The 248238-nt window shown below is 39.3% G+C and overlaps 3 protein-coding genes across 6 annotated transcripts; 2 read left to right on the top strand and 1 right to left on the bottom strand.

Annotated features, from left to right (window-relative positions):
- The first annotated feature begins 5994 nt into the window (after positions 1-5994).
- Positions 5995-172696, top strand: STAU2 (staufen double-stranded RNA binding protein 2). 2 transcript variants are annotated; one of them, XM_061995419.1, is made up of 15 exons: positions 5995-6082; positions 24309-24516; positions 25592-25722; positions 30012-30171; positions 33383-33518; positions 55801-55960; positions 64232-64339; positions 71159-71371; positions 74347-74484; positions 78157-78288; positions 81859-81919; positions 95010-95317; positions 113594-113707; positions 170645-170733; positions 171580-172696. In XM_061995419.1, the coding sequence occupies exons 2-15, from the start codon at positions 24318-24320 to the stop codon at positions 171671-171673; spliced, it is 2043 nt and encodes a 680-aa protein (XP_061851403.1). In that variant the 5' UTR covers positions 5995-6082; positions 24309-24317; the 3' UTR covers positions 171674-172696. The 2 variants fall into 2 exon arrangements, with proteins under 2 accessions (XP_061851403.1, XP_061851404.1); XM_061995420.1 differs by lacking the exon at positions 113594-113707.
- A 38772-nt stretch (positions 172697-211468) lies between these two features.
- Positions 211469-237969, bottom strand: RDH10 (retinol dehydrogenase 10). Of its 2 annotated transcripts, none has more exons than XM_061995422.1 (6): positions 237288-237969; positions 236488-236723; positions 216705-216803; positions 215195-215340; positions 214734-214865; positions 211469-212875 (listed from the first exon to the last, which is right to left on the bottom strand). In XM_061995422.1, exons 1-6 carry the CDS (start codon positions 237577-237579, stop codon positions 212752-212754), a joined length of 1029 nt encoding a protein of 342 aa, XP_061851406.1. In that variant the 5' UTR covers positions 237580-237969; the 3' UTR covers positions 211469-212751. The 2 variants fall into 2 exon arrangements, with proteins under 2 accessions (XP_061851406.1, XP_061851405.1); XM_061995421.1 differs by having other exon boundaries at positions 236488-236726; positions 237288-237964.
- A 376-nt stretch (positions 237970-238345) lies between these two features.
- RPL7 (ribosomal protein L7) lies at positions 238346-246984 on the top strand. 2 transcript variants are annotated; one of them, XM_061995424.1, is made up of 7 exons: positions 239853-239951; positions 240846-240948; positions 241396-241562; positions 242216-242353; positions 242718-242827; positions 243804-244014; positions 246922-246984. In XM_061995424.1, exons 1-6 carry the CDS (start codon positions 239938-239940, stop codon positions 244010-244012), a joined length of 741 nt encoding a protein of 246 aa, XP_061851408.1. In that variant the 5' UTR covers positions 239853-239937; the 3' UTR covers positions 244013-244014; positions 246922-246984. The 2 variants fall into 2 exon arrangements, with proteins under 2 accessions (XP_061851407.1, XP_061851408.1); XM_061995423.1 differs by lacking the exons at positions 242216-242353; positions 242718-242827; positions 243804-244014; positions 246922-246984 and having other exon boundaries at positions 238346-239951.
- Positions 246985-248238: the final 1254 nt, after the last annotated feature.

Here is a 248238-nt window from a genome sequence, read left to right as displayed (position 1 = left end):
CTACTGTTTGGTCAGTAACACGTCACATGTTTGGAAGCAGTATGTTGCTGCTGTCTCTAGAAGTAGCACACATCTAGTTGCTCTGAGAGCTGTCACTCAAAAAATCGGGTGAAATGAGGCTGAAGCTAGTGTACACTGGCAGGAGTACTAATGGCAAATTGGACTCATAGTTAATCCTCTAAAAACAAACATCATTTGAGTCACAATGCTGCCTGTTGTCCTTGCTTTTAGTGTTTCCATTCATGAAATTCTATGCTTCCAAGCACGTGTAGGCAATGCTTTAGTGTTGTTCCTATTGACTATGATAAGCTCTTTATGTCATTTACCGATTCATGTTTACAACACTAGTAACTTCTGAAGCTTTTTTGGGGGGGAATAGAAGCCTTTTTCTCTATGAAGAGTCTGTGTAATGCCGTGTACAGAGAATTTCTCTTTTCTGCTTGTGTTTTGACATCACAGAATACACTTCGTGTACGTCAAGTTCTTGTTCCAAGAGAATAATTTTAAAATATGCCAATTTAATAGAGGTTCAACTTACTGTATGACTTTATAATCTTGCCCAGTGGGCTTAAGTATTACCTCTACAAAATGGTAGAAATACATGTCTTTTTTAACTTGTTGCAGAGGTGTTTTTTTTTTTTTTCATTGTCCTGCAAAACCCAAACAAAGGAAAAAACCAAAAAAACAAACCCAGACTTGTAAACAGGAATTTAATCTTACAGAATCTATTGCTGCTTTGGCCTGTAATTACACTTTGGCTTTCCCATGCTTCTCTCCTGAGCAAAGCCGATGTATTCTCATGAGGCAGTAAAGCCTAGTAATGCAGAAGTGGGCCATTCCTAAATGTCTGACTGTGCACTTTGTAATGGAAAACTGATACATCATGATCTTCAGGTTGGAAGTTCTGGTATTGTTCTCGATAATGTATCAAACTGTAGTTAGATTTATCTGAAGACAAATGCCTGTAGTCATGAGATTTAAGGCTGTGATTGACCTGAATTATCTGGGTTTTCTTCTAAAATTCTGTCCTCTGTGTTTTGCATGAGTAATCCAAACATTTTTAAAAATTGTGGAAAACATAGTAAATATGAGAAGTTTCCTGCATAGATGATGAACTTGTGTGTTAACTCTGCATGTAGTCACACGTGGAAGTTTATACATTTACTATGCATGCTAACTAGATAGGCATAAATATACATAACTACATTTTCTATAGTTATAAGGTGGCACGATGACGGTACAGAAAGTTCTTGTAGCTCCACTCCTTGTGTTGAAAATCAGTGGAAAATGATGGAAATAGCTGGCACAAAACCAGTCATCTTGTTATAACCCAAACCAAATAAAATGTGCAAGTTAAAACTAGAGACTTATGGCTAGCTTCTGTGCAGTTTTGGATACATGAACTAGTATAATGAATAATATGACATTTTCTGAATGTCTAATACAACACCTAATATGTACTAGAAAACAACAGTGTAATTCTTATTTTTCACTACTATTATTAAAATGGTAAAGCTTTTATTTAGACAAGTCTTTACTATTTCAATCACTGATGTGTGAGAGCAACGGAAGCAAATATTTACAGAGAAATACAATTCTGCCTGCAAATTGACTGGAATTTGGGTCAGTGGGACAACAAATTAAGACCTTTCTTTGATACCTTGATGAGAAGAGACCGAGATGTTGGCTGGTAGTTGCAGAAGCAGCACATTTTTTTAGTTGGATTCACTTTGGTGTGTTCTAAAAAAAATGATACTTGCTAAAGGCGAGAAGTACCTAGAGGTTGCACAATGTCCTTATACTAACAGTAATTTGAAGTGACAGAAAATGTTGAATATATGTTGTCAAGCTTGAGTTCCTGTTCATTTAATTCAGGTTCTTGAAGCAATTGTGTGATTCATCTGCATTTCAGATGTGAATCATGAAAGCTAAATGCTATGTGAGTTGATAAAGTTTGGTGCTTGTGAGTCTTCAGTGGAGCCTAAAGTATAAATGGTTTCCACTACCTGAGAGAACTCTAATACTTACACCTAAGTTTGTTCTATCTTGGCTTGTTCATGTCGCTCATTCTATGTAGTACATAAGGTGATAAAATGTTTTAGTCACTTATATGAAATGCATTGTACTTGGCAATCTACTTTTATAGTCACAGCTCTGTACATGTAATTGATGAGAGCAGTGGGCTGATTAGACTTAAGTTTATTAATAATACTGGGTTTTAATTAAATATATTCCCAGGTTCTTGGCTTCTGTTTTTCTAAGAGCTTTTAGTTATTGGGAATATAATATTTAAAGAATTAAGTGACTGATTCTTCTGATGCTAAGCTATTAGAGGTTTTCCTTCAGTTGAATGACTATGACTAACGTAAATAGTGCATTACCGACTTCCTATTGGTATGAGCACTCCGTATTAGTTTAATTACACTTTCAAGTTTAGTATCAAACTATCATCTAAGTTTTTTACGAAATATTTTAAAAATTGAGCTTAAAAGAAATTTTATCAAGCCCAGGAAGAGATTGCTGGAATAGGTTGTAAAATCTGCATCCTTGGAGATTTTCAAAAGTAAACTGAGCAACCTGTGTGGCAGTGTTGGCTTAGTGGTTTGATTTAAGGGTCTTTTCCAACCTAAACAATTCTGTAATTCTGTGATCCAGCTTTAAAATTGGTCCTACGTTGGGGGGCAGGAAGAATGGTGGAGTAGATGACCTGCAGGGGTCCCTTCCAACCAGTTTTTCTGTTTCTAACGTATTGATTTAAAAGCAGCTCCTGCTTCAGTGGTTCTGTCAATCTGCTTCTTGTTCAATACATCACTGTGTATTTTCTTTGGGGATTTTGTTTTTTGTTTCACCAGTGTGTTATTGAGGGGTGGAAACTCATTTCTTGATTTTTTTAATTACAACTCTAATTTTTACTGATAAATGTTATTATTAAAACAATCTGGTTTTTGCAAGTCAGCTTGAAAGTGACAATTTTTTTCTGAACCCAAGTTGAACAAATGACAAGGCCATGTATCTTCAAGTGTCTGCATTTGTGTATACAGACCCAATGGAATTAATCGCTATCTTTTCCCCCAGTTAGGCATTTGTTGGGCATTCAGGAATTAGTATGGGGTTTTTTCCCTTCTTCTTGTCTTCAAACTTCATGCTGCATTAATTACTCCTATTAACAACTTACCCACTGAAACCAGATTGTTGCGCAAGTTGTGACACTCCCAGTGCATAGTAATGGAGTAGAGTGGATGAGTATATACAAACTATGCATCTCATTTTCAAAAATCAGGAAGTTTTTAGGTTCTATTAAGCTGCTCTTGCTGGAGGTATCTGAACAGTAGGAGAAAAAACCCATAAAGGTACGCTAAATCTAAAGAATGGCTAGTAAAGTAATTTTGTTGTTCATGTATGGAAAGCTCCAGTTATATAGGAAACTTATTAAAAAGCAAAACACTATCACAGACTTAAAGTGATTAAAAAATTACAAAAGATTATACAATATTTGATCCTTTCTTTTCTACTTGGACAAAACTAGGTCTAGAAGTCATCAGTGTATTTAAAATATATATCTCTAAGTTTTTTGATAAAATTTGCTCTTGTCTATTCAGTTTTCTTTCGGCTGTATGCCACTTGCAGCACAGAATGTATGTTGAGATATGAGACTTTTGAGTTAATACATATATTTCATAGTTTTGTGATACATCTATTTCACAGTTTTTAAACTAAGCTTTTAGCTGAGTAGTAATAGCAATATTACAAAAATGTTAGGTATTGAAATCAATAGCATGCTGGGGATTTTAGAGGCTTGTTGGAATTATATGTATCTATTGCAGAAAGTTCAGAAAACCTCCCTTGTAACGTGATGCTGAAACTTATTGAATACATCTTTCTGCTGAGTACATCAATACTATGTATATGCTGTACTATAGGGCTGGTTTTCAAACTACTCACAGTAAATAAAGAGTAAAATTTGTTGTAAATAAATTTTACAAACAAAAACACCCAAAAACCAACACACTAAAACCCCACAAACTTTTATGGATGACATCATCATGATTCAACGTCTGAATGAACTTTACTTACACAAAAAAACTTGTCATAGCCTTATGAAAAGTACTTGATTATCCATTGCTAAATTATATCAGAAGAATACATAAGAAACTATTATACTGTGTACTTCTATGTGTAGTTCTTAAATGAAATGAAAGAAGGGGTACGGAATCTCAGACAGAAAACCGAACAACGGAGGAATGAGAAGGAGAGGACGACAGGCTTTATCACTGCTGAATGCAAGGTATGTATAAAACTGTCTTAGCAAATGCTGAATTCCCAAAGTGTGTTTAAATAAGATGTAAATGTCATGTTAGTGTTCTCTTAGTAAGAATAAAACCTTTATATTACATGAATACTCATAATACAGCCCTGCTGGTAAGTGTCATTACATATATTTGGTGTGTAAATTATTGTCTTCAGTATATAAGCTTACTACCAAAATTCACCCTGGCTGTGTGCTGTTAGTGTCCACACTATGAGCACTTGGGAACCCTGTCAGGCTACAACTTTTTCCTTTTTAGTTTTCATACTCATCTACCACCTGACTTCAAGTCATGATTTAAAAATATAATCTCTTGAAATAACAGATACTGGAGGAAGTATGAACTCTGGATTCGTTCTGATCCTGACTTAAAAATCTGTTGTTTTTTAAATTACATTTGCTATGTGTAATGTTCTGACTCTCATAGCTATCATTAAAAATCCATTTGCCTAGTAAAAAGAGACAGGAATATTTCTGTCCCCTCAAAATAATTTGGTGTTGTTTCCAAGACTGAAGAGTTTTTGTTACTTCAGTCTTGGAAATCGGGCAGGATATTCATGGCTTCAAGTTTTGATGTTTCTGCCTGGCTTTGTTGTGATTGTTGTTGATTTAAAAAGTCCTGGTTTGTCTTATCTGGCAAATAGGTACTTGAGCCAATCAAGAAAGAAGATTTTTACAAGCTAAATTAGATGGATTGTGGATTAAATTTGGAAGCCACCCTTTTTTTTATGAACAATACACTTATAACATTTCAATTCTTTATCTAAAAGTTATCTTTTCGATGCTGAAGATAGTTGGAAATTAATTTATTTCCTTCCCTTTTTATTATTCTATTGATTTGTAATTTAAAGGAAGACTTCAAGAAACTAGTTAACCTTTAAACTCAGTTTCGCATATCCCCAAATCTGAGTGCTAAGTGCTGTGCTTTTTCAGTTTCTTCATGTTTGCCTTCTGTCGGAGACATGCAAAAACCTGAAAACTGTCAACAAGGTGATTGTTTAGTGATGGCTGAAGCCTAGGGCTGCTGTGGGTTGGAAACAGGGCTCTCTGACGAAAACGCACCCAGGGAGCCATGGATTAATCTGTGGGCCCCGGCGCTGGCTGAAGAAGGAGGGTGCGGTGCTCCTGCCGCCGTGCACGCCCTGCACGCCCAGGGCCGCAAGAGGTGGGAGCGCTGGGCACGCTCAGCCTCCGCGCCTGCACCACACGCCCTTCTGCCTACAGTCTGCCTGTCTGAGGGAAGCGGCTGGGCCGTGCCCGGCCGCTCGACCAGGGGTCCTTCCTTTCGCCATCCTGGTTGGAGGCGGCCTCGGCCCCGAGCCTGACGGTGTGGGGAGCCCGGCCACGGGCCTCGGGGGACACAGCCGGGGCAGCCACGGGCCCCGCCGGGCTGAAGGGCTGGCCGGCGCCGCCGAGCGGAGGGGAGCGAGAGACCGCGCTGCCGCTAGGGGCGCTGCGCGCCGCCTCACTGGGCCGGGCAGCGAGGCGGACGGGGCCATTCGTGTGGCAGAGCGGGGGGGGAGCGAGGCCCGGGCGCGGTGCCCGCAGCCCTTCGCGGGCGGCGGGACGCGGCGGGGGCGGTGGCGGGCAGGCAGGGGAGGCCGGCGGAGGTGGGCGGGCGGCGCTAAGGCTGCGAGGCGGGGCCGGCGGCAAGGGAGTGGGGGGGGGGGGGGGGCGGAGTGGTTGGGGCCAGCGGCGGCCGCCGCGCCGGCGGGGTCAGTTCTCTTTAGTGTTTGCCGATGTTGGAGGCGTCTCCAAACTGTCCCCAGGAAGCAGGTAACCGAGCCCGTGGGGGTTGCCTCGCGCCCCGCCGCCGCGGAGGGAAGCCAGGGGAAGGGGGGAGCCGGTCCGGGCCCCAGGGGAGGGGGCTGCTTCAGCCATGATGTCCGAGTCGCCGCCGTCCCGTCTCTCCCCTCCTCCCGCTGGGCTGAGGGCTCTGCTGCTCCCTCGGCGCCCACCACGTCCCCGGGGCCGAGTGGTTGCTTCTGCGACACCGCGCTGCCGGCCCGGTCCGCTCTGGTGGGGGGCGGCGGTGGAGGAGGCAGAAGCCCCGCCATCGGCCCCGGCGTCCCCGCCCGCCCCCAGCCCCCCTCTGAGGGACAGAGGAGGCGGGCAGGGGGCACAGGTGGGCCACCGCCGCCCTCCGGGGGCCGCGGGATAGTCCCCGCTGCAGCTCTCCCCACCCCGAGTCCGGCTGCCGGCGGCGGCCGTTGGGCCGAGGCCGGGCGGCGGCCGGGCCGGGCCATGCGGAGGGGCTGGGCTCGGCGGGCGACCGCGCCGGGCCTGCCGTGGCTCAGACCTCGGGAAGTAGTTGGGTGCGACCTGAACTTGCCCCTCATCTTTTGGCCTGGCGTGCCCTCTGCGCACGGTGGCGCCGGCTTGAGGTGCGCGGCCTCGGGGGCGGTCGGTGGCCGCTCCGGCCGGCGGGGTGAGGGGCGTCGGGCACGGCGCAGATCTCGCCGCCTGGCCGACGGGTTTTTCTGCGCTGCGTTAGTCACCCTCGCCTTGCACATTTTCTGCTGCCCCCAAACTTCGGACGCGGCCCGAAACTTTCCCAGCAGACCTGGGCTCTCCCACTCCCAAAATGGATGTCGGCGTCTCCTCCACGAAGCGATGGGCAGCGAAGCGGTTTGCCGGCCTTCACCCAGCGCCAAGGCTGCGGTTGAGGTCGGGGGTGGCACCCGGGGAGACACTGCTGTGGAACGGCCTAATCCGGGGCCGCTCAGGCGACGTTTTCCTGGTGTTCGGATCTCTCTGGTGGTAGCAAGTCTACCTCTGTTGCAGCTAGGCCTGGAAGTCACAGCCGTGTCCTCCTGGGAAAGTGTGGGCTGTTCAGGGTGTGCTGGAAGGGCAGATCCCACAGAAGAGCTGTTTGCCTTGTGCTGCTCAGGGTTCCACCTGCCAAGCCAGTGATACCCAAGCGAAAAATTTCCCCACAGTGCATCTGCCTGGTGTTGCCTTACAGCCACCAAGCTGTTTCTGTGGATACTGAGACATAAGCTTCTCAGGCCGTGCTTGGAATGCTCCAGATGCAACTACTATGGTACTAAAAAAAAAGTTTATGTTATATGAAAGAGTAGATAAAATGTTGCTGTTGTAGCCCCTCTCTTTGTTTGAAATACTGTCTTGAACAGTAGCAAGGAATGCTCATGAATAACCACATCATTGCAAGATGTATATAAGACTATTTGTTCTGGTGTACCGAGTTGCGTTGCACTGCTGAAAGCAAGCACACACTGCTATATCTTGCTTGCATTGCAAGTGGCATCACTGCACAGGAGTGTGGCTTCTGAGCTGTGTGGTAATTCCATGTTAACAGTCTGCACCAGTGTAGTAATTTTAATGTATTTAAGCTATTGACTTAAGTACAGGGAGGTTCTGTACAGTCCTTGTTGTGATATTGCTGCCTATATAAAGAATGCCAGGCTGACTGATTTTTGAATGAAATCTTTTTTTTTTTTTTTCTAGAAGGCCAACAGCAGTGTAAGATTTCCAGTACTGATTTCCAGCCGCTGAACCTTAGCTTTGCCCTAGAAAAGCTCCTGGAGAGAGAGACATTTCTGTTCTCACCTGTCTTTGCAAAATTTCCTATTGCTGACAACTGGGAACAGGATTGAGACTGCCTGCTTATTTACAGTTTTTTAGGGGAAGGGACAATTCACATTTTCTTTGCTTTACTGAGAACTTTTCATCAACATTGCTCAACTTCAGCAGAAGTCATCCAACTTGAGTTCAGTTCAGGCCATGATCTGGAGGCCAGAGTCTTTATAGATCTTGTTGCCAACTTAAGCTACCTCATTCCTCCAAGATTTATGTCAAAACAGTAATAAATTTGAATAATCTTACACCCTGAAAGTAAATTGTAAAGGAACCTCCTAGTTTTACTTGCAGAAAAATTTGACCAGAGGTGTTTTAATGACTTGACCAAATTTGAGTAAGTACTTAGTAAGTCCCTTCCTTGGGGGAAAATGTTAGGCTTGATTTTCCTACACAGGTTTATAAATGTAACTCCAGTGTAATCTTTGATTATATTGTTGTAAATATGGGAAGTGAATCAAATACTATGTGTTTTTTATGTAAAGTGTCATTAAAAAATGACCTTGAGAAGGTTAGGCAACAGGCTGGAGTGAAGCAGATCCTCTGATTCCAAGACTGCTTTTCCAACTGTTAGGAAAGCTGCACCTGTCATGCTCTATCTAGACAGTTTGTTTTGATCTGCCTGAAATACGTGGCTATTGATTTGTTGTTCTTTAAAAAGACATCAATTATGTCCAGTCCTTCAGCCCAAAATACGTCTTCTTATAATATCATACCATTGGAGAAGGGGCCTTACAATGTGTGCAGGTTTTAGTGCCTTTTTTCTTTGAGGGTGTATATTTCACATATACATATGCACAGATTTTTCTCTTCTTGGAGAATCAAGTATCTGTTTCCTCACATGAGTCACACTAATATGGTGGGAAAGGACCTAACTGCATCTTTTCAGTATAATTGTAACAACATGGCTTCTGTTAATAAGCCACCAAATCTTTACTTTTCCTTTCCTTGCTTACACTGATTTCCTATCAGCAACAGCAAGATCTGGAAGATAAGTTAGGCCTGTCTTTTGGCAGAACCAGTTATTTTGCGTTTCTAATCTTTGGGTCACACATAGCCTGTATTTTTAACAGTAATCTTCAAGTGTTCTCTCTCTTCCAAAAAGAGGAGGAGAAACAAAGACAGGGAATGGCTTTCTTAAGGCTGCTGTGGATACTAATGTCAGAATCCACATAGGAAACCAGGAATCCTTGCTACCCCTTTCTGCTTTCATGCTTCTTGGCCATTCCTGGTGCTGATTTCACTGCAGTAACATTGCATTACACTCATGCAAGGATTAGAGCTGCTGAGGTCCCTCCTTGCTCTCTCACCCCACCAGCCCTCTTTTGTCTGCTTCCTCTGTGCTGATGAGTACCATATATGCAATCTCTGAGACCAGGAGGATAAGAAAGGATATCAGAAGGATAAGGCAGGGCTTTCTGGTTGGTTGAGAGGCATATGATACACAAGACTGGGGTCCTCTAAAGGCAGATCCAGGTATGGGGATGGCAGGTTTGCTCAGGAAGAAGAGGTTGTATAGTGCAAGGAGGGGAACAGAGTTGGTGGTAGCACATGACAAAATCCAGGAAGAGAGGAAATTGAACTTGTGTATAATATAGTTCATATATGTATTAAAAGTCAAGGGCACTCGTTTTAGGTGGTCTGCAGATTGTCAGTGGCCAGTCATTATCAGGATTATCCAAAGTATGTTTACATTAAAAGACCATGAGTTCAGTAAAAATCTGAGAGCTATCTTGTCAGGTGGTGTTCTGGAAACTATTTAGAATTTAAAAAATTGCTTGTCACAACTCCTAGTCTAAAAATGAATTTTGAAAAACCATCTGTGGTAGTGTAATACTAAAGTCACATGCACGACTATAGCTTTGAAAGCTTGTTCATACTTCATCTCAACAGCAACTGTTTTGTGGGTTGGTTAGGTTTATTTTTTTTAAACTGGTAGTATTTGGAAAGTTTCCAAGTAGTGAAATCTGTACTGCAGGGTCACAGTATGCTCACCTGTGTCACATCACATCTTTTCTTTTGCTTTACTCAAGCACACTTACGTACAGTACGTCACTAGTATGTTACAAATTTGTTGTTATTTCACCAAATAAAATTGAACTGTGGAATTTAACTATTTTTTTTACTGGTAAGTAACACTTTTTTTTTCCATGTTAAATCTTTTTTTTTTAATTGTGAATACAGTGTAGCTTCTGTTTCCCCGTAATCTTCTAATTTAATAATCACTGAAATGGTAGGGGGGCTCTATTCAAAAAAAACTAAAAATCAAGATTTAGGTACAGATTCCCATTGGTGTCTGGAGAGGCCCTTAGTGATAGCCAGTGGCTAAGTATTATGGTTAACATGAGTTAACCTGCTGTCCTTAGTTTCTGGGAAAAAACAGCTTGCTACAATGTTTACTACAGTATCACTCACTCAAAGGGCATGTTTACAGTCTCATCTTCTGCTGAAAACTTCCAAAGGGTAGGATTGTACTAGCAGTGGTCATGCTTCCAGTTTTGCTGCTTGTCAGCTTGGAGGAGGCCGTCTGCCTCCAGGCTGAAGGAAACTTTTTTGAGCATAGGAGACCAGGTTTTCTGGGGAAATTTCTTGCAGTGAAAATGGTCACCTGTTGGAACAGGAGGAGTTCTTTTAAGAGACAAGGAACCTAATTTTTATTGTTGTTGCTATTTTTAGTTTCTTATTTTTGGCAGCTGTTATATATTTTTGGTTTCCAGTTTCTCATTGTTGTGGTTTAACCCCAGTCATCAACTAAGCACCATGCAGCACATTGGGACGGGACGGGATGGGACGGGATGGAATGAGATGGAATGGGATAGGATGGGATGGGGAATGAGAGTCGGGGGACAAAAAAGTAAAGCGAGTGGATTGAGATAAGAATAGTGTACTAAATAAAATGAAATAGAGCATAACAATAATGATAAAAATTAATTTTAATGAAAAGGAATATAACAAAAAAGTAAAAAAACCTGCAAATTATGCCCATTGTAACTGCTTTGCTCTCTGACCAATGCCTGAGCAGTTATTTGCCCCTCCCTGCCAACTCCCCTCAGTTTATATACTGGGCACGATGATCTATAGTGCAGAATAGCCTTTTGGCTAGTTTGGGTCAGCTGTTCTGACCATGCTTCCTCCTAGGTTGTTGTGCTTCCCAGCCTTCTCACTGTCAGGGAAAGGTAAGAAGCAGAAAAGACCCTGACTCTGTGCAAGCATTGCTCAGCAGTAACTAAAACATTCCTGTGCTATCAAGACTGTTCCAGCACAAATCCAAAACATAGCTCTGTAGCAGCTACTAGGAAGAAGGTTATCCCAGCCAAAACCAGGACACTTGTACAGTAGCTCCAGTTAAAAATGAAATAAATATAAGGACAATATACTAATACTTTAATATACTAAATGTGCAGACTGATGTCAGTAACTGAGGTTTTTCTGGAGAAGTAACTGGCTGTAAGTGATACAGAGCTGCTTCTGTGTCACAAAGACACATCCAGACAACTGATACATTTTGAAGGGGAGGAATCAAGATACACTCTTCCCAAAGTGGAAGTACGGAGCTGATACACAGCAATGTTGCATCAGTTTGTAGCATATTCAGTTGTATTGATACAAATAAATAAAAGAAACAACAAAGTCTACAGGACCTTTGGCTTTGTTAGACAAGAACAAGAAATATTCTAAAATGTCACATTAAAAAGTAGTATATTCTTTTTTGTTTGTTTGCCTCAATTTTTTTTCCCCTTCTAACCCTTCTTCAGTCATGGACACTGGGTTGCAGGGCTTTTTCCTTTCCAGACAGTGGAAAACATTTCCTCTGTTGTTTGTCCTGTGAGCAGACATTACCAGTGAGTATTTTGCTTGAGTGTACTCCCAAGAGACATTCCTTTTGTACCTGAATTACTACAGAAGGATTTTCTTGAAAACTCTTCTTTACTCTTTTATAATTCGGTGTAACATTTGTCTTGTATGAAATAGGTGCCCTCTCAGCTTCTGCATGGCAACTAAGGCTGTCTGTTTTGTGAGAGGGGTTGAGAAACTTGTCCTGGATTGGGAGGTAGATAAAGCTCAGCCTGGTTTCTGAGAGGCATCTCATTCTCTCTTGGCTGAATCTATAGGGTTAGATGTGGGCTTTAACCTCTTCAGGAGAGAGAATGATACTTATCATCTTTTCTTCACCTCCCTTCACCTGTCCTGTCTTTACTATTTACAGTCTTAAACACACGAAAAGTCGTTTAAGATACCAGAATTCTATGAACTTGAGTTGTCATTCACAACATTCTGGATGAAAACTTGCATGCAGCCATAGGTATTTGCCTGGTGCCAGGAGAAGAATTAATATAGCACTTCAACTGTTATATTGCAAGGCTATTCTGAAACTGGACATTCCACAAATTACCATCATTGACTACTCAGCAGAGGAGATGGCTTTGGAGGCCCTTTTGTGTGTATCCGTTAAACTACATGTAAAACTTCTGATTCTCTTTTTCTGGTTCTCTTCAAATCCACTGCAGTCAGAGCCCTTGTTGTGTAACTTTCACCTTCCTGACAAGTAAGCATGAGAGCAGACTGCTGCTGTAGCTGGTGAAATGCATCTTTGATACTGTAATGCCATTCTTGAAGTATTTAGAAGAGATGCAAGGAGCATCTTAGCCATTGTGGACTTTTTGGTTTTGGTCACAGTAGTATTTTGAACCTTGTCAAGGCTTTTATGCCAGCTCTGCTCACTAGGAGTTTTGACATCTAGCATCAAAAAATAAGCAGTTTTGTTTGCTATTGTTGCAAATACTGCCTGGTACTGTTTACCTTTGCTCAGGCAGCTCATAGTTGACAGTTGTGTTCACACAGTTACTATCAAACTAATATACCTAATATATCTCCAAGGTAGAGCAGGACAGAGCTCTGCAGGTGAAGTGGGTTAACCTGTGCACTAGCCTCTTCACCTGTTAACTAGTTCTAGTGTCTACTCAGCTTTTCAAATGTGGGTGTCTGCTTTTGTGCTGAATTGCAGACCTCTGCTCCACAGCTCTGGGGGCTGGATTTCTGCCTTATCTTTCTGCTTGTCATTGTGATGGAGAAGTTGGATGCCTTTTGGGTTAAGAGTGCTCCTTCCCTTCATTGACACAGAACTTTTTTTGCAGGAGGCAAGACTGTGTTAGGCATATATATATATATATAGCCAAATAGCACATGTTCTCTTGGAGATCTAGCAAAATGGAGTCCTCTTTCCCTTTTGAAGTGCTTTTTTTTAATTTGATTTTGATTTTGAAGGTAAGGAACAGGCATTTTAGAGTAGTAGCAAACAGAAATGTTACCTCCCTGCAAGTTAAAAAGCAGGTTTATTCTTTCATTCTAGTTTAGGTGGTTCTAGAGTCACAGAAACTAACTTTACCTTATGGAAGCTAATGGCTCTGGTGTCATGAAAATACAGTAAGTAATGAGAAGAACATTCCTTTAAAGAGCAGCTTGAGGCATCATCTGTCCATTCTGTCTCCAGGTAGTCACAAGCCTATGCTGTTGCAAGCAGTGTTGTAATTCCTCATATATTCAAACTTTTTCACTCATTTCTAGGTGCTGTTTCCTTTTATTTAAAAAAAATTCATGTCACCACTGAACCAGATTGCACTTTCAGTTACAGTTGTCCTGTTTTATTTCTGACTCTTTCTCTATGTAAAAATACTTGAAAGAATTCCAAATTTTAATTCACAATTTGTTTACTTTTTTTTTCTGTAATAGTTATAACTTCTTTGGCCTGAGGAAACATGTTATTCTGAATCATCAGCTGGATGGATCAAGATCTCTTATTTGCCTCCTTATGATGTATCCTACTTGGGACTTCTAAACACTGCCACATAAGGAGTTGGAGGAAACCAATTGCACCTTTGATGCAGACGAGTCTGGTAGTGGCAGTGTGTTGAGTTTGAGTCATGGTTTTTTCATTTGCTTACTTAATCCCCTCCTGTACTTTTAAGCTGATAATTGATTGTTAAACTTGTAGCTTGGTTTCCCTTCTTTTCAGCTGTTTTCCTTCATTAAAAAACTTAGTAATTTGTTTTGTTCAACCTGAGGCAAACATGATTCATTCACCTGCCCATCGTCTGCACTAAGACAGTATGGTGACCGCTGTGTACAGTGGCAACAGATAACCATTGAATGACTTATCCCAGGAAGTTAAAAAAAAAAAAAAAATCAAATAATTGACTCCACATCTATTCTCAACTTCTGTGTTCACAATTTCTGGAGTTTCTAAATTAATTGAACCTTTCTGATATGTTTTGTAAGCGTAAATTTTGAGGTAGTCCTGGAAATTCAGATCAGTTTGTGTCAGTGTTGACTGGGATCTCTCTTGGTTGCCCTATGCTCCTTTCTCCAAGGGCTGTGGGACAAGGTGAGGTAATTACAGATATGACTGTATATCACAGTGTCTAGGGAGATAAAAGTTGTCAGTTTTCAAGAAGTTGTAGATAGTTTCCAGTCATGTCAAGGAAGAGATCTCAAGAGTTACAATTCTGGACAGCCAGCTTTTGTCCTGGCTGTGTGGTTGCTCCCCATTGTGGTATAGTGCTGAGGAGTATATGTGATGTCCTGCCTCTGATGTGTAAGACTACATAGGCATCTGTAAGATAGTTTCTCAGATATATCTCAAACTGTGATGGGATTTGGATGCGGAAGGTCTTCTGCAAAGAAGGTTGTGATGATCACCTAACTGTTTCATGATGGAGTTTCACACTTTCTTCTCTGTAATAATTCAGGGTATTCTAGCTGGCTCAAACTGATGGCTGTTTCTGAACCAATTTCTGTTCTGACTGGATGGTTCAGAGTCTTTTTCTGGGTATAAAATTTGTGGCAGCATGAGAACTGGGTTAGCTTATATCAGCTGTTGGAAATTTCCATAGCTTTTTTACCATCCTCTGTTTTCTGGGGAGCAACGATAAATTGAGACAAAGTTTTTGATGAGTTTATGTTTGGAAGGTATCAAACATTTATATAAAAATTTCACCGCTTTGGGTTATAAACAGGTTTGAAAGCACTGAGGTGTCAAACTGCCTGGGTTTCTGTTACAACGGGTTGGCTTTCCTCATCTTTTATTTTTCTTCTGGCATTGAAGTCTTTTAGTTGATTATCTGATTGATCTCCCTTGTAATTTCAAATAGGAGTTTTGCAATTAGACTTCCTGAATTATCGTGTCCCATGAAGTGTTTGCTGTAGTTGCAGACTCTACTCTCTAAGGGATTTCTGGGTGTTTGTGGTTTTTTTTTGTTTTCTTTCAGTCATTGTTTCAGTAATCTTTGGTATTGGTGAGTTTATTCTATGTAAATAGCAACCTTTTCTTCCGTCATGGCTCAAGATGGATATTAAGAAAGTTTCTCTACTTAGGAGATCTGTTTCATGTCTGCGTGTGATGTGTCCACTTGAGATTTCAAGTGGCTGTCCAGTATATACAGGACCTGACTATGATTTCTCTGTTAGAAGAGAAAAATAGCAATGTTTATAGGCTGAGGTCATTCAGTTTTGCTGTATGCAGTAAGATACGCTGTGGCCTGAGTTGCTTCTTTCTCAGCTTTTTCGTGTCAGCCTTGCTGTTGCCAGGGAAGCAAGGGAATAGTTGCATTCTGGCATGTCAATATGCTCTACTTTCTGTTAAGTTTCTCTTTTACATATTTTGAGGCTTTTACACGTGCAAATGTTCACAGTTACAGTCAATGCCCTAACCCCTGCATCATTCCTTACAAAAAGACACATCTTAGACAAATATATTAGGTGGGGAACTTATCTTTGAGGGAATTTATTTGCTTCTGTATTTGTGTCTGTTAGTTTTGATAAGGTCCATGATTGCTTATTTGTCAAAGATAAGGTTTGGTAGTTGACTTTGGGTAGGTTTCTGTTGCTTGTACTTTGGCATCTAGTGCAATGTGAAACACTTGAATTATCCTGTCTACAGCTGCCACTCAGTTGGTTTAGTCAGTCTCAAATTAGAAGCCTACTTGGTGTGATCACCTCGAATAACTCACTGAGTCCACTGGCTGTATTGACTAGTGGTGTAACAATTGTTTAAACACATACATTATTGCTTTTCATTGCTTGTCACGTCAGAGTTTATCTGAGCCATCTGCCACATGCAATGTCAGATGTGGCATGGGTCTTCTGAGGGAAGACTTCTGCTTGGTGAAGCAGCAGCTGATGGAATATGCAGGTATCCAGATATAATATTTTAAGATATCTCAAATGGCACTGGTAAACCATGGATAGACTACTGAACTCTGGTGGGAGTTTAGGCACCATGCTTATATTTGGAGTCATGAATTATAGATGTCTTTAATCCTTAACTGAATCCTCACATCTCAGTGTACTGCAGTTCTGTGTGATATGAGTAACTGTTCTGGTGTGAGACATGCTGTGTGAGTGCATGTTGATGGTCTTGTGGGTCACATGTTTTTCATATTAGTTATTTGTCTTTTGCTATGGTGGGCTTAAGCGATTTATTACATCTAAAACACTTCTTTATTGTATTTGTTCTGTGACATATACTATGTATTTCAAATTGTATGAATCTTACCTCAATTGCAGGGTTCTGTTCTAGCCCTCTTGCTAACACATCATAATTAAATTGCAACAAAAATGCTTACCTTTGGCCATTTTGTTGATTGAGAATATGTTAGTTTTTAAAAAGTGTTTGATTCTGTAAATAGTAGCCTTATTTGTCTATTTTGCCACTGTTTGGAAATTTTCCTTTATTTTCAGAATTCCACAAAGCTATTTTAAAGAGAGTTGTTAGAAAAGAATTGAATCAGTGACAGATGCAAATAATATATATCCCCAAGTAACGATAATCTAGTCATTAATCTAGAGACTTGTGCTTCATGTAGCATCTTGGATCAACATAATATTGGAAATTAGGGAACTGATAAAGTTTCATGATGAAATAAGTAATTGAGACAAAGCAGTTTCTAGCTCAGTCTTCCGAGACTGAAGTCTTTTTTATTTGCTTGTTTTAATGTGCTTGTCCTGGATAGTAATTCAAAAGGGAAGTTGATCTGGCTAATATTTGAAGAAGTGGCTGAAAAGTATTATGAGTGCAGGTTTTAATCTGTTCAATTTCCTATTAGATTTTTTTCAAAAATACCTTCCTGCCTCTCCTCAGAAAGCTTCTTCCTGATCATATGTTGGAGTTTGCAAAGGATATTCCTCCATGGATGACAGTATCCTTGCAAAAACAACTTACGTGTTTTCTGAAAGTGTGATGGAATTTAATGTTCTGACCTGGCATTCACTGCAGCTGCCTGGCCTTGTGTTGGCTTAGAATCATAGAATCACAGAATGGTAGGGGTTGGAAAGGACCTTTAGAGATCATCTAGTCCAACCCCCCTGCAGAAGCAGGTTCACCTAGATCAGGTTGCATAGGAACATGTCCAGGAGGGTCTTGAAGACCTCCAAGGAAGGAGACTCCACAAGCCCTCTGGGCAGCCTGTTGCACTGCTCCCTCATCCTCACAATGAAACAGTTTTTTCTTATATTTAAGTGGAACTTTTTTGTGTTCCAGCTTCATCCCATTACCCCTTGTCCTGTTGCTAGCTACTATAGAAAAAAGGGACGTCCCAACCTCCTGACACCCACCCTTTAGATATTTATAAATATTAAGATCTCCTCTCAATCTCCTCTTCTCCGGACTAAACAGCCCCAGTTCCTATAGCCTTTCCTCATATGAAAGACGTTCCAGTCCCCTGATCATCTTGGTGGCCCTGCGCTAGACCCTCTTCAGGAGTTCTCTGTCCCTTTTGAGCTGAGGAGCCCAGAACTGGACACAGGACTCCAGATGAGGCCTCATCGGGGCAGAGTAAAGGGGGAGAAGAACCTCCCTTGACCTACTGGCCACACTCTTCTTGATGCATCCCAGGATGCCATTGGCCTTCTTGGCCACGAGGGCACATTGCTGGCTCATATTTAGCTTATTAGCAATCAGGACTCCCAGATCTCCCTCTGCAGAGCTGCTCTTCAGCAGTTTGACCTCCAGCCTGTACTGGTGTGTGAGGTTTTTCCTTCCCAGATGCTTCTGAGGGGTTTGTCTGCCAATGCTCTTATGCTCTGGTCTAAGAGCAGAGGAAGCTTCTTATAGGGTACTGTAGTAGTCACTACTCAGGGGCTGGGTTTAGTGCTGAGCAAGTAGGGGAACTTTTTTGTAAGCCTTGCAACTCCTTGGATTTTCAGTATTAGTCCATAATGTTCCCTGTCAATTCACCTTCCTTTTTGTGTGCGTTTTTGTCTTTGGTTGTAAATTATTTTATCGAAATAACCAAAGTACAAGAGTTAGTAATTCTATGGCTTCCCCTTCAGGAAAGTAAAGTGTTTTTAAGGCCTAACACCACTTGCTGTTATGTATTAGTCATTAATTAGCTGGTAACTGTTTCCAGATTTCCAATGAAATCAAGATTGTAAAAACATAAAATAAAATACAAGCCACAGGTTTCTGAAGATGGAATCATTGGAGAGGATATCATGGGTTTTGTGTGGAATGGTGTGAAGGAGCTGAACTTTGGTGTATGATTTGACAGGGAAGCTAAGCTGATTAGCAGTTGAAAGGGCTAATTCCTTGCACCCACTCCAGGTCAGGAGTTTATGGCCCTCCCTGCACAGTCATGGACACTCCTTTGATCTTCCACATGTGAGGTGGTTCAGTGAGGTAAATGGACAGAAAAGTGTTAGCTTTTAGCTGTAGAGGAGAGAACACAGGATTGTCCCTTGCTATGGCAGCAAGTTGTTAGATCATTTTGGCTGTTGGCATACCACTCCTACTAACGCAAAAGCAACAAATTGGAAGGACAAATAGTGGGGACCAGCAGTAATGTAGAATATCTGTATATAGACCCTGTGCAATTTCATGTGTAGTTTGTCAATCTTACCTATTTAAAAAGTATAAATAAGATAAATTTTGTTCATAATTCTAGGTAACAAACTGCTGACTGTTGCTTTAAGTCATGCATTTGCGAATTGCTGCTGTGTGCCTATCTTGTTATTTGATTTTATAAAACAAAAAAGATTGAATTAACAGCTGCTCTGAAGATAATGCAGAGCTGTGTGTTTTCTGTCATCTCCAAATAAGCTGCTAGGTGCAACACAGGAAATAGAAATTGCATAAAACTCAGGACTTCTGTGGCACTTTTTGTATTAGTGCCGCCCCATCCTCTTAACATATGCCTTTAAAATATGTGTATGTATTAATGAGGCTCCCCCCCTCAGTATTCTCTTCTTCAGGCTGAACAGTCCAAGGTCCTGCAGCCTTTCCTCTTAAGAAAGATGTTACAGTCCCTTGATCATATTAGGGGCCCTGCGCTGGACTCTTTCTGGAAGTTCCCTTTCCCTCAGTACACTTATTAAATTTGTAGATGGTATAAAGTAGGCTTGGAGGAAACTCCAAACATTGTAGAGCAAGAAGGTGATCTTGAAAAATTGAAAAGATTGTCATTTTACTTGCTTTTTTTTTTTTTTTTTTTTTTTTTTTTTAATAAGGGAAGAATTCCAGACGAGAACAAGGTCTCCTTAGCTGCAAAACAGTCAGATTCACATCCAGACCACAGGCTAGAACTTACTGGGTAGCATTTCTCCAGAAAAGGACCTGGGATCATTAATGTGAGACTGTTGTGAAAAATAGACATCGATTAGAATGTCTAAGCAGAAGTGCTGGGTATATGAAATACAAGATATGTCAAGTAGTTTTCCGTACTCAGCAGTGTCTGGCCCTCATTTACTCCCTTTGTAAAGCACTTCACAGATAGGTAGTATGTGCTGCATGTTACATACTTGTACACAGATTAGATTTGGTACGTTGGGTTGTAAGACATCAGCGTGAAGGTATGATAGCACCCTACTGCATATATGTGTTTTTGCTTTCTGCACTGATGAAATGCGCTCTTCTGTTTGGCCTGTTCAGGTCATGTATTTGTCTGACGCTTTTTCATACAGGTTATATTTCAAGTCAGGTATTGCTTTTTTATTTTTTTCACATTGAGAAAGTGGATTTAACTTGAAAACCCATTGCTTGTGTTTTCCGCCTTCTTTGCTGTCTTACCTACTTTATCTGTCTTCATTCAGTTAGTGTGATGTATTCTGAGAATTATTTCACTTAAGCATTTAGTTCATCTCATGTCATAAGATCTAAGGACACATGGTGGTTAATGTTTTGGAAAAGTGCAAGAAAGTATTATAATCAGAAAAAAGATAAGTAATTCATAATGTTGTGTGGTGCTTTTTGGCAAAAATGTATTCACAGTTGTTAAAAATATTCTGCATCTATGAATATTACTAAATTAATGTTGTGTTTCCTAACCTAGAAGAAGAATGGAATATTTGACAGCAGTGTTTTCGCGTTAAAATGCTATGCAGTTTGGTTTTGTTGTTTCAGTGTGAATTTGTTTTCCTTTGGTTATTTTTGTTGTGAAAGGAAAATTCACAGCTTATACATAGCTTAACAAGAAAGTTAATACCAGCTGTTCAATGAAACCTGTGTAACTGTCTGTACAGTGCTTTCAAAAGCAGGAATGAAGTAAAATGCAATTATAGTATATTTACATCCCTTTAAATGCCTGCTATAGTGTTTCTAATACAGCTGCACAGGTTAAAGAGGAAAAAACATTGCAGCATTTCAGAAGATACCATAAGCTCTGCAATATAACTACAAAAATGGCGGTACTGCAGCTTCAGAACTTTGACTGGTTAGGCATGTAATAGGATGGACTCTGCAACAAATAGCCTTGCTGCAGTGTGTGGCAGCTGGCGACTCAATTCTGACACAAAGCTGCCAGTCTGAGCTGCACAGTGTAGCTTCCTCAGAGAGATCCCAGCGTCTCTAACCTCTGCCTAATATCAGGGCAAAGTCCTCTGGAGACACTTGAGTGTGTAGCAGTTTCCTAGATGTGAGCAGGGTTAGCCACCTGAAATGAGGTGTGGGGTCTTTATGGATCATTCATAATATCCTGTATAAATTAGCCCTTTCGTATATGCCACATTTTTTAAAATTACCCACGTAGAAGATTTAAAAATATTTTTTATATAAATGCATTTCATTACTGACCAGCTTAGTGGAATCTCTCTCAAGTCTTCTATTTTCTTATGTAGTAACAAACAGATCTGTGCTTCTCGTGACTGGAAGGCCTCAAGATGTTTTTGCCTCACTGTTTAATAAATAAATAAATAAATAAATAAATAAGTGCTAGAAAAGCTAGAGTATATGCCCCATCCAAGGGATTTCGCCCCCTTTTTCTCATTACATCAAGGTTTTTTTACTTGATAGTGTGAAAATGACATGACAACACTGATCAACTCTATTTGCTCTGTTGTTTCTCTCTACTAGTGGATTTTTAGAACTGATTACAAATTTATTATCTCTGTATCTCATGTACTTAAGAGTCCTTACTAAATCTCAGTATTTACCTCCTGGGCATCTTTGTTTATACAGATTTCCAAAATAGTTAATAGTTTCTTGTAAGAGTTCTGCAGCTTCAGATAGATGAGAAAATGTGAGCACCGAATATGTTATGATTTTATTCTGATTTTACAATTTAATTGCCTCCATACTTTACCATAGGACAAAGAGTGCCTTTTTTTCTCCTAGACTTGTTTGGTTTTGAAGTTCCTTGATGCTATTATCACACACTTTTAAAAAATCCTTAATAGAAAAGGGTCAATCTACAATTTCTCACTTTAGAACAGCAATATTATATAATATGTTATTTTATTTGATTATTAGTAAGTTCTGTTTTCTTGGAAAGAAGAATAAACTTTCAAAATTGCCAGCAGATCAAGGGAGGTTCTTCTCTCCCTCTACTCAGCCCTGATGAGGCCTCATCTGGAGTCCTGTGTCCAGTTCTGGGTTCCTCAGCTCAAGAGGGACAGAGAACTCCTGAAGAGGATCTAGCGCAGGGCCACCAAGATGATCAGGGGACTGGAACATCTTTCATATGAGGAAAGGCTGTGGGAACTGGGGCTGTTTAGTCTAGAAAAGAGGAGACTGAGGAGGGATCTTATTAATGTTTACAAATATCTAAAGGGTGAGTGTCAGGAGGTTGGGACATCCCTTTTTTCTATAGTAGCTAGCAACAGGACAAGGGGCAATGGGATGAAGTTGGAACACAAAAAGTTCCACTTAAATATAAGAAAAAACTATTTCATTGTGAGGATGAGGAAGCAGTGGAACAGGCTGCCCAGAGGGGTTGTGGAGTCTCCTTCCTTGGAGGTCTTCAAGACTCTCCTGGACATGTTCCTATGCAACCTGATCTAGATTGACCTGCTTCTGCAGGGGGATTGGACTAGATGATCTCTAAAGGTCCCTTCCAACCCCACCATTCTGTGATTCTGTGAAAACACTGGAAGCTCAGAGAATAATTTACAACTGTCAAGGCTCAAGAACAATGTTCAGTAGTATCCTGTAAAGTACTATATGAGTGAAAACTTTCTTGTACTCATCTTTATATGCTAAAATGCTGCAAGTACTCGAGGGAGTTTCTTAAACTTTAATTATTGTGATGATAGTTCATATTAGGTTGGCTTAATTTTAAAGATGTTTAAAAATTTCAATTTTAAAAAGAAATTTAAAAAATATGACCCAATTCTGCTAACATTGGTTTTGTTTTTTAGAATTAAGAATCTTTTGGGATTCATTATTTGTTATACTAACATATTTTAAATCAGGATTAAACATGTAGTATAGCAAGGAATTCTGGAGTTACACACATTCTCAGTCTTTGATTTAAGCCCTCCTAACAATATTGCTGTATTGTATGACATTTGCTATTAAGTGGCAGTAGGCTTTTTACAGTCTGAATTTAGTCCATAGTTTTGAACACATGAAGTATTTGAATATATCTCAACTGACAGTCCATGTATTTTTAAAATGTCACTAATAGTATTTTACCAAGGGCAAGTGATTGCATCTCAACTTAATTTTTAGCTTTTTTACCTCTGCCTTTCCAGAGATTTAAATCGGTTGTCTGACATTATAGTCTGAACTTCTTCTCCAAAGCCACAATCACAGTAATAGGATTTATTGTTTTCATTATACTAGTGCAACTGTGCTAAGTAGTTGCACTCTGTGTTGTGTTGAGTGATTTGGGATGTTAATTCAACAATACTGTCCCTCTGAGTAGAGATACTTGGATATTTTTTACAGATTTGAGGGGAAGCAAAAATACTGATGTAATTAAAAAAACCATATAGTTGTACTCTTTTCAGTAAGGCTTTAGGTAGAAAGTTTTTTGGATGGTGGATGGGATTTTTGCATAGGAAAAGATAATTACCCTAGCAGAAGCAGTAAACAGCTTAGTGGTAAGGGTGCTGCCCATGAAGGAGATCTGGGCTCCTGTCCTCCTCTGTCTTAGTAGGAGAGACAGAGCTTCTGCTAATGGACATCCTGTGTCCCTGTCTGGTGTTTGTTACAAATTCTGTCTCTCCATTCTTTACAGAAGCCTAAAAAATACAGTCTGTGGTGATGCTACTAGGTAAAGTATAAAATCCTGTCTGCTCCTGATGCCAAAAGGAGAAGACCAAGACTTTGCCCTGGAAGACTCAGAATGTCTGCCTCCTCCCTTATTTGAGTGGATTGCCTGGGGTGCCTGCTGGCCTTTGAACTTCTCTGGTGTGGTTTTTGCAAGAGTTTTTCTTTGTCAGTAGCCAAAATACTGCCAAGGAGCTTACTTTCAGTGAATAATATGAAGGGGATATGCCCCGACTCTGGTTTGTTTACCTCTGTAGACTTTGCTAGAGAACAGGTATTGTAATAAAGAAACTCATTTAGACAAATGGAGATAAATAATGAGTACTTGGTATATTTTGGGTAAGTGCTTCAGGCAGTGGATTAAAGTCTAGTTTAGGAAATACTGGTACATAGATTGAAGTGCTCCACCTGTAAACTAGATAAGCAGTGATTTTTCAGAACTTACTGCTTTGGGGTTTTTTTGGTTGGTTGTTTTCTCATCTTGTTTTCCCCCTTTTAAAAAATAGGGATTTTCTTCTGTGGTCTTATTTGTATTTTGTGTGCACCTTACTGAAGAAACTATCGCAGAAGATTGTTATAGCAGTTTGTTACAGTTCTCTTGAAGAAGTTGTCAGATGCTAATCACACCCACAGAATAATTATATGGAATTTTATTCTAGAGTAAACATTCTTCCTGCTGTATTTCAGGCAGGGTCACCCCACAGTTGAGTAATAGAATCTGGAGTCAGGACACGTGGATTCTGCTCTAGTGATGTTCTTTTGTCTCTGTGCATCAGTATGGAAGTAATATGTGCCAAGGCATGACTTTTGTGGATAGTTTTGTGACCCAAATCCAGTGGCAAAAAAAGAATTGTTGTTAATATTGCTACCAACATTCAACATTCACAGTTGCAAAGTGCCCTACTTGTAATAATTTGTTTATTGCAGTGATAGGTGATGGCACAAGTTAAGATGCAGACTACAGCAAACCTGTCTGGACCTACCATGTCTCCTATGGTGCTACCCCTACCAGTTACAACTACAAATACCCTGGGTCTGCAGTCCTCAATGAATGGATCCATTTCAGAATCGGCTGCTAGCTGTAGCAGCCCTACTGCCGGCCTTGCGGATCCTGCACCTTCTAGCAACTCACCAGGTAAGATGGCCCAGGTATATTTCTTTTGGTGTTCAAATGACTATTATTGAGGACTTGTTAATTTAAAAACACAAAAATAGATTAGGTCTTAAAGAGGATTAAAACAAAAAGAAAAAAATCCATAGAAAAATACTTTGTCTAAACAGACTGTTAAGTTTATTTAACTGAGCTCAAACTTAACAGCAAAGTATTGATCAGTAATATAAAAGCTCAGAAAGAACACATCTTCTTTGTCAAATTCTGAGCATATCTTTTATAGAGAAGTTTCAGTGATGCAGGAAGATCTCCAAGTGTATTTCTCTTCCCTAGAACAGAATGTCTTCAGACTGCTTGGCAGTATTTGTTGTTTCCTTTGTAGCCTATTAAATGCTGTAGTTCCTATGCTGAGCTGGGTATAAAATAAAGAAGTATTATCTTAAAAAATGAAGCAAAAAGTGACAGAATGTGTTAGGGATAAATGCAAACAAGTTGAAACAGAAATATCAGAAAGTTTTAAGGTAGTAAAGGCAGTATACATGAAGTAACTAGTCTAAGGAAAGCCGAACAAAATCCTTAAAGGGAGAGAAAGGTGTTCTTTGGAAGTTCTCTGAAAGTGACTTCATTATTGTCAGAAAAGTCTAAAACACTGGTAGGGATCAGGGAGAAGCAAGTGGGAACCACAGGGTTTCATCTACTGTATTTATCTTACTATCCACTTTGCATCCAAGTGTCGAGAAACCATTCTGAAAGAGTAGTAAGTTCCAGGGACCAACATACTCCTGACAGAAAGCTTTAGTGGCATAGAAAATGTAGCATATGCCTATGTCCTCCCACACTGTCATCTTTTCTAGAGACATTTTGGAAAGCAATAGTTGTATTTTATTTTAATTGCATGTGATAAAAATGGTTATTGTAAAGTGCATATTCTCATGTGATTAATATGTAAATTCTATTTAAACATGTTTAGCATATGTACAAAAATTATTTTTTAGCCAAAGTATTTTCTTCTCAAAGCATGTTGCTGCTTTTGCAAAGCTTTGCAAAGTTGTGAAGAACACATTTCTCCACAAAAACTTTACAGACTCTTTATTTACAGCTCCTCTCCAAGATAACATGGCAAACCCCAAAGAGAAAACTCCAATGTGTCTGGTAAATGAGTTAGCCCGTTTCAATAGAATACAACCCCAGTATAAGCTTCTGAATGAAAGAGGGCCTGCTCATGCCAAGGTAAGGTCGCAGTTCCAGGTGATGAGCCGTACCTTAAATGCTGAACAGTTCATGTCATGGTCTGGATGAGTGCAGTTGTCAAATACAGCTGTATTTCTAGTGAAAGGAGTTTCTTACTTTTCTTTATTTTGCTTGCTTTATTTTTTTTTATACTTCCAAAAAGTATGTCTATATTTCTGTTGAAGACTTGTGATCATTTTGGACCTTACTTTGAATTCCACTTAGAGTTTATATTTGCTAGTGTTCAAAAAGACTTTGTGAAAGTCTTCCCAGAGTATCACCACCCTTTATTATTATGGACATTATGGAATGTTTGCTTTTTAAGCTGCATTAATCTTTCCCTCCAATTGGCATGCCTTTGATAACTGCTGCTGCATTTGATTCATGGTGGTGCAGATGACAGCAAAGCCAGATTGTGTTATTTCTAAAGTTGATTGTATTGATACTGTATCTTTGTATCTTGCATTATAGGGTAAAAATGTTATTATTATTATTGTCTTTAAGTTTCCTGTAACTTTTAGATTTACAGTGATATTAAGACTCATGATTATAGCACTAAAGTTTCTAATGAGCTGGTCAGTTATCCATTTGTATATCTAACTTCTTAAGTACAAATTAGGATGTTTTTGGATGATAGGGAACACAGAGGGATATTTTCATGTTAGTAAGTTTCAGATCTAATTTTGAGTTTCCTCTCTTGTTGTGGGTGATCTGGAGGAGGAGAAAAAAGCCTGAAAACCTCTGAGAGAGAGAATGTACTTAATAGCTGCTTTGTAGTCAGTGTTTCTAGAGTGACTAAATTGCATAAGACACTGAAGATTGGTAACAGTTTCAGCTAGTCCTGGACTGTCTCTCTGTTGCCTCTTGTCCCACAGTTGCACGTTACATTTTCAGCTATCACAGAGTTGATGCAAATCACTGACCTTCTGGTTTGGCTGGTGTTCATGCATCCATTTTGCTAGTGGAAATGACATCAGCATTTGCAGGCCTACTGAGAATTAGCAAACTTTTAGGATCTCTCGTTGCATGTGGAAATTGAAGTGCTCTTCCCCTTTGTGGAGGCATTTTCACCACAGAATATACTGGTTGGTTGGTTTTAGGTTCTGGCATGTTAAATTTGTTGTGCTTTCTTAACTTTTCACTGTTGTGTTATATATTTAGTTTGTTACCTTTTTTTCCATAATTGTGAAATGAGTACTTTGGTTGTGCCAAAAAGAGTGGTTTGGGATGTTTGTATTCCTCAACAGTAAAGGGATTTGTGTTACATTACAATCATACTATAAATTTTAGCAGGATAAGAAATAGTTCACATATATTTGTTATTACTTTTAAAGGAACTAATATCATTGAAGTGATTTGAGCCTGTGTTAGCTGTACTTTTCAAAGCTAGATTTTCAATGGATTTCTTAGTTTTTCAGGGTTTCAATTTACCTCTTATTTTTAACTATACTCATAGTGCTCAAAAAATAGATATGTGCTCTGTAGACTCGGAAGTATTATTAAGTCATATTTTTACTTGTGCAGCAAATGAGAAAAACAAAGGAGGGAAAGGGATGAAGAACAGGATTGATTAATGAGATTATGCAGACTTGGGTACCTTTGACCTATGGAGAACAGAGACATAAAAATTAATATGACTACATTAGCAGCTTAGTATAATATCTTGCTAGTGATACAATAATATATCTGGTAGAATATGTGAAATAGAGCTGAGTTAGTTCTCTAAAGCATGACCTGAAGGGTCTAATGCTGCTGCCACAGTTTGCGGCTTAAGGAGCATCTTGTGCTTTCTTCCTATGCATGTTCTGTTCCTGTCCACTAGTGCTTTTGATGATTTTCAGAGACATGCTTTACAAGACAGCTATCTGTGTCATGGCCACAAATGCTAGTAAATTTTTGAAATATTTTTTCTTGTTGCCTTTGGAAAGTAAGTTTAGACAATTTGGGTGCAATGGAAAGCTAGAAACAGTGAATTTGTGAGAGAAGTGGTACTTCCTGACAGTGCAGTTAGAGTTTCTAGGAGTCTGCCCTCCAGGTGGATTCTTCCATCATATGAAAATCAGAAAGTATTTTTTAGTATAAATTACCTTTTTGAGTAGATTAGTCAGATTCATCATTTCTTCTGTGCTTCTATGTCAGTGGCATCTCAGGAGAAATTAAAAAGAGTGGCAACAGAAAGTGGATGGTGGTGCAGAGAAGAGGGAAAGGGGTAAGGATTGTAGCTCTTCAAAAGGCCAGGAAGGAGGAGATAAAGTTTTACATGCAGAAAAAGTGAAGAGGAAAGAATTACCAGAGGTAAGAGAGTCTGACTTTATGAACATAGTAGAGCAAAAACAAACACAAAACATGGTGGCATTGCTGCTCCCTAGCCATCAGGTAAACTGTGTTGGACTTAAGGAATAGAAACTTCTTCAGAAAAAGTGGAGAGAATTGCTTCTAAATCCGCAGCAGAACTGTCAGCTGCAGTCTTGCAGAACTTGAGTACTTCATTGGCTGCTCCAGGTACTGGTTTTAGGCAGTTTTATTCTTCTAATGAAATTTTTGCCTGCTGTGAGTGGGGTTTTTCCGGTTTTGTATTGAATGGTCTAAGTAAGAAGGTCAGAGCTCTGGCTATAGAAATTTACTGAGCAAGCCCTTTATTATCTTGAATTCTTGGTTTTTGCTCTAAATGCCAAGAGGAGAGTTATAGGTAGATAAATAGCCATTATTCATCATGTTTTTATTGAAATTGAAGATTAATCTCTTCCTATAAAAAATACTATGCTGATACTTTCTTGCAAAATAAAAAATAGACACACACCCCAGAAATCAAATTTCAGTTCTTTTATTAATAAGTATGTATGTTTATAGGTAATTTATATAATTATGGATATTTAGCTCCAATACCAGCTTAGGTTTCAGATGAGGTTAGAGTTTGACAGAGTGTAAGATTAAGAGACTATATTTTAATTCCACCTTTTCTCTGAGGAAATTGTCATGACTGCTGTGGGAAAAATGATATGGTGATAGGATCTGTGATCCGTGGACTTGCTGCACTGTGTTTATAAAAACTACAGTAGTCCAAAACTGAAGCCTTTAATTAAGACAAAAGTATGTATTTACAGCATTCACTTCATGTCCACTATGTGTATGTGTTTAGAGCTGAATTGAGAGGTATGTATATACTTGTGTTCAAGTGCTCGTTTGCAAGTATATACTAAATTATATGCAAAAGCAAATGAAAAATTTGCTCATCATGCCCATCTCTAGATACCTGGTCATGGATCTAGCAAGTTTAAATAATTTAAAAAAATATATAACAAGTAGCTATCTAAAGGAAAATTTTACTTTATATGCTGCCCACATGAATCTGTAGATTTCTTTATGTTGTCCTGAGTAAGTTAGTCTGTTTTCTGAGGTAAGTATATCCTAATTTACTATGTATTTCTGACTATGAAATCCTGCCTTATATGTATAGAATTGAAATGGAAAAGACATCAAGTTTTTACCCTTTCTTCTCTCATTCTTAGATATTCAAATTTAAACAGAACAGGTATATGTCATACAGAAGATTAACTCTATCTAGTAACCTAAAAATGTGTTGAGTTTTGTCTTCATGACTTGCACAGCATAGACACTGCTTGAAGTAATCCTTTATTGCAGATTTTGAAATAAATGGTTTTTGTCAGTAGTCTATTTCTCAACTCTGATTTTTTCACTTCCTGTTTTCATTATGAGTCCACATTAAAAAACTATTCGATTCGGAAAGATAATACTTATTTTCTTTCTTACTTTATATTTCTGGATATATTTAAGTTGTAAACTGTGCCCTAACGACTTTCACTGGGTAAAACTATTTGGACTTAATTTCTACTGCCTTGAAGATTGTGCAGTCATTTATCTCCTTCAGAGTTATTACAGAATAAGTTTTTGGAGCATTCTTTATAGTTTTCTACAGGTTAAGTGACTTAATGCATTCAAATGTGTGAAGAAATGTGGTCTTAACTGACCTGTATATGGTCTTTGAAGAGCAAAGGATTAATTTTCAGTTGTTGTTACTTGGTTTAAATATTATTCTGTTCTTTGATAGTTGCCATTAACATTATGATATTTCAGTTTGTCATATCAAAGGCCAAATGTTTCCCACTGCTGAAGACTCAGTGATCTCTGTAAGAGTCAGATATGTTATCTGGGAGTTCAATGTAATGAAAAGAGCATGGTTTCTCTTCAGCTCTGGAAGTTGATCTTACAGATTGATCTAATCTATGGTGATAATCTTGCCAGTATTTACCTGTTATTTGTCTTTGAAGATTTTCACAGTGCAACTGACTCTTGGAGAACAGACATGGGAAGCTGAAGGAAGCAGTATTAAAAAGGCCCAACATGCTGCTGCTAGCAAAGCACTGAATGAAACTAACCTTCCCAAACCAACGCCTAGACCACCCAAAAATAATGTTAACAATAATCCAGGTATGATATTTTCTACTGTGTGTTAAGTCTTACTAAAGTGTTGGACTATTATACCACTAGTAAATAAATTTAAGAAGATACAAGTTAAGTTGGAGAGTGAGAGTCAACATAACGGTCTTATGGGTATAACAGTATAATGAAGAACCTCTAATGGGTTTGCGCAGGAGAAATTTTAATGCAGGTACCTAAAATGGTTGAATATGTACAAACTGAACGATTGTGATCAACAGTAGACAGGACAAAACCAGACTGAGTTGAGCAGTATTACTATAGTAAAACATTTTTCCCAAATAGTTATTTTAACTTGTTTTCCACTGAAATTGGAGATTTCATCCAGTCCAATCCTGTGAATTTGCATCTGTAGTGTTAAATAAAAGGTTGTTGTTTGACATGAGAAATTTGATAGATAATTTCCTTCATTGTGAGTTTTCCTTCATAGCAACTTGTGCTTTCAAAAAAACTTTAAGATGGCTTTAGGAACTGTTGTTTGAATAATAGAAAGAGTGTATTTTGGTGTCTTGCAACCTTCATTTTGAGGTGTTACCTGTCAGTTGCCATCTATACACACAACACCTTTTGAAGTATACAGCCACGTGCTCAGTGACCTCTTCTGTCTTTTTCAATAAAATAAATAAAAAATCCAAAATTTTGTTTTAGCTAATGCAAAAGAAAGCAAGAGAAATGGTGAGCAATGGTGGTTCTTTTTTAGTTTCATTTTTTTCCCCTTTTTCCTATCTTCTGTCTTCATTTCCCTCTTCCCCTTCCTCTCATTTAAAAAAGTCTTTTCCAGACACTTTCTTAAAATGGAATAATTTTGCAGTTAATCTTCTCTGTTTGAAAAGAGGCAGGAGTTAAGTGTCTTTCAGTGCTTGTGATTATTGTTCTGAGCATTAGCCATTAAGGATTGTTTGATGGGGCAGGTTCTAGTTGGAGGCCTGTATCTAGTGGAACCCCTCAGCTGTCAGTTCTGGGAGTGGTACTGTTCAATGTATTCATTAATGACCTTTATGAGGGAACACAGGACTCTCAGCACGTTTGCTGATGATACTAAACTGGGGGGAGTGGCAGACACAACAGAAGGCTGTGTTGCCATTCAGTGAGACCTGGACAGGCAGAGAGAAATCTAATGAAATTCAACAAGGGCAAGTATAGAGTGTTGCATATGGGAACGAATAACCCCAAATACCAGTACAGGTTGGAGAATGAACTCTTAGAGAGCAGTGTAGGGGAAAGGGACCTGGGGGTCTTGTTGGACAGCAGGATGAGCATGAGCCAGCAATGTGCCCTTGTGGCAAAGAAGACCAATGGCATCCTGGGATGTATTAGAAGGGGTGTGGGCAGTAGGTTGAGAGAGGTTTTCCTACCCCTCTACTTTGACCTCGTGAGACTGCATCTAGAATATTGTGTCCAGTTCTGAGTCCCTCAATTCAAGGACAGAGAGCTGCTGGAGAGAGTTCAGTGCAGGGCCACTAAGATGATGGAGTGGAGCGTCTCCCTTATGATGAAAGGCTGAGGGAGCTGGGGCCCTTTAGCTTGGAGGAGACTGAGGGGTGATCTCATTAATGTTTACAAATGTGTAAAGGGTGGATGTCAGGAGGATGGAGACAGACTGTTCTCAGTGATGGCCAATGACAGGACATGGGGCAATGGGTACAAGCTGGAACATAAAAGGTTCCAAAGAAATACAAGGAAAAATTTATTCACTGTGAAGGTGACAGAGCACTGGAAGAGTTCAGATGGGTTGTCATGTCTCCTTCTTTGAGGACATTCAAAACCCACTTGAACAAGTTCCTGTGTGACCTAGGTGGTCCTGCTCTGGTAGGGTAGTTGGATCAGATGATCTATCTCTTCCAGCCCTTGAGATTTTGTGATTCTGTGACAGTGGTGAGATAGTATTCTCTTACTCCTTCGGAGATCAACACATTGCTTCTTCAGACCTAGGGCACTGGTTTTGCCTTATGTCCTTAACAGTCACTGTGACTTTGGCAGGAGGCTCATACCTCTATAAAAAGGAAACCTCAATTTTATTCTTGACATTACTGAGTATTACCTGACTTCTAGGATTTTTTTGCTTTGAAAAATATTAATAAATGGAAAAACTACTAACAAAAAAAAAATATACTTTAAGAGAATTAATTAAAAAAATTGTATCACTGTAATTTTGCTCTAAGAAAGATGTATTGTATATGCACAGGCATTTTACTACCAAACTGTCATTTTGCATGTTAATTATGTGGGTGAATTAGTCATTCCTTACTCCGGAAAATAGAAAAATTTTTGTTGATAGACATTTTCGAGTAAGTGCATAAAAAGTTTCATCATTTGTCATATAAAGCCTTTGGCAGACTGTCAAATTCATCATAGCTGTTTCAAGGCTAGATTTATTTGAACCTTTTCTGAAAATATTTTCAGAAAATACAAACTCCTTTTAATTGGAATATATATTTAGCTCATTTAGGGTTTTCTTACAGCAGCACAACTGGGGAATACTTAAGCTGAACATTTTATTTAAAAAAACAAAAGTGAAGTCACAATGTAGCTTTTTCTTTGGCATTATGGAGACCATGCAAGTAGGCAAGTGCTGTCTGCTTTCTATTTTTGTATTCTGTCACCAGTAGATGGCTGTAGTGACTTTGATTTCCAGTAATATTTTCAATTTGTTAGATCATTCCTGTAATATTTACTTTTTAATCCAGTCTTAAGTTTTCAAGTCTTGCAAATAAAGCTTTTTTTTTCCTTATCTTGTATTAAGATTACCAAATGACTGCAGTAATGCCTATTATTGCATGCTTGTTTCAATGCCTCTTTGCTCTATTTTTTATTTTATTTAATGGTATTCAACAGGAAGAGACATTGTTCTGTTATCTTTTTAATTTCAAAAAGTGTCATAATGTATTATAAGTACTTGGTTAGAGCACTGAGTTTCTCATTCATATGTGAAAATATACTGAAACTGCGTAGAAAATGCAGTTTCAGTAAATGTTAAAATGCAGTAACTGTTTAAATGTTCTTTTTCATTGCGTGTGATTAAGTCGGCATTTATACTCCTATTAGAGAACCTGAAATGTCATTGTAGTTGCTGCTTTTTTAAAATTTAAACATAATAATTAAAAGATCAAGCAGCTCTCCCTTTGCTGCTCATCTTGATCCTGCTTGCATGTTTGGCAGTATTTATGATTTAAGTGCCTGATGTGTTCTCTGCTCTTTGCAGGCAGTATAACTCCAACAGTGGAGCTGAACGGCCTGGCTATGAAGAGAGGTGAGCCTGCCATCTACAGGCCCTTAGATCCAAAGCCAATTCCTAATTACAGAGCAAATTACAATTTCCGGGGCATGTACAATCAGAGGTTTGTACTTTTTCTATTGTTTGATGGTTTTTATCCATTGCTTCTCAAGGTGTAAGATTTTTGCTAAGGACAGTCACTGCAGCCTTATTTAGAAACACACATAATCTTCTGAAAGAAGACAGATACTCTAAGGATGTCACAAGGAATAAAGACTTTTACATGTTACCCGTTTCTATGTTTTTAGTGCACATACTGGAGTTACAGTCTACAGCCATGACAGTGAGGAGGCAGAGCTTTAACTTCAGAGAGAGATTTTGCTTTTCTTTGCTCTTATGTCATGTACTTAGAATCTCTATCATTAGAAATGAAGCACTCTTTTCTTAGAAAATTGATGTAAAATTAGGAGAGTTGCATTTTGAAAATTGTTTTGAAACCATTCAGAGTTTCCATTTTGTAACCATTCTGCCTGGTCATCTATCTCAGTACCTTATTCCTCAGTGTTTGTTTAGGAAAAATTCTTTATTTCACAATTTAGCACCCTGTTTTCAGAGCCCTTCATCAATGCTGTCATTTCTGTTGGAAGTTGGAGTAATCATTGAGCAGATGGTATAAAAAAAATTTATTTTTGAATTATCAGTTCTTAAAAATTTAAGTGAGTGGAACAGTTTTCTTAATTTAATTCATGACTATGTTTTAAAGTTCCCAAACATCTTCATCTTTGATATTTATGGAATTTCAGTACAGATAGAAAAACTGTTCTAGCTCATCCTGAATAAAATGTGATTTGTATCTAATGCAACAGTCTGAGAGAAACTTAAGATAATATATGTATTATATTAGTTACAATTGTAATTGCAAAAGTTAGAGGTTACTACCTTTTAAGATTTTATTTCTTTTCACAGAAAATTGTTAGCATGTCTGGTGCAATCTTTAAGTTTGCTTCCTTGGGAACTTTCGTAGGAACTCTGTTTCCATGTAAGGGTAAAATACTACATGAAATTAGTTTCTCTGAATGCATTAGGTAACCAAGGGCATTTGATTTTTCTCATTGCAGAACAAACAGGCAAGGTGGGACAGAGAGCCACAATCTGTTTGCATGCTTCATTGTGCTTCCTTGAGTGCAGTTACTCATGCGAGATGGCTATTAATACTGTGACTAGTGAACTGATAAATAATTAAAACTAAGTAGTAAATAACTAGATATGCCCATCTGAGTGCATCTGTTTACCTGAGTAAAGAGGAAACAGAAGCATGATGCCATATAGTACTGTTTTGGGACTACTCCTGTGTTTGAAATAATTGCTCATCACTTTGGAAGGTGCTAGTCTATTATGATTCTAGTAAGGAAGGCACTTAGCCCCTGTAAGGTATCATTTAAAATGCTGTTTATTAGAGCTGATGATATAAGAACAGTGCAGATGATCTTCCATCTCCTCAGATTCTGGTTGCCCCAAGCGGTGCAGCATCGAACAGGACCATGACCCCCACATGCAGCGTGCCATGCAGACCTCATCCACAGCGCAGATTCTCTCCAGCTCAGTCATCCACATGCTTACAGGATTTTCTTTCAAGGAAACAACTCTGTCATTGCTATAGGCAAAACAGTGTGGGTCCTTGATGTGCTGGATTCTGCTTCTCTGCTAGTCAGGATTGCCGTGCACTTCCTACCCACTGTCTCAGAGGGGAGGGAGTCTGGAGACAGATTCTGGACCTCCTATAAGACTGAGGAAAATTCCAAATATGAAGCATGTGCTGTAGTATTGTGCTCTGTTCATGTGGTATGAGAAGCTACATTTACTATCTTCTACAGCCATGCTGTATTTAGCATTTGTTTTCTGATTTTTTAGTAGTCAGGTGGTAGAATAAAGTGTTGTTGGGGTCTGTGAGTAAATGCAGACCATGTAGACTGTTTAAAAACAAGATTTGAAAAGTAATGTGAGTAATATTTTTAATTTTAATCACTTTCTGACTGTAGATTATTATCTGTTGTTAAAATAGATACAAAATACATTATGTAAGTTGGAAACGGTTTTTGTATTTTATACTGTGACTAGATTCCCTTTACTGATGTCTGTGTAAAAAAAAGTATATGTTTTAAAAGAGATGAAGATAGAGATTAAGATTTGGAGACTGTTTTAGGGAACTTTATTTCTGGGAAGCATAAAGTATTAAGTTCATCCCAGAGTAAATCTTTAGACCAGTTAAGACTAGTCTTTCAAGTGGCACAAAAGATCCTTTTCAGTAACTCATGGAAATGGGATCTAAGAGCTGCTATTTTTATGCAAAGTTGAGGACTAGCTTCCATATCAGACTAAGGTGATTTATGTTGAAGTGACAGTGATTACTCCTCCGTCCTTTGTCCCCAGCCTTTGTGTCCCTGCAAGTTTCCTGGCTTCAGCAATAGATGTTCAGCTGCTCAGAAATGAGTCAATTTTGGGACGTTCAAGGAAGGAAGAAGTTACTCCTCGATGTACAGCTGTACTTAAACTCCTTCTCACCCAGTCAGACAAGAGCAAGTGTCCTCACTGGAGAGAGGACCGGAATGTGTATTTGGAAGTTAAGAGCTGCTTAGATTGATTTAAATGTGAAGAACTACACTCTCACATGCAGTGGAGCATATTTATATGGGCAGTATGTTGCACAGAGGAAGCTGAAAGAGGTTTACATGCCAGGTACAAGTCTGCAGCTGATAGTGTAAATTGATACTGAAGGTGAAAGTTACTTTCATGAAGGAAGGAAAGCAAACAAGTGAAAGAAGAAAAAAAAGAGAATGTTTTGCCAGTGACCAGCTTGGAAGGGAAGTGGTGGGATCTCTGAGATGAGCATCCTCTGCTGAGTGACTTTTCCCATGCAGCAGGTGTTCCCCATAACACTTTTCCATAGTAATTTTGTCATTTTCATCAGGACCTTCTCGAGCTCCCTGTTGTTTGTTCCTGCTTATGGTGCTGGTAGTGCTGCATCAAGGCACATATTGAGTGCTGGCTGCATAATGAGCTTTGTGCATGCATCTCATTGAGCTCTGTAATGTCTACCAAAAGCTACTGGCAAGGGATAGGAAAAAGGCTGAGGAGAGAGGGGCTACAGTACAGTATAGTTACAACACTGTCAGTGTTTTGGTTATTTGCAGGTGAAGGGCCTTGAGAATGAAGAGAACAGCAAGGGAAAAATACAGGTGGAGGAACTCTGGAAAACATTGGCCAGGCAGCTTAGGTGAAGGATCAGAGAGCTGCAAGTGGAAGTCAGCCTACAGAACTGCAAGTGCAAAATTTAGCATAGCAAAGGGTAAGGCATTTGAGGCAGTGTGCTACAACAGCCTTGTAAGTCTCTTCCTGTGCTAAATTAGGAAATGCAGGGCAAATCTGCTCCCCTCTTAGAGCTAAAGGAGGTAAAATACTGTCCCCTTGGGAGTGGATGGGATAGGAATGTATTAGGCTGGCTCTTCACTCAAGCTAGTGAATGTAATACTCATTGTTAAACAGCATTGAGTCATTGCCATTACACTGCATCTTGACTTGAGATGGTAAAGTCTGTGTGATGCTGAGATGAAACATGTGAAATTATCAGCTCTGGTAGGTTGGATATCTGTATACTATGGATCATTTCATAATACAGATAAGAACTTCAAACTTTTTTCATCTCACTCTGGTAAGATAACTTAAGAGACCTCTCTGAATTTTCTTTATTGAAGTGAAATCCATGCAAGTTAGGTAGTAGGAAGTTTGACTGCATCTGATAAAACAAGAGTTTTTTTAAAAGCTGTCAACACTGAATCCAGCCATGTTAGACAACTTTTTGTTTAACAGAGGTTTCTCTGTAACAGGGATTCTAATAAAGGAAAAACCTGTTTTGGCCCTCAAAAATTACTGATTATGTACTACCTATTTGAAGCCAAGTTGGAGTTTTGAGCAATTTTACAACATTGGCACGTGAGAACCTTTCAGTTCAAACACTACACATTACAGAAAAGCTAAAAATAGCGTACATTGCATTTTGTATGGCTTCTTTTATCTAAGAGCCTTACAAACTGACTCTGGGGAAGGAGGTGCTGATGCTTTCAGGGACTGTTTGCTAACTGATTTAGGTTGCATATTTGTCAGCACAACATTTGGCACGATTCAGTTGAATTGGCAAGGTACTCAGAAGAGGCCAAGCCTTGAAATGGCAGGTCGGGTTTGAGAAACATTGGCAGAGCTGAAACATGTGCGTACTACTCATATCTGTAGCCAATGCTAGAAGCCACACTCCTTCACATCCCCGAGGATGCAGTTGGCTTAAACCATGTAAAAAAATTAAAAACATGGCTGTTCACATTAGAGCAAGTAAAAAATAAAGTGAGATGTCAGTTCTGAGTAAAGGGTCATCCAGCTCACCTTGTTGCCATTGAATGCTGTTGTGTTTTATTCTAAGTTATTTTTTTCTTCAGTTAGAATTGGAGACATTTTTGAAGTTTAATTGTCACGTGGGCTTTTCAATTATAAAATGTCTGTAAGTGGCAAAACAGAAACAGCGTCTTACAGACTTACCTAAACTAAGTTTTCATCCACTAGAAACTGAACAGCAACTTTTGATGTTTTAGTAGGGAAAATAGTTTTAAAGACACCACAAAACTCAACTCTTTTTTTTTTGGGAGAATTGAGAAGTTATTTGCTTATTATATAAAATCCTTTAAAATGTGTTTTGTCACCATCTAGAGTGCTTGGAAAACCTTTGTTAAAAACCCTGAACTTTCAAAATTAAAAACACTCGTGAAGTGCAGGAATGAAGAAAATACCAAACAACAACAAGATACAGAATAGAAATAAAGTAATTAAAACAATTTCTTGCTTGGTTTTGAGGAATTTGGATGATGTAATAATTCTATAAGCATGTCATGCAAAGTGGTAGTGTCCGTGGGGTACATTACAGCCTTCATACACTTTGACAGTTTCTGCTGCACTGAACCTTCATGTTAGTTTTGTATATGGATTGTATATGATGACTTCTTCCTGCGTATGTATGGTATACTTCAGCCTTAGTGTATGCAGGAGACTGCACAGACCATTCCTCCTTTTCTTTTTCTTCATGGTCCTGGTGAGCACATACTTCTGTACAGTGCCATTTGCAAGACTAAACTCAGAAACAGGGAGGAATCACATTCTTGCCTCTTCAGGAGCCAGCCAAGCTGCCTGGCCACTAAGCACGGGGCATCACCCTACGTGGTGTATGTAGTTCCTACCTATTGGGTTGGTAGCTTCCCTCCTGGGTACTCAGCTGCTGCATGGGACTCAGTTTGCTTAGGCTTGTTTGCTCCTGAAATTGTGTGTGCCAGCCCTTCGGAACAGCACCTGAAATTCTGACTTCGCACTTTGAAGAGAAGGTGCAGTAAAAGCAAGTTTGCAAACTGATCTTTGACCAACTACATCTGCAACTACTAACTTCATAGTGAACTAGCGTGTTCTCCAGTCTAATGATCAAGAGAATAGGCTGAGTGTTTATTGGATGAATTTCTTAAATTGGCAGATCAAATGAATAAAAGATTGTGTGGTGAAAGAATGGAATAGAATGAAAAGTTTGTTTCTTCTGTGAATGCTGACTTAAAGATTAACTAATGTGCATCAAAGGGAACAAATTTTGAGACTGGTATTACTTGACCTGAGTGCTTAGCAATGCAATCTAAATCCTCACCCAACTGATCTGTTTCACAAAAGTTACATAGTCCTAAGGGGCAAAATAAAGGAAAACCTAGACAGAGGAACAGCTGTAGAAGACAAAATTTTGGAGTGGGCTGTATTGCAGGAGACAATGTAAAATCTATTGAGGCTGTTTCCAGAAGTACACCTACAATTATGCAACCCCAGTTGTCTAATTTACAGAAAGAGAATGAAGTCTGAAATTCTCCCAACCTTTAGAAATCCTGTTTACCTTCTAGCAGGAGACTTGTCTCTGTGTGAAGAGCCACATCTGTTTGAGGCACAAATAGTCCAGTGCGTAATATAAAGGATTATTGGATCTGAAAAACTTAGGTATTGATTAGAAGAGCCAGTAGTCTGGAAAAGGTAAAGTTCAGATTACTCTGTGGAGTCTGTTCATGGCTCTAGACATGTGATTAGCCTATTATCTGTGTTGCTGAATTCAGTGATTGAGGCTTTGTGCAACAGAGAAGGATTTTATCCACAGCTGTGTAGAAAGCAGATTTTTCCCAAGCATATGTACTGTGGCAGATGTGAGGACACTATGTTGCTTAAACATAGACCTCTGGTGCTGCTTGAGATATTGTGGGGTGTTTGAGACATCCACACGGGACCACAGGATTTGTCAGAAGACCTAGAGGAGACTTTTACTAGAGTGGCAGCTGAAGGCCAGACAAGATACCCTAGAGCACTGCAAACAGCCCTGCATAGCTAAGTTTAGACAATTAAAGGAATCCCTAATAGCAGGGTTCATTCATCATACCATTTCATATAATCCACCAGGACTCCAGCAATTCATGGGAAACTTCTGCTTTTCCTGGATCAGTTCTCTGTCACATCATGTAGCCATTGGTGGTGTTCTAATGCAAGCTCAGATGCCTCTCACAGAGTCTCTGCCTGTGCACTAGAAACCGAGTCTCTCATTTTAACCGGTGAGAGTCTAGTCAGAGCAGTCATGAGTCCAGAGTGCTGTTTTTCGTGCCATAACCTAGCATAGCTACATTTCATATGAGTGTCTCCAGAGCTTTGCTCTAATAGCAGCTTAGTTTCTATGCATTAACTAAATACCTAAATTTATACATCTGAATCCTACTCTGAGAAATAATCCAAAGCATATTGATTTGTAATAATTTTATGAGTGCTGTAATGGGAATCATCTGACTATCGCAGTGGAAGGCCTGGAAAAAGATAAAAATCTCTCCCCAGAGAGAAGAAGGAGAGAAAAGTATCAGAAGTGCAAACTCTTTAAAAACATATTATGGAGGGAGGGGAATAAAAGTTCTAAGGAGAGGCAGACGTGCAAGTTCTGAAATGCTTTTGATGGAACGAAGTGGTACTTTGCTGCAAAAAGCCCATAGGCTGTGGACAAGAGTGCCCTCACTGCCCAGATGAAGTGGTCCCTTGGTTCCAAAGCCTTTTATGTTAAGCTGAGATAGTCACAAGAGAATAAACCCCTTGGTCAGGACCAATATAGGGTGGCACTAGGATTTTTACCTTGTTACAGTTGTTGGGTGTACAACATCTCTCCCCTAAAGGCCACAAAGAGTTGTAGATGCTTTGCCTCCATTTCCAGCTAGTGTTGCAAAGTTCTGTCTTTGAAATCTGTGTGTTACGGGTTAAGAAGTGTGATGATAAAGATGTTTAGTGTCTGCTTTTGCAAAAACTCCTTTCTGCATTCCTTGCACTCCTCCTAGCCTTTTGAACAAATGGCCAACAACTCCTTTGGAAGAAATACTAAAAATTACTTGGGAATAGATATTAAGAGCTTGTTTAGAATAGGTTGTATCCTTAAATACACTGTAATTTCATTCTGAACAGCAAATAGGGATTTCAGAGAGATAAAGTGTAAGGAAAGAAAGAACAGTTTTAGGAGTAACACAAGTGATTGTTCAGATTGGCAGTTTAATTGTTCAGCTGGAAAAGGCTGATCTTAGACCATTAGATGGCAGCATGAATTTGTGTTTTGGTACAAGACTTTCACAGCAGAAGCACTCTTTCAAAAGTTGCCTTTTTCTATTCTGAAGCTTTTCATGAGTTTAAAATGTTGCAATTCTACTGTAATCAATTAAAACCAGATTTACTGCAGTGTTTTGTCTCTCCGTTTTCTTCTCTTATAATGATTGAGGCTGCAATAACTGCAGTGGATTTTTCTCTTTTTTATGCAAATCTGGTGTGAGCAAAAGATACCTGTTTGTCAGCAGTGAAAATGGAAGTATTTGGTGTAGCCACACAAAGACAACAAGAATTCTGTGTTACATCTAATTATTTACTTTGTCTGGTTTGACCTAAAGATGTTTCCTGAAAGATAAGGCTGCAGCTCACCCAACAAACCTGCAGTCTGTTCATGCTAGTGAAGCTTTCAGATGATCTGAGCATTTATTCATTTGGAAGAGGCTGAGATTTCCAGCTGATAATTGATTCAGTTCTGTACATTGCCAGTTGAGATAGTATTCAAATCATATCTTAAAGCAGACTTGTATATCTCATTGTTATTACCCTGCTAGTGTATCAACATTATGGTGTAATAATCTAATCACAGATTTTAAAATGAATTCATTGTGTTAATCTTCTGCATGCTACATTTCCCTTATCCTGGCCTGTTTATTGCCACTCATTGCCTGCCTCCCACACAGACATATTGTTATAAGGAAAGTGTTGACTACAGCTGTGCTAGGATTTTTCTTTGCTAGTATTTGTTTCTAGAAAAGGAAAAGGGAGAAAGTCTATTTCCTGTTGATTTAAAACAGCAGAAACATCTGCTTGTCTTAAGATAGTTTTCCCAAAAGAACAGTGGCAAGGGAGCTTGCAGGTGATGAGCTTTGCCATTGCCAGTAGCTATCAGTTTAGAAAATAGTGATTAGTATGGTTGGCTTTAAAAAAACGTAAAAAATCCTTAAACAAGAGATAGTATTTACTCCCGCAATAAATTTTTTGACAGCTAATGTTTAATTCCTGCAGTGTTTTAAATCATAAAAATACGTAAGTATCTGGGATCAGAAAATCCAGATTCTGCTGTGGAATCTGTAGACTCCATTACATGGTGCTCACAAAATGGTGTTAGGTGATGTCTCCTGACACGGCATGTGTGTAATCCTTCTGACAAATGCATCCTGTCATTTCCATCCACTGTGTTAATGGATGCATTTAACCTATCAGGGATCAATAAAATATATACTCTTAAATGTATTTACTATATTACATTGACAGCTTTTAAAATATTATGTTACATAGACTAAAAATCAAGCTGACAGAATTGAGAGCAAGCTTTGTGGGCAGTATTCCCTATACAACGTCCCTGCGTTTTCTAAGTCAATGCATTTACCTGGTATCATTAAAATCTTTTCAGTCTTAGCTGTAGAGCATCTCGATGCTTCATCGCTCTTCATGCCTAAAATATGATATGTAAGACTTGACATTTTACACAGTTGCAGCGTTCTAAACTGTCTTCACTCAGAATTAAGTAGTTTTGGCAATGACCTCTTGGCCCTATCTATGGAGCAGCTCCTAAGCCCTATTATTCTTAATTAATAGTTGTTTTTTGTTAGGATATAGTGACCTCCCTAAACTGCTTGCTCTGTCTCCTAAGAGGACTACCCTTTTCTTTGCAGAGACTTCTAGAGAGAGTCCAGGGCTACCAAAATGATCAGGGGACTGGAACATCTGTATTTTTCTTTTTTTTTGAGGAAATACTGTGGGACCTGGGTCTGTTTAGCCTGGAAAAGAGAAGACTAAGGGAGGACTTCATTAACACTTCCAAGTACTTAGAGGGTATATGTCAAGTTGTTGGGGTGACACTTTTTTCTGTTGTGTCTAGTGACAGGACATGGGGTAATGGACATAAGCTGGAACACAGGAAGTTCCACTTAAACATAAGGAAAAACTTTCCTGTGATGGTGAGGGAACCCCGGCATAGGCTGCCCAGGGAAGTTGAGGAGTCTCCTTCTCTGGAGGTTTTCAAAACCGGTTTGGGTACATTCCTCTGTGACCTGATCAAAGTGAATCTGCTTCAGGAGAGTGGTTGGACTAGATGATCTCTAAAGGTCCCTTCCAACTTCTTCCGTTCTATCATTTTATGATTCTTTTGTGGTCCTTGACTCATGTTTTGGCTATTTCTTCTGAAGCTTCTTTCAGTATACAGAGTTTTTTTCTTCAGGTTTTCAACTTCCTCACGTCTTTCTCTTCTGTGGGGAAAGTAAATCTAGTTCCAGATCTGTCTCTCCAAGCTTTAGCCGTGACTTTTCTTGTTCTCACTTGGGCTGACAGCATGAAGAGCTGAAATACAGATCCTCCTCATCTTTGGTTTCTTAATGTCTGTATTTCAACACTGCTCTTCCACTTGAGAGGGCTTCTGTAAACTTTCTGACTGAAAGATCTTGAGAGCCAACAGCCTCCCCCAGCACCATGTCAGTCTCTTCAGTATGTTGGTTTTGCAACTCACTGGGTGTCCTTTCTCTAGATCTGATTATTTAAGGTAGCTTTACTTTCAGGCTATGGACAGAAGACTAGTGGTGTTGGTATGTGTAAAAATGAGCATTTGTTCAGATTGCTCATCCAGGAGCAGGACCATTTTGGGTATCTTTATTTCTTTCTACTGTTAGGTTTTTTTTCTCCCTTACCTTTTTGGTGTACTTCTGATCTGTGGATATTTCAATCAAGATAGATATGCAATAGTGGGTTCAATGGAAGCCTAGATGGCCTCCTTTCTTCTTTTGGCCTTTCTGCTGTGTCAAGAACCTGAACGTTGGTTACCAGTAGATATGTTCCCTTTCCTTACCCTGCTTTTTTGGTGATGACACAGGTGAACTGCTGTTAGGGCTGAGACATTAGTTTGAGAGGCTGTCATAATTTTCCTGAGGGAAGCAAGCAGAAAGAAGGTTAGTAGCTAATTTTTAACAGATTCCAGTAAGATCTGACTGGAATTGTACTCTCTCCTAGTCCAGAGTCTCTGCCCATTTTGAGGTGAAATTTCTGCCATAGATTGAGGAATTATTATATTTTCCCTAGAAAAGTTTTTAAGATTCTTTTACAACAGAATATATGGAGTCTGAATGCAGAAGAACTCACTGGCAACCACTGTGTTATACTGTCTGTTCAGCTCTTGTCTACAGTAGTGATTTTGGTGGCTGCTTGTGTTCTGTGAAAGAAAGTACAGTTAACATCTCTTCTAAAAAGCTAATTTCAAGGATCTTATGAAGATCTGCTAGTCTTCTTAGGGTATTTTAAAGAGAAATGCCAGTTTAAGTTGGTTATTGTCACAAAACATATAGCTGAACTCCCAGGATAAGGAACTTTGGCACCACAATTTGTTCAGATGATTTGTTTCACTGAAATGGGGCTGAATCTCCTAGCGTTGCAATCAAAGAGAAAGTAATCTCTGAAAAAAAACCCACCAAACCCAAAACTATTTTAACTTTGAGACTTTTCCATGACAAAAAGGAAGAAAATGGAATCTAATGACAATGGTTTAGATCCATGTCTGACATTAACATCAGTGAAACAGAAATGGGGATTTTTAAGGAGGTAGGCATTAGTGGCTGAGCCTTAGTTCCATTCAGTTAAGGTAATCTCTATACTGACTTTGTTTATGAAGTCAAAGGTTATAATAACCATTTCAGATACACAAATCATAGAATGATAGAGTTGGAAGGGACTATTAGAGTTCATCTAGTCCAACCCCTCTGCAGAAGCAGGTTCACCTAGATCAGGTCACATAGGAACATGTCTAGACGGGTCTTGAAGACCTCCAAGGAAGGAGATTCCACAACCCCTCTGGGCAGCCTGTGCCACTGCTCCCTCACTCTCACAGTAAAATAGTTTTTTCTTATGTTTAAATTGAAATTTTTGTGTTCCAGTTTCATCCCATTACCCCTTGTCCTGTTGCTAGCTACTATAGAAAAAAGGGATGCCCCAACCTCCTGACACCCACCATTTAGATATTTGTAAATATTAATGAGATCCCCCCTCACTCTGCTCTCCACTAAACAGCCCCAGATCCCGTAGCCTTTCCTTGTATGAAAGATGCTCCAGTCCCCTGATCATCTTGGTGGCCCTGCAGTGGACTCTCTCCAGAAGTTCTCTGTCCCTCTTGAGCTGGGGAGCCCAGAACTGGACGCAGGACTCCAGATGAGGCCTCACCAGGGCAGAGTAGAGGGGTAGGAGAATCTCCCTTGACCTGCTGGCTCATGTTTAGTTTATTATCAATCCGGACTCCCAGGTCTCTGCAGAGCTGCTCTCCAGCAGGTCGAACCCCAGCCTGTACTGGTGCATGGGATTGTTCCTCCCTAGGTGCAGGATTCTGTACTTGTCCTTGTTGAACCTCGTGAGATTCCTCTGTGCCCAACTCTCAAGCCGGTCAAGATCCCGCTGAATGGCAGCACAGCCTTCTGGGGAATCAGCCAATCCTCCCAGTTTGGTGTCATCCGGGAACTTGCTGAGGATGCACTCTGTCCCCTCATCCAGGTCATTGATGAAGATGTTGAACAAGACTGGCTCCAGAACTGGTTCCCTGTGGAACTCCACTGGCCACAGGCCTCCAACTCGATTCTGTGCCATTGATCAGCACCCTCTGGGCTCTGTCATTCAGCCAGCTCTCAATCCACCTCACTGAAATGATCAAAAGGAGACTGAACACTTCATAAGGGATAGACAAGGAAGGAGAGGTCATTCCCTATACATTAGGAAGGGTTTTGACCGTCTAGAGCTTAATGATGGTGTTGATATGGTTGAGTGTTTATGGGTAAGAATGAGGGTCAAGGACAACAGGGGAGATATCATGGTGGGAGTCTGTTATAGACCACAGCACCAGGACGAAGAGATAGACAAAATACTGTATAAGAAGCTGGGAGAGCTCTCACAATTGCTAGCCCTTGTTCTCATGGGGGACTTCAGCTTACCAGATGTCTGCTGGAATACAAGAAAGCTGAGAGGAAACAGTCCAGGAGGTTCCTGGAGTGTGTGGTAGATAACTTCCTCACGTAGCTGATGAGGGAGCCGACAAAGGAAGGCACCATCACTCTCTACAGCTACCTGAAAGGAGGTTGTAACAAAGTGGCGGTTGGTCTCAGTAACAAGTGATCGGACAGCAAGAAACTGCCTCAAGTTGCACCAGGGGAGGTTTAGATTAGATATTAGGAAAAATGTCTTCACCAAAAGGGTTCTCAAGCATTGGAACAGGGTGCCCATAGAAGTGATTGAGTCACATCCTTGGAGTTATTTAAAAGACATACAGATGTGACACTTAAGGATGTGGTTTAGTGGTGGACACAGCAGTGTTAGGTTTACAAGTGAACTCGATAGTCTTTACGGTCTTTTCCAACCAAAATACTCTGTGATTGTATTCTAACAGTCCTTGGTATCTCTATCCTCAAAGTCTTTTTTGGAGTCCTTGATTTATAGAATACAATTCCAGACTGTCTTATAAACATTTCCTACCTTTTAGCAATACTGCAACCTCATATTTGTGTATTGATCTAACATGATCTGACATTTTCTTCTGTATTCAGAAAGTACAACTGGACCAAGTCACTGTGCATTGGTGACTGCTACTACTGCACCCTCGTGATGTCACTTATACCTTTTTATTAGCGATAAATTCATATTTATTTGTCAGTCATTGGTGGAAATCTGTTGTGCTTATTAAAGTTTGACAATTGAAAGAGTATTATGCCTGCTGTTCATGAATAATGTTCCCTAAGAAATCTGCTGTTTTTATGGTTGTGAGTAGAAAGGAATCAAAGCACTGAAAGACTTTAATGATCATCTCTTTGATTTCTAACTTTTTCTCCTTACAAACCTCACTATGATTGATTAACAGTCCTTCCCTTCCCTTCCCTTCCCTTCCCTTCCCTTCCCTTCCCTTCCCTTCCCTTCCCTTCCCTTCCCTTCCCTTCCCTTCCCTTCCCTTCCCTTCCCTTCCCTTCCCTTCCCTTCCCTTCCCTTCCCTTCCCTTCCCTTCCCTTCCCTTCCCTTCCCTTCCCTTCCCTTCCCTTCCCTTCCCTTCCCTTCCCTTCCCTTCCCCAGATGGGAGGATTTCTAGACACATGCTCTAGCTGGCCTCAATAGTACATTTTCAGAGCATACAGAGATGATAACTAGTGAGGTAGGAGAGTATGCATCCTCAGTTCACAGCACACAGCTGCTGAGGATGTGTGTTTTTTAATTTGTTCTTACTTTCAGGCCTGTAATTGAGAAGTTTAAAATGACAGGTTATTTTTTTTTTTACTCAGGGTAATGCAATTAGTATCTGTATGTTTATATTCACACAGAATCACAGAATCTTATGGGTTGGAAGGGACCTCAAAAGATCATCTAGTCCAACGTCCTTGCCAGGGCAGGTCCACTAAGTGGGAGCAGAATGTGGCCCAATGTACACTAGTTATTTTAATTTAAGTTAATATGGATGGTGATATTTACTCTGTGAGTTTCTTGGGCCTTCTTCTTCTGTGGACTTTTAGGTTAATTAATTCTTATGAAGTCCTGAGATGATTTTGTTAGTAACATTTTTATTAGCATTATGTTACTAGTATAAATATATGATAGAATGAAATGAGTGAGGTACTTAATTCTGTCATTTGCTTAGTTCCTAGGCTGGCACGTGATGTGATTTTTTTTTTTTTTTTTTGTTAAACATGAATTTCTATGTAGAAAGAAAATGATACTGTAGTCAGATATGAAACATTGTTTATATTCTTTTACTGTAATGGATATTTGGACAGCATTCTCAGTAACTACTCTGCATGCTTGTAAAGATTAGTGAGTAATACAGTTCATGGGAAATTTTATGAGCTAAAGTAGATAAGAGGTTGAGATGTTTGTCTTCTGGATGTCTGCTTTAACCTCTAAGTATACAGTGTACAGCACAGCTTCATTATGTTTTCCCTTTTATTCTTGTACTTGTTTTTATGTCACAGAAAATATAATTTTCTTTTTCCTTGTATTTATCTTTTCCTCCCCCCCAGGCCCCTATCTCCATTTCAGCATTGTCTAGTGTTCTTGTTATGTCCTTACATTATTTATACTATATTTTCAGTCAAGAATAAGTTGAAGTTGTGTTGACCATTTTTATTAGTTATTCAGTTGACAGATAAAAATAGCTTTTCAGAGACACATAACAATTTTTGTGCTCTCTTCTTAGTTTTCATTGTTGTTTTTCACTTGTTTTTTCTACCTTAGTCTCCACTGTACAATACTGTAGAACGTTCATCTCATGATCCTTTTTCCCAAAGATTTTCTCATTTTACTTGTAAACCTTTTATTTCTTTTTTTCCCCCTTATACCTCTTGCACTAGTTTTTTTGGTTTAAAGAGAAGAATATCCAGACTAGTTGGAGACCCATCTGGCACTTTAAAAAGTGCTTCTAAACTTTTAAGGCTGTAGACTGAAGAAGAGAGAACAGTGAAAGTGGAAGGAGAGATCTGAATTTACTTAGCCTGGAAGCATCTTTCTCTAACTAGTGCTACATATCTGGCTTGATATGTTCATTGTATTACTTTTTGCTTAATACAGTTAAAGTATTTACCTTATCATGTTTGTAACTTTCTGCTGGTTTCTGCTAATTACTTTTGATGAATAACTGTTTTTCAGTTGTACATACTAACTTCAAATGGTGAACAAAGTAGTGGTATGTGCAGAGAGTAAATATTGAAATATTTATTTTGGTGAAATGTCTGTATTGAGCAACTTGGAATTCAGAGGTACAGTGATGTGGCAATATTATAGTCTTGTCATCACAAATTCTTCTGGGAAGATTCCACATTAGATAACGTTATGTTAAATTGAATCCCCCTCCCTTTTGTTTTTTACTCAAGAATGTTTCAATATTGTGATCATGAAAACATGAGTCAATTTTTTAATGAAGTTAGTCATACTGCATAGTTTTTAGCCCAGGAAAAGAAATAAAAAAAAGTGTGGGGGGAATCTTCATTAACTTCATGAACTATCTGCAGGCTCAGCACAAAGTTTAAAACAAAGTACAAATAAAGATGTGGAAGTAAAAAAGAAAAAAACTCAGCACAATGTTACTGTATAATAAAAGTAGATTGTGTCTGAGTAATGTTAACCCTGCATGTTTTGTGTTAACTCAGTTTTTAGATAAAGAATAAAGTAAATCTTATGTATGTGGGATTCAGTGAACCATTTTTTAGTATTAAATAAGGATACTGTTTTCATTAAACTGAAGGAGATGGGGCTTTGTGTAAGATATGCAAGGTTGGAAAGGAGAAGAAAAATAATCAGCAGTATTAAAAGTGTAAGTCGGAGGAAGATTAAGTACAGTTCGTCCAGTTTTAGAATCAACCTTTCTAATTATTTTTGTTAAAGGTGTTTGCACAAAAAGTAGGAAAATGTTCATGGGATATAGAAGACATCATCTCTACATAAGAAGATCAAGATATGCGGGAGGAGTTGGATGGACATGAGGACTGACACATTAGAAATGGGATGAGACTAGACTTTCCAGTATAAAATGTAAGATTAAGACCATAGGTACTGGTAGTACTAACTTTGTTTTCATGTGAGGGTTATTCAGCTGGAAATCACAGAACACAAGTGTTATCTAATATTATTAATTATTTGTTAGATAAACTAAGAACAACTGTTGTGACTGAACCAGAGGAGAGGCAAATGTGATTCTTAAGATGTCTTGAGGAAGATGTTTCTGGTAAAGGTACATAAATATTGTTGTTACACAGAACACTGTTAGCCTTTCATATGGTATATTATCTACCATTCTTGACTGTTATATTTAAGAACAGGAGTAAGTATAGAGAAGGGCTGTGAAGGATTGTCAGGATTTAGGTAGCCTTTTATGGGGAAGACTTCTGAAATACCTTGACTTGTTGCCGTGTAAAACAAGGGCTAAGAGGGAATGGGAAAGCTTGCTTTGGAGGATAAACATAAATGTAAAAGAACTGTATAAGTATATTATTGGCATAAAACCAAATGTAAAAGTATAGCCAAGCTGATCATGAAGAAATTCCTAAGTATCATCTCAGCTTCTAGATCATCCTTGTGGCAGAAGTGCTGAATGCAAGTAATCAAATTTACTTTCTATCAGACTTTTAACGAATAAAAAAGACTACATTATGCAGTTGCCTGCAACTCATGGATCTTGAGTGTTTAATGCAGGATTTGCTTATGTTCTTACATCTGAAATAGTGAAGGTTTGGAGTTTCTATGTCTTAAAATGGGAAGCATCTTTGTTATGTTTTCTCATTATTTAAAATAACCCCAAAACAGATGCTTTTGAATCTCTTTCTATTAATGTTTCCATCACATGGTAATTCTTTGTGATTCTTATGTAGTCAATTTTATTGCTTAGAGGTTTTCTACAAGTAGGTCAAAATTAGTTTATATTGGTTTCTGTTAATAGAAAATATTATATAGAGAAAAATATTGAGTATTGAATCATTCTGAATTAAGTAAATTAATTGCAAAATTTTAAAGATTCAGATTATAGTGTGATAATCTGGGGCAAGTATACATGGTTTTTGTTTTTTTAAGTCTCGTCTATGTAGCTATGGGAAGGTCAGTATTAAGTGAAAACAGCGATAGGCTATATAAATAAGCCAGTTGAATAGAAGTTTTAGAAAGTTATCTTTCCATCTAATCAGGGATATTTGTGGCTAAAAGCATCTCCATAGTGCCTTGTCTTGATTGTCTTAAATTAAGAATGCTTTTGGAGGATGTGAAGATATTCTAGAAGAGGACAGCCATACTGATTCAGGGATAATGGACTGTAGTTCTCAAAAGAAGTACTTGGAAAAGGGAGCCTCTTTGTTCCCAGATGTTGTTTCAGACCTGCTGAAAGAATCAGAAGGTGGACTGTATGAAGACAAAAGTTGCTATACTGGAAGTTTTCTTCAAAGCACAGAACTCACATCTGTAAGAAATGCATGTGGTTAATGGACTGCTTAGAAAAATAGGGCATGGCCAGGAAACAGCTGCGCTAAGTAACTTGCTCCCCTAGAGAAATTTCAAATGTTACAGAGAAAAAGTTGTTCACAGCAAATGCTGTTTCCTACTCCCTTTCGTGGTCTGTGTCTCTATCCCTCCACATGCAAAGCTCACAGCATTTTGCTGGTTAAGTAGTGTCAGGAAGGCTGCCAGCTTCATTGAGCTAGTATGGAAAAGGAGACAGAGGGAAGGAGTGCAGAGTATGACCCTGTCAGCATGGAGCTGGCATCTGAAGAATGACTTTCTCGTGCCATGTCGTATCTCATATTTTAGTGACCCTCAACTTGGACAAAATGATCCTCATTTCTCTTCACTTTGCATTGTGAAATGGGAATAGGGTAATACTTCCTATAACAGTTGTGTAGTGTACATAGGTGAAGAATATGTTGGCCATTAGAATTTAGAAAAAACCTCACTGGAGTTTTTAACAGTGAAAAGGAGGCTAGATCTAAATAAACTTCCCGGTTTCCGTGAGCTGCAGCTTGCACTTCCCCCCTCCCCCTGCCCCCTTATAGTAGTAAAGTAACAATATCTATCAGAAACATTTATGCCATTGAAGAGGAATCCAGAGAAATGCAGGAAATGCAGTGTGAACTTATAACGTATGTATTAGTATTTTACTTGTCTTTGTATGTGGATTTGATGGCCAAAAAGGAAGAGGCCCCAAGGGCTCCTTAGTATGCAATTAATATTTTGGCTAGAAAAGCAGCAGATTGTTTCAGTATGCTTACATGTTATGACATCATATTCCAGTAAAGTTATAATGAACAGAATTTTTGTTTGTCTCTGTGGCAAACCAAAATGAGTTTTCTAATTGTCAACAGACCTTGGTGATTTATTTAATTATAGTGGCGCCCGCTCGCACCAACTTAGTTAAAGTCTGTCAGCATTTCTGTTATGAACCCCTATTTTTAGGGGTTTATAACTAGTTGTAAATATTTGCTCATTGCTGAAACTTGGCATTCAAGGTCAGAGTCATAGAGCAAATACCCTTTTTCAGGTTAACCAATGGCATTAACTAGAAAGTAGATTTCTGACCCTATGAAACTAGGGAAACTAGGGAAACAGGAGAACCTGCTTTCCAGACATCCTATTTGAAAGGTCTTCTTAAGAATCTCAAATGTCCAGAAGAGACAGATGAAAATTAACTTGTTTTAATAGATATATGTGACTGGTTGTTAAAGTATTATTCTTTATCACATTTTGTTTCCTTCCAATTAGATGTATCATTTCACATAGCCTCTTATTTTATTCCAGTGTTGTAATCTTCTGCCATTGTCAGCCTATGTTCTGCAAAGTGTGCTAGTATCATCTGAAAATCTTTTTACATACAAATTTTCCCCAAAGAAAAATCCTACCCTTTATAGCTGCTATGTAAAATGCAGGAAGAGGCATGTTCTTTAAATGTAGGTTGGTTTAAAACTTTCAGAATCCTAATGAGTTCATGCATGAGACATTGCTGTTGGAGATCCTGGCTGTTTCAGTTGCGTGGTTGAGCAGTGCAACACAGGGCTGAGTATAGGACTGGTGTGTAGGTGTTCTTGTGATGGAAAATATTGTATTGATTATATTGTTTAATAATCAGCAAATTTCGTATAAATGTTCCCAAAATTGTTAATGTTTTCAATCCTTTTTGTTAACTCAAATGTAATATATTGAGTAAATCTATTAATGCCCAGTGGTAGGTATGTCATCTTAACTTTGCATAGGATTGTTCCTTACGTGAGTGTGCGTCTCCAGTGGCAAGTATGTCATCTGAACTTTGCATAGGGTTGTTGCTTACGTGAGTGTGCATCTTCAGGGTGCAGAATCATTCTGTATTAAAACTCAGTTTAATCATTGCACTGTACTTTCAGACTGCAATATTATGATTACTTTTAATGTTTTTATTAATACAGCCTCTCTCCTCACCACTGAAAGGAGGAAGATGTTTTGTTTCTATTTCACATGCTCCATGTTGTTGAGACGCCAATATCCTCACAGATTTAGTCCGTTTTCTGAGGATTTCAGATGCTCCTTTGCACTTTTCTGGCAATGTTTACATTATCAGTACTCTGTTAAATCTGTTTGAGGCCAAGCAGAGCAAGAAAAGTTTAATCAAAACCATGTAAAAGCCTAATCATTCTGCCAATGCCAAAGAGCTGCATGAGGCTCTAGAGCCACAGGCTGAATATCATTTTTCCATATTATCACATAAATAGCTCCCTGAACACTCTTTAAAAGAAAAGGTGGGGAGAGGGGAGGGGAAAAAGAGAGGGCTGTTTTGGGATATGAGTTTATAAAGTGAGTTAAGGTTCATGTGCTTTCCTCCTTTGCATGTAATGGAGAGAGAAAGGTAAGTCTGGTAACTCAGCAAGAAACAAGACATTCTGATGGATGTTGTGTTTCCCTAGATCTAGGTAGTTGTTAACTAGTAGTAGTTGTTAACTACTACTTTTTTTTTTTTTTGGTTTCAAGAGGATTGTGAACTAATGAGGTAGGATGTGCTATCAAGGTGCCTCCTGCTTTTGTGTGACAGAGCTTATCCTGTGCTAAGCAGCAGCTTTCAGAGGCAGCCAACAAATGCAGTGGTTTCCAGGCTCTGGTTCTAGATCTTCAAAGAACTTCTGGGATGGCAGGAGGATGTTGGGGAGCTCTTTGGGGAACTTGAGGGTGCCTGTTGCTGTAAGGAAAGGAGAGCTACAGGAGACTTTTGTAAGACTTTTCCAGATAGTGATCAAACACTGGAATGGTTTGTCCAGAGATGATGTGGAATATTCATCCATGGAGATATCCACAATACCCTGGACAGTGCCTGGACGAGATAGTGTAACTTCAGAGCTTGACCCTGCTTTGAGTGCCATGTTGAGTCAGATACCCTCCAGGAGTCTTTCAAACCTGAGTTATTCTGTAATTTTATGAAAATGTTATGTAAGCAAATGCATTTCCAGGCCTTAATAATTCCCTAAAACCGTGTTAAACTGTAAACAGGAAAGCAAATACCCACTTTTTGTATGTCGTAAAGGCAGCTTAGCTCACCCCTCCAAGGCCATACAGCCAGAGGCTCGTTGGAGCCAGTGTTAGGTTTTGATCTTTCCATATAAACATATTTTTAGAACTAGGCACAAGGTTCTGGGACAGTGAGACTGGAGGGCTTATTCACACTTGTTTGGGTTTGATATATGCTGCTATCTGAAAAACTTGTTGTTTTCTAGTTGAAACAATTATTGCAATTATTAATGAGGAGCCAGAAAGTCTTCATACAAAAAAAATCACCATCCAATTCAAGAGATAAAAATGGAAAGAGCATGCTTTCATAAGGATCCTTTAAGAGGAAGAAGGAAAATGTACTTCATTGTGGTTTTCAGTGATTCTAGTTTTGTTGTGATGGACTTAGCTTTTAGCCATGCTTTTGGATTCCTGGGCTTTTTATACACTGCCATAAAATATGTATAAGTTATTTGTCATGAATGAGAAACCATTTATGATAGGTATATATTTTTCCAAGGACTGAATCTCCAGTGTGTTAGAAAAGCTTTTGTTTGAGGAAGGAGTGCAGGCAGACTAGACTGCAAAGTGAAGAGTATGAACCAAATTCCCTCACCTGTGTATCATATAATTAAAAGACTTTTTGCAAATGTTCTCTTAAAATACTATAATTTTAATAGTGATTAGAAACACTTATCTGTGCTGAATTGCTTTTTCTGAGTTGAGAGGAGCGTGAGGCAAGGGTATGTGGAATACCTCATTTTCTGTAGAAATTGTTTGTGTGGACAAGCCCCTTTTATTTTATTGCCATGGTGCTGTGACAGGACATCCAAAACCCACAAATGGCATTATGGCTTTTTCTTCATTTGCTGCTAGCAAGAGACAGATTTCAGGGGATGGAGTATGGGTTGCATTAGCTGTTTTTATTACTGAAAATAGAAATGTGGAATTGATGATATGAATAAAGATAATGCTGTCTTGGGGGAGTAATAACTGTGCTAGTTGATAGGAAAAGATTCAAATTTTTGCTTTATGTTTCTTTCAGTGCCTTTCAGACATACTTAGGAAAACAAACCCTGATGTTATATTTGGAAATTTTTCTGTAGGAAGGAAAAAAGAGGAGGGCAATGTGTTTCTGATTGCTGCTTTTCTTTCAAGGCCTGAAAAAATGTTTAGATATTGCAGTGCTGGAGGAGAGCTTTTCTCTACCCTCTGTTACACTTTTGTTAAGATAATTTCTTATCCTCTACAGCAATTTCAATCCTTGAGCTTTTAGAAGAGGCTAGACGTACCTTGTCAAGGCCTTTCACTCTCTGCTGTCTCTCTTTCTGTTGCCCCCAATAGCTGACCTATGCCAGCAGTTCCAGATGAGAGACTTCACAATCCTTCTTCCTCTGTGCCACTTCCCTGTTGCACTGGAGTTGTCTCCCAGGCATGGTTTCCATTGGAGCTTTCAGTTCTCCTTAGGTTTAATCTTCACAAGACTCAAACGAAGAAGAGAGCAAAGATGGGCTTTTGGGCTGAAGTATAGTAGAGCTCGTTGCAGAGCCCTGCAAATGTGGGTAAAGAGCTTGCTTGCATGTGGGAGCTGCTATCAGTTACTGACAGCCTTGCTGAGGAATAGTCCATGTATTTGAGTGTTAGGTCTTACTCTGGGAGAAGGTGTTTTATCCCTAACTACTGCTCTGTATTACATAAAATTGATGGTTAAAATTTATAACTTGTATTGTTTTCTTTTCATGACTTCTTTACAGGTATCACTGCCCAGTGCCTAAAATTTTCTATGTCCAGTTAACTGTTGGCAACAGTGAGTTTTTTGGTGAAGGAAAGACACGTCAAGCTGCTAGACATAATGCTGCAATGAAGGCACTTCAAGCTCTCCAGAATGAGCCTATTCCAGAAAAATTACCTCAGGTGTGTGTTTCAGAAAACTGTTCTTAGTCTTCACATTAAGATATCAAATCTGAGAGGGGACCTTATCAATGTTTATAAATACCTAAAGGGCAGGTGTTGAGAGGATGGAGTTAGTCTTCTTTCCATAGTGCCCAGTGACAGGACAGGGGTAGGGAGCTCAAGCTGGAACACGGGAAGTTCCTCTTGAACAAAAGGAAAAACTTATTGCATGTGAGGGTGAGGGAGCCCTGGCACAGGCTGCCCAGGGAGGATGTGGAGTCTCTTTCTCTGGAAGTTTTCAAAACCTGCCTGGATGTGTTTCTGTGTGACCTGGTCAAGGTGAACCTGCTTTCTAACTCCTACCATTCAGGGATTCTTTGATTCTGTGAAATCAAACAATCTGCTTGCCTGAATCTAACAGAGCTCACTGACAGCTGCTGATCCAGACTTTCAGCTAGTTAGTACCTTTTTAAATAGCTAGCTTTCACAGTGATATGTTTCTTAAATGGTATATGTTACTGCTCGAAAATGTTGTCAAATATTAAAAATATTTTTAATAGAACAATTATTTTCAAAATAATTTCTGCAAATTGAAGGACAAATATAATAAAATTGTTGAGTCAAAAGAAGCTAAAATAAATGCATGAGAACACCATCTTTTTATTATATATACTCTTTCCAATGATGTTTGTTGCACTCCTGTGTGGAGTACAAAACATTACTTATAGTACCTTCAGTGTCTTGTGTGGTAGCTTTGAGATGCTTTTTAAGATTGGAAGTAATTTTGTGTATTAAAACAAAAATATATTTTGCAATATTCTTTTGCTGGATCTGGAAATTCTTAGAAATCACTTGCTAGGATTAATATTGATTTAAAAAAAAAAAAAACAGGAAAACTCTTAAAAGAATACATAAAGTCGAGAGGAATCCTTATTTCCTTTCTCATTCTTAATTCCCTTCATTTCTCTTTTGGTTTCAGTCAAGTGTATTGGTTGATAATGAATCTTTAGCACAAACCTGAGTGGAATCTTCTATTATTGAAACATATCTTTAGCTCAGCGTATTCTTGGTTTTTGAAAATGGCATTTTTAATATTAAGTTTTATCTAAAGAGTCTTTGAATTCAAAATATCCATTAGTCAGAATGGAAACTAAGCCACTAGTGCATGGGTTTTCATAGTCTATGTACATTTGTAGATTACCTAGCAAAATTAATAATATATTTAGCATTGGGTCTATTTAGTGTTTATCTATATAAGTGCTGTTGGGACGTGCAGGGTTTTGGAAGATGTAGTCATGGTAAATAGGGTTTCCTAAGTTCTTGTAGCATGCTATGGTGTTGTGTCTCTCATGAGCTAACCATAAGTTATATATGTAAACTGAATCAAATGCACAGTTAGCTATGAGAAAAGCAGTAAGACTACTTGCCAAGAGACAATACTATAGGTTAGCTGAGACATTCACATAGTACTTGCAAGAGCTGTAAGGGCACTGTGAGTTTCTGGTGAAGCAGTTGAAGACCAGTTCGGATTCTGTAGGATCCCAATAGCAGGTGTCTGTGGGTAGGAGACTAAATTGAACCTCTAGTCAGGAAAACCTCTGTGGCTTGGTTATTCTGAGGGTAAAGGGAGCTAGTTGCAATCTAGTAATGAGGAAACATCTCTGTCACTTCATGGGTTAGAGCTATAGTTGACTGGAGAAAGCTGGGGGTAACACTATGTCTAGGTCATGACAGAGTACACGTGGAACTGAGCCTATAGTTCCCCAGAGAACAGGAGATTGGTTGAAGTAGAGTTTAAGGGCTTCATGGTGACAAGGTTCAGACTGCTTCCTGCTGCTGGTCATGTGAAGTGCATGCAGGGCTACTATTCAGTGGTGAGATGCACCTTCACCATCGGACATGGTCCAGCTCAGTAAAACGCTGCTTCCTTCAGCAGAACTGACTTGCTTGGGTCTGCCATGGAAGACGATTGACTCACTATTTGTCAGGCATCATGTGTGGATCAGAGCCAGTACACAGTAGAACCTGTCTGGCCTCAGTTCCATGACTAGATTGAGCTGCTTTCTTTCTCAATCACTGCCACTGTGTTTCCAAGGAGAGCTGAAAGGGGGGCAAGGATAGACGTACTGGTGTCAGTCTAGCCTTGCATCCCATTAGTAACTCAGTGCATTTTGCTGGAATGAGATCCATGGAATATAGCATGGTAAATACATGGGTTTACCTTTTGGCCATCATATCTGTGTTTGTGTAATGCAGCCTTATATATATCCTTTCATTTCAAAATACCCTTCTTTTCCTCTTTTTAAAAAAACTTGGTGTAAGGATAAAGTCTTTTATCCATATTAAACTACTTGCCATCTTAATACTTCATTGGGCAAACGTGCAGAAGAGCATAAGGTGAGCAGATACAAGAAGCAATCAGCAAACAAGGCAGAGTTACAGGTGAATGTTGACTTGCTTTCATAAACAAGCTATTTTGTGTCTGCCAAAGCACCTCTGCTGTCTCACAGATGCGAGGCTAAGGAAGACCTTACAATTAAAATGTCAGTTGTTGAATGAGGATCAGATTTAAATACAGAGTACTTGAGACACTCCTGAACATATTTTATCTTCTTTAGGGAAATCATATGGCTGAGGCTTGGAACTTTATGGCTCAGTAATAAGGTCTAAGCCTTCAAGTCTGATCCTCCTTATTCTCCACTCATGGATAGGCTCTCTACTGTCTTTGGTGAAAAAGTATGCAAGGAGTTAAACAGTAGGGACAGAAGGAATAATCAGGGATTTTCTGGACTGATTTGCTTGTATTAATGATGAAATTTTAAACAGTAATTTCTGCATTAGACTCTACATATCTGGGTAAGCTAGAGTATAGCTAGAAAACCTAAATATTTATAACTTACAGGCATGTTGAAGGTCCAGTGGGCTTTATATTGTTTTATGTCTGCTACCTCCCTGGGGCATGGGTCAAGGATGTCAAGAGGAAACTCTAGCATGGTACAGCCCATGAACTACTATCAATTGTTGGTTTTCCAGGTGGGTAGTGATGAAGTGTCAAGCAGGAGTCTAAAGGCCATTAAGGGAGACTTCAGAGCATTGGGTCAGCTGGTTAAGGGATCAAGAGCACAAATAGTGTTCTCCTCTATCCCTTTGGCTGTGGGCAGGAATGAGGAAAGCATATCGAAGACAAAACAGATTAATACCTGGCTCTAAGCCTGATTTCACTGACAAAATTTTGGGGTTTTGAGCACAGGGTACTTTATAGGTATTGTGTTCAAAGGGATGGGATACATTTGATACAAAATAGGAAAAAGCAACTGGGTCTAGAGCTAACAGAGCTCACTGAGAGGTCTTTAAACTAGATTTGAAGGGGGAAAGGGGTGATACCAGGTCTGACGGAAGTAAGCCTGGGAGATGGTCTGTTCTCGACATCCTTGGGTCTGCTGTCTCGGTATAGGCTGGAGATGGAGCTCTTTGTGGTGGCAGGAAAACAAGAGTTATTGTGCTAGAGGACACGGATGCATCTGAAAATGGTTATGGGGAAGTTAGGATTTCTTCCCCTGGAAAGGTAGGCTGGATTGGTAACCCACCTGAAGTGCATCTACACCAATGGCAGCACAGGCCGCAAACAGTAGGAGCTGGAAGCCATTGTGCACCAGGGAAGAAAGACATTGTTGCTTATACAGAAATGTGATGGGATGAGTCATACCGCTGCAGTGCTGCACTGGATGACTACAGACTCTTTACAAGAGACTGACAAGGCAGGAGAGGTAGAGGGGCAACCTCTATTTTAGGGAGTATCTCAAAGTGTTTAGAGGTCACTGATGGTAAGGATAGCATGGAGTGTCTATGGGTAGGAATCATGCAGAAGGACAACAAGGGGGATATCATAGTAGGAGTCTGTTATAGACCACCCAGCCAGGATGAGGAGGCAAATGGGAGGTTCTTTAGGCAGCTGGGAAAATTCTCAAGATCACTGTCTCTCAGTCTCATGGGGGACTTAAATCTACCAGACGTCTGCTGGGAATACAACACAGCAGAGAGAAGACAGTCCAGGAGGTTCCTGGAGCGTGTGGAGGATAACTTCCTCACGCAGCTTGTGAAGGACCAATGAGGGAAGGTGCCTTGCTGGACCTGGTGTTCTCAAACAAAGCAGGTCTGGAGGGGGACATAATGGTTGGAGGTCACCTAGAGCATGGTGATCATGAAATGATTGAGTTCTCAATCCTCAGGGAAGCAAGGAGGGGGATCAGCAGACGTATCACCTTAGATTTCCAGAGGGCAGACTTTGAATTGTTTAGGAAGTTGGTAGCCAGAGTCCCTTGGGAGGCAGTCCTGAAGGGCAAAAGAGTCCATGAAGGCTGGACATTCTTCAAGAAGGAAATCTTAAAGGCACAGGATCAAGCTGTTTCCATGTGCAAGAAGATGAGTTGGTGGGGCAGAAGACCACCCTGGCTGAACCAGGGGGCTTCTGCTGGAGCTCAGGAGAAAAAAGAGAATCTATAACATCTGGAAGAAAGGTCAGGCAGCCCAAGGCTGTGATGAGGTCATGTAGGGAGAAAATTAGAAGGGCCAAGGCTCAACCAGAAGTTAAGCTGGCCACCACTGTAAAAGACAGTAAGAAAAGTTTCTACAATATATTAGCATCAAAAGGAGACCTAAGAGGAATCTTCCCTCTTTAGTGGATGAAGGGGAAACCTAGTGAACAAGGATGAGGAAAAGGCTGAGATACTTAATGCCTTCTTTGCCTCAGTCTTCAATACTAAAACCAGGTCTTCTCTGGGCACTCATCCACCAGAGCTGGAAGAAAGGGACAGGGGACAGACTGAAGCTGCCTTAGTCCAAGGGGAGATGGTGTGTAACCTGCTGCTCCACCTCAACGCAGACAAGTCAATGGGGCCAGACGGAATCCACCTGAGGGTGCTGACAGAAGTGCTTGCTAAGCCAGTCTCCATTGTCTACCAACAGTCCTGGCTCACTGGGGAGTTCCTAGTGGACTAGAGAACAGCTAATGTGACGCCCATCTACAGGAAGGGTCAGAAGGAGGATTTAGATAATGACAGGCCTGTCAGCCTGACTTCGGTGCTGGGGAAGGTTATGGAGCAGATGATCTTGAGCACCATGCTGAGGCACACACATTACAATCAAGGATTCAGGCCCAGCCAGCATGGCTTTATGAAAGGCAGATCCGGTTTGACCAACCTGATCTCCTTCTATGACAAGATGACCCACTTAGTGGATGAGGGAAAGGCTGTGGATGTGGTCTTTCTGAACTTCAGTAAGTCCTTCAACGAAGTCTCCCACAGCACCCTCTTGGAGAAACTGGCTGCCCATGGCTTGGATGGACCTACTCTGAGATGAGTGGAAAACTAGCTGGATGGCCAGGCCCAGTTGTAGTGAATGGAGTTAAATCCAGTTCACAGCCAGTTACCAGTGGTGTTCCCCAGGGCTCGGTGCTGACGCCTGTTTTTTTAACATCTTTTTCAATGATCTGGATGAGAGGATTCAGTGCACCCTAAGTAAATTTGCAGATGACACCAAGCTAAGCGAGTGTGCTGACATGCTTGAGGGCCCAAAGGCTCTTCAGAAGGACCTGGACAGGCTGGAGCGATGGGATGAGGCCTACTGCATGAGGTTCAACAAGGCCAAGTGCTGAATCCTGCACTTGGACCACAATAACCCCAGGCAATGGGGTTAGGACAGAGTGGCTGGAGAGTTGTCTTGCAGAAAAGGACCTGAGGGTGTTAGTTGACAGGCAGCTGAACATGAGCCAGCAGTGTGGCCAAAAAGGACAATGGCATCCTGGCTTGGATCAAAAGTAGTGTGGCCAGCAGGGCTAAGGAGGTGATTGTTTCCCTTTACTTGATGCTAGTGAGGCAACACCTCAAATACTGTGTCCAGTTCTGAGCCCCTCACTATAAGAAGGACATTGAGGTGCTAGAGCATGTCCAGAGAAAGGCAATGAAGCTGGTGAAGCATCTAGAGAACAAGTCTTATGAGGGGCATCTGAGGGAGCTGGGGATGTGTAGCCTGGAGAAGTGAACGGTGAGGGCAAACATGATCACCCTCTACAGCTACCTGAAAGGGAGTCGTAGTGAGATGGGAGTCAATCTCTCTAGTAATGAATGATAGGGCAAGAGAAGATGAGCTTAAGTTGTGCCACAGGAGGTTTAGATTGGACATTAGGAAGAACTTTTTTCACTGTGAGGGTTATTAAGCATTGGAACGGGCTGCCCAGGGAGATGGTGGAGTCACGATCCCTAGAGATATTCGAAGACGCATATATGAAGTACTGAGGATATGATGTTCCTGGCAGCATGAAGTTAGTGGTTGGACTTGATGATCTTAAAAGTCTTTTCCAACTGTAGTGATTCTATGATTCAACAAAAGTTATACCAGTGGTTGATTTTTCCCTATTGCAAATATAATTTGCAAAGTATTTCTTCTAAATTCACTTAGCTTCATTTTCTGTGTAATTGATGTTTTCTAATCTTTGCTGAATGTAACAAACAGGTGTCAAAAATCTCTCCTCCATATATATTAAACAGATTCTGCTTAAGTAACTTCTAATCTTTTTACAGAACTATTTTTTTTCCATAGTGTCTCAGTGTAAAGTTGTTTTTTTCTAATAAGTAGTTCATCCTTGGGATCAGTTTTTCAAATTATCCTTGTCCTTTATAAAACACAAACCTAATTGAATACAATACCAGATAAGATTCTCACTAAGATTTTTTTAAAGAATAACTGTACTCCATTCTTTATGTTTTATACTCTTTCTAGCCCCCAAAAATATTTTTACTTTTAAATATTATCTCATTAACTCTGTTCAATTGACCTTTCTCAGTGATCCTAATCATTGCTTTGTCTGTCCTATGGATAATGACCTAATTCTTGATTTCAGTGGTACTTTACATTTCACTACATGAAATGAGCTAGAGATCCTACGTAATTTTGTTCAAACTACCCTTCTTACTGCTTTGCACTGCACCCTTTTATTTCCAGCAAGTTCTGTAAACTATAGGTCTTTGATTTGTATTTAGCTCCGGATCAGTGTCAGGGGTGTAAATTCCATTTTCAGACTCAAAATTTTGCAAGCGTTTAATGAGACAAAAGGTACTTCAAGTCTGCGTGCTACAACTGACTGCTGGATTTTTGATCCTGTGTTATCTCTAAAGGTTAATGTGTTTAGGGTTAACAAATAGTAGATAAAGGATTGATAAATTCCATTGTTAATGTGAGGAAGCTAATGCCTTTTTAATGTTATTTAATAACTTTGTATCTGCATTTTGTAGCTATGCTGGTGGCTGAAGATTTAGATCAGTCTTTTGTTAAGTAAGATGGGAGCTCTACAGGAAGCCACCTAATTCAGCCCAAGTTTCTTTGATGTTTAGTTCCACTAATAAAAAAATTAGGAGCCTGGCCAAGGTTACATGACTGTTGAGAGATCCCAGTTTGAAACATTCAGAGCTTTTCAATTTGAAAGTCGTTGAGAGTGAAACCTCTGAGAACTAGGGAAGATGTGGCCTGGAGGATGAACACCAAAAGGCAGCAGTTGCAGAAGATTATATCTCTTTGACTGATCTCCATGCTGATGATTGTCTGAGGAAAATAAGACTTAACCTAAAGTGTAAAGCAAAGTTGATTTTTAGGCAGGATAATGTTTGCATGTGCCTTTTGTTGTTTTGTGTCTTAGCCTCTCTGTTTGTTATGTTCCTATGGATAAATAAATAATGTTCTGTGTTGAGCAAGCTGTTCGCTGTCACTACCTTTTCATACTGTCATAACTCCCAGAGGGAAGTTGATGGAGGGGCCATTTACCAGCTGGACCTGCTGAGGACACCTGTAACCTGGTGACCCAGTCCAAGCGCGGGGGTGATTCACCGAATTTCTTCTGAGAGAAACATAGTCTTACATACTTTCCAAGAAGTACAGAAGGCTTCTTCCTTGCTTGGAAGGGATGCCCTCACAGACACTGATAAGATCAATCCTCATGTTTGATACATAAAGTGTGTATCCGTATGATTGTTATCCATGTCATTAATAAGACTAAAATCCATAGAAGCTATTTTGCCATTTATCATTAATTTGTCAATTAATGTTTATGTATTCCTTTATTATGAAACATTGTGTACGGCTTCATGGTTAGTGGATGTCAGATAATAGGGTCCTGAGATGGATGTACAAACGCTGATTTACATCGTGACAGGAGAACTCAGAAGTCAATCCAGGGGAGAAGTTTGGGGGTTTTAAAATTTTCTAACAATTGTGATATGATTATATTTTCTTCATTTTCAGAATGGAGAAACAGGAAAGGAATCAGAGGAGGATAAAGATGCAAACAAGTCTGAAATCAGTGTAGTGTTTGAAATTGCTTTGAAGCGCAATATACCTGTCAGTTTCGAGGTAAGATGTTACATATTTATCTGTTTGCTAAGGAAGTATTAAAAACAAGGCCACTAAAACTGAACAGAGTTAATAATATTAATATATCATGAATATGGCATTTAAATTCATGCAAATTATAAACAGAAGAATTGGTACTGTATCGGAGTCTAAGAAACTGAGTTTTTACTACTAAAATAGATGCTTTATCAGAAGTATTATAGACCTAATACTCGGTTGCAAACAGGTGGATGGCAACCAGACAGTTTAAACATCTTCTGCATAGCATTGTGAGATTAGAATCAGTAGCCACACTCAATCTGCTTTGAAATAATCTTTAAAAGTCAGACAAAGTCTTTGCTTTAACTGTAGGCATTCGTACATTACACAACTTCCCAATGAGACATTTTGCATCCAATGCTCTGTGTTCAGAAAGTCGTAAGTATCTCTTTATCTTCCACACTGTTAAGACTTCTTATCTATCTCTACTTAGGTCTTCATGGTTTTGGGGTTTGTTTTCCTCATTTCATATTATTTTATGTGTGAATCTGCTTCTGACACCTTTGTTTACCTTCCGTAATAAAGAATATTTGGAATAGCTCCAACACTATCAATGAACTAACTGTGGGAGAATGAGTGTTAGTAACTTGAATTTTTTTCCAATGAGAAAATTCTTTCACAAACTAGTTGTAAAAATCTGACATTGCTGTGAGAGGAACCGACAGGCTTTCAAACTGGTTCTTTTAAAATTTTTTTTAATGCAGAAAATGGTAGTGAAAGAGGCTCTTTAAGGTTTGATTTTTCTGCTTTTTTTTTTTTTATGTTTAACCTGAGAGTTAAGAAGGGCGTGAGTAGTGCCTGTACTGGTGATGATTATTTTCTGCAGTTCTTTTTCCTTTTGAAGTATACATGCACGTTTGCATGCCAAAAAAATGAAATTATGCTGTGGCATGCCTTACAGTGTGCTGTATGCAGTTTACTGAATTGGCCAACGTCAAATGAGCTATTTGGACCTTCTTAGAAATCTGAGAGATCTCTAAGAAGAGAGCCAAAGACAAAGAATATTTGTTTTTGACAGAGGAGTTCCTCAGTATGAGAAACACGGATGTACATCATAAATATGATCTATGTAATATGGACTAATTAGAAATTTAAGAGAATGCATAAAACTGAGATGTCTGGTGTTGGTATATGAATTTACAAGTACATGGAAAAAACCATAACTCTTATATAAGAAGATCAGACATAATGGAAACACATGCCTGTGTTTCAAAAAGGAAGCTCATAATTAAGGTTTCTGTTTTCACATAATTTTCTGCCTTAAATATTTTAAAGTACTTGGAAGAGTTTCATACCAATAAATACACTAAAATACAAGGAGATGTACGGTCATGGGTCACAGAGTAACTTCGAGGTTGGAAAGAGAAGTGGGATGGTGCTTTGAATGACTTCTTAACTTCATTCCTGTGTTTTAGATTATTTAGGGGAGTGCATTTGTTAAGGAGAGAATGGAGGCAGAGATGCTTAGTGCAGGAAAAGTCTAATGTGTCATTTGCCAAAGAATGTTAACAACATTGAAAAAAGACAGTTTCTTGTTCTCTTGACACATTTTGTGTTTAAATCGAAGTATAGGTTGTATTCTTAAATAAAGTTTTGATTAAACTTGGTAGTGACTTATATTTTAAGAAAACTGCTAAGCAATTATGAATAATCCCCAGGATCTGATGTTTCTAATACGATTTTATTTAGAAGTGGGTTTGTGTTATTCCAGGTAGGCATCAAAGCATTCTCTAGGGTTTTTTTGTGTGTGTGATAGCCATAAAATGATCTGCCTTTTCTTTTTCTGATGAAACTTTAGCCAGTGTTCCAGCAGTGCTGTGTTATACCACAAAGAAATAGTCATAAAGATACATAAAGTTCTATGTAAGCATGTCCTCAGCATTGCACAGGGGTTCAAAATAGGAAAAGCATGCAGAACCCTGTGAGTTTCCTCTGTATCTGCTGTTTCATGTAATATGCCTAGTTTTACTTGCTTAGGAACTTTAGGAGAAATTTTAAGACATTTCTATCTGTTGAAATCATTAACTAAAATAAAAGCATGGAATTGTGACAAAGAACAAGCTTCACTCCATACTTAGCACTGGTGCATCCTTTGCTAAGCTTTACTGATCGACTTTTAAGTCAAAATACAGTTCCTCAAAGGCATTGTGGGAGTCTTGATGAACAATTTTTAAGGAGGGATACAAAACTGATTGCCATAGCAGTTGTTGGAATACCTGTAAAATGGTCATTTTGCTGCTAATTTCTTCCTTGACAGTAGGTGAAAACATTGCTTTTTTCAGTTGTTTTTCAACATACCTGTTTTTATTTCTGACTTGTGAGTAAGGAGTTAGATGAAGGTGTAATTGAGGTCAACAGCTTCAGATATTAGAACATGTTGGGATGTTTCAGATTGTCGTTTTAGTTTCAGTATTTTTCTTTAGATTGGAGTGGTTTTTCTTCAGAATAGCAAGCAGAAAAATACAATTTTTTCGTTCTCAGTGTCAGGAGTGAGGGGATAGAGTGCCTGAACAGACACGTTTTCTGCCCCTCCATCCTCTTGCAGGGTTCTGCTGGGAAAACGAGTTGCAGTTTCTTGTGCTCCAGTCTTATCACAGTCATGCAGAGATTCTGCATTTTGAACCAGGACTGACTGGGACACAGAGCAAGTTCTCAACAGGAATTTTCACATGCATTTGTTTCCTGCTCTCTTGGAGATTAAGGCTTTCAGATTGGATGGTTGACATGCTGAGTAGCTCTCATTTTGATTTTGCATGTCACCCTTCCTCACTCCAGTTTTAATAAGACACCCAGACTTAAAAAAAAACTCCAGTGGTGAAAATCTGGTATGTCTGCCCCCACAAGCACGTGGAAATGTGTTGGTCTTTTAAAACTTCTAAATAATCATGGTTGTAGGTGAGATGTTTTTATTGACCTGCTTTTTGTCTCCTCTGTTGATGTTTTTTAATATCTATTTAATCTTGCCATAATCTTTTTTATTTTCTACCTGGAGTCTGATTAATAATTGAAGCAGCGTTGCTCTTTATAGTACTGCTGTTTTTCATTTGTCAGCATGATTCATTAAGTTGAGGCAAACTCACTCTTGATGTAACTTGACCTTAGATGTGTTTTGGCCCCATGTGTTTTCTCTTGCTGGAGTTATTCTTTAAATCAGCTGAAAAGAAAAAGAAAAGTGTATTGAACTGTCACCCTTAATCAAATTCTCAGCTTTAAATTAGCCATGATTTGGTCCACGGGTCGTATCTTTCAACTGAGGAAATAGTTTAATGTATTAATGCATATAGTGTTCTTGGATAGCAGAAGCTAAATTTCTTTTTAGTGTTTTCTGTCCCTAGGCTTATAGCACAACTGTTTGAAATCATGTAGAGTAAAAAGATCTAAAATCTGGGGTTAACCAAAAATGTTGCTAGGTAATTTTTTTTTTTTTTTTTTGCTAATTTACAAAATTTGTATGTTTAGCTTGATCCAGATCCCATCTGAATCCTATGGGATTCATTGCATTGACAACACAGACTCTTTTTCATTTACACACTAACAAAGAAACAGTTTTGAATGTTTTCCAGGCACTTATTTACCTTGTGTCACACACTTAAAAGTTTTAAAGATGAAAAACACACTAGAATATATTAGTTTTAGATTAAGAATGATATTTTCACATGTATGAAAATATATAAAGATTTTGTATTAACATTCTTTTTTGTGTATATATATTTGTGTGCATTTATATATATACGAGAAAACGTATAAAACTAATATTTTGGGAATTCAGCGATTCTGTTTCTTAAGGAAGTTATTTTGTTCTTTTTTCATCTGGTCAATGTAGATGTTCTTCTATAGATTTTTTAAGCACATTATATTGCATGTAAGTAGAAACACCTATATAATGGTGTTAGTAAGACCACAAAAGATTAAGGACCTTTGTAAGGTTAATTTAGCCATATTTTACAGTTGATGTGTTTGTAATACTTGGAGAGCAATGTACAGGGATGGGACAAGACATGCCTTGAATACAAGAGTGGGAAACACTGCAGTTTGATGAAGATGTGTCCTGGTTTAGGCCCATCTAGGAACAAAAGACCACCATCAGCCATTCCTTCACTCCTGGGGAGGAGAAAAGTACTGAGGGACTTTGGAACCCCCTAAGGACAGGGAGGGCTCACCCACTACCTGTGGTCCCTGGTGAAACAAACAAGGCTACTCAACTTGGGGAAGAAAACAAAACTTAATTTAATCAGCCACCAACCAAAAACATAACAAACAGAAATACCTAACTGAGAACAACACAGAGTTGGGTGATGATGAAAAGTACAACCAGACTTTTAAGGTCACCTTCCTGTTCCCTCTTCCCAGGCTCAAGACCTTGCTCCCAGTGTCTTTAACTCCTTTCCTCCTGAGTGGCTCAGGGAGGGAGGGAATGAGATTTTCAGTCATTCTTGTCCTGGTGGCTCCTGCCAGTTGTCTCACCTCAGAGCAGGCAGACTCCTTGCCCATCCTCCCTGCTCCAGAGCTGAGTCTCTCACGGGCCGGGCAGCCCTGCACAGGCTGCTCCAATGTGCATTCATCACAAGGGCTGCAGCTCCTCTGTACTTCCTCTGGATTGGGGTCTGCAACCCTCCCCTACTCTGGCACAGTCTGCAACACTCTCCTCTTCTGGCACAGGATCTTTCCAGAGCTGCTGTCCTTGCCCTCCATGAGTCTCAAGGGGACAGCCTGTATTCTTGCCATGGGCTACAGGGGGACTCTGTGGTCCAACGCTCCTCCTTCCTTCCTCCTCCTCTGACTGCTGGGTCTGCATGGTCACTTCCATCTTGTTCCACTCCTCCACTTCCTCCTGCGCACTACAAATTTCCCTTCTTAAACAGTGATGGCAGAGGCTCCAGATTGGCCTGGCCAGGCCAGAGGTGGGTCCCACTCAGAGCTGGAGGAAATTTCACAACCTATTTATGGGGACTTGCCCTGTGACCAAGCACAAGGAGCTCCACACAGACCCCTCACAAGATATTAGCACTGATAAAATGCCCAACTGTGGCTGAGAGCAGGAGATCTGGGTGCTGAGCTCATCCCTGCTCTGGTGCAGGCAGTGCAGCTTCCTGTGGCTCAGCGTGGGTCAGTGCCTCGAAAGCACTGGTGTCTCCTCACTTGGTGAAGCACTAGTGGGCAAATTTCAAGTAAGGCAGTCTTGAAAACAATTCTGCAATTACTACCTGGAATCTTAAGAGTGGGAGGACTCCTGGACCACAACAGAAATAATCCCATACTGGCACAGATGTTGTAGTATTCTGGGAAAATGCAAAGTTGTCTGTTAATTTTCATTTTGTGTCTTTTTATTGGTATATACTGTGATAATAGTATTTGCTGGGTGAAGTTGCCACGAAAAGAGAGCTTAAAAAAGGAATACAAGCCTAAGGAGACCTCATTATAGTGTAATGAGAAAACTAAATAATGCAAGGGACACGACCTTGATAAAAAGAACTTTAATACAAAACATGTTGTAATAATATTAAGGTTGAAGGTTTCAGCCTGTTAAAGATATAGTTATTACACCAGGAGGGCTCTAGCACCTTTACCTCAGTTTCCTTGCACTCATGCATTACACTTCTTCAGCAAATGGTGTGATATAATTGCACCTACTGAAAAAATAAGTATTTGTATTGATTTTGAAGATAATAGAGATGCCTGTCAGATGCTTTAATGTCTCCTTATAGGTATTATGTGTAACAAAGATTAAATTAGGTAGCTGCTTCCGCCCATCAAACAAACTAACTGAACCTTTTCCCAGATGAGGTCTGTAATTCCTGATAGACATTGTCCAGACCAGTAAATGGTGCAGGCGTGAAGAGATGGCGTCTGTGATTCCTTGGTGAATGCATCCTAACAGTATAGCTTCCTAAAAAAAGACATATGTGTGGGTAAAAATAAAATCAGAAAAAGAGCTAAAGAAAGATACTGCGTTCAGAACTTCTTTTTATTTTTTCTGAATTACTGAAGCTTTAATAGTGGAGAAGTGCTTCAAATGGGTTTTCTCGTTGCCATCCTAAATATGTTTGGAAGGGAAAGAATAAATGAAACTTTTCAGGACTTATTGACTTTTATATGACTTGTGACTATTTTGGTAACTCCCTTCAGTATTGTTGGGAGGGAGAGCTGAGAGTTGTGGAGCAAGCCTGTGGCTGCCTTTGAAGTACACAGGATATCACTCCTAGCTGTGTACTCTGTCAAGGGGAGAGTTAAGAGCAGGCATACTGCCTGCAACTAGGACAGCGTGAATATACAGACCTTTAAGACTAAAGTTTGGGACAGTGCTTGAACATCTTAGGTTTCAATGATAATAGAAAACAATTAAGAGCAGGTTGAAGTGATGCCATATAAATACAGTTTTGAATATGTTTTACGTAAAGAAATAGCTGAAGTCTGTTGGACCTTCATGAATTTAATTTCTTTAGTGTGTATAAGCTAAGTATCTTGCAAGCTAAAAAAACAGCAGCCTTGGTTTATATATGCATTATGGTTGTGTATTTTATAAAGTTTTTTGAAAATCTGGATCTACTGTGATTTTCAGTGAAACATTAAATATGGTGGTTAGACTTGCTTTACCTAATAAGCCTTCATTTTATTTCCCCAAAGCTGGTACTGTCATTAATACTTTAGATTTTAAGAAAATCCATCTGATACCTTCAATTAGCAGAAAAACTGCATTAGTATTCAGTACGTTGCAGAGATACAAACATTGAGTTATATTCTTATAGGGTGATTTGACTCAATGTTACTTTTGTTTAAAAGGTAATTAAAGAAAGTGGACCTCCTCACATGAAGAGCTTTGTTACACGAGTTACAGTAGGAGAATTCACTGCAGAAGGAGAAGGCAACAGTAAGAAACTATCAAAGAAACGTGCTGCAATGTCTGTCCTACAAGAACTTAAGAAACTTCCTCCTCTTCCTGTGATTGAAAAGCCAAAACTTTACTTCAAAAAGCGTCCAAAAACAATATTGAAGGTATGTATCTACCTTTCACAGCATCGAGAATGTTTGCTCAGAAAATAAGTTACTTGGATTTAAAAACAGTAAAGGCTTATTTGTCGTTTTCTGTCAACATTGTGACTTATTTGCCTGTGCCAATATGCCACTGGTTTTTTTTAAATTATGAGAATGCTGTGAAATTCTCAAACATAATGGCTTGTAAGATGCTCAGCTTAAGAACTGAGCTCACATCACTGAAGTCTTCAGGAGTTTGATTCAAGTCTAGTGGAGTATCAAACCCTTCAAGCAGCTGTTCTACAAATCAGTTTACAATGAGTAGACCTAGTTTGCCTACTATCCTAAATTTGTGCAAAAGAGAAGGGTCATCTGAAGTAATTAGTATTCAAAATGGTCTAACAAAATAGCCACGTAATTTACATATATTTGTGAAGCATCAATACCTAGTCTCAGCACTAAACAATCAGATTAACTTGTCATCTTTTCATTGCAGAAGACAAAGTTTTGAAGTGGCCAAAATCTGCTACATTTCATTTTAGTTTAGGAAGTGTTATTTTGTGGGGAAGTTAATATCTTTGTACATGATTTGCCTTTGCCTGGCAGGTAGGATAGTCATTTAGGTACACATAAGGGCATATTAATAGCCTATCATACTCATTTTACTGTGGTGTAAATAACAGTGGAGAGTTACTCACTTTCTCTCTGGTGTTGCAGAGTCACTTTTGCCTCATGCTGTGCTGATCAGGAGTCTTGAGACTAGATTTGCAGGAAAAAAATGGGAAACCTTCATATCCAAAACCTATGCATCAGAATATAGTTTTAGCACCTAAATTTAATCTCTCTTTCTGTATTTGCTTCTGTTAGTTTTTTAAAAAAAATCAAACTTCATTTTTTTCTGTATTATATTATGTCTGTGGCCTGCATTGTTAGGCTGGGTGGAGTTATACCAGTATGGCTTGAACAAAGTCCTCATTGACTGTTACGTTGATAGATTGTAAAAATAAGTAAATCACTACTTTACCAAAAGTGTAACCGGTAGAAATCTGTATACTCAGTATACTGTGTACTGCAGAGTTCTGTAGGGGCAGCCGACAGGAAAAAAAAAAACATTTAAAATAAGCAAATACTTTGGAGAGTGCAAAACTGGATTTGGAGAATGTATAAAGGACTTATTTCATCAACTTGCTCTTTTCATTTGCCTTCAAAACAGAATGAGTGATCTTTTCAAAGAAACCTAGATTAATTAGATACCCATCTCCTACCGAAATTCTAGAGATCTAGTTCTCAAAAACTTTAGGAAAAAAATTAGTAAAAAAATTGTTTAATGGAAAACCATCATCAGTAATGCAGCTTTAAAACTGCAAAATCTGAAAAGACTATTGACTCTGACTGTGTCATTTTGGCAAGCTTTTATCAAGAAAGATGATAAGAGTGTAATAATGCAAAAATCTCTTACATTACCATATATCATTTACCATTATAATCTCTAATTACCCGAAGTTAACTGTATTAGAAGGAGACATTAGTATTAAAAACAACCTGGATAGGTAGGGGATTTTTTTTTTTTAATATCCAAACTTATGAAATACTTCCAGTGTGCCCATTTCTTTTAGTTTAACCTGCATGTGTTTTGAGCATCAAAAAAATGTGACACTAATTTCTTTTTATTTGTGTGTATATATATATTTATGAGGCTATATCTTATGGCCTGCACTTTATTTAGCCTGCTCTGCAATTTCTCTCTGTCTGGCGTCTTGCCCACACAGCTGCCCTTGTGCATGACATTGTCTTAATTCTTTCACCTACATCTTTTCGAACAACTTCAGCAGTTACACTTTATAGGGTTCACTGCACATCTTTCGTGATATAATATCCTTCTCTGGTCTTTGCATTCAGTTCTTGATTATCTCTTTAGAATTTGGACTACTTGTTTGTTCTTACTTGAGAAGCTCAAATAAGCATGAGTGCTTCTCTTATCCTGCAAGCAGCTTCATGACAAGGAAATAGCTCAGTAACATAAATACAATTCTACATTCAAATGCCATTTATATTTGCAAGTTCATTCTTTGTACTGTGTTATAAAAACCAGTTAAATATGAATTTCATATACATTTTTTAAGCTACAAATGTTTTCATAGATATTTGCTTTGAGAGAGCATTTGCCATGTAATAACTTATAATGGGATTTCAGAACTAGATAGTTGTAAGGACTGCAGTTTTTCACCTGTCTGTGTAATCCTGGACAGACCAGTTTCTTGGTCCTTTTGTTTTCTCCCCATCAGATCAATTTCTCCACCAGCCATACATTTTGACATGTTACTGAGAGGATTATTGCCCATGAAGCATTTGAAATGCTTTCTGAGGGGCTCACAATGTACAGCATCTCTGGCATTGGAAACACTCCTCTCTAGCTTCACTACATAAAAGTATTTTGAGAGTGAATTCTTCTGACACACAGAGTAAACTTTCTACATCATTAGTTGCATTGTAGGATGGAACCAGAAGTGTTGAGAAGGAAAGCAGGACAGGTGGGAGAGGCAGCATCTTTGTTACATAGCAAGTCTTTTTTTTGTCCCTGTGTAAATCCCACCTCATATTAGTGTACTTCAAGTATTCTAGCAACCTTTTTAAGGAGTTATGGACATAGAAATAGAACAGTGAGATATAATTGAATGATTATCTGATGAATCTGATCATTTTCATCCATCACCATAGGACCTCCATAGATACATGAGAGTATTAGTAGCTTACAGATGCTAGGTAAGAATGCTACCTGCACCAGTGGCAGACAGTAGGTATGTGTTTTTTGCCACAGTTTCGAGCTTGAGGATTCTTATCTTGTCTCATGATCAGAATATGGGAAGCAGTTTACTTCTTACTCTCTCAAAGGGAATATTAAAGAGGAGGCAACTCAAGTAAATGATTTACTGAAGCAGTGTAGTAAGTATGGATATATGCTGAAATAATGGTTCTTTCTTTTAAACCTGTTTTAGACTGGACCAGAATATGGTCAAGGAATGAATCCTATCAGTCGTCTGGCTCAGATCCAACAGGCCAAAAAGGAGAAGGAGCCAGAGTACGTTCTTCTTTCCGAGAGAGGAATGCCTCGCCGTCGAGAGTTTGTTATGCAGGTATCATCTGCTGTCTTGTTAGATATAATGTCCTTGCTATGCTATGTTCAAACTCGAGCAAAATGGTGGCATAATACGAAGTGTGTCTGTCTGTGTTTAGCACTTTGCTTTATGGTCAGTTATACAAGAAGAGTATGAAACATAGTATCAGAAAGTCTCTACTCTTGATGAAACAAATGACAATGAGGTTATGTGCCTTCTAGATGCTTTTCTTACAGTGATTTTGCATTTTTTATACTCATTTTTATTTCACCTGAAGGTTTCTGTCTTTATCCCTGATGGGTCATGATTTATTTACTTTTACTTGTGTTTTTGGGAAAAAAAAAAAAGCTATTTCTGATCAGAGAATTGCAATACAAACAAATATTCTGAAATATGGATATTAATATCTCCATATTTCCAAGCATTTTTGTTTAGAAAAATAGCGTGGTAAATATTTTCAGATATTCAGTTTCTTTGTGGCTTTTTTATATCTGAAATACCACAAAAAAGCCTTCCATCCTGTGTTTTAGCCTGTCCGGTGAAAGACTCTGTACCTAATATGGAAACAGTAGATCAGTAATGTTTCTTTAGATTTTGAATTAAGAATGTTTACAAAAATTTGATATAGTTGATATTTTGTTAGATAGCACAACAGAAAGTTCAGGAAAGAAATTTTTTCTCTTGTGTTGAGGGGTAATTTTGTGCCGGAACAATTCAGCACAGCATACCTCAACTTGTTCTGGCTTGTCTGCAAGCCACACCAAAATGTCACTTCTGTCACTTCACAAGCAGATTTTATAATGTTCCAGCACCGCCTTTTCCAGAAAATTAGCTATATTTTCACTTAAATCTTAAAGTTCCTCCTTCTTGTCTATCAAGACAGGCTAACAATCTTGGTTTCTTTGGACCCCAGTGGTCTTTCTTGTTGATTTACTATTTTTCTCTCTGAAGCAGAAGATATTGGGTTCCTTTTGTTACAAAATCAGATTTGTGAATGTGGACTTGGATTTCCAACATTTTATGCTACCTGAAAGTATTTGAAAAAGAGTGATCCTATCATAGATAGTCCCTTTTTCCATGCTTAGACCCCCAAGGGAGTGTCTACAGATACAGATGATTGCCTGAGGCATCAGAACTGTATAATTCTGTCGACTTTTAGAAAGATGGGCTGAAAATTTGCTTTTCCATAGGAGGAGTCTCAATAACAGCAGAATCTTTGGTATGAATAAAAAAAAGTCTTAAAAAGAGTGAATACATAGAAGATTCTCTCATGTAAGAAGAGTTGTGAAGGAATAAAAAAAATTGCATGGAACAGTTGCTTTGTTATGAATACTGTTAAACACTGTAAATCTGGTTTTCCCCTTTTGTAATATTTTCACACTAAAATCATACTGCTGTTTCTCCCACCTTCAGGAAGTCTCAGTGAGTTCATTATGACATGCTAAGAACCTTATCAGAATAAAAAGCCTTTGTATAAACTACTTAAACAATGTTTTCATTTAATTTAATTGAATGTGGAAGTAAAATATCCAGAGATAATATGTTCATTTTTATCTGTCACACAAAGAGCAAGTTTAGATGTGATGAAATGGATCCAATTACTTGTCCTGACTACTAGATAAACAGAAGAAAACCTCTGATGACATTAGTTGGTGTTCTGTTCCCAAAGTTAATTTCAGAAAGCTCTTTCTCTTTGTAGTCAGGCCTTTAATCCTTGATAGAGGTTATAATAATACCTAAGCCAGTTTTACAGGTCTGAGAAATAGCAGCACGTTGATTTATTGTGAGCTATGGTATAAATTATCATTTGGTCTTGTCCTATTAAAGTCCCTCAGTTTTATTGCAAATGAACTTATGGCAGATTGGCTATTTACTAATTGTGATTGTGGAACTGCATAGAAAAAAATTGTTTGTATTTCAACATTAGTAATATTTCTGTGTTAAGTAGCTAAATCTTTTTAGTTAATTATATATGTACTTTGAAGGGATATTATTTATCATTGTTATTTCTTTACATCCTCTTCTTTGTATTTAGAATTAATAGGTATTGGAGCAAAGAAAAATTAAAACTTTTAGGAAAATATATACATGATAATTTGAGGAAAGTGAATAATTGTTAAATACCATAAGTTACTAAATAACATTTCTTTTTTATTTAACAATTAGATGCCTGTTTTTACAATCCTATTAAAGCTCCTTCTGGACTGTTTCAGGTCTTTGATCTCTCAGGTTTCTTTTATTCAAATCATCTTGGCTATTTTTTTTTTTCATTTTTATTTTGTGTTTTTAACATACTTTTGAAATGCTACACTTAAGAGACAATTTGGCAAATACAATGCTTTAATGGAGTGAAATATGCCTATCAAAGAGCTATCAATATTGCATAAGTGAATAGCAATGACACTGCTAATATCACAAACCAGACACGTACGGCTTCAGGAGTTTAAGAATGATACCAAAGCCAAGGAATAAGTTTGAGCCTCATTCTTCATGAATATCTATTGTCTATAAATTGCCTTTATTTTGAGGTTTTACTTATTCCTAGAATCATAGAATCATTTTGACTGGAAGAGACCTTAAAGATCATCGAGTCCAGCCTTCATCGCAGTCCTATCAACTACTAGACCATTCCCTAATTGTAACATCCACTCATGTCTTAAAACACCTCCAGGGACAGTGATTACCACCTCCCTGGGCAGCCCGTTCCAATGCCTGACAACCCTTTCAGTAAAGAAATTTTCCTCATATCCAGCCTGAACCTGCCCCAGCACAACTTGAGGCCACTTCCTGTTGTTCTATTGCTTGTCACCAGGGAGAACAGATCGACCCTCGCCTTGCTACAACTTTCTTTCAGGGAGTTGTAGAGAATGATAAGGTCTCTTCTGAGCCTTCTTCAGGCTAAACAGCCTCAGATCCTTCAGCTGTTCCTCAGATGAGACGTGCTCCAAATCCTTTACTAACTTGGTAGCCTGCCTCTGGATCCTCTCCTCAATGTCCTTCTTGTAGAGAGGGGCCCAAAACTGGACACAGCATTGTGCAACCTCACCTCCCTAGTTTTATGAAAGCCGTCTTATTTGTCAGAAGCCCTTATGGAGTATAGATGACGGGTCCAATGAGGAGCCTTCTTTCCAAAAACTATTTGAATAAAAGCTTGTCAGATGTAAGTGTAGAAGAAGAAAGCAGCCCCAGCAGCCCCCACGTTACTTGCAGTGCGAGAAGGTGAGAGGAATGCAAACAGGGGTTTTCATCCTTCTTTAGAAATCATTTGCATTTAGATCTCCAGATCATTACTTGTGTCTCTGTTCTGGATGCTGGGGAACTACTGCAGGCAGCACTCCTATAAGAAAGTGGAAAGTACAGATCCTGTAGTGCTTCCAGTGTTGAGGAAGAGTGGAGGAGATTTTCATTAAAGAGAAAGAGGCTGACACAGAGGGTGAAGGAAGAGAGATACAACTGTGTGTCCACTAAAATACAGAAAAATGTAGCTCTTTGGTATGAGTTTGGAGACCTTCTGAAAAATCTAAACAAGCTCTTTGTGTGTGAAATAGTATTGTAGTCCCCTTTTGCACTGTTCTTGCATTTTTAAGATCCCATCTGCATCAAAAGAGCTGACAGTTGATGGTAGATCAACAAGATTATTACATGATGATATTAAAGACTCTTGCATTATGATCAACATTTTATCTTTAGGTAAAAGTAGGCAATGAGGTTACTACTGGAACAGGCCCAAACAAGAAAATAGCTAAAAGAAATGCAGCAGAAGCAATGTTGCTACAACTGGGTTACAAAGCCTCTACTCCTCTTCAAGACCAGTCAGAAAAGGTAAGAACCAATTGTTATGGTGCCTATATTTTACTCTTGTCTAGATTTTTAGCCATATCAGCTAATCCCTTGGTAAGAATGGAGGCTTAAACTCGTGCGCCCCCATTTTAGGGATCGCTTGTCAGACATAAGCCTTTGTTTAGCTACAGCTCTGTAGCTATACTGAGCAGTAAGTGCAGCCTCTCCTCTTGTGAGAGTAAGAACAGAAAATGTAGTTCCATAGGATATTGTGTTTGCAAAAGTGTACATGTTATGTGTGCACCTCTTTCTGCTTAGAAATCAGGATGAACATACTTCTTGCTTTTATTTCATTTTGGGCATCCATGAGAGCACCGAGAGGAATGGTGTTAGTGATTTTCTTACCTGAATTAGCCATAGTAGTCAATGTTTGTCTTCCTGTTGCATATGCACTAAAAGCATTCCAGAAAAATAGTGACCTTTTCAGATTTGATGATTGAGAAAGAAAATGTATGTAATTTTTTTTGTGGAAAAGGAATTTACATTTTCAAATCACATGTATTGCAAGTACATATCCTGATGTTAGCAATATGCAACTTAGCACTCCTCTCCTCTTGAGTTTATTGATGGGAGGTTTTGTAACCAAACTGGAGTGTTAAGATTTTGCCTTTTGTATCCTGAAAAGATACTTGGTAAGGTATTTGGCTAGACTGTAGACTCTAAACAGTTTGTCATATACAAAGTCACTGCTTGTATATATTTTGATCATTGCTTAAAAGTTTGCTGTGGCTGCACCAGCTAGCTCAGGTCAACAGAATGTTCTGCTGGGCTTTTCTAGAGACCACATGATAAATCTGAATATAATATATATCCATATAGATATTCTGAAACACCCTTTCTTTGAAAAAAAAGAAAGAAAAAACCATAGAACAGATACTCTGTTCTATACATTCTGTTTCCCTCTTCTTTGAGAGGAGCAGCTCTATCTATGCTATTCATACCACCTTCACTACATTCTGCAATATATACCTGAGTCATATACAAGTGTGCAGTACTCTAAACAGAGTACTTGGAAGCTAGATGGTGTTCCTATTGGGAACACAGTGTGCAGTCATAGCCATTTAAGAAGAGTTATAACAGAGTCAGATGAGAATTTGTTTTCACCAGAATGCTCAGACTTTTCTGCTGTAGAAGACACTTTTTACCAGTTTCAACTTTTTCTTCATTACCAATTTGTCCAGTGGGCTTTTTGAAAAGCAACGGAAAACAAGAAAATCGACTTTTTTTTTTTTTTTAAATAACGGGAAAACATAGGTTTTCATTCTTGGATTTCTAATTGAGTGAACTATTTTCAGAGATAAAGCCTGAAAAAAAATCAACCCACAACATAGTTGCTTTGGAGAGCTTTACACAGTGGAAACTTGTGGTTACATCCTTATCCAAAAATGAGTGGCTGAAAAGGGATGCTGCTGCTTTTTTTCGCTATATTTATTAAACTATTGTTTACAAGTGCATTGTCTTAAAAAAAAAACAAAACAGGTTAAATTACATACTTGCAGATGTAAATATCTTAGAATTGATAGAATAACATGCAATTCCCTAATATTATCCTGAATACAATGTACAAATATGATACTGTATAAAAAAAATTGAACTCAAATTTTATGTAGTGGCAATGTTCAAGATCATGAAACAAATTTTTATAGCTTTGTTGGGGTTAAGGACATAAAATATCAAGAATATCTAGCTTTATCTTTTTCATATAACAACTTGAACATATTTGAAGATACACAAGTTTGTGTAGATGAAAGCATTTTAATTCTGTAACTAAACTATGTTGGAGAAGATGGAGAATAACCCTTAGATCTCTACTGATTGGAGCATTGTAAAATTCTTTCCATATAAGTTGCACAATAAAGATGTAATATTAGAAGATAATTGTTTTTTGATGCTTTTAGAAAATGCAACTTCTCTTTCCCCTACCTCCCTGCAGTTCCCCAAGTCCTTTCATCCCCATTTTCCTCCTTTTTAAAAAAAAGCAGAATCAAATTGTTTTTCACTTAACCCTGGTGCATAAAATGTGACTCTAGTCATTCTTTTAATGAACACTTAAAGCATTTCAAGAGCCATACGTGGCACTGACAGCAGCACAGGTAAACAGGTAATCCAGGTGGTGTAAAAAAGCAAAGACTGCTGTTTTCTAAGGCAGTCTAGTTCCTGGAAGCAATCAGTTACGGCTGTGCTGAGCCCTGAGGAGAACAATTTGGAAGTGCCTGGGGAGACTTTTTGCAGCTATCAGAATTTGAGACTGGAGAGTTATAATGTCTTAATTTTTTCATGTTTCCATATTTCTGTTTCTTCTTGCCACTTTTATTTTCTTAGAAGAAAAACAGTAGATTGCATTCATATGAGACAACAGCATTAAGGATAATTTACTGATAGGTGAATTCTTGTTAAATTCCCTGTCATGATCAACTTAATAAACAGTAAAAAGAGAGGAATGAGGAGAGTTGGAAATGTTCCTCTCATGTTCTACCATCATGCTCTATTATTGTGCGTTGCATAGGCTGTAAGCACATTGGGAGTTACATGATGAGGAAAGACAGAAAAACAGTGACAGGAATAGCTGCTTTGCTTAGTGTGCTCTTCCTTACTTTTTCCCAAGGAAAACTTATCATCTAGTAGTCTGCATTACATCAGTTTAGTAATCTGAACAACTTTAACACAACCTGTGAGATGCAGAGGTAGATTTCAACCTTCTCATCCTCCTTCGCATGTCTTACTTTTCCCAATCAACCCTGTCTTCCAGAGGGAATGATTAAAACTTTGTCATGGTATATAGACTGCTTTGCTACAAGCAAAATCTCAGTGAAATCTGAAAAGATCATTTGTTTCACATTCATAGAGCTGACTGTCAAAAGCTCCTGTTTTGTGGGGAAGCTTGGACTTGTTCATCCACATTTATGCATAAACACTGCCATCTCATCTGCTGTATAGACTTCAGGAGGATCCTCATGTTGAACTTCTGTGTTAATTGCCTCCCTTTTCTTGGTCAGAGTAATAACTGTTGTTACACATAATTAATTTGAAAACAGACAGCTTCCTCAAAAAAGTAAATAAAATGATGGAAAATTACAATATTTTTTTGCTTCCACTTCAGTAACTAGATGGATGCCTAGCAAGTAAATATTTTGAAATTACACTCAAAGTACACCCAGAGTAGTATTTATACATACTTTCATAGGCAGATATTAGGATTTTCTGGTTTTAGAATGTAATTTTTCTGTTGTCTGTGTATGTTTTCAGTTGAGAGTTGCTTAAAATATTTGATTTTAAATCTGATTTGATAACATACTGAGTTGAGCCTAATCCTTGGGGAAACATTTATATTTCAGTGTTATGCAATAGTGGTTAATGTTTATGCATGAAGGTACATTCCTCAAGTAACCTATTATAGACAAAAAATATGATGTGTTAGCAAAGTTTTGTAAGCAGATATGGCAATCCCAAGTCATCCTTTTTAGAATCTTTCAACTGAATTTATAAACAGGAGTGTTCTGTTTAATAGAGTAGTTTGCTCTTTACTTATTTATCTTTTTCTACCTGTTTCAGCTTGGAGAAAACAAGAATTGGAACGGCCAGAATGTTGGTTATTCTGAGCCAACAAGTAACAGTAAGTATTACTTTCCAAATTTGTATTTATACGTACTTTTCCTAGTGTCTGTAGGGTTTGGATTATTCAAGACACTTGAAATACATCAGGCATGATGTCAAAAGCCTTCCTAAAGCCAGGATAGATAACATCCACTGCTCTCCCTTCAGTCATATATCGATTCATTTTTTCATAAAAGGCAATTACGTTGTTGAGGCTGGTTTTTTGTCCTTGATAAATTCATGCTGATACTTCCCAGTGGTTTTTTTTTTTTCTCCTTTGTGTTCCCACAAGTGGCTTTAAGAGGTCTTAGTGCATGGTGTTCCAAGGAACTAAAGTGAGACTGACCAGCTTACCTTTTTCTGATGATACCTTTCTTCAGACATTGGAGACCTGTCCTGATCTCCATGACTTGGAGATAACAGAGTGGCCTCACAATGACATAAGCTGGTTGACTCAGCGTGCTAAGGTATATCTCATTTGGTCTGTTGGACTCATATGGGCTAAAAACTTGAAAAGAGAACTCTGACTCTGATCAGGTTCCACTATTGGTAGTTTCTCGCTTCTTTTTCTGTGTCTTTATGCTTTGTTTGTGTCTGTGAGAGACCTTGTTGGAGAAGATGTACTTCAGTTTCTCTGGAACAGGTAATGAATCGGACTGACCTTTGCAACTTCATAACTAACTAGATTTTTGCTGTTTAGAGTGATAAAGATAGATCTATGAGCTCTGGATTTTTCTCTAGAACTTGTTAAGAGTTCCAGATATTATCTCCCTCAACTAAGGGCTGTACCGGAGAGATGAACAACACACATGAGCTACTATCTGGTTTTTGTCTTTATACATCTGAAGGACTTGGTCCTAAAAGCAGGTTTTCAGGGGCTTCAGCAATGTTTAAGTATATATGTGGTCCTCCCAGTCACTAGACTTAGGGAATAATTGTGCTTCAATTTAAACAAAAGTTTGCTAGTATTTAAAATGATATTAAATTCAGCACATACCATTGTACCTCCCTGAAAGAAAGCATTCTACAGACTTTTAAGCCTTCTTGTCATCAGTACCCTTTAGTAGTTCTAGATTATTTCTGTTTGCATTGACAAAATTTCTTAACATCTTCAAATGTTAGCATGTTGGAATTTGGGACAGCAGAGTAAGACCTCTCTTTTCTCTCCTATCCTTGCAGTGTTTCATAGAAAAGATTTTTATAGATGACATAACAACCATCTACTACACTAACAAGAAAAAACAATCCCTTTCCCAAGCAAGAGAACCTATATATTTATACATGTAAATTGAAATCTAGAAAGAGAATGCAAAGGCAAATTCACTCAACAGGAGACAAGATCAACAAAAATAGTATTTTAAACCTGTGCTGACCAAAGAACTTATTTTTTCATAGTTTGAGCTGCACACAGACTTTTTTTGCAGCAGAAAAAAAGTACAGAAACAGGTTTTCATTCTGGGATTCTTTTAAGAGTTTGAACCCAAAATGTTACCAACAAGCATATGTATTTTTAATGATTTTTTAACTCTTAACCTCATAAAGAGTATTTTTAAAATTTACAACTTAACTGTGTTTTCTGTATAAAAGCAGAAGAGGAGATGACTCTATTACATTTACATAGAGGACAGACCAGTCTTTCTTCACCTTGCATTCTCATCCAGGATTCATGGAAGACCTAGAAATGTAGTTTTCTTCTCTAAATACGTTAATGTGGTATCACCCCTGACTGAACGGTTGCCAATAGGTCTTCTGAGTTTCTTATTGAAACCTCTCTTGGTATTTCTAAACTAAAGTGGCCTTTCTGTTAGAATTATGAATCTACTGTATTGGTGGACACCATATTAAATTTTATTTTTATCTTGAAAACCACTGTGGTAGTTTCTATACTGTAGATCTTTCAACATCTAAATTTATGTGTATTGTATAAAAAGGAACCACAGATTCCCAGATAGAAAATGTACAGAACATTTTCATATATTGTTAAGGTAACCAGTAGGTTCAGTTGATACTTTCCTACTGCATGGCTCTGTGAAGAGACCTGTTTTTTGGGATGTGACTGAGGTCAAGGATTTCTGCATCTGGAGAAAATCTATGCAGTATCACTTGATATTTTTCACCAGCTTTCCACAGGCATGATTACTTGTTGAAATGCTGTACTGATGTTTAGAAGGAGATGGTTTGACAGTACATATTTGTGAGCATTTTATCTGTGTTAGTTTCTCATACAAGGGATGCGTAAAAAATCCTGAAGAACTAGCACTATTAAGAAGTTTTCCTACGTACAACTGCTGATCTTCCACTAAGCCCCAGCATCCAAGATAACTTCAGAGCTTTGTAGTCAAGGAGAACTGAGAAAATGTAAAGTATCTTCTTTTGATTAAATCACATGAATGCATGATCTCTCATGCACTTAAGAAGTGCAGGGTTTTTTTTACGGCAATTCCAAACAAGTTTCACTGTTTGAGATGAAAAATAATTACATCTTTTGAGATATGAATGTGGTCATATATATTTAAGAGCAATGGTTGTTGGTAGGTGCATCTACTCTTGGCAGTGACATCATTATTGTAGGAAGTTTCCAAGAGGACAAATGGAGTCGCTTCCTCCTTAGTATGTCCTTGTTTGTAAGAGAAGTGTACAGTTTGCATTCGTTGTCACAGTAACACCTAACTTTCAGTGGTCTTGAAAATCTGAGGCTCCAAGATTGTTTACCATTTGGGAGTTATTATTCAGATTTCCAGTAGTTTTATTCCAGGAAAACAATTCTATCCTGCTAGGACAATGTCTTTTTTTACCTGTCTTTTTGCAGACAGGTACTCTTTATTTGCATAATCCTCTGTGTTTCTGTCTGATAGTGTATGAAATAAAACTGGAACTCTCTACTACAACAAACCCCAAAAATGTAACTGTTATACACTTAAGTACATTTGAAGAACAGATTTTGTTGTAGCCTTATCATAATAATTTGTTTTTGCTGAGAAATGCTATACAGTCTGTATCCTCCCACATACTTGAACAATACAATTTTAGTATTCTGTATTAAATATCCTTGAAAATTAACTTCTGTTCCCCCCTATCATATTACTATCATTGCGACTTCTGTTCCTCCTACTCACTGGCAAAGCTTCTTCCCACAGGTTTACTTCTTTACCTTTCTTATTCATTTCACAGTCTTAAAGATGAAATAAGGAGCTTGGTTTGGGATATCTTAGACATTTTTAATATATGAAATAACAAGAATGTTGAATGATTTTTTTTCCCTGATACTTCTGGAAGAGACTTTGAGACATTGTGGGCAGACCATAGGTATTGAAAAGCTCATACAGATGGACAAGCTCATAGAGATGTTTGCTGTCAACAAAATACTCATTTATCTCTCTGTATTTGACTTAAGCAGTTATCAACAGAAGCAAAGCATGAAAGAAACAATCATAATGCATTTTCTTTTTTCTATGGTAGCTAGCAACAGGACAAGGGGTAATGGGATGAAGCTGGAACACAAAAAGTTCCTTTTAAACATAAGAAAAAACTATTTTACCATGAAGGTGAGGGAGCAGTGGCACAGGCTGCACAGGGAGGTTGTGGAGTCTCCTTCCTTGGAGGTCTTCAAGACCTGCCTGGACATGTTCCTATGTGACCTGATCTAGGTGAACCTGCTTCTGCAGGGGGGTTGGACTAGATGATCTCTTAAAGGTCCCTTCCAACCCCTACCATTCTATGATTCTATGATTCTGGTGAACACATTTTGGTTCTATATTTCTGTAGATGAGGTATGAAGAATAAAAATAAAAGGAAAAAGTAACAGCTTTTGTATATTACAATTGTAACAAGGCAAAAGTGACTCTAAATGTTTTTATATATTCCCCACCCACAGTTTTCCATAGTGTAGTTTTTCTTTATCTATTTCCAGCAATTTTGAGAGTCACAAAGTGAATACTGAAAAACTAATAATAATAAAAAAATACATTCAGAGCAATCCTACCTCTCTATAAAGGACAGACTCTTTGTTTTTCTTGCCTAATGTTTTATTACTACGGATTCATGCATAACTTTACAGTCTTTGTTCTTCAGAATACATCTGTTCCTGCTGTTTGTTCACCACCTGAAATCATAATCATTTGTTTGTGACATCACAATTAGTTTCTGTGAAGATGATTACACTGTCACCAACAGATGATTATGATTTCAGATGGTAAATGAGCAGCAGGAGCAGATGATCTCCTAAGGAACAAATATATTTGATCTCATGCAATTGTTCTCAATAAAATAAACTTCAATGAGAAAAAAGCAAATAGATATTCAGAAGAATTTCCTAAATATCTGATGAGAAAATTTGAGCATTTTTTTCTGTAAATAACCTGTATTTTAGTATTTTTTTAAAAACTACTTGATAGTGAGAGATTAAGAATACAAGATACATAAAAACCATGAAAATATAGGATGTTATTGTAAGCCTTTACTGTATGATTACAGTAAAATACAAATGCTTACTTAGGTGCTTCTTTACCAGGTTTTTTGTGCAAAAAATAAATGCATAATAAATAGTGTATGCTAAAACATCATTGCTTTGGAGGAAATAAGATGTATGTGAACTTTATAGTTCTGTCTTTCACTATTTTTAGAGGTTTTTTAATAGTCCTCTACATGTTTATTTTTCAACTGGGGATTTTGGTGAAGACTTTCGGTAGAAAATTTAATACCCCAAGACAATTTCATTTCCATGAACAGTAACTGAAATGTACTTTTTGGAAATAAAGTTTTTGTTTTATATTTCAGACATTTAAAATTGCAAATTATATGTGTTACATTTTGCTGAAATGTGTAATTCTTTTGGGTGTATTTCAAAGGTGGTTTGCAGTGGATTGTATGAATTTTTGCACACTTAAGTACTGCTGTTTAGTTGGACTTCACTTTTGAATTGCTTCCAAGCTTACTAAACTTCATCAATTGGAATACACTCTTGTAGAATTTAGACTGATAACATTACAACAATTTCAGCATTCATTGAATTATTTTTCATTATGAATAGAAACCACGGTAAGAAGGATTGACAGCATCACTTATTTGATGAAGCACAGGCCACATAACAGTAATTCTTCGTGTTTGGTTTGGGGTTTTTTGATTTTGTTTTATGGTTTTTTTAGCAAACACACTGTCAGGTGAACATTACACCATCACTATGTCTTTCAGGGAGCTGTTTTATCAGCTAACCTACTTGTCTACAGTCTTTATATCCCATGACCTTGGCTAGACTCTCTTAGAGCAGTTGTTTATGTTTAAATAACATCTTGCATTTGTAGCTGCCAAGTTATGTGCTAATTAAAAAGAAAAATAATAAAAATTCATCCCATCTTCTAGCAAGGATCTGAGATAACCAAATTTTCTTTCTAACTGAAGACCTAGGAAAAAGAAATTTAGAAGCAGAGGATATTTGTACAATTTTTTTCTTCCCTAAGTTATTGAAGCCAGGAAATCAATGCCCTATTTGGGATAGGTAATAATTATTTTTCAGTTCCGTCTAACAATGAGAAAGACATAATAATTTATCCAAAATAGTATTTTTTTTTGAGAGTTGAAAAATAGTTCTAAAACACATAGTATTAAAAACCACTTCATATTAACAAAGCAGCAAAGGGAGTATGGTTATTATATCCTTGCTGTTTTGAGAACTAGTGGCAGGATTCTGATTAGCATTTTTGTGCATAAGGGATTTGGCCACAACTCATATGTGTAAGACCACAACTGTAGCTGGTCCTCCTCCTTTCCCACGTTTCCCCTTTTGAGCTGCTCAGGTGCTTAAAGTAGTGTAAGTTTCTCATCTTCAGATGTGATGCTTGCTTTGCTGAGCTTAGAGCACAGTGTGTATTTCATAAGTACCTAGTGTTTTAAAGATGTGCCCAGCAAGCCGAGAAACCTAGAATTGTCTTCCTTCTTCACAAAGGGAATACTTACGGGGTACAGAGAAATCCGAATAATGACAGCTACCTTTTAGAGATGTGTGACTAATGTCATAATGATTTGCAGATGGAAAATAAAATAGGTTCTGTCAAAATGCCAGAAATCCACAGAGAAAGAGTGGTGCAAAGGAACCGTGACTTTGTAGTGTATCTGTTGATTAAAGCACTTATGATTGAAGGTGCTGATATGTATCCTGATGTTCTCTAGCTGGTTTACAAATATTCTATTCTGCATATTTTAGATACAGGTTAAACCCAGCAATCGTGTTGCAAGCCAACCTGCTGCCTGGTTCTTGAGTACTGTGGGCTCTGTATAGGTAGGAAAAGTACACTTTGGCTGTGAAGCTTGTGGTTTGGATGCCCTCAGACAGAGAAGACAGCTTTCTGGAAGACTCTGCCAAACAGTTAGCCTGTTGATGTATAAAATGGATACAGAGGTGGCAACCACCATGACAGTAGATGGTCAGATCCGTGGATAAAGATAATTTCAGAGAAATTACCCTTTGCTTTTGCCAGTCCTCTAAAATTCCTATATGAACTAGATTTGTTTCAGCTTGCTAGTATATTCCTTTAAAAAAAAAGTGCATGTGAAATAGCAATGCAGAGCTGTTTTTTGATGTTAACTCTCAAGTTCAGGTTTAATAATTTAATTCTGCAAGTTATCTGCATTTGGATTTCTGGTTTTAGCCTAGCAAATGGAACTTTAAAATCATATCTTATATAATGCACATTATATATTATGTATTATATAAGTTGTATTATATTATATTACTAAAATTATAGTACAAGCTTAATACTGTGTTTCTTTAAATAACTTTTTCTGAAGTCTTTTTTCCTTTTCCTACTCCCTTCCCCACAACCTGGAACCTGCTATGTACCTCATGCTTAGTCTCAGATAATAGTGTCCTTGAAGAAATGAAGCACTTGAACTCAGGCTTCATTGCTGTCGGGACCAAGACTTAATTCTCCATTCTGTCCTCCATCTCCTTTTCTTTACATCAATCATCTTATCCCCATAACTTCCACTCCCCAACTGCTTTCTCCTCCTCTGATTTCATCTTCACTAATACTTATGCTATGTTTGTTGATGTCCTCCTTGACCTTCAGCAACCTCTCTGCCCTTGTCTAGTAGACTTGCTTATTCTTTCATCTTTTCTCCATGTAGGTCACACCTTTGTTTTCATCATCAAAGTTCTCATTCCCTTCTTAATCTGTGAATTAATAGTCTTGACTGCACAGGTCACCCCAGTTCCACTTAGGCACTCTCCTAATTGATTCCCCCCAAAAAATCACTTTCTTGCAGCTTGACCAGCCACTCACCAGCTTGATTTACTTCTGCTCCAAATTCACTCATTCTCTTTACTGATAAGAATACTGACCTTCTGCATTTAGATTGGTTCTTTTTAGAACCTGCCCTAGACTATCTGGCACACAGATATATTATTGAATACTTATGATGCAGAAATTATCATGTTAAAATAGTGGTGTGGGCATTTCAGCTGTTTATTGGAGTATTTCATAGAATATCCTGTAGAAATTCCCCACTGCAAGCACAGAGTCTTATGGTCCCAAGCAGGAGTAAAGCTGTGGGCAATTTCAAAGGACTTTTCTCATATGAGTTAAACACCAAATCTTACAGAAATTTATACAATTTAAGTCTCCTGCAGTACTACAATTTCCTTTTTTGCCTCTACAGAAAATGTTCCAGTGAAATTAAGGTATCAAGGCTTGACTTCATGAAGGACTAGATAGTATTTCCTTCAGTGTCATGGTTATTTTATGGTTAAATAAACTAGTATTTTAATGAGTGACTTTATGTAACATCAGTTTGTTTAAGGTCATGTAGATGAGATCTTTCGATTGGAAGACCTTGTGTAATGACAAAACATTTTTTCATGTCTGAATATTGCAGTAGCTGGTGACTTAGAAATACCACAGATATCTGTGTTGAGTAGGTAATGATTGCATCCTGCTATTTGAAGCCAAGATTGTGTGTAGACTATTACTGAGGACATAACAGCCATACTATCTGTCTGTTCAATTGTTTGACTAACGTTTTCTGAGTTCCTACTGAAGCGATAAAACAAAACCTGTAAATATTCTAGTATATAAATAGGCTTTTACAGTGAATGGAAAGATGATTTCTTTTTATGATAATGTACATTTTTCACTCCCACTATTAAAATAGTTACGGGGTTTTGTAAATTCTCTTTTTTGCTCTCAGTGGATTTGTAATGGGCCATGTTCTAGGGCATGTGGAGAACCTGTCGGTCCTATGGAGGAATTATTGCATGTGAAAGTCCTCCATGCCTCTTAAGGTTTTGTCCATTTTAACTTACATTAGAGTGAATTCAGATTTAGATCCGGGTCTAGCTTTTTCTGCTTAATGCACGAGATTTTGCCACATACTTTAAAACCGCACAATGTAGGAGGGCTTTATTCAAATGTGAATACAAGCAGCATAATCTGAAAGGAAGCTTTTCGAGGAGTATCTATAAAGCATTTTATTCAATTTCAACAATACTAGTTACCTCTTTATGAACAGTCTATTATTCATCCAGTGATGAGTTGTTAATTTATGACCATGTCATCTAAAGAATGATGTCATGTTTTATTTTGCATCGTTTCACAAGACATGTGAAGGAAGCATTCCTTAATGCCAGTGCCCTGTATCACTGATTGTAGTGCCAGGAAGAGCATGTGCTCTTCAGGGTGTCAGTGGAAGTAATACCCCACCTGATGCTGCTTCTGATGCACCGCGTGTAGCTTTCTTGTAGGAGAGGTGAAAGTCTAGGGAGAAAACTGTAGTTCTCTGGGAAAGAATGAATTTGGGGTTTAGACCAAGTACAGTGAGTGTCAATGGAAGGTCAATGAGTGACCTGGAACCAGGAGAAGTAACTAAGTGTAGGCAGAGGAAGAGTATTCCTACAGTGTGATAAAAAAAGAAAGAAAAATAGCACTAATATATATGTATGTAGATTGACAACACAATCCTGAATCTGTAGGTCATCTTTTGGAATTGAATGATAAAATAAAAATTTTAGCTTTTCATATTTTCCAATCATCCTAACAGAAATAGAAACTTGAAAATGTGACACTGGGAATGCCAGTGCAGACAGTAATACCTGTGAGTGTACAGGCAACACCATCATCACTCTGAACAAGTAGCAGTGGGCTACTTGTCACTGTCAGCAAATTCCATTTTTGTGGAGTCTTATTATGTGGAGGTGGTATTGTCAATCATTCTCCTTCCTCACTCCGTTATCTGTGCAGAAAGTCTCTCCAATGGTTAGTTTTGTTTTCCATGAACTCCGAAGGGAGCAAAGGTCCAGACAGTGAAGGACCCATTTATAAAAAGGACCCCCTCCCATCCCAGCCAAGGGCACCCCGTCTTCTTAGCCAAGGCAACCCTAAAGAGAGGCTTAGGGACAAAAATAACACTACTTCAACAGACCTCTTAGAGACTGCTTCTGCTATTGCTGCTATGAAAAGAAGTGAAATTAAAGCACCGAGGTTACACTTCAAGGGGAAGGCTTGTGAAGGATATTTGGGTCATTTTGTATCTTAATTGTATGTTTTCCTTGGATTCGCAACTGTTTTGCAGTTGTCTAGTACATGACAGCAAAAGCAGACAATGTAAGATCAAGAAATGTATCCTAGGTAAGAGAGAGACGTCTTTGGTGTAGAGTTTTCAGAGACTTCAGAACATTGTGAGAGCCTGCTAACAATTACCACCAAGGATGAATAAGACTTGTTTTTCAAATGTTACTGATTAAATTGCATAGCTAGCCTCCATATTTTCATAGCACATTTCCCCCCTGGTTTAGATAATATAAGTGGAAATTATTGTAACATGTTTCATGAATGTATCTCTAAGTTAAATGTCCAGCAGAAGGTGCAATGTTGTTCATCTGAATAGTAGTATTGTAGATCCTATGACCCCTAAAATGATGATGCTACCTTTGAAGTGTGCTGAAGTTAGTATGGGATAAATATTTAGTGGATACAAAAATCTTTTTTTTTTTAGCTGCAAGACTTAACAAAAATATGAAAATACTCACCTAGAGATGTTCTTTTGCAATGCATAAAGGTGCTATAGTATTAAAGTGCTCCTTTGAAGATGAATCAAGATAATTTCTGAAGAGTTCTTTTGTTCTCACGTTTAATCCTCTGTTGATGTCATACTTCTTGTCTTGTGATAACTTCTTTACTACTGTAACTCAGCTGTTACATATGTACACTCTTCTACCGTTCAACAGAGGCAAAAAAGCAGACATCGTAATAGTGAGGAATGATACTCAAAAAATCCTCAGTAATGTATTAAAATTAGATAATGAGTTGCAATTAATATGTGCTGATAGAAGTTTTCAGAGAGACCAAGTTTTTATTGGCTTTTTAAAACAAGTTTGGAAGAAGCTTCATGAAACATAGTCCCTCAATATAAAAAGTTAATAGCTTGCAACTATATTAATGTAATGTCTAGAATATTACATTACTTTGTTTCCAGAGATAATCGATGATGGTAATATTATACCTGCCTTTCAGAGCCAATGTATGATTTAAATTAATTATTGCTTATAAAGCACTTTGAAGTCTTTAGCAGAATAGTGTTGCATAAGTGTAGAAGTACTATTATTAATTTAACATCATCATTAAAGCCAATACTTTAGGAGCATCTACTATACTCTGCTCAATATCTTTTTATTCATCATATGCTGCATATTAGCTATTTTAACATTTAGAAAGCTTAGTAATCTGGAAGTATTCCAAACCATTGTTCCAGACAGCAGTTAGATATTTGGGTGGATCATGTAAAAACAGTGAAATGGCTGAGAAAGCATGTAAAATGTTTGTTTTAAGTAATATTACATCAATGGACTAGACATCTGCAGCACTGGACTTGATTTTAAACTTCTTTAAACTTTTTTTTATGTTAACTTTGTACTATGTTTTTCTAAAATCGATCTGGGAGGGCTAATATATTATTTCTAAACAGGTATGCTGTGTTACCTTTTGTTCCATTTTCATTTCTGTTTCTCAGATATTTGTAGGGAATCAGATTTGCAACAGACAGGTCTTAGGAGGTGGTGAACACTCAATATCACTGTTGCTGTTTGGTTTTATAATCTAACATCAACTGTCAATGTCTGTATTGTCTATTTTAATTTTCATTCATATTACCCTTTGTATAACAGTATTTAAAAATGTGAGCAGTGGTAGGCCTTGGAGGTTATAGCTTCAGAAAAGGGGTATGAAACCACTCTTACAGTGATTATACGGTTATATTCTAAATTGTCCCAAATGGAGAAAATGAAATTTTAGGGACCCTGTCCTCCATTTTTCCCACTTGCATCATCTGGAATTTGTGCTTAGCTCTAGAGTCCAGCACAGGGTCCACTGACTTTGAAGACAGTTGAAGGTCTGGATAAAAGACCTTTAGAGTATTCTAGACAGACTTCCCAGCTCCACAAAGGTAGGTGAGGAGAGCAGTCAGGTGCATTAAGAGATATGTCTTTGTGAGTGGTATAAGCAGATGTTCCAGTTTTATGAAAGCAGTGTTAATTTAAAAGCCAAATGTGTGATTAAATCAATTAAAAGATTCACCTGTAAGCAGTTTGCTGAGTGAGCAGTGAGGAGGTTCAATTTTCCCCATGTAGTTGAAAATGAAGATATTAATTACTGGTAATATTTTCTGAGTCTTCTACTTTGTTTAAAAATACTACTTGCACTACTAGGGTTAGAGGAATCTTTTCTAGGTAACTAGAAATTATTTTTTTTCTCTTCTTTGAATTTATTCCACATTCTGAGATGAATGTTATATGTACTACAAGCCTTTGATTGTACTACGTACTAAAAGTACTGTAAGCCTTTGATTTCTCTTGAGATTACTAAATCAGTTAACAAACAGGTTTATCGTTCCCAGAATGAAATGCCACATGCCTCAGGTTTCACCTGTGTTACTTTCAGATATATGCTAGAAGATTAAAGTATGATATTAATATGAAATTACACATTTCAAGTGCATTTTTCAATTTATTAACAATAAGAAAGAGGTTTTCCTCTTATATCAGCAAACTGGGCATTCACGTTTCCAACAAATGCTTCATAATATGTGAAAAGTAGCCAAATTCAGATTTAATTCTGCACATTCCCTTGCACAGGAATAATAGCAAAACCGAACAATTATATGCTCCTGTTTCCAAATAGCTTTTGGGTTGAGATGTTTTCTAAAAATATATTAAAAATGTTGAGATGTAGACAAAATATCCCTAATTTACATGTCATTGGAAATATTTAAATGTAATTCACAGAAATAGATATAGATCTTTTAATCTCTACCCAAGCTCCTGTTGACATTACTGATGGCACATAGGGGCTTGTTTTGTTCAGTATAAATGGTGACCAAGGCAAGTAGCTGCTTGCAAACTAGGATGCCATATAGGCAGCTAAGTAAATAAAGAGATTCCCCTTCACTGAAGAGAAGTCAGTCACATAAGAGTCATTAACACAGTAATGATATGGCTGGAAGGCAGTTCAAGATTATTTAAGCACAGGCTGATGTTTTAATTTAGTAAACACTTTAAACCATCACTTGAGGCAGTGCTGCTACCGAGAAGCCATCCTACTCTTCTTTTGCCTCTGCCAGCTCATTCTCATGAGCATCCCTGCCTGTTCCTGCAGGTGCTGGCAGAAGCAATAGAATGACTGGAGATTGCGAACAGTAGCTGAAAGTGGGAGAGAAAAGAACTGCTTCTGGTGGTGACAGTGCTGACATAGCATTATTTATAAAATAACAGCCTAAATCCATCTATCAGGTAGAAGGCAGAAGACTGTAGTGAAACAATAAGGATTGTGCTGCCATTTTGAAGTATCAGCGGTTACTCATGGTTTGTAGATCTCCAAACCTTATTTGTTCATGTTGTGTATTCTGTGCTAACCACAGTTTCAAAGTCCACGTTTGTACATTTTTAAAAAGAGTGAGACCAGAGGAAGAAGAGGGGCACTTCAGACCTGCTTTGCTTCTAAATGAAAAAAAAAACCCCTGTTTCTAAATGCTTACTTTGTTTTCCATTGCAAAATATGTTAATGAAAATTACTTAAATGTCAAACACGTTCTAGAGTAATGAGAATGACCTTTGTGTTCATTTGCAGCACCAAAGGGAATACTCCATCTCTCTCCTGATGTTTATCAAGAGATGGAAGCAAGCCGCAACAAATCAGCCCCTGGTACCACTGTAAGCTATTTGTCGTCCAAGGAAATGAGCCAGACTTCTAGCTCTTTCTTCAGCATATCTCCTACAACAAATAGCACAGCTACAATTGCCAGGGAACTTCTCATGAATGGAACATCCCCAACTGCTGAAGCCATAGGTCTAAAAGGAATATCTCCTACTTCCCCCTGTTCTGCAGTGCAGCCTTCAAAACAGCTGGAGTATTTGGCAAGGATTCAAGGCTTTCAGGTATGGGAGGGGGAAAATGAAGCTCTTCAGCCAGAATCATAGCATTGCCATCAAGGGTTCACTGTTGCCCTCTTCAGTGTGGGCATGCATGTAACTTATCTTGTAAAATTAGCTGGTGTCCAAGGCAGTTTCTGGGTCCAGGAGATACAACCCTACATCAATATGTTCCTCCTCCTCTGTTTTCTTCCTTCCTTCCATTCACCCTTACTGCAGGCCATCTTTCTCTCTTTTGTTTATTCTCCTTTACTAATTACAGACTTAAATTATGCTTTTTGCTTGCACTTCTCTGAGTCTTCACCTCTCGGTATTACAAGCTTTACATACTGCTCTGACATTGGTTTCTCTCTTTGACTCTGATCCAGAAGGTGGTGATGCACCACCTTAATTTTGCATTTGTCTTCTGGTCCAGCTTGTTAAAACCGTTACTCTGCTTCTCACCCTGCACCTCTTAGTTATAAACTGCAGAGCAACGTTTTGATCAGAAGGTGCAGCCTAGGAGCAGACCTGGTGTTAGAGCAATGGAGGATGTTTTTTGACATCACGGTCAGTACTAGAGAATGTAAGATGAACTGCACTGGGTCAGCACATGAGTCCTTCAGCACTGGTAACCTGTATCCAGCAGTGGCAAATGCCCTTACGTTTCACAGGACAGTGTCAGCCTCTTGCAGTACATGCAGTCATTCCTGCAGTGTGGAAGATAGGAAAAGAAAACCTCTTCCTGATCACCATTACATGCAAAATTACACACATACATGGATAGTAGCTCATTTTATTGTGTAGCACCATCAGAGGACAGGACCAGCTATGTAGAAATATTCTATTTCCTGTCATTATGGTTTTGTTTGTTTTTTTCTTTTCCTTTTCAGAATTGTAAATTTGTTTCATTTGAAAAGTTGGTTTCGTATGTTCTAGCGTGTGTAAGTTGATCATGTAACCAAATTCTGGAAATGAGAGACTTCTGTTAGAGGTTTTGCATGCCTGATAATGATTTTTTTCGTCAAAGCCCATGTAATTTACAAAGTATACAGTTGATGGAAGTGATTAAAAGAGGCTGCTAGAATTCGCGATATAGTGTCCTGTTCTGTTGGCATAAGCAGCATAGTGAAATTACATTTGCGTACATCAGATACCACCCGTTGTGGATTTGACCTATCGTTGTTCCTGTCTAAAATGTACATTCAGCTTTCTTTTGGTCTTCATTTTTAAAATGTCATTTTTATTCATTAGTTTGAATGTCTCAATGCAAGAAATGGTAAAGCCTGAGCCTCACCGAAGTAGAGTTAAGCTGCTAGTTGGAATTCAGTTTTCCTGAGTTCCGTTTGATACCTGCCTGCAGTAGAAACAGATGAATTCTGATGAAAACAAATTCAATCCGTGAAGTTTTCACTGCTTGCTTTCACATCTTGTCAGACTGCTTGTGTCTACTAGTAACACTTTATTTTCATAGAACAATTTATGTTACTGTTTTGATTCCTACTTGCCTACAGTATGTGGTTGCTGTAAAATGATTAGTTGTGTTTGTCCTGGTTTTTTTTTCATGCTTTGATTCTAGATGCTTATGTAGAGATTGTTTTTAAAGGGTCTTACCTTGAGCCAAAAAATATAATCCATTTAATCCATAAAATAGACTACTACTTTTGACTTGGCCCTGATACAAGGGGTTTGGTAGAGAATTTTGATTATTAACGCCTATCCACTGTGTATGTAATTGATGGTTTTACATCATCTTCGCATGAATTTTAACACCTTGCTTGAATAAGCCTGGTATTGATGTGAAACTCTACCACTGCCAGGCGGCTGAGCCAAGGTGAAGCAGTGAACAGAATCTCTGTGGGAAATGGCTCAGTGGCCGGTCAGGTGCAAATCACAGGTCTCTTCACCATTTCAGCCTAGAAAGGTCTTTGTGTTTAAGAGTTTAAAAGCTGATTTCTTCACAGGTTAACTTTCTCAGGCATATTCACTAAATAGAAAGCTACTGCATTTGCAAACGGCTAGCTTCTTTCATGTTTCCTGAACGACCCAAAATGATTTTAAATTGTTAGCATGTATTTGTATTCTGGTCCGGATGATAACCATAGTTTTGTCTTTCATTGAAGAACGTATACATTCTGTTCTGTTACAATGTATTTTTGAATTTTTTAAAAAAATCAATAAATGCTCATATGATGTTTCATTTGTAAATGTAAAAAAAAAATGTTATTTGCTTATTTGAATGGTTTTTTTGAACTTTTTTAGCTGCAGGGGACACGTTTTAAAATGTGGTTATTTAAATTATTTGAAGCTGTTTGTGTATGAACTCAGCCATGTCCTATTGTAAGCCCTTAATATTAAGAGTTGTTGGGACCAATGTATGGAGTAGTACCGAAAAAATACATTTTTATCTTTTATGACGTATTGTTCTAAAGATATTTGTAATTGATAAGCAGCAGCTCAGTGTCACTGGAAAACAGGTGTTTGGCTTGGCTACTTTCAGGTTACTTTCATGGTTACTTGCAAGGCTCAGGCTTCAAATTACCAGCAATAATTAAACACAAATACTTCAAGCAAGCCTTTACAAACTCTGAATAAAGCATTTTTTGTGCTTGCTTTATATTTATGAATACGATCTGCCGGTTAATTCTTTTGGAGACTTTGCCCGGAGATTGGTTAAGGGAAAATTCAGCTTTGGTGAAATTGTTATTTTTAAGTGACTATGTGGTATTTGGGTCATTGTTTTGTAACTAGATTAGGAAAGTTACAGTTATTCTTGCTGACCATTTAAGCACAGTAAATTATTCAGAGAGGTTGTTTAAATGGAAACACTTAGAGAAGCTGTTTACACATGAGTAATTTGAGCCTCCAGTTTTTACTGAGGCAAAATGCAAGTTGCAGGTAGTCCAGTAGGAAATTCCCCTGGGAGTTTCCATGAAGCAAAGATGGTAAAATTTAAAAAGCCATGATTGAGTACCCGCAATCAGTCCCTGTGTGCAGCTACAACCATACTTGGTTTGCTGCACTGGCAGGACTTCACAATCCTAACTTTTTCTCCACGATGGCTACATAATACCTATGAAGGCTACATAATAAAACCTCATGCAGGATGTAGTTTCCACCTGATGTATTGCCTTTTTTTTTGCAATGGTTACACAATTTATATATTTTTTTTCTGTTCCCCTTGGGCATTTGTTTAGTGATTAACTGTTCCATTTCATACATTGATAGATTTAAGTGTTGGGCATTTCTGAATGTTTCTCATTTCTCTAACCAATAGCAAAGGCATAAGTTTCTGAGTGACTGCACACAGAGAAGTCCTGCTGGACACCTTAGAGTCAGGTTTATTCATGGCACCTACCTTTCAGCTTGTGGTTTTGAATTGGCAGCTGAGGTGGTCTTAAACTAAATTTCCACATTAGGGTTGACACTGAGCTCAGATCTTTTCCTGCAATGACTTTAAACAAAACAAACATTTTTTTTGCTTTGTTGGAGGTTGGGTTTGGAAGTCAGTCTAGGAGTGCTTGAATCTCGCTACTGAGACACACGTGAGGGAAATTTCAGGGTAATTCAACGCTCAGTGAATCTTGAGGAAAGAGCTATAGTTTTGGTCTGATCTGTATGTAATTACTTATTTCTTGGAGCAGGTCAAATTTTTAAAAAGCACCAAAATACAATTTGCAAAATTGTCACAGGCACTATGGATGCTAATAGCAAGTCATTTAAAGCTGTAAAGTCATCTAAAAAGGAGATGCTTCTTGGGCTTTTCATAAATACCTATGCAGATTAGGTACCTGATTTCCAGTACACTTGTAAGCCTGGGTACCCTGCATTGCATTTTGCAAATTTTGACCCAAGCTCTGAACCAATTGCCTGAAGTCAGTCATACCTTTGAGACTTCTGCCCTGCGCTGTCTGATGCACATGTGTCCTCACATGCTGTGGGTCCTCATCCTGGTGTGATTGATAGTGGTACTTCCATCTATGTCTGCTTAGCACTTTCACTGGAGGTCGTAGTCACTGAAATGAAGAGCAAAATGTGACAAGTCTGGCTGCTTCAGGTTCAACATAGTAGTTCGGGCTGCCGTGCCTCATAGTGTAGGCTGTGCTGTAGCCATTTCATAGTCTCAGGTTAAGTTCTGGCTGCTAATGAGTGCAACACAACAGAACTGGTGCCTGGCTTCCCACGTAAAGGACAGTGGGTGACCTTCACATCTGTCCTGCCTGAATTTGCAAAGGTTTGTGGATCCCAACCCTATTTTCACACAAGATCTCCATCTTTTTGGCCAATATTAAATCCACTATCAGAACTTGTTGACAGTGTTCACGACAATTACATAGTTGCTGGTCTTTCTAGTAATGAAGAGTTTGGGCTTGAAACTCTTCCTCAAGCAAATCTAGGCACACTCACAAAAATCAGATTTGAGGTCAGTGTGAGTTTTTAACTCTGAAAGAATGAACGAGAGATTCAGGGTTAAGCATGAAGGAAATAATTGGGGTTATTATCATAATGTCACAACTTTAATATCTTGAAATTTGATGCAACTACCTTTATCTTTCTTCATTAACATTTTGTACCCAAGTGTACCAACTCATTGATGATGGCTGAAATAACAATTTCAATTCAAAAGTTCTTATCCAAAGCAGCTCACAATTAAGAAATGTTGTTTACTTAGTTAAATTAATATTCATTAAACTTCATTAGATGGAAGAAGCTTTTCTTTTGATAGTTGTTATTCATTACATGATTCAGGAAAATAGTCATTCTAAATTTGCAAGAGCTCCCAGGAAGTCCTGACATAAGCCATTTCCCTCCTTCTTTCTTATCTCTGAAGCTACCTCTGAAGCTGTTTTTTACCTCAGTGAAAGCAACATCTTACCCATTTTCAGTCTATCTTTTTCTCTTCCCACAGCAAGCCGTATTTTTTTGAATTGAAATGTCATCAGTCTTTGTCAGCACAACAGCAGATTTTTTTTTTTTAATGATCTTCAGTAAAACTTAGGACTGGAAAACTAAGGCCAGATTGCTTAGTCGTACAAATTGTTGTGTCTCTGAAGGCGACATATTAGCATCCACCAGTTGTGGATTTGAGCAACAGGACTGCCCTTTCAAATTTTCCATAAACTTGTCACATTTACAAAAAAAAGCCATGTTAAATAAGAAAGAGAAGGCTCCAGCAGGACATTTACCAGTCTCCTGAACACTTGAAAAGCACAGATCTCTGAATTAACTTTTAAAATTGCAAGAATTCATTGGTGCAGATTGCAAGATTAGGGAGAAGAACAAGCAGGAATAAGCCCCTGAGCATTCCCCATTGACTCCAGATTCAAATAGCTACAGTGTTAGGCAGAACTATTACAGAATTATGAGACTTTTTTTATTGTTCCAGTTAGTAAAAGTAAGGTGAAGGCATTCTGAGAAATGCTGCATATCTCATCTCATTTTAATCAGAATTTCCCTGCTGAGGAACACCAATGGGAAGAAATGAAAACAGTCTAATGAGAATGCTGTGATGGAGGTGAAAACTTCAATAGAGGACTTTGAAGCAGCACATTAAAATGAAGCTTCCATGGTTTCCCAGAAAATCAGTGGGCATTTCCTGTCTCTGGGTCTCTGATGGGCTATAGACTACCTTCCCATCCCCAATGTCCTGTCTCAGATTTTACAACAGACCATCTTTTTTGTTGTTGCTGTTGTTTTCATTTCCATTCCTCTTTCAGGATAGAGAGCGGCAACTTCTCTTTGCTTCTTTCAGCCTTTCTTGTGGCTCACTGCTTTGCATAAAGTGGCCCCTCACTATGTCATTCTCTTGTTATTCCTCAGTCATTATCTACTGAGCCTACAGTACAAAAGTTTTGTTAGAAGTTTGATCATTTTGTGCTGATTGCATTCAAGTGATCATTTATTTAGGGATGAAATGGAGCTGGGCTGTGATAAACTGCGAAAGCCTAAAAACTATCTCTTATGAGTCATGAATGACTGATGTGATTTTCGTGATTCCCTCAAATCACTTTTAAGGAAAGAAAAAAAGAAAAGTAGAATTTTACTGTGTTTTGAGGGAAGCGTTCTAAGTACCAAATCTATTATAATGAATATGGTTGTGATTATAGCGTTAGTTGTCAGGGTGTATTTTGAAAGTTCACTGCAGATTAATGAATCAGAAGGTATGTTTTAGCAAGTCTTCAGCTGAAGCCAGCGAGGGAATGTGTAGCAAGTGCTAAAAACTGGAATGCAAACCCAGATGATACTGTTCTGTCCTTGAACATGTCGGCTGCAAAAAGGTTTGTGGCCACTGTCTGGAATCGCAGCAAATGGCCTCGTTCTGGGGAGTATAAAAGTCTCGTCACTCGTTCGTATTAGAAAAAAAAGAACAATAATTAAAGGAAGCTTTTAAAATTACATCAGACTTCCTGGTATCATTAATGTTAAATGGATTTTAAGGCTATGTCAGCAAATGTTTTATATAAATGCTTCTTTAATGAAGATCGTATCTCTAAAAATCAGGATATTGAAGAATGAAGATGTTTGTAGAATATTAGAGAATACTTTTGAAATAACGCTGTTAAAGCAAATACTACTTCATCCACATTTGGGGTCAACTCCCCCTATAATTCCATGTATGCAGCTATGCATCTACCCCCCTGCCCCCACCCCAAGTCATTGGAGACTTCTTTGAGGATTGGCCAGATAGCAAAATCAGGAAAATTGTTTTGCAATAGTAGTACACCATCAGGCCCATAGGGAGCTGTGATCAGCTGATTTGCCTTGATGTTGACACTCAAAGAGCAGTAGGAACTAATGACATTTCCATTTAAAAATGAGTACTTGTGGAACCCCTTGAAGATAACTTGCGAGTGCCTGTGCTGCTATGTATCATCAGTGCCTGCTTATGCTAAAAAAGCTGTGAAGTCACACTTTTGGTTCCTGTCATGGTGCCTTGGGTCTTAGTCAAATTTACCAGCTCTGTACCTGCTCATTGGTCAGATCAGTTTCTGTACAGTGATGTGCAGAATGATGATGTGCGCTGTCATCACGGAAAGTATTGAAATCTGACATTTTGCAGAAGGTCATTACCTTCCTGTGTGTTTGTACTATGCCATGCTCAGTGGCTAGTACCATAATTTCAACAGCAACATTTATCTCTTACCCACAGGAAGTATAAACAACTTTAGAAATGATTAATGTAGTTTTTATTATCTCAGCTCCTGTCTCTTTTGGATACTTTTTTTTTCCTTCATGCAAAATTTGCACTTTCACCAATTACCAGACTATTGCCTGATGTTAAAATAACTATAGATTTTTGTTGTGGGTTAAACCCTATAGACAGCTTAAGCTACTCACTCACTTCACCCCTCAATGAGATGAAGGAAAGAATCAGAAGGATTTGAGTGAGAAAACTCATGGGCTGAGACAAAGACAAAAGCTGTGTGTGCAGGCAAAGCAAAAGGAGGGGTTCATTCACTCTTTCCCATGGGCAGGCAGGTGTTCAGCCACCTCCAGGAGAGCAGGGCTCCACCACACGTAATGGCAACTTGGGAACACAGATGCTGTAACACCGAGTGTCCCTCCTTCCTCATTCGTCTGCTGACTTTTGTTGCTGAATGTGGCATTGTGTGTTATGGAATATCCTTTTGGTCAGTTGGGGTCAACTGTCCAAGCTATGTCCTCTCCCAGCTTCTTGTGCATGCCCAGCCTACTCGCTGGTGGGATGGAGAGAGAAGCAGAAAAACCCTTGGCTCTGTGCAAGCACTGCTCAGCAGCAACTGAAACATCACTGTGCTATTGACACTGTTTTCAGCGGAAATCCAAAACATAACCCTGAACTAGCAGCTATGAAGAAAATTATGCCAGCCCAACCCAGTGTAATCTCCACCCCTCGTTCCTTACCTTTTACCTCATGTTCAGGTCCCAACTATCCAATAGATCTTTATTGACCATCCCCTTGCTTCCCATCCTTAGGAATGTACCTGCTCCAGCATGACCTTACCTGTAGGCCATAGTAATTTCAGGGCAGCATCTTATTCTGGCGTGGCCTGCTCCATGGCTACATATGGTTTCTGCATATGTCTGCTCCAGTGTGCACTTATTCAAAGTCACAGTCCCCTGGATGTGAGTTCCAGTCTGTCCAGTGTAGCAGCACAGGAATAGCAGCAATGCCCTGGCCATCTGCCATCCCATTGCTCTTATCAGTGTGTTCCCAGGCAGCACAGAATAGGATGATAATGAGGATGGGAAACAACAGAAGCAAGAAACAGCTACTCACAAGCATTAGGCTAATGTTCAGTGAGACAAGCAAGCTCTATGGCAAGCACGGGAGCCTATCAGTTGGTATCTAAACAGCTGTAACTTTGGTCTAGCATACCTTGAGCAAATCTTGTTATGTTAAACCTCTCATGCTCCACACTGGATACCAGAAGGGACTATCACAGGTTAACTCAGGTGGGCAGCTCAGTCCTACCCAGCCACTTACTTGCTCCCTTCCTGGGAGCTAGGGGGGAGAACCAGAAGGATAAGTGCAAAAACTTGGGAGCTGAGAAAAGGAGAGCTTAATAGATAAAGCAAAGATGTGTGCACAAGCAAAGCAAACCTAGGAATTAATTCACCGCTTCCCATGGGCAGGCAGGTGTTCAGCCATCTCCAGGAGTGCAGGGCTCCAGCACGCATAACGGTGACATGGGAATTAAAACGCTGTAACTCCAAACCTCCCCCTTCCTCATTCTTTCCTCCAGCTTTATGTGCTGAGGCCAGTGTCATATGGTGTGGGATATCCCTTTGGCCAGTTGGGGTAGCTGTCTTGGCCACACTCACTCCCAGCTTCTTGTACACCCCAAGCCTACTCGCTGGTGGGGTGGGGTGAGAAACACAAAAGGCCTTGGCTCTGTGCAAGCACTGCTCAGCTATAGCTAAAACATTAATGTGTTATTCACACTGTTTTGGTCACAAAGGTGAAACATAGCACTATACAAGCTACTATGAGGAGAATTAACTCTATCCCAGTTAAAACCCCAGTACAGCGTTTTACATTTCATAGACATCCTTAGAGTTGTGTGCCACTGGGCAGAAGTCAGGATGTAGGGGAACTCCTTTATCCTTGTGAACTTATGGTCATTGTGCTCTTGAGAAAACTTACACTCTTTTATTTGCTACAAAACCTCTTCATTTATTCAAGACAAGTGCTATTTTTCTGTTTTATTAACAGGGAATGAAGTTTCCTCCAAGGAAAGGTAGCTGGTCAGTCAGGATTTTAAATGATTATTTTATTAGCATCTCTGATTTGCACACCACCAGGCTGCCTGTTAATGAAAAGTCCATACCTGTCTCTCAGAAATTTGCAGGTGTCCTGCTACTCTGAAAATCAACTTTACATCAAATGACTATGTTATGTAGGTAAGAGCTTCAAGGTCTCCAAACCGTAATTTAAGCATGGCTAGCCACAAGTAAAAAACCACGTTGGAAATGTGAAATAGAGGAAGAGATAAAATACTGCAAGATAACAAGAACTGTTCTTGAGAGACCAAGTTTCATGTAAAAATCAAAGCACCTGGACCTTCTTGCATTCTGATGTATAGGGTATTTTTAAACAACTTCAGTGGGAAGGTAGACAGTACCACAGTTGATGGCAGTGACCCAGAGTAGATCTACAGGAAGTAGTTTTATTAGTTTCCATTATTTCAGAAGTGTTTCTGTGGACTGTAGACCATCTAGTCCATAGTATACTATTTTTGATCTCTAAAGTCAAAGTAGTGATAGTCATTCTGAAAAAAAAACCAACCCCAAAACATAAGAATCATTCTCATATCAGCCTCCATACGAAAGGTATGCAAGTTTGGAAACCCAGCATTATTCATTCACAGAGCACACTGCAGGAGGTAATATATGCTGCAGAAAGAATGTTTCTGAATTAATTCAAGAATATGCAGAATTAGGAAAACAAATGCAAATCTAGCTACAAGAGGGGCAGTAAATTTTCTAACACAAGGTCTCCGACTACCTGGCTTCTGGCCAGAAATCTCTCTAAACTAGCTTTCTTCTATTCTGGCCATCGTGAGGAGGAAAGCCCTACATTCAAGTACTGCAAAAGTTTTACTCTTCTTGCCTCGAAAAGCAACCAGGTGCTTCACTTTTGTTTCTGTTTCTAAAAGGCAAGAAGGTAAATGGAGAATAACTGGCTAATGGCTTAGCGAGGGCCCCCAGGTGTGGTGTGGATGTCATGTTGGTAGCATTTTTAGCTTTTCTCCTTGGCATCTTGCAAATAAATTGAAATTCTCCCACACATCTCTGCACGTAACTTGGTCTGTGGAAAAATTGTGAATTATATTTTCGTAACCAATTTTAGAATGTAAGGGGTCTTACATATGAGAAAGTTTTAAAACTCTCAGGATCTCTCTAAAGGACTGCAGCCAGCACTAAACACAGTGGGCCACATTCCCTGCCAAAATCTTTCTAAGTAAATCCTAACATGACTTGATAACTTAGCTACAGACCTTGGCTTGGAATACAGCCAAAACTTTGAAAGACTGGAAGTTCCAGCTGGCAAAAATGTGAAGGTGCAGTGCTGAATTCCTAGCAGACTGAGGTTCAGTTTTAGTGACAATAAGGGAACTCAGCTCTCAAGCAAAAACCCTTAAAAAGAGAAGCAAAAAGAAAAAGTGAAGAATAAGAAAAGAGATGAGTTTCAGTTTACTCCTGTCTCTGTGAATGAAGCTGAGGCTTTCAGAGAAGGGGTTTTTTTGGCTGTCACCTCCTTCAGCCCCCTTTATAATTGAGAGCGCAGCAACGTGAGGTAATTTTCAGAAGTGAAATTTTTCTTGTTTTAATTAAAGATGGTTACCTATATCTATGTTAGTGCACAAAGCCGGTGTCCGTTTCAGCATCAGACTTCTGAGCAAGCTCAGGCAGATGGTTTTCTAGTTGCAGTTTCACAGTGATCTTCCCTCTTCGTTAATGCTACGTTTGGGGCTTTCACATGGAGTTTGTAAACAGAAAACATTTAATGCTCCCTTCACTCTTCGCTCCATTTACAACATTCGTAATGAAGGAGAGTGTTCATGAAAACACATTGATGTTTTTGCTAGAAAGTGATTTTAAACCCAAAATGTTTTCTCTCTCCAAGCTAACCAAGTTTCTCTCTTCCTTTAGTCAGTTTTCAGGATGATATGCAAGACACAGGCTCCTCCACAAATGCTCCATAGCGTGTTGTCCGCTGTGTACTTCAGTAACAGAACACAAGTTCCCTCAGTTTCCTCTTGCTTTTTTAGGCCATTCAGTGGAAGCAGGAGATCCCAGGGTTGCCAGTTTTTCGTATTGCCTTTGACTGTAAATTATAAAATTAATTTCAACTCCTCTCCCTGAAAATACAGTATTTACCTGAACAATTATGAGTTAACGGATCAGAGGCAGACAAGTTGTTTCTGAAAAAAACCCACATCAGGTATAACTTAGGTAATTTTGTAGTGCTTTACAGTGGTTTTGTTTCTGAATTATTTTTTTTAATAACAGTTTTCTTATTCATTCCAGGGGGGAGATTGTATTCCGTGCTTCAGATCACTGTAGTTGAACTACTATGAATACTAAACAATACCTGTCTTGGTTATAGAGTAGAGGAAGCGAACAGGGTACAAAGTACTCTTTGATATGTGTGATTTTTTTTTTGTAGAAAGCCCCATCCCATCTCCTGATTTGAGCCTCTCTGTCAGACAAACGGGTCTCTTTGCACCCTTGAATGCTAGCCGTTAAAAATATGGCTACTTGATTTGCATGTGCTCCACAGGAACACTGGCTTTGTAAACACATACCTGGGTTAAGGCTGGTTAATGGATGGAAGGTAAGCAGTAAGCACCTGACTGTACTGATATTAGCTAATTTTCTGTTAATTAGAACCCAACATCACATCCAGAGATAGGAGAGGACTGGGTCTCCCTTGCTTGGCTGAGCATCATATGTGGCCAAACTTTACAGGTCTCCCGCATAACTGGAACAGGAGCTCTGAATTCAGAGGCTCTCTAAATGGCATGGAAAAAAACCAAACCACTTACAAGCTTCTTTGTCTCAGATGATAAACTTGTTTTGCATTTAGCAGATTTTTTATACATTCTCTTTGGGAACTGCATTGAATAAGTTTTTTCACTCTTATTTGTACTTCATGTCAAAGGTTCTGCCTTCCTACAGTCAGGAACATAAAACACTACCTCAGTAACCTATGACAGTGCCTTTAGTCTGCTTGTTGTTGGCTATTTATGGTTCCATAATCATTTATTTCTTAGTGGAAACCTTAGGGCTGTATTTTAATGAAGATTTAAGACAACGATACTGCTGCTTTTGAAACTCTGTGAGAGAAGAACGTGTTGGAATACCTCAAGATTTACTACTGAACTGTCAGTCTTTAAGCTACCAAGTGTCTTTACCCTTCTGTGCAGTAGCCACAGTGGAAACTTTGCCCACTGCTGTGAAGCAGACACGGCGATTAATGAACCTGAGGCGTGCTAATCAAACGTATGTTTTCTTGACACAATGATTGTGTTATATATCACATCCAAATGTACAGGCCTTTATCTTTCCTTAATGATCTAGCAAGGGGGCTTTTTTAAATGTGGGTGTTTTTCATGCACTCCTTAGATTTGTTCCACAGGGGGTGACCATTTAAAACATCTGACGAGCATGCAGTTAGCCAGCTTCCTGCTGAGATTAGTAAAATACTATATTTAGTAATCGTACTACATCAAGGAACTCCAGCATTGCAGGAAACAGTTTGATTCAATGCTGGTTTTTTCTCCAATTTTATGAATTTTTTTTAATTGTACGTCTTATTTTTTCATCTGGGACAATTGTTTTTTTCATCTCAGTCTTGTTTTTTGTATCTCTGTTTCAGTGTTTCTTAAAAGACTTTTTTTGTACAGTGGGATTTTTTTTCCGCAGTTTTTTGGTTTTGGTTTTGTTTTTACTGTACTCCTGTTCTTCTCTCAGAAATAAAATATAGGGAATCATAAAGCTGGTAGTAAGAATGCAAAGAATGCTGCTCCATGTCTAAAGAGACTACTCTATTATTTGTTAGGAAAGCTCTATGGGTAATGTAAGAATTCACACTTTTAAGTGCTACAGTACTGTATGGCGACAGCTTCTAAAATTGGCTTTGAAAAAATGGTGGAAACGAGCAAGTATATTTAATTAATTGTCACGGCAGGAATATTTCTTCACCAATAAGTATGCATGAAAGAGTTGGAGCTCAAACAAGAAGGACTGAGTTTGCTCTTTCTTTGGTGGTTTTTTTAGTAGATGACATGACTATCAGTAGATCAGTAACAGAAAGAGGAAAATAAGACATCAATTTGGAAAAGACAAGCATGTCACCGAGAGTCTAGGAAAGAAAAGTATTTCATGAGACACTTGTCTATTTCAAATTTACTATTTTAACATCTGATTTTTGATGTTTTGATTTGCTCGTTGCTGTAAATCCAGAGCAACCTATGTAAAATCTTTGAAATTGTTCTGTAAGTTCAGGACCAAATTATGTGCTTTCCCTTTAAGGGGCAGATTTAAAGGAATACCATCCTTTGTTCTAATAAAATAGTCTGGGCTTGTCAATCCAGAAGATTTGTGCATTGCTGAACATAATGGCATTTTATTACCTAGTTTATTTCTGTCTAGCATTCTAAGACTCCTGCTGATGCTTTGACTCAGAGTAGTTTTTGGTTTGGAAACATGAACTCCAGTGTCACAGATGACTTCTTTCTTTTGGTAATTCATATTATTTTTTTTTAAAAGTTATTAAATGTTCAAGAAAGAAAGCGTTTGGCCAGACAGTAGTTGTGTTTCAAACTGTGAACATCTAAGCTGCAGTGTGTGAAAATAGTAGCCTTTATTTTCGTTCCCCTCAGTCTGTTTTTAATGCACAGTTAACTCGTCTCTAACAATATTTTAGTATATTATAGTTATGCTTAACTACTATGTAGTAGTGTAACAAATGTCTCACCTTCTTCTGTTGTGAATCAGTGAATCATATCCCTTGTTCATGTAAAAGGACGGGTGTTCAAATTCAGAAATGGGCACTGAAATGGCAGGCTATCCTGTTCTTGAAGTTAGAAACACTGTATTTACAGAGTAATTAATGCAGATTAACTATGACCATGATCTGAAGTTGTGTGTTGATCCAGTGTGTTAAAGTAGTTTGTTTTGCAATGTTTTTACAGTTTCTATCAGAATGCTTGCATGTAGGGAATGATATTAAGGATTGATTCAACAGACATCTTCATATAAATACAAGACAAATGGGAAATAACCAGCTTTTGGAGCAGCATTGTGATGGAAGTAACCTTAAATTAATTTCTTATTTTTACACAACATAATTTCATTTTTCCTTTTTAAAATAACATGTAGTGTTGAGAATTTTGACTATGCCATTCCACATGCAGTTGTAACATTGTCAACATTCATCTTAATGTCTTCCTTTATGTGAAGCTATAAATGTCCATCAAATTATTTCCATCTCCTCAGTAATTTAAAATATTAAAAACAAGGTCCTAATTTCAACATAGTTGTCAAGTGGTTTCAGACCTCCACATACATTTCTATATACACGCACCGGTTAGTAGCACCCCTCTGTGCATACTCATACCATGCAGCTTGTTTCTAACTGAAGCCATCTACGAGAAGGATATTCGTTTGCGTCTCATGTGACTATTGAACGTGAAAGCATACATGTGTGAGTGAACCCATGGCACATGCATGTGGGAAAGGTTACTTCTAGAATGCATTTCATTGTTTTGGTGTGGGGATGCACTTTGTGTTTTACACATGGAGGTTTCATACCCTGCCCATGCAGCACAGCGGAGTGCTGTGTCTGGGATTCTTGAACTGGTTATACATGATTTATCTCAGGTTCTCCACATATGTGGTTACCCAGGAGAAATGCTAGCACTGCTGTATGCTTTTTCCGATAAATGAGCAGGCTCGTTTAAAGTTATTGCCAGGATCTTGTTGTTGTGGAATTGCTTTGTGCTGTGTAGACATACCTTGAAGGAGAATTACATATAAATCACTCATAATAGTCTGAGGCTTGAGTCTTGCGTTTTACTTAGAAACTTGCACAACTCTTACTGCAGATGTCTGTAGGCTGACCATTGTTTTCTAACGAGATCCTAATGCTATTCTATAAAATCTCTGCTTACACCTTATCTAAATAAAATGTCCTGAATTTTTAATGAGTGAAATGTCATTGCTGTTTGATCCTTAAAATTGCACTAAGCTAATTTGTAAGTATCCCTTAATTAGAAAAAATTGAAGCTTGAAAATTAGGTCCTGAACATAGATAGTAATTAGTTTCATAACTCTTTTATTTTTACCTCCATGATATATGGAAAGGGAAAGTGACCAACTGTGGTTAGGCCAGAGGCCTTAATGATGGGTTATAGTCCCAACACTGCTATTCACTCCTGCCAGTGCTGAGTGAATTTGAGTCATTTAACGTCTGTCCACAAAGTGTCCTTACCTGCCTAACAGAGTTACCATGGAGATGAGCTGTAGTTCAGCACTCTTGACTCTTAAGGCTCTGAGGAACTTGGAAAAGTACTACTGTCATTGTGAATCTCAATAATGGCAACATAGTCACAGTTGGATCACTTGGCCAACCGTCAGCCACCACTCCTTGATCGCAGTTACTGAACCAAGCATTTGCTGTGTCTTCATGATCCCTTACCTTAGATGATACGATATTCTTAAATCAGTTTTATAGACATCCAAGTAGCTCCTATACTTAGTCATAATAGCACGGACATATAAACTGAAATATTTGCAACATTCTGCTGGCTGAAAACCTGGAAGCATCTGCTGCTCTTCAGACTAATTGATAACAATTTAACTACTATCATTTCTTTCTGAGTGCCTATTTTGGACACTCTACTCAAATAGGTAAAACCTGCCACTCTTGGTTGACAAGAAAACACCAAGCTTTGTATCACAGATCATATTTGAAGAAGAAAGGAATAAAATAGAGAGTTTGAGAATGTAGCAGCTGCACTGATAACGGATTGCTGGGAAATTGCACGTACATGTGCCAAATGTAGAAGAAATATGAATGTTTCTGCTGACTCCACAGATCTGTAGACTACTGAGATTTGATATAAGTCAAAGTTTTATTCTGTCCCCCATTCAAAGCCTATCATTAACACAGAAAGTGTTTACTTTGGTTCAACTGAAGAGCTTTGACATGGGCAGAGATTAGAGGAGTGTTGTCTAAGAAATTACAAGGTAGTGGCCTTGATATATTCAGATGAGACTGAAAGCACATCATGTACCTTCAGGAAAGTTAAGCCTAGAAAGATGTGAAAATTCTGAATTTATCGGAGTTTCAATGTGTGACTTTAAAGGCAGCGTGGGTCAAGTCTACTATTGCACATAATAGTGTCGTGTAATACTAGTTACAATTTTTCTTTTGCATATCTCCTTTCAGCCTGTTAATCTTGCTTTATTTCAGTGGCCATTAGTGAAGTGTAACCTTATTAATATTACCCATTAAAAATAAGCCTGCAAGCATGCTATATAGTTCAGAAAGTGCTGGGTTTTTTCCATTTTTCCGTGTACGCTCTTCAACGTGTTTTGCTACATCATATTTGCAGTACAGATTCATCCTCGTGAGCTTTTCTGCCGCATTTCTCCACACCACATTCCCACAGCACACACTCAGCAGAATAGCTAGCTAGCAACCAGATACCACAATTGTGGAAGCGTGATATATCCTTGTCATAACAGTAGTCCCTGACATTTAAGGAACTTCAGTTTATATTTGCAAGCCAAATTTCATACCTTTATACCTCTTTCAATTAATCAAAGTTAAACCATTGTATATGTGAAGGGGCCTCTTGTGGTTTCTAAGTAAGTAGTATGGCTTTTCTGGCAGAGAGCCACAAGTAATTTAGTAGGCACATATTGAGGGGGTTGAGAGAAAGAGAGACGGGGATAATCCAGAAAGCTTTACAAAGGACTGAGTGAAATCAATATTTCTATACACAGTACAAGTATTTTGCACTCTGTATCTTACTTTCCACCACAGCAAAGCTGTTTTGATGTGTTGTCAGTGCACTAATTCTGACCTGGGTTTTCCTTTCACTCAGCCAGTTTTGCACTGATTTTGCTTAGGCTGAATTGTTCCTAATTTGCACCTGTGGCAGAGAAGTCAGGCACCAGGGATTTAATACACATGATGTACAATTAGGTATCATATACATCACTAAATAATTTCCACAGGACTAACTTTAATATGGTTCCTAGTTGCCTTCATAAATAATAAAGTTTAATTTTATGGCCTAAATGTCAAGATGAAGCTTTACCATGTAACTTTTGCCTGAGAGCTATACAGCTGTAAATAGATACTAACATAAAAGGTCTGTCTCCAGCAGAGCTGATCTCTCTTTCCATTTCTGACAGAGGTCACATAGCCAATGTAAATTACCACCATAAACTAAATTCCACCTCTCCTGTAGAACAAAGTGCTTGATCTGCCTGTCTAGAAGCCAGGAGCTATGCAGGGAACTGTAATATTTGAACAGTTTGACATGAGTGGCAACCTGTTCCTAATAATGAAACACTGGCAGCATTTAATTTCATTTTGTCTCAATGTATTAAAATCCCTCCTTTCTTATAGGGGATTTAAGAACTATCTGAAAGGAACCTGAAGACAAGGAGAATAAGTCAAGTAGAAACACTGTCTTCCTCTCTATTTCTTGCAAGGTTCAGGTTCAACATGCACCTCTTGACAGCCGTAGGGAATGAGTTACTCTTGGAAAAGGATAACCTAGACAGCTCTAGAAAAATATGAATTCTTCCCCATTTTATCTGTCCTTTTAATTTAATTGCAAAAAAGTCAAAAGAGGTAGTGGATTTTAGTAGCAATGGAATTCCTATTGAAAAACTTAAACTACTATTGCCAGCTTTTGGAAGGTATAATGATTTACTTGGATGTTTTCTAACTAAGCTGCACTGTGCTGTTAGAAATGACATCTAGGCTGGAAACTGTAAGTTGAAATTAGATTCTTATAATTACATAGATACAATGTCTTGAATTCAGCTTCAGAAACTGAAGAACACAGCACTTAAAAGAAACTATCCCAACAGTTGTGTCACAGAAAATTTGGCCCCAGTTCAGTCTCTGACTACCTAGAATATTTTACACTCTCCTTGTTTTATATTAAAGATGAATTCGATGTAAATGTTTGGAATTCTTCTTACAAACTTGTTGAAAAGGGACAGTATTTTAGCATGACTCCCTTGTACAAACCTGGTGTTTAGCAGATTACGTATGTTATTCTGTTATAGGTACACTACAGTGATAGACAAAATGGCAAAGAGTGTATGACCTGTTTGACACTGTCTCCTGTGCAGATGACTTTCCAAGGTATCGGAAGCTCCATTGAAGCCAGCCATGACCAGGTATAATACCTTCACCACACACTCTTGTGATTTTATTAATATCTGGTAGGGCCAGAGTGGCAGCATTAGTAAATTTTGAATTTCAACACATCTTGTAGTTTTCATATGGCATGTTCTTGTCACTGGGATTTGCCTGCCTTGCCATAGAAAAACCCTGCTTAGATCTAGAGAGTGACCCAAAAAGGAGACAAAACTATATTGCCTCTTACATATTTTCAATAAAGACATATTAGGAAAGCCTGAAGAGCTTGATTTGGTTTTGAAGTCAGATGTAAGGTTTCTGCAAAGGCTTTGTTTGATTTTATATGTGTATCAGGTCTTGTCTGTATCAGGTCTTTTTACTAGAAGATTACAGGTAGCTGGAAAAGCAGAGAGATGAAGCCATCATCTCTATCCATCATCTGTCACGAGAAACCATTGTCTGAGAGACGAAAGGGATTTTTAATCAGATTGTGTGTAAAACTGCCATTTTGTTTGGCTGTTCTTAAAATGTTTGATTCAATCTTCTGGAAGAAATCCAGGAGAAGAAAAAAAACTTGATCATTCATCACTGTGCTGCTTCAGATGGGAACTGAGGGGGACTTCCATTCTAGTCTTCTTGTCCTCCAGCACTCTTATGTATAAAAGCAAGACTTTGGTATTCCTAAAGGTTTGAAGGCAAAAAGGAAGCAAGTAGAAGAAAGTCTAAACCAAACCTTTCACTTTTCAGATCTACAGTAGACTGGAAAAAGTACCATTTTCATTTGCCTTTGCAGGCCACCTTTAAATTGTACTGTGTTCACATTTTCCAGACATTTTATCAGACTCAGGGTACGATTCTCTAAGGAAAAAGAAATGGTCACAGTAAGAATTATCAGCATTAGTTACTTTTGGGAAAAGGTTTCAGACACTCTTAACCATATTTTTGATTGGTGGGTTTTTTTTTTAGTGGAAGTCTCTAAGTTAGTTGTTAACATAAACTAAGCCTATTAGTTATTTAGATGGTAACATGAGGATACTTCCTGTCTTTAAGTGTTTAGTGTTTTACAGTAATGAAGATCTGTGGTAAGTCAGACAATCCTTCAATTCTCATTTCATCCAGCAACTTGTTTATGCTAGTCTAAAGTCAGTCTGTTTTCCTTTCAGTAAAGATTGCCTTTTAAAATTTAGTTGTAATTCAAATACAATATTTAGACATTTCAATGAATTTAAGGTGGTCCCTGTCAATTTGGTAACAACTGCATTCTGGGCTACCAGCCAGCTTGGCCTTTGTCTTAGCATTTATTTAGGCTAGAGTATGATATGTAAACAGAAAAAAGACTTTGTAAGCAAAAAGCACATTTAAGCCATCAGAATAATGGTATATTTAAGACATCTAAATGAAAAAGTGTTATTGAGCCTGCAAAGTCAAGCACCTAGAAATTAGGAAATTCCAGATTATGTGCAGCATTAGTGTGATCCCTAGTGTACCCATTCTGTGCTCCAAACAGGGCATTCTTCTGGGAGGGGAAAAAAAGAAAAAAGAAGAAAAAAAGCATGAAATCACATAGATAGATTGTATCATACCATGTACACAAATAAGAAGAATTAAGCTTACTTGGGCCTTTATGTAGCTAGAACTCCCTAATCTAGCTTCAATTGGAAGCTTAAAAAATGTTTGTCATTGATTTTAGTTATGGTTTTTTTCTACAAGATTCTTGAAAGAAAAATGGTTGGTTGTTGCATGGTGAGGTGGTTGTTGCATCACTGAACCCACAGCACTTGTGCAAAGTTTTCATCTGGCCTAAGAGCAAAAGGAAATTATAATCTAAAATCCAAATGCCGTCCACTGGGTCACAAAATGAATCCAAATTCATTGGATTCACAAACTGGGTTCACAGGATTCACAAAAGTCTGCTTATCACTTTCCTAAATATCAAAGGAATTCCACTGTTTGGGCAAGAGGGATGCTAATGAGAAGTTGTGTTTGATAAGGGAGACAGCAGGACTGGACTGCAGTATTATTTGCCATCTCTTGAACAGTGAAAAGTAATCATTAGCAAACAAACAGAAAGCATGTCAAGAATTTGTCAGGCACTGGAATTAATTGATTAAAAACAAAATTAGAACTCTAAATGGACCAACTAAAAAACAAAGAATCTTTTCTTTCTTGTTCCTGTGTGACTGGTGAGATTTTGTTTGGTTTTCTACAATTTCTCTCACAGTAGGTTTATTTGATACCATTATTATTCTTATAAAAATAGGAGACAGAACTGCTGTACCTTTGTTAAGCTGAATTATCCATGTTTGAAAGTTTCAAATGAAGTAAGTGCAAGATACGTATGTACTATAAAACTTAAATTCTAGGAATGCTTCTTTAATTTATGTATCTGATACTTCTTAAGCATTTCTTTTGTATTGTATGATAATTAGTGTGGACTAGTCACCTGAAAGCCACAGATTTCAATGGAGGCATGTTGATTTGTGTCAGCTATGAGGTCTGACATAGTTTGACTTCTGGATCTGTCTGCTTCTGTGCCTGTGAAGATAGTTTTTCTCATATTCATTCTAAAACGTAGATAGTATCATATTTAGGTTTTTTAATGAAAAGTTGTCCAAATGAGACTCTGAAATGGTTTGTGGGAAAGTCGTGTGAGAATATAAAATAAAAAAGCCTTATACAAGATTTGTCAGTATATTGTGGCATAAGAACCAGAGCTGACCTTGACCACCCCCTCCTAGCCAAAAAAAAACCCCAAACGGCAAAGCATGTTCCCAATGGCATCTACAGCACTATCTGCCTTTTAGACTGGAGTTGTCTTTTGTAATATATCTCTCTATTCCCATCCAATGGGAGATGTGTTACTTAGAAGATACCAAGGTGGGTACCATCCTACATATATATGTATATTATCTTACCTTTTCAAATATGCTGAGGCTTGACACAGCAGGTTTTCAAGTCACTTGCTCTTTTCCTATACTCTGTAGGGAGTTTTCATTCTTTAGATTGGTTTAGCTTGGGATTTTAATGACTGTAAATTTTTTCCTCACATGCCTCATTTGAGCAATCTCAGATTAAAAGAAACATTTCATACTGGTACACTAATTAGTGTGTGTTTCAAATGTCTGATTGACAAAGCATATCTCATTTGATTGTGAAGCAGTACTGTGGAAGCAATTGCTGGTCTTTCAATTTTCTTTTGACAAACAGTGAAAAACGGAGACATTCCTAAGGTACCGCTACAGTCTAGCATGCCACATGATTGATTGGGCTTTGCATTCAGGCATGCCAACCTCTTTAGTAGAAATTTAAGGGGTTTAGAAAATGTTTTTCCTGATTCATTCTTCTTTCTGTCTTCTGTTTCCCAGTATCATACCATAACTATATATTTCTCTTTCCTTAATAGCCACTATTTTTTGGATTTTTTTTAGTAGAATTTTGCTACAAGCAGCTTTTAGTTAAAATGGTCACAGCTTTTTCGTGGCTTTCTCAAGTAAACTTGAGTTTGTCCTTGATGGTAATGAGTCCTGGATTTTTTTTCACCTTGCTGTTGGACTGGAGACAACCTATTCTCAGAGCTTCTGATTGTGTGGCTTCTTCAATAAAATGGAGAAAAATTTAGTTTGACTCATTAAAAATCTTCTGGCAGTTTTCCCAAAGCTTGACAATTCCATCACAGCTGCTTCATCAGCATCAAGACTCCTACCTGATCTTGTAAAAACATCTCACATAACTAGGTCTCCTTTGGCCAGTGCGATTGATCTGGCTGCCACCTTTTCCTTGATGACTCTGTAATGTTCAAGGTGAGTCAGGTGTGGCCACGGCTGTGTGTCTGGTGCTCCAAAAGAGACAGTTCATGTCGAACAGAAATGTAAACTGCTTCTGACACTTCTCTTGTGTTGGGAAGGTTGCACTTCTTAGATTTATGTTGCAGTCAGGAGTCATCCCATCGGGTTCTAGTTAGGGTCACTAGTTTGTTGTCTGTTACTTGGTACATTTTCCTTGTCTTCTATGCTGCCCATGACTGTGTGGAATTGTTGGTATATTCTCTCCATATTCTTCATCTTCTGTTTCACATTATCTTAGTCTGGATGTACGTGACAGAACATTTGCTTTTCCCTGGCAGCTGCTGAAGTTTTCCTTGATGAGACCAAGATCAAACGTTTGTACTTGCTCAGGATGTGTAATCTTTCGTTTTCAAAGAGTGAGTTACTAATTAACTGCTGAATGGAAACAGAATGTAAACCAAGGAATGACTGTCTCCCTGCCAGGCTCTTTCAGTGCTGTCATTCATGGCTTCCTGAGTAGCTTTCCATTGTGACTGCCTCTTGCTGAAGATGCAGAATAGGGTTTTTCAGAGCTCTGTGCATGCATATTTACTTACACAGTAATGTCAGTAGGGTATGAAATGCTACGGCTGCAGTCTCTGGGTATCTTATGTGCTTGGCATGTAAATGATGGCAAAGACCATGTAAATTCTGGGGACTGTTTCCTCCTCTGTTGGGAAAAAACAAACAAAAAAAAAAGGTGAAGTATCCTGGTGACCAACTATCAGTGAGGTTTCACAAGAGTAACGAGGTTTCACAAGAGTAGTGAGGTTCACAAAATCACAAAATGACTGAGGTGGGAAGGGACCTCTGGATGTCATCTGGTCCAAGCACCCTACTTAAATGAGTCCACCTGAAACAGACTGCCCAGTTTGTGTCCAGGCAGCTTTTGAATGTTTTCCAAGTGGGACACTCTACCTTGCTTGTTCCTTCTCATTAACTTCATCTCAAGTCCTGGCTGCATCCAAAACCACTGAGCTGGCAGAAACTAACCCAAGTTTTTAGCCAGCTAAGCAAGTTGAACTGATCCACTGGGGCTTAGGTGAATACCAGAGCTGAAACAAGGGAGATATCAGGGCTGCTCTGCCAAGAGAAGAAGAGAGGGAGCCATCCCCTTCCGCAGCTGCTTACTCACCTTGTAAAATGTCACTTGAAGAGGATGAGGCAAAAATTAACTGTATAGAAAACTGATTTTCTTGTAGAAATGTTTGTCTTTTTTAGTACCCTTAAATCTGCTCACTGTGCAGTAGCATGACCTGGCATAAAGAACAGGAATGCACAGAGAAGGGAGGAGGAAGAGCAGAATCACAGCAGACCTGACCTAGAGAACTTTAGCTGTTTTGGAACAACACCCTTAGTAGTTGCTTGTATTAAAATACCTTAGCAGGCTTTCAGTGCAGTGTAGCATGTGGAAGTGAAGAGAAAGGCATTAACAGCAATGGAATGAGCCAACCTTCCATGGACCACAGGCCAGCTGTTGGCTGTCCTCCGTTTACAATCTGTTTCTGGTTTGATTTGTTTTGCTGTTACTTTAGGCTCAGCTGGCCAATGGTGAAATGTAAAAATCTTGAATGTTCATGGTGCTGTGGCTGTTAGGGAAGAGAAGAAGCTTAAAAGGGAAAGGTATTGTAGAAGTTTGGAAAAGCTAAAGGTGTCAGTTTTCTGCCTTGTCACACTACAGCAGGAGATTCAACCCACTTGCAGTATCAAGAAATCTAACAGTTTCTTCCCTGGCAGGGAAAAACAGAGGAAATACAACAGAGGTAGGTTCTTCTCCTACTCAACAGTTAAAAATGGATAGACATACTCCTACTAGACAAAAGTTGGTGACAGAGATGGAGACAAAAATGTAGTGGAAGGAGACCTCCCCCTAGGAGCTTGTCTTTCAGTTGGGATTGACAATGGTCTGGATTTTTCATAATTGACCTCTGACAGGCAGCATTTCAATTTTAATAGCTATGTTCATTTTCATTTCTAGGACTGATAAAGCCTTTGAAACCTTATGAATGAAAACTAGCACTCAGTCAAAACCCAGCTGCTCATTTTGTAAGCACCTCTATTTTAGACAAAGAAAGGTATTAGCAAAATGGACACTCAGTTTTGTTCCCCACCCTGTACTTGCCAGAATTATTTTGTGGCATTTTCCACACACTAATCAAAGTAATGCAATGTCTGTTTGTTGGTATATGCCTAATCACTTGTCATTCAATGAAGTTGCTTAACACACTAATTACATAATTGCTGTATCAAAATACATTTCCTTATCCATTCTATGCGACAAAATAATGGTTTACACATGCTGCATCTGAAGAGCTGTGTATTTTGCCAAAATCGTGTTTGCCACCTAATTTTTCCACTTCTCACCTGACTGACATTAAGCATTCACCTAGTACAAATGAAGTTTCATAGGTTTTTGTTTGCATAATAATCATACAATCCCTCAATCTACATAGTGTAAGAAGCAACAAAATTTAACAGCCTACACGCCATCATTTCAGGGATTCATTTAAATGTTCTGACAATAGACTTAAAGGGAAATGAAGGAAGTCCAGTTTTATAAGTAATTACAGGGGAATACCCAAGCTTATGTGCTGTAAAATACAGTGAACTAACAGAACTGAACACTTCTCTCTGTCACCACTTTAGTTTCATCAAATTGATACAATTTTCCTATGACTCTCTGCTCAGTTTAGACAACTTCTCCTTCTTGTTGTGTCTACATAGCATATGCATTCATCTATATGTAGTTTTGCACATGATTTTAGTGCTGAAGCACTTTCCTCAGTCTGTTGTGGGCAAACACGTATCTGTTCTGGGAAGAGGTCGAGAAACAATGAAATACAGAGAAATACAGAGAAATACAGAGAAACAATGGAATAGTTTTGTCAAGTAACAAGAAGAGTATAGAAGTAGCCATGCTTGTATGTTCAGTGCAGATTGTGGCAAGTTGCTGTCCAAATTAAAGTTAGGTTCTAAAGTCAATCTCTCAGCTATATGCTACCTGTAACATGGATCTCTACTGAGCATGAGGAAGTTGTGGAGCTATGTTTAGGAGTCCTAGACATCCATGGTGAAACAACATCCTCTTTTTCTCTTGTTTGTTTATTTTTTTAAATACTCTATCAAGAAAGAGCTGAAGACTTACCCTAGCTTGGTCACTAATGGTTTATCTGAGAAAATGGTTACACTTTCCTTTTTTACATGATTGACATAGATGCCCTGATGAGAAGACATCTCCAGGGGGAAAAAGAAGCGTTTATGTTATTTTCTGTAACTAACTCAACGTAGCATCCAAGGGCCTCCCTTGTCTCCCAAACTCATTTCACGTACAGACTTTTGCAGTCATACTGGGTTTTTCAGATCACTGAGTTATAACATTCCAGTGTTTGAGACAAGGTGGAGTCACCAACCAATCTTCTCTTCAAAGAATCAAATGTGTAATACCCTTAGTTGATATGGAAGTTCCTGCATCCCCAGTAACTCTGTATGTACTTGTGTCATTTTTTTTTAGCTCTTTTATCTTACATCTGTGTTCCAATACTAATACTTCATTCCAGCAAGATCCTTCACATATGCTAAATGCAAGACTGTTTCCAAATAATCCACTCTCTCAAGGATCCAGGACTTGAGATAATAAACACTAAAAGGAAGGTATCAAGCAAAACTAAACCAGTGAACTCTTAAGTTAAACTTCAATTTTTATATGTGTTTCTTCTTATTCTTTCTTTCTCTTTCCCATCATTAGAGAGACTGTGAGACCTAGTTTTCCACAGATCCTTATGGCTGTACAAATAATTGATTTTACAGTCCAAAATCTCCTCTCATCCTTCATCTCCTCAAAAAAGTAGTTCAAATTGGTCCAAAATAAAGGAAAAAAGGCTTCTAGCCAAAAAAAATAGCTCATTTTGTACTTGGGCATCTGTAGCAAAAGTAGGACAACGGCTGAGATTCACAAAACTGGTGGGAAAGATGATTAATTATTTCACCTACATGCTCTGTGGTTCACACACTCATGCAAGATGCAGAAGATGTACTTTTTTCTATTCCTACCCCCACAGAAGCATGAATCCTCGGTAAGAACCCTCCTCATTTTACAGAGCAACATAGCTGGATAGCCACGGGAACACAAAGTGATAACCACAGAGTAGTCATCGTCTTTGACTCACTGAACAGTGCACTCAGTAGAGCTGCCTGAGCAGAAGTGTTTGAGGGAATTTGGCCACTTCTAAGACCTACTTGGAGGAAACTCATGGGCTAGGACTCTAGATAGTATGGAGGGCCCAAGAAAGCTGGTCAGTCTTTTCAAGTGCTGCTTCCTTCAAGCCCAAGGTCAGTGTACCTCTAAAAGTAAAAAATCAGGAAAAGGAGGCAAGAGGCCTGTGTGGATGAACAATGAGCTACTGGAACAACTCAAGGGGAAGAAGGAAGTCTACGGAAGGTGGCAAAAGGGCCTGGTCACTTGAGAAGAGCATAAGAATGTTGCCAAAGCATGTAGGGATGAAGCTAGGAAGGCTAAAGCCTTTTTGGAATTACATCTGGCAAGGTATGTTAAAGAAAAGAAGAAGGACTTCTTCAAGTACATCTGTAGCAATTCTCATTTTGTACTACCCCATAAGATGGCAGGTAGCGTTCTGTTCTGAAAGGTGAAAAAAGGAATTTGAATCCTTCTGAGAGTCAAAGATCCTTAAGCTATGATTTTCCACAGTCCACCGACCATCAAATGAATCTTGCCTGTTGGTTTTCACTACAGATGGCCAAAGCTAAGCAAACTGTAACAGATAACTTCCAAGTTTCTAAAGTTATTTACAGTTGAAATTGCAGAATACCTGTCTCAATTCTGGGAGCAGATTTAACCAATACAACACTACATTTTCTGACGTGTATCTGTTTTTCATAGACCAAATATACTTACCTTGCTCTACAGCTGTCCCCATCTCTGCCACTGTACATATCCAGCTGGTGGCGGCATTGTTCAAACCTCCCAGCCATGGGCTCCTCGCAGATGGAAGTTGCCACAAGGACCCCAAGCAGCGATGGCTAGGTCAGTCTACAAAAGCAATTTAAGACAGTAAGACATGTTCAGCTGAGTCACTGTGTTCCCCAGCAGTACCCAGAAAGTCGCCATCTTCCTCCCTTGCGTAATTCTTCTAAGCACAACCTGCAGATGAAACAAGAGCATCTCTTCCTAAATGTTCAGCTCTTCATCTGTCTATAAAAAAGCTTTACATTTGCTTCTAGATTTTTTAAACTTCAGTACATGGCAGGGATTCATAAAGGACATTGTAGCACATGTTTACAGCTCTGTTGTTGAATCTCTTACATTGGCAGCTTGATAAAGTAAGGCAAGTGGTGAAGTCTCAGTTCTCTATATGTTGATAGCAGTGGAGTTCTTAGCAGTCCCTCTACCCGTAGTGCCTATTTACATAAAAAGTGCACCTTTTGCTGATACTACAAGGCTCTTCTAGTAATTTAAAGATTTTAGCTGGTTTTAGCGGGTGAGATCATAGAAAGCCTGTTTGGCTGTTACTTGAAAACATTGGGCTCTTCAGTCCTATTTCATGCTTTGTTTTGAATAATTGGGGTAATTTTTTCTAGCACAGCATGCCGTATGAAATTCTGAATCGAGAAGATTTTTATGTTGTCATATTTGATTTAATACCCCATTGTAATTTATGTGAAGTGGTACAATAATACACTGTCAGTCATTTAGCAGACAGCTGGGTGTACATGAAGCTTTGTTCATGTGAGTGGGGCTTCCCAGGGTGCCTCGGTTCATCAGTGCAGGACCCGGGTCTTGATTTTGGAGTGTGCCAGAAAACGGGATCATTCTTTCAATGTAGATAAAAAATAAACGGGGATCAGTGTGTAGAACTTCTTTTGTCAGCGTGTATCTGTCCATGCCTGTGGGGAAAACAACAGAGAAGAAAAAAAATGAGAAGGAACTTTTGCTATAATTTTTTAAGCTGCAAAATAGTTAAGCAAAAAGATGCGGGTTTGAGAGGGTGTTAAGGAGATGAAAAGGAGGCATCAAACATTGGCTTAACCCCAAAATGCTTAACACGCCATTTGCCCTTACAAAACAAAATTGTTGATGCAAAGAAGTCCTACGCGCTGACAAGTACACAAGTTAGACATGTCAAACTACTTCGAGAAAATGTTCAAAAATTTCAAAGTTTTTTGGCCCCCACTTAAATAAACTGGATCTTGTGTTGTCTTTTGGAGCTCTCCTGAGAAGTAACACTTAAAACCCCTTTGATCAAATACCCTTTCTCAGGCAATTACATGTTCTTAATTTAGAGGCCAGTTCAAATGATGGCTTGCTACTTTCATTTAGAAAAAGTTCAACTGCTACAGTTTTCTGATCCCTTTAAAAAAGGCAAACAGGGAGAGTTTACACAATAAAAGTTCTTGTTTTATTCTCAAATTAATTATTTTGAAATATCTCACAGATTACATCAGTTTCTTACTTGCATTCATGTTGCACGATGGCCACTATTGTATATTCCTAGTGATGCATTAAATTAGTTGTTTACATTATAAAATCTAAACATATTAGAATCTTTTGTGTTTGTCTTCAAAGATTCCTATTCTAATAAAGCTTTCTGAAACAAGTAAGGTTGTCTTTTTTGTTTAGTTAATGCATCAGTGGAGAACCTAAAGATTTGTAGCCTCTAGTCATCCCTGTCTGTGTTTAGTAGAGTGTAAGGAAACCATGTTTGAGGCAACATAGATTTTCACTTAAAAGGGAAAGTTATACTTTTGAATGGATCATCTTGCATTTAGAGAAGGTAACACCTGAGGCAAGTGTAGATGGAAAGAATATAAATTCATCCTCTTTTCTCAAAGACTGTTTTGCTGCGACTTTTAATCACGTTGGGGAATGTGACAAAATAAGCACTGGAATGAAGAGAACAGTAATAAAACCAGTTGGAAAAACAGGAAGTATAGAATTTGATGAAATTGTGAGGTATCTTAGGGAACATCTTGTTTCTGATCATGACTAAACAGTGAGAAAACCAATAAGGAATAAACTATTTTCAGTAAACTTTCAACTTTGGACAAAAAAGCTAAATGAATAAAAGGTACTGAAGGTATTTCAATTAAATAAAAAAGTGTAGCATTTTAAAGTGTAAGATTAGGAAAAAAAAAAAAAAGAAAAATCTTGTTTTCTTGAAAGACTTTCTTTTCATGAAAAAGAACGTGAGAAGTTGCTCAACAGTTCGATGTAACAGCCTTCCAGAAGCTGCTTCAAAGGTTATCACTCGCTGAGATATTAAGGCAAGATGTGTTCCATCAACAGCCTACGAACTGTGTCGTGTGTGACAGGATAGTAGCACTCATGATACCCAAACAATTTTAGTAAAGTTAAAGGTTAATCATGAAGCTTCAAAAATAATATGAACTGTGATCCAAAGTCTGAGGTACAAATTAAAGCTGAAAGAGAAAAATTAAACACTATATTTCAAATATACCATCTAATTCTGGACTTGTGATTTGAGATACCTTAAACCATGGTATTCAGAAAAAAAGAGTACCCACAGCTTTTAAATGGATGTATGCTTTATCTTTTGGAGGTTCTTTATCCCTTCAGTTCATAATGATACCAGATGAGGATCCACACCCGTTATCCTATTAGATTATCTGACGATCTGTCTGTGCAAATGTACAGAGTGTCCAAAATGCAATTTCAACTGATATGAATGGAACTTCATCTGAGGTGAAATGCCAAATGCATCTACGTTGCCTGGGGTTAGTATCCCTCTTTGTTTTGACTGGGATGTGGCACAAGAGTAAAATATGGCATCTCTGAACACAGTCATACTAAGACCTGATGTTCCTACAGTTAGTTCTTAATGTCTAAACTGCTTGAAAGATGTAGTTTCCAGCCATATCTCAATTTTTGTAGTAGAACAAATAATTTCTTATTTGAACTCCTTTTTGCTCTTTCTAGTTTCTTTTACAAGTCATTGTAGCTGGTACTTTTTGCCTCTGGCTAGCCAAAAGTGACTGAAGGGAACATTTTCTTCATGGAGAGGTGTAGAGAAGTATAGAAAACTAGAGGCACATTATTAGAATCACAGGAATTCATGGCCCTTGTCCTGAGAACAGTGTGCCACGTTGTATTTTGAAGAGCTACAGTGTCTCATAGGTCTCCTTTTGCATAATACCTCTTCTCTCAGACCACCCTTCTAAAATTTTGTTTCAGATCCCACATCATTTCACAGATGAGCAGCAGCCCAAGAGTATACAGGACTGATATTTCTGTGATGATTTGAGCAGGAGTGCAATTTTGATAGGGATGGTATTTATTAGATGGAACAAGACTCTAGGATATGTGTGACATACTTCTGTATTCCCAATCACATTCTCCATTTGAAGTAGAAATCAGAAGGCAAGCAAGCCAAGTTGCCAGCTAAGAGTGGCGTAACCAGATGACATGCTTTGGTTTCTGTTATATGAAGAAGTCAGGAAAGTCCTTTCACGTCTTGAAATGGATTGTGTGATGTTTTGGAGACAATGTTTTGGAGTTTACGGCTGAAGTTTCCATTGCATTTCTTGTCTAGCAGAAAAAATAAAAGACTCAATATCACTCTTACCCTATTGCAGTCTGAGAGAAAGTGTGCACCTTTCTTCTTGTTTGATCTTCCTTTACCTTTTGCAAGATCTTGTGTTGTCTTTTTTAGTTTTGAGATGTCTCCTTGCAAATCTATCTCATTGTAGATACTTCTGGTTCACTGTTAGGTTACCCATATCTTCTCATATGAGCAAAATAACTTAAGCTTCTTTAGTCTTGAAGTACAGGGAAGATTTTACACACTCATTCTTCTAAGTATTTTTCAGAACTATCTAGTCTGTTGATATATCTTTTAAACTTTGGACCCTAAAGCTAAGCATGATCACATTCTAGAATGTCAGTGCTATCTCAGCTGCTATTTCTTGATGTCATTCTGGCTATGAGTCTAAGGGTTTGCTCTTGCAGCCTTTGCATTACTTTTGCTAATGTAGTTTTTTCCATTTTTAAATTTTGTCCTTTTTTTTTTCTGGAATAAATGACCTGTATCTGAATGAGATGTATCGTTGCAAATTATCTGTTGAAAGTTCCATTTTTACATTCATTGGATGTCAACACTGGGGGCTTGCTTCAAAGTAGCTGCATTTTTATCAGATCTTGCTCTTTGCTGGGGAGAAAACAGAGAATGCAGCAAGAATGCATTGTTTATGTTGAAAATATATATGTAGATGTAGATGTAGATGTAGATGTAGATGTAGATGTAGAAAACACAATTCAATTTCCCCTAAATTTCATTGTTTCATGAGTTGTATTCCTTGAGTACCAGGAGTAAAGTTCAAAATATTAATACACTGGTATGACTAGGATGCTTTTAATGAATGTGATCTGTATGTGGCTCCACTTCTGTTCAGGATCAGTCAGTCACCACAGTCTTGCTTCATAAGTAAATGGCATTAAAGGTTGCATTTGCTCAGGATTTATTTGTGTCCTCTAGTCATCTGATGTATTCCCTGTATATTGGCTCTTCTTATATAGTGACAAAAATTACAGAGAAAATAAATCTTTAAAAATTCAAGTCTTCTGTCTACAAGTGCACAGGAGGAAGTGTACATTGGAACAGTCCTGTTGAAACGAATTGATTCATCCAGTCTTATGTCAAAATACCTATCCAATATTGAATAAAATAAAATTAAGGCTATGAGTAGGAGCAAAATTCCTAGAAGTTACCTCAGTCAGAAAAAATATACTGACATACTGTCTATACAACAATAGGAAGAAATGTATACATTTTATGTATACATTTTATGTTCATTCTTACAGATATTACAAAGCCTTATATGTCAAATTACAAAGCACTTATGCAAGTAGTTAAGTCACAGAAATTACTTGCATGTAAAGTCACTCAGTTACATATCACTTTCAAGACCTGTCCCAGACTCTAAGCATTTATCAACATTCTTAAAACAACTTGTCTCTCTGGTGTATCCTGTATAAATTAATAATCTGCATGTACATCAGATACAAAATCAAATTATGTTTCACATTTGAAATATATTTTGAATCTGTTCTTCTGATATAAATTTCTTCAGTACAATGTTTTTTCTGCTGAAATCAGAGATGACCTCTTTAATTGTGTAGTGTTGTGTTTCAGTAATTCAAGTCACAGTGCAGGTGGTACATGCAGTTTACTGATGTTAGAGATAGTATTTAAACAACTTCATGCTCAGAGGTAGTATATCAAAAGTTTTTAAATTGAGGGTGACAGGAACTGTTGCTGCACTTTCATGTTATCCAACAATGTGGAAGAATTTTGACATACAACTGGAATGATCAAACTGCACCAGTTTTACTGTCTAACTTAATTTGACATGAATTTCAAAGGTATTTTGAAATTATTAAATTGTGTGCTATATTTAGAGAGTTTACCTTTCTTAGAGAGCTTTATAAAAGATTCTGATGTGAGGAGGCTTATGAACTCAAAACGTTGCATAAAACTGATATATATTTTTTGGGGAAATTTTTAATTTTGATTCACGAGTCATGCAGAAACTGTAGTTTCTACAGGAGCTGTTACTACAGGGATGAAACATGCTGCTACTAACCTGCCCACATTATTTTACAAGCGTCCGTCCACGGATACAGGAAGAGACTAGCCTGAATGTACAAAAGATTACTTTGTCAGTATTTTGTGGATGTATGATAGGTAAAACGGGAAAACAATGGTAACTACAGGAAATCCAGAGTAGTTTCTTGATACAAAGTTGGTTCTAATTCACATCATAAATTATATAATTTGTGTAAACTTAGTAAATGCTGTAGAATATTTACTTGTTTGTTGCCTTTTGCCAGAAAAGTCAAGAAATATGTCTCTCAATCTTTTTGTTGTGTTGCTTAGTACTGATGTGGCTCAAAGAGCATAGCTGCAAGCATAGAGATGAACAGTTTTTATGGGGTAAAACCATATGTAATTAAAAATTTTCTATGAATACTTGTATTTCATCAGGATTCTGACAGCTGTGACCCACAGGACTTAATTTACTTTTGTAGTTAACTATATCTATGAGTCATATAAAAGAAATGAGGTTGTCAGAACTTCACAAAAGTAATTTAATTACAATATGTTCTGTGAAAACTCATGATTGAAAGTTAGTTATGTAAATTATTTTTTTAAATGGCATACTAGGTTTTTAGTGTCAACTTTTTTTTTTATTTAGTTAATATGAAACATTGCCCTGCATTTTTATCTACAGTAAGATCTTTTATGTCAGTGGTGCCGTTTTCTGTCTGAGTACCAAGTGGTTACTGCATAGTGATTCACAAAGGATATCTCAGTATAATAGCATCTCATAATTATCTGACAAAGCAGCAAATGATCATTTGGTTTTTGCTATGCTTATCTGCAGCAATAACAAAGGATTAAATGCTTCCTCACTCTGGTGTTACAATTTTCATACCTTACCCGCTAGCTCACATAGAGAGATGTCTTTGTACCAAGTATAAAGTTCAACAGAGACTATAGGAGGGAGCTGGTTATTAGGAAGCTGATACACATCTCATATAAGCAAAGCCAATGTCCTGTGTGATGGTGATTTTTGTTAAACAGAAGCCTATGGGGGGAAGGATTATGGCGTGTGATTGAGACACCTGTTGAGAAAATAGGCAACTATTGACAAGTCTGATTCATGACTGAGTGACTGCTCTACTAGTCTTCACATGATCCCCACTGAGAGCGAGCCTCGACCGCCTGCTAAACAAGGGCTGTTTGAAGTTTCTTTTTAACATTTCCAAGACGTTAATTCAGCAGGACATCTCCACTGGGGTTCTCGATGTCACCAAATCAGCAGCTGTTGAAATCCATTCACTTCAGCATGAAATGTTTGCATAAGTTTTTTTCTTTTTTTCTTTTATTTGTGACAACAGCAAAGTAAATAAAACCCTAAAAATCCCGCACCACTCAATTCATATATGTGTGAGAACAGCTTCTGGTCACAACTGTAGCTGCTAAGACAAAATGCTTATGTGTAGAGAACAATGACAATCAGAGCAGTTTATTGTGATACACACACACACACACACACACACGATTTTAATAGACATTTCTGTGACATTTTTCCAGTGTAAACATTCAGTTAGTTTTTGTGGCAGCTGTTGAACTTGTGTGAATAGTGTTTTGGAATGGAATTGTCTTTGTTTTTTAATTAAAAAAAATCTTGAAAGTCTAAAAGCAAATGTTTCCTATTTTTTCCAGTTAGTAAATGAAACGGTGTTTCTCGGGTAGGAAAACATTTCTATCTGACTCACATTTCCCTGAGAAAACATCTTATATCATAGAATTAGTTTAGTTTGAAGGGGAAACAGAACAAGGCAAGACATGTAAACATATTACAAAGCTTACTTTGATATTTAAATGCTTTTTTTTTTTTTCCTTTTCCTGGCCATCTGAAGAAAGGTGTGGTGCATGTAGTCAATTGTAAATAGAAACTCTGTATTTTCAGTCAGCTTCATTGTTAAACCTGAGAACTGTTGACCACATATGAAGACTCCCGGTTTGAGCTGTCCCTCCTCTGTTTATTAAATCTGTTAAGACTTAAGTGTATTTTTACAAGTTCATTAATGTATTCCATTCTCTCTGATGTATTTTTTCCCACTATTATCAGATTTCATTATATGGGAGGAATTATCAGATCAACCCATTATACAGCCAAGCAGCGTTAAGTCTGATTGGAATTTGGGCTTCCCTCCGTTTACAGGGAGAATATTGTGTAAATCAGACTCTCGGGTTTCAGTGGGAGGCACAGGGCTGCACAGCATCCATTTGTCAAATTGATTGCACCTCAGCGAGGTTGCATTAGCTTGTCTTTGAACAGAAGTGAAATCCTATGCGAAGCTCCCCTTTCTGTCATTTACACTAACATCCATCCTCTTAAACCAAGGCCTCTGAGAAAAAACAAAGTGATGGCACAATATAATCAGTCACTCAGGTTGTCTGTCATCTGTTTTCTTAAGGAAATGACTTTTAAGTTACTGGAGCAGAAAATTGAAGAAAATTAGCAGAAGGTTGTTGTAGGAGCAGGAGGAATTTTTAAAAATTGCAGATGTATGTAGAAGAGCTCAATTGCATAAAGCAAACTGAAATGCCATCGATTCTGGATCTCAGTGTAGTGCTAATACAATGCCAGCATGCCTGATGTGCAATAAGTCAACTTTTAATGAAACTTTATTCATAAACTTGAATAGGCCTGTAAACGCACAATAAAAAGCTGGTATGCACATTTTCAGCTTTTATATTAGTGACTGTGTTTTATGATACTGAATACCCAAGTAATTTGCACTCTTTTTCCATGTGTCAGGAAAAGTGCCTACGTATTGCAGAAGTGTTAAGCTGGAAAGGCCGTTGTAAACAGCTCTGTGAGGAAGCTTGTAAGGTTTTTGAAAATCGGAGAAATTACTTTTTACTCTAATGCAAATGACAGCAGTAAGTAACATGACTTGATTAAACCAGCGCACAATGGAATCTGTACAGTACGGGTTGCAGCAGTTGCAAAAAGGCTGATGGTGTAAACGAGGAGGACATAAAGATGTACATTTTGCACAAGGTGAAAAGCACCACATTTTGATATACTTCTTTTTCTCCCATCTTCCTAAACTCTTACTTTGTCCACTCTGGAAGTAATTTTCTAATTAGAGATACTTTGATTTTTGGTCAGTAAGAGATTCAGTTTTGTCGTGTGTATCTTAAGGGAGCATTTTTCAGTGTGGTACTTTTTTAAAGAAGGGTTGTGTATGGCTATTTTAAACTAGAGCAAAATAGCACATTCTTAGTTTAAAATAAAAACTGTGAGCTCTTGCAGCAAATCGGTGTGAATTTTGAATGTATTTAGCTATTTTTGAATAGATATGCCTTCTGACGGCTTTCCAAACATGCAGTAGGTGATGCGACTAGCATCTGTCAACTGTGCTGCTTTATTTTCTTGCTTTTCTGCCTTTTTCATTCTGCTCAAAGGAAAACTTCATGTGGTCTTTGTTTATATGATGCAGATATAGTAGTCTAAATCTTACAATGCAGTTTTAAAAATATTGCAGATTTTGGATGAGAAGCGTCTTTTCTAATATTCCTTTTCCCTATTTTTTTTTCTGTCAAAATAGAGGCACAAAACCTCACAAGGTGCTGCATCGTAACATCCCTTCGAAACTTTGGATGGGCTATGATAGGACAATAAAAAATTCTGATACTGATTTATACCAATGTGCTAGCACGCTATCACTCAGAAAGAGAAAGGAACTGTAGAAAAAGGAAAGAAAATACACCGTTTAAAATACTATGCTAAGCATATCTTTATCATTTTCATGCACAACTGTGGCTTGCTGCTCGTTTAATTTTTCAGTATTAGGTGCTAGATTTTTCATATTGAAGAAAACTTAAATTGACATCACAATCTTGAATGCACTTAAATTTGAACTGCTTTACTCGGAAGAGATGTTACATACACTAAAGTCAGTCAAATACATAAGGGTCTGCAGGATCAGAGCATAAGTGAATCCATCATTCTCCTTAAAAAGAAATCTTACAAGATTTCCAAAGGAAAGTGGTTTTTAAGCACAGCATGTAAAATGATATAAAAAGTTACGGATTATAGAAATGTCAAGTACAGTGCTCATGCAACTCACATTTCATTTAGATATATATAATTCAGGGTTTTGATATGAAGGTGATAGTGGCTACGTTTTGCACTTCTTTTTCCTTTTATAACCTAATGTTAACATTTAGGAATTTGGAAACTTGAGAGCCCTAGTACATCAATCTTGATTAGTTTATTTTTCTTTGTGAAGATTTTGATAGCCTGGTAATGCTTTTTTTTGAAAGAGTATTCTTTACTTCCTCTTGTGGGAGATGAAATATTGTTATACCCATCTCTTCCTTTGTAATAGTGAAAAACAGTCTAGGCAACTGAATCTTTGATGAGGAGACCTTAGATTGAAAACTCTGGCATTTAATTGCCCTTTTGCTCATAACTCTTCTACATTTAACCTCAAAGGCGATTTTAAAAGTTACATGTTAATTGCATAGCCTCATTCAATCATTAGTACTTTGCCTTGCAGCAATTTATTACAACTTTATTTCCCTGAACCATCAATGAAGATGATGCTGAATTTTCTATTAGCCAAATGTCCTTTGCGGATTAATGTGGTAATGCAGATTTTATGCACACTTTTTCCTCTTTAATATTTGTATTATAGATTGGGGTTATAGGTATAGTACAACTGCTTAAGTAGTTTAGAGAATGTCACATGTATTGCCTCAAGAACTGAAATTTATTTGAAAATGTATGTGTGCAAGAGGAAATGATAGCAGAGCATTCTCTGATGTGCTATTTTTACAGCTTACCCTCACCGAGTTTTCCCCTTTGAAGACAATAGTTGGACTCCTGTTGTGAGGAAAGCACTGAGATGGGCTAGGAGAAAGGGATATGGGCCCAAGGGTGGTGTTCCACAAATGTCACCATTAACTTTGGGCAAGTCACTCTCTAAATTGTATGTAGAGGTGTTTTGGAGGTTCCTACATTCTTAAAATTTTTGAGGGCTCCAGCTGCTAAGGCTGTGAAATACCAAAACACTTTTGTGTCTGTGCAGGATGAAGGGAGAATTCATCATGAGCATGTTTTCTCTTATGCTCTCAAATTCATTTGGATAGATATTTAATTATATCAGGTAGAAAGCACTGAGACCTTTTATGTTACACTATGTAACTGTCATGATTTAAAAACTCACAGCTTTTCCATACCGTTCCTGTCCAAATTCTCAGATTAGAACTGGCAGCTACTGGCGTCTACTATACAAGCGTTTCTGCTCGCACAGTGCTCAGGGAGATTTCAGTGAGTGAAGCTAGTTTGATGAATATTTCAAGCCAGGTGTGCTGACACTGATGCCAAAAGCACTGTCCGGCCTTTCCCCCATTTTTGGCTCCTCATTCCTGAATCTCTACCACGCTTTCCTTTGAGCTATTGCAGCTGTTTTTCCTGCAAGCAGTGAGGGCGAGGAGGCTGGGGGAGGACAGGACTGCTTCCTTCAGTCATACCACTGGCACGACAAACAGAGGTGTTGTTTTGGCTGAAGACTCTCGAGCCAGCTGAGTGGGGTACATAAGCAAACCAGAAAAGGGTCTCCACAGCATTCAAAAAAAGGTGAACTTGTGACATGCATCTTTGGGTGAAATACAATGGAAATCCTTCCTTTAAGGAACAGGTAAGCTCATGCTAGTAACAGTGCGGACAACAGGAGCCTCCACCCGAATCTTAGATATATTTCATATCCCAAAGCTGAAGCATATGGGGGACCACTCAGGCATTTGAAATAGGTGGAAGAGGGGTATGATTAGATACTAAATTAATCTCTGTGGAAACAAGATGTATCTTGAAGAGAAGGGTAAAGGGAAGTAAATGAAAAACGAGAACAAGCAGTAGAAAAAGCAGAGCAAAAGATTTAAAGAATCAAAAGTTAAATTAAGATTAAGAGAATTGGATAAGCACTAAGACAGTCCCAGGAATGTCTGAGTGCTCACTGAAAAGGCTTCGGGAAGGGATGACGAGAGATTTTTTGTTGTTGTCTATCTCTTGCATTCAAGGAACCAGGAGTGAAGTTGGAGGCGAGAGACTTTGGATGTGTCTTGTTTTTTTTTTTTAAAAGCTAGATATGCCTAAAAGATGCTTGACTTCATAATTTTCTCCTCCTAATAGAAAAAGCCCTCCAGGCCTCAAACTTTGGCTAATCATTTATGTCAAAAGGGTAATAATAATGTAGAAGACCACGAATTAGAAGTATACCCTGGGGAAAGCTTGACCCAATGCAGAAGTAAAAAATAACCACACGAAACTCTGTAATGGGATCCTCTGAAGCTGAATGGGAAAATGAGGGCTCATACAAATATGCTCGCCACCTAATATGAAACATAACTCCAGAAGTATGTATTTTTATTCCCTGTTACAAGAGTGAAACCGCAGTGGAGTTACTGTAACACTGAGGCTGAACTAATCCCATCACAGGATCAGATCTTGGTAATAAATAGTTCCAGGTGCAATCCAAGGATTAGAAATGTTTATATTTGTTTAAATGGAAGAGTGTAGAGTTTTTTTCAGTCCTTCCACTGACAAGGGAGGGTTGTATGAGGTGTGTGATTCCAGTCTCTCAAAAGAGAGACTTGCTTATTGCATATTTACTGCTTTTTACTGGGATATGCATCTCAAATACTTTACCAAGAAGGCTGATATAATTCTGCTTATCTTAAATATAGGAAAATGAGGGGTGAGGATACTAAACATCTTGCTAAAAGTTAGCCACCATGCCAGTGGCAAACCTGGAAGTATAAACACTAGTAGAGTGCTCTACTTAGTGGGCTCTGCTGCATTCCAGGGCATCCCTATAATTTGTCACATGCTTTGGGGATTGACTGGCTGGAGAGAAGCTCTGCAGAGAGAAACCTGGGAGTCCTGGTTGATAATAAACTAACTATGAGCCAGCAATGTGCTCTTGTGGCCAAGAAGGCCAATGGCATCCTGGGATGCATCAAGAAGAATGTGACCAATAGATTAAGGAAGGTTCTCCTCCCCCTCTACTCTGCCCTGGTGAGGCCTCATCTGGAGTCCTGTGTCCAGTCCTGGGCTCCCCAGCTCAAGAGGGACAGGGAGAGAGTCCAGCTCAGGGCCACCAAGATGATCAGGGGACTGGAACATCTTTGTTATGAGAAAAGACTGAGGGAACTGGGGCTATTTAGTCTGGAGAAGAGGAGACTGATGGAGGAATCTCATTAATATTTACAATATCTAAATGGTGGGTGTCAGGAGGTTGGGGCATCCCTTTTTTCTATGGTATCTAGCAACAGGACAAGGGGTAATGGGATGAAATTGGAACACAAAAAATTCCATTTAAACGTAAGAAAAAACTATTTTACTGTGAGGGTGACGAAGCACTGGCACAGGCTGCCCAGGGAGGGTGTGGAGTCTTCTTCCTTGGAAGTCTTCAGGATCTGCCTGGACACATTCCTGTATGACCCAATGTAGGTGACCCTGCTTCTGCAGGAGATTTGAACTAGATGATCTCTAAAGGTCCCTTCCAACCCCTACCATTCTATGATTCTGTGATTCTTTACCATGAAACTTTGGGTTTGTGATGATACAAGTTTTTAATATACTCACCTTGCGAGTGGCATTAGACAGGAATGGAATGAGCATATATTTAAAGATGGTATCATATTGCAAATTGGTAAAGGATCACACTAAGGTTGTATAGCCAGTCTCATAGCCAGTGCCTCTATGTTTTTCCATCATTGCTTTTCTAGTTTTCTGGACTATGTCTAATTAAATGCTTGAAGCTCTATGAAATAGGATGTACTCATATATTAGGTTGCTATCCTTAGTTCTCAGTTCCTTTCCACAGGCTGTGGCTGTATTGGCAGCAGATACATGGCATAGCAGCAGGTGGAGTTATTTACCTTAGACACATAATTGTGATGTTTGTAGCCAAAAAAGGAGCTACCTAGAGCTGACTCTGAGGACACACTTAAGCATTTATATCTGTCTCTGTACCATAGTCCCTGATCAGAATCTAAGAAATTATATCAGAGCAATAGGTATGTGGTGACTTCCACTCATAACCCATAATTTTCCATCTATGTGCATCCCTCTTGCTGGCAGAAACAAGCCAGTTTTTGGGCAGGAACAAACTCCAGTGGTCTGAAGTATTGGCTTTTCTGGCTAATCCATGTGTCTAGAGAGATAAGAATGGAAAAAGAGAGTATGGTGAAAGAGAAAGAGAAAGAGAGGGGGAAGACTGCTTCTCTACACCTACACTGGCCCTTATGGGAAGAAAGTGAGTGGATGCTGGAGATCTGTGCAAAGAGAATAATCACCAGTAAGTACTAAGTAGAAGGCTTTAGACAATTTTTTCCTTTAGCCTGTGCTGCTGAACAGAGGCTTGAGCCAGGAACAAAGTGTTCTGGGACATGTCCTCTGTAATACTTCTAGATTTCTTGAATAATTCACAAAGCTTTTGGACCCCTTTTCCCGAAACACACACAAAGCCAATTGTGCTGTAGAAGAGAGTTTGAGAAACTCTGTAAAGAAAGCTGCTTACTTCTTCGGGATTTATATAGACGATTTAAAGCAGTTTTTATTATTCCTTATTTTCAGGGGATGGCAAAGCTAACCACTTAGTTTTTGCAGAGTGATTATGCTGTAGGGATTTACTTTTTAGCTCTTTATTAGGGTTTTACTGCCTTATTTACATTGTAATACCAGTAGTTTTTGAAAATGTTTAGCATATAGTCATATCGCCTTTGATTGGGAACAATACCAAGAAAACTGAGTGCTTCATGTTTTAATTATTTGTGTTCATTGCGGGAATAATTAAAGGATCATGCCAAAATCTTATCAGAGCATGAAAATTTAGCATGCCAAGAGTGAAGCTATTGAAGTGGCATACCAATGATCTATTTGCTGACAAGATTTACTTTTAGAAACTCTTTTTGCTGTTTCACTATCCACAGTTAAAAGTGGAGAAAGTGTAGTTGTGAAAAAGCATTAGTAGGAAGAAAGAATAGATTTTCAAGTGACCTGTGGTTGCATATGCTTTGGTTTAAAAAAAGAGTCATCAGAGAAACTGTTTTCCCAGAACTGAGCAAATATTTTCTGAAAAATATAGCCGTGGGCAGGTATTTGAAAATCAACCAGCAGTGGCACAGCTACTCATGCTAGACCTTTTCTAAATCTACACCATAAAGTTTTTGTACTTTAGTTACTCATCTGGAACACCTCTTTAACCTGTAAGTATTAGCTTGTCTCAGAGGTATTGCAGATGAATTTTAAAAAAAATAGTGATTAAATTCTTCCGAATAACTAAACAGTGTGTAAGACATTGTAAAACAACTGTGGTCCACACCTGCCATATGAAATCGATCATTTACTGTTAGATCTTCTTAAACCACAAATGTCTACCCGGTCATTATTTTAACAAGTATTTTTTCTATAAAAATAATTAATTAATTCCAAACCAAGGGATTGAACTGTCTCTGGTAAAATGCGGTTTTGTGCGGCGCATATATCTTGACCTACACAGTTAACCCTCAGCTCTTCTTGAAGAATTTTTGAACACTTAAAATCACTGGTCTGATGCAGGAGAGGCTTCAAAGGATTTGTCTGTAGATGCTTGAAGGAACAATAATTTGCTAAAGGAGTACTAAGATCTGCAGATTGTGTTTAACATTTGAAATATATCAGCAGCACCAAGTCAGTTTGGGCGTCTCAGCAACTAACTGGTCCTAGAAAGAATACTGGTGGTATCCCACAAAATGCTGATCATCAGCATTTTTAGTGCTTTGCAGAATTGATTGCTCAGTCCCAAGGCAATTGTCCATATCACACAAATGCTGCATACTATTATAGTCAGAAGCCTCTGTTTGAGAGTAATCCAAGAAAGAATACCAGTGTTTTGTTCCCAAGTTCTTTTTGTGAAATATTTGGCTGCAATGTATAGCTAATCTTCATAAGGCTCTTTAAAGTATTTCTTCAGAAAAAGATGTATTTTTTTCTATGTGCGTAGTTTGTTTTTAAACCAAATCCAGCTAAAAATGGCCACATGGCCACATAAGCTATTTTTTTCAACAGAGGGCCAATAGCCATATTTTTGTCTCCCCACAGAAGGAATACAGTTATGTTTTAAAAATATATGTATTTCAATAGTCATGTGAAATAAGCAACATTAAGATTTCTCTCTCATGTATGATAACGTATCTAGATCCTTATAATTTTATTGGCAGAGGGAGACATTACATGGCTTGACATATCAGCTAGGCAATGAATATCGAAACGTTAACACATTTACAAGCTCATGTTTTGGTTTGAGTTTCTGCCTTCAATATTGGTTAATAAGTCCCCACTGATGATGCCATCTTCAGACCGTATTTAGCAGAGAGGTTTTGCTTGTCCTATTATCACCCCTCCAAGACTGGGAGATGCAGTGTCCTTTGGTCCCTAGTCTCCCTGGCCATTCAATGCTCAGCTTTCTCACTGCTCTTTGTTCACTAGAGCATAAAAACAAGCAAAGTGAGACAGAATATTTGTCAGGCTGTGGAGCTGACAGTCCATAGAGAGCTGTGATTCCCATGGCTATTGCTATCCTGAAGAACAGAGGGCTCAAAGAAAACTAAAGGCAAAGGACGGGTCACTGATTCTGTCTTCTTCTTCTTTGATATAAATAATTATTAGGAAACAAAATGTAACTTTCACCTCATAACCAGAAATTAGTACCATTTTTGTTTGACATTGTGACATCTTACATTGTTAAAGAGAGCCCCCAATGTCTATTAGGGATTAGCAGGGAAAAATATTTCACTTGCAGGTCACCTGCACGAATCTGGCCTGGGGCACGGGTGATTGACAGGTGTTCAAATGTGATGTCTGTAGGAGGCCCCTATGAAGGAAGTTGCAAGTTTTGGTCTGGATAGGCAGGTGTCAGCACTACAGACCCGCACTGCCATAATTAGTACTCTCTGCCGGCAGCTGGAGCAGGGATTGTGTGGAAACCCAGCCTCAGGTCCCGAGGAGGGGACATCAGTGGGACATGGGGGTTTTCTGCTGCTGGTACTGTGCTTGCACAGGGAAGCAGCATTGAGATCTGCACCCTGTGCAAGCTCTTTCCTGGGATAAGGTCATGCAGGTGAAGCAGGAGCCCATCCTGAACTGCATTGTGTAGGCTATTCTCTTTGAGCCTGAGCATTACTGTGTGGTGTAGCCCCAGAGAAATTGAATGTCAGAGGAAATAATTTGATGCCCTTCCCTACTTCTGTCCCAGATTCCTTCCTGCAAACCTGCAAGTCTTTTACCACTTCAGCTCCTTGCTACACTTTCCCATGGACGCTTTTTTTCCCTTGTAAATGATGTGAAGCAAATACCTAATGTTATCTTTAGTGCTGACGCAAGAAAATTAGAGGAGGTATGTTACAGTTCTGCTCAGTATTCTTTCCAGAGAAAACTGCTGGTTAGGTCAATTTACTTGGCACTGTACATTGCTTTAATCTTAACTTGAGGCCTGCTGTAGATACACAGCAGCTGGGCCTAATCTTCATGCATGGTTGCAAGCAAGCCAGTTAATTTCTGTTTGTTGAGAGGTAGGAATCAAGCACATTTTTCTCTGTTGAATGAAAACATTGTGGGGCTGGTAACAGGTGAATAAGCAATATTGGATGAGAAAACAACCTGGAATTACCGCCTAAACATTGAAGGGCTGGATTCCACAACGGAGGAGGCACAATTTCATCCTGTTTATAATGGCAGTAGTTTATCCTCAAATCTTCAATTAGAAGAATTAAAAATAAAAGCTAGCTTGACAGACCTTGTTTGGGAGAAAACATGTCAGCAGTGAAGAACCACTTAGCTTCAAGTCCACTTGCAGTGCTGTAAACTACTAACTGGAGTGATCAGTGTATTGCTAAACCTATATGCGACAGCTAAACAAATTGCTCTTCCGGTCACATTGAGGTCTGCTCAGGCTCTTGATGACCTCTCAGTTTATATCCCTAAAGCTGTTGTATCTCTACAGAGGTCGCACTGCTTGTACAAAGTGTTACCTACAGATGGCCAGGGTTCCTTCCGCATTCTGTAGAGTCCTCAAAGACTGGGACCAAATTCACTGGTTCTTTTGACCTTAAACAAGTCAATAGAGTTATAGCCAGTTAAAAAGTTAACACCTTAAAAATAGGTGCTAATTTTATGCTCCAATAGCATGATAGAATGTAAGCTGCAAGAGCTGTGGGTCTGTACCTCACCCTATAAACAATTAGGCTCCTATCACATTAACAGTAGCTTAATTCCAAATACTCCTTACTGATATACCTTAAAATTACTTAAAACTGTTCATATATTTAAAAAATAAACCTAGACAATAAATTTTATGAGTAGAAAATGAAATTTTTCTCCCAGATAATGACCTATAGACTCAGGCAGCTGTCTCCTCTCTTGCTGGGAACATTTAGGCTCTTGCCTGCACAACCAACCAAGAGAAGCTGCATTTCAGTAACCAAAGAGCTGATGAAAGGCTATAAAAAAATGACAACCTGCATGGTATGGAGACTAAACAGAATTAATCTTAAATGCGTAATTTCCATAGAATGTATCTCCACTATTAGTTAAAGAGACATCCAAGGTGCAAACTTTAGTCTGATTTTTCCTCTCAAGCTTGACTGCTTGAAGCATTTTCTTGCAGAATTCTGTGTTTACCTAAGCCCTTAGGTGAAAAGCCACTGTCCCCTCCCCTGTGCCTAGTAGAGCTAATGAGCCATGCCTCTTACCCTCCCAAAACTCTCAGCTCAGCAGAAATTAATCCACTTTCTTAGCCCAGTTCTAACACATGCCACCAAATTAAGCCAGGAGAATGAACCTTCCTGCCCTTTTTGTGCTCATGAGAGGATTGACTGACAGACAGGTAGTACTTCTTTGTGTTTCATTAGTCATTAGGTAGTTTGACATTAAAGACAAACCAACTTAATTGCTAGGTGCTGCTGATAGAGGTGGTCTCATCCCTTTCCTGCCATCTTGCTCCCAACTGCAGGGTTGGCCTGGCTCCTTTGTGCAGCCACCTGCCCCCGTGGATGCTCAGAGGCCCAGACCTGGAAAAAATGAAACCTGTGAAAAGATGTTATTAGATTTATGTTTTCCCGTGGTGGTGGAAGACCAGAGATGGGAAGTTGTTCCTGGGGCGGGAGGGGAGAGTTTGGACAGCTAATTTTAGCAGTGACACATTGTTAGCTTGGCTTAGCCAAACTAGCCTTGGTACTCTGTATGAAATAGCATAATTGCACTATTCCCCAGTAAACCTGTGATTCCTACTGTGAGTCAGCCTGTATAACTGAATTAACTTTCCCAATGAATCATGTTTCTAATGTATTTCATCAGGCAAGGTTGCACAGACCATCTATTAGTGGTAACATTAATGTGTACCCCTGATACACCACCCCTTGTCTTGGTGCAAGTCTTCAGGGCTGTAGGATGAATGAGATGTGAAACAGGACTTATTTTTTCTTGTCAAGTTAGTTATAGACCAGTCACTGATATGTCCTGATAGACAGGTGTAGTAGTATAATTAATGGATCAACACAAAGGATGGAACAGTGATGGGGGAGTGGAGAGAAAAGGAATGGTGAAGAACTACTTAGGCAGATACTGGCACCAACCATAAATATTGCTGTAGTAAGGGCTTAGCAAAGGCTTTGCTTTATCTAAAGTGTAAGGGTCATTCACTATTGGAGCAGACAGATTGTGTTTACCCTTACTGCCAAGGTGCCACACTGAATTGCTGTGACAATCTCAAAGAATAACAGACTTTTGCTTCTTGTCAGTCAAGTAGGTGTGACTCTGAGCCCCAAGTGCAGGGTAAGATAAAGAAGTTATCTGACCAAAACTGGCAGTAAGTTAGTGCTAGAAGGAACTTCTGCAATTAGATAGCATATTCAGGGCTGGTTGTTCATGCAGGGTGAATGGGGGAGGAAGGGGCTTAGAAGAGGAGGGTAGTTTTACAAGTGTCACATCACCTGTTCAGGAGCATGCTCACCTTGCTGAATCTGCTAAGCTGGAGCAGACAGACTGGATAGATGACAGGACAAATCCAAAGCCACCAATTATTGCAACTGTGTATGTATTCCTTTGTTAGTGTCTGAAGGAGTTGCACTTACATCAGCATCTCCTAACTACAGCTCCGTGTTTTCTCTGCTGGTATTTTTCAATAAATGCCATTGCATGAAGAGCTGTGGGGCCAATGCACTTTCAGGTTCTCAGCAGAGAGTTACTGAAGTGGAATGAGGAGGACAGCAGGATCAACCCCACAGTATGATAGTGATATTTTACTGTGAGCTTTGAAGTATTTGGATATGTACTATTTTGTGATTGCCTGTAAAGTTCTCTGGTGTCTTTCAGAGCAATTAAAAACCTTGCCATATGCTCAAACCTTCTTTTTGTGTGGCCGTGGGTTATGTGCAAATCTTTGGGATGACTGCTAGAACGGTTGTGAGCATATTGGATGCCTGCATGATTTGGGGCACAACTTGAAATGTGCTCAGCATCCCACGCTGACTGGGGCCTGTTGAACTTGAGTGCTCTCAACACCTCACCACAGCAGGCTTGTTAAGACAAGTGGACTGCATTAACTACCTTCCTTGGAAAGAAATCAAGTACTGCTCTCTTAAATTCATTTGTACCTTTCTTCCTGCTCAAATTTGTCGGGGTTGAAAAACTTTCTCTCAAATAGTTCCATAGTGCCACTTTGCTCTGCCGTGTGTGAAGGACAAAGTTTGTCACACTGAGCAGCCTGTGAGTCAGACCTGTAGGGCATGTCACTGGCACATCAGGTTCTTATGTGGAGGCTAAAAACAGTTTGTATCAGTGCTCCCCATTAGCAGCACTAATTTTCAGATGTAAACTTGACTGTCAGTTCAACTTAACCGCATCGTTTCCTAATGCAGGCTTTGTTTTCTGAACTGTATCAGCTTTAGGAGAAGGCCTAACATGTTGGTTTGTTTGTAAATAAAAGCTGGTATTTCACACTCTTATGACCTTTTGAAACAGAGGTAAAGCCATCTAGATACAATTTTGTTGTTCTCCCTTTTACTTTTTAGTAAGAACAGGATCATCTGAAGGACTTTTAAAGAATGTCTACAAAGGATGGTTGCATACTGCATAACATGTTGAAAACTTTGAATATTTCATATATGTAAATGAGTATTCCTTATTATTAAAATTTGACTTCATGTTCTGTTAGCCTCAAACTTTCTTGTAGAACTTTGTTTTACTTGTAGCTGAATTCTCTAATTGAATTTGAAGTATATAGCATCAATATGCAACTCAGTCACCTTCTATCTAAAAATATGTTACACTTGTTTCCTCTGAAAAATTCTGAATTTCTAATTATGAAAAGGGGTTGTTTATCGTTGTTTGAGGTGTCTTTTTGACAAGCAGTCATGCAGAAATAGTGCAATGTGTAGGCTTCCAGTATAAATAGAAGCAATCATGATCCAAACTGAGGGTAAGTAATTAGAATAATAAGTAGAAATAAAGAAGCTTTGTCAGTTTGCATTCCTTTTTCTGAAGCGGTTAAGGGCAAGTGTAGAAACTGATCTTTGTCTTTAGTTTTCCCCCCAAATATAAGGATAAAATTGGATTTAAGAATAAGAGCTTACCATATGAATTTAGGTTTATGGAGGATGTACTCTAGACTGTCAAAAATAGTATGCCTAAGGCAGATTTACTTCTAAAGAGAAGAATGCAATAAGGCTTAGGGTTATACTGAAACTGAACTGAAATATATTATGAAATAGTTTGGTTCAATAATTCCTGGATTGTTACTTTCAGATTTTCGGCCACTATGGCTCTTTGCTGATTAAAAAAAAAAAACAAACCTCTGATAAATCCCAAGGACTAGTGAAGTTAAGAGTCTATTTTTTCTTTCTATCTGAGCCTTTCAAAGCAAGAAGGAGTGTAATAATTTACATTTATCAAAACCTGAATACTGACCTGAAGTTATTAAGTGAATTTCTAAGAAATTACTGAGAACAACGACAATGAAACTAGCCTCACTGGAAAATGTAATAGGTCATACCTGACTAAGAAAGCTCTGAAAAGTTAATCTCCTTTCAGATGGTTTTCAGACTCTGAACTAGGATCTAGAGGATGAGGTCCAAGACAACTGCACATCATGTATGGTCTGTACTATATCTAGGATGACTTAAATTGACCTCAATACTGATCTAAATTATAGCAGAACAAACTAGTCTTCTAATTCTTTGTTGTATAATCTACTGAACATGACAGTCTCGGATTATTCTTTTCTACAGGTTTGTAACTGTTCTGGGACTAAAAGATAAGCAGATGAAACCCTTTTTTTTTTTTTCTGGTACTGACAGTTCTTGTTTGTAGACTAGTAGTATAAATAACTCCAGGACATCTGACATCTTATTCATATAAAATGTGTTGGCAAAATTTGGCATGCATTCGTTCCATTTCATCAACTTTCTTTTTTGGTTCTGGTTGTTTTTTCTCTTTTCTGTGGGAGTATTTCTATTTTTTTAATAGTTTTGGAATTTGGAAGTTTGTTCATATCTTCTTAAGCATATAATAGTTCAAGGAACACATAATCCCTTTTAGGCAGCAGCTTTTACAACATGTGGTGGGTGCCTCTGAATCAGCATCAAATGTTGGCATCACTGTTTCCTCCTTCATCAGAAGTAGTGAAATTTCATCAGAACTAGTAAGAAAAAAATAGTCTTTCCTCAGGAAAAAAAAAACAAAACAAAACAACCAAACAGATTTAACATTAAATGGAGGACCACAAAGCCACTTTTTAAAACCATCCTGTGTACTTTCTTCAAGCTTTAACAAGGAATTCAATATTTCTCACTGAGGTGAACACTGATAGTAAATAATAATGAGAATTAAATATGGATTTTCATAAGACAGAACTCCTTTGTATGAATATTTTTAAGGTGATTTGTTGATTTTTCACATATGGAAGCCTTGGATTCAGGATATTCTGTTTCTGGCAGGTCCAGAAAAGGGACAAATTCATAATAATGTAATTTTCAATCTAGTCAGTCAGATTAATAAAATGCCTACCACCTGCTTCTTCCAACTTTCTGATCCATTTGATATAACTACTGTAAAAAATATTTAAGTTCACCATTTAGAAAATCAATTCTAAGCTTTTGAGCTCCCAAGGCTCGTACACACTGTCTATCTCCCAGGCTTATACAGGGACAAGAAGCAGCTGACCAGCAGCCCTCCGTGCTGCACTCTGTCCACTGTGACTTTGACTGGAGGTAATGCAAGTGCGTGTGTCAGTGGAGGGATTGCAGTGAGGCCCTCGGAGCAGGTAGTGGGTAGCTGCTCCTGCAGGCTTCAGCATATGCACCCCAGGGATTGCTCTGATGCAGATCCTGGGAGTAGTCACCAAGGTGAGTGAAATACGCTGGGTCTGGCCCTGAAGAGCTCTGAAGGTCTGTGGACCATGGTGATTCTGCCTAATGTTCATATCTCGAAAAATTCTAGTGTATCCAATTCTTCGTACTCCAAACTTCAAATCCCATTGTTCAACACACTGACCTCTGCAAGAAATAGTTCAAGGAAATGCTTCAAGCAATGGAATGTAAAACTTAGAAAGGTCCAAAGGTTTCTGCTCATAATGGGATCCCAGTATCACATAAATTCATGGATTACCTGATCCTTTCTTCTTCTTAACTTGGATGTTTATAAGATAGAAAATCCACAATGTTTTAGCTTTCAGGAGCTTAGTGGAAGGAGTCTATTAAACTATAGGTAGATATAACCCTCATCTTTCTTGCCAGCCTCCCTGGTTGGAATAAGAGCCTGAGAACAGGTCACTTTATATAAAATAATAACTTTATGGGATTCATGGCTTTACTCTTCTCAGATTATGAGCCCAGACACAAAAGTCTGACCAAAGCAATGGAGCCTTTAGAAAACCTTTCCAGAGGAAGGACTGGATGTCTAAGCTGTTTTCCTATCCCAACTCAGAGAATGATTTTTCTGGGATCATATATCAACAAATAAACTTTTAGCTAAGCTGTGGGAACAAAACCAAGTGGTTTTGGCCAGTAATAACATCGCAGTTGAGTGAGGATGATGCAGAACTTAATTTTGACTCATATTTTTAATCGTCTATTTGAAATTAGTAGATGACATTCTGTCTTATTTATATTTTAACTTTATTTCACAATTAAAGTTCTCATGAAAGCCACAGCATTTCTCAATGTTGAAATCAATATTCTCTGATAACTTAATTCCATTTCTGGATGCAACAGGCCTAGATTTCTTTCTACACTAAATGGAAACAGAGTGCAGGCTATTTAATATCCTGTCACTGAGACAGTGCAGGCTGCTACTGTACACTGAGTAGTGTATAAGTATGTGAGATTTGAGAATTAAAATGAGCTGTTAAGCTAATAAAAGTGTAAAATGTAAGGGTAATCACTGGTTTTGTGTCTAAGTAAGGCCACCCTAAGTAATTTCAAGCAGTTTGAATGTTTTGAACAATCTTTTTTGAGGTAGTCTGTGCAACTAAGTCTTCATTATGTTGATACTTTGAAATAATCGATTTTCAAATGCTGAAGCAAGCAGAGTTTAAGACCACAAGGCAATGAAAACAAAACCAGTTTTGTATAAAAAACTATTTTTAAAAAGAGCAATACAAGATCAGTGAAGCATAACTCATATTTTAAGAAAGTCTTTGCTTATGTCATGTAGATAGAGTCCTACCTATCATTTATTAATACAGATACCTTGATATCTTGAAAGAAACAGTATGATTTCTATAGTAGCTAGCACCAGGACAAGGGGTAATGGGATGAAGCTGGAACACAAAAAGTTCCACTTAAACATAAGAAAAAACTATTTCACTGTGAGGATGAGGGAGCAGTGGCACAGGCTGCCCAGAGGGGTTGTGGAGTCTCCTTCCTTGGAGGTCTTCAAGACCCACCTGGACATGTTCCTATGTGACCTGATCTAGGTGACCCTGCTTCTGCAGGGGGGTTGGACTAGATGATCTCTAAAGGTCCTCTCCAACCCCTACCATTCTATGATTCTATGATTTAGAAGAAGTGAGCACTAATAGTTCTGTTAGTTATAACAATTTACAGTCTTAGGCTGTTGAGTTCAGGATATACAGCTGTTTATGACTTTAGATACTGTATAGCCAAATGAGGTAAATACCTACTTGGGCTAGAGGAGAGCTGGTAGCAATCTGACAATGTGCTTTTGTAATCTAAATTCAGTACCTGTTATCACTCTGTTGTTACTCAGTAGTATACTGGATCTGGCTGGGATGGAGTTGATTTTCTTCATAATAGCCTGTATGATGCTACAGTTTAGATTTGTGACAAAACCCATGCTGGTAACACATCAATTTTAGCTGTTGCTGAGTAGCACTTGCACAGGGTTGAGGCTGTCTGGTTTTTTTTGTGCACCAACACAAGCAGGCTGGGAGTGGGCAAGAGGTTGGGAGGGGTCACAGGTGGAACAGCTGACTCTAACTGGCAGAGGAGGTATTTCATGCCATATAACTTCATGTTCAGCAATAAAGCAGGAGAGATTTTCCAAGCTAACTGTCACTTGTAGAATGGCTGAGCATTGGTCTACTGGTGGGAGATGTAACTGTCTTTGCATCACTTGATTTTATCTCCTTTTTCTTCACTTGTGTTCCAGTTCTCTTCCCTCATCCTGCTGGGGGTTAGTGAGTGAGCAGCTGGGTGAGGCCTTAGCTGCCAGCCAGAGTCAACCAACAACAAGTAGGCAAGATCTCTTTGGCCACTTTCAAACACTTCAGCAGAATACAGCATTCTGCATTAACAAGGTGTATGGTACTGAAAGGTCTCAGCTTCAAGTTTGATAGTTTACATTGCTGACAACATATAACAAAGGTATGGGCTATAGGTATCTTTTTTTTTCTTTTCTCCTTTAACTCTGTTGAGAATGCAGCAGACTAATACACACAGTTAAGGCTTTGACCTCATACGTGTTGCTTAAGCCTAATCTGCCAGAGGTGTGAGAAGGCCATAGATTTTGAGCATGCCATGTACTAGGCTCAAAAGAGAGAGTCCATGTACCTAATCTGCACACAAATCATACAGCTTGGCCAGCAGTGTCTTCTTGGCACATATAAATATCTCCATTTCAGTACTATCATTAGTTTACACAAAACTGGAGACTAGAGCAGAAAATGTGAGCTGACCTTTTACTTTTACTATATATTCAGCATTTCCTGAGTTATCCTGAGAAATCTGCTCCAGTACACGATAGAATCTATTGCATTTTCTCTGCAGTATACAGAAATAAACACTTCAAAATTAGGTTTTCATTTTCAGTCTTGGGTTATATGCAGTATGTTCATTGGTGGTCTGGGAATAAGCATGAAATGATCTCTTGGTAATGTTTGCTGATAGCACAAAGACCTGCAGATTGTTGAATGGTGGTAAGTAATCGAATGCAATGCAGTAAGCCTAGCTGATTCAACAAAGTCCATCCTGATACAGCTAACTGCACAGCTATTCATCCAGGAATAAGAGATCAAAGCCATACTGGCAGAATGAAGAATTTTAGCCTAAAAGTAAGTAACTGATGAGGGGTCATACAAAATGGGCAACTGAGTAAGAGTTCCCATTACAATACTTGACTATGAATGTCACAGGTAACAGTAAGCATGAGTTACAAGGTATATCCTTGCATATGGTATTGGTCAAGCTCTTGTTGGATGAATTAGCCTGATCCTGATGTCAGCATTTTAAAGGGATATGGAAACACTGAGGTAAGTCAAGAAAACAACCACAAAAGAAGTATTTGCTGGAGGAAGCGGGGGAAAATGCCTTCTGGTAAGAGACTTGAAAGCTTGTTTGGTGTAATGTCTAAAGGAAAAATCTGGGAGCTGACTTGACTCTGTCAAAATACTTACCAAGAAAAAAATATTTAGTTCCTAAGGGAACCTTTAATCTAGCTGAGAAGGACATAATAGGAACTAATAGCAAAAATATGAAGGTACACAAATTCAGATGACAAAGAATGAGCTCTGAGCAGAAAAATGATTACCCGTGGAAAGAAACTGCTAAATGTCTCAAACATGGAACAGGTTAGGATTTCTCTGGCCAACACACAAGGATAGCACTATCGTAGTAGAACATAGAGGAAGACAGCCTAGACCAACTTAGATACCCTTCTGGATTTATGAAGTGATGAATCTATATGGTTTATGGAACAGAAACGTCACTAACCTGTAACTTTTATCACTGATCTGAGTACTATAGACAAAGAAAATCAAAGCACATTTTCAGAGAGGCAGACGAGCTAAAATGAAGGAAGTGTACCAAGGTATGGCGACAACTTGCTTTTATAATGAGGTCTCAGAAAAAAATCTGAGAAATGGATTCTGCTACCTGAGGCTGCTTCTTTTTGAAACTGATGATTTGATCAGGTCTCTTTTTCACTTCTTTTTGGGGGTTTTGAGTAGTGAATTCATTGTGTTTGTATTATGTTTTAGGCTGATCTCTTCATCTCCTGTGGGAGCAGTTTCTAGCTATGGTGAATTTCTTAAAATAGGAAAGGAAGCCTCACATTCAGTCTTTGGTTAATACAGCCACAACTCAGAACTACACTTTTGCAAATAGTTTAAATCAAGACAACCAGACTCATTATTTGGCTTGTGTGCTGTTTTGTGAAGGGAGGGAAGGAACAGTTGCTTTTTAACTTCTTATGTGTTATAACTTGGTATCTATTCTCACTTCTCTTGTTCAATGCTGGGATTGAAGAACAAGCACTGTGAGTCTCTCCAGTATGCTTTATCTATCTAACAACTTACTTTTATGGATAGGTTGGATAATTTTGAATAATTTTTCCCATTTTCAGCCAGAAATGATTAATACTTTCCTGTGGATATTGTGCCTTACCACAGTGTGTTTCCTTCACGGTATTTTTCTGTTTGTAGAGTGAGCCTATTTTTGCCCATGTTTTGTGACCATATGAAAGACTGAAAACTACAGGGAAAAAGTTAAATACAAGCTATCAAAAGCATTTAGTGACTTAACTTGGGCTCCGGAGCTATGGGTTCAAAGCCTGTTTTGAATCTTGAGCTGTTGGTCAGTAACACTCAGTTTGAATATTTCCCATTGGATGCATCATTCAAATGAAAATACACCCATGGTCTGTTTTTTTATCCACTGGAGAAGTTTTCTCTTTCAAAGGATCTCTTCGTTCTCTACAAAAATATATATTATTTTCTACTGCAGTGTTAAAGAGATGGATTTAGGGTAGGAGGTTTCCCTGCATCGTAGGGGAGTTTTGCCTTAAGCCCCAGAGTGGTGTAGTGTTTCTCAGTGGTCCCAGTACACGTTTTTCTTTTCTTCCTCACTTAATAATCATAACTCATGAGCAAGGATTAGCGTATCCAGATTGATCTTGTTCAAGTTGTTACTTCTGTCTAGTTCTGTTAGTACAAAACAGAGTTCTGCGGTATGCCGGGAACACTCCACTCTTCTCCTCCGTGATCTCCCACAGATTCTGGTTTTTTTGCTCCATGTACACTAAAGAACCCCACAAGCTGATTTTAAGACATCTCAGGCCACTCTGCAGAAACAGGCAGGAATGTTCACGACATGGACAGGTAATATCATTCCATGATTTATAACTACTATGCTGGAGTTCTAATACCCAAAGCTTCATTATGAACTATATAGTCACTAAAACATCTTGCATACCTTTCAGACACCTACAATACTTCTAGGCTGGGATAGTTTTATGGGTTTCTCTGTAGTGAAAGTACAGAAAGAAACACTTCCAGAGACTGACTCCTCACATCTACCTATGTAGGATAGGATGAATCATGCTAGATGAAATGCATCAAGTAGTATATGGTAGTAGGAGATGGACAGATCAATTTTAGAGTAAAGTTCTTGTTCTCAGCAGTTTGGTTCACAGTAGTTATTGCTTTCCAAAGAAAGTCAGAGTTTTGTTAGCTTGAGGCTGGGCACAGAAATCTAGCCATATTTAGCTCTAAGAGGATATATATTTCACTGGTACAGGAGACAGTTATGTGAGGATGACTTTAAACTAGAGAGAAAAATATTTCAAAGTGGAGGGACAATTTAAGTTTTTTTAACCTCTGCTTGTATTAGGTACTTATTGGCTTCTAATGTATGAAAGCTTCTTGGCATGTGCCCTGCCTGAGGTCGAGTGGGACGTGGGAGAGACTGTGCTTGGATGTCTGGAGTACTACCACTTGGGGGGGAAAATGTGTAGCATTCCAACAGATATAATTAATGACAAGTGTTGTTGTCTTTCTCCTGTGCCATCCACCTACTGGCTGCCTGGTGCTGACCCCTTGCTGTCCTGCTGACCTCTCCAAAGTTTATTTTAAAAAGGCATCCTTGCTTTCCCAAATTTTTCAGCTAGGCTTCCCTTGGGCTTCTTGTTCAATGCATGCCCAAGACTATGCCTGTGTCCACTGCTCAATGATCAGACACAAGTGTTTCCATTAAAGGGATGATTAATGGAACCTTCCTTGGGAATGGGAAAGGGAGAAGTGGGTAACACAAGTCAAGAAATGTGTTAAAACTGAACAAAGGGACTTTGTTTATTTTAAAAATAACATATTTTTAAAGTGTGCCACGGGTTACCCTTACTTGCTTGGGTCCTGCCCACATCAGTAAAATGCTACAGTTGTTTCCACGATGGTGGGCTTGAGAGAAGTTTGTGCTTTCAGCCTACTTTGTAGTGAGTGACCACATCAAATAATTCCACCAACTGAATTGGCTTCTCTGTTAGCAAATTTAGTGGATACAGGTTTTAATGCTGCACAGTGCAGGTGCATGGAGTTTTCTACATCTAAATGCAAAGTAATAAAACAATATACAGGACTGAGAGTATATAGGAATCCAAACTGAGTACTATGAAAGTGCAGCTGTCAAGTTACTCCTGCCTGGTAGCATTTTCTAAAGAGAAAACTGCATGACTAAGCCCTTCATTTGCATGATGAGGATCCCAGACCAGTTTCTGTCCGATCTCAAGCCTCACTTCACCCTCCACTTACCCGTTTCTTGTTATGGGATGTTAGAGGCAAAAACCTGCTTCTTCCATTTCAATTAGATCCTGTGCTTAGGTCTTTGGGAGCCCAGAGCATACATCCTGCCAGCCAGGGCAATCTGCAGATTGAAACAGCACAACAGTGAAAACAGGCATGACAGCTTGATTTTTCACTGCTGAGGGGAACTGGTGAAAAACCTGAATGAGGGACAGAGTGAGTCATAATCTTGGTAGGAGACAAGGTAGTGGTTATCTTGGGAAAGCAGTGGGCTGGAGTTTCTAGCATTACCAGGTAGAACCTTCTACAAGGCTTTATTTGGAAGAAGCTTTGCTGTTTTCCAGGGGAAATCAGTGCTTTTGTTGCTTGCTCTTTTTAATCTAATAGTGTATTAAGAGCTTTGTAGAGACAACAGAAAATGTCATGTTTCCACAAGCCAAATGGTGTGGGCACCTTCTCTTCCTGACAAACTTTTCTGTTCGTCAGAAACAACCAACTCTTGGCTGCTTTGTAAGTTGTTAGTTGGCATGTGCACATTGTATTCTACATTGAGTCAATTTTTCAAGGTTAGAGCTTGATCCCATTGCCAAAGCAAAAAAACTGTACAGTTGCACTGTGGTGCCCAGGGAAACTGAGGCACGGGGCTGGAGCTGCTGTTTTCTGCTCTGCAAAGCAGGTCTGAAACTCCTTTGCTGTCTATACAGCAACAAACAAATACATCCCATGTTTTATTTGTTAAACCAGTTCTGAACGTGCTCCTGCCTTCTCCCATGACCAGACCCCACTGGGTACAATGTGCTCACAAAAAGCTGGTGGTGGCTGGGACCTCCACGTGCCTGGACAAAGGGAAAGCCTGCCCTTCCCCTGCATAGCAAAGACATTCTACTTTTTTGACATCTGGGCCACTGCAGCTGTTATAAGGAGGGGTTTGCTCTTTTTAGAAATGATTAGCAAACTAAGCATGTTGCTTATTAAAATTCATAGTGTACATTGTAAACTTGCAACTGTGACACAAAACGTATCAGTATACAATTCTGACAATTTATTGAAAACTCCTTCCTGCCTCTACCCCAATAAAGGGTGAGAATTACATTTTGGTTGAATGCACAATTTTTTCAAATTTGGTTTTCAATATTGACTTAAAAATTAATAGTAATTTATATTCAATTATAAACATTATAAGTTAAAACTGTGTATTGAAAATCATATCAAAATATCAGGGGAAATTATTTTACTATAGCTTTTCATATATGACCAGCTTTGATGAAATCACTGCAACAGTTGAAACACAGGAGAGCTAGTGATCACAAAGAGTAGCTAGAAGCCTTTTTTCTTATGCTTTCTCAAAAGTACTGTTCATGTAAAGGTGCGTTTTTAACTCAATGTGCAACCACTGGTAACACTGATGCCAGCAGCACAACTTCTAGCCAAGCACAATATTGTAAATAAGACCTAGAAAAGGTCAAATGTTAGCAATATAAGAAACATGTATGACCCTACATGGGAAGAAACTGTGTAAATACTGCAAAAGATACTTTTTGAGGAATGACAATTTATTCACTTCAGTACATTTTTTTTGCTATCTTCTCAGGCTTTTAAGTGTAATAGGATTAGCTTTTTTTTACCCCAAGATTGTTGAGTTTTTACCAACTACCATTCTTCATTTCTTTTATTTGTATATCAAGATTTTTTTACTGCATTTAAAGGATTGATATTCATTCCCTGTATTGTTAATTGTTGTACCCTTACTGGAGAAGACTAACAATCTTTGTCAGTTCATTACTGCTTCTTTTGTTTTCTTTTATATGATTAATACCCATTGTTGATACCAAGTTACAGTTCAGTCAATTGTGGCTTAATGACAAGAGAGAGATTAATGTTAGAGAAGTGCAAATTATTAAACAATTTGAAGGGATGGTTGAATTTAATGAAGTGAGTTTCTTTACTAAATATATGTTTGAATGATCAAACTCCTCTATGGCATAGCTACAAAGAAAGAAGTACCACTGCTTTTTACAGCATTTACAAAAGGGAACGTGCTTGTATCATATCATTAAATTCCTATTTGAGTAAAGCATTTTTCAGCAGGTTCTTAAATTGAGTGGAAACAGGCCAAAAATTGAATAGATTATAGACCTTACCTTCAGGGCAACTGGGTTAGTATATTGCTTTAGCATCCTCAACATTTAGCACCTCGTGAAGCCTCACCTAAGAAGTACACAGAAGTTTACACTTTCAAGGAGGTAGCTATAGACTGAGAACTGTACATACTTTTTCACATCTCCTCTAGACAGGCATATGATTTTTCAATTCTAGAATAATTTCCTTCTGACTGCCAGGCAAGGAGAAAAACTATAGTTCTGAGCTAGAAATACGGTTTACAGGAGCACTAGTTTCCTGAAAAGACTGAAACACTTTTGGTATTCATCTTGTCTTTTTTTCTTTTTTTGTATGTATGTAGTTCATATGAGAAAGAGATATACTATTTGGAATATGTGTTTCTAAAAGTGAGAGTGAATATTCCAGCATAACAAATAATGAGGACAAAATGGCTTTCCATGAGGAGCAGGTTGAAATGCAATAGATATTGGGGTGCATTAGGAAGCTTTATCTTTTACTATTGGTCCTGGGTTCATTTTTATCTGGATGTGTATTGCAGTTTAGTAAAGACACACAAGAAATCTGTTATCCTCAGTATGGGGTTAAGTTGTCTTCTTTCTCTCAGTTTTATAAAAAGGAAAATGGTTAGACATATGTGAAAATATTCCTTACTGATGGCTGTTCCAGGGACTTGCTTTATTTTTTGTTAGAACCATTATAGTACTATCATTTGTAGATTGACATTGGTTTACATTGTAGCTTGGATGATCTTCTCCAGTTGTATAATCACAGACCAGCATGCAGAGTCTGTGGGTGGTTTTAAGAGATTTTCTAGGTTTCTTTGTTTCAGGAGTTTGGTGTCCAAACATTATGTGATTTGTTTATACTGATTTCATTGTGATGGAAAGAACAAGTCTGATCTCCTCTTTTCTTTATTGTAACTTGATAGTATGACAGTTATCTCAAGCATGGTTTCAGTTAGGTCTTTTTTGTCCTTGAAGAATAATACTGTATGAGTAATAATGAGTGTATTTTCTCCACTCCTGGTAGCAGTCTTAAAAAGCTAATGTTTCCTTCATTCTATGATTGTATTGTTTATGTGACAGCTAAAATATTAAATTCTTAAAGCTGAGACTAGGCATAATATTTTAATCTCTACTGCCATTTAAGTAACATTAGTATTTCTGCTCTTATTGTATGTTGATTTTAAGTAACTTAATTTTACTCTATCAGGGTGGAATAAAACTACATGTAGACTGATCCTGGAGACCCTCTCATAACGCTTGCATACATAAGCAGGCTTATTGGAACCATTTGCAGAGAGCTTGGGTTGTGAAGGATTATTATTAATAAAATATTTTATTAAGATAGAGCTGTATATTAATTATCATGCCTTATATGGAAAAAAATAGATAAAACAGCATCCAGAAGGGTTTTCTTCTTAGCTGTGGTTGGAGCAGTTGCTAGTGGCTTCTGCACTCTACACACTAACATAAATTTACTCAGGAAATGTGAACTTGGACTCTGTTCTTTCCACAGCCTTAAGGTATTCGCAATGACATGTCACAGGAGACTGTCTAAGTGCAAGTATTTATCTGCCTTCCCAGATAACCAGATCCACTGTATAAGAAAACCTTCAGGATTACACATAGAAAGCATGTTGAGTGAATCTTGTTGTATCCTACTGGTTAAAGAAGCCACTGAAAAGCCAGAAGTACTGGATTGTGATTCCTGCTTTCATCACTTCTGAACTCAGTGTTAAAGTATCAATCAGATAAAGAACAGAAAGTATCTAGGGAGCATGAGGTGATCCTCAGGATAGCTCAGCAACTGGCATAATCATTAGCCTATGGGGTCAGGCTCTTCCTTGCACTATCTTTTCTTTGAACCATGAATATGTTGTATCCCTTGCACCCTGTTCAAGTGTTCTCACTTCCATGCCATTAACAAAAAGGGGAATCTCACCTCCACTCACTTCTCTGGTGGTGATCTTCTCAGTGAAGGCAGTATACTCTAGTCAGGCCTGTTGAAAATCTGAAAGAGCCATCTGTCTTGTGGAGAGGATTGTGTATCTGTAGACACTAGCTGACCAAGCTGCCAGATCCTCTGTTTGGTCCTGGCTTTGCAGTTGAACTTCACAGAGGAGCAGGAGTTAAGCTCTGGGCTTGGAGTACTTCATTACCCGCAGGTAGATTCATAATTGGTATGTAGCTTTCTTAAGTGACCCTTCAGAGAAACCTGACTGTCCTCCTAAAACTGAAAAAAAAAGAAACTGGATACTTAACTTTAGCCCTTGGATTTTTTTCTAGAGATGTGCTATTTAAAACTTAATTCTTACAGTGCCTAATTTGTAAGCACCTGATTTTTTTTTTATTGAAATCTAACCCTGACAGGTTATTTCATAACTAGCAAGATTTTGAATAAGCTCTTTTTGACAGCCAGGGTTAATGAATTTTAATAATAGATGCTAGGATAAAATGATAAAATAGCCGTTAGCAGATCTTCCAGACTAAAAGCCAGCTGTTCAGTAAAGTTGTTGGATATATATCTGTATTTTTGACTGTAGCTGTAAATGGAGGAAAAGCAGGTCCGTAGTCAGTTATCAGAACCAAGGAGTGTCTAATCTACATTGCTGAGCTGCCAATTGGAGAGGTTCCTGAATTTAAGAAGTTGGAGTTCTTGAGGAAATCTGGTTCCTGCTTGTTAATGTATCCCTCGAAGCACTTTTTGAGTGACACAGTACCCAATGTCTACCATTCTTACCAGAGACACATATAGGACAGCATTTGTGCAGATGACTGAAAGTGCCAAATCCATCTCACATCATTAGTACTCTTTCTCTGTGTTGCAGTAGCAGCTAGAAGTAGGAGCTAATGACTGTAGAGCAAATCCAGGTGAACACAGCCAGTTCCTGCTTAAATCAACACGCAAATGGCAGTAACAGCTGATTCTGGGGATGGATTTGTCCCTTCCATTAAAAAGAGGAGCTGCAAGGAGTAGAAAATATGAAATAATTCATATTTCTACAACTGTCACTTCACAAATGAATAAAGAGGTAGCCAGTATGATTTGAAGTGAAAACTAATCCTTCACCTCTAAAGAAGTAGTTCAAGTTGTGTAAAATAGCAACACTGGACTAGGCAGGTGAAAAGTATGTATTATAGGTCTTCTGCGGTGCTGTCATTTAGCTTGATCACTAGAGTGATGAGTCACTGAAAGAAGGCCAGTTTTTTATGTCACTTTTAGGAAATGCTCTTTTAAGATTTTGAGGTAAAAGGAGAAGCAGTGAAATCATAGTTACTGCTCCTGTATTGCAAAAAGGCAGATTAAAATATTTTACTTTATAAAAATAAATTATTTAAAATATTAGTATAAGATTGAAAAGGGATAAGAAATGGTATAGCTTTGTTTTGTTGCTAGAAAAAAAAAAAAAAGAGATTTTTTCTTTTCTACTGGCTGTATAATAAAGGCAAACTTCGGGGCATTTGAAAGGTATTCTCAAGTATACCTGAAACAGAAAGCTGTTCAAGTATATGGCTCAACTTCTCCTCTCCTGTACTAAGGGGCTAGACAAAGTACAGCTTACATTTCATCCACCAGATTCAGCAGCATTTTCTAGTTTTCCCAGATATCGTCAGAATCCCCAGATCCAAAAGGTAAGTTGAAATTTGTACATCTAATCTAAATTTCTTTAAAAATCTCTGGGGGAAAAAAAAAATCTTTTAAAAAATTAACCTTTTCAACCACTGCCTTCTGTTAGAATATGTGGCACTTGCCATACACCACCTCTTCCCAAGAAGAAGGGGTTTTTTGCAGTTCACTTCTACTTCCAAACGCTGAGAGCTGGGATTGCTGGACACTACAAGCTAGCAAGGAATGTATAGAAGCTTAACAGCAGGAGCAACAGACCCAGGTTAAAAATTCAGTGACCAGGAACAAATGTGCCCTTTATTTCATCTCCCAGATAAAATCCTAGATAGTTTATTGGCTTTAAAATTTTCTCATTTAGTAGAAATATCTAAGCTTAGTGTTTCTTCTTAATCACAGACATTTTAAATGGGACATATATGGCTCTATAAATTAAGCTAGCACAGAGGTATTCTTTGTTTAAAGGACTTGGAATTTATTTGATAGTTAACTATTAAGTGATATCTAAAATACCTGGAATTTCCTTTGAAGAAGTGTATGCCTCTACTGAAAATGACAAAACTAAACTTACACCACAAGCGATGGAAATATACTGCTTGATGATCTCAAAGCCAAGAGCTCAGTCCATGTCTGAAAAAGACTGAGCTAACGCAGTTCTCCAAGGTCACACGGCAGATTAGTGGCAGAGTCACTGTCTTTTGAATGAAATGGATTTTTTATCCCACAAAACACATCAAGATTTGAAGTATTTTCATTCAGTTTGAATGAACCAAAGTCTTCTTGAAATTTTTTCACACAGAAGAACTGACAAGTATATGAATGTGCCACACCAAGCATAGTTATTAGCCCAGTGGTTACGTATGGTGCTTTTCTGCCAAATTTTCACTGGAGAGCCTATCCTGGACCTAGAAGACCTTTTCTCAGAACTAATGTATTTTCATTAAAATGTTTGTTTCTTGATTTGGTTTTTTTTCCGAGATGGAATTTTGACCAGCAGTCCTCCTGACTCCTAGTTCAATGTCCTATCCAGCTGGGCACGTGTCACCCCCAGCAAATATGTACAAGTCCCCTCTTTGAGGAGCAGCAAGATCTGTAGCATCTTCATAATACTTGTGATGTACTTTTCTTCTCAAATTTTGGGTCTTGACATAAAAAGACTGGAATGAAGGATATGGTGTTATGCATACCCAAGTGAAGGCAGAGAGCCAGCAAAATGCTGTTATAATTACAAGTGAACATTCTTGTATCATAAAACCGTAAAGAAAAAGCAATAAATCAGAGCTGGCCTGGTGGTCCCTGGCAGCAAAGCACAGGAGATTTGAGCTCATTCCCTGAGCTAGCCAAGAGTGGGATCCTCGTGGAGGCAGTGGCTCATTCCAAGGGAAGGGCATTCCTCATATCTCCTGAGTGATGGTCATGAAGCACTGATATTGGTGGGAGTCAGATCCAACCTTCATCCCTGTAGGAGTGATATTCTGAAAAGCGCTGCCCATCGTGGAAAATAAAGCAATTTCAGAAGTGGAGGAATTTTATCTGCAAGAGCTCTTGTGTGTGTGTGTTTAGGAGCCTACCACTTTCCATGTTAGGTCTGTGTTACTGTCTAGATACCATATTTGATCACTTACTGTTGTACCTAAGTATGTAAAATCGCCCTTTAATTCAGATATATGGTTTCATGTTTCCACACATTCACTCGTGACATCAAACTGTGCTAATACCTTACTCTGAACATTAGAAAAATGCCATGAAATTAAGTAACACTGTCCAAAATGTCTCTACTGAAGTTCGTGACACTAAAAAACGTGGACTCAAAATTAATCCTTAGCTAGAAATGGGTTTTTCTTCTATTCTGGAACATTTTTCCTCTCTTTCTTTCTGGTGTCTCATGAGAATGTAGCTTCCTAAAAATCATTGATCTGTCTGGGTAATTTGTCAATTAAAAAACCAAAAAAGTAACTAAGTAAGTAGCAGGAGTGTAGGAAAGGCAGTTTTCTAGACTTTCTTTAGCACAAGCTGGAGGGGGAGGGTATTTCCTGTCCCTCTGAAAGATGTGGCTTGCGCTGAGTCCATATTTACAGATTGGGAGGGACAAATTAGGATGATCTGTTGTTGTTAAAATAAAAAAACAAAAGAAGTAATCCTGAGAGTGTACAAGTGGTTGCAGCACAACAACCTCCAAATTGACAGCTGCACAAACAGCACTTGCCCAGCAGTGGCAGTCAGCTACTAGGAATGCCCAGTTTCCCATCAGATTGGTAACAATTTATAATTAATAGTACATTTGGGGATTCTTCTGTAACGAATCCACAGTTTAATCTGCTAACCTGATTATGGAGTAAGTAAAGGAGAGTGAGCAGAAATTCAGAGTCTCTCTCACTTTGCCGAGTACATTATCTCCCTGTTGATAGCAGTACGAGACCAAGATAGACAACATTTTCCAGAATCAGCTGTTTTAAAATCAGAATCACTTGTTTAAAAGCTGCAGTCCTGAAAGGTGAAGGGCTCTTTCCCGAACAGATGTGACCCGCTTCAACTCTGATAAACTTCCGGAAAAGATGAAGGAAATCTTTACCGCACAGGATGTGCTCAGCACATTGAGGGACTGAGTGAGTAATGTCCCTGATAATTGTGGATACCTCGTTGTAGGAGTCAGTTTTTATTTAAATTTTTTTAATAGGAGTATACACATCTGTCTTTATACCCAGCAGCTTTTCTGGCCCACAAGAAGTCCTCTGTGAGTTTCCCCAACTGAGCTCAGTGGGATCTCTGTCAGCTGCAAGATTTATGTCATCTTTTTCAGTCCTGAGAACTGTTCCTTAAGCTTTTCACATCTGGATTTAATTGGAAAGACATTAAAAGACATTAAGTGTGCTGGAAAAGCATATTTTAGAGAAGATCTTTATAGACACTTCCATTAAAGGAGCTGATGGTTGTAGGCTAAAATGGGATAAGGACAAGCCATCAACAGTTAGCAAGGACAAAACTGTATTACAAACTACATCAGACAAGAAGTTCGGCTGTAGCTCTTGGGCCTGACTCTGATCTCACTTAAATCAACTTCAATTAGGAGAAAAATACCGATTAATGCAGTGTAAAAATACTCTGAGATCAGAATGAAAAACTTTTGCCTTTTGGAAACACTCAAATTTCTAATTACATGCCATATATGCTAAATATAATACTTTTAGCTGTCAATCTAGATTTGGTACTTTGTTGGACATACAGGCATGCTTGTAAAATGAGACTTGGAGAATGAAGAGAGGGATTGATTGTTAAGGCTCTGAGGGTGGAGGTATCCTTCTCCAAATGTCAATATGCAGGCCACAGGAGTAGAGTTACACAGAAGCAGGGATACAATATAATTTAGTTTCTGAGCTTCATTACAGATGTTGTAATGCAAGAATTTACAGCCCTAAACTCTCCCCATTGTTCCAGTTATATTGAAGAAGCCAATGGGCAGTCTTTTACATGAAGAGTAATCTACTGCTTTTGTCTTCAGAGTTTCTAGTCATGTTTCGACTGCCACACACTTAAAATCTACAGTACTGGTCTTGTTATGAGAGAACAAGCATTCTTTTATTTTAAAATTGCTAAAACCGAGGAATCTGATATTTAGGAAATTATTCCCCTGTCTCAAGCAAAGTATATGGTTTAGAAATAGAAACATGTCAAGCTTTAAAGGAGAAAAAAAACTTTTGTAAAACACCGGGGCAAAGAAAGTACTCTAGAAGATATTAGCAAAATAAATTTGTTAGAAGCTCTCACCTGTCCTCTTCTAAAAGAGAGTCTTTTTCTCTACTATGTCACAGTGTTTAGAACTAATGGGAACATTACAGCTTGCTGGGTGATAGTGACAGGAATGAGGCATTTGAATTGAAATTGTGTCTGCAGTGTAGACCGTTCTTTTCTATCGTTAAATACCTTTTTGCAGAATCTCTCTCTGTCTATCTTGGGCTATGATAAAATGCATGTGAACTAGTAAAACCAATTCCTACTTTTATTACCTGACCTTGGGCCAGCACTTTATGTGCTCATGCACTCTCTTCGCTTCAGTTTCCTTCTCTTTAAAAACAGGAATAATAAAACTGCCTCTCGTCCTTAGTGCCATTTTGTCTCATGAAGAAGAAGATATTTGTAAGGACAGGCAAAAAGAATTTAAACACAAATGAGCATGTTTTTACAAGTTCAATTTCCTAAGTAGAGGATGTAACCATGTTGATGCACGCATTGAGCAATACTTGAAAGTTTGAACTTTGTTGTATACTAATTTTGTTGTGGATCTCTGAGAATTCATGAAAATCTTTTAGTATCCCATTTTTTTGACCATTTTGCATGAGCAGTTTCCTAAGAAAACCACTTAAACAACAGAATGAATGTTTCTATTTTATTTAAATACAGCTTAGTTTAGAGCTCATTAATTTTGTTAAAATGATTTTGGCTATATCTACACAACCAGATTGAGTCAGGGCCCATTTCCTGGTGGATAAGGACATGGTCTTTGCCTCATTTATGTACTGCCAGCTATGTAGTGAAGGCTGTAATAATGATATTAAAAACATGATGGAACAGTGGAAGTCAGGTAGATGAAGAAGATTGCCTATTGCTGCGTATTTTAGGAGTCACCATGAACACTTACAGAGCCAAGAACCTAAAACCACTTATTTAAAATCAAGAGGTTAAAATATCCTGTAATACAGATAGGGTTAATGACATTGGGCTTGCAAATCTATGGCAGCAATGTGGAGAAATGCCTACAAATATATAATTAAATAAACCAAATTGTTCTGAGAACATAGCTGACAAGGATATTTTCCAGCCATCAGTGATGAAAGAGGCAGTGATTCATGGCCTTTCTTCCCTGCTGGTGCAGAATTTTGCCGGAGGATATACGTTTTAGGTTTAAAGTCATGTTTCTTAATATCTCCTAGAATTTTTGTCTGCAGCTTCTCAACCATGCTTGAATGCTGTCTTGATTGCATGATTTAAACCTCTTCCTACCCATACAATAATTAGTCATCTAAATGGTGTCATTTGGAAGTCTCTAATTGTTGAAAGTATCTATATTACTTAGATGTCCACTTCCTTCTGAAAGTTAATGTTTAAGTAGGATACAAAATTAGAAGCAAGATTAATTTAAGATTAAATGCTGTCTGGTGAAATTCTGTTGTATGTATGTAGTGTGAACACCTGGAAATTTACTTTAAAAACATTTTTCTTCAAATTCATAACTAAGGTGTGATGATGCATGCTTCATTCTGTCATTGTTCCTCCAATTGTAACAAGTGAAGAAAAAATGTGAGGTTTTTAATTTAGAAATAAATTTACTTTAAAAGGACTTCCAGATTTCTAGACCAGAACTGAAGAATATACACTGAAAAGGTGCTGAAATTATCTAACAAAAGAGACTTGATTAAGATTTATTTTACCTGCTGATACCTGGGCAGAACTATCACACCTCATTTCACTGTTAGAGGACATAGACACACCTCAGCAGATACTGGCATTGAACCTGAAAGCTCTTTTGCGATGTTAATGAAGAAGTGCCAAGTTACTGGTTTCCAGCATAGATTGTCAAGGAGGCAAAAACTGTCATTTTGGCAGCACTTGAAAATGTTGCTCCTCACAGCTAAAAATATGTGAAGGGGGAAAAGTCTGAGAAGATCTAGATTTAAAAACAATCCTGTACTGATCTTTTAGCAATCCTTTCCTCTTATTCTCACCCACAAATAAGAACGCATCCTAAACTTGGCAACCAGAAAAGCCTCTCCATACTGGATTGATCTGTTACATTACTGTTGAATTTGTTATAGTTTGACTTTAAGCATTATTTACTAAGTACTCTTCGTACAAACCCCTACCATTAAATTGTTTTTAAAACTAGGTGCTTTTCAGCATGTTTTTCTCTCTTTGTGACTACAAAATCTTGTATTGCCATTAAAGCAATAAACTGTCTCACCTCAGATAATCATGCATCTCTGTCTTGGGTTTTGAGAGAATACTTTGCCATTCATTACTCCTGGAATTATTGCATACTCCTGAGAATGGTGGTCAGATTTCTAGCGTGGTGGTCCACATGTGAAAATAAACCATACTTAATTGACTCTCCTCTTAACTAAAGGACTCCCTTTACCCAAATAGCTTGTTGAAGATTAAACCTACAGAAATAAAACTCCATGTTGAACAGTGTCTTTCACTTTGTCAACTTCTAGGAATACTGAGAGGCACAGAGGAATAAGTACATGTGTCCAACAGAACTGGGTGGAAGAAGGTGTCATGCATGCTGTTGTTCGTAGAAACTCTGCTTAATATATTCAAAAAATTGTCCAAGAACACTTAATCCTTCCTTTAAGACTGCCCCCAGAAAGCTGGCAAGGTCAGGCTGTACGTGGATTGTGTGTCATTTAAATTCTGAGTGCATGAGTTGCCTGGGGGTAGCATTAACTACTACGTGGGACTTGTTCTAAGCTAGATCTATGAATCATCATTCGTTCTTTGAAGACAGTGGACTCTTTCTGTCCTCCAAGCTCTTTCTCTTGACAAGTGCCATCCATAGCCTTAATTGCACTGCCTATCAGGTGCAGAGATTAATCAGTTTGGAAAATGCTATTTCCATGTAAACTACATGAGTTAATCAGATTATAACCCTGTGTTTTTCATGCATATCATAAGCTGAGTGAGGAAAAGGCTTGAAGCCATTTAATTAAGGTTTACATTGTGCAGTGTGAAAGGGCTCTCTGAATTTAATTTTTAAACAGATGTTAGCATTGGTTCATATGAAATCTAATCAACTGGGGAGAACGGCACATTGTGAGAAAAGTGACAAAAACTCCTAGCAGAAGTTATTGCTTGCAATCTAGTAAATTCATTTGCAACAGAAGCTGTGGGGAAAAGGGATTTGTTTGCAATATCCATCTCCTAGCTTTTCTTTAACTTTTATGTAGCCAGTAGATAAATCCAAGAGAATTAAATGGATATGTTAAAAAAGTAAAATTTTAGCTACTTTGTGTGTTTGTATGCAAATCTACACAAGTGAAGATATCTTCCCTTTGTGCATTTCTGTATGCATGCAATTTTGGGTGTGGACAAGTTAGAGCCAGGTGGAAGCTTGGTAAAAAAATTCATCAAGAGAAAGCGAAAACAATTACCAAGAACAATAATTTTGAATACATACAAATTGAAATAGTTACTCAGCTATGGGACACTAAGTCCTCAAACTCACCTCTACAGCTGTGATATTGTTGGGGACTTTTCAATAGCTTTTAAATGTGAAATTTAAATCCATATATTAAAAAGCAATGAGGCCGATCTCATTACTGATGCAGACAGTGTTCCTACAATGTTATTGCACAGATGATATTGCCTTTTGAGGCCTCAGTTGGCAAGGAGAGAGGAAGAACTGATTTGGGGGACATTTTTTCTCTTGACTTAGGAAACAAATTAACATTGATTGTAAATACACTTGCTACCAGTTTTGTTCATGCATTAACTCTGCCATTATCGAGGTTTCTGGCTTGCAAGTGAAACTGAGGGCTAGAGTTAGGTCTGTCTATCATTTTCATTGGGCATGCAAGCATTTTCTGAAGCCTAAACTTGGGTATAGCTTGAGACTTGTTCATGTGTATGACATGTAGCTACAATCACTATGACCACAATAAATTGTTTGGGTCTGCAAACTCAACCTTTAACTAAAATTCAGCTACTAAAGACAGAAAAATTTTGTCCTTCGTGACCAACTGTGGACCCCGACTTAATTCAGTTTTACAGTGTGACTATTTCTGCCCATAAATTTATCTCTTCTGAAAACACTGATTAAGGCCAAGCTGAATGTGGTTTTTATGAACTTAGAAAACTGATGTTAGGGGACATATCACCACTAAACTAACAGTATGAAGCAGTCTGTTTGTTGGGATTGTCTCAGACCTCCTTGGTAAAGTCAACTGGAAGGGCCACAGAGAACAACAAACTTTTACAATCTTCAGCTTCATGGAATATTCTGAAATTTAATATATATTTAAGTGGAAAAACTCAAACCACATACTATGCTAAAACAAACATGTGAAAATTCTATCTTGAGGATGTGGTCTTAAATGTACATGAACTAGTGTAGTGCCTGTCTGCTGTTCTTGCTAAAAGAATGATCTAATGTTACTATATTGTCATTATAAGACACTTAATCCCCAGAGTGAGAAACAGGAAGAATATTCACAAGTTTCAATGCTATTTACTAATTGTCAATTGACTTGGGGAAAGCTAAAAAAAAAAAATGTCTGGAAACATCCATCCCCATCCTGATACACACACATACTAATAGTGGAAATGGCAGCCAAGACAAACAGCTAGCAGTGCGGTGCATCCTGTTGGCATCGTATTTTTGGCACTGTTGTAGCTACGCAGAAAACAAGTGATACAAGAAATGTGTAAGGACATCTGTTCTGTAACCTATGGGGCTTCACTCACAAAACAGTTGTAAAATCTTCTGGGGGAGAAAAAAATTTCTCTATATCTGTGCAGATGCTCTATTGTAAGAAAAATATCAATGGAAGGAAGTGTTGAGCCTTTAAAAGAGGAAATTGTTCACCATATTCACTGTCAAATGTTCCATTCTTTTCTTTCCTTTTCGTTTAACCTAAGTTATCTGCTCTTCACAAGTTATGTTTAAGCCAAGTAGTGTAAATCTGTTGGGACTAATAGAATTGAATCATGGATTAAATTAGCCTGGTGTCTGCTTGTAACTTCTTCGCTGCAGATTACTTGGGCTCTGTGTCACTCTGCTGACTATTCAGGTCATAGCCTCTCAGCCACCAGCTTCCTTTCTGAATCCAGCATCTTCATGTCCGTCTACAGAAACCACAGAGAGAGAAGAAACATTGAGGACATCAATTAAGGTCCAAAGTGTTGTTTACTTACCAGCTTGTCTCAGCTTTGCTGATGCTTCCAAATGTAAGCAGGCTATGGGAGAAAGGAAAAGGGGAGTTTTTAAGACACTGCAAGGCTCTTTGTACTGCTTATCTACTGCCCTTCAGTCACATCTCATGAATTTTAAAATGATAATTTAAAAAGGCAAGAAACTTTCAAAAAATTCAAATGCTGTTGAAAAAGGGATATCAGTAATTAGGCTTCCCCCACAGGTATCTTATGGAGAGAAAGACGTGATTTCATGAAAAAGAAACCAAGTCTCTCATAAACCTCGAACACGTTAGGAAACCAGAAGATAAATAGGGACTGTGAGGTGTAGGACGTTGGTAGGACTTGAGGGAGGAAAGTTTAGCTCTGGGAGCTGGAAGCAGCTAGGAGTCCTGGTTGAGAGAGCATTTAGGAGCAGGAAAAAATCAGAGGCCTGTACAAGAGGAGATTTGTGAAGAAGTTGAGGTGATTGTCTCTGCTATAAAAGAAATCAGAGCTCTGGGGTGGATAGTAAGGAGGGGAAGATCAGGGGCACTGGAGTGGCTTGGAAAAAGTGTGGGGCTGAGGCAGAAGATGTGTGGAGTGGAGACTCAGTAGTGAAAAGCATGAGCTTTTGAAGAGATTGTTAGCTTCCAGAGCAGCAAAGGCAAGAAGCCTAGCAAAGAGAGATGGTGTAAAGAGGTAGCTCTTCAACCTTGCTCATACACCCTGACACTTCTACTTGGAAGGTTGAAGATACAGGTACAGGACTGCTTTTCTGCTGCTTCCTCCCTCTGACATATGGTTTCAGAAATACTATTGTACTGTATTTATATTTGAGATCTTATGTTTTATATCGCATATAAGTTTGTGAAAGGCACAGCTTGAAGAAGGATGAGATGGAGAAATGAGACTGTAGCCTGTTACAAACATTAGTAATTGGATGTTATGTTGGTATTAAACACGATTATAATTAAACATTATAATTATAATTATAATTGAATCATACCTTCATTTTATATGTTTCCTCTGATTGTTCCATATTTACTTCTTTGACATGCATTCAGTACTTATCCATACTTACAGGCAGAGTTCACTATTTTATGTTGTACTTCTTCCCTTGCTGTTAGGAGAGATGCCCTCATGATCTGTTTCTTTTGAGATATGCAGGAAGTTCCAAAGCAGTTTTTTTGGAAAGCAGCTCTGAAAGCTTCTCTGTAATTTATATGATGTGTCTTGCAATAGCTAATTCTATGAGTAAAGCAATACTAAGAAATGTACTCATATTCATAGCAATTCTAGAACGGAATTAGGAAGTTTGTGTTGGTCTAATCAATCTCTCGATGGTTTGGGATCAAGATCAGACTGTTCTGTGTATCATATGATCAACCTGTGATCTAATCTTGAGTGAAACATTACTTGTCTATACTTCTTACCAGCTATGATCACGGCCTTTCTGACAAAGCCACTATACAAACAAATAGCCAGAACAAATGTTTCTTCCACAAGTTTGCAATTCATACATCAGTCCCAGAAGCTAAGAATAGATGCCAAAAAGTAAACAAGGTGGGTTCAAAAACAGATGAGGTAGCAGTTAAACTGTAGGAGGAGCAGATGTCTCAGCTTCCTTCTCTCCTTGCCATGCTACTTGGTAATGTTTTTTGAATTACCATACACAAGAAGGGAGATCCTGATTGGTTTGCTAATGTGTATCAGGAAAAACAGATACAAGAAGACAAGACATTCCTGTGTGCCAGTCCCTACCCATTGAATTGTTTGGTTATCTTAGCTGCTGACCCATGACCAACTGAAGTACAACAGAAAAGCAGTCCCATGCAGGGAAGCACAGGAACCCAAACCACTGCCCTTTCTCATGTGATGGGTAGTGCTTGGATTGCGGTGAGGAGGACCTCAGGGAGGGGAGGAGAAGTTGAGATGAAGAAATGTGTCTGGTTACTAGAACAAACAGAGAAGTTCAGAGGAGAGTAGATGAAAACTCTTGTTGTTACTGGGACGTATTTGGGTGGAGCAAACACCGATTTTGCTGTGCAGTCAAGATCGAGGATGGAAAAAAACGTGGTGATTACAACCTATAGGAGTTGAGAGTGCACATCTAAAACTACAAGGGACACTATGAGGTGGTAGAGAAATGTCAAGAAAAAGAGAAGAAATGAAGAAAGGGAGAATTCATTCACTGGGGAACTCAATGGGTGATAAAAGTGAGAGATCTTGTCACGGGAGAAGTTGATATTGAGGTGGAGCTAAGGCTCGGCCCTTAGCCATACCATGGAAAAAGGATAAAAAGAAAGATGTAGGCAGTATAATCTTTAAGATGAAGAGCAGATTTATGTCAATGGATGGGAAGAAGGAAAAAGCAGAAAGCAGGTTAGCTGTCAGGTACAGGAGGCCCAGAACACATGGCAAAGTGAATGAGTAACAGTGACAACCTGAGTTTTACCAAGACACTTCATAAAATGTTTAGTTTTTTATTTGTTTACTAGGGCAAAAACTATAAAACTTGACACAGTAAAAAGATTCTATCTTCATGCATTATGGGTGGGAGTACCTTTTACAGCCTTGTGAAGCTCTAGCAGCTAGTCACAACTGTAGACAAATTTGGGATACATGATTTTTTACTTTAGGGCAGTCTGGCAATTTTTGTGCTGCTGTTCATCTCACCAAAATACACATTGTCTAATAATATTTAAGTTGTATAAGCATACCTTTCAAGTGAAGGAGCTGTTGAGAGAATCCAGGCAAAAAATCAGTACAAATGTAAATCTGGTCCTTCATTACAATGGCAGCTTCTGTTCCGGACAAAGTCCCTGTTCTCCAAGAAAAATGAGAGATGAAAACAGAGACACGGATTCTTTCTGTCCCAGCAATTAAGAAGAGAACAACTACCAATTTTCTAATCAGCAGTTCTTGCCTCACTGTGAAGAACGGTACTGTAGGGCCTGCAGTTCCAGTGTCTGAGATGTTACTTTAGCCGATAGTCTCTGTAAAAAGTTACCTTATTTTGCCCCTGTTGATTAGCTCTGAATGCATTGTAGGTGGGAATGATTAAAGAGAAAGATAGATTTTTTGGTTCTGCTTTACATTTCACCTTCAAGACAGAACTAACCTTAACTGTATTATTGTGCTGAGTATGTTTTCAAAGTCAGCCACGTGGTGTCTGAGAGTTTCTGCATCAACCTTTGTTAAATTAGTTACAAAAAATCATTTGCCTTTTAACAAAGTAGTTAGGAGGGCAGAGAAGAGTAATTTTGGGTCCTGAAGCAGGATGATGAAGATGAGAGAGAAGCTGGTCAATAAAGAATGCACCTACACAGAAAAATGTCAGGTGAACACTGATTATCCTTCTATTGTTGTTGATTTGTAATCATCCTGTATTGGCTCATATTGTCTTCACTACCTATGTTTAAGACATCAGTCTGCTGCATTGTTTGAGGTTGAGCCTTGGAGTGTCAGTAGTGTCCTGATGACCTTCTTCCCCATACTGACACCTTCTGCAAGCATCTACAAAAGAAGAGTTTGTGCATAGGAGCTCTGGAAATTGTGGCCACAAGGAAATCACATGGGGAGGCTGGAGACACATTACAGGCTAGAGAGGCAAGAACACTGAAAGTATGTCACATTCTTCATGTAAGTGATGGAGCCTGCATTAACACAAATGGAAGTCACTCATATACCTGGGAAGAAGATGTCCTCAAACCTGTGCACAAGCACAGCTGTTTATCATGGAGCTGTTTTTTACCCACTCTGTGAGCTCAGTAGCCTAAATGGCTTAAATATATAGGAAATTATTAAAAATCTAGAATATCAAAATATACACCTTCATTTGGCGTTAGTACAGTTGTGTCAGTGGGTTTTTTGACAACTCATTTTTTCTTTAGGCAGCATTAAGTGCCTTGAAACAGTTTTCAGAACAAGGACTGGATCCGGTGGAAGGAGCTATGAAAGTTGAAAACGGATCACATGAAAAGTAAGTACCATTTAAATCCCCTGCCTTTTAATGCCTGTGTGGTGTGGTAGATAAGAAATATTAATTAAAAGCTTAGTTGCCTTTTTAAACCTGTGCAAAACTATTTCCTCTGGAATTTATGTACAGTTTGTGACAATTTGAGAGGATAAACAAGATTTCACATTTAGCGTTACTGGTGATGTTTACTAATGAGCTATGAGACAGTCAGTCTTCCCATGGAAATGCGAAAAGATTTTCTTTTCATTGTATGGATTCTATGTAAGTAGCATAACATGATTTTTGTCAAATGTGTTGCAACACACGATATGGCCTGTAAATAAGGATAGCTGTCTGCCAGTAAGTCCTTATGTCTACAAGATGAATCTTACCCTAGAGAATTTAAAAGTTAAAATTTCCTTCAGGTCTTAAGATACTTTTGTATGGAATATTAGCTTTAAGTAATAGACAAAAGAACCAAGTTTCACGCTGGATTTTCAATTATTTAAGAAAGTGAGATTTTCTGTCCAGTATAGATTTTTTTTTTCCAGCTACTAGTCAGTTTACGTAAGAAGGTAGTCTTGTGTTACTAAATAAATTAGGAAGTAGTAGAAAAAAGAAAGAAGACTAAAAGTAGCCTTTGGAATTTTTGATAGCTATTTTCGTGGCTATTTATAAACTAATTTAATCAGAAACATTTTTCCATATGATCTCATCAGCATAGTATTTGAACATAAATATTGTTGTTTCACTTTAAAATGTTACCTTCCACAGTGACCTTTGAATCTCATGTGCCATCTGGTAATAAACATGTCTTAAAGATGTGCAACCCTGGACCTTACCACTCTTGTTAATGTATTAATCTTTCAGACAAGTCAAGCATCTGGGAGAGAAAGCAGACAATAAACAGACTAACTCAGGCACCATTGCTCAGGACTGCAAGGATTCAAAGGCTGTCGTCTAGGAGCTTCCCAGCACCCACGGCTGCCACTGCATCCTTATAAACCTGTCAACACACAATAGGGTGTATGTGTACAAGGAAATGAATGACTAATACCATTATTTGAGTCTTATGTGAAGACAACACTATTCTAACACAAGAGATAGTATACATGGTACTGTTTATTCAACTGCAGAAAAAATTAAAATTGAACGTTTCCCTTAGAACTTGAGATCAGAGCACAATTCAGTTGCCCAGAGGTAGAAGAAGTCTGATCATGTTACTGGAGGTTAAAATAACAGCTAATTAACAAAAAGTGTTAGAAAAAAATTAAAAGGAAACTTTAAAATTGATTAATATTGAGGGAAACAAGTCAGCATTGGTTCAGTTTTACATTTTTTTCATAGTGCAGCTTTAAGTTCAGCTTCCTGGTTTTTAAATAACGCTTGAATATTTTAAAATTAACCAACGACAGTGCTGTGAGAATTGTAGTTGTTGTCTTCATATATAGTCATACAGCTTATCTTTTTATGCAGACATTATGCATTCTTCATTCTATATGAATATGTATGACTTTAATATGCACTACTCAGAGTTGTATGCAAACAGAAGTTGAAATCATGACAGTATTTGCTTAACATGAACAGATGTTAGCTATGATCAGTCTTGATATACTCCAGGAAAGAAAACAGATATGGTATTTGATTTTCCTTGCCATAATCAATTAAAGAGGCGTCTTGCCTCCAAGCAACATTTTCCCCTTCAATTCTGCTCTCTGTTGTGTGAAGCACATCTACACCCCATTCTGTGTGTTATATTGACCCACCATTTGCATAAACTGAGCGTTTTTAATCTCTGCATTCGGACCAAGAGCAAAAGATAGGACTGCAACTTTATCAAGCCAAGGGTGGAAAACTGTTGATGTAAAGACCGTTCTTTTGTGAACGGAATGGCAGCAGAGATAAGACCTATGGCTACTCTGTACCAGCATATTTCTTTTAAATGTGTGGCCAAATGCAGTAAAACCACATCAGTTCATGTGTGCAATGGTAGTCTCGTCTCTTTCTTTGTCATTCAGAGGTAGACAACTAAGAGAATGAAGTGAAAAAGAACACTTTCAAACTAACAAGTGACTGGTTACCATGCTAAAGCCAGGATTCAGCCTACCTTCCCACAAGCCGCCACCCTCTACAAACTCACTGCGTTAGACCAGTCATCCTGGCATTTAAGTCATTTATTTATCCAAAATACAGATATTTTATTCTATGTGTAGCTAAAGCAATAAACACATAAAGCTTCTACCAACTTCGTAACACTCACAACAACATTGCACAAGATTTTAGAAGCACGTAAACCAGAGATCACAAACCAAGTGACTCACACAAGAAAGCAGAAAAACAGCAGTGTAAGGAAATGGTGCAAGGTACAGTGGCATTGATTCGCCTCTGGGACAGGCTTTCAGGGTAGCATGCATCATGCTCTTACAGAATTGACTGTCACTAAAAATTTGGAGTCCTTTTTTCTACTTCATGTTTCCCACAGGTATGATTCATTTGCCCTCTGCCCCGAAGATGAGGAGCCTTTGTGATAAAAGTTTGTGGTTTTCTAAGGTCTGACTCCATAAAAGAGTCGGGAACAAAATGAACCTTCCAGTTCCCACAGAACTGGGAGATTTCCAGAGGCTTTTGTGATGGGGCAGACTCAAGTTATTCAGGCAGTGGCATACAAAAGTAATTAGCTCTGGTGCACCATTTTTCTCAGGAGTATACTACCTGTATAATTGGGAACTGGAGCAGAAATTCTACTGTTCCTTCACCTCAGCAGCCAGCTTGGGAGCTCAGAAACAGGCTTAGTCTGTGCTTTAGCAGTACCTGCCAGAATGCGGGATACAAATGACATTACTGTCCTCTTCCGTGGAGAAGAAGAACAAAAGAAAGAGGCAAACCCATTTCTTGACAAGTTTATCCTAGGGGCAAGAGGCTGAGCTTGGCAAGAGGCTTGGGAGAATGTGACAAGGAGACTGGCAGGATGATCTTCCTGGCATTAACAGAACCTCCATGATATGTTCCCTGTTCCATCACTACAGAGAAAGCCTTTGTACTGGTTTGCTCAGAAGCTCAAGGTACAGCTTGATTTGTGGTGATGTTCTCTAAGCATAGTCACAAAACTGTAAACTTTAGATTAGTTGCTTTGTTGCAGGTGGCCTCTGCATTCAGCACCAAGCTTGTTCCAGTGCGTGTGGGGAACGGCAAAGTGATGTGCACCTCACCTCACTCTAAATGAGCAAATTGCAACCAAATGCATGCAACCAGCTGTCTAGGCCCAAGACAGCTCATTTGGCCTCTCCAATCAAGGCAACAGTAGAGAAAGATAATGTCTGTGAAACTTGTCATCTCTGGTCCTTTTGCTGGTCAGAAGCATGCTTCATTCTGACTCTGACAAAAAAGAAGGCGAGTAATTGAGTTGGGGGGTTCACTCTTTTTCTCTCAAAACTAGAGAAACGTACAGCAGATTTGGGGAGGAGGGTCATATAGTAGCAGGCTTTCTAATATTTCACAGATTCAAGGGGACTGATATTTGTCATAATCACAAATCAGAAAGTTTGGTGCATCCTGAGATAAAGTGCATACAGATGGCAGTTTTAAAGTACCAGCCAAGACACAGGTTAAAAGCCTCAATGAAGAAGCTCCAATGAAGGATGAAACAGAGCTTTTCAGGGCATTAATCTGAAGAAAGAGTTCCTGCTCCCCACAGGTAGGGTCAGGATCACAGGTACCTCCAGACTTCAGTATGGAGCTCATCAAGATACTGTACCTGACTTCCAGGTGTCACTAAGGCACTCCAGGGCTCCTGTCCCAATGAAAAGGTTTGAGTCTGTCCACCTGCATGTCATCCATAAGAAGTTTCTCAAAGAAAATTTTACAATATTCACATACACATATACAGAAATGCACTTAAATGTATTTTGGCATTATCACTAGCAATCTCCCAGGAGTGTGAGGATAATTCTTGTCCCAGAGGTCTTGCAGCAGTCAGTGGACTTGTCTCCAATCTTCAGTCTTGGTTCCCAGCTGTTGCTCATAGTTCCTGAGCTGGCAGCATCTGAAAGCTGCTACAGAGAGCTTATGTCCAAGGATCTGAAAATCATTTCATTTTCCTTCTTTTTTTTTTTTTCCCTCTGATTTTGCTTCCTAAAATTAGAAAAGAGTTTGAAATAGCAGCATGTGGAACAGAATAAAACTTATATTTAGCTTTGTTTAATAATTAGCTAATGATGGACGAGTATCAATATATTTGAATGTTATTAGTTCTGAAAAGGTTGTTTACTTTTATAACAGGAGTTAATTTTGGGGGATTTGGGTCTTTTTTTGATTATACCTTCTTTGGAGTTGAGACTTTGTCAAACTTCTGTTTGCAAAGCACCAAGAATAGTTTAGTTCCCTGTTTGGCATGCATCCCATATCTCTCATTCTGGATCTCAGAGCACTTTCAAAGACAAGCAAATTGCATGCTTTGCAGATGTAGATGTGAGGTGCAAAGTGGTGTTTAGGAATAAGGCAGGAATAAGGAAGAAGGCTTAGGATAGGCAGTCTGCAACATTGCATGATGAATTTGTGTGCTTTGAGGGGACATCATTCTGTGAGTGGTGGGAATGGGTAGTGACTTTCCAGCTCAAGCACATATATTTGGTGCAGCTCCCCAAGGGCATTTCCAGAAGAGCTGGAAGGAGGGAAAAATGTCCTGAGTAACATCTTGCTCTGGCTTTCCCTCCCCACAGCCAATGAATCTCAAGCTGGAGGAAAAAGGTACTATCAGGATGAGACACAGGGAAATGCGGTATTTACCTCTTGTGCTGATCCTTTTCTGTTTGTAACTGCATTCCTGGGGTGTGATAGGAGCTGAGCAAGTGTGTACGTCACTAGATGAGACAGACGTGTATGAAGTGTTTTGGTGGTATGATTTCTATTATTCCACATGAATGGCACTGGCTTTCGCTTTTGATCATACAGCTTGTTATTTGCCTTGTGCAGTTAGTCATGGTTGGCTGTGTACTTTTGTGCTTGGTGTTTTAATTCTGTAGCACTTCAGTACAAAGGAAATTTGAAAAACAACAATGAAAATGTTTTGAATCTGTTCTTAATTAAATAGGCCTCAATAACTGATTTATGAAAAGAGAGAAAGCAAAACAAAGTGGTTGCTTACCTGAAAATAAAACTTATTTAAGGGCCAAACTTGCCTTTATTTACAATAACCAGGATCTAGAGGAGCCTGAACACCCATGTTTATCGGACACCACACAATAAATGAGAGGCAAGTTAACCTGAATAATACAATTTGTGCCTCTCACTACAGTATCTTAAAAAAATATCTGTGTGCATTAAAACAGATCACCTAAGCCTGCTTATTTACTTTTGTTTGTGATTAAGTACAGCATAGATTTTTATAAGCCACTGGTACCTGGTAAAAGTATTCAAGGGCAATAGTAATAAAGTCAATGTAGCCTAATTCAGTGTTTTAAAATGGCCTGTTCCCCAGCTTCTGCCCCACTCCCAGTTCACTGTAGTTGAACTGGGCTGGAGATAGGTTTGTGGGTTTTTAAAAAATTGCTTAGGTTTAAAGATAAGAGGTCTTCACATGTCATTCAAAGAAAAGAAGTTATATTTAAATATGGTCAAATCATAGAATTGTTTGTTTGGAAAAGACCTTTAAGATTCGGTCCAACTGCTAACCTAACACTACCAAGTCTACTACTAGACCATGTCCCTCAGCACTTTATCTGCACATCTTTTGAATAGCTCCAGGGATGGTGACTTCACCACCTCCCTGGGCAGCCTGTTCCTGTGTCTAGCAACCCTCAGTGAAGAAGTTCCTCCTAATATCTAATCTAAACCTACATTCTTGCAACTTGTTCTATCACATGTTGCTCGGGAGAAGAGATCAAGCAGCTGCCTCCTTTCAAGTAGCTGTAGAGAGTGATCAACAGCTCCCCTCAGCCTTCTCATCTCCAGGCTGAACACCCCTAATTCCCTCAACCACTACTCATAAGACTTGTTCTCCAGACCCTTCACTGGCTTCTCTGCTTACTTCTGGACACACTCCAGCACCTCCAGGTCCTTCTTGTAGCGATAGGCCCAAAAATGACCACAGTACTCAAGGTGCAGCCTCACCAGTGCTGAGTACAGAGGGGCAGTCACTTCCCTGGTCCTGCTAAATCTAGTAGTGAAGAAATCAAAACATGACATCTGAAGTGCAAAGATTGAATTACCTATTGCCTAAAATATATCTGGGTTTTTTTAAACAGAAAGGCTAAGGTCTATCCAGCCTCCACTGGAGGCTGAAGACAGTATATATTTGTCTGTTGACTTCAACAGAACCTGAATTTAATCCAGTATTGGACCCTCAAGCCACGTAGCTGGCTAGATCCAACACAAATGCGATAACCCAAGTACTTATTATCATAGTACTTTTGTTATCATAAAATGTCAATTTATTACAAATCGAGCTTGGCTTACTCCTGTATGGAAACAAAATGTAAAGTAAAAGAGGTGCAGAAATGTTTTGTTGCCAAGAAAGATGTGCCAGTCTAGAGTGCAGCACAGTAACTATATTCAGCTTTTATTCACAACTTTATTCAAGAAGCCACCAGTTGTCATATCACTAGGGTTATTGGTGATTGAAAGTTCAACCTCATTGGTAACTCATAAAGTTGGGAACTGTTTAAGATCCACTAGAAATAGCATATGTAGGTATCCGGTAAGCAGAGACTACAGTTCCCAGGTACAATACCTGGTAGGAGTAAATAATTAAATAAGCACAGAAAAGAAATAATTCCTTACAAAAGTAAAGTTACCAGACCTGAGGCTGCACCGTCAATTTCTACAGTACACTTCAACAAAGCTACTCATTATTGTGAAATATTTGTTGCACGTGATCAAAGAGAACAAAAATGTTGCTACTATTTCAGTGTTTCTTCTGACTTATAGAAAAAATAACCCAGGGCCAGAATGTTAATAGCACTGACCTAGTTAAAATATACTAGGAAGAACGAGATTTTTTATGTTTTCTGAAAATCTGATTCCAGCTGTGCAAAATTATCTTGAATATCACCTTTGGAGTAATTTTGAAATACCAACAAATTTATCTGCCTGCTGTGAATCACAGAATCTTAAGGGTTCATCATCTAGTCTAACCCCCCTTCCAAAGCAGGCCACCTATTTTAAATTTGGGGTTAAAAAAAAAACTGAGAAAGCCTTCCCAGATAAATCATGGTTTGCTTGCTTTCTACAAACAGGAGTCTTTCCCATTTTATTTGAGTTGAAGAATAAACACAAAATAATAATTTAGCTAAATCTGGAAAAAGAGACAATACTGACTTTTTGGAATGAAGTTAAATGTTTTATATATGTAATATAGTTTATATATTATTTCATTGTATATGCATACTATGCTTAAATAATAGATGTGTGTGTGTGTGTGTGTGTGTGTGTGTGTGTGCGCGTTAATAGATTCAAACTACATATATTTGTGTTTCTGTGCATTTCAGTATATGTAAACAAATTATCTATCTGCCAACTTGAAATCAGAATGTTAAAATAACATTCTGATTAATCTTAAAATACCTACATTCCAGATACACAAATGTTTAACTGCCTTACTTGGCAGCAAACTAGTTATGGAAAAATCTCTGTGCACCCCAGATCTAACACAAAAACCCCCGAAGTCCACAGACAACTTCTCAAAGCAGAAGCTGGCCCATGTAAATCTCAATTTCTGGGCATATTCAGAAGCACTTTGATCTTATCCATGTGAGCTATTTCTTATTCAGACACTCTGGGATTCTGATGCTGGATGTTTCCTTTCTCCCAAGGAAAGAATACCTCTGCCATGCAGAAGTTCAGAGCTCCTAGCAGTTTGGGCAAGATACAAAGTACTGGTGAAGGGGGAACTCTGGCTGACAAAAATCTGCACTTTACTCAGTAGCTGAGACTAGGGATTAATTTCTTTCCTTGCACTTTGATTTGGAGAATGCCCTGAGCCACCAGGCTCAGGTGTATCATCCTGAAGCTGGGTGTCATCCATCTCTCCAGCAGATCCTCTCCATTTTGGACCGATCTATTCAGCATTCACTAAATCAGTGAGAAAGGAAAAATAATTCTACTACCTGGTGCTTGAGGTACTTGCAGAGTAGGATAGAAGGAGCCTGGTGTTCCAAGTAATTTCCTTAAAACAGTGAAATATCAATATTAGCTAATCAAGGGGCAGTTATTCATGTTCACTTATTTTTCTCTCTGAACCACTGATTATTAAATTTTTCTATACAAAATGAAGTGGTTTCCATGGAGACGGAAAGTAGCCCAATGACTTCCATGATTTGGTGGCTAAAGCAATCTCTGAAGGTGGAAAAGATTATCACACCTACTAATCAAAGACATCAGTACAACAAAAATTCATCCCCTGTGCATCTTACAGTTCAGTCTGGTCTGCAGAGCATGTGGAAAGTACAGCAACTGAGTATGATGTATGCATGTCACCCTCCCCAAAAGGAAATGGAAGTCTTACTGAGAAGAAAACTACCTTTCTTCATAACTACAGCATTTGAGTGATGATCTTTCCTCTGAGCAACAGGTGATGTAAGCCCAAGAAATGTATGACCATGATACATTCAGTATCTTCACAGAAGACTCATTCTCATGGATTGTTAGAATCAGAAAATATCTATTGCGTCTGAAGTCAAGAGGGAACTATGTTCTAATAAGTATCTTTGGTTTATATTCCTTTGCAATTTTGTTGTTTAAAAGGTGGTCTTTTGCTTTTCTCTTTAATCCAGAAGTTGCATTTTAACATTACGTAGAGCTCCAAGCTTCTGTGGCCTTTCACCTCTGTTTTTTCTTGCAAATTTGCTTTCCCTAGTTTAAACTGTATTTCCTTTTGGTAACTTGGATCCATTCAGATTCATTCTGTCATATTTCAGAGAGAAAAGAGTACAACATTTGAGAACAAAAAAGGATGAGAGTGTTGGAAATAAAATTAGCAGTTTTATTTTATTGCTTAAGACCTTCACTAAGGAACAATTTGTGTAACACTGCTGAAAGCCAAAGAAATCTTAACAAAAAAAGAGTCAATAGTTTGATAAAACCCAGACCTCCTGTGTTATGCAATTAAAGGTTAGACGGTGCTAAGAGCTTTAATTTACCTTTGGGAGATATTCGTCAGATTTTGGATTAAGTTAAAATATGCTTCCTGTGCACTTCTGCCAGGTGAAAGTCCTTCTATGTTTCCTCTGGTACAGAGGAAGAGAAAACTTTCCCAAAGTGAGGTAAACTTCACAAACCCAGATAAGCTATCAGGGGGCTTTCTCCAAACTCCATAATTCTGTGAGGGTTTTTTTTTCTTCTAACAGACAGAAAAGCCAGTGTTACAAATTCCCATATGGACTAGTTTGATGTGAGTTCTATTATTATTAATTATTTATACAGCACTGTGCGTGTGCATGATTCTTTATAGACAAAAGTTAATATGCCCCAAGAGCTTGCAAATCAAATGGCCCACTGGTACAAACACTTCTTTAGTTTTCCTAGGACGTACTACCTGGAATAATCCACCTATGTCAGCGGGCTACTTAGGCACCAGTAAATGGTCTGCTGGGTAGGAAATGTTTGCAGGATTAGGCTGTAGTTAAACCGTGAAGTGATCATAGGTGATGAGGGAAGGGAGGGCAAGTGTTCCAGCAAGAAGATCATGCTGTTGCTTTGGTTATAAAGAAGGTGTCAAGGGGTTAGGGCACTTTTAATGTTCAATGTTATTTTTGATCCTGTTACCAAGAATTAAAAACTCAGCTTTATAGGCCACACGGAAGAAGTGAGCTGCTGAGGAGGAAGACATTCTTCAAGCCGGGGGAGAGGTACAGCCTGTTACGTGAAGAAGAGGACTCCAGAGGTAAGGAGGAATGCGCAAGAAGAGATGCTGACCATATGCTCGGAGAGTCTCCATCCTCTTCTGCAGCTAGCACGTGTCCACTGCATCCTTGAGGTTTTTTTAGTTTGTTTTTTTTCTTTTTTTTCTTTATTGAGGGCATTTTCAGAAGTTTCCCAGTACATTTACAGCTCTTGGCAAGAGCCAAACACATCTGTGACATTTAGTTGATAGCCTCCTTAGTGAAGGGAAGGTTGCCAATGAATCATTGTGCAACTGTTTATGTTACAAACCAAAGTGTACAACTGCCAGTTTCACTCTTACAACACAGAGAGCATTTTTCCTCCTTAACTGAAAGTGTGGAACCCAGAAAAGCCTTTAAATACCGAGAAAACAAATGGCTGAAACAAGCAGTAAGAGAGATATCAAGGATGACAAGCAGTAGGCCCTCTGCCCAGTGAGATGTTCAGGCAGAACATGCTCTATTTCTAACAGCAAGCCTCGGACTTCAGAAAGAATATAGCATTTAGGGGGCAGAGGAGAGATTGTTCCAGGATTGCGAGGCACTTCAGAGAAATATATCCAAGGGGAACGGATGCTGCCTTCAGAGACTACCTATGATGTTGGGATGAGGCCTCAGAGAAAGCCAGTGGTAGCAGAGAAGGCTTAGTCACTTGAATAGTCTCGGTGGAAATATTTCCTGGGAGGCTTTTTCAGGTGAAGAAGAAAGTGTGGAACTGCCACTCTATGGGCACAAGCCTGCAGCAGAAATGGGGCAAGCAGCAGACTGGAGCATAAGCACCACCACCCCACCAGAGGCTGTACAAGCGGACCAACTTGCTGGAGAAAAACCCTGCCTCTGTGGGGGTAGTCTAGGAGCCTGTAAACTCACCGAGTTTATGGAAATCGGCAAGGAAGCTCAAACAAGAGCTTAGCTTTCAGTACTTTCTGCAGCATGAGTATTTTGAGGTTTCCGTATTTTGTGTGAAACAAATGGTTAAATAAACTGAGAGACAGCTTGCCCCTACACTTGGAGGGTGAGGATGGCACTTGCACAGAAACAGTCATCACTAGCCCTCACTTTTCTGAATCCCAACCCCTAACTTAATCCTTCTGTGATTTGCGAGACTCTTCTCTTTCCTGAGCTAGTCTCTGATATGTGCCTAAATTTGTTTCCATACATTTTTTAAAGTTTTTAAATAATTCTGACAGATTACAAAGAGTACTTCAAGCAAACAGATATGTGTAGGCATATCCGTAGATTATGGAACTTGGATACTCTGAATTTTCTCTGCACCTTTTGGTGTTTAACCTGTTCCAGACAGTATTACTGTTGTCTCTTACAAGTTTCACATTTTTTAACCTGAATTTTCACACTTTATTAGTAATATACTTTGAATTCTGCATAAAAAGAACCAATGATGAAAACAGCCGGATCCTCCTGACTGACAAATCTTTTACACATGACAAATATAAAACTAATGAAGAGATGGTTCTGAGTTTATTTTCCTTACCATACAGATAGTTTTTGATGTAAGAACCCCGTATATATTTACTTGGCACATCTGACACTTGAGATCAAGCTTTTATTGGTACAATAAAATTGGTACTCCAGACTGTCAGTCACAGTGAAATGAGCCATTGCCCTCACAGATAATTAGCATGCCTCTCCTCTCCTAGAGGCATGTTTTCAAAGTTGGTTCTGAGCTCCAGCATGAGTGACATCGCACATAAATGTAATGCATGCAAAATTACACAAGATGCACCACCAAGAAGCAGTCGTGCTCCCTCCTGCTTGCAGTCAAAGACAGGCTGATGCTTCACACACCTAAGTAGTGGCTCCAATTAGTCTTTGACCCTCAACAGGCAGTTGTCAGTAGTATGTAGGTGCTTGACATGCTTGAATCACTGCTGACCTGGTCTAGTATTTTGTCAATTGTATCCATGTCCTCTGGAGTGAAGTGAAGGATCCAGAAAGATTAGAAGGGATGCAATAGCTCTGGGTGAGGAAGGAAACAGTCCTTCCAACTCAGTAGATGTCTGTGGTGCTGCTGCCAACAGCACTGAGAGAATCACAGCCCTGTGACACAACCAACAGCCAACAGAAAAATTCACATGGAGCAACTGTCCTCACCTTCTTCCCTCTGACCCTTGAGAACAAATGTGACTTGGTACATCACCTTAGACCAGGCAAATGTAGCCTCTAAGTGCATTTCAGCTTCTCTTAACGTAACCGACAGACTGCAGCTACAGAATTTTACTTTAGGTTTTGTACTGAATTGTCAACAGAAATCCCGAGAGTCTCAAAAGTATACTTAAAGAGGGAACATTGTCAGGATGTAATTTAGTTGCCATTGCCCAGAAATTCTATAGATCTTTTTCACTTGTAACATTCAATATATAGAGCAAGCACATGAATGGATTAACACACAGAGTCCTATAATTAGCTATGTTATTAAATTTGCTAAGTAGTTGGGGGGAAAGGGGCTTGTTTGCCATCTGTTTAAAAAGTATCTCACTTTCCACTGAAATCTGGATATAAAAAACTCCAGACACGTGGGCATGACTGCCTTACATACATTGCTGGGATTATTTCCCTTGAGTTAACCAGACAAGCATGATTCATATATCAGTAGAACATTGTGCAAAAAATGTGCGTATAGTTTTTTCACATAATATTCTTTTTCCTTCCCATTGTAAGTTATGAATCATGTAAACATCATGAATTACAGAACTTTGTTGGTCTGGGATTTTTATTTTATCATCATGACTCTAAAAACTATGTAAAATGGAAGGATAATTATACCAGGCTGTATGATAAGTTCTTCTAAGGAAATTATTTTTTAATCTGACTCTCATCACTATGTAACCACATAGTCATTTGCTTTAATTTCCCTAGAAAACTTGCAATAACCAAACTATGACTTTAGAACCCAGACACTTGCACACGTATATGTTCCCACTGACTTTGACTAGAAAAGATGTTTCTATAGGGAGAAGGAAAGATTGACACTGGTCAGAAAAGAGATCCATATTAAATATTTAATCATTAGCCTCATTAACGTGGAATTTGTCTTTAAAAATCGGAAACAAACTGAATTCTAAATAGCTTAGAGTAAGACCCTAATTCACAAACCCTTCTGTGGAGCTCTGTCACTCACTCAGGAGTCCCATGAAAGCTTATACTGTGAGAGCACAAGAAAAAGACAGCATAAAAGAAAAAAAAAACACCCAACACCTCAAAGAGAAAGATTGGAGAGTATGGGAGGCCCTCCAGTACAGCAACTGAGCAGTGCCATAAGCTTATAATTCTATGCAGAGACTTACTTTTAAAGTCATATTTCTTTATCAAGTATTTGTGATTCCCAATCAACCATTTAGCAACAGTTCCTTCAATGTGCAGAACAAGTGTTTTAGTAACTTTATTTAAAAAAAAATATATGATAACAGTACAAAAGTATAGTTGAAAAAAAGGGAACCTGGATCTGATCAGTTTTTTCATTTGCCTCAGGCTGTCTGAAAAGATATTCAGTTAAGTCAGAGGCGGAGAGAGCCACTGCAATATTCCGAGTTTGGTGTTCATTCCCACATCCACGAGGATTAAATTTGTGTGTTTCAATAAAGCAGTGGAGAAGTCACAGCATAAAACAACAGGAGAACATTAAGGGAAGGGAGCTGTTAGGTATATCAACATACACAGTCTAACTTCAGGATTCCCGTACAGTCATCGTAGAGGGTTAAGCTTTCAGTGTGGGTGCTCTGAGTCACTGCCCAGAGGAGCTCAAGCGATGATTATTTATACAGCACATTAACTGCACAGGAGGTCTAAAGTTCAGGAGCTGAACATGAATACTGCCCAGAAGGTGTGGAGTTTGCATTTCTATCCATTTGCCACTAGGCCCTGTAAGCTCCTCCAAGCCATATTAGAGAAGACCAAAAAACTTTCTAATTTACACCAGCCAGAAACAACTTCTATTAGCTATCCAGACTAAAGTTTCTCTGGCTATGACTTCTTCTCTGGCAGTGGTAAAGAACAAGTTATATGTTGGCTGTTTGTCCCTTCATACAACAAAGTAGTCAAGATAGACTGGCTGGGTATTCTTTGCATGTGAGAAAGTAAAGAAAATGAAAACAAAAAAGGAAACTCACTACTAAGGACTCTCATCCATCTGTTTTTCTTTAGGGATACTTTAATATTAGCTAAATATCACTTACTTACACCTGAAGAAGTTAAATGATCTTGTTCCCATGAACTCTCTTACAAGTGCTGTCCTGGCCTGTGATTTATATAAAAGTAGCTGTTCCTTTAATTTTATTCACAATAGCTTCATTCTTACCGTATGAACCTACTTTGTCAGTATTCGCTTTGATTTATGGAAGATTTCAAACTACCAAAATAACTATCCCTTTTCTTTTCATTAAAGCTAATCCCCACAAAGACACTTTCATCTGCTGATTAGTCATGCTTCAGTGATCCTTGCTAACCAGAGGCTAAGTTATTGATGTGTTAAAGATGTAATCTCAGAGATTCGAGACCACTGAAGAAAATTCAACGTATTGTTTGACAATGTCAAAATTTAACAGTGTCTTGCCTTATTGAACCAGCCTGGGTAGCACACGCTCAACAACATGGTCAGATCTCTTCAGTTAGGCTACAGGCAGAAAAGGCTGTGTTAGAAACTGTTTCAAGTCTACACAGATGTGCTGTGTTACAGATAAGGAAGAGAAAGGGTAGGGATTTCCAAAATACTTCAGGGAAGTAAGACTCCCACCTCATTCAGCAAGAATAAACCACACTCTGGCATTTCTCTAAATTACACCCAGGTTTCTCAGCCAAAAGAGCAACATATTTTCCATTATAAGTTGTACACATAACTTTGAAAAATTCACCATCATAAGTTGTATTTCTCACATCTCATCTGAATGTTTGTTTAGAGGAGATCTATGTAAACCTTTCTCACATCTTTTCATGCTTAGACAATTCTGACTACTGTGAAACAAAACTTACTTCCTGGACATCGCTGTCTCTCAGTGATTTTACATTTAGACTGTGACAAGCTATGATGATAAGTTCATACACAAGCAGCAGTTTCCCATGAATTCATAAAGATGGTCATCCCAAGTGTTTAGCTTAATAGATGTGCAAAGGAGAATAAGGACTCACGGAGCTCTACACCCTGGCTTAGAGCTAACAGAAGTCTTAAAGACTTCTCACTACTCAGTGAGGCAGCTTGTATTATGCTTCAGAAAAGGGAACATAACAAGCCTCAACACCAACTTGGAGCAGCCAGTACTTCTCTGACACAGCTGTAATTAGCAACTACGTGATGCACATTTAAGTTTATCAGAATACATCTTTGTTGAAGATACATCACAATTCCCCCAGTTATATGCATATTCATGGACGATGCTTCACTATCTTGACCCTAATAGCTTTGTGCTGTTTAAGAAATTAAACTTGAGTGAGACCTGCTCTAAATCCCAACTGGCTTTACAACTGGCATGTGGAAGTCTCCAGGTAATAATCAGCTTAAATCTTTTTGGGGGATAAATATACATTCAGGTGCCATCACCCGCAACTATCCAGCTGTAATAAGACCCACTTTACTCAGGTCTTCTCCATCGTAGGTGAACAATTGTAGATTAATGACAACAGGAGGCCACCGTGGTTGCCAACAGTCAGCCTGGGCCTGAAAATGGGTTAGGTATTTTTTGCACAGAATGGAGCCTGAACAGATGTATGCTGCTGAGCTTGTGCTGGCTGCTTTCAGGGCTGGGCCAGGTGTCACTACATCATGTCCCAACCCAGCCGACACCATTGTACAGGATGGGAGCTGGGCAGCTCTGTGCACTTACCAAACTGTCCCTGCAGGAATTCTCCTGAACCCACCTTGTGCTGCTCCCTCTCCCACAGCCCTGTTGCACAAAGAGCCAGGCACTGTCTGCAAAACTCAGATGCTTGCTTTGTCCCATTTACAAAACTGCTGCATGGATAAGCCCACATTCCCTCATAGCTACAGGCTGCTCTGGGCTTGGATTCTCTGTTCTATAATCTTAACATTACTTATGTTTCTTCTAGATCAGTACAACCATATGCCTTTTCCGTTTTCTGTCATTCAGTCTCAAGTGCTATTCAGTGGTAGACTTGACCCTCATTTCCAAGCTTTGCCCCTTTCTTTCATGTCCTATCCTAGAAGACACTGATGATGCTCTTTCTTTCACTTCCAGCCTTGCACTCATTTGTCCCTAATATTTTTTCCACTTAGTTGATATTTCAACCATGTTATGTCAATGTTCCTTTATTTTTCAGCATAAACTTGATGTTTGGTAAATCCACGAGTCAGATCAGAATCCCCCTTTCCTCATGGATATTGCAGAGCAAGATGTACAGGATTCAAGGCATTCAGCTTTCTGCCTTCTAGCAGCTGCTTCTTCATCTGGTGTGTTTCTGGACAGACAGCATGCAGTTCCAGGGCAAACACTGCTCCTCTGGAATGCTCTTGGAATAGTTTGGTTGAGCTCAGACTGAGAGCCCAAATCCACTAAGCACTTATAAATTGGTCCATTGCTGTTTTGCACTGAAGCCCCACTGAATATAGAAATATGCCAAGATTTCAGTCTCTGAGACCCTCTTTTCAATTGATATGGCTTCTTCTCACTCTGTTTACCTTTCAGCTTTGCCTTGTCCTGCTAAGACTGATGACTTCTTCACACGTGGTATCAAAGATTTGCTTCTTCAAGGCGTATGTCACGCTTGGGAGAGGAGTTAAACTATGTATTGCAATCATCCTGCAGATTGCTGCTAGGTGATGCCCTCTGAGTCCTGTGTCAGCCATTTGATTGCTATGGTCGTAGCAAAACAAGCCAAATGAGCCAATCAAAGTTAAAGCCCTCATATATAGTAGGCTTTTGTATTACCTGCAGTTGCAACAGCCTGACCTTAGGCTTCAGAGCAAATGGGATAAAAAAATTCTTTCAATGTCCAAATCAAATCAATTCTGCTCCTAATTATGTCAGGTCTACCACTCACATTTGTTCTGTGATTACGCATTTGAAGTAAGGATTTAGTTCCTGTATTTTGTGCCACCTAAACCGAAGACTTAAGAATTAGACTTACATTTTTAAATACCTTTATTTCTTCACTTTTGGAAAGTGACACAGTAATGTGAACAATTGATCAGATTAAAATGTATAAAATCACTCATAACCTGTATATGACAAATTCCAAGGCAATTAGGTTATTAATAGTAAAGAAAGACAGCACAGAGGAAAAACATGTTTTCACTATGACCTGGCAGTTCACTGACTCAGAGACAGCCTATCTGTACCAGATCTGTGAAGCAATCCAGAATGTTTCAGCCAGCTGGGATGGATAATGCTGACACACATGAGACAGAGTCAATAGCTGTATCTCACAGAGGCAGTAACAACCCTCAGTGTAACTAACAGGTGTCCTGCTGTCCAGAGGCTTTGAACGATCACACTCTAGTTTTATTCTAATGAAAAACAGCTTAGTTTGCCTCCATCTTGACTGTATGTAGACCCGTATGTATTGACTGCATGTATTACTGTGAGTAGGTAGGTACTGATTACCCAGGTATTCAGTTTGTATGTCTGTTTGAGTGACTCTTCATCTCCTTTGCCTGCACAATCATGTGTGGGTACAGTAAGGAACACACCTTGTTCCTTTAGCCCAGGCAGCGTTGCTCACTCTGGTACTGAGGTGAGCACCTAGCTCCTTCACTGCTACTTTGTGGATCTCCTTCAGAATGAGTAATTGCTTCTTCCTCAAAGGACATCCTATTAATCCATTTGTGAATGCTAGTGTATATACCTTTGCTAGTGGCTTTGCTGATGTTACACAAGATGGTTTTACAGATGTCCAGATAAGATCCCCTTAGTCCAAGTGTGGTGTGTGGCCTGCTGCTCCAGCCCTGTGAACACAACTCTATAGGGCCAGATGGAATCCACCCAAGGGTGCTGACAGAGCTGGCAGAAGTGCTTGCCAAGCCACTCTCCATCATCTACCAACAGTCCTGGCTCACCAGGAAGGTCCCAGTGGACTCGAGAACGCCAAATGTAAGACCCATCTAGAAGAAGGGTCAAAAGGAGGATCCTGAGAACTACGGGCCTGTCAGCCTGACCTCGGTGCTGGGAAAGGTTATGGAACAGATCATCCTGAGCACCATCCTGAGGCACACACAGGATAATCAAGGGTTCAAGCAGAGCCAACATGACTTTACAAAGTACAGGTCTTCTTTCACCAACCTGATCTCCTTCTGTGACAAGGTGACCCACTTAGTGGATGAGGATGTGGTCTTCCTGGACCTTTGACAGTTTCGCACAGCATCCTCCTGGAGAAACTGGCTGCCTGTGACTTGGATGGATCTACTCTGAGATGGGTGGAAAACTGACTGCATGGCTGGGCCCAGAGAGTTGTAGTGAATGGAGATAAATATAGTTGATGGCCAGACACCACTGGTGTTTCCCAGTGGGCTTGGTGGTGGGGCTTGTTTTGTTTAATATCTCTATCAGTGATCTAAATGAGGGGATCAAATATACCCTCAGGAAGTTTACAGTTGATACATAGCTGTTAGCGATGTTAGGTTAGTGGTTGTACTTGATGGTTTAAAGGTCTTTACCAACCATAATGATTCCATGATACTATGATCCCTTCTCTTGATGACAGAATGACCAGAACGGTACACACTAGGTGGGTCTTCTTCTCTCAGGTGGCTTCTCTTTAAGGAGTTACCTTGGAGCAGGAGAGGCCCTATTCTGTGGCACAGGTGGCACTAGAAATAGACAAATCTCTTCAAAGTGGTATGCAAATACAGCCTGAACACCTGAATGCTTCTGCCTCCACATGGTCTGGCACACAGCTAACAGCTTCTCCATGGTGGCACCCGAGAATGCACACCTGAAGACCCTCAGGCTTAGAGTAACTTATGCAGAGACTTAGAGGCATGTTCTAGGTACATCAATACTGAACTTTCTTGCTCACCAAAGCATGGGATAGGCACATACACTCTACTCCATGGTTTGGGCCCATGGACTGTGCTCTTTCCTGACACACACTGGGGAAAGTTTAGGAGAATGGTATTTGGCATGTCAGAACTGTGCCAGGCACCCCAACAACATTTTAACAACATAAACATTTTTGGTGCCTGGGACCATTATTTGGTAATATTTAATTTACTGACAGAGCCAGCATGTCCTGAACAGGTCTCATTTTATTCTTTACATTATATTACTCAAATAAACTTGAGCACTTTTTAACCTCTTTCCAGTCTAAGAACTTCTAGATTCAATAGCTAAATATTCAAGAGTAGTAATTCCTGTCTGTGGGCATTTGTGTTAGTAACACTTGGTCTCATGTACACTCAGAGAAAGTGACCATATGCAAGAAGGCGTTGCAGAGAATCTGAGTGACAGCCCAGAGACTTTTGTTTGTTTTTCAGGACACTTCCATAACTTGGTGATATGGCTAGAAGCCATGACATTCTGCTCACGTTTGTAATTTTATGGGACAGGAATTGCTGGGTATTGTCTCTTGTTCATACTCTTCGGCTATTCACAGCATAGCAACCGTGACTGGCTGTTGTGCAGCCTTTTGGAGAAGGTAGAGTGAATCATACTTGTAGCGTGAATGTGTCTTTCTAGGATGTCTTTCACTGGGGAACTTCATGGCAACTGGTTAAGTCTTGGGAATCTGAAACTGATGTCATGCTACCTATATAATTTCTCCTGTAGCCTGTGAGCTCACTGGTGAATTTACCTCTTTTGCATGCCTTGAAAAATAAAAAACCAAATTATTTCAAGTGGGTATATTAAAGCCTTGCTGGTGTAAGAACTACAGGGTAATATAAGCTATCTCATTCTTTGTGAACAGCAGAAGATCCTTAGTGCTATAAGGGATCCATGAATGGTTTTGCCTAGTGCTTGTTTATAAGAGTTAGTGGGATAGCTACAAGCTATGGTATTTCTACCTCCTGAAGTCTGATTACTGCTTAGAATTAAGTGCCAGAATAATTAGTTCCTTGTTGAAGAACTTTACATAGCTTTTCTTAGCAGATCTCATATCCCATACAAAGCAACAGTTCATAGTTTTGAATCCTACTACAAGAGGGCATTCCAGCTGGGACTATGAAACAGAAAAGCATTAGCATTCCATTACTTCAAACCAGTTTATGTGGAGCATTTTCTCTACTAACATTCCACCATGCATCCCCTCAGCTGGCTTTGGATTCATCTGATGAACACCCAGTTCAACATACTGGACATGCAACATTCACAGCATACATAAATGTGACAAAATTAAGTTCTTATCTCCATGTCAAAGGGTCCTAGGCTGTGGATCACAAATGTAAACGAGTGCAGCTGAATGCTTTTCCATTTTCGCTTTTGTTTTTACCATGGGGTTTGAAGTGTCACATTCTGTAATATAACTTCCCTTTTCTGGTCACAAACAAATGACATCTGGCCATTTTCAATAATGTTTCCTTTCAGCTTGTTGAGACCCTTCCTAACCTTCAAATTCCTACGAGAGCTGGGGAGAAGAAAAACTTTTTAAAAAATAATCCCCTAATGATTAAACTCATGGGTGAAAAAAACCTTTCCTTCAAGCCTCTGAGTACTGTTTGCTCCATGCAATCTCAAACATCCCACCATAGTTAATGTTTGAGGAGCTGTTTGCTGCTCCCACTCTCATTCTTACATCATACAGGAAGCCTTTGCAGGAAATGAACATTCAGTCAGCCTTCTCCTCCCTCAACACCTTGGGTTTACAAGCCTGAGACAGAAAGCACAAAAGGAAGAATTAAGGTGGGGTAAGAGCTTCAGAGAGGTAAACCAGACATCGAAAAACCATACACCTTGATTTTGTTGCCTGGCACAATGTTCAATTTCCTTTCCAGAGAAACTTCTGTCAAATAATCTGGGTTTCACTGCGCAGGACGGTTTCACTGTCTGTGCCACACAGGGGCTTGTCATTCAAGATTGTGTAGGCTGAGTCTGTTTTGTCTCTATGTTATCTCAAAGGCCATTTTCAAAGGAACACAAAGAACTGAAATACCTATATTCTGTTTCATATGCAAGAATGGGGTCCCAACCCTTGATGTATCCCCAGCATGAATATTCACATCACCACAATGATGTGGTGGACCTCTTTGTCCAGGCAGAAAGAGTGTGGTTTTGACCAGACTCACTCAACTCCTTTTCATCCAGGCACAGAGAATGGCTGAGGTTAACAAGATGAATTAAAATTTGGGAGGGCATTGTGAGCAGTGGTAATAAAACTTCTTTTCTTCTTCAGTTCTTAGTCACTAGAAATACCAGACACATAACTTTAAAGATTAGGTTGCTCAGGCCATACTACTGCCAATGGTGCAACATGGTACTAAATCCAGAAGAGGCAATACAGTGAATGTACAAGGAGAGACGTGGCCTCCTCCTGATCTACAAGAGGTTTTTTCAGAGTTGATTCAGTGTATGGGAAAGATTTGCTATGGTTCCTATAGCCTGGAGCATGGCTCTATCCCTGCCACCACAGCTGGTTAAAGGTTCTCTAGATAAATATTCTTTTCTTTCTGCTGAAAATATGGATATACTGAAACTGATCTCTGTTGGAAATGCTAAAATACTAAATGGAAATTTATCAGTTTTGACTCTGTTCCTGCCTGCCTGCTCAGCCATCTGCCTGCTCAGCTCCCTTCTAGCTCTCTTGGCAGAAGCAGAACTTCTGTCTTGCAAAGTGTTTGAAAAAGCACCTTTCGGTTTCGAGACAATAGAAAGTGCCACAGCTAGAGTCCTCTGTTTTTGTCAAGGCAAATGAGAAGCTACTGCCAAAGTAAAGTTAGTGGAGAGTGTGGGAGCCAGACAGATTCAAACTTCTGGACTGTCATCATCACAACCTGAAACAAGAATGTTTATTAAAAAAAAAGTTTTACACTTTCCCATGAACTCACGGAAGAGTGGAAGGCCTCCAAAGTTTCTGTAAAATAAGAAACTGGTTTGTGATTTCCCTACTGGAGGGCACAGGATACACCAGCCCAGGCAAGTTCACTGACACGCGTCTACTTCCTCCTCAGGCTCTATCAGGCACAGCAGCTTTGCTGTGCCATTGCAGGCTACAGCATCTTCCAGATCTCCTCGAGAATCAGCCCTCTCTTTTGGAGGCAAGTTGTGCTCTCCTGAGACTCACTAGGAGCACATTTCTGTTCAGGAAAATGCAAGTGAGCCTCTCGTGGCACATGAAGGAAATTCTCTGCATTGATCCTGTTGTGTTCAACAGAGATGACCATCTTTTACCTTTTTGCTACCATGTGGCCCCTGGAGCCATACTAGGCTCAAAGGCTGTTACAGGCACTCCTAGGGTTAGTGGTGTAGCTATGCTGGTTTGGACATTCCTTAAATAATCTCAAACACCCACTGTAGAAGGCAGTAAGTTGGTGGATCTGCTGATTCTAACATCACTAGGTCACATTTCAGTCACACCCATCCTTATCTTGCAACGGTCCATTAGCAAGGGTTACTCACCCTTAAATAAACAAATAAATAAAGTCATCAAAACCAAATAGCAAGAGTAACAGAGTCACATGCTGCAGCAAGCAAGGTGTTTAAGGAACACAGCAGCTATCACATGAATCACGGTGGTATTGCAGGGATTCTAACACCAGGGACAAGTTTATACACAGCTCAGTAGTAAGGAACTCTGAAGTGGTGGTGAATTGCCAGTGCTGTTGTGTGCAGTCTGCGAGATTTTGGAATATTACCTGGTAATAGGTGAAAGGAAAAATCTAACATAGCCATTGTTGCTCCCTGGATGACCTTGCTTACAAGGATTGTCTCTTAGCATGCAAACAGCCACTCAAAACTCTGGTAAGGAGAGGCCAGACTGCCTCAGCACCAGCCCCCCAGATGCCATCACCATACTGAGGGGCCATGCACATGGCATTTGGAAATAAGAAAATAAGCTGTTCTTAAATATCCATGTCTATGTACAGAAAGGTCCACTACAGAAACATGCAACAGGGATGGTGAGCCTATTGCCTTTGTGAGGCTCACAAAATCACACTTCAAACCCCTCCTGAGATTTAAGCTGTTATTTCGACAGACTCTGTTGCCTTCTGATGTTGTGATCCTCCAAGCCTTGTGTGCCTCACAGCTTCTCTTTGCCACAGGGCTTCTAGAAAAAGTTGTACCAGATGTCCCAGGATGAGTCACAGCACATGGCCATACTGGCTTCTATGGGGAGACAAAAAAAACACAGAAATGTTGGTTAGAGACAGTTAACTCTAATCCCTCCTCCTCTGCCTGGGGACACCGGAGCTCAGGTCATGTCACTGAACGTGGGTCCCTGACTTCAGAGACTATGGTTGCATACTGTTCCCATCTCCAGTTCAGAGGGGATGCTCTGGGAGTCAGTTTAGCTTTCTAGTCCATGAGAAGTTTGCTCTTAGTTTACATTTTGCAATATTTTCTTGGTGACTAACAGTGTTATTGAACTCTGAGGAGGCCAGTCTTTCTGGCCTTGAGTGACCAGCTTGTTTTACAGGTCTCGGCCTTGTCTCTGGTTCTCCCCATTTGCAGCCTGTTGCCCAAACACTTCCTTTGTCTCTGAAACCCTGTGATCCAGTGCTCTACAGCCTATCCCACACCTCCCTGATCTGCTACAAAATCTGTTTCCAAAAGAAATTAAAATAATTCATCGTTTTTTTTTCTGACGAGAGTCATTGATCAAAGCAAAAACATGGCTACTTGTACTCACCAGTGTCAGAGAACTCCAAGAGTCTCTTCATGGGTGCTGAGCTGATTGGAATCATGATTAGCTGGCTGCACACTGCCTCCAAAAAAATGGGTTTGGTGAACGAACGCAGAGCTGACCCCAGCACTTCTGAAGGCTCTGAGAAAAGCCTAGAGCAGAGAGAGAACATGGGCACGAACACGGTGCTCCCTCTGATCTGCTTACAGTACAGGCAGCAGAAACGTTGCCTGGTTTGGAAAGTCACGATGTCAGTGCGTTGCCTGACTGGCACAGAAAAGTTTCTGTGTTTACAGTAATACTACCAAAAACAAGGCCTGAGAGGATTCATTTATAATTAAGATCTTTTTCTATCCTACAAGCAGGAAAGCAGAGGGGCATTGCAAGAGAGGGAGATTTTGTTAAGCGGATTAACATATTAACTAAAAATAAAGATTGGACATATTTGGAATTCTAGGCTAATCTTGCTTTTCTAGTGACAATAGAAACCACTCAAGCCTATCTCCCCTGCTTTCTGTAGCACTCAAATTCAAACTAGCCAGTTAATTTGTGAGTTTATCTGTACTGTACACACACCAAAAAAATGTCTATGCCCAGAGCACATGCTAACATTTTGGTCCAGATGATCTAGTGATTGGCATCTTTTGATTCAGCAACTACATGCTGAATAGTTTACCAGAAGATTTAATTTTAAATACAAAATTGATCTTCTTTTACTTAATTTCTTCACTTCCCACCCCCCACTCCCCACCCTCATATAGCATCTCCCTTTCATTTTGTCCATCCAAACTCACAAACATGATCAGTGAGGGGATTTTTTGAAACCTCCTGTAATCTCTGCTTAACCTGAAGTGTGAAACTCCTCTGCCCTCACAACAGCAGTCCTCTTACTGTGCCTGGAGCAGTTGGAGTGCTAGAGACATCCTTTGGGGATAAGTGTCCACTTTGAGCTGTACTATCTCAGCTTGGCCAGTTCCATTCCTGGAGGAAACTCATTTCAGCTGACTTTGACCTACTGGTGTGCTGTGACTTGAGTGGTCTTCATGATGTGATGTGCAGGCATACGCAGGCTTTCACCTTTCCCTGTGATCACGGCTCCTGTTTGGCTTTTTCTGCTGCAAATATGTTTGGCTCCTTTGCGTGGCCTCCTCCCTCACATTGATGCAGAACAGTCTCACAGTTGGCTGGACGATCACTGCAGGACCTTGATACGGAGGATTGTCTCTGGCACGCTCATAGCACAGCACCCAGAAGGCCAAGAGCTCCACAGGAGTGCAGGGACCCAGTGCCTCTGTTGCCTGTGTTACCTCCAAGTTGTGTTAATGAAGGTAATTGATTTATTTTCCCATCTGCCAACCCCAGGAGAAGCCTCTTGCCGCACGCACTCAATGCAGGCTTAGTGACAAGTTTTAGAATCGCAGCTCAAAGTCACAGACCCCACTACCCCAATCCATTAAAAAGCACAAGGATCCCCATGAGGAGTTATTTTGGCTACACACCATTGGCACAGCCTGGGTTCGGTGTGTCTCCTAGCCATTGAGTGACTCCTTACCTTCATATTGGGATAGATCTATCCCATGACTCCTCTCTACCCTTTTCCCTTCCAACTTAATTTATCCCTTCCTTTGAGCAGCAAAGACAGCTAAAATTTCTCAAGAATTAATGAAAAATAAATGCCATGGCATTCTTCTGTAGGAACCTTCCGATGGGTTTCTATGCGTATGTGTGTGTGTTTGTGTACATACACATGCACACACAGACTGCACCACTCCAGCAGGGGACTTTCTATTTTACATTCTACTCAGGCTAACACTTGCACTTTAATACCAGATATCACTGCAAGACATAATGAGGGTCATTAAATGTATTTATTAGCTTATTAAACTGAACTGCCTTCACTGTTGCAGCTGGCCTGTGTTTTATAGAAACCCCAGCAAATCCCCAAAGTCACACAACAGGAGCCCAACACACTTTAGCTGATGACAGTGTAAATATCAAATTTACTAGGGCTAGCAAGTGGCAAATACAGTTCTGGTATGTTATTTAGAAACCTGCCATGAGGCATAGTACATAATTCTCCACTCATAAGGGTAGAGTTGATTTGAAAGGAAGTATGAAAAGAAGTTGATAGGATTTAGTGATATTTTCAGGGACAGAGTTTAATTATAAGCAGCCCAGAAGTTCTTAGATACCAGCTGCAGGTCTGATCCAATGACCATTGGAGTGAGAGAAAAGACACAAGCTGGTTATATGAGTCGGTCTAACGTGGGTTTTAGTCATAATACATGAGATATACTCAAAAGGCCTACATCTCTATCAAAATCTAGAAGGAAAATAAGTTTATATTTTTAGTTAAGTTCAGGCAGGAAGAGAGAGAGCCCAGTAGGTGCTGGCTGTCTAAATGGGATGTCTCTGTGAGTAGGTAAATACATGTATAGCTCTTTACCAGGCAGTATGCCTTTCTCACAAGCTGTTGCCATAATACAGCTTTTTCTCTGACTGTTAAGACATGGATGTTTCCTCTTTCACACTAAAGTTCCTCATCCCTCATTTAAAACATTTCAGGGAGTGCAATAACAATGTCTTCTCAGTGCCCTAAGCACAAGTGGAGACAAGCATGGTGTCAATGTGTGATGGGGTTCCACTGATCACCTCCTCCCAGGGCTTAGTAGAGGGGAAACACCGGTAAGGAGCTCGGCTGCAGAAAAGCCCTTCAGTTGCCAGGACGGGTAGATGGAGCAGGGAGCTCTTCCCCCAGCAAAACCCCAGGAGGGCTGAGCTCAGAGTCCCAGCCCCATGGATGTCGCAAGGGTTAGGATCCTGGAATTATACCAGGGTCGTGCTGCCCTTTCACTATTTCTGGTAGTTCCGCACGTGCGAGGGAAAGGCTCCAACCCTCTCACACATGTCTTGAGCTATTCCTCCAAGGCAAAGATGAGTGGGCAAGTCCCTGGAACAATTGGTAGATACAGTATCAGCCACACTTTCTGCCAGAGATGGCTCTGCATCAACAAAAAGAAATCAGAACGATATTAGTCACAAGGAAGTACACTGTGTTTTTAAAAGCTCCTCTCACCCAAACAGATCTCTCAAAGCCAGCCAGCAGAGAAGTCTCCCAGAGCACTGCATGAGCAATGCAGCCAGGTGAAGACAGGAAAGCTGCTCAGCCTACATGAGATAGCTATGACTAAGAGTGATGACCTCACAAAACCGCCATCTGCCTTAACCAAAAGAAAAATAATAAAATCCTGTGTCCCTTTTCACTCCCATTACAAGGAACTCACAAATGGGTTTGTATCATTTTCCATAAAGCAGGAGGAAAACCCCTGCTGAGGTATTTTTACTCTCACTTTATCTCACTGTCCTCTTCTAACACCCACAGTTCTCCTGAAGACACACTCACTGCTTATTCAAAGTTCAAGTGTAGAGGGACCTTGAGCTGTTCTGCCAAAAGCTTTCCCCTTCCCCCACCACCCCCGTCTGAATCACTGGCAGCAAACATAATGGCAAAGGGTGTCACATTCTTCTTACTGTAATTCTGTAAAGCAGACCGGGATATTTTCTGAGATTTCTTGTAAAGCTGGATGCAAGCAACCCTGTGTGTGTACACGTGCACACACCCAATTGCCAGTAAATCATCTTAAACTCACATATTTGGAAAATTAATGGTTGATTTGGCTGTTTTCTCATAATTAAGACTGTGTATTAAAATTATAATTGAAGATTTACTTCTTCAGGCTTTATTATTGTAAACTCTTTTTAAAATTTCTCACAGGAACAACACGAAAGTGTATCTCAGATAGCTGAAAGGCATGAATTATAAGTACTCACACCCCCATACACACATTTTTATAATGGCTTAGACTGACATGAGCCAGGAAAATCAGAGTGTGGACTCATGTGGCCTTAGTTCATACCTCTGAACAGACAAACTCTTCATTCTATAGGGCTTTATTTCAAAAACAGCCAGTGGGACTTAACCCCAAATTTCTCCACAGTCCTGATTATATTGGCTCTTCCTCTTTCAGCTTTCTCTTTTACAGGCTTTCTTGCTCATTTTTTTTAAAGATAACACTTAGAAACAGGGACTGGGAAAGGGTTCATTAGTTTTCTGTAAGATTATTGTTACTTTGGAGGCACTGGGCGTATTTTTTTAATTTTAGTACATCTTAAGCACATGTATGTGTTATATATTCTTGTCAATACAGTGAAAAATATGGTAATTAAGTGATCCAAGGACTCAAAAGTTAAGAAATGCCAGAATAAATTGTTTGCACAAACCTATTAACTTCTTTTACACTTATGTACAAGGAGATGGCTTCCACTCAGGGTCAGTCTCTGTTCACTCTGGTGCTTGCTCTTTCTGCCCTCTCTGTCCTCCTGAGTCCCTTGTCTCCTTGGCCAGCCAAACCCATTCCTTTAAAGTCCTCATCAGGTCATGGCCTCTCACCCTTCTTACCCTGTTTTTCCACCCTGCCGCTAAGCTCCTGGCCCACAGAGGTCAGAGCCATCTCCTAGTCCTTCTATTAAAGCATGGTTCTCATGTAGGTTGTGAGACTATTTTGTACATATGCAAGGCCACCTTCTGTCACCAGGTCTCCCACATCTGCTCTCTGCTCTGGTCAGCAGAGGATGCAAATAGTCCCAGTTTGCAGATGAAGGCAAAGGTAGGACACAGGGGCTAAAGGCAAGAGATGGTGGAGAGTCCAAAGCCAGCCTGGCAATACAGGACATTTGCTTGAGCTGAGCAGCCTCAACGCACAAGACAACCTACGCCTGCACAGACCTGACCCATAGCAAGTGTACCTGATGCTGTGCAGCAGCGATTTGCAGGTAGCTATGGGAACCTGGTTGCCTGAGTTGATCAGTATTTGGAAAGTAGGAAGATCTCTGGTTGCACGGAGGAAAAGGCTTGCAGGTCTTGAAGGCCTGACTTAGGTAAAAAAAAAAACAAGTATCAAAACTTCAAATTGCTCTCCCTAGCTGCCTTTCCTCAGGCATAAGATGCACTTGTCTTCTCCCAGCTTGCTTTGAATATTCATTTGACCCTTAGGCCAAGAAAAGAAAGAAAACTGTCTCCCTGAAAAACAGGTGGTCTTTCTTCTAGGAAACAAACCTGAAACATTTTGACTGAAGAAGGAAGCAGTAGTCAAAGCTATGCTACCTTTGCAGGCAGAAGGGCCTTTCTCACCATGCCACTCCCCAGAGCCTGCCTTAGCTGAAGCTGGGCCAGAAGTGAGCAGGGCAGCACAGACAGATCCATAGCTCCACAGCTGAGTGTTGTGGGACTTGTCTGGAAAGCAGCTGAATGCTGACCTCTTCTATATCTTCTTTTTTAACTCAGTGACCAGTCAATTAAAAAATGCATTACTAAGTCTCCCCAAAAATGAGCTGCAGTGTCATAACCCTTCCTGTGCTGCCTGAGTGGTTCCTGCATTAATAAATTTGTCCAGAAAAATTGATTCTGGGAAAAGCCCTGGGAGAGACAGCATCCCAAGCAGAGAGCTGGCTGACAGAGACGTGAAACAGGGAGCAAAAAGACTGTCACCTGCAGCTTCAGATCTCCAGGGAAAGCATAGTTTCTGAATTTTTTGTGAGTACACAGGATTGTCTCGGAGAGACAGCTGACTCCATCTTTGGTTTCCCGTGCAACACCTGCAGCTCCACACATTTGACTAAAGTTTGGGTCAAAAAAAGGGTAACATTAATATAATCAAAAGTAATATAATGAATATAACGCAGTGAATAGTTTCTAAACAGCCCAAGGTCTTTTGGGCTGTGGCCTGCTGGGATTCTTGACCTGAAACTTGTCAGTCTTTTCCAGAACTGCCAGTGGGCGTTAGAGATGATATTGAGTATATCCTCACCGACAGCTTGATTGACCCAGTGTTCCCAGGGAACCTAGAAAGGCTTACACTCATATGGAAAGATTTCCAGTGCCCTCACATGATGTGCTTTAGGACTTTGCCTCTGATTCCCTCCCTCTCTCCCATTTTGCACCAGGGAGAATGGGACCAGTGCTGAAGACCACAGCCCTGGCATTGCCCAGTGTACAGCTGAACATGAAGAGCATACAGGATTCACATCCTGAAAAGAAACATCTCTGAATCATATCCTGACTATTCCCTTAACTCTGTATCATTTTACTTACTTTGTTGAGTTCCTCTCGCATCAATCTGTTCCTTAGTTTACATCTCTCAATACAGATCTTCTCTGTGTCTGAAAGGATGTCCCCTTCCCCACAACTCCACATCTTCTCATAAATCTTTGAAAAGCTTCTGATGATAAAGAGCAGCTTGTTGGTTATTCTCACTGTATTAGCAGGTAAATCAGGCTGGAGCAACTGACAAAGAGCTTTCTGCACTCACCAGTGGAGGCACAGCCTCCCCTCCACTGCTGCCAGCAGTTCCCAAGAGTACAGAACAACAAAACAAGTACCCCTAAACAGCCTGGGAAATGAGATACTCATTTCTTTACAATAGTTGCTTTGCCTGGCCAGGAACACTGATTGAGTAGAGAAGTTGTGGAAACTGTTTTCTTGCCTTTTGTCAGAGGCAGCATCAATTGGCTGGGTTTAATATAGTACCACTTATGACAAATACACATAAAACTGCTGTGAGAAGTAGAAGATTACTTGCCACATGGACAGATTGAACACAGAATAAGACATGTGGCTTGGGTGTAGATTCAGGGTACCGAATGAGAGGAGGTGAGGATGAGAGTTCTGTAGTGTGCATCTGCGTATCCATACCCAGTACTTCTCTCTACAAAGCTCACACTATAAGCTGTATCATTTCAAACTGAAGAAACTCAAGAAAATATTGTTACAAGCAACCAGTGTGTGCAGGAAATAACAGATTTAAAACCCAAAGTCTGTTTTTTATTCTTTATTTCCAGTCCACTCAAATTTCAGTTGTGTCAAAGGACTTTCCTAAAGGAAAGAAAAAACAGCCTGAGCAGCAATTTGAGCTTACGCTTTGTTTAGAAGTCTCAAGCTTGAGCTTGAGAAAGTATTTTGCTTTATTATCTTTGATTCAAGACACAAACTGTTCAATTCTCTAACACAGCTCAGAACCTACAAGTTATCACATGATTTTCTCCTGTAACCCAGGCAGTTATCTGTAGGGTCCATCCCACTGAGCTATTTTTATTATCCTGGGGTATTTTTGTTTGTCTCCCAGTAGAAGAGCTTTTCTAAACTCATGGATAAACTTTTTGGGTATTAGCCATTGGGATACTGAGTGCACAGGTGCTCTGAAAGATGTTCAGTATTAGGTTCAGCATTAGGTTACAGAACAGCTTTTGGGTCTGATTACTGAAAAAAAAAATAAAAAAGAAGAAAAAGCTGGGCTGACTACATTTCATTAGAGCTTTCCATCCAGCAAACAGGCCAGAAGAACTTCTTAATCCTGCATGTTTCTTTTGGGGACCTTATGTGTAATATCATTAAATTAATTGCATCACTCCCTGATTCAGCATGTGCAGACCATTGCCATTGAAGTTTCCCAGTCAATCCATCCTCTTCCCCCTAGACATAAATAAAGTCAAGAGTGGAAGATTCCCTTCAATGAAATTTATCTCTTTGACAGTCAAACAGGTGGTGAAGTTAATGCAAAGTCTCAAGAGAATTTGGTTGGTAAGAACGGCCCTGCAATAACTAACCACAGTGATTTACAAGGGACTAAATTGCTAGATTAGGCCTTGATAATTTTTCAACTCTTGACTTCATTATTACCTTGTGGATCTGGATCTTACATCACCTCTAGGAATGCCTGGGATCAAATTAAAGTGGAAACACCTGGTTGAAAGTCAGTTCAAAACACAGATTTAAGAACTAGGGGGCTATTTTCATGTGCTGGATCTGCTTTTCATGAATGGTAGACGGCTATAAAATTCTGCTTCTCTGTGAGCTTTGTTTTCAAATGCCAGTTTGCCTTGCATGTGTGCTTGCTAATATCTCACTGCTTAGACATGTACAGATCTGATGTGTGAATCGGATTCAACAGTTAAATGATGTTTCCAAGTAAGGGGCCAGTGAGACTTAGACCAAATCTGTCATTTGGTCTAAACCAGCAACACTATCTAGGGAAGAAGGCAGTGGTACCCATGCAGCAACGATTTGCAAAGAAGTGAGATGATCAAGTAGTTAAGAGACATGCAAGCCATTTTTTTTAGTAATGTATGAAGTACAAATAACAATTTTTACCAGAAATTTCTTGCCTGAACAATCCAGGGGATCACGGATCACTTAGAGTCACAGCAGGTAATGATTTAATGGCTGGAGAGAGAACCACTATACAGCACTGTTTGAATAGGGTCTCCTGTAAGCCTGTATGCCTTCATCCCTTTTGCTGTCTCAGTGTCCTTCTGAAGCTCTTTTGCTTAACTGGGGGGCTGCAGCCTGAGCTCAGGGCTGGGTTCCCATGACCAGAGACTTCAGCGCTGCCAGAGGGCAGGAGAAGCCATCCAACACAATGGCAGCAGGAGCCTTTCATGGGACACTAGGTGGAAAGTCAACAATTTGTCTAGTCCAGACTGCTGCCAAGCCATCTAATGAGAAGATGGCTATTTGTAGAGTGAAAGAGAAATCCTTTGAGTTTACTCTGCTGCTGCTAGTAAACTCTGCTCAAACAGAGAATGCCTCCACCTCCTGATAAGTCGTGCTAATTTTAACGTGAGCCTGCCTGGATAGTTTCAGGTGATCTGGCCTAGCAGCCTTGATCCTTGAAAAGCAAGCAGTTCAACTCTGGTTGCCATGTGGAACAGCTTAACTTGATCTGGAGCCGTTCCTCAAGGGTGCCACTGCACATGGCTGATAGCACCTGTGGGCACAGCATGCCATTGTTTCTGGCAAGGCCAGAAAGTGTTTGTCTCCATGTTTCAACAACCACTGCACTGCTTCATCCTTTTCAAGTGGTGAGGTTCTCCCATGTGTGATGCCTTTCTGTTTGAAAAATGTTGCAACTGGCTCCTACTTGAGGAGAAGTTAAAGGTGCTTGACGGAAGACAACTTTCCACAGGGGCACTGGAGCTACCTGCAGACACTGCTCTGCCCAAGGAGTCAGAGATGCCTAACCATCTATGTATGCAGCTCTTCACACACGTAGATTCTTGCAGTCTCTTTTTCTGCCAGGTGAAATGGGTATTAGGATATGTGCTCTCTAACCGTGGCCGGGTATTAGGATATGTGCTCTCTAACTGTGGACTTGTGTTTTCTTTTTTTCTGGGACTAGAGATGCTTTCACAGGGCCGTAGTGAGACAGCACAATGGCTCAAGGGGTAACTTCTCCAGCCCAGAAGGCTAGCCTAGAAAAATTCCCCCCCACATCCCATGCATGGGCCAGACTGTAAGTGGTAACTATCCTTCCCGTTTCATTGTGGGCACTTCCAAATGTAAACTGGGAGAGAGGTAAAAGCATGAAGATGACAGTAAATAACTTCCCTTTCCTGCCCCATGAGAATGACACGACAGATGGGGAGCTCGCAGGTTGCCCATGTGGTTCAGTTCCTTGCCCCGCTCTGGGGTCAGACCTGTCACCCTCCAGCAGGGAGAGGAGGTGAGGATGCAGCACCTCAGCAGATGAGAAACCTCAGAATCCTGACCATGACACTGGAATTATCTTCAGGGAGTGAGACTCGAGGAAAAACTCCAGACAGTGACAGAACAGGAAGTTACAGCAGCTGTAGGAGCTGCGGTTAATGAATTTCCCAGTGGGGCTTTAGCTTTTGCTCTGCCTTACTCCCTCTGGCACAGACTGCCGTATTAGTTTCTCCACTTCCCAGCCATCCTGGTCCCACAAGCTGTTTTGTGTAAGAATTTTCAAGGCAGCAGATTGTGTTATGAGTCCCCAGCGACAGAATAATTTTAGGTCCGATTCCAAATACTGAGTAACAAAGGCTTCCCAAGGTGAACCCCAGGAACACTGACAGCTTCTCCACATCTGATCATTCAAGTATCAGGAGGAAGACAAAAATGAAAATATGCTTTTTTTGAGAAAACAAGAAACTTGGGTCCCACAAGCACAAGGGTTGTGGAATTTCACGTGCAGCTTTGCCCCTTTAACAAAAAGGGGCCTACCTTGGGCAACCTAACTGCCTTTATTAGATGTTCTAGGTCTTCAGAGGAGAATCTTCACAGGGGACTGTAAATATTTATAATATCAAAAAGCCAGAGAAAGATAAAACCTGCTTGTTGGAGACTCCAGGAACACTTACCTCCAAGACTATAGTACTTGCTAATTTAAGCTAAAATCTTGCACGTTTTCCAGGGATGGAGAACTTGGGTGCAACTTTTCTTCCAGTTCCTGTCCCAGTCCCAACCTGATTTGGACAGTAGTTTGATGAAAGTTACTACTGTTCTCTTTCAATAAAGGAGAAATTAATCATTTCCTTGAGAAAACACCATCTGACCAACAGGTGTGGCTCAGAAGTGCTCTGCCTAATAAATAAGGATTCCACATTAAAATATAGTTCAAATTCTTTTTAAAAACTTAGTCCCAAAGCTTATAACCTCTTCATAGCTCTGGCATTACTGCAGAGAGCTTAGTTTGTTCCCTCATCTAGTAAGGACAATTACACATCTTCTAATTTCTTCATTTGTTCTAGTTTGCCACACAAAATAAAGATTTGAAAGAATGCTAGACCAGACTGAGCTACGGTTTGTACAACTTGCATTTCAAACCTACCCTCATATTTCTCAGAAATACCCAGTTTATCTCCAGGACTAACAAAGTGCCTTATTTTGCACATGCTAACAGATGATGTATTATGTGAGCTACATGTTATTTTTAAATGTCAAAATTGTTAGTTAAACAACCAGAGAAGTGGTCACTTCTGTTAAGTTCAGAAATAAAATATAGAGAGCAATTGTTTAAATGGGTTTTATTTTGAATCACTGCAAGCAGAGAAAAGCTGGTATTTCTTATCAGGTTGTTTGGATTGTGGATACAAGTGAGAGATGAGAAAATCTATGTATCATTGTTTTTGCTGGACTGTTCTAGTTTATCATCCCTCCACTGGAAGCCTCAGTCTCATCTGCCTCATGCTTATTTCCCACCACTGTGAGCACTTTCTGGACAAGAAGCTGGCAGTCCTCAGCATTTCAAGCACTGCAGTTCACAGGCAAGCCCTGGGAAAGCAGAGGCCTTGAGGAAACACTGGTGCCTTGGAGCCATATCTGCTGCTTGGAGCCACTGTTGCTCCCAGAAGCAAAGTCAAACTAGTAGGAGTAACAAGACAAGAACTAGTGATGAAACCTCCATGCAGACACGCATAAAATGAAGAACACTGACGCCAGCTTGATTTGGGGGTATTTGGGAGACCTTAATTCCACTCTCTCCTCCCATCCTGCTGTTGACATGAAACTCCTCACCTTACATGCCAGAGGTTTAACTAATCAGGACCTCCTTTCTAAAACAGCTGCAAAGGTCAATATTCCTGGCTCTCAGCTTGGTGGGAAAACCTAACATCCTAATCACCTTGGCACTCTTCCACCTGCCCATTAGCTACTGACGTATGTAGAGATCTAACTTGTCTTGAGTAAGGTTTATTCTAAACAGTGGATCAAAATGTTCTTGCCTGTTAAGAAAATAGAACGAGTTTAAGCTAACTTTGATTATTCACAGCTTAAGTAGATGTGTCCCAATGAAACTGTAATTCTCTTCTAAGGGCTGGTTGGTCCTGAATAAGTCCCAGAGCACAGAACTTCTTACTCCAGAGCACTGAAATCCCAGAGCACAGAACTCCTTACTCCAGAACATTGAAGGGTACACACACACACACACACCACTCTCTCTCACAGAGGCACACGCTTAAGCACAGTTATTCCAGAGTAACTTTTGAGCAGAGGTGTGTGTTGACAAGCCCTTGAAGATGAGCTCAGGACTACGGCTGCCTGCAGCTGCAATGAGAAAAGAGGGCTGGATGTCAGTGTATGAGTAAGAAGCTGTGCATACACACTCTGCAACAGAAGCTGTGAGTGTGGGGTATGGAAGGGAGATCCCTAGAGCCATCTCAGCACCCCATTCTTCCTCTCCCGCTAAAAACATGTCCTTGGATATAGCCATTAGCTTTCCTAATGGCTCAGCTCTGGCTATTCCCTAGGTCTCACTGCCACAGCAGCTTTTATTGGTAATTGTACTAGGAAAGAAAAGCTCCAGTTATCCCAGTGCCATAGATGCTGGCCCAGGCATACCATCTGCCAAAATGTTTTCAATCGGCACAGGATAACATTCTGAAGGCAGTTTACTCAGCCTGTACAGATGGGGGTGTGTTTAAAGGGTTTTTTTTTTTTCCAAAATACACTGCGGCTCCTTGGCTAAGAGGTACAATTACTCTTACGAAGAGGGAAACAAACATCCTGCCAATTTAACTTACACACAAACACACACACACACACAAGCACTTGATCCTGACTTCTGCATTCATCATTTAGCTCAAAACTGCCTTTCTGAGGGAAGCAGGGGAAGAGCTGAATTGTTTGTGTATTGTCAGCATTAAGCAGACAGATAAGTATGTAAGCTGGAATGTTATTTCTAAAGTTATTTTAAATATTTGGGTCATCCACTTAAACTATGTTTAAATGAAATCAGTATGAATTTCTTCATTTCTCTGATGGCACGATAAAGCCATACTTTCTGTCATTACATACATCGACATTTAATGGCCAGGCTGAAACGTGACAGGCTAATCAGGAGACAGGGTTTTGGGGGTTTATGAAACTACATTTCTAATTTTATCAGTGTCTGTCTCTAGACTTCCAAGCCTTTTTTTCTCTTTTTTTTTCTTTTTTAGTTTTGCAAGGGAGGGGAGCAGCTGTGTGACTAAACATCTGGAATTTAGGGTTAGGAGCATCATGACAAAGCCAGCCTTAAATCAGGTGCCCTCATCAACCAGCCCTACCTAACACATGGTTTCAGGGGCTGTGAGAAGACCCTATCTCTGTGATAGTTTTATTTCCTGTTTGCGGGGTATGAACTTGGCAGCAATGAAAAACCGAGCAGAGCCCCAAAACTTCTGTACTTGGGAAATCTGTCTTTAGAAGTATTAACTCACAGAAACAGACTCTGAGGCTAAATACTTACCGTATTACCCTTTGCATTATGATCATCTGTTTTTGTCGAAAAGATGCTTAGAACTTGACTACACAGAGGCACAGAAGAAAATCAGGAATCAAATTCAGATGTTAAGTTAATGTTTTTACATGTTTTAGACTCTTACACAGACACACACTTTTAGAACCATTGTGGTCTGTAACTTCATCCCTTAATTTATTTGCGTTCACCGTGTAGCTTTGATTCCCCTGAATTTTCCCAAGTTGCTCCTGAAGACAAGGCTCATTAGAGTTTGCACACAAAAGTTGAAACAGACTATGGTAGTGTTTGAATGTAATTTGCTGCTGAATTATTTATTCATCACAGAGCAAAAGGTTATTGTTGTTGATCAGCCTACCTCGCTAGAGGTGTTCTGCATAAGTCATTATGGTGTAAGCTCAAGCATGCACTTATTATATGTAACAGCTCTACAAATATCACCTGAATAGGCCTAACAGAAAGAATAACTTATGCTATATTGGGTATTTAACTTAGGTGCTCTAAGGTGCAACTACATTAAAACATAACACTAACGCCACAAGCAAAAATACTTGAAGCCCAAAATAATCTCACTCCAGTCACTTAATGGGTATGCCCAGTATAGAAACCTGGCAACCCCACACTCCTTTAAAAGACTAGAGAATAGAAGAGAAGGATACTTTCAGATCAGCCTAGATTTTACAGAGATGTCGGCTCCCTCAGACACCTCTGATGTACAGGACAGAGGGGAAGTTTAGGTTTACAGGCTCCTATTTAGCTATATAAAGTTAATGAGATCAACCCAAGCTCTACTACCCATTGGGACTCTCTGTATAAGAGGTTGATATAGGAGATGTGAATTCAGATTACATTTCCTTCCAGTCAAAGCATTGAAGAGATGCTCATTAAGTGATGGAACAACTCATCCTGAATGTTATCACTGAACATATGAAGGATAAGATGGTTATCAGGGGGAGTCAACATGGCTTCAACAAGGGGAATCCTGTTTGACCAACCTGGTACCCTTCTATGAGTGCATAACCGGCTGGCTAGATGAGGGGAGAGTAGCAGATGTCACCTACCTTGACTTCAGCAAGGCTTTTGACACTGTCTCCCACAGCATCCTCATCAGAAAGCTCAACAGTGGCACAGGCTGCCCAGAGGGGTTGTTGAGTCTCCTTCCTTGGAGTCTTCAAGACCCACCTGGACATGTTCCTGTGCCACCTGATCTAGGTGACCCTGCTTCTGCAGGTGGGTTGGACTGGATGATCTCTAGGGGTCCCTTCCAACCCCTACCATTCTATGATTCTATGATTCATTTTCATAGCATGCCTACTAACTAGAAACCAGTCAGCTTTTTTTTATTCAGGAATCAGAGAAACACAGCATAGCTAGATTTGCCGCTGGAGATTCCTGCTATCTGCTCTACCTGCCCTGCTCCTGTAAGGACACCTACAGCCAGTTGCTCAGGACCACGTCCAGATGGCTTTTAGGTACCTCCCAAGGATGACGATTCCGCCATCTCTCTGCATAACCTGAGCCAGTGCTCAGTCACCCTCACAGTGAAAATGTGTTTCTTGATGTTCAGAGAGAACCTCCGGTGTTTCGGTTTATGCCCATTGTCTCTGATAATGGCCCTGGACACAAGTAGGAAGAGCCTGGCACTAAAAAATTGTTTGTGTAGACATTCACTTGGGAACTAGAGAGACAGATTCTCAAAGTGTAAGCCCAGGAGTAAGCTATCACCAGGTAAATCTGGTTGTGAACACACCTCTGATACATCAGAGGTTATACTGTAGCAACTGTGCAAGTATACTTTACCATGCAGTAAACATGAGGAATCTTATTCCTCGGAGGTGAAAGAGCTGCCTCCTATCGTCTGGGCTTTAGTTTAAACCTAACATGTGTAAACCTTTAACGTACCATTCCTCTGACCAAGCACAGATGATAGGGTTTGAAGTAGTCATTCAGACATCATCTGTCATGCAGAAGGAGACAGCTCCTGTGTTGTGAAAATATCTAATCATCAGAGGAACACAAATAAAACTTGCAAAAAAACCCCAAGTCCGTAAATCGGGCAGCATCTACTTCTCTCCCTTGACTGTTAACCTTTGAGTCCCACAGTAGATGCATGAAGGGTACAATTTGTCCTGCTTACTGAGAAGTACAATGCTATAGAATTATCTTCAAACACCTTTTTACATGCCTATAAGCTCAGCACCATTAAAATAGGAGCTTTTGGAGAAAGCTCCGACCAGCTGCCTATCCCATCTAATTGTTACAGCAAGACAACAGGAAGATACCAAGAGGCGCACCCATATTGGCTCCCCTGGGTTTAACAGTAAACTTTTGTGGCATCATCCTACAGAATGAAGGAAAAAAAAATATCAATCATAAAATAAGTTACTTAAGTATTAATTTAAAACTTTCACCTGAACTACTTAAACTGTGCTGGCTTTGTGCTAGAATAACGCTGTTTATTAGTTAGCCTGAAGTGGCATAGTAATTCTCATAGTTTCTGGCTGTAGTGTTAAAGGAGGCTTTCAGCAGTTTAGTAAAATCTAACCAGGAGAAATCTCAGTTCCCACTCCATCCTTAGTCACATGTCTTTTCTTCTGGCCTTGTATGAGTCACCCACACAACGGGGAAGCCATCAAGTCAACAGAAAACCCCCTTGGACAGGTGTGATCAACTTTCTGTGAGTACTGCTTTTTTAAAGTGTGACTAGAGGTGACAAGTTTCAGAATTGTTTCCAAAACAGCTCATCTGCATTGGGAAAAACTAACTTGCTTCTCTGGAGGCTGGAACTGAATTTAAGCTCAGTCTACCATTCTGCAAGACTAGTGCTGTATGTTTTGCTGCATTTGGAGCCACAGTTGTCTCCAGGGACATTGTGTGCAAGAACTTTGATATTACTTTACAAACTAGAATAATGTAAAATTAACCTCAAAGATCCTCCTCACAAGCACTTGAACAATTCTCACTAGATCCACAAGGCACCTGGTATCCCCGTTCTCAATATGTGTTTAATTGACATTTGAATAGCAGATTAAAAGACCCTTAGGCCTGAACAGCTCTTCGAAACATGGTCGTGGAGCACAGGAGGCAGAAGATACGCTCAGCCATACAGTTCAGGGACCACATTGTTTCCAGATACCAGATAGTAGTAGTAAATTCTGAGAAACCAGGATGACAATACATTTGCTAATTAAAGTAGAACTCTACAAGCCCTGAAACTTGCTTTTTAAGCAAGTCTGTATCTACATCAATTGGCATGATGCTTTACAGAAACAGTATTACAGGTCAGCTGCTTATTTTTTCCTTTTCTGGCAGGCTAATCAGTGTCTGAGTATCAATATACTTTAAAAAGAAGTAACTTCAAAAACTGTTTCGTAGTGCAAGACAGCACTATAGATTGAAGGATCTCAGGAAAAACAAATGTGCATTAAAATGATGCCATGTAACAGAATGAAATTTGCTGCACTTGCTCCTAGGGGCTTTGGTGTAAGACCATGGGAGTTGAATGGCTTCCCCAGGGCCAAATAAGAGGCTTTTTCAGAGTACAGAATTTGGAGTAAAGGTTAACAAACAGTTTCATATACTTTAATTTCTGATCAGACTTAGTTAACAACACAACTCTCCACATAGGTTTTCATTCTATGTGTATGCTACATTATATATATATATATATATGTACACACATGCAGTAATAACTACAGCTGTACTGAAACTACATTTACTTTTTAATTCACTGAAACTGAAATCCACACCAGGTTGTTTTTGTGTAGATCTAAATGAAGCTCCATGGAAAACCAAAATGAATATTCTTCAAAAGGTCTTTGATGAGTTACTTCATTAATGAACTTAGAAACTGGAGAAAACTGTCAGCTCCTAAAGCCTAATTTCACAGTACTTAGAGAGACTTAAGAGATTATGCTGTAAACCATGTAGCTGACAAAGTGGATACAGGAGTTGAGCAAGAAATATTTGAACTGTGTTGCCACTGAAGAGCTGTGGAACAGGCACAAGCAGTTTGCATTAGTTTAGCCTTTAAAGGAATCATTCCAAACGCTGTTATAAGGAAAAGGTGGCTCACTTTAATAACCACAGGCATTGGTCACTATTTAACAAGACATTCTAAAAAAGTAATCACAATTTGTCCAATAGTAGTTTACAAGTGGATGGTATACATTAAGATACAGAGGTAGAAGTTCACTTTTACAATGCTTCACTAATACAGATTACCAAATTCAAGGCACAAAATTGTTCGCTTTACAAAAAAATACTGTAAAAATTTCATTTCCTGTTCTACGATGTCAGTACAACTCAAAAACAAATCTTTACACCCTGCCATATTCTGCATGGAGAGTTGCATCAGGCATTATTCTATTTTTCCTTTGCTAATAATTGGCATATGACCAGCACTTACATAAACAGTTTGTATCTGAGCTGAGTTGCTTTGTCTTTTAGGCACAAGTCCAGTTACAGAAATTTAATACAACAGCTTCCTTAGGGTGGGGGGTGAGAGAGCTCTGTCGGAAGTAACAGTGAGAAGGATGAAAAGAAACATGTAGTACATAACAGTAGATTGGACTTTGACACACAAGTGAAAAGAGAACAGAGCACATTTCAAATCAAGTGACTTGAAATAAGTCTGTTCAAATCCTTGACTACATTCCTAGAAAACAAGATGCCCAGTACAAGTTTGTTCTGAGACTATGTGAGACATTCACTTGCCTCTGAATCAGTAGAGACTTACAAATTTCTTTTTGCCTTTGTTTAAATAGAACACACACAGTTGCTACAAAGGAGAGTTACACCACGATTTGGCCATGTGTCCTTCAGAGAGCTTGGGTGAACAAGTGAAGAGATGCACTCAGAAACTGAATTCAGTCCTTGAATTTGCTAAAAGGTCACAAGCAGTAGCTTACATCTCAAAGTTTCCCTCCCTTCCCAAGTTTAACAGGGAAAGACAATTTCTGAAACATTGCAATTTCTAGCTGGAGACAGCTCTTAGAAGTTTTGACAGGCTGAGGAAGAGATATCACACAGTGCATCCCTACAACAAGTAGTATGACTAGTTTACTGTACATACAGTTATATTCTAAAGGACAATGGTGGCAGCTACACCGTAAGTTCACCTTGCTTACCTATCACATTTTCCAAGTACTCTAGTCACTTTTATTTACAGTATATAAAACCCCACTGATTTTTAGAGTTCACCACACAGGTTTAGGACCCAAGAGAATGCCACAGTAAGATGTTGACAATTGCATCTGTCAGATGCAAGTGCACTTCATAATCCTGTCATGTAACATCATTGTATTCACCTATAAATGAGTCCATCCAAAACAGGGTTAAATTCCATTCTTTGCTTCATTGTTGTTTGTAGCCTGTTTCCTTTGAGCGATGAAGGGGTACATGCACTTGTCTGCTCCCAAAAACCGGTACATGCACACAACTGCTTCAAAGGGCAGAATACTGTGTAAAACAGGTTATCAAATCGTTAGAGGACAGGATAAAACAGAGCTTCTGCTTTACACCGTGTACTTGGTGGTCTTAAAAGCAATGTAATAGCTATTGGAGAGGCTTCTTAAAGGATTTTTATTTCACAGATACACACAGAGAGAGCTGAAATTCTAGAGTCCCAATCACCCAGGCAAGCAGAAAGGAGGAAGAAGCTATTTATTCACATGCCTCCAGCTTAAATCAGATTTTCTGCTGCTTCTTCACAAGCAGTGTGATAGCCTGTTTTAAAGGGGAAAGGCGGGGCAAGGGCATCACAGAAGGCCTACTAAAGCAAAGCATCTGCTTCAGAGCCACATCAGCAGAGGTCATCAGACATTTAAGATATTCTTTAATGGGGGATTAGTGTTAGTTAATGCCATTCTTTGATCACCAGATGTCTAACAACCTTGACTTATATTCTGAACTCAATCACCCATCCTCAAAAAGCAAGTTCCAAAGTAAAAAGAGCAATTTCCTTTTTCCCCCTCCAGATAAAAATTCCAAAAGGCAACTATGTGATGAATATCTGGCTACAGACCCTCCCCTCCTTCCCACATCCACAAAATAGTACTTTTATTTCAAGTGTAGTACTCAGGGGCTCTAGTGAAGGACTAAGATGGGATTTCCTCAGCCCCTCGAAATAGTGGCAGACATTCACTCACTCATTGGAAACCAGTGCACAGGATCTAGCCATTAGGAGTAATGACCAGTGAAGCACTGAGAAGGAGATGCCACTGGTACAGGTGTCCTCACTGCCAGCAGCACTGCTTGTGCAGTAGTGACTGGAGGGCCTTTGATCTAAGTGCTGCTGCCTGGGGCATGGATTATGCAGAAGCTTTGATCTCCCTGTTGAAAGCTGAAGTGTTGAACCAAGACAACCCAAAGGGCCTTTGATGTGACTGTTGTTGCATAAGGCACTGCTTGTGCAGACAGCACTGAAGTACCCTCTGAGCTTCTGGTTGAAGAGGCTAGTTCTTAAAAATGTTGACAGTAGCCTCGATTTCCTAGAGGAAGAGACACGCATATACTCTCTTCCAGTAAAGAGGTGAGTGGGGAAGGTTCCTCCAGTCTTTGGTGAGCCCGTCCACCATAAGAGACTTTAGGTAGAGGAGAATCACTGCCTTGCAAGTGGAATGAAAATCACCAATGCTGTATTTTAAAGGTTCCTCCTACACACTACAGATTTAAACTAAAAGCAGACAGCTGTGAAGCTGATCTCTATCAACTAGAACACAAGTGATGTTGCATCAGTGGAATTAAGCCAACTCCTGTATTACTGTGCATCATGGAAATGTCAGCATAGTTACAGATTCAAGAGTTCCCATCCAACAGCTGCCACGTGTTAGAAGAAAAGGGGTAATTCCTTTAAATGGCCTTTCCTCTAAATTTGGACTCTGAAAATTGGCTCTGTATGTGCATATTTTCAATTTATCTACCATATCTATAGAAGTTCCAGAGAACCTGAAGGCAGAGCATCCTACACACTGGTTCTACAGAAAAACCCCTTGCTGGAAGCTGCCTCATGCACAGTCCCTAAGGAGGAACCCAAAAAATGGGAAAAAGTCTGTTGAAAATAGGTATTTAAGGAAGATGGAAGATATCAGAAAGGTAAAAATAAGGGTAAAACACAGGATCTCAGTTTTATTAAGCTTCCTGAGCAAGCAATCTGTACTTGTGGAAAGGCAAAAGAGAGACTTCTGAATTCTAACAAAACAGCACCTACGGCCTCTGTAGGAGGGAGGGTGTTTATACTCAGAAAGTGGACATGTCCATATATTTTACTGGTGTTCTGTAGATTGCTCTGCCAACAAATTGGCACTTCAGCCCTTACCTTTTCATGAAGGTGACCATGTACATGAGGCGAGGTGTGCAGATCATTGGCTGGTCTGTAAGGATAGCTCTCATAGCCTGCTTCACACAGTATTCTGGTTTCAGGGGTGGAAGGAAAGGCTCAATTTCTTTTCTGAAATATTTGAGTAAGTAAGATAAGAAAAAGGATCACAGACCTCAGTGAAGAGTTCATTAACTCACTTTTTTCAGAATGCCTCAGCAGGGCAAAGACTTCAATTTTTTTATTTAGTAGTCACTGGTAAGTTACAAAGACTACAGCTCAAAACTTGTGTTGCCTAATTACAACAGGACAGAAGACAGTGAATTCAAAAAGTCTCTTTTTTGAGTCTAATGTCAACAAATATTAAAGCAGATATGACGTTCATTCTAATATTTTTATCAGTTACTTTCAAGTACTTTTATGACACTACAAAGAGAAGGCAGTGGGATAATTTTACTCACCTGATTCTGCACCCTCTAAACATTCCTGTATCTACAAGATAAGGGCAGACTAAAGTTGTTTTGATTCCATCCTTTTCAGCTGCCTTCAATTCGTGGCTCAAAGACTCATGGAAACCTACAGCTCCAAATTTGCTGGCACAATAATCCTGTGTTGGCAATGAGCAAAGCAAGAAAAAGGCAACTTAAGGACAGATATGAATAGCATTCAATGCCAAAGCATCTGAAGTGATTCTGCACAGATTTTCAAAACAATAACAAAAGATGTCCACTGAATAAAGCATCACATCATTTATCACTTTACTTTTGAGGCAATTAACACAGAATTGTGAAAACAGAAAAGCTGAATGTAGGAGGATATTACCTTGGATTCAAGTCTTTGAATCAGGCGGGCTCACATGGCAAGTTACTCCAATTACCAGTTTGCTTAATATTAAATGTTACAACAAAGGACTGGGATACCTAATGCTACCTTAGGTCAGACTTGAAAAAGCTTGGAGAGTTGGCAGGGCACAGGTGAAAAAAGATACCTCAAATGCTTATTTTTAAGGTTCATTTCAACAGAAATAAGGGACATTTGAGTGTATTATTTGGTTTTTCAGAAGAGGTTATAGCTTGTATAGCTCATAAAAATACTAAGTTCAGCAATATAAAAAAAAACCCCAAAACTGCAGGTATTCAAGATTTCTGTTGAACATATCCACCTCTGCTGGTAGTCACACCTACAGCCTACGAAACTCTTTGTAGTTTTCCCCAAGACAGTAAATACTCTAAAAAGCCTTACCTCACACCAGCTTCATTCATTTTGAAACACTGCAGTTTAATGTCCCGGATTGAGTCTTACCTACATGCAGAGAAGCTTCTGCTCATGGGGGTAATATGACCACTATTCTGTTAGACACATCAACTTTCACTGAATGCTTTCTGTTCACACTGTTTCTGCCAATGAGTCCAGAAACAAGACAACGGGCTCTAATCCTAACCTGGTCTTATGTACAAGTCTCTCAAACCAGGGTTCTCAAACAGCTGCTGGCAACTAAACAATCTATGCTTATAACTGGAAGACTAGTAAAGCAGGTGAGACACCGTCTGGAAGGAAAGGCTGGCAGTCATTTCCTCACAAGAAAAAAAAAACAAACTAAACCAGAAAACATTACTTTTTCAAAATCCCTGCCTTTGGCTTCAAGCTTAGCACTGAAGATCTTGACAGAAGACGTAGCTGGGCACTTTTCAGGTTTCTAAATCTATCAGGTATTCAAAGATCATTTTGCATTCTGAAATCCTTGGCTATCCTAGGTTTTCACTTCAAGTGGCAACTCCACCCGACACTGTAGGTGAATACAGTGGCTGCCTGCATCCTGTGGATCCCACTCACAGGCTGCCATGTGTTGATGTGGCACTCGGCACCATAGCTTCTTTGAAGATTTGAATTTATTTTCTCTAGCTGATAATACAAAAAGGCTTATCTTAAGCAAGAGGTGACAAATTTACTGTTCCTTATAGTTCAACAAACCTCCACTCCAGCAGTACTGAACAATCCCAAGGAACTTGCAACTGTCACAATGTGTCCGTGATTCATTTCCAGCATCTTGGGCAGGAATGCTTTAGTAGTCTACAAAGGAAAAAAACAACAACCAACCAACAAAATTAAAAACACATACCATACCATGAGGGTACTACATTAGTGATAAGTGTTCAAAACCTCTATCTCAGTTTATTATCAAGAATTTTGAAGTACAACCACTGTAGAGGTTTTGAACTTCTGAGTTTGACAAAAATGACAACAGAAAATCTACAGCTTGTTTGTGAATTCAGACACCGGGGCAGCAAGGACTATATCTCCAGAAATCCTAAGGTTAAAGGATCAATTGAGCTCAGACATGTTTATTTTTCTGCAAGAGGCTAGTTATCAGAAAGAGATAATTTGACCCTAAAATGGAAGCCACATTTTTTTTAAACACAGAAAAAGGAATGTGAAGTGTTTAATTACACCACCCAGACTATCTGTGTTGAGAGCAGTGCTATCAGTTCCAATTATTGACAGTATGTTTTGCAAGTTAGATATGGCTAGTTTTACACAATCAACTTATTATCTTGGGCATTTTACATGAAAGAAATCCTAGAGGCAGAACTTTTGCTGATGTTACATTTTACATACAATACAGCAAACAATTGCTAGTCTAAATTACTTTCCATCTTTATTAGTATCCATAAGCACTGTTCTAAAAGACAAGATACACATTTGTTATCAACCCCGCTAGTTTCAAAATAAATCAAAATAAGACAAAAGCAAATAGTCCCAAGGTGCAACTTTGATTTTAACCTCCAGTTTTTACACTTTAATTATAACAAGGTCTGTTCCTGTCTAAAAAGCCAAGTCAGAGTTAGCTCCTTTGAAAAAAAAAAAAAGCAATAAATTGAAGGCAATTGCTAGATGATCATCCCTGCTAAAATACCAACCTGTCATGTTTTCTAAAGCTGACTCAACATTTTCCTTTTTAAATTAAGTATTAAGCAGAGCATCATATATGCTAAAAAAATACATGAATTTGTAAAATAGTATGTGTAGTTATGATTTATTTCAGCTTCCAGTTTGCCACCTTTAAATTGCCAAAGAACTTCAGACAATGCTCTTTTTTTAACCTCAAACATGCCTAGTTAATACATAAATCTATTAATGACAGAAGTATTATTCTAATTCACTCAGTACCACAAATGCTTAATCCTCCCAGAAACCTGGTCCTCTGGTGTAATTTGGATCCAAACCCAGAGCATGCAAATGCCCCTTAAGTATTTGCTACTTGCTTAATTGTTGGTCTTGAGTGGTGTCAGCTACATTCTTAAAAAGACATGCAAGCTACAGCTGAATCCATCTAATTCCATTCTTATGCTGTCTGCATTTTCTAATCACAGACGTCAGGACAGTTTTGCTCTAATGATTTTCACATGTTCTTGTACAACATTTTTGCCTGCAGGTGTTAAATGACTAATCCAGACCTCCTAACACCACACAAAAGAGTGTTTTCCCTGGACAGCTGGCAGATGACAGAAGATTAACAGACCTCCTGACTCCTTGCCTTTTCTACCGTTGATTCATACAACTCCTAGATTCTGTCATAACTGCATAACAAAGCTAATTATAAAAAAATAATCTGAGAGCAAGCTGCCTTGCATTTGTGTCTTTCCTCGTGGCAGGGATCTCTAAGCCTCTTATATAGAGCCTCAGACAAGAATTTAGTTTGCTGTTGAAGTAATCTGTGCCAGGCACACAAAGTTTCAGTCTCTCTTCCCATGTTGCATGGCAACACAGCCCAGTCCTTACAGGGCAGCACCATCTGAAAAGGTAAGAAGCTTGGCCAGGATGGTGCTGAAGTTTTACAGGGTGGTGTTTACCTGCAGCCTGTCTTACAGACCCCAACACCAACAGCATGTATCCCACCTCTGATCCTCCACACTATCCCTCCAAGAGATCCATGCTCCCAACTCAGTCCTGCTAACAATTTACTCCCCTCTGGAGCATTAGTCAGCTCCATCAGCTGTTTCCATTTACATCTCAGTTATCTGTCCACATCACATCGGAATGACTGATTGCCACCTCACACTGCCAGAAAGCTTGATAATGCAGACTGGAGCTCTGGCTGCAAACCACAACAATTACAGAAATGAAGGGGCACTTGCCTTGGAGTTTGTCTTGGGGGAGAGAAAGAAGGGAAAGAAGTAGTAATAGTTTTTTAGTAGGGAAAAACCCTACCACTTTCAAGGCATGAATCAATGTTTTCTTCCAAGAGACAAAGAACAGGCAAGTCCATCAAACTTAGTGGGGCTGGTTTTTCTGCTATCTTTACTGTGGTACTATTTTTCCATCTTTTTTAATCTTCATAACGGTGAGCTATAACCAGGTGTCCAAGAATTTTCAGAGAGGGATTTTATATATATAGAAAAAAAACAAAACAAAAAACAGAACAACAGAGTAACAAATTGCAGAAAGCCCACTCAACTATGCTACACTCCTTCAAAGCTGAAGACACTTTTTGGTGATGTCTTCAGCAATTCAAGTGCAGACTGAAAAACTCCCAGCAGCAGAACTACAGTCACTTCATTTAAGTAATCTCTTAAAATGTCATTTATGGCCACTTAGCAAAATACACAACTCCTCTGCTCTGAGGAAAATTACCAATTCATGGAAACTTTTGCACAAGACCTCTGTGTTCTGAAACTCCCTGCCCAGAGCAGGCCCCTGTGCTCTGACATAGGACATTATTCTGCAAATCCATTTAAAACGGGAAGCTGAGACAGTCTATAAAGACAGTACAACTACCACATACAGAAAACTTAGCAGCCAACCAAAGTAACATCTCAGTTACATGGCTGTCAGAGAAAGTCCTCTCTGTTGCTGCCACCCTCCCGCCATCTGCAACAGCTGGGAGTCAGGACTGGAAAACAAGCCCTGTCAGAGGCAGACACACCCTACAAGGGAGGGGGGATGCATTTCCAGTCTCAGAGTAAAAGCTTGCCCACTGCTCCTCCCAGCCTCTGCTTGCTGGGAAAAACAATTCCAAAGTGAAATTTTTCTCTTTCGTGGTATAAGCAATACCCAAATCAGTGTTCTTACTGAGCTTCTGGCACAGCCTACTTCCTTCATCAAAGCAGCTTCCTCTATACTCTGGTCCCCAGTTTTTCTGCCTGTTACATAAACCAGATCAACCTAGTTTCTTGTTTCTAGTTTCCCTCAGCTTCAGTTACATCTGTCTACCAGACCTGAAGTCTTCTGTGTGCTTGTTGTGCTGCTGAGAAACAAGTTAAGAGTTTGATCCATTCGGGGCAAGATGCCTCTTCCTGGGTGGCCTTCCCAACTGGAGTTTGTCTGAACAGGTAGCACAGCCCACATTATTAGTCTTTCAAGGTGATGCATGGACATGCTAATATTCCAGTTTTAAAAAAAAAGTATTAGAAGATACCAAGCAAGGAATTAGTTTTGTCCATGGCATTAGAGGTCATGAACCAGGCCTCCAAAATTCACATGAACAAGTGATTTAATCAAACTATCTGCCTTCCAGTTTGATCCTTTAGGTTTCAGTTTTATGTCTCACAACTTCAGAGGAACATCTAAGTCAGAGCTGGGTCTTTTATTAATGACGAACATAACATGCTCTTCAACACTGAGGAGAAATCAGTAAGTAGAACATAGTGTATGGAAGGAATTGTGTTGTAACACACCAGAACGAGGAATTGGGGAAGCTATGTAGTGTTCAACATCAAGAAATTGAAGTTAAGCATCCTCTTCACTCAATTAGCTTTTTAAATTTTTTAGAAAAAAAGTGAAAAAACCCCAAAAGCATAGTGCAAACATGCATTTTCTAACCTGCAGTACAATTTAGATACTGCAGCTAGGTAGGAAAGATAGAACATACAAAGCTGCTCTCAACAGAGAGTAGCTATTTTTAGCTAGTTTAACCTTTAAGTATTTTGGAGCCTTGAGATCAATTCCTAATCTTCTAAGCATTTTTTTCTCTATGCTTTTGAAAAAACCAGTGAGTACAAACTATTCCCAGTAGCTGTAACCAAACATCTATTTCATGTGCACACAGCTTTAATGACTTATTTCTCACAAGTGTGAAACTGAACAAGCATTTACATGTCACTTCATAGCTTTCGTAATCTGTTCTCAACATTTTGGTTTACGGCAAATTAACTTCTAACAGTCTAGCACTTCTTCCCTCCCCTTCCTCAAATTCTTTAGTTCCATTCTTAATGAAACAAAACTCAAAAGATTGTGCAACACAAAGAACAGCACAGCTGCAATGTCAAGACAAATTAGCCTAAATACAGCAAATGAGAATATGAAGAAACACTGTGATTGGGAAAGTTATTTTTTTAATTAAATTTTGGATTAATTATTCTTAAAGCAGAAAGTAAGCACCCACAGAAAACAATGTCAGCTGTATGCAGCTCAAGACAATGGGTACTGAATGAAGAAAGCACACCAAAGTGGAAAAGTACATGCTACCTCATATTTAGAGAGTTGTCTTTATATGAACAAAAGAAATAAAGCAGGTACCAGCAAGTAAGGTCCTTTACACTTCTAATTTTCAATACAGTGATTTCTTTTTTTTCCCCAAAACTTTCTGCCCTTTTCAATGTTCATCAGCCCTTTAAAATTATTCTGATGGCATAAACAAGCTGCTTCACTGCAAAGTAGAAACTCTTCTATGGCAAATGAATAGTTCATTTTCCATACAGCCCCTTCAGGCAAGGAGGATGAAGAATGGTTATTTTTCTGGGGCTGACCAAAACAGTTGAGATTTTACACGGCTATAGTTATCCACAACAGTGGTGTACTGGTGTAACAGGCAAGACATTTCCTTCCAAGAAAACAGCTATTGCTAACTGCTGGGACAGCTGTGTAACAGGGCAAATGAGTGCAACATTTGGGTAAATGTATCATTTCATCTTCAGGTTAAACACTATTTGGCTATACCCAAGAAGCAAAACTGGTGTGAGTAGTGAGGGACTCACCCAGATGACTCTGGGAACTGAAGTACCAAAGATGATAAAAGACTGCTGCCACACATTAGCTAATCTGGTAACTACTGTCATGCAGCAATGAAGCCAGTGACATGAAAACGTTGTTCCAAGTTTTTGTGTAAATTACGTTATACCCCCTCTCTCCCTCAGCACAGACATTCAACTTTCTTTTCCTCCTATTCTTCTTCAACGGACTTCAACAGACACTGTAGGTTCTCCTACTCCCCCAGTGCAGGACAGCTCATGGCCACTCACTCCACCACAGATTGAAATCTAGATTTCCACATGCTCCAGCTTTTCTTTCCATTCCAGTAACTGAGGAAGAATACATGAAGGTCTGACAAAATAGCAGCCCTCTAACCTTTCTGCAGATGGGCTTTGGCAGGCTTGCCTTAAAGCATGTTTGTCCAAACCAGGTTGGACAAACTATTGTAGCATAAATACACTACTGTAGCTTAAAAGGGAAACAGAGGTGCCTGAAACACAGAAGAGTCCCAAAGCAAGCTTATTGGTAAATATACTGAAGTTATTTTCAGCTACAGCCATACAGCCCAGGTTATTTCAAAAGATAACCACTTTAAATACTTTTTATAAACACAGGGTGAAACTTCACTTCCAAGATTAGTGAAAGCCAATTGTCAAACAGTTTTAGAAGAGGCCTTGAAAGAATAACCTAGAACAGTGCAACCCTCAAAGGAGAACTTGTTCAAGTTAGATGCTATAATACCCAAAATGCCTTCTCACACACCAAAGCATGCAGTTACAAGCCTGGATTTAACACTTTGTTTTCTTCTGTCTTTCTTATTTGGCTCCAATGAGGGCTGAGAGTAATTCCTTGTCATTATAATCTCAATTACTTTTCCCATATTGTCTCCACATCCCTCTTAAATTCTATTCCATGGTTTCTCTGAAATACTAAGGTGAGATTAGAAACTGTGCTAAGGATAGATGAAAATATCAAGTCCTGATTCAAACACTAGAGACCGCACAGCACAAAGGAAACGACTCTGCCAGAAACAGGCTCAATATAGAAGGTAGACAGAAGTCTACAACTACTCTTTAGTCCCTTATGTTAGCAAGGTCAAAGGTGTAATTTCTCTGCTGATTGTCATCAAGAAGCGCTAGGGTCCTTCTAGACAATTAGCCACTGTCTAAGTAAATTTTTGAATAGCTGTGGAAATTAGCGCTATTTTCAATCTTCAGTTTACATTTTCAAGAAACAATAATGAAAAACATGCCAGAATTACCCAGTGTTCCTAAAGCAGTGAATTAAAAAAAAAGCCAAACATTTCTCTAGATCATTGATGGGTGTAACCAGATCCTTCTGGAGCAAAAGGGATCAGAAGATACAGATGATGTCCTCAGGCCAAGCTTCCATAGACAGCTATATTAAAAGCATGAAAAGAAGCTATTCAAGGGTTGCCCTCAAATGCACCTTGAGCATACCCTGCATTCAAAACAAACAAACAAAAAGCTAAACCTTCCAATATTTAATTTCTAAAGGAGTCCCTTAGTTATTTAGGTCCTGGTAGGCAAAACAACCTTCAATTTCTCACTAAAGCTTTATTTGTCCTCCACATAAAAACCCACTGTTTTAGGGCCATGGGGATTCCTTTAATATTGAACTGCAACAGCAGTTAATGCTTAACATACATGCACAGTAATAATGTTACAGTTGCCTTGCAACCAGAAGCTCATGAAAGAACAAGACAGACTTAAACAGGAGTCTGTAATGACAAGTAAAAAGGAAGCAAAGCCACCTCCCCCCCCAGTAGTTTGGATATCCTCCATCTGCAGACAAAGTGAAACTACAGATAAGATTTATCCAGGTTAAGAGGTAAATGTAACAAAATAAAGTAAATACCCTGAAGAATTAAGTCACAATGAAAAGCAATATCACTTAATCTAAAATTATATTTCATTTAGAGAAAAAAAATGGCATCTTTTTTCCTCCTCTCTCCAACTCTGCATGAAACATCTTTGAAGTGCATGAATTCTTAGCCTACTGAAAACGTAAGCTATTACTCAAATGTTTTGGTTTTTAGCTCATTATTAATTCATGTTAGTAATTAATGTTCCCGTTTTCTTCACCCTCATGACCAATTCATATGCATAAAATCTACTTCTCAACAAAGATAATAGATCATCTGAAAAGCACTGAAGTTGTAAAAAACTAGGTTAAAACTTATTTACTGAGGTTTGTAAGTAGTAACAAATCTTTGTCACATCATTTGCTAAAGAACAAGAATGCTACAGCTCATACTTACATCAGTATTTTATTTAGCACTTGTAGTATTTAGGATCCAGTTACAAAATTTCTTCAGTTTTCAAAACCAATAGTTACCACTGTTTCCTGTGAATGGTTCAGTCATTGTAGTAGTTCCTCTTACATGGACTCAACTCATGTTGAGTACATCAGAAGAAAGCTGAAACTGAATGAAGTAGTTCCCTTAATCAGAACTTAGTGCCACAAAGCTGTTTACAATGGGTAGACAGTAAAGATAAGATAAATAATGCTATTAAAAAAAAAAATCACAGGAAACCAATACCACTGGTTATCTCTCAAACATTAATCATTGATTTCCACTCTTCACTACTAGAACCAATTATGCTGTGCCCAGGGTGACTGAACATTACCTGACTAAATTGCCTTTTGTATAGTTTGTTAACAAGGCTTAGTTACAAAGGGGTTGTGTCCACAAAGAGAGGAGTATGAAGAGTGCTTAGGGAAGGACATGGCAACAGAAACTTGTTACGGTTGCCTTATGTCACCATTTTGTCTCCCTCTCCCCTTTCCTTGTAAGGGCTTCATTTCCTGAAATCTTGCCCCAAATATGGTAACTAAGATGAGAATAAAAACCAGCTCTGTTGTCCCTCTCATTCAAAGTGTAGGTTAAATACTCAGGAACACACTGAAGTACATTTCTGATCCCTACTTCAGAAGCTTTCTTCTTAAGAGTCAAGGTGGAAAAGATGACATTAGCTAAGGTTTACAGTGGTCTGCTGCTTAAAGCTTTTCTTCATCCCTCCTTGTTGCACCACTCTAGATTTTGAGCACACCTTTACCTATGGGCAACATTTTAGGTACATATAGCAGCCAAAGGTGGCCCTGCTTTCCCCTTGAGAACATTTCACTTTGTTTAGAGAGCGCACTACTCTACATGCTTTCTGGGCATGCAGAAGTTTGGGTATTCAATCTGAACTACCCTTCTTATTTTTATACCAGCAAGTAGAATTTCAACCCTTTATGTTTTTTGTATGCAATCTCCAAAGAGCTTTTATTTTCTTTCTTCTTAAGAGGAAACGGATCTTAGATTTACAGGCTTTTTGAATTATTTCCACTCTCAGATACCAGGCCTGTCCTGTAAAGTGTCTGATCTTTCTAATGACTATACACCACCAATCATTTCCATGGCAGCACGTATCTGCCTTTAACGGATGTGTGTGTATACATACTACCATATATGGACACAAATTTGTCTACTTTCACCTTTACTTGCAAATGTTGCTCTGTTGATGTATAACTGCTTCACACAAATGCAGCAGTAGATATTGTTTAAATCACTAATTTTATATGTATGCCTTCTCCCTCCAGCTTTTGCAGATCTCTGCTTTTCTTATTTTTTCTTATGAAAAATGAAGCACATTTGCATAGGTTTCTCAGAGAGACTATGGAAACCTCCCTCCTTGGAGATATCCAAAAGCCATATGGACATGGTCCTGCTTGAGCAGGGGAGGAACTCCAAAGGTCCCTTCCCACCTGAACTATCCTGTCATTCTCCGCTTATCAACTCCCTGCTCAACTGCTCATTCTTCTTCCTCTCACAGAGGAAGCAGTCCACAAGCCAGCAGAGACCTTACACTCTTTATCCCTATGTTAACTGCAAGTTTATCAACACACAATCTTAACTAACCGGAAAGCAGGCTGATTCCTCTGCCATATCTCTCCTGTATCTCCCCTACAGGAGTTCTTGCCTGTAATAAATAATCTTGGTCTGTCTGAAACAGTCTGTTCTACTTCCATTTGTTTCATCTCAAGTCCTTTCACCTGGAGAGAGGGTTCAATGAAGCAGTACAGAGCACGTAGATGAATTTCTTGTGGTATTAACATTTTTTCATCTGAGTCCAGGACATACACATACCATACCATTTAAAAAAAAAAACAGTGATGTCACTACAGCTATTGAATGTCCAGCAGTAACTACGCTCCCTTGTCAGCTTTTTAAGGTTATTTTGAGCCCTTACAGAAAATTCTGCCTGCCTTAAATTTTAATGGCTTTTAAAGCTTGGATAGAGCAATCATATTGGATCCTCAAAAGCTAGCAGTTAACAAGGAGAAAGACAGTATGTCTGCTGAAATACAAAAGTGCAGAACATAAATTGGCAATGATGTTTGTTGTGGATTTCAAATGCCAGACCAATCTAAAAGACGAAAAGGATCAGTAGTAGGTAAGATGGCACGGTAAGAGTGCTGTTGGAGGCCCAGCTATGTGTTTAGCCTACCTTACATTGCAAAACCAGCAAGATGCAAGTCTAGACTGAAGTAAAACTTGAGCACAAATGTATACACGAAGATTTCTCCAGCCAGTAGAAATTTAAGGCGTAACCAAGCATGAGAACTGAAGCTTTCAAAGTACTCAAGCTCAAAAGCTGACCTCTTCTCTCCCGCCCAAAGGCATCTTATTAGACAAGGTGATATTTAGTCTCAACAAATATTAATCTCATTATACTCTCAGACTATTATTACTACCAAACCACAATTACTGTTCAATATAAAGCAAGTATAACACAGTTAACGGCAGTCACTGAAAAATAACATCCAGTTTAAAGGAAGTGAACCCTTCTGTTCAGACCTACCATGCCAGCATTTGAGCTTTCCATATACCCAAGATTAACAAGGAGCTCCAAAATGGCTGAGACAGTCCAGTTACACTGTAAACTCAGGAATTTAAGTTACAATCCCAGTAGGTAGCACCACGAACCTTGTATTCTTCCACAGGCAGATCTGTCAATAAAGATGACCTAACTCACACTTATTCAAATGTCAAATTTGAAATTACTTTATAATGTTTGCTGGCCAAGGGATATAAGAAGTTAACACTTGGTTTTTCCTTTCCACAAAAGCTGGTTTAAGCTCTGTTGAAATCAAGTGACTAGAAATTCTACTTTGTTTATATACTGACAAATGGCCGTGTCAAAGGATTTGTAGTGTTTCAGAGCTATGTTGACATTAGTGTAACAAACACATTAGTCCCTCACCTTCATTAGCACAAGTTTGCAGCAAATGTCCAGCCATTTGGAGAGCAGTTATTTATTGCTAGCTATTTGATAAATTTTTACAGAAATGAAAACATGCTCCTATGAGTCAGTGAAAAATCCACATAACAAATCCCTTTTACAACAGCTATTGGATAAGAGTTCAGAATATTCTGTTCAGTGAACAAGAACACAATCCGACTTTTAGATACACATTTTTCTCCAGTTTGCCATAAGCTTAGTCATCCTCTGGAATATTTAGTAAGACTTGGTATTTTAGTCTGAACGTTTCCAAAAAATTGCTAGAGAACAGTAATGTAAGAACTACTTACGGAAAACATGAAGTCATCATTCATGTTTTACAATTTATGTAACAAGACTTTTCAAGAAGACACTAAACAGAAAAAGACTGTCACATTTTATAGCTACCTTAAGGCCAGTACATCCATAGAACTGCAATTGCTATAGTACTTCCAGATGAAAGCCAAGTTACTTTACACATCCTCTCCAACTCAGCCACTAAGTCATTGTTTTTAATCAATTGCTTTATAAAAAGCAAAGTAATTATGCCATAACTGAGTATTGCACAAGAGAAACAGGATTAGAAGGAAAGCTTCCCTTTTCATGTAACAGTCTTACTTAGTGGAAACAGAAAAATAAAGAAGATATTATAGTTGAATGGAAATTTAGCTTCAAAGTTTGTTAAGGAAACACTAAAACCCTTGAAAGCTCCAATTTACTGCAAAGCAACTCACTGAGAAGTAACATTTTAAAAATGCGTGGGGACCACAGGTTAAAAAACAGATGGTGTTCCTGTTTCACACTTCTCCCTATCCTCCCAAAAAGGGGGTCTGCAGAAAGTAAATAGTCTTAGCAGATAAATTTTCACTTAGCCAATAAAGGCTAAAATGACAAAAAACCCCTCAAACAAACCCTACAGTCAATACAGTGACCAAAACAGTAGCTAATAATTTTCAAAGATCTTACTTGAACAGGCATTTTAACCAAACACCAACAAGCTACTCCTTTTCTTGGGGTGAGTTTTCAAAGACAGAGAAACACTTCTTTCCTTTTTTTGCCCATGGTTGTTTTCCACAAGCTGAAATACAGCCTTAGTCTGTTTTTTCCACATTCAAATAGTGTTAATGCAACAGATTTCCAGAGAAACCGAACAGTGCAGTAGGCACAGAAATCATTGCTCTCGATAGTACACAAGAGCAATCATAGTATCAGTGCAAGGCAAAAAAGTTTGAGCTTGTAACACAACATTATTTGACTTAGGTAAAGGTAAGCGGTTTAAATACTAATTAAAATAATGCAATCTCTTCAGAAGTTGAGCTTTACATTCAAACTGTCAGGCCAGTGGCAGATTTGCTATAGCTTGGAACCACTTATGAGTTCTTAACTATTTAGAGCCTATAGATACTATTCCAGAAAGTATCTCCAAGAATGAGGTTTCATCAGACAGCCACAGAGGTCCTATTCACAGCTATGTGGTTTTATCCTGTTTCTCTTCACCCTTTCCCCAATACCTCCCTGTCCCCATTGGCTAGTACAAGTCTGAAATGTTGATGAGGTGATTTTAGTCCCTAAATAGAAAAACTAATCAGCTTGGCCAAGAAAATGAACAGCTTTCCTCCTTGTCCTCTGGACAAGTTAGTGAGCTGAACTGTCTCACCCAAAGGTCAGAGGAATACCAAAACTAGTGCAAGGTAAGACGTAGATTCAAGGGGTGGTCCCATGTGACAGCTTGCCACCTCTAAGCTGCCTTGTAGCTTCATTCCAACTCAGAAATTTTGGACAAGTTCTTTTTTAAGCATACACTCAAGCACTTTTCCAAACTAATTCTGAAAGGGAAGTGATCAAGAAGCTGTCACACAAGTTCAAACAGATGGCAGAAATGACCAGTACCAGGGCACATTTAGGTGCAGAATTCAACAGCCAAACAAACTTGAATTTCAAAAGGCTCACAGTGAGTGAGACACCTCGGCTCTGCAGCTGTTCTTGCATTCCTTGGACTACCATGCCTTCTCATCCCAATTGTGATAACTCACTTGTGTCAAGTGTTAATTTGACTGGCATATAAATCATTATACTAATATAATTATTTACAAGAACAAAGTGTTCATTCAGAAGTATAAGCACAGATGTAAATCTCTCTCATGTTCGTGACATATCTTCTTTCAAACTAAACCCTCAGAAACTGAGATTCTACCAATGTCACAATCTCTGCCTGCTCACCTGCACTGTAACTACATTTTGAAAGACTTTTTTTTGGTAAGAGACCAAGAAGCCTAAGGCCACAGATAAAAGTACATATTTACATGTAAAGTACAATTTACATGTAAATCAGCTTCCAATTCACCTCTGCAGAAAGGCCACTAACATTTTTTAGAAAAGACAGACAGGTATCAGTAACTCAGTTTTACCATCAACGTGAATTGCCAACAAACCTCAAAGGTCAAGGGGGCAAGGTTTATCAAGAGAGGACATAAAGAGGTCTGTGGAAAGGTTTAGTACTAGAGATACATAACAAAAACCTTCCCTTCCCACAAAAAAAAACCCACAACCAAACAAAAAAACCACAAAATGAAATTTAAAAAAACCCAGAAAAGTGAAATCAAAGCATCAGAAGCATTGGGAAAGAGTAGTATTTTCACAGCTGATAAAGATGAAGGTGAGAAAGATTTTAAAAGTACAGTGTTAAGATGGCAGGGATGGTGCTAGAAAATGTTAACATCCATCCTTCCTCAACCTGTCTAGTCAGAGTAATTGATGACACTGAAAGCTATAGAAAAGGATTACTCACTCACACAGGGCAGTTAAGATAGGTATTCAGCAGTGATGCAAGGACTGAGTTAGCAGGACATAGCCACATCATAATTGTGATTACTTTTCTCCACAGCTGAGTGCATGAATATGCTTGTCTTCTAGAATTCTGCTATAGTCATTTGGTTATTAGAGAAAGTTAATAACATAATGAAATTTCATTAACTTAGCTGCTTTTCACAAAATAAAAGTGGATGTTACAAGTAGACAGAAGAATCTTGAACTTTAAGCTCCATTGCTCTCCTAACCTCCACAGGACAAGACAGGTATACACATAATCTTGCAGACCAAGTATTTCATTGAAACAGTGAGGACCCACTCTCTGCACTAATAGTAAGGTTAGGCACCACGCTGGCAAAGACTATCATTCCATTTAAGGTTTTCCCTTCTCCCCAAATTCTCTGCAAGTAACAGCACAGTATTCAGACAACCTATCTCTTTCCATAAAAAGCAGGAATTTAATCATCACACTGATTGTTCATCCAGGACTATTTCTTCAGTGTAGATTAGCAATCCTGAAAGCATTCATATGGTTTGCTGGCAAGTCTCCAGCTCTCCGGGATAAGTCACAAGAGACTCAAGAGTCACACCATCCCAGATGCCTTACTTTTGCAAGCTGTGCTGTACTCCTGCTTTATTTTAGATGGCTGTAGAATTGCAAGCCACTAATAATTGATTAATACTTCAAATATGCTTCAAATAATTTGAGAAGTCTTGACATGGTCTCTTCAGGACAACTCTTCTTTTCCTTAACAGAACTTCCACATCATTTTTCTGTGAAACATATTACTACTTTCACCTAAATTCTTCAAGCTTCAGACAGTTTAGTGCATAGAATTAACTGGGTGATCATACCTTAACACTACCATCTCGGACACTGATATACAGGCAACTAATCTGGGTCACAATCTGAGAATCTCTATTTTCTGCTGCTTAGGAGTCTAAGATCCACGCACCTTTCAAATAGTGCAGCAAGTTATTTCCAAAGCATGTCTGAAAGAAGCGGTCACAAAAACTCAGGTGTAAGTGAAACAGTTTAAGGAAAACATTCTGAATGGCCATTTCAGACTTGTTAACTGACTGGGATGAAAATCACTTTGTCATTAAAGAGAAAGGCAATGTAGGAATTCAGCTGCTCTTTGCACAAAACAGGACAGCATTCTCCACCATGCAAGGAAAATGCTCTAGCATAGAAAGTATACGTAGGAAGGTTGGTGGTGTAACAGGTTCAAAGAATCTTGAATAGGATTTTCCCCACTGCCTTAATGGAAGTGTTGCTTAGTAAACACGGCAAGAGTGCTACGAGCTGTTTTGTTCAGACTCCTTGGTATGTAATGACTTGTTCATTATCAAGATACAGTAGATAATTGAGAACCACAACCAAACAGCTTCAACAGACCTCAGGGACTAGAGCTGAGTAACTTGCAGAGCAGTTACTGTTCGGTGGGCAGCACTCTGGAATCCCAGTTATAGGTGCTTCACTTCATAGGATTCCTACACAAAGCAGATTAAGATGCATTTTGCATAAGACCCACCTACCACCCCATCCCAACATGCTTAATTATAGTTGCTGACTCTTCAGATGAATACGTTGTCTGAAGAATCATTTTTATCCTCACCCATGTCTTCTGTGAAACTGATATAAGATTGCTTCTACAGTCAAAGCTTAAGACATCCAGGTATCTAGCTGAACAGTTTGGGTTAGTGCCCTGCCCTGCCCCACCCTCCCCCCACCAAAAAAATAAAAAAGATCAGAAAACTGAAAAGCTTTCAATGATTTAAAAAAAAAAAAAAAAAACCAACTCCTTGCAATTAAATTGTTACTCTACAAGGCCAGACTACAGATCACATAGATTGCAAGACAGAAGTTACAAAATGAAAGATTGCATGCTGGTGACAACTGTGCTTGACAGAATGCTAGACAAGCTCCTGGCAGACCATAAATCAAATCTGTGAGGAAAAATTTAAGCCAGCAGTCTTGTGCCCACTTAAGTTCCAGAAATATATATCCACCCATTTATTTTCTAAAACTCACATTAAGTACATTCCTTTATAAAAACAGGAAAACAAAGTTTTCTGGAGCATGCATCTGGAAGACAGTATTTTCTCAATTGATAGATCCCCTCTATTTTCCTGAGAAATGAACTCAAGAACATATGAACTGCAGAATCATACCAAAGCACTTAGGATTTAAGTACAACTCATATGACTACTTCCCTAGCTAAGACTATGCATCATTGCTTTCTCCTTCATAGTCACTACCCAGCATGCTACCACAGTATATGAAACATATGTGCTGTCCTCAGTAATTTACTAGTGGCATGTAGTTGGAATCATTTTGCAAGGGAAAAGTTAGTTCTGATGACACTTTTTGGATCACATGCACATGTTTTGCTTGAACTTGATCCAACTCATTTTTCAAAGAGAAAAGTCAAGAGCATGTAGGTTAAACTTTGCAAGTAAACTTATACATCTCAGGTTATATTATCATGAGTTTAAAAAAAAAAAATGAAGCAGCTAATTCCACTCATCCGAAGTGCTAAATATAGCTTACTGGCCTGTCAGTGGAATATTGTGTCTATATTTAACCATAGATACTATAATCCTGGACATGAAGACAAAAATGAAACTGCTATGCCAACAGGCCACACAACTCAGCATGGTCTAGTCTCAAATAACATAAGCTGTTCTTCTGTTGAGGACTCAGTGCATACACTAAGTGAAATACTTCCATATTTAATTTAAACATACTATAGGCATATGAAAGCTTTACTTGACACCAGGGAACTTGAAGAAACTGGAACACCACCACATAAGTATTGATACATTATAGATAACTAAGCCACTGTTATTTTCCAAGGCCTTAGTAATCCTGCCAGTCTAATTACATGGAAAGAAAAAAAAAAAAGTCACAGCAGCTACATAAGCAGGTATTTGATTTAGTAACTCTACATCAGCTTTCTTTATAAGGTGCATCTAAGTGTTAGAAGTTTTAGACTATTTATGAATGCTCTAATGACTTGAGTAGTATTTTTCTCTGTACTAAGTATTCATCTCTGCCTGTATCAAGAGTCAGGCCACCTAAAAAAAAAAAGATTTGTTTAATTTCTACAAAGACAAATTTACCTGCCTAACTTCAAAAATCAAATAGTAGGGAATAAATATAGCTGCTCCAGTTGAGACGGTAGCACACAAGTCTTCAAGCTCTGGGCTTTAGTCTCTATGAGGATTTTTTTTTTTTTTTGTAATAAATACTACAGAGTTAGAGCTGAATGCTTTTGCTTCCCCCTTTTGGTAAGTTGAAGAGAATTCCTCAAAGAGTAGAGCTTTAAGCTGAAAGTTTTGGAGGATCCATATGAGAAGGAAATGCAGATCACTTCTGAACTGAACACTGCAGATCTGCTGTCCAGAAGGACTTTTATGTCCCAGAACTTCACAGACCCCAACCACTACCTTGCCTCTGCCCCTCCATAACTTCCATCCAATGACCAAAGCAAGGAGGATTTCCCAGGTACTATGCTCACAGACAGTATTAATATCTACTTATCCAAGCCAATAGCATTATTCTTTCAGAAAAAAAATTTTAGAGTAGGTACAGAATCTCAAATGGTCCTGAAATAAGAGTTTTTTTAGTAGCTTTATTAAATAGTTCCACAAAATAAAAACACAGTATATTTTGACACTTAAGCTTTATTGTAAAACCACAAGAAAGAAAAGCTGTTTTTGCTATATTTGCTTTAAACTATTTAAGCAACAGCTTTACCTTGTACTGTGATTGAATATCTTTCAAATCTGAATCCTGACATACCACAGTAAGAAAATTTCCTAGTCTGCAGAAGTTCAGTTCCAGTAATTGACAAGTGCAACCAAGTAATTTATTATTCTTGCAACAGACTGGAAGGAAAGATAGTGTTACACTCCTGCTACAGTTTTATGCATCTGCAAATTATAGTAAACCAGAGCTGGCTTGTTTCAAACCAGGAATGGATTTTGTCCCTATGTTTTCAATATCAGAAGCATTCAAGTTAGCACAGCATGAAATAACAGGTTTTTAATACCGTAGTGGTTTTTATGCTGTGGAAATTGCTACATGATGCAGTGGTGACATGTTTATATAGAACACTCATAGGAAGGATTATACAAATCATGAATGTCAGCAAAATGGAAAGCATCTGTTTAGGCTGTGGCACACTGCTAAAGCTCTCTTGACTTGCCAGTTTGTGATACAGTACACAGCCCAACTGGAGACACAACAGCAAATCAGTGACAGACCTTCATGTCACTGCCTACTGCAGAAGTTGGGCAGCCTTCAAAAACAAGCTCAGATCACCTGCATTCTGCATAGACAGCAAGCTATCATTCTTATTTCAGATGTTTAAAGCAGACAGTACTAAAGTCCCATTTTAAGTTTTTATATAGAAGCACACTGAGGCTTTATTAACAATCAAGGGATGAGGAAGAATTTTCCCTGTCATACATGAAAACTCAAAACCCCAACAAAAAAAACCAAACAAACAAAAAACAGTGCACACACTTAACTACTGAAGCAATATTACATGGAAGATACATGCCTTTATAAAATCCTTTTACAGCTTTTTGGACGAAACACCCTCCAAGAATAGTTAAAAGCCTGCATAATGCTCCAGAGTATTAGCTTTGCTTTTGGACCACCAGTTCAGCTGACATGGAAAAGACTAGCTGTATAACACTTCACACATCTAGACACATTGTTCTATTTAAGTCAGCATTGACTTGCATCAAAAAAATTGGCCTCAAATCAGCTGATTCAGATGATATCTTATGAATTAAGTACTATTACTTTTAATAGAAGTCCACCCACTGCTGGTGAAGCCAACCTTTTGTGCTATCATGAAGGGGAAGACAAGGGAAAAAGCTTTGCCAGAAGTAAAAGATAAAAGGAAAAGCAAAGCAGAACACAAGATCTGCAGGAAGTGTACATGTGAACAGATCCACAGTTAAATATAAAGTGTTGACTGCTCCTTAGAAGCTTAAGCCAAGACCTTAAGTTCCATAGTTCAGATCTAACTATACTTTCTCGTAGTAGGTTTTTTTTTGGTTTTAAGTCACTTCACAAAGCAGCATTCAAAGATGAAACTTACAGAAATCTAATCATAGCAATATGAGACTCTAATTTTAGTTTTCTATTACTGTAAGAGACTCAGAACACACAGAGAGTGCTTAAAAAAGGTCTCTGAAACAATTTTGTAAATAAGTGTATGACTTAGGCCTGAAGGAAGAACAGCTGGACAGTTTAGGATCCTCCCATATTTTAATTCATTGTGATGTCATAATTTAGAGTTCTTGGAAACTTTGTCAATTCGGCATTTAAACCACATCAATAAGAGTCATTAAATCTAGTGCACAACTCTGTTTGCTTAAGCATCAATTTAATTTTATGAAGGCAAACACACAGAGCTCTTGGTTGTAAGAAGTCATATGAACTTTCTCAGAATTTTTCAAATTGTCTTAAAATACATTTTCAGTTTAAGAGTTTCCAAGCATGCTATCTCGTGTGTGCTGAAGCTTAGGCACACTCTCCAAGCTTTACAATACATTGGAAAAAGACTGCTCTGACATTAAGTGTTTAACAGCACAGATTTAAGGGGCTCCTTTAGGGTTATGAAACAGCATTTCACTTCCACGTTAAGAAAAAGTTAAGACTCGGAGGGCCTTCTGAGTTCTGGAGATGAGGCATTTTACAAAGTTTTCTTATGAAAAGGTAACCAGCCAAAAAAGGCTTAAGTTGAAGTATATTTTGGATTGCTTAATCCTTTGATTGTTATGCAAGTCTATTTCATAACCTTATTTGAGGGACCAAAGAACAGTTTTAATGCTAACAATGGGCTCAGTCTGACAGCTAATGTTAACCCAAGGGTGCATCATGCCCTCCTTTGAGATTCCAATTTACATAACTCCACACTACTAGTGGTATAAAAATAAGCCACGCAGGAAAACAAGGTTTAGACAGACAAAAACAGTAAGATCACATACCTCGTTCTCCTTGGTTAGCATCTGCTAGTTATGGAGACAATATCACCCCGGAAACGATATTAAAGATACCCTTACTTCTACCAGCAACCCCCAGAGAAAGCTACGAGGACAAATACACAGGATTCCTGAAAGTGTTCTTGGCTTGATTTCTTGAGAAATCTTTTTTGCCTTTCCTTCCAGCCTTCAAAAAGAACAATTTGCCTCCAAGGCAATTCAAACAACATTTCAAGAAGGAGCTCTAAGTAATTTTTTTCTTTCGACAAGCATGCAAGTTTGCTATTGTAACCATCATTAGAACAGTATCCTAAAGCTGCTAAAATGCTAGCAGAAGACTATAAACGGAAGGCTGAGAAGCTGTTCATTAACAGTATCAGCCTTTATACAGATTCGGAGATTATAATTGCAAAGGCTTTAACATCCACAGCTACAGAAAAGAGTATGAGACTTAGACATCTGGATCCTAAAAGGGTAGCATTGATTTTTAACTATTAATAATCTTAATACCCAGCAATCCTGTTAATTAGGACAGTACACTAAAAATAAGAAACCCACAAAGTACTGGGTTTGCAAATGAAGAGAAAGCTCAAAACTCAAGGAGACAGAAATTAAGCAACAGCAGTTACTCTCCCAAAATTACCTGACAAAACGGGCAGTAGAAAAGAGTTTATAGTTACCCAGAAGTGTGCGTGACAGTTGACCATCATGGTCCTCTCAATAAGCTCATCAGGACACTCCAGAAGATGATGTCCAGAGACCACACCAGCATTGTTAACCAGGACAGACACCTCACCAACTTCCTTGCGGACCCTCTCAGCTGTTGAATAGACGTTTTCTCTTTTGCCCACATCACAGGTGTATGTGTAAACTTGTAAGTTGCAATGGGGCACTGCATCTTTTTCTCCATCTCCAGCTACTAAGGAACACAGACAAGGTAAGGGGGGGGGGTAAGGGGAAATTAAGTTAATTTTCGTATTTTGACATTCAAGCAAGTAGTCAAGTGAAAACGGCACATGCATTCCCATTACCATAAAACTTCTATTTACTTTGGCGCTGCAGTACGCAAGAACTCCTCTATTTACTATCGCTGCTGCCAAAGATCTTTTTTAAAAGGGGAAAAGAAAAAAACCAAACCAAAAACTTGCAGGTTTTAAAGCCGCTGTTGGAGACGAAACACACACGAAGCAGGTCTCGGCTCCTTGCTCCCCATTGCGGAGCCCAGACACAGGGCCAGCCCCGCCTGGCACAGCCACTGACGGGGCATTTGGCGGCCCCGCGCCCGGGAGGCTCCAGCCCCGAGCCGCCCTCACCTGCCCGCTGCAGGTGAGCGCAGCTCCGGGGCTGCAGCCCGCCGGGCGCGCCGCCTCGGCTCGCTCTTCCCCGAGCCGGGGGGCAGGGCCGGCGGCTGGGCAGACGAGAGGCGAGGGGCAGCGCCCTGGCCAGCCCGGGTAGCCCGTCCCGGCAGGCCGCCGCTTACCTCTGGGGGCGGCGGCAGCGGCCGCCTCAGCCATCTCCCGGTAGATGTGGCGCACCATGCCCGCCGTCTCCTCGTTGCTCTGCGTGTTAATGTCCCATAGCACCAACAGCGCCCGGCGCCGGGCAAACTCCAGGGCGAAGAGGCGGCCCAGGCCGCTGCCCGCCCCGGTGATTAGGCACACCTGCCCCGCCACACTCTTCTCTTTGGGCCGCACTAGCCACTTGGCCGCGGCCAACACGAAAGCCCACAGCACTCTGAAAGTCACCACAAAGAGCTCCAGCAGGATGTTCATGTTGCCGGACCCCACGGCGCTGGAGGACCGGCGCGGCCACCCGCAGAGCCGGAGGGGACGGACGCCGGCGGCGCAGAGCCTCTCCGCAACGGAGCTGGCTCCTCCTCGCCACCCGGCCCCCTCACCTGGAGGCGCCCCTGCCCAGGACCTCCCGCTGCGGGCGGGGAGAGAGACCGACTTCGCTCCCGCGGGTCTCGCTGCGCCGCCTGGGACCAGGCTCTCTCTCCCCGCGGCGCTCGTACTTAGACCCGGACACCGCCGCGGCTTCGCGCTCTGACTCAGCCACACGCACCAAGGAAGGAGCCCAGGCACGGCACTGCCCGCCCGCCACTACCTCCTCGTCCCCACACACCCGCGGCCCCGCTACTGCCAGTAAGCATCTTGCTCGCTCGGCCCCTATATAGGGCGGGCCGGGCGGCCAGGCCCCTCCCCCGGTCTCCCCAGCCCTCCCCCGGGCCGGCCTGGCCCGCCCAGCATTCCCGGGACCCCCGCCCCCGCCTCAGCTCCTCCGCTCCCCGACGCCGGGGGAGGGTCCTGTGGCCGCGCCAGGCCTGGCGGGCCGGGAACGGGCCCGGCCGGTGCTCGTTGCCGCTCAAGAGCGGGGCGTCGTGGCGGCTGCTGGGGGCTATGGCTCGGCAGCAGCCGGCCAGCAGCTCCGGGAGGGGGGGAGGGCGCGGACTACACGTCCCAGGGTGCGCAGCGCCCGCGCGCCTCTCGCCAGAGCGCCGTCCCGAGCCGGCGTCCGCAGCTGCTGGCCCGTGCCCGCGGGCTCCGCCGGCCGGAGGGCAGCGGCGCGGTGCGCCGGGCAGATCTGCAGCCGCACCGGCGGTGCCTGCCGGGCCGCCGGTCGAGAGAGCGTGAACGAGGGGTGAAGCTTCTTGCTTACGGCAAGAGAGGCACAGAAGCGGCGAGCTGCCAGGAGCCGCCCGAGTCACCGCTGGTTCCCAGGGCCTGCGTGCTTCGCGTTTCTCTGCTGAGCGGTGAGGAACCACCGAACGAAACTCCGGTAGCCTTTTTTTTTGGGTCTGTCAGACAAATAGATAGGCTATTGCCGTCTAACCGATAACTGACTGAGGTGGAAACTCAGAAGTACCAACACACGGAGAGTATTTTTTTTCGTGAAATAATAACCGGTGCTTCCTGTCGACGGGCACCCCACAGCCAGCCGGACACCCCACAGCCAGCCGGCACCCGGCGCAGTCCCCTCCCGGACATCTGCAAGCTCCCGAGGACGAAGCGAGGAGCGTGCCCTTGGAATTCCCACCTGTGGGCGAGCAGGAGTCGTGTCGCTGCCTCTGCCCACGGCCTCCCCATCTGCAGCCCTGTTCCAGGGCACCACACTGCGCTCTCTTCCCTCTGCAGCTGCCATTTGTCAGAAAATATGTTGGAACTTTGTGAACGCTGCCTCTCGGATTTAGGAGAGATTCGAGTTCAAAAGTTTCAGGAGAAAGTGCAGACAGCCCCTTCCTTCTGCAGACGTTGTAGGTGTTTTACTGCACATTTACATGCTGATTTTAATTACATCCTTTTATAACAGTTTTAACGAGATCAAGAGATACAAGCTGCACGGCGATGGGCAGCTCTGCTGGCAGGACACACCTTCCCCGACAGCCCTCCCTTCTCGGACTGCACAAGTACTGTTTTGGTACGGTGAACTGGAAAGAAACCCACCCTAATAAAAACATAGACCAAAATAAACGGAGCCCGCTGTTCCCGTTTCCTTGTCCATGCCTGCTGATGGATCCTGCAGGCGCAACAGATGGGACAAGGCGGGCCTGGGCGCAGGTGAGCGGCACAGCAGCTCTCCAAAGTTAGCCGCCAGCCAGGCTCCTCTGGGCAGGCTCCAGCCGGCAGCCCCGCAGCCCCGGCTCTCCCGCTGGAAGCGCTTCAGGGCTGAGCAGAAGGAGCCTGGTTATAGATCGCTAGCAGGGCTCGGCCTCGCTTCGATCTCCTTCCCGCTTCCCTCACCATCCGGCGTGCCCGCAGCTGAGAAAGGCAGCGGCCCTCCCCCCTCTCAGCCTCCATCCCTGCCTCAGTGCTGCAAGCGCAGGGCGGGAGGCGGCGTCCCACAGGCTTTCAGTGCGGATTTTAAGGGTGGAATCCCGCGTTACGCGAACTGCCTGGCAGCCTCTTGCACTGAAGACAGCGACGCGGCTCCCGCCCGGCCCGGGGTACGGCGACTCTCGGAAGCTCCTACCTCAGGCACTCGCAGGTCACCCCGCCGCCCGCCTCCCAATCAGGCACCGCCGGAGACGCCCCAAGCTGGGGTCCTGTGGACGCCTAGGGCCCTGCCTGCGCGGGCAGCTGGCTTAAGTGGGCCTTGCGCATGCGCCCGCCCTCTCTCTTCCGGCGCTGATCATGGCGGAGAAGGAGTAAGTGGTTGTTCCGTCCGGGAATAATCCGCCGCCATCGGCGGTTGCAGCGGTGCTGGCTCGTTACTTCCGCCACTGGGAAGTTGCCTGCTGCCTCCCCGGTCGCCAGGGCTCTGCCGGTGACGCGAAAGGGGACATAAACGGCCTGAGGCCGGGAACAGCGGGAGGATAGGGCCCAGCACGGGGGGATGCAGTACCAGCAGCAGTAGCAGCGGCCGTCTCTGGTGCTGTCCGTTCCGCAGGCGGGAAGTGCAGCCCCGCCGGCCTTTGGCGAGGTGGGGAGGGAGAGCTGGCCCCCAAGTGATGCTGCGCTGGGTGAAGGACCCAGGGCAGCAGAGTTTGTCCCGGTTTGGCGGGTGAGCAGTGCGGCGCTGGCGTGCGTGTCTGGCTGAGTAGGAAGCCGTAGCTGGGCACGCCTGTCGTAGGAGCTCGCCTGGGCAATTACGAGTCTGCAAACACGGGTTCTGTAAATTTTGTCACATTTGAGACTTTGAAATGGGAATAACTCTTCAGTCTTGTGAAATAAACTTTAGAGTGCTGTCAGACTGGTTTTTTTCTTCAAGTACATGATGAAATGTTTATTAATCTGGAAGAGATGTAAAGAATTCTTGTCACTGGAGTGATCTCAGTCTTTATAGTGTGTACATAGGTTGCGTGAAGGTCTGTAGCTTCTCTGCCAGATTTCCTTGTCTAGTATAAAAGATAAGATGTTCTGGCTGCATCGAGGCCTGGGAGCTGGGAACAAGGAGGATGCCTTGGTGAACTCACTTGAGGCAGTAAGGCCTGCATACACCTTGTGTTAACAATTTGTGCTGTTGTTTGTCACGTGTAACTTTAAAGCCCAGTTTCTTCATACCAGCTAAAACAGTTGGATTTTTTTCTCTTTTCATTTAGAGCCAAGAAGGTGCCATCTGTCCCGGAAAGCCTGCTGAAAAAGCGGCAGGCTTACGCAGCTCTAAAAGCCAAACGGCAGAAGAAGATTTTGGCTATAAAAAAGGTAAGTATTTAATGACTCCTTAACTTGAACTGCGTATCTGTTGCAGTATCAACCACTATTGCTGATGTACTGCAGTACAGAAGTGTACAGTATTGTCTTGATATTTTCTTAATGTTTTTGACTAAAATATCCTGCTTTTTTTTCCCTTTTGTTTTCTGGTCAATAGCAAACCAGTTCTGGACAGAGTAAGGGCAAAATATGCAGTTGCTTATACAATTAAGGTTACTCTTCTGGAAGGCAAGAGGTTATACCCTTTGTGAGGATGAGCTTGATGCATGATAATACATGAATATCACTGAGAGGGATTCTAAACTCCGTGAAACATGCAGATATTCCTTTAATCGCTGTTACTTTCTGGAAGTTCTAGAGTATGCTGCATTATTCAAAGGTGATTTTCCTGTGTTAAAATGCATTACATGATTTTCAGTGTGTTTCAATTGATTCCAGTTCCGTAAGGCACAAAGGAAGCTCATCTATGCGAGAGCCCAAGCTTACCACAAGGAGTACAGGCACATGTACAGGCAGGAGATCCGCATGGCCAGGATGGCCCGGAAGGCTGGCAATTACTATGTCCCAGCAGAACCAAAACTGGCTTTTGTGATCCGGATAAGAGGGTAAGATTGAATAAAAAGGTAAACAGTTTTGTGTTCAAAAGCACTGAAATTGACTTTCCTGTTGTCTGCCTGTTTTGGGGGTTTAAATGTGTAAATCTGTACCTTTCGCTGGTGCCTTGGACAGTTATTGACAGTACGTTTTATGTTCGCCAGAGGCTTATTTAATTCAGTGCAAAACTGTTAGGCTGGCTATATCCTCTGACTAGGAGTAAGTGTGCCTGAAACTGAAATGACTGACGTTTAGAAAGGCAGTAAAGCTACACGTGTGTGTGGATAGTAGTTCTGTTTCCCCTTAGTCTTCATAAAGTTACATACCCACTATTCCTCAACATTCTGCTAAGGTTTATTTGGAGTGTTAAACTCCTCTGGTAAAGTGTAGGAAAAAAACACAAAAAACATGTGATTGGAAGAATTATGTTCAGGAGAGCACAAGGGTAGTTCTGAATTTTGTTAGTTTAATATTTATTTCACTTTTGTTCATGGAAACTTACCTGTTTAAACTTAATACTGAAATCCATAGCGATAGTAAATAATTTACTAAGCATGTGTGTCACATAGGAATAATACTATTTTGTTTGTTTTCTTTTTTTTTACCCAGTATTTACTGTTTTCTGGGATGTAGATAATTGAAGCTTTTTTCCCATATTCTCTAGAACCAATGGTGTCAGCCCCAAGGTCCGCAAGGTGCTGCAGCTTCTTCGCCTGCGTCAGATTTTTAATGGCACGTTTGTAAAACTCAACAAAGCTTCTATCAACATGTTGCGGATTGTTGAACCCTACATTGCATGGGGGTGAGTGAAATGCCTAGTCACATCAAATCAGGGTGTGAATATTGGTTGCCTTTTGTGTTTTGGTGTGTTAGACTTCCAGGTTTCTCTTACATCCAAAGCCTTTTTTTTTTGTGTGCTTTCCCTGCTTTGGACTGAAAATATGGTGAAGGCAGTGCTCTGGAAGGTAGCGCTTGCTAGGTAACAGTTACACTCTCATACCAGGGGACTCGGTGTGAATAAGATTTCCTCCTCTGTTGCTTTTGTATTTATGGTTAAACCATGTTGAAATGATCATAGTTTGTTACAGGCGTTTCATTCTGGGCTGTTAACTAGGAACGTGACTTACGAAAACTTAACGGTTCTTTTTTTGACCTGACTGTTTCAGTTATCCCAATCTGAAGTCTGTGCATGAGCTGATCTACAAGCGTGGTTATGGCAAGATCAACAAGCAGCGCATTGCTCTTACTGACAATTCCCTGATTCAGAAACGCCTTGGTAAATACTGCTTCACTTAACAAGAAATCACCTTGCTGCATTTGAATTGTTAATGGGAAGCTGGACAACTATCCTTATTTGTCTCTGGAGAATAGCAATAATTGGTTATCTCTACTTCAAAGCAAGGTGGAAATAACCGTTGTTAACAAAGTTTATCATATTTGACGTTGAAGTTTCAGACTTAATTTTTGACACTGTTTGTGTTTTAGACCTTCATGATCTGGTAAACAGAATTTCTAAACCTCATGTCAGAAGAAATAGCTAGTAAAAATGATTAGTGTGTTTGCTAAAAACAAAGCATGGAAGTCAGCTGTCAGGAAGTAAGAGTTCTCAGTGAGACTCCTCCTTTTCCAGTCATGCCAGGAAGAAAAGCAAACGCTCATGTCTTTCAGTTTTGGCACCTGACTTGTGAGTGACTTCAGATTAGACTGTCATGTTGGTTGGTTTTCCAGTGCAATAAATAATCAGATTCCAAAGGTACAAATATTATGGTATAGTCACTTTGCTTTTTAGCACTACATTTTACAAGCAGTTAACTTGTAACATATGACTGAAGACTCTGGAAAGACATTAGGGAGACATGTTAGTCCTTTATTCAACACTGATTTTCCCTGAGCTACACTTAACTACAGTTCAAGTGTATTTAATGTAGCTTTTCTTCAAAGAACACAGTCTCTTTTCCTAACATCTACTAAGTGGGCTTTGTTTTTTGTTGTTCCTCATTACTTGCTGCAAATATATTCAGCAGTTGAAGCTGATGCCTCTTGCCAAATATAACATCTAAACGTTAAGTTGGCTGCAGCTAGTCCATTTTGATGGAAAAGTCAGTCATTGGATGTCATGACAGTGGATGCTTTCTGACTTACTGGAGTTTATCAAAATAAGTAGACGTGGCAATAATAAAATTTGATGTTTTTTAGCTTGTTATTGATCAGTGTTTCTGTGGCCTTCTGAAAACAGTGTTTCTGAATTTTAGGAAAGCTTGGCATTATCTGTATGGAAGATGTGATTCATGAAATTTATACTGTTGGCAAGAACTTCAAAGTCGTGAACAACTTCCTTTGGCCCTTCAAGTTATCCTCTCCTCGGGGTGGAATGAAGAAGAAAACAATCCACTTCGTGGAAGGTGGAGATGCTGGTAACAGAGAAGATCAGATCAACAGACTCATAAGGAGGATGAACTAATGGTGAGATGCTACCAAAGGTTAATACTGTCTGCTGTTCTGTCTCTTTTGTGCAGGCTGCCATTATTGCTTGAACATTCGGGTTTCATATATATTCCTTGTGCTTGAGTGATATCTATGGTATAAAGCTACGTGAACAATACATTGTTCTGATTTTAAGGTTTTACTCAAGCTTAAACATTTGTGAATTAAATCTTTATTATAGATGATATTTTTGGGAACTATAAACATTACAAGTAACTTGTATTTCATTTACCAGTAACTTGTTCTAAAACCTTATTTGAATTTTATGATGGGAAGCCTTGAAATCTTAGCTAAAATTTTCAGCCCTTATTAACGAATTTACCCAAGTCTTGTGATTGCCAGTGAAGTGGGGTTTTTTGGATTGCCTGATTTTTGCTATAAAAGTCTATTTAGGACTGGGAGAAATTATATTAATGATTTTAATTAAGCATTTTAATAGTATAAATTTTTAACTTCTTAAAAGCTTCAAGCTGATTTAGTTTAGGCTTTATTGTTAATGTGTCCAAGGTGGTGATTTTGAAAGAGTAATGTGCCAGTTTGAACAGTCTATTCTTTAGAAATTGGAAGATTTGTTAGCACTTAGAGCAGTTTGACAGTGACAGCTGAGTCCTGCAGTTATTACCTGGTTCAAACAGTTGCTCTTACCATGTATTGTCATTCTACTGTTTCTGCTTTGCTGAGAAATCTTTGCCATTCAAAGCCAAAACTTTTCTCAGAGTTCTACTTCCCAATGCTTTTAGTGCCTTTTTTTCTAAACACACTAAACAAGCTTTGGTGTTGCCCATATCTTACTTTCAATTAAGGATAAATCCCTTTTTGGTATGTCAGATATGCTGGAATTAAGAAAACTTCGTTGTGTTAGAATGCTTGGAAAGATTAACAGGCAAGACCCATTTTTTCTCAAACTGATTCCTGCAAAAGCAGGAAGGTTCTTTGATTTTTTGTTTTGAGGTTTTTTGTTTTGTTTTTAGAAATCAGATGTGCGATTTCCTTAAGAATTCCTAACTTCCAGAGGGTTAGTTAGTTGATTAAAAAAAAAAAGGATGGTAGAGGTGTGACTTTACAGCTTCAAAGAGGTGCGGTTAATCTTTGGGTGAGTTCTCAAATATTAGATTTTCTGAAGGAAGGGAAAGTTTGGGTAGGTTTGTTTAACCTTTTGAAAATGTTTTTATAGCCTACGAGGCATAGCAGGTTTTGCTTATCAAGCTTGACTGTCTGTCCAAGAAGCTTTAAGAAGATCTGTGAAATATCTTTTCTATTTGACCAACAGCTTTCTTTCTTGAAGCTGTTTTGGAGGCAGTCCTTCCTCAGTTTCCATTTCCCGGGCTTCCCGCATGTTACTTTGTTCTTCCTGTCTGTAGAGCAGCAGTTTTAAAGCACTGGTTACATTGCATGAGGGAACTTGTGCTAGAAGAAAACAGTTGCTCTGCGGGGAGGTTGTTCATATAAAGCTTTTTAGTTCAACTGTTTGAAGAAGTGGTTAACTTTGAGAACCCAAATTGCTGTAATGTTACTCACACTATTGTTCTTGTAGAAATTTCATTGCTGGTGGCACAAACCGTAATGACTTAAAATACTGGCAGATGTTTCCCTGAAGTTTGTGCATGAAGCTTCATAACCAACACTGAACAAAACTAGTTGTGCTTCATGCTCCTGTCTGGTTTCTGAGAGTAAGATGGAAAATGCTATTTTTCATTTAAATCCTGCAACTTTCCTGTCAGCATAGATCTTTTCCATCTTCACTGACAAACATCAGAAGTGTACTCGTGGTCTTGTTTTCAACAGCCTTCCCACAGGAGGAACATAGTTCACTGTTGCAGGGTCTGTGAATGTTGGCAGAGAAACTAGAGATATTCAGATGGTTGCTTGTGTTTTGCACTGGACTTCTAGCTTAGCATGCCCTGCAAGGAGCAAACATCAGGGTTTTACTCCATCTTTTGATTTAAGAACTGAGTTTGGAGTTCTTTAGTTTATGCTTAAAGCACTTAGCTGTTCTGCTTGGGCTGCAAAGCAGCGTATCTCTGATGTAATGCTAAGACAGCTGGTTGGTCTTGTCTCCTGCACTTTCTTTTCCTGCTGTTTTCTTACTGTTCTGAACAGAGTGTGTGTTTTAAAATATAAGTAACCTACCCATAGAATATAAAAGAATCTTGTAACTCTTATTGAGGTAATGGGCAACTAGAGCAGTAGGCTGAAATGAGATATATATTGCCACTTCTCTGAACCATGATTCCAAAGGACCATGTGTTTGTAGATGGATATTTGTTCCTCTTCTGTACAAATAGATGATTTCCTGCTATTTGTCTTTATTACTTATCACCTAAGAGGTAAACTCAAAGTCAAAGATTTCCAGTACAGGTTCCTTCGTATAGATTTGGGGTGAAAAAGAGCATAGTACTTGATACTGAATCTTGACAACTTAGTATTGACAAGATACTGAATTTTGTTAGCTCCGAAGTGAACTTTACAGGAACCAGTCTCAAGTCGTCTTTTTGCTTTCATTTTTGTATGTAAACAGTCCCTGAGATGTCTTGAAAATAGAGTAACTACGAAGAAGTTGGAATATATACATAATACTTCAGGATGTCTTTAAATATCAGGTTTCCCCCTGCTATGCTTTTAATCAAATACGAAAATGAGTCCAAATAATTTAAGGTGGAAATGTTTATCGTATTGGTTCTGACACTTGAAATCTGTATTTTGAGTAAAGAGATGTTAATACAGAAGTTAGTTATTATGTGCAAGACTACTGGAGTCTTAAATCCAGTGAAATAAAATCAGTCTTTTCAGCCCAAATTACAAACTGTAGCAGTACACTCATTCTTTGGGTGACCAAAGTAGTTTCAGTTCTACACATGTCTAATTAACTTTTTTTTTCCCTTTCAGATTCAGTTGCTCAGCTGAAATCTTTCAAACTCTGGTCTGTTAATAAAACCATCTTGCACAAAACAGTGTGTCATCTGTGTTCTCTTTTTGCAATCCCTAGTGGTGGGAGTTGTGATGTTAACTTTGGAGTAACCCGTTTCAAAGAACTGTGTGTAATTCGAATTGGCACTATACAACTAGTACTGCTTCACTTGCATTTGGAAGAAGAAAATTTGGAAGGATTCATGCAGGTAACAGAGTAATTTATTTTTGTTGTGATTAAATGTGCAGTAAATGACAAACTGAGCTGAATGCTGTTGAGTGGACAGGATTCCTACTTACTTGGAGCATGCCAGGAAACTGTGAGACAGTTCTTCTATCTAAAGAAGAGGCAAAGATAAATCAGTTCTTGGGGTCCCAGTTTTAAAAATATAAGGATTACTACCAGCTCTGAACATCTTAAGGTATTTTTTACCAAAGGAAACATGAAATACATTACAAAATAGTAGTTTGTTTTGCATGCTCTAGCTAATGACTCAGCTTATTTACAGTAATTTGTTTTCAGTGTTTTACTTCAGATCCTGTGGAAGGGGAGATCACGAGCTTCCTGAGAATATGAACGGTTGTGTATAGAGGGAGTAGAGAACAGATTAGAAAGCCAGGGACTGGTAAAATGCGTAACACACTCAGACTGCCTCCTTGTCTTGTGAGTGCTCCGCTGGAGGAGATGTAGCCTGCCAAGAGATTTGGTACAACAGATCAACAAGTTGTGTGTGCTCTGAGTGAGATGCCTTTCCCAGTTACAGGCAAGCTGTGTTTACACACTTCCCCAATAAAGGATAGCTGTTTGAAAATCACTGGCATTGATTAGGGATTTTTTCTAATTTGTGCAAAAGCTTATTTTGGCACTTCAGTTTAAACAAAACTTTGACAGCAATGCTAGTTTATTAAGTCTTGTCAAAACCTCGTTTTGTTTTAAATAACTTGGGAAATTATGGTAGTGGCTTAACTGGAAATAGTTGCATGCTTTTGTTTGTTGATGTGTTAGGACGTTAGCAAAAGAGCCAGTGTGTAAAAATGGGTTAGTGTTTCCAGGCACTTGAACAACTGAGTTCAGAAACCTTGAGTCACAATTCCCACATTGTGAGTTGAGCTCCAAAATCTAGTAACACAGCAACTTGTGTCTTAAATAGAAAAGCACTGACATCTCTGTCTGTTGGAGCTAATGACTGCACTAAACCAGAGGGACTCTGCAGTTTCTTATGCTATTCAGTGCAAGTAATTGTACTAGTGATGCATACTTGAAAAGGATTTAATGAGTGAATGAGATTAAGTATG

The sequence above is a fragment of the Colius striatus genome, chromosome 4 (assembly GCF_028858725.1).
Source record: "Colius striatus isolate bColStr4 chromosome 4, bColStr4.1.hap1, whole genome shotgun sequence".
NCBI lineage: Eukaryota > Metazoa > Chordata > Aves > Coliiformes > Coliidae > Colius > Colius striatus.
The sequence above is the reverse complement of the archived record's forward strand: the minus strand, read 5'-3'. Positions and strand labels throughout refer to the sequence as shown.

Bases quoted from the DNA above. Each gene is read 5' to 3' on its own strand.
- STAU2 (XM_061995419.1), top strand. From the start codon at position 24,318: ATGGCACAAGTTAAGATGCAGACTACAGCAAACCTGTCTGGACCTACC. The intron at 71,372-74,346 runs GTATGTATCTAC...AACCTGTTTTAG, and splicing joins GTCCAAAAACAATATTGAAG to ACTGGACCAGAATATGGTCA. The intron at 78,289-81,858 runs GTAAGAACCAAT...TACCTGTTTCAG, and splicing joins TTCAAGACCAGTCAGAAAAG to CTTGGAGAAAACAAGAATTG.
- RPL7 (XM_061995423.1), top strand. From the start codon at position 239,307: ATGCCTGCTGATGGATCCTGCAGGCGCAACAGATGGGACAAGGCGGGC. The intron at 239,952-240,845 runs GTAAGTGGTTGT...CTTTTCATTTAG, and splicing joins CTGATCATGGCGGAGAAGGA to AGCCAAGAAGGTGCCATCTG.
- RDH10 (XM_061995421.1), bottom strand. From the start codon at position 237,579: ATGAACATCCTGCTGGAGCTCTTTGTGGTGACTTTCAGAGTGCTGTGG. The intron at 216,804-236,487 runs GTAACTATAAAC...TTTCCTTTGTAG, and splicing joins ACTGTCACGCACACTTCTGG to ACTACTAAAGCATTCCTGCC. The intron at 214,866-215,194 runs GTGAGTAAAATT...CAAATATTTCAG, and splicing joins TTTAGAGGGTGCAGAATCAG to AAAAGAAATTGAGCCTTTCC.